Source organism: Schistocerca americana, chromosome X (assembly GCF_021461395.2).
Source record: "Schistocerca americana isolate TAMUIC-IGC-003095 chromosome X, iqSchAmer2.1, whole genome shotgun sequence".
NCBI classification, from domain to species: Eukaryota; Metazoa; Arthropoda; class Insecta; order Orthoptera; family Acrididae; genus Schistocerca; species Schistocerca americana.
This window is the reverse complement of record NC_060130.1, coordinates 848,670,566-848,944,734: the sequence shown is the minus strand read 5'-3', so window position 1 is coordinate 848,944,734 and position 274,169 is coordinate 848,670,566. Positions and strand designations below refer to the sequence as shown.

At 39.8% G+C, this 274,169-nt stretch overlaps 1 protein-coding gene across 1 annotated transcript; it reads left to right on the top strand.

Moving 5' to 3' along the window:
- The first annotated feature begins 40,640 nt into the window (after positions 1 to 40,640).
- On the top strand, positions 40,641 to 254,647 carry LOC124554997 (phosphotriesterase-related protein). The gene is made up of 7 exons (XM_047128737.1): positions 40,641 to 40,791; positions 154,898 to 155,057; positions 159,125 to 159,315; positions 164,358 to 164,516; positions 199,944 to 200,108; positions 236,599 to 236,816; positions 254,362 to 254,647. Exons 1-7 carry the CDS (start codon positions 40,770 to 40,772, stop codon positions 254,503 to 254,505), a joined length of 1,059 nt encoding a protein of 352 aa, XP_046984693.1. The 5' UTR covers positions 40,641 to 40,769; the 3' UTR covers positions 254,506 to 254,647.
- Positions 254,648 to 274,169: the final 19,522 nt, after the last annotated feature.

Genomic DNA, 274,169 nt, shown 5'->3' with positions numbered 1-274,169 from the left:
ATGTTATATACAATCATTTGATTGAAACATTGGTGACTCGTGAATGACTAATTCTGTGCCTACCTAAGTATACCTAAAACAAGACACATTAAAATAATGCATATGGCTGCTCTCAGAAGCACATTACAACATAAAAAGATAACTACTTTTTAGATTATTTCCTTTTCCATAAAATTTCCACAGTGGTTTGAAATCATTCTTTTAAAGTATTTTTCATGTTTGTTTCTGTAGTTCATAAATATGGACATACTTTCATAAAAGTAGTATATAAGTTTAAATCTAGATATTTAGATACATAGTTCACATGATACATAGTTTATAAGTATGGACACATATGAAAAGAACATATACCTCCATTAAAAGGGAACATAAGCATATACATAGAACGTAATGTAGAAAAAAACTGGAAAACAAAGCAGATGTAATATCTCTTACTTGTCTTCCTTGTTTGTAAAATCAACTGGAGCAGCATTTGCTTTTTAAATATTTTTCAATGTTTGCACATGTGGATTCTAGCTTGCAGTCCTTCAGCTTTGAACGGATTTTATTGCTAAGCTTCAAAGCCATGTAATATGGAGTATTTTCAAATAATGTTACTCTGTGGCAAGGTAACATGTAATCTTGTTTGCGGATCATTTCATAAGTATAATGAATTTCCCTCAAAAAGATGTGGGTTTTTAACTCAAAGAAAAGTGTTTCATATATAAGCATGGAAAGAATTGTCAGTAAGTCAAAGCTTGCAGATAAAGGTTTGCGTAATTGTTTTTTGTTTGTTATAGTCATACCTCCGATAATTTTTTTCTGTATGTTGAACACTCTGAGGAGGCTTCCTTTTTCAACTCCCCAAAAAATTATGCCATATCTTAGAACTGATATAAAATATGCATGATACCCAATATTCCTAACATTTACGTCAGTTACTTTATTCAGAGCCCTCATTGCGTAGACAAAACTATTTGACTGCTTCAGTAAGCCATCCACATGATGAGTCAATGACAAGTTTTTGTTTATGGTCACTCCCAAAAAATTAGACAGATTCTGCAGTTAGCAGTTCTCTGCCTTCATAACTACTGTGATACATATTCAACAGTTTGTTTGGTCCTGAAGTGTACAATTTGTGTTTTTGTTAAGTTTAGTTTCAGAGCATTTTTACTTATCCAATTTTCTAGTTCTTGAAGGAAGTTACCTTACCTGCCATGTCGTTTGTATAATATAGAAATAATAATGGGCCTAGTATAGACGCCTGGGGGTACACCTGCTTGTATTTCCTTCCAATTAGAGCAAGCTTACTCGCCCTTATGTTCTATAACAACCCTCTGTTTCCTATTTTAAGATATAAACCAATTTAAATATTTTTCATGGAAGCCATAAGAAGCTAATTCGAGGAGCAGCTGCTTATGGTTTATCATATCAAATGCATTACTGAGGTCACAGAAGATATCGGATACGCTCTCCTTGTTATTGAGGCATTTGCTTATTTTAGTAATTAGTTCATTAATAGCATGCACAGTGCTTTGGCTCTTCCTAAATCCATGTTGATTATTAAGAATAATGTTATGTTTTTTGTTATATTTTTCTGTTTGGTTACACACTACTGGCTCAAATATTTTAGAAATAATTGTTAGTATTGATACTGGGCGAAAATTTCTTATCTCCTCTTGTCTACCCTTTTTTAGGTCGAACATCCACATACTTCAGCCTACTCAGAAAGCGTCCCTCATCAAACGATTGATTTAATATGTGACTGAGTTGGGGTGCAATATTATCACATCGTGCCTTTATTATTTTTGTTGAGGATTCATCCCAGCCCACAGAATTGAGATTTTTAAGGGATTTTATAATGTTAGCCACCTTACAGCATAAATGAGTGAATTTGAATTCTACTGATCTGTGCTGCACTATATTTGGACTGTGTAGGAGGGAGTTTGTCAATTTTGTTAGAATTCATGAAATACCTGTTGAATTCTTCGTAAATATATCTGGAGTTTGTAATCATTTCCCCATCTATTCTCAATTTATGATTAAAACTTTTTGCCATACAGCTTTTGATTTATTTGTGGTATCTGATATGTATTTACTGTTTGACATTTGTTTTGCATGTTTAACTTCTCTAGCAAATATATTTTTGTATTTGTTTAGATAGGTGACAAGCTCTGCATCATGGTTGTTCTTTGCTTGCATGTGCGGTTTCCTCTTTCTAATACTAGACATTCTGATGCCTTCAGTTAGCCATGAGTTCTTTTAAAAGTTTTTGTTATGTACTGTATGAAGGGGAAGCACTCATGAATTCTGATATGAAAGCATTGTAGTTTCTGTTTAGTGATTACCGCTTGCTGAAAGACCAGGATGATTGGTTCAAATGGCTCTGATCACTATGGCACTCAACTTCTGAGGTCATCAGTCCCCTAGAACTTAACTACTTAAACCTAACAGGCCTAAGGACATCACACACATCCATGCCTGACACAGGATTCGAACCTGCGACCGTAGCAGTCGCGCTGTTCTGGACTGTAGTGCCTAGAACCGCTGGGCCCAGAAGATTCATTTAGTCTTGAGACAAATGTATTCACATTGTGTTGGCTGAAGTTCCTGACTCGTTTCACTGTTACCGTTTTATCTAAATTTGGCAATGGGATAAAAAGGGCTGAATGGTCAGATATACCTAATTCTAAGATGAACTTTTCTCTAGCACCATAGTTGATGCTGCTCACTATATTATCTATACATGTTCCAGAAGATGCTGTTATTCTAGTGTAGTCACTAAAGTTTAACATTAAGCCGTTTGTAGATAACATGTCCTTCAGAGAAACAGCAAACCTGTAATCAGCTCTTACATTTATGTTGAAGTCAGCAGAAATTATTATCTTTTTACACAACTTTTCTGCTTGCAATCTATACAATAAGGTTTCAAGTTTGTCTAAAAATGCACATGTAGCGGAATAATCAGGGATTTGATATATACTAATAATTAATATGCCGTATTCCAAAAGTTCAATGCAGCAGCTTTCCAATAATAGTTTCACATTCAAGCAAATTAAAAGTCTGTCTGGCTTCAAAGCTTAGTGATTCTTCCACTAGAATGCATGATCCTCCAAAACCGTTTTTTCCAGAAAAACTCGCTGCTAAATTGTAGCCTGAAAGTGAGTTTATCAAGTTTATATTTTCACTTTTAAGCCAGTACTCATTTAAGCACATAACAGAAATTGTGTTCTCCAGAAGTACTTCTAGTTCATACAATTTGTTCATCATTCCTACTGATAGACCGCCTATGTTAAGCTGCATTATAAAATTATTACGTTTTGAATCAAACTGGGAATCATTTAATTGGTCATCGAATGTGGCACCTGAATGGGTCTTTAATTCTAAATTGCATCCCGTTATTTTGTTTCTCATATACCAAATTAGATGGGAATTGGCCAACTCTATTAGTTTCACTGTTAAGGATCGCCCAGCACAATAACAGACTTATTTTTACTTTCGTTGACGAGAGAGATCTCATCAAGAGCATTGCTTATGTTAGAAGCTAGCATCTTTTTACCGAATTTTTCGAGATGCATTCCATGGTATGTGAAGCAGTTTCTTTCATAGTTACTAATGTCAATCACCTTTACAATGCCAGACATGTGAAAACTGTTATTCCCATTGTTCGTCAATAATTCTCGAATGTTTCGTGCACAACTATCCCCAAATAGTTTCACTTTCTTCTTTTGTAGCCGTTTTTCAACTGCTGAGCCGCTGTTTGACGAACACTTTGAATATTCCTTTGAAAAACCGCTATTACACGACTCTGAGATGTCTTTCTTAGTTTCCTGATGTTGATGGTTGTCTTCTTTTGATGAAGTACAGTTTGTACGGTGAATCAACATATCCGCTTTGTTTACATCGTATTCTTTTTTGCGATCTTCTAGCGATGGAGAAAAATGTATTTTCTTTACCAAAAGTACACTCTTATGTTTCAGAGCATCATACTTTTCGTTTAGATCAAACGTATAACTTTTAAGTGATCTGATTATTTCGTCCTTTTTTCTGATTACGCCTTTAAATTTGCATTCACAAGCATCACCAACGCACTCATGAAGCCAACGGCGACAGTTGCTACACTGGATACCCTTTAATACTTTCTTGTCACAAATCTTGCAGTTGTTTGCACTTATAAGTTCGTTTTTACTGGTGCAGTTTTCACATACGACTTTACCACATGGCGCCATCTTGCTTTGGTTTGTACAATGTGTTTTACATTTGGGAGCATAACGTAGTGCAATAAGTTGCAGCAAGAACAAGAATAAGATACCATATCTGTTTTTTTGTAGGTTTCCTAAGGCTGGGCGCACATTGATCCAGCATTTCACCTGAAGCAAGCGTTGCCAAACAAAATGTTTTGCTGGGTACGAGCATTCCATGTATTTAAATGGGAGCCCACACACTGATCAAGCAAACGTTGCGAGGTGTTTCGCAAAGCCTTGAAACATTTGAGCGGTTGCTCGACACCTGGATCCGATACAGCATGATGCTTGATGTTACAAGGAGCAAAACGTTCTGCACATGCGCCAACTCCCTTCCACTACCTCCACTACAGCTGTTACGAGCAGCTCTGACCGTACAGAAGCGTCTGCTTTTGGTTTTCGGATCTGTGTTTTAGTCAAGTGTATTGTGTAATGACTGAAACAGGGGAAGATGGCGTGGTCGACGATGCAGTTATCGATGTTGATAAAGTTATAGCTCTCGTGGAAACCAGACCCGAGTTGTACGTGATTACCAGGAAAGATCACCGCAATCAGAACGTGATCGCCAAAGCATGGCAACACATAGGTCAGGAAATGAAGATCTCAGGTAATAAATGTATAATTAAAAAGCAAATTAATAGAATTCGTGCCATTTTATCAAGGATGACCTTCATGAGTTATAAAAGTGTTCATATTTTGAAAACCTCTTCTTTCAATCGTTTTACAGCTTTAAACATAATGTTTTATAAGGGTTTAAACAAAAATATTTCTAAATTGATTGTAAATTACTATTTAGTAAGATAATAAGGTAATAATTTTATCATCGTCTTTACTTTCGTACATGAATTCATGTCTACATTCAGGTCTATATGTTAATAATTTTTCACACATTGATTGATATCTTAATTACAGAAGGCCATCCTGTCTTACCAAGGAACAGCATCTGTTGGGCTATTAAAAAACCGAACGTAGCTTTCTCTAACTTTGTAGGCTGCTTTTGAGGCTCGTGTTCCAGCCTGCTGTGGTTCTTCATCAACCTCAACAATATGCATAAGCTCATCATAGCCTTCTGCTAGTTTTCCCTCCCTTTTTCTTATGAAATTGTGCAACACACAACAGGCTAATACAATTTGTTTTGTGACATCTGGGTGAACGAGCATTTTTTTAACCATCATACCAAACGCGCATTCTACTATTCTGCGAACTCTAGATAACCTGTAATTGTATATTTTTCTATCATTACTTAGAAGTGTTGATCTATGAGTACGGGAAGGACTTAATCATGGCCTTTTTAGATATTGAGAAGGCGTATGACAGTCTCTGGGATGTGCTGAACGCAAAAGAGATAGATGAAGAGATAACACGAAAAGTCAGAAAAATGTATGAGGGAAGTGATAGTTGTGTGAAAGTGGGGAGGGAACGTACTGCATGGTTCAAGCTGGAAAATGGGCGGCGACAGGGAAGTGCACTTTCGGCTTTATTGTTTATTATTGTTATGGATGAAATCCTACAGCAAGCATCAGATGCAATTGGAGATCATAAAATGAAAGCAGTGCTTTTTGCCGATGACCTGATGTTATGGGGAAATTGCGAGAAGAAGGTGCAAGAGCAGTTAGATGTATGGGAGGCAACGGCAGCACAATATGGAATGCATTTCTCTGCAAAGAAAAGTGAAATAATTGTCACAACAAGGAAGAAGAATAGGCCAAATGTGGATATAACTTGTGGAGGGGAAAAACTACAAGTGGTAGAGAACTTCAAGTACCTGGGAAGCATGATTGAAAGTAAGGGTGGAAACGCAATGGAAATAAATGAAAGGTGCAGAAAAGCAGGGCAGTTCTTCAAATGCATTAGGGGGCTTATTTGGAGCAAGGAGGTGCCACAGAAATCCGAGGGAATTATATACCGAACCTACTTTGTCCCCATATTGGCATACGGAAGTGAGACATTGGTAATGCACAAAAGCGACAAAAGTAGAATACAAGCTAGTGAAATGAAGTTCCAGAGAAGCAGGTTGAGTGTAACAAGACGAGACAGATTGCGAAATGTGTATGTGAGGGAAAGACTAAAGGAGGAACCAGTACAGGACAGGATAGAAAAATCAAGACTACAGTGGTATGGACACATGAAGAGAATGGATGAGGGAAGAATTCCAAAGAGGATGTTTGATCTGCAACTGGAGGGGAAGAGGCCCAGGGGAAGACCAAGAGATAGATGGGTGAAGGGAGTGAAGGAATGTGTGACGAGAAGAGGAGAGAACTGGACGAAGGTGGAAGAGGGGGAATGGTGGAAAGACAGAACACGATGGAGAGGCTTGTGTTCCCGACAGACCCAGCCAGTGGCTGGAAACTGTCCAAGATGATGATGATGATGACTTAGAAGTGTTGATCTTGGAAATGGTTTCATCATATTGATAGCCAAACCGGATGCATCATCAGCTACTAACACTTAAGGAAACGAAACGTTTTTGTTTGGGTACAACAATCGGGGTACAAGGAGATTTAACCTCTTCTCAACGAATCTCTGTCAAAAGCTCGAAGAGAGAAAAACACCAACATCATTGTTTCTTCCCAGTGCTCCTACGCCATCTATCAAAAAGTTTACTTCAGCATCTATCACTGCTTGCAGCATGATAGTGTGAAAGTTCTTGTAATTGTAGTAGGCTGATCAACAGTTCCATTCACCCTTAATTCTGATATATTTTCCATCTACTGCGTCATAGCAGTTTGGAAAATTCCACAAGTCTTCAAAGCGTTCAGCTACCAATGCCCATTTCTCATGTGTAGGCTCAGTCATCATATACAATGGTGACAGTACTCCCCAAATATAAGTACATGTCTCAGCTACTATTTTTCCGACTGTCGTCACACCAACATGAAGATTTTAATGGACGTATTGAAATCCATCCCCAGTAGCCAGAAACCTGAAAATACCAAATACCATTAGCATACAAATAGTTTTTAACTTATTTTACTAATTTTTGTTGTTTTGTTTTAGGTAATGAGTGCAAGTCCAAGTGGCACATTCTGAGGTCCTCATATGCGAGATATCTGCGTGAATTGAAAAAAATGGCAAGTGGATCAGGTGGGAACAAGAAAAAGTGGTATTTGGCTGGCGCAATGAATTTTTTGCTGCCCTGCATTGGGCATCCACAAAGTACAACCAGCAATATGGTTCGAATGTGAACAGATGTAGCAGCTGAGGAAGGGACAGAAGAGACCTTGGAACAACCCACAACTGAGAGAGATGTTGCCACAGTCGCTGGTATTTCATCTTCACTTACAGCAGCGGTCGAAATGAATCCAAGGAAAAAAAAAGGCTGAGACACCAGTGGAGGTAGTGGCTGAACCAATGGCTGCATATTTTAAATGGATCACCCAAAAAAAATAATCAGGAGAACATCCTATGATGCTTTATTTTAGAGGTCTAATGCCAGAAATTGAAAAATTGTCTGACACCACTCATAGACGTTTCAAAATGGTTGTTGTAAAATAGCTGAAGATCAAGAAGAAGTAGTTTATTCAGGACAACCGAATGTCCCTCAAATTTTACCAACATCAACTTCGTGCAGTTCTCATGGCAGAAACCTGTCAGGTCATTTGACACCATCTCAGATATCTGCTCATGACGAATATAATCTTTTATAGCTTGGTGACTATCATAACACAAATAACCTTTTGTGGTTCAACAAAAATTAACTCTTCCTTGAAAAATATGTTTTGAGATTTCATTATAATGTAACAATTATATTTTGAATTTCCATTGAACAGTATTGTTTTATTTCGTTTGGTATCAATTTTATTTTATAATTAATAAAATATGTTAATAAAGCTGAAGGTTTCATTTCATTTTACCTAATGACATGTGTGAGTGTATAAATAAGTAACGTTTATTTATTATGTTCTATGAGCATGACATGTAAGCCTAAAGACTTGAATTTTTATTATATTACAATATGAGCAACATATAGAAACAAAGAGGTACAAAATAAATTCAGCTATTTTCTTGATAAATGTAGAAAAGAAACAAACGTAGAACACGAAATAGCCAATTGATTTTATATGGATGTCCTATTTCTGTTACATATATGAACTGTGAATTGCTGCCAAAAAGAAAAAAAAATATTCTCATGACTGCCTTAAAAACGAAATATTGTATGTGGCCCACCTCGGATTCTGAAGGGTAATAAGTGGTCCTCAGCAGTAAAAAGGTTGAGATCACTGGCACAGTTGTTCCACATTACAAAATATAATTATAAATTTTAATTATAAAGTTATTATGAGGCTAATTACGGCACTTACAAAGTTCATCAAGCATCGTAGGAAACCACTGTGATAACTGCACATTTTACATAACCGTTTGAATCGTAATTACAGTAAATTAACCTTACCTTAAAGTTGTTAACAGTCGTTCTTCAGCAGGGATGCTGCATCTCCAACTAGTGTCCTTTTTGGAAATTTTGTCTCTGACGAGTTCCAACAACACTTCAAAACTATTGACACTCATTCTACAATTATTAGCTGGCCAGTATGGCCGAGCGGTTCTAGGCGCTTCAGTCTGGAACCGCGCGACCGCTACGGTCGCAGGTTCGATTCCTGCCTCGGGCATAGATGTGTGTGATGTCCTTAGGTTAGTTAGGTTTAAGTAGTTCTAAGTTCTAGGAGACTGATGGCCTCAGCAGTTCAGTCCCATAGTGCTCAGAGCCATTTGAACCTTTCCCACAATAATTGTAAAATTTTCCCAAACCTGATTTCAGATCTGAGAGGAACTGCCAATGTCTCTCCTCTGATTGATTGGGTGAACCCAATGTTTCCTTTCATTTGAGTCCAGCATTTGCAAAAACTGCCACAAAGCAATAGCTACGTTGACTTCCTCGTCACACATGTTAATTGTGCCACTACTGGAGGAGAACAATACAAACAATATTATGTACTGTTGCTTGAAGAAAAAATATTACCTCCCACACACTGGAGCAGCAAAGAAGCAAAACGATTGCAGCAAAACGTTGCACAACATTTTGCTTCAGATGAAATGCTGGACCTGTGTGCACCCAGCCTAAGACCCTGAGAGGCATAAACCATCATGTTACTAAACTATATCGTCAGTATTCGTTTGCAGATTACATGTGTATTAATGACTGATGTTTCGTTTTAGGAGTAGAAAATGGCTAGTGAACAGCAGACGAGAAGATCTTGTGAAAAGAGACCCTGTTAAGTTTTGTTCGATACACTTTCGAACAAAACCGGTACATGAATACAGACAGTAACAAACTCATGTGGAATACAGTACCCACTCCGTTTTACATGCTTGGTAAACCACCTGAACTGACGATGAAGAGGAAACTGCCACAAAACTCCAGCAATCCGTCTAAAGCTTTAAAGCACTCCTGTGGCACAGAAGCAGCCAGAACAACTCTCCAGTCCCAGGTTTATCTGAATCGTCAACAGACACCTGCTTTGACGATGAAGTGGTTAGATTAAGTGAAGTTATTCGTGTCTTTCATAAGGGTGTGAAGTGTTAGAATGCGCAGATCGTTAGGCTTCATGCAAAACTATTACTGGGCAACATATTCCACCTTTTAAAGCATAAGGTACAACATTTCACCAATACTGATAACCTAGAGAACATGTCATTGGATAAAAAAAAGTCTCCATTGGCACATTTAACATATGACAGCACTTCTGACAGTGTTATTGGCTTTGAGGACTTGGGGTTTTCATGCACAATATATTTCTCCCACTATCTGGCAGTTGCTTGTCCCCCTTACAATATTATAAAGATGAAGGTCCTACTTGTGACAACAGATGACAATGACTAAAACACAGTATACCTAAGGACAGACAAATGAGGCATCGATCCCTTTTGCATGTAGAGGTACATGTCTGTGCTTCTTATGAGTGAATCTGTGTGTTTGTATTCCTTCGATATCAAGTGATAATCTGTAGTCCTTTCCAACGTCACAAGTGTTTCTTCACGAATGTACTGTAACTTGTCACTGAATTCATGAGTTTTATCCATACTTGCGCTTATTTTAGAATCTCTTTTAGAAACATCTATGCCTTCTGATGTTACACAAATCTTGAGGGCAAAAAAGTAATTCAAATATTTCGTAAATCACATAGGAAAGATAAGCGGAACAAACATTATGCATACGACGCATCTCACGTTCTCCTTCCTCTCTGCTTGGAGCCCTAGTGTCGCTACAGCTGTCAAGTTTTTACAGCAGTGAGTGTCGCTACTGTTATGTTAGGCTGAAGGTCAATTCACAATAGCCATTACGGCAGGATGTATTCACATTGTCCGTCACGTCACGTCACAAGAATTCGCGTATCCCAGTACCTACATTATGTTAATACCTGTTCCATAGATCATGAACACGACATTATGTAATGATGTGGAATATGTCAGTTTAACATAAGTTTTGTTTACAGAATTTGTTTTTATATCTTGGTTGGCTATCTGTCAGACTTTTAATGCTGTTTTTCAAATGACTAAATACTTTTGTGGCAGCATAATAAACTCCTTTTTGTGCCAACGTCAGATATAATCCAGAATAGTGAAGATCATCCTTTCTTCTAGTTCTGCAGCTATGCATTTCGCTATTATTTTTGAATTGGGATGGTATATCAATAACAAGTTTCGTAAGTGAATACATATATTGCAAAGATACTGTGATTATCGCAAGTTCCTTAAATAAATGTCTGCAAGGTGATCTTGGGTGAGCTTCAGCTATTATTCTGATTACACGATTTTCTGCAATGAATACCTTTTCCCTTACTGATGAGTTACCCCAAAATATAATGCCATATGAACGCAGTGACTGAAAATAGGCATAGTAGGCTAATTTACTGACGTATTTATCTCTAAAATTTGCAACAACTCTAATAGCATAAGTAGCTGAACCTAGCAGCAGATCATCACTGTTCTTCTTCCTTCAATTTCTCTCCAATGCACACACCTAGAAATTTTGAACATTCTGACTTAGCAACAGACTTCTGTTCAAAGTTTATTTTTATCAATAGTGTTATGCCATTTACTGTACAGATTTGTATATATTGTGTTTTCTCAAAATTTATCGAGAGTCCATTTGCAGAGAACCACTTAATAATTTTCTGAAAGACATTATTTACAATTTCCTCAGCTTATTCTTTTTTTTGGGTGTGATTGCTATACTTGTATCATCAACAAGAAAAATGAGCTTTGCATCTTAATGAATATAGGGTGATAAGTCATTAACATACATTAATAACAATAAGGGACCCAAGACTGAAGCCTGTTGGACACCATTCTTGCTACCTTCCCAGTTAGAGGACTCTGCCGATTTTTGCAGGTTATCTGTACTATTAATTTCAACATTCCGCATTCTTCCAGTTAAATATGAAGTAAACCATTTTTACACTGTCCCACTCATACCACAATAGTTAAGTTTATCTAAAAGAATTGCATGATTCACACAGTCAAAAGCCTTTGAGAGATCACAGAATTTCACAATGGATTATGTTCAGTTATTCAAAGCATTTAATATTTGATCAGTGAAAGCATATATAGAGTTCTTTGTTGAAAAGCCTTTCTGAAAAGCATACTGAAGTTTTGTTAGTACTTAATTTTTTCAAATATGTGATGCTACTCTTGAATACATTACTTTTTCAAGAATTTTGGATAAAGCTGTCAGAAATGAAATTGAGCAGTAGTTGCTGGCATCACATGTCTCCTCTTTTTTATACAATGGTTTAACAATAGAGTATTTCAGTCTATCTTTCAGTGAGCTACTACATATGTGACTAAGAATCCTATTCATTTTTTGGGAACAAGCTTTTAGTACTCTGTTGGAAATGCCATCAATTTCATGTGAGCTTTAAGTTTTGACTGAATTTATTATTTTCCTAATTTCAGTAGGAAAGGCGGTTTGAATTTCAATTTTATCAAATTGCATAGGTACTGCCTCTTCCATATACTGTTTTGCACTTTCTAATGAATAGCTGGATCCTATTTCATGTTTTCTACTTCTCACTTTCTGTTGACAAACTTTTCGTTGAGTTTAATAGAAATACAGTCTTCCTGTGCTCCGTTTCCTTCTTTCTTTTTTAACAATATTCCAAATTGCTTTAATTTTATAATCAGATGTGCTACACTTAGACATAATGCACATACTTCTGGACTTTTTTAATTTCTTTTTTTTTAATACAGGCAGTAGTTTTTATAATGTTTCACTGTTTCTGGATCATTACTACTTCTAGCTATAAGATACAATTCCCTTTTCTGTTTACACGTTCATTTTATACCTTTAGTAAGCCATGACTTTTTGCATGATTTCTTAGAATTATATTTCTCTGTTTCCTTGGGGTAACTGTTTCAAATACGCTCACAAAGGTGTCATGAAATAGATTAAATTTTAAATTAGTATCAGGTTCGTTGTACACCTCATCTCAGTATAACTGCTGCAGGCCTTCCCTAAAATTTTCAGTTGTTGCATAGTTATTGAATGTGCTATTTTGGAGGACTGTTTTGCTTACTGTATGGAGCTATGTCATATACTGTAAGTAGCTTTGCATCATGATCAGACAGGCCATTCTTAACAGGAAAAGTATTTATTTAATTAAATTTATCTTGGTCTATAAAAACAATATCTTTCAGTGTGCTGCCTTCCTGTGCCACCCAGTTGGAAAATCAACAACTGACATCAAATTGAAAGAACCAATTAATACTTCAAGGTCAAGCTTTATCTGTCTGATGGATAGCACAACAAAGAATACACGTTTTTCAAAAATAGCTGAAAATTTCCCAATGGGGACCCATACAAGACAACAATTATAGAAAGTACCATTATTTAGTTTAAGCTCACATTCATGCTTCTATATGATGCTCTACACAATTTTTTTTAGTTCTAAATTGTTCATACTATGACAGATTTTAATATATATGGCACATCCTGCTCTCTCCATAGTGTCTCTACTTACATGCACTGAAAGCTTAAACTATCCTATATTTACCTTTTCCATATCTGTGACTATATGATGTTGAGACAGGCATAGTACATCTATTCCACCCACATTTTCTAAATCCTCTAAACAAACAAGAAGTTCATCTATCGTTAACATGTTCCCAAACTAAAAAAAATGTGGGTTTACAAACATTATTTACTTTGAACCACAGTGGGTTACATTTTCACGAAATTATATATCTCGTTTCCTCGAAATTTCGTTTAGTAACTCTTTCTTAGATATGATCTAGCATAGCTTATGGCTTACACATCGGTAAAATATCAGATCACAACCACATTGACACACTTGAAATGCGGAATGTTGACTCAAATAAAGCAGGAACTATAATCACATTGAAGCAAATTTACATAAGAATGTAATTGCTGTGAAGTATGACTATATAAATAAACAACAAGTTTACTTACCATTTCTCCTCTTCAGAAAAACTGCCAAGCAATCTTGCACATATGCAAAAGCATTGGTAACATCAGTCTTGTAACGCTGTGGCAAAATTCAGGAGATGTTTACAAACACAATATCACCTGCAGCTACACATATATACTCATACAATAGTTCTGCCAAAAATGTATGTACCTGCATGCACAACTGTTATTTACAAAACAGACTACGTTCTGAACTGATTATTGTAATGATGTAAGCCATTTTCTTCCGTTTTTCCGACGAGTTGTCTCAGATATTCTTTCTTTGTAAACAAATATATGTGCGGCTTCTAGCGTAAATTCTAATTATCTTTTTGTATATATTGGAGGATCACTCACCAAGCGTTGCATGCAACTTACTAAGACCTGTTGGTGAATGTTTCAGCCTCCATTTTCATCATAATTAAAACATCTTTCAAAGTGTCAGGAGTGCAACTGAAGGAGAGGTTTATCCTGGCCTTCAATGTAGACACTGCCGGTAGAGGATATCCGACATTTTTCCTCAGAAAATTAAAACATTTCCAAAATATAGCACCTAGAGTAATTTATTTATGAATATCTTCAGTATTCCATCGAACCCTTTTTGAGTCATTTAATAAACTTCTTATTTTATTGGATGAAGACATTTTTCCCTAATATTCGAGTAATTCCGTTAGACGTAAGAACCCCTTATTAATTTCTTCCTCCCACAGAAGTCGTGTTCGACAAATGACTGTGAGGCTCTTTACTACATGCTCTAAGTTGCACACACTTGTTTGTAAAAGAGCAGCATTCCTTGTTTCTAATGCTGCTATAACATTGATCAAAGTAACTTAGTCTGTGCCAGAAGAAAGATTGTCATCCACAAATGTGCCCTTATTAAAATGTCTTTTATTTGCCAACAGTTTTTCCTGGGCTTTATGAGACCTTTTATGTAGTTCTTGTTCCTTATACCGTTAGCTTCTGTCTTCTGTTGCAGGTGACACATTGAACATCGCACCACTTCAGGGCAAACTGCACGATGATACTGCATCTGAGTTGAAGCCTCTTGTTCAGGGCAAACTGAGCATTTTAGGCTATAAATCCCTCATGTAATCTCCTTCTGTGAAATGGCGAGATCATATTCGTGCATACACAACATTTACAATGTCTTTCTTACAACATTTGGACAGCCATAGTTTTTGTAATGTTTCATTATGCCAGAAACTGATATATTATGTCAGTTCCCAGTGTGTTCCGGTTGTAGGAAAAACAGCCCATAACAGCACAGTCTGGCACTGTAAAAATTAATTTTCACACTAACTAGTACGTTCCGCACTGAGTATTTTACAGGACAAACCATAAACCATAAAGCTGGCGAGTTGACTGCGTACTTACGAAGGAAGAAGTCAAAGTACTCCACCAAATACAGCGAAAATTATTACACACTACACGAACTACTGTACTGTTTGTCGCAACTGCTTCCACTCTGACGTCATGCACACATCAAAGAAAACGCATTACTTTCTCAGCATTGCTTACTGCGCCCCCAGGTGAAGTACGCTACTTTAGAAGAGGGAAACTGAAAAATCGAATAGATAGCCGTACAGCAACAGTCGACGACCGCCTGATGTGTTTCCAATGTACTTTTATCTCTCCACTTATGCCCAGTTTAAATTTCAGTCCTCCAAATGACATCTGATATCACAGAACAACTTGAAGTGGAAGTCCTCAAACAATTTTTTTTTTTCTGTTTTAGAAATTTACCAACGGTGGGTTGAAACAGAGCAGTAAAAAACCTGGTGGAATCCAGATAAATCATGTGATTTGGTAACCCTAACAATACCGAATGATGAAAGTGAACGTAATACAAGAAGTCGGAGTGTAGTATTGGAATTGAGCAAGTAACAGACTGAAGGGGACACCAAGGTGAGGGAGCCACCAAATACGTTGCATCAAAATCAACAACAAAATCGTTTTTCACTGTTGTGTTTACATGTTAAGGTCTGAACCGGATTTGCTAGCCAAGTTAAATATGGCGCCTGGAAAACAGCTGTTACAGTTTATCTATTTATATTTCTCTCCAATTAGACGAAGCATAATCAGCTTCAGTCTACTGGTTATGCTTATCCTTCACTGTTCAAAAAGCCACATCGTCTATATTAGCTGAACATTTTTAAAAACAAGACGAAACCTGTAAGTTCCACGACATTTCAAACCCGTTTGCCTCTACATGGGAGCGAAAATCAATTGCGGAATAGGAAAACCGACAACAAGAAGCAGATTTCCAGAATCGGTTTTGACGTGTTTACATGACCACCGATAAATCCGGTTGCGGGAGCCTCATGTAAATGGCGTGATTTTGTCAGCTGGAAATCATTTTAAATCGTAATCTTAAGGATGTTTCTGTGTTCTGCATTAATGAGTACTGGCTACGGGACACACAGCAAAACTACCAGACTTTGACCTGATAAGTAGCTTTTGCAGGAAAACCTATAAATGTGGAAGTGTGTGTCTATAAGAAGCAAAATTTTACAAAGTAAAATGTGCAGAAATTTTTTTTGAATATTGTATATGTGAACTGCCAGACTGTCAAACTATCAATGCTTGCATTTACAGGTTCCCATCAAATGACTAAACCCTAATTCTTACGTTATGTAGATGATATTTGAAATGAACTGAGAAGTAGGCCAAAAAGCATAATAGTGTTGATGATTTTAACATTAATTTTTACAAAAGTAATGGGAGGAAGGTGAATTTATTAAATCTCTTTAGCTCATACAAGCTGCAACCAACTGTGGAGGTAGTTACCAGATATGGGGACGTGTGCAAAACAACACCTCATCAAATATTTACCAACAAACAGGGTGGTGACTATACTACTGATGTAAAAAATACTGGCTTTCTGATTACATGGCTTTAAAATTAGTGATAAGTAATGGGAACAATAAGAAATGTACAGCCACTGAAAATATGTACTGAGAAAAATTGTTAATTATAACAACATAAGGATTTTTAATAGTATACTAAAAAAGATATATTGGGAAAGAGAACAAACTGGTGATGTAGACAAGAAGTATGCAACATTTTTCACTGATTGCAAATATTGCTATGATGTGGCATTCCCATTAAAAATATTCAAGTCAAAGAGAAGCCACAGATTATACAAGGGATTAAGAAATAGGCCATCGCCTTTAGAAACATAAGCAGGAATGTCAAAATAAATACAACAATAAAACCATACTGTAGAAAGTAGTAAAGGATCTGTAGGAATGTTTTGACATACAGCTAAAAGACTAAGCAATGTTCATATACCAAAGGAGAAGCAACAAATCTAAATCTATTTAGAAGGTTATAAACAACACCATGGGAAAATGTAAATCTAAAACCCATAACATAAAAATGGAAAGTGAGGGTAAAGTGATAGGCGATTCTCAACAGATTGCCAGTTTATTCTGTGAACAATATGTGAATGTTTGACCAAACCTAATTAAAAGTATATACAACTCAAAGAATCAAAACAGAAAGTGCCAAATTGTGAAAAGAAAATGTTTCTGTAACCAGTAACAGAACATAAGGCAAGAAATGCCATCAATAAGTTAAAAAATAAAATATCTAGTAGTACTAAGAGAATTTTGGACAAGGTAGTCAAACATATCTCCACGAGCATAGATTCTGAGCCACCTGACATTATTAATATTTCTTTCAGGACAGAGGTGTTTCCATCAAAATTAAAGTTATCCACAATTAAACTACTGTACAAAAAGGATAGTACAACTGAAATAAATAATACTACACCAGTGTCACTACTGACATGTTTTTCTAAAGTAATTGAAAGAGTAAGATATAAAAGGCTATCTTACTTCCCAAATAAAAATAAAATACCGACTAATGTTCAAAATTGCTTTAGATAGAAAAGATTAGAAAAACATAAGTCTTTCAGTTCGCGAAAATGGCCCTACATGCCTTGGATAGGAGTGAACTAAGCTATGGGATATTCTAAGCTGGATTTGATCTAGTCTGCCATGAGTTAATGCTTGTGAAACTAGATTAGTAAGGGGTCCATGGACTGGCTTTAAAATGGTTCAGGTCTTAGCTCTCTGATAGACAGCTGAGAATACAAATATCTCATGAATGCAAGGAATACTTTTCAGATTAAAAAAAATATATAAGAGAAACTATGGAGTGCCCCAGGGTTCTGTATGAGGTTCTCTGTTGTTCCTGGTATACATAAATGATTTCCCAAACCATTTGAGCACCACAGACACAGTGATGTTTGCTGATGATGTAGACATTTTTATAAAATTATGCACAGTGGATGACCTATAGCAGAATGTCTTGAAGACAATAAATGCGGCAGTAAAATAGTTTAGGTATAATGCTTTGGTCACAAATGAGGAAAAAACAGTATGGATGAATTAAAAAATATTAGAAGTAAAGCTAGAAGTAGTGTAATAACTGAGTCAGGTAACTATGCACAAGCTCCATCCACAGTTTTTCTATGCATACAGGTTGATGAGCATTTGAGATGGGAGAAGCATGCAGAGTTTTTGAATAAAAAACTAAGTGAAAGCTGTTATGTGTTAAGAAAGATTTGGGACCGTTGCAGCATTGAATCACTGTTGTGTGTCTATTATGCTTATACGAACAGATTGCTTAGATATGGTGTGATCTTCTGGGGAAATAAAGGTAAGGCAAAACAGACTTTCAAAGTTCAAAAAAGGGATTTTAGAATAATGAAAGGTGTTCACTTTAGAGGGTTATGCAAAGGTATATTTAAGGAATTTAAAATAGTCACACTTCTTGGCTTACACATTTATTAACATGTGTGCTTTCTGAAAACTAATCAGCAGTTGTCAACATTGAACAGTCATGCACATGATTACAAAACAAGAAAGATTGATGACTTCCAGAGATACACTCACAGAAAAGTCCATTACCAAAAAAGCGTACATTCTCAACCGAAACTACTTTTTGGTGCATACCTGTGACAATAAAGAAAATTAAATAATATCATGTATTCAAAGTGCAATGCATGTTTTTTAAAGTAAGTACCGTTTTGCCACACCCTAGTGCAGCCCAACACATTGTCAGTATCTCTTTGTGTCTTTCTGTCACTGTCTCCTGTCTCGCAGCCACAGTCTCCTTCACTCTATCCTACTACTATTACTAGGAACCATCTCCTGTCACTGTCACTGTCCCACTCTTGCTCTTTCTTACTGCTGCTCTCTCACTCATTCCTTCGCATTGTTCCTGTCTCTTCTCACTGACACTATCTTTCTCCTCCTCTTTGTCATTGTCATAGAGCCTGTATCTCATTATCACTGGCTCTCATCGACTTTCATGTTCTCCTTCTCTTTATTCCTTTCCTCCAACCTTTTACTACTATCATTCTGTCACTGTCAACAATGTTACACTGGCACAGTGTCCTTGTCTTTCTTTCACACAGCCATATATTTGTACACTAAATTTTTTGGGGTAATTTTAAAGGTGCTGAGGAAGATAGAATGAGGAGCTGGCAGCTCATTTTACAGTCAGAGCCCTTTGAGCAGGAGCATATTCACCTCTTTTGTGTTCCAATAGAAGCATTTTTCCACTGGTTCCCTAGTTTTCCCTGCCACAACATGGCATGTCGCCCATACAAAAAGAACTTTATAAATCAGAAAATTTTGATAGTTTACTTATGCGAAAATGAAGTAACGCAAAACTAATTTTATATCTCAGACCGGATTTTAAAGGCACAAAAATTTTGCGTGCGCTTCAGATCTAAAACATGGAGTTCCCAGATTAATTCTGATGATAATGGAAACACTTTAAAGCTTATTTTTCTGTGATACCTCACTGTAAACTAAGTATCCACCTCACACCATATTTTAAGTGCATATTTTACTTGTACAATTAGGGTAATTTTGAATCACTGTATCGCTGAAACTGATGAAGATAGCAGAAAAATTTTCGAAGTCGCTCGAAACCTTGGGAATATATTGTAAAAATTACAACTATTTGCTGTGGACAGCCAGCTTGAAATAAGCACCTCGGTTTTGGTACCTAAAAATCATGATTTTGTGGTGTTTCCCGATAAAACATAACATTTTTTTGAAAACAGGAAGATGGTACTTGTAGATAAATATCTAAAGAACATAACGTTAAAATCTGAGCAATTTGCTGCGGTTATTTATTATGTGAATTTAACCACAAATCGGATTTTACGAGTACATGTAATGTACCTTTGAACATATCTTGTAACAGGATAAGAACATCAATAAAATGTTCAAGGTTGCTCGAGTTCGAGATATTGGGAATGTATGGTATCGCCACATTGTGTTCTTGATTTGTCACTCCACACAACGTTTTTCCACTGTTCAGTTGTCCAATGTTTATGCTCCTTAAAACAAGCGAGGCGTCGTTTGGAATTTACCGGAGTGATGTGTGGCTTATGAGCTGCTTCTCGACCATGAAATCCCAGTTTTCACACCTCCCACCTAACGTGCAGTGGATCCTGATGCAGTTTGAAATTCCTGTATGATGGCCTGGATAGAAGTCTGCCTATTACACAGTATGAAGCTCTTCAACTGTTGGCAGTCTCTATCAGTCAACAGACAAGATCCACCTGTATGCTTACATTCTGTATGTGTTCCTTCATGTTTTCACTTCACTGTCACATCAGAAACAGTGGACCTAGGGATGTTTAGAAGTGTTGAAATCTAGCGTACAGACATATGACACAAGACACACCCAATCACCTGACCATCTTCAAAGTCCGTGAGTTCCGCAGAGCGACCCATTCTGCCCTCTCACGATTTCTAATGACTACTGAGGTCGTTGATATAGAGTATTTGGCAGTAGGAGGCAGCACAATGCACCTAATATGAAAAACGTATGTTTTTGGGAGTTTCTGGATGCTTTTGATCACATAGTGTACTTTGACTCTGTATTGTAGGCTATTGACACTAAGACTATTCTTTTGTTTAGTATACAAACGGTTGCCAGCCCAGGGGTTATCCAAAACACTTGACCATATCTTCCTGTTGCCAGTACAACCTGAGATATGAGTCCCAGAAAAATCTCGATTTGTGAGCAGCATTTTGGAACATATCAGACAACACATGCTGTCACATGCGTACCGATAACAGAGTAAGTAGAGCTAGTTTACCTTATCCACTAAATCAAATTCAAACTGGCTGTCACATAACGTCAAAGCCTTCGAAAGTAAATTTCAAATAGCGGCACTCACACTAGCTGTCAAACGACTGTCATGTCACATCATGTCAATATTTCTTGTGAAGAAAGTTTTGACGGTGTCATCATTACTAACATTGGAAATGAATTTATTTTTTCACTGTGTGAACTCTTATTATAATAGTGATTTCAGTTTTTTGTGCCTACATAATCATTATTTTATTGTTGTGCTTTCTTTTCCAGGTGATTGCAAATTCACCATGATGACCTGGATGTTTTTTCGATTGAGTGTTTTTCACAATGGTTCAAATTGCTCTGAGCACTATGGGACTCCACTGCTGTGGTCATCAGTCCCCTAGAACTTAGAACTACTTAAACCTACCTAACCTAAGGACATCACACACATCCATGCCCGAGGCAGGATTCGAACCTGCGACCGTAGCAGCAGAGCGGCTCCGGACTGGAGCGCCTAGAACCGCACGGTCACCGCGGCCAGCTTGAGTGTTTTTCCACAAGCGAGGGCAGATATCTGAAAGTGAAAAATTGTTTAGGTTTTACAACAGTGAAACAAAGCCGATGCCCACACTGTCAAATATGAACAAAAGTCGATGAAGCAGTTTTCATTTAATAACATTTTAAGTGAAAAAGTCAGCCCTAATGAAGTAGAAAACTGAAGTTGTTCGTTAAGTTATTACCTACATAAGGAAAAAGCAATGCATAAGGTAAACAGGCTCTGTTTATCCCTTATAAATATTGTTTGATGAAGTTGTATGTACATATTTTTGCAAGTAAATAAATGTCGATGTTTCGAAATGTTGCTTCACTTCTCAGCATGTTGCTGCACAATATTCGTCAAGGATATACATCATGAAGTTGCTAAGTTTCGATAGTGTAGTCTCGAATTCTTGTATCATTTACGGTGACTCGTAGAACCATTTTCACCATTCGGAACAGTCCTAAGTGAATTGACATTACATAATGGACAGAATGAAAACATCATGTTGTGACAATACTATGACATGATGTGAACTGACACCAAATGTAAATTGGCCTTTGTTTTCTTCTTATATAATGTCATAAACAAATGTATTTTTCTCATTCCTTAGAGCTAACTTTTGAACTTAAAACGTTATTGAACGAAAAATGCTTCATCGACTTGTGTTGTTATTTACATACTGTGTGGTTTCAGCTCTGTTCTGTTACTGTAAAACCTACATAATTTTTCAGTCTCATGCATCTAACATTGCTTGACAAAGAGCACTCAATGGAAAAAAAAACCTTCAAGTCGTCATGGAAAATTTCAAGTTAGCCACAAAAACAAAGCATAATAATAAAATACAGATTAAGAAGTAACAAAGGCATGACACCCTCTATTATGCAATAAATTAACGTTTAACATGAAGAAAATGAGCGATATCTACTTCAGCATAAAGAGAGAATGCAAGTCTGTCACTTTAAGCATAGATGATAAATCTGTAGATTTTGTAGCAAACACAAAGGTTTTAGGGATGAACTTTGATTACCAGTAAATATCGAGTGAACATATAAAGATACTGGCAAAATGAATGCCATCAGGATGTTGAGCTCTTTGGGTGTTAACATCAGTTTCTAACATCCAGTACCCTTTACCGACATACTATGCCCATATACAATCAATTCTTAGCTATGAGATTCTTTTCTGTCGATCAAAGGCACAAAACATGGACACAGTATTTAAAATGCAGCAAAGGGCCATAAGAATAGTAACTGAAAGTAGTAGTCAGGTACATTGTTAAGAGCTATTCAAAAAATTGAGCATCCTTACTACAAGTGAGTACATGAAACTTCCTGGCAGATCAAAACTGTGTGCGGACCGAGACTTGAACTTGGGACCTTTGCCTTTTGCAGGCAAGTGCTCTACCAACTGACCTACCCGAGCACGACTTACGCCTTATCCTCACAGCTTTACTTCCACCAGTACCTCGTCTCCTACCTTCCAGACTTTACAGAAGCTCTCCTGCGAACCTTGCAGGACTAGCACTCCTGAAAGAAAGGATATTGCGGAGACATGGCTTAGCCACAGCCTGAGGGATGCATCCAGAATGAGGCTTTCACTCTGCAGCAGAGTGTGTGCTGATATGAAACTTCCTGGCATATTAAAACTGTGTGTTCCAGAGTGAAAATCTCATGCTGGAAACATCCCCCAGGCTGTGGCTAAGCCCTGTCTCCTAGATCGTTAAGGAAATTTCCAGGATGGTTCCTTATTGAAGACCACAGTCGACCACCTATCCTATCCCCTTAGGCTATCTATGCTATCCTTGTAAAGTGTTATGTGTGCTGTGTGTCATATTTTGGCCCATTAATTGGCACAGTATTTCCTCAATAAATCCTATATCAGTGTGAGATGTTCCTTGGATGAATAAATAAATGAGTGAGTGCAGCGAAAATAGGTTAACTTCCAATGCTAGCAGATGATATCACCACCAAAACTTTCTTCCCGAGAAAGGCCAGTTCACACTGGTCGTCGCGTCATGTCATGGCATGTAAAAAAATTCCACAATGCTTTTCAAATGGCGGCATTCATACTGGCATTCACGTCTCAGCACATCACATCAGAGCACCATTAATATTTCCTGGGAACAAAGTTTTGATGAATGACATTGTAGATCACGTGACTCTCAATATACAGCCATGCTCTCAACATGAATACTTCGTTATGTCGTGCTTTCGTTATGTCTTGGATTTTGTGATCGATATCAGTTGTTCGGCTATGTCTTTTTTATTCGATCATTGTCTTTATTCGTTATTTGTTCAGGTTAGTTCACTCTGGGAGTCACATTAAAGCACGCCACAGCATGTCAGAATATTCCAAAATGAATGTCAAATAGCAGCGTTCACACTGGCCTTCATGTCACATCACGGCACTGCCAAGTTTTCTCGGGAATAAAATTTTGACAGGTCACGTCATTGTCTGTTGTTGATCGCCTGAGCTACAAGTTCATTTTCTCCTGATAGTATAAGGAGCGGCTGAGACTTCCTCCATACTTCGTTTTTCATGCTCTTGTTAGGTCGTGGTTATAGTGGTTGATATTAGGTGTTATTCTACGTCTTCGTTATTCATTCTATGTTACTTTTTGTTATTGGTTATTGACTGTAAGCTGTTGAGAAAGCCATGTGAGTTGAGATCACGTGACCTGAATTAATGCAATGTGACATGTTGTGACAGACAGTGTGAATGCACCCTGACATGACAGTTCCATGATGGCTAGTGTGAATCGCCTATATAGATTCACACAGTTAAAAATAGCGTTTCAAATTGACATCACGTCATTTGAATTGTACTGATTTGACTTGAAGATCAGTGTGAATACATCCTGATGTGATGTGCCATTACAGCCAGCGTGAGTTGCTCTAAAGTGTGGTGTGACGTGACAGTCTACGTGAGTGACACAATTTGAACTGCAGTGTGGAATATTTTGATGTGATGCCCAGTGTGAACCGGCCTTATCTGTGTGAAATTTTCGCTCTGCAGCGGAGTGCATGCTGATATGAAACTTATTGGCAGATTAAAACTGTGCCAGGCAGAGCCCCGAACTTTACCTTTCTGCCTGGAAGTTTCAGGCCTTACCTATTTGTGGCTAAATACATGTTGAATGAAGACCAGCAGTGGCCACCATAGCGTCTGGCACTCTTGATGCTGTAGCCTGGGATGGGGTAAACATCTTTATGTAAAGATGAGGTTGTCTTAATGCCACACACACACACACAGATCGAAGACCACTGGAAATGCAGTTAATTTTTGTTAACGTTCGATGCTGCGCACTTGTGAAATACAATATTGGATTCTGTAATTTCGTATCAAGGAAATGGCAAATTGAAGATTAATGAAAACACATCATTTCTGGTGAAATTAGATGTAAGTAAATGTCACATGATGATGTCTTGGCAGTTAAAGCCTTCATGAGATTTTGGTTATCTTCTTTACTGCGGATGATAGGGATGAAAAGAGAGTACACTGACCACATGTGTAAGATAACACATCACAGGGTGAGTCAAAAAGGACTTTACAACTTTGGAATGGTACAGAAATTTACTGAAATAATTTACACAATCTGTACACATATCATTTTGTAGTAAACAATCTGAAGTGCCAAGTTTCATTTTGATTCGATGTGAATCCATTTGTGATACTGGAAACATCCCCTCGGTAATCAATTTTTTCCCACAAGCATTGCAGCAAATCAGGTATAATTTCGCAAAGCCATGTATATACGACTTTCCAGGTCAGCTAAAACTGTTTGGTAGGGGAGGAACATAACAACTGTCTTTGATAAAACCCCAGAGAAAGAAGTCCAGTGGTTTCAAGACTATGAAGCGAAGTGACCTTGTGATTGGCCCTTCATGGCCATTCCACCCACCTGGGAAGCGATTATCGAGGAAACCTCCAACTTCCGTGAGGAAATGAGATAGTGTACCGTCTTAATGGTAATAAACCATCCCAAGTTGGTCATATTTATCGATGTGTGGAATTAAAAAGCTGTGAAGCATATCCAGATACACAATACAAGTGACAGTTTTCCCCACGAGGAATAAAGGGCCGAACACTTTCAATTTTCTAAGTGCTAACTTTGGGGCCGTCACAAACGTGTTTCAGGGCGGCATGTGGTTTCTCGCTGCCTCATACTCTGGAGTCGTCGGTGTTCACCATGCCACTGATCTGAAATGTTGAGTCATTGCCGAAGATTATTGTGTTCCGGAATGTCGATTAGTCCTCTAAATGATGCAACATATCCGTACAGAGTTCCCCATAAGAAGCATGGTCTGCATCACTAATGTGATGTGCTATTGTTAATCTGTATGGTTTCAAGTGTAAACATCCACGCAGTACTCACCAAACAGTCTTTTGTGGAATGCCAGTCTCATGAGGCACCCTCGTGTATGTTTTTTTGGACTGTGGGCGAAACTCTCCCTAATCATAAGCCCTAGGGCGGTCTGGTGATTTGTCAAATAGCAGCGAAAAACTCACCTCAGCAAAGTTCTTGTGCCAAAAGTAGGCCTGCTTGGAGGTTCTTTAGCGTATCTGGTGCGTAATTTATGCCGAACAGATGTTGCAGAGTTCGTTTCATGAAACCAAAACACACAGCGAGCACACTCCGCATCAATGAACGTAGCTATTTGAACTGTGCACTACGCTGACGCTCCAGGTGGCGGAACGCGTACTGATGCACCACGTGGATCAAACTTGAGATTGATTGCTACAAAATGAATCACCTACCGATTCTGTAAGTTATCTTAGTAAATTTCTATATCATTCCAAATTTTTATAGTTCTTTTTGACTCAGCCTGTATAATTTTCTAAAAACACAGATTTTGAGATCCACTCTTTAGCTCCGAAAATTACACATAGTACAAGAACAAAGAACTATATACATAAATATGACAAACACTGAAGCAGATCACTGCAATCTTTGTGGCAGAACAAAGTTCTCCATACATAAAGATAACAAACACTGAAACAGATCACTGCAATCTTTGTGGCACCAATCAATATCACTTGTCGCTACACTAGCCCCCCTTTCTGAAGTCCAGTGCCCTGGGAATACCAGGGTACTGATGGTAAACGACCCTTCTGGCTCTGCTGATCACCAGTGCAAATGTTGGCGTGCTCTCTGGTACACTGGTGAGATCCGTAGTGCAAGGTCTAGTTGCAAACTGGAGATTTGTTAATCCTGGCTGCTGAACTGATCTGCGTCGAGCTGGGCAGGTTCAGCCGCTGTATGGAGACTAACTCCAGTTTTCCATACCAGTCTATCTCGATGTTGATGGATAATCTTTGTAGTACTCGGAAAGGCCGCATATGAGGCTGGCAAAGAGAAGGACAGACAGTGTCATCCTGTATCCATATGTGTGCTGATGTAGCCACATCCCTGTGTAAAATACTGTTCTGATACCCTAATGTTGGGAGTCCATGTTGATCAGCGATACTGTTTTTTTTGAAATGCCAACACCAATCTAACGCTTACTCATCGGATGGAAGGACTGCTGGTTTGTCAGTAAGCAGATCTGCAGGAAGGCGTGCATCTTCGCGAAAACCAGCTCCACAGGTGAACATCCTACATCTACGTCTACATCTACATCTACATGGCTAACCTACAAATCACACTTCTGTGCCTGTGAGAGCGTTGATCGAAGCACCTTCACACTAATTCTCGATTATTCTACTCTCAAAGAGCACAAAGAAAAAACAAACAAATATATCTTTCTGTGCGAGCTCTGATTTCCCTTGTTTTATTGTAATGGTGGTTTCTACCTATGCAGGTCAGGGTCAACAAAATATTTTCGCATTTAGAGGGGAAATTTGGTGATTGAAACTTCATAAAAAGATCCTGCCGCAACGAGAAGCGCCTTCTATTTAATGATGTTCACCCCAAATCTTGTATTATGTCCATGACACTTTCTCCCCTATATCTCTATAATACAAAATGCGCTGCTCTTCTTTGAAATTTCTCGATGTACTCCATTAACCCTATCTGGTAAGGATCCCACACCACACAGCAGTACTCCAAAGGAGGATAGACAAGTGTAGTGTACGCAGTCTCTTTAGTAGATCTGTGGTATCTTCTAAGTGTTCTGCCAATAACATGCAGTCTTCAGTTCACTTTCACCACATCATTTTCTCTATGTCTTTCCTGTTTCATTTGTTTGTAATTTTAATTCCTAGATATGTAGTTGATTTTATGGCCTTTAGATCTGATTTATTTATCGTATATCTGAAGTTTATCAGATTCTCTTTAGCACTCATGTGGATGGCTTCTTACTTTTTATTACTTAGGGTCAATTGCCAATTTTTGTATCATACAGATGTCTTATCTAAATTTTTTTGCAATTGGTTTTGATCTTCTGGTGACTTTACTACACGATAAACGACAGCATCATCTGCAAACAACCTAAGACTGCTGCTCAGATTGTTTACGAAATCGTTTATACAGGTAAGGAACAACAGGAGGCCTATAACACTACCAAGGGGAATGCCATAAATCACTTCTGTTTTACACGATGACTATCCATGAACTGTAGCATCTCTGACATGAAATCACGGATCCAGTGACATAATTGAGACGATATTCCATAAGAACGCAGTTTGACTTCATGCTGCTTGTGAAGTATGGTGTCAAAATCTAGAAATATGGAATAAATCTGATATCCCTTGTCGACAGCACTCAACACGTCATGTGAGAAAATAGATAGTTGTGTTTCACAAGCAAATAAAGGCCTAATAACACCCAAAGGCAAAACCTCGATCCATTTCGAACCATGTGCCATTAATACTACCTTAAGAATCTGATGCAATGTTTCAACTAACCCACTGCTTGCTGGATGGTAACTCGTTGTCCAGATGTGTGACATCAGTACATCAGAAGAAGCTCCGGATCTGAATAGAATTCAAATTGTCTCCCTGAGTCAGATGCAATGACTTGTAGAACCCCTCAGTCGGCAAACCAGCCAGATAGTAGTGTCGCAGCTATCATGTCAACTAAAATGTAGGATATGGGATATTCCTCCAGCCAAGGAGAGAACAGATCCATGACTGTCATCATGAAGCTGTAACTCTCTGAACACAGATCAAAGTGTAAATGCATAAAGCGGAAGGTAGGCTCAGGAAATGATCCGAATGGTATGTGTCGATATACCTTGTTTTTTGACATTGTAAAAAATATTGTACCCAACAGTGGGTATCCTTCCTGATACTGTGCCACGCAACACATTTTGACAGCAATCTAATGGAAGCCCTTATGCTGGATTAGGGGAGGTGCCAAAATCATCTCATCTGTGTCTTAGTGAATGTATGCAAGGTGCCTTTTCTGCGATGCATCACACCATAAAGTAGTACCCACTTATTTAATTTCCGTTTGGGTCAACACCAATCTGTATGATTGAGCTGACAATAATTGTGGTAATTCCGTCTTGTCTTATTGATATCGGGTTATTTTCTCCCAGCAGACTACTTTCACATTGGTACTGCTACATGATAAATACTCAGCAACGACACTGTCCTCAGCACAGATGTACCTAACGTTGGTGGAGTATTGTGCACGTATTCTGCCATCAAACACTGCCATGGCAGAGCTAGGTCCGTTGTTTTGGAAAAAATGTTGTAATCTATGCATGGTCTGTGTATACAGTAAAGTGTTTGCCTTCCAGGAATTCCCTGAAGAATTTTACCACTGCATGTATGGCGACGAGTTCTCGATCAGTAGGGCTCCATTTATGCTGTGCCTCTGTTACGAGAAGAGAAAAAAATGCCAACGGTTGCCAGTGACCATCAATCCTCTGTCTCCTGGTAGGCGTCGACCATGATTGCAAATTTGATGTTATTGACAGGATGATTCAATAGTACTACATGAGCAATTGCATCTTTAATCTTCTTGAGCAACTCAAACAATTTCTCATTCCAAGTTAATTTTTTGTTCTCGGAGGTGAATTTTCCCCTGCAAAGTTCTGTCAGTGATGTCTGTTTTGCAACTGCTTGTGAAAGATGGCAGCGATAGAGATTAATTGTTCCCAAAATTCGTCGCAGTTCCTTGAAAGTCTTCAGAACCAGAAAATCACGAATTATATGCACACTGTCGGGGTTTGGTGACAAACCTTCTGCCAAAATGGTAAAGCTCAGAAATTGTTAGCTGTCTTTACCGAAAATACATTTGTCTTTGTTAATCACCACTTCAAAAGCCTTAAGCATCTGGATAAGCGTTCGTAGATCCACCTCATGTTGCTCCATTAAATCTGGGAAGACGAGAATATCATCCACATAACAGAACAGGAAGCACAGGTCTCTTAGTACTTGGTGTATAGATCTGTATCCCACGATTGCCTCACGTTTTCGAGACCAAAGGGCACAAAGTTGAAATGGAACAATTTGAACCGAATAGTGACAGCAGTATTCTCCCTGTCACCCTTTGCCACCGGTATTTTCACATTGACACTGAAAACATTCGCTCCTGCTCGTCGTTGTTGCACTGAGCCACCTGAGGTAATGGATATTTGTTGGGAATAGTACAAGAATTTACGACTCTCTAATACTCGAACATGGGCCATTTACTATCCTTCTTTTTGACCAGACGGATAGTTGATGCCCATTGGCTATCCGATGAAGACACAATGCCTTCACTAATTTGTCTGTCAAAGTCCTCTTTAGCCACAACAAATTTTTCTGGCGTTAGCCTGAGAGGACGAGTCAGTACCAGAGGACTACATGATGCCTGAATGTACTGCAGTCATTCATGCTTGCAAACCATTCCTGGTCTCCTAACCTCCATTATTTATAGCAAATCCTGCAGATCTGCGTCAGATCCTTTGTTAACTGTTGCAAGCGGTTTGTTGACAAATAGGGGGCCAACTGGAAGAAATGCAAAAGTCAGCTCATAAGATCAGCTGTGATACATTTTCCACGATGAAAAACGATGTGAATGTACGTTGTAGCCCTTAATCCAGTGAAAATACTTGTTTACCAATACCAGAATTATTTGATGCTATTAGCATAATCAGTACCTTCAAACTATTTCCCCTGAAGTGTCTGAACAGGAAACCGCTGCAGTCAGAGCCACTGTCAGTCAAAAATGTCGTTCCTCACTTCATGTCCTTCACAAATAATCGACGAGACTTCCATGGAACTCGAGAGACCAATCTTTTTTTGTGATTTGTATACTATCTGCAGACTAGAGCTCTTTGAAACTACAATTTTCAGATTCATTCACTAACACGTATTGTCTTCTCGTAGGCTTCTGCATTTTAGTTAATACCATCCTTAGGTGTGAAAACAGTTCCTGATCATTGAAGGACGAGCGTCCACGAATCTTCTTGAGTGACATACCTGGGTCTATACTACATTCCCCATGTACAGGATCGTTCGACTCCTTAAAAACCGGCGAAGTAGATAATGGAGAAATGGAAATAGTAGGGCGCATTTTATACTGACGGCGATCTATACCCTGACGGGGGCGTCGAAAAAGTTTGGGAAATTGCACTGACGTCATCTGCTCAGATGTCTTTACTTTTCGTTCCTGTGTGAATCCTCGCTAGCATTTCAGTGCTGCCACTGTTTCATGTAGATATTTCATGCAAACAGTCAGCTGTGGCTAGTGATGTACTTATGTTAGGGCCACATTGTCCACATTCACTGCTGATGATGGATTTAGGGCCTACTGTTTTGCCGCTCTGCTGCACGATGCTACCACCTTTATGTTACGAATACATAGCCATCGCCTCTGATTTATCTGCCAAGGCTGCCAAAGGCAAATCAGTACATGCTGTCAAGACTATGTTAATTGTTTGTGGAAGTTGTCTGAATCATAATAAATGCAGTGAAGCTTCTGTCAACAAATACTTACTTGCTAGTGATTTTAACTCCTCCAAAATTTGTTTTGGTGACAAGTCACCGGTCAGCGTCCCTCATACTAGTTTATGTAATCTGTTCTCTGGAGTTAAAGAATATTCTGTAATGAAACCTGTGTTAAAGATCTCATAACTTTGCGAAGGTAACAAATCTTCTGCATGCATAACTTGAGCATCATCCAAGTGCGCCACCACGCAATGAAATCTGTCCAGCGAAGCCAGAATGCCATGTTGCGAAAAATAGTCTCTACATGCTGAAACCACAGATGTGGTCATTTAGTCAAAAATGTAGGAAGTTTTACATTTCTGAAGTTCCTATCTCCTGTAGAGACTGTAGGTTAGGGTTGCCATAATCTCGGAACCCAAAACCAGGATAAAACTTACGGTCACCATAGCCGATCGAAGGAAATAAGAGGTATAAGGAGTCCTCACGCCCATAAGCTAAGGGAAATGTGCATTTAATTAATGATCCAGAGTTTAGGAAGGACTGTTTCATTAAGAAAGCATTTATTACAAAAAATGAGAATATGCATTACATTATTCAGTACACGAAGTTCTATTGTCATCAGTTGAGCTTTTCTTATACCAATCGTATTTCTCAGAACCTTGAATAGATGAAAGGAACTTAATCTGGTTCTCAATCAGTTTATGAAATTCACTGCAACTTACATTTTTCATATTGTACTGTTTTTGTATCATTGCATTAACTGATTTTACTGTTAACCTATTTCTTTCTTCTGTCCACTGAGAATTCATGTGGGAAAAGACTCTCTCTACATTGGTGTTACGACTGGGAATGGAGAAATAAAATTCCACAATTTTTATATAATGTGAAGGCAAAGAGATAATATATTGATGCTTATTTGACAGCAATTTTTGAAATTACCCGAAGTTGACTTCAAATCCAGCAAATATCGCAGACATTTGCCTTTTCGGCCCGGACGTATTCATTTACCCCAAAATCGCGGACTGTCCGTGAAATCAGTGGCGTATGGCAACCCTACTGTAGGTGCATGTGAAGAGCTTACCTCTGCATTAACATTATACGTGCTGCAGTGACTGCTGTAGTTTCGCTTGTATTGTTATCCATGATATCTTGTTTCTTGTGTTGTAGTCATCACTTTGTTTATCTTATTTATGGTGGATGGTAGTGATGAAAAGAGAATACACTGACCACACGTTCAAGATAAAACAATATAATTTTCTAAAAACAGAACTTACGAGAGCTGCTCGTTTGCGCAAAAATTATAGATAGAACAAGAGGAAAGAACTACATACATAAAGATAGCAAACACTGAAATAGGTCAATGAAGTCTTTGTCACTGCGATTGATATCACTTCTTGCTACAAAATCTAAGTTACTGCACAAAAGGCAAGCCATGGCTAGTTCATCATGAGGTAGTGTTTATAAGTGTTGTGTTGCAGAGCATAGTGCAGCTGTATAGCAGATTTGCGTCATGTTGTACCTGAATTTTTTTTCACCTTCGCATTTCTACACGGTTCTGGGACTACCTCATTAAGTTAATAGGAGTATGTCCTGTAATATTCAAAGTTACATAAATATAAGCGTGCTCTCACTCTCTCTGTCTGTCAGTCTCTCTCTCTCTCTCTCTCTCTCTCTCTCTCTCTCTCTCTCTCTCTCTCTCTCTCTCTCTCTCTCCCCCTTAGGAGTGAACTGTCATTGTCAGTAATTCGCAGATGAAGCATGAAACACACAAGTGTGAACAAATAGCCAAAACAAGTTGATCATCTAGTGAATCTAACTACCAATCAGAATAGAAACCATAGAAAAGACTGACACATTTGCAAACGAATTAAGACCAATTCACAGTGGCTGTCATGAAATCATGACATGATGGCACTGTCATGTCAGGGTGTATTCACACGTCCATCACGTCAAGTCTATTCCATTCATGTGATCTCAACTCGCATGGCTGTCCTCACCTGTTTTTTACAGAAATTGTGATCTTCACAAGATGATTTTCAACTATCTTTATGCATGAAGTGCTCATACACAACCCGGTAGCATATACATGCAGATGCTGGAGTCAAGATTTATACGAAAATGACATCAGACTCAAATGGTTTGCAGCTTGCAGGGATAGATTGTTTTTTTTAGAGAAGACAGAACTGCAAAATAATGTAAACAAAAAGAGTGTGGGTCTGAAAAATGTCGTTACATGGTACAGAAGGGGAATTTCATGCACTAAACGAGGAGTGAAAGGAAAAGGAATTTGCATTTTATGCACTACACAAGGAGTGCAAGGAGAAGGAATTTGCATTTTATGAATATTTTAGAAAGTCTAAATACCATTTTTTTTCATTTTGTTGCACCCAAAATTCCTAAAAGGAAAACAATGTTACGAACTGCCATCACATCTGATGAAAAATTGTTTAATTTAAGTTTAGTTGGCAGTCCAGTGCAAATTTTTGTGTGGTAGTCTTACCTCCCTCAATACCTCTCCCTTAAAGAATTATAGGTTTTATTTCTGTCTTGCATGTTTCTTTTGAGTGCGTTATTTGTATAGGGATTAGTTAGCGAAACCACATAAATATTGACAATAGATGCTTGCAAAACTGTTTCACAAGCATTTCAGAAAGATACTTAACAATAAATATACCTGCCAAAACGTATATTTAAACAAGCAACTCTAATACATTACTTGATATATACTTCACAAAAAAAGCCACTCTTGCAGTGTCTGTTGGTTTCACTCAATTTCATTATGAAACATTACAAATGCTGTCTTTATAAAACATTACAAATGCCTGACAAAATTCAAATAAATTCCACTTACTAATCAATCTGATTCGACCAACAGTACTTTTTTCAGTTCAAGTTGCAGCTATATTGCAATCCATTCTATTGTAGAATATTAAATATAGGTCCAGCACGTATAAAAATCCACATTATAAATAAATGTAGTAAGGGGCAAGTAATTTAGTATACTCATGTCATACAGTTCAGATGGCTACCTCACTACTTCAATTAAACTTTCATGTTGTTTATCACTAAATTATAAATTTTTATAAAGTAATTAATAAATCCAAACAATTAATAACAAATAACAAAAATAATGAACAACAAACAACTTATATCAACCACGATGAAATAAAATGACGGCAAGTGTAGATGCCCCCATTTTAATGTACTGCAGAATGTTTTGAGGGGATGTGAAGTGACACGATGTGATGTGATGTCTTCTATAAAGTATAAAAGAAAATTGATGAGCTACTTCCTTTAGGATACTTCTTTGCTCAACAAACATGTCGTAATTAATGTACAGCTTTAACCACTAATGTGACTTTCTCGTAATTTCGTTAAAACAAATTTTACTAATGCCGACATGTTTTCCAGATATCCTTAATGTTTTGATACAGCATTTATTCAGTGGATGTTCGATAAATGAGCTGCTGGAATCCTTTCTAATGACAGACCAACACCTCAAATTAAGTTTCAGAGTTTCTAAAAACAAACTTATTTTGTCGAGACACCTTAATGAACACTGATGAATATACAAGTTATTGGATTCAATGCTACGTGGATTCAGCTTTTTTCCCTTGTAAATCAGTGAGTTGCGTTACTTTCGGTGTTGATGAAGGCTTATTAGGAAAAACAGTAATACTTTTTCAGTAAGTTTAGCAGTTACTTCTTGCGAAAACCGGGTTCACACACACATCGAATTTGTTACCACACAACAAAATGTGGCGCCACCCTTATGGCTTGCTGTTGTGGTATCGTGAGCTACCATTCACACAGGACACCACAAATTCTACGTACTTGCACAGTTTTCAATATGGTGTCAAGTGAAATCATATGGGTGGGTATTAACGTTATAGTGCAGGTAATGGTCTTAGAGCTGTGACAAGAGATAAATACAAGGAAAACGAAACACAAACGTTGGATCCAAAAATAGATTTCTCACATGGGTAAATCGGGATAAAAGCACATTTATAAAATAAATAATACTCAGAGAAGAAAATGCTGTTTGCAATGGCAAGCTAACCAACAGCTGTCATGTAAATATCATCTGCAAACCCGCCACTCTTCCAGGATTTCAGAAACTTGTATTCGTTGATATAGCCAATTCGATTAATTAATTTTCAGTTTAACAGCTGCCAAATCACACCCGGAGCTATTTCCTGCATATAATCCACAGTTTGCATAATGCTTGGTCTCACAAGTTACCAAATTTATACGACTCGCTTTTTTGGTTACATATATTAAGGGGACATTGTACATGAAATTCGTTGAATTTTGACATTTGCTGTTTTCTACTCCATAATGCACTTTGGACTTTCCTGAACATTTTGGTATATAATACATTAAAATCAGACAATTGTGAGACCTTCAAATAATATTTTGAATGTTGACATGTGACTGTCAAATTTCGCTTCTACACATATACTGCCACTGCCGAGGAGTCAAACCTTGGGAACTACACAGTCTAGAAGGCTGTGAATTGCTTTGTTTTGTGTAGGACATATCAAGAAAAGGATGGGAACATGACCGCGTGTCCTAAAAACCAAGCTGGGTAACACAAAACTGTCTGATGGCAAGACAATAAAATGTGCTGGAAGACTAATGGACAAAGTAATTGATGAATTACAGGAATATTATGGGAAGGTCATTAGAGATAACTTTGACAATTTAGAGAAGATGAAAAGAGCGGCGAGGAGCCCTTTCTTTCATCGATTGTCAACTGATGAAAAGCCATGTCATGGTTTGTGTCCACCTCCACCAAACACTTGGTGTAAATATAGGCAAGCTGAATTTTATGGCAGAATCTACACATAAACATTCTCTTCCTTTGGCAGTAATGGAGGCAATCAAACCTATTTACAGAGATTTGACAGATCCTGAGCTACTAAAGAAGTGTTTACATGGGAAGACCCAGAATGTGAATGAGTCCTTCAATAATGTTGTGTGGTGCTGTGTGCCTAAAAATGTATTTGCTAGCCTTGTGACTGTGATGTTAGCAGTGTCTGGTGCTGCAATAATTTTAATGGTGGGAACTATGAAAGACTTAAGGTTTTGGAGAAGTTAGAGGTAAGATTTGGACAGAACACAGCTAAAGGACTGCGGGAACTGGATGAGCTTCGTGTATGTGAAGCAGAGTTACCTGCCCAGCAAATGACAAAAGAGGCAAGAAAGAAAAGAAGGAGGCAAGCTCTGGGCTGTTGTGACACTGAAGAAAACACAGACTATGGGCCAGGGCAATCTAGTGCATAAAAGACGCAGATAGGTAAGTGTGTATAGGAATTTGTAATAAAAAAGTTTTAAATCGCAGTACCTCTGAACTACATTTTTTGCAATAAATAACCCATTTTCTAAACAAAGTATTGATGGTAGAGACATGCCAAATGTGAGATTCAACACATATGAAACTAGAATAATTAAAATATCCTGAGTTGTTTTGTGTTTCTGTTCATTTATTTACAAAATTCTGTCAAAAAATTGAGTGTTTGAAAAAAAAAAGGATAACATGCCCCACAATACAATTTTAGTAACAATTCTAATTCAGTGTATCTAGAAAAGTGCATTCAATAATTATGGAAAATTGTAAGTTGGTGTCTTAAAAAGTTTCACTGCTGTAGAAAATCAAACGTTGGTTGCTGTTTTCGTAGTTCTAAAGGCTATGAAAGTGTACCTGCTGACCATTGTTTTCACTGTTTTCAGAAATAAAATAAAAACACTTAAATTGAGTCGAGTACAGCAGAAATTACTCCACTATAATTGTGACAGAATCCTTGTTTTTCGAATTAGTGCCACCTGGGAGCAGTGGTGGTAAGAAAGTGGCGCAACAAAGTACAACTTAACTGAACTTTTTGTGGCGTGAGTAAGGTTGCATCTCTTAAATTGCGCCACTGAAAATTGGGAGTTCACACATGCAACCGCAGTATGCCTCTTGCTGTGGCGATACTTTTGTTGTGTGTGGGAACCCGACTTAACACTTCAATTTCTCCCTTATGTAGCCCAGCCCGCATTAATACAGAACTTTACATATTTATAAACGACGTAACCTCGATGTTAACGTACCATGCAGGAAAGAAAAAGCCTAACTTCAATTTCTCTCTGCTTGAGATCAATGTTATTGCTTTGAACTTCCTGTTCAGCGTTGCGTGTTGTGAACCGTACGAACACGAAAGTCGATAGACAGCTCATTTCGTATTCGATACAGCGTGTGACTTCACGATGACGTCATTGTTGCACCAAGTCCTGTGAGTAGAGGCAACACCGACTCGGTGTTGGTAGAGGTGGGCCAAACGGTTATTCTGGAGTAACCGTTATCACAGTTCCAGTTATTCTTTGATAACCGTTATCGTTAACGGTTATTAATAACTGCCAAGTTATTTTTCGCTAGCGAATACCGATAACTCCGACAGTTAAATAACGATATAGTTGGAATCCATCAGTTTAGTTATCAGTATAACTGTGAGTAGTGTGGAATAGCAGAAATGTCGTATGAATCGTGTCATAACCTTAGCTTATTAACTCCGGGTACATTTTAGTTGATGTTAGAACGATTATTAGTGTTTCATATTATATGTTTGTAGGTTATCGGTCGCTATTAGAAATATTATCTTCGCAGCTGCGACAGAAAGTACGCGGAACTTCGCCAAAGCACTGTTTAAGTAAATGTTAACAACGTGCGTTTTTAAGTATGAAGCAATATGTAAACTGAGTACTGTAGGTTAAATTCGAAGCTTAATTTCTTGTGCTCCTCACATAATAGAATAAAGTGTACAGCCTTATAATACAACAAAAAATATACGTAATGTGACAGATTAGTTTACTCCTGTGCTGTAAAAGCTAGTCCTATTGGGGAAAGTGTGAGTACGCTAATCCAAGTTTTATGTCAGATTTGCAAACTGCTCGATTTCTCCAGCGACAGCATGTTTATAACATATGAAGACATGCAGATCGAAAAGGTTGACAGTGTTACATTTCTGGGACTACAACTCGACAATAAATTCAGTTGGGAAGGGCATAACACATTTTTTCATTCTATTATTTCATAAGGGAGCATATTCTGTGGTAACTTATCAAACGTAGCAAAAGTTTTTCGCATGTAAAAGCGTGTAATAAAAATCGTTTGTGGTATCAATTCAAGAACATCATGTAGGAACCTGTTCAAGGAACTTTGTATTCTAACCACTGCTTCCTAGTATATTTATTCCTTTATGAAATTTGTTTCAAGTATTTCCAACCAATAGCTTAATACATAATATCAGTACTAGAAATGGGAACAGCAATCTACATAAAGACCTAAAATTAGTTACCTTGGTCCAAAAGGGGTCCAATATTCAGGAACATGCATTTTCAATAAACTGCCAGCAAGTCAGCAACCATTAAAAACTTGGTTTCAGATAAGGCACGGTTTACAGTGTGTTTGAAAGATTATTTGATACAGAAGTGTCTGATTCCACCCGTCATCAATATGCCGGAAATGGCTATTTTAAGTGTGTCTATGACGTCACTACATACACATGGCAACAAACACGAAGATACATATAAATAATACAATAACATTTCCCACCAAAAATACAATCAAACCAATGAGACAACTGCGGGAAGTTGGGGGTTTTAGGGTGAGGACAAGCTAGTAAAAAAAACACACCATGATCCCAAAACACAAAATGACGAACAAAAAGAAAAAAAAATACAGCATTCTGCTACACCAACAAAAATTTGCAGGAATCTGACACTTCCCTTGAACAATATAGGTCAACTGTAGGTGACCATACCAAAACACCAATACCCACAACTAAAAGTACGAAAATTGGGATCAGACATTTCCCTTGACCTACATAGGTCAACCTCAGATGACGATACTAAAACATAAACACACACAACTATGAAAATGGGAATCGGTCATTTCCGGTGACCTATATAGGTCCACCACAGCTACTGATGCCAAAAAACCAACACCTACAACTGCGAAAAGTAAAACCACAATCCCAAACGTCCACAAATCAATCATCCCTACATAAATTAAAACACATTCAATACTTCATAAATACACAAAACATCACAGCTAGGAAAAAAAAAAATATTAATTACCACCAGCAAATTCCGGCACTGCAACCTAGATCGACAGCCCCCCCCCCCCCCCCCCCCACACACACAGACACACAAAAACCAACTCATAAACACCGTGCCGTAATGACATTCACACACCACAACACCTTTACGTCGAAGCAGACGGGTGGAATCAGACGCTTCCATTGACCCCTCCTTGACAGCACTTGGTTGCAACAGTCAAGATCGGGTATTCTGTGTACGATAAATTTATTAAAAGTACGTAACTGTGTTTTATTCTGTCAGTGTACCATTCTGTAAATATTTGCAGTTACTGTGATATATTCACATATTTTGACAATCTCCTGACAAATGATGAGGATAATAATTATTATATTCCACTGTATTATGTTATACTTTCTGACATGTTATTTGTCATTCACGATGGGCAGCGGCTACTTCCGTAGCAGTACGAAAATATTTGTTCGCTCCAGTTACTATCCTCTCTGGAAATATCACCTGTAACTACGACCTTTAACTGGAGTCACCGAGTCAGGAACGTCTACACACACAGTTATTCCGTTACCAGCTTCCAGGTTATCTGTGGTGGTAGCCCGATAACTACCAGAGAACTAGAACTACGAGCCAATAAAGATAACTGCCAGAGGAGAATACCGGTCTCTGACAATTATTTCCATAGTCCATCGAATTCCTAAGTAACTTTCCTTGTACTACCCGTCCAAGCTAAATTAACACGTAAGGCGGTGGCTTAAGGGAACGACCGTACTTGTTAATGCCTGTACTGCAGCTCCTATCAGCCACGGCTTGGACATTAACTTTATTTAATTGTTTATGCTAAAAGTAACGAAGGCCCACGAAATAGTACACAGTTCCTATCAACAGATGGCGCGCAGTCTCACAGTTATTCCCATGGTCTATAGAACGCCTTCCAAATGCGCAGTACGATATTCGGTCAACAGATGGCGCGAGGCACTGTTGACACTAAACAGTTATTGAAATAACTGCCAGAATCAGAGGAACGGTTATCGCAGTAACCGTTACTTCTCAGTAACCGGTTATTTCTATCTGTTATTTTTTGCCACCTCTACTTGTGAGCTGTACGTGGGATTTTGACAACGGACAAATGAAACGAACCAAGTTAATGTTGGAAACATGATGATGCGGCAAATCCAAACACTTTACCCCTGGCCTGGCGGTGAAACACCCATGACTATGCGTTCGCAGTCAACGTGTTAGTGTTGGCAACGGATAGAGAGAAAGCACAAACTCCGGAATGTGTATGCTACGTGTTGCTGCCGATCAAGAACTGGGGAAAGCGAACCGTGCCGTTAGCAAGCTAGGGAAAATTTCGAGAGGGGAGATGGACTTCGAAGGGACCTTGAATTAAAGAGCCGAGTATGGGAATCTTTGGATGTTTTCAGAAACCTCTGATTTTCATGTGCATAGGTGCACTGCGTACTAGTAGGAAAAGTTATCACAAGACACAAACAAGGTCATTGAGGCAATAGGCTGCGTCACGTGGGGCTTTGATAAGAGACAATATAGAAACGAACCTGCAAACGTTGGCAAGACGATGACGTATCAAATCCAAACAGGTACCGTGAGATAATTTAATTACGTCGATGTGCAGGTGATGGTTTATATGCGCGTTCGCATAGAGATCGGCGATGTCATTTGATGGTCTTAGCAGACGTAACTAAAACATGATATGTAATGCGTATTATGTGCTGGCTAATTACTTGTAGGACGCTTCAGTTTCTGATCACGATGTTACGAATTTTGAATGCTTATTTTAGACAGGTGGCGCTCTTAGCGACGCAATTCCACTGCGCTGTATCACGTACTTCTGACCAACTTTTGTTTTTCGGGGATGGCTGAAACATTCTATCGTATAAATGTAGTGCTTGGGAACTATTTTATCTTCGTTTTTTAATATTTATGACGTTAACATGTTACAAACCAGTTTGCGCTACACAAGCAACAAAAATGATTACGGCGCCACTACGCAAAACGAGAAAACGTAGATTACATCAGTGAGTCAGTTGGAATCGGTCGACCTGTACAAATACTTGGGAGTAACAGTTTCTAGGAATATCAAATGGAACTATCACATTGACTCAATCGTGGGTAAACCAGGTTGCAGACTACGGTTTATGGGTAGAATACTAGGGGAATGCAGTCATTCTACAAAGGAGACTGCTTACACATCATTCGTGTGACACACCCTAGAATAGGCTTTGTGTGTGGGAGCCGTATCAAATAGGACTAACTGATGCATACAGAGAAGGGCAGCGCAAATGGTCACAGGTTCGTTTGATCCGTGGGGAGTCTCATAGTGATGCTCAAGAAACTAGATTGAGAGACACTTTAAGATAGATGCAAACTATCCTGAGAAACCCTACTTACAAAGTTCCAATAACCAGCGTTAAATGATGATGAATCCAACTCCTTACTGAAACTTTCTACATTTCGCCCGCGTAGGGCTTATGAGGACAAGATTAGATGAATTACATCTCACGTGGGGGCATTTAAACAATAATTCTTGCCACACTTCATTTGTGAATGGAACAGAAAATCCATAATAACTGGTGTAATTGGCAGTATCTTCAGCCATGCATTTTACAATGGTTTGGAGCCTATGGACGTAGACATAGACAACAGGCGTTTAGCTGAAATCTGCCAACTAAATATAGCACAAACATGAAAATTAGCCACACTAGTGCTTTGTCAGTACCTACAACCTATACGGGAATTCACACTCATTGGCCTCGCTGAAGTACAACCAGATTATCACCCTTCAACCTATCCTAGACCTCAGGCTATGCTATACACTGGTCTGTCACCTCAAGCAAATTGACAGATTTCAGCCGAATGCTAGTTTTGCAGTACATACTCATTTTAGTGACTCATTGTGTGATAATGATTCTGATTCTTGACATATAGCCAATGAAGGAAGAAAAATACACAAATGAATTATAGACAATGATAAATCACAGTATTGAAGTACACTGTGTGAAGAAATTTTAGGAATATATATAAAGCAGTGATTGTTGTCACAAAATGCAACTCTTAAAAACAAATACAGTGTACTGGATTACGTTTCCCTTTAAAATACTTGGGAGCAAATTTGAATGTTTCAGTGGAAAACAGGCAATGGTAAATTCGAATATAAGGGGAAGAATGTTTGGTTGACTTTTCTGTCAAATTATCACATGGCAGAAAGAAGAATCATGTCATAGACTATTCATCAGTCAGAACGGAACCAATACTACAGTGTGTGGTAATGTTTGGCACCAATTATTGAATAAGGAAAAAGTGCAGCGAGTACAAGGAAAGCAGCAAATGCAGTTACATTAAGGAAAAAGTGGCTTTCACCATCACTGACTTCATTTGCACAGCTCTAAAGATCCTAAGGAATTCTTGGGTCACCAAATTGTGTCTAGCCAAGTACAGAGGTACTTAACAGGAATGTTGAGCTATTTTTGCAATCTGTCAATGAATATATTTCCTGAAGGACTACAATAATCTGTAATAGGAAACACTTATGAGAATAGAGGTAAACAAATAACGTCCATAGTTTGATACAAATGACGCTACCTTTTTTCTTACAGAATACTGATGTTGAATCCTCACACACCTAAATGGAATAAGAATGCATTATATAACTAATGAGAGCCTTCAAGATTTATTACTTGACGTACTTCTGTTATTCGTACATGTAAATGGTCCCCAAGTTTATTAACAAGCTTTCCAGGAGATACTGTTGGGGTGTATACTAATCAAGGGCTTGAGGTCAAGCCCGTCAAATACAGCCAATACAATAGCCAACCAATTACACTAGTGATGAGATCTTGTCAAACAGTTTGACTCGTAATCATACAGAACCCACTATCAGCACCTTAAAGAAGTAACAATGCGTAAGGAAGGAAGAAAAACTAAGGTTAATCGTCATGCTGACAATGAGGTCATTAGAGACAGAATACAAACTTAAAGTTGGTGAAGTATGGAAGGGAAAATCGGCAATGTCATTTTCAGAAGAACCATTCCAGCATTTACCATAAATGATTTAGAGAGATCAAATAAAACCTAAAACTGGATGTTCAGGTTGGGAATTTGAAACACTGTCATTCCAGATGTGAGTCCAGTGTCTTACTACTGCGCCACCTCACTCGGGACAATGATGTCAAAAATTTGTTTTTTGTTATGTAGGTTGACTAGAAAAAGTGAAATTCTATGGTCGTGTTGCTTAGGAAACCCTGAGGGGCAGGTTCAGCTGCCTGATTGGAAAGGTTTATCCATCCTTCATGCAGAATGGCACCTTTTCTTTATGAAGTGTGAGAGTTGAGTGTAGGTGACTCTAATGAGTGTGATGTTGTGTGTCTTTAATGATGATGAGAGAAGTAACAGGGTGAATCTCAGTGCCAACACACATTGTACCAAGGTCCTGAGCTTAACATCCCAACCTGTCGGCAGGTCATCATCAACAGTGTTGACCTCAATTCATGAGACTGTGGAGAGGCTGGAGTTTAATCCAGGACATTGATGCAAAGTCTGGTGATGGGGAACTATGCCACAACTCCTCCTCCATTTTGCTGTAAAGACAGAGGGAAAGCAGCGAAAGGTGCATGGCATATCCAGGCAATTATCAATCCAAGTATTGGCCATGACCAACATTCTACATCTACATCTATACCTTACAAAGAACCGCAAGGTGCATGGCAAGGGTACATCCCATTTTACCAGTTATTGGTGTTTCTTCCCATTGCATTCATGTATGGAGCGAGGAAGAATGATTGAATGCCTCTGTGCATGCAGTAATTATTCTAATCTTATCCTCACAATCCCTATGTGAGCAATACGTGGGGTACTGTAGTATATTCCTAAAGTCATCATTTAAAGCCGGTTCTTGAAACTTTGTTAATAGATTTTCTTGGGATAGTCTGTGTCTTTCTTCAAGAGTCTTCCAGTTCAGTTCCTTCAGAATCTCTGTGACACTCTCCCGCAGATGAAACAAACCTGTGGCCATTCATACTGCCCTTCTCTGAATATGTTCAGTATCCCCTGTTAGTCCTATCTGGTACAGATCTGCAGATAAGTCACAACTACTATGGAAAAAACAGCACATTACCAGGTAATGACAAAAGAAAAACTACTTGCAAACCAGTCAGGATAATGTGTCAGAATATTCAGTGCCTCAAAAACAAAGTGCTAGATCTAGAAGTAGCTTTAAACAATCTTGCTGATGTCTTTTGTATTTGTTTATCTGAACACTGGTGCAAGGCTAGTGAATTAAGTCTCATAAATATAAGCAACTTTAATTTATCATCACATTATTGCTGAAGTGTTTTTAAAAATGGTGGGGTATGCATTTACTCTAAAGTAGGACTGCAGTTCAAAGTGAAAACAGAATTGGACCATCAAAATACAGAAAAACATTTTGAATCATGTGCCATAGAGTAAAAAACTGAGGAGAAGAGTGAGAAACTAATTGTCATAACAATATATAGATCACCACTGGGTGACAAAAACATATTCTTCAAAAAATAGAAGCAGCATTTAACACTTTTTATAGTAATGAAGTGAGATTATTGTTATGTGGGGAGTATACGAAGCAGCTTTCACATGAAACCACTCTTTACAGATGCCACCAAAATAACAGAACTGTCATCTTCTCTTTTAGACAATATTTTCACAAATATGGATAATGGTATCACTGAGGCACTAAATGTAAACTTAGGTCTTTTGGATCACAAAACACTATAGCATACATAAATTCCACTTTACCCAAGGCAGTAAAATATAAGTGGGATTACAAAAGGCACTTCTATACAGAAAAAGTAAATACATTCATCCAGTTGTTAGCTAATGAAACCTAGGAAGATGTCTTTGCACAAACAACAACCGAGGAATCTTTCAATGCATTTTCTAGTACATTCGTGTTCCTATTTGACATGTGTTTTCCAAAAAAGCTCACTAAGATCAGTGCCATGCCTAAGAACACAAGCCACTGGATAACACCTGCTATTAGAATATCTAGTCAAACACTAAAACATATCAGTCAACTCAAAAAAGACAACAAAGATGAACACTTCACGGATTTTGTTAAGACATATAAGAAAATTTACAGGAAGATGATAAAAAAAGCCAAGACAATGCACAATGACAATGTAATTGCTGGGTCAGCAAACAAACCAAAAGTTGTATGGAATGTAGTAAACAAAGAAATAGGCCCAAGCAAAAATGTTAGAAATCTAGATGACTTTGTTTTAAAAGATGATCAAGGTGCTCCAGGCAGAAATCTTACTTTAGCAAATTACGTTAATGACTACTTCATAAATAGTCCAATCAATCTGAGTAAAAATTGTTCTAGGATTAGTAGAACATCAATCCTAGGAGAACAAAGTGCTAATTCAATATTGCTACCTCCCATGAACAAATTGGAAGTTAATCGAATAATAAAAACAATGAAGAATAAAATGTCCTCAGGGATTGACGATGTACCTTGTTCAGTCATGACGAGATGTGCTAGTGTCATATCAGAACCACTCTTGCAATGTAATTAATCAAAGTTGTACATGCTATTTCAATTCGGTCTGATGTTGTGTAGTGTACTATGCACATTTGTATTGTATAGAGTATTGTTCACCCTTTATATTTTTTTTGCCAAAATTGATGCAGTGTACATTGTCTCTGGATGAATAAACTACTACTACTACTACTACTACCCTTGAGCAATATCCTAGGACAGGTCGCTTGAGTGATTTGTAAGCCATCTCCTTTGTAGACAGATGGCACTTCCCCAGTATTCTCCCAATAAACCAAAGTCTGCTACCTGAACTATGTGATCATTCAATTTCATATTCCTACAAAGTGTTACACTCAGGTATTTGTATGAGTTGGTCAATTCCAACATTGACTAATTGATATGATAGTCAAAGGACACTATGTTTTTTTCATTTTGTGAAGTGTACAGTTACACATTTCTGAACATTTAAAGTGATCTTTGCACCACTTCGAAATCTCATCAAGATCTGACTGAATATTTATGTAACTTCTCTCAGATAGTACTTCATTATAGATAATTGCATCATCTACAAAAAGCCTGATGTTACTATTAATATTGTCTGCATGGTCATTAACATACAATGTGAATAGCAAGGGTCATAACACTGTTTCCTGGGGTACACCCGAAGTTACTTCCACATCTGACAATGACTTCCCATCTGAGATAACATGCTGCATCCTCCCTGCCATAAAATCCTCAGCCCAATCACAAATTTGACTTGATACCCCAGATGATCATACTTTTGACAATAAGTGTTGGTGTGGTACAGAGTCAAATTTAGTATGTCATGTGAGCAAAGTGCAACTTGAGTTTCACATGATCAATGTTTTCAGAATCCATGCTGGTTGGTACTGTTTGAGATAGCTCATTATGTTTGAGCTCAGAAAATCTTCTAAGATTCTACAACAAATCAATTTCAAAAATGGGGATAGACGTTTCCTGGATCACTTCTACCACCCTTCTTGTAAACAAATGTGGCCAATGCTTTCTTCCAACTACAGGGAATGTTTTTTTTTGTGCAAGGGATCTATGCTAGATTATAGTTAACAGAGGGGTTAATTCTGCCAAAAATTGGGTGTAGAATCTGATAAGGATTCTATCAGCCCTAGGACTTTGTTCAATTTAAAAAAAATTCAACTGTTTCTCAGCATGACTGACACTAATATCTATTCCACTCATCATTTCAGTAGTAAAAGAATTAAAATGGGGTGGTACTCCTGAGTTTTCCTTTGCAAAGGAACATTCAAAAACAGAGTTAAGCATTTCAGTTTTTGCTGTGCTACCCTCAATTTCGGTTCCTGTCTTATTCGCTAGGGACTGAACATTAACTTTGGTGCCACAGCAGAAATTCCAGTCATATGTATGACTGGAATTTATTTGGGTTCTGTGGAAGATCATTGGTATTAATTGTTGCCACAGCTGTGTTATGATCACTGATACCAGTTCTGATGTGGAATCCTCAAAGAAGAGTTGAAGTGTATTTGTTGCCATTAGATACAATATATTTCCATCATGAGTGGGGTTCCTAACGATCTGTTCTAGGTAGTTTTCACAGAAGGCATTCAGTAATGTTTCACAGAATATCTTATCATGCCTACCACTAAGTAAACAGTAATTTTCACAGTTAATTGTTGGGTGATTGAAGTCTCCACCAACGATTATAGTATGATTGGAAAACTTACAATGTTTGCTTAAATTTGGTGACCTGATGAGAACCAGTGTATTCAATGCGGGGAGGCTTTTTGCTGTACGATGACTGGGACATTGTCATACGATCATGAAACATGTCATTGCAATAAGTGAATAAAATTAACATTGTATGTATTTGTATTTATTTATTTATCCTGTGGATCACATATTGTACAAAGTACACATGATATAAGACAAGTCATTTTTCTTAACAAATATGTAGTTTGGAGAAAAAAAAATTGGCAATGGACTGCCATTTAAAAAATGTACACAAAATTGTTCATTGATGAATATAGTAACTTCACATACAGAGAATACAAACAATTTACATGGGGAACTAAGAAACATGTAGGCAATGTAGTGCTACTTTAAATTTACACAAATAATCACTGAGATTACAGAATAGTGAAAATGTCAACTGGAAACACAACAGAAGGACAATGTCATTTAAAAACTACATTAAACATGAAATTTACATTGAGATTTCACAGACAATTAAGTTTTAATACTAATAGAATGTGTACTTGTACATTCAAAAAGCGAGTTAAAAAATTTTGGGAAGTGAAACTGAAACATAGTTGTGTATAGTAGAAATTAGGTTATTATTTTGCCTACAGAATGTTTTACTCTAATCACAGTATTTACAAAGGAACTTTATAATTTTTCATTTCCAGGAATTCTTGTACTGAATAGAAACAGTGCTTTGTCAGAAATGCCTTTAGTTTATTTTTAAATATTGGATCTGGAGCAGTTTTTATTTGTTCTGGAATTTTATTGTGTAATACGACACCCAGATGAGTTATATATTTTTGGTATGATGATGTCCTTGAAAAAATTTGATGGATATTAGATTGCCCTCTGGTATAATGAGCATGTATATAATTGTTTTGGATTAATTTGCCTGTTCTTGAGGGGTATTCCCTGGTGAATAGGAGTGTTTCTTGAATGAATAGGGGTGGGATGCTTAGAACATTAAGTTTTATAAATTGACATTTACAGGATTCCAGCTTTTTGAGGCCACAGATTATCCTCAGTGCTCTGTTTTTTAGTTTAAATATATTTGTGCTGTGAGTTGAATTTCCCCAAAAGATGATTCCATAGCGGAGCAGTGAGTGGAACTGCGCATGGTATGCTTGCATTAGTGTGGATTTACTTGTAGTAGATTTTAGTATTCTTAGTCCATAGCACAATGATGAGAGTTTCTTTGATAAGTTGTTTATATGTGTGTCCCATTTTAAATTTTGTTGGACCCATAGACCCAAAAATTTTGTTGCATTTACATTTTCAATTTTATCATTATTTAACTTTACTTGGATAGTTTTTTGATTGGATGTGGGAATTAGATGGAAGTTGATACATACAGTTTTCCCACTATTAACAATTAGGCCATTTTTGTTAAACCACTCAGAAAGTTTTTTCGTAGAGTTATCAGATATTGTCTGAAGGGATTCAGGGCTAGATCCAGTCAACACTATGCTTGTATCATCGGCAAACAGGATAGTTTTTTGTGGGCTCATACGTTCAACAAGATCATCTATGTAAATGAGGAAAAGTAATGGCCCTAGAACAGAACCCTGGGGAACACCATATCTTATTGTTCTTTCCTCCGAGAGGAAAACTGTATTATTTATTTTATTCTGTACATTAATATCGTATTGAAGTGATACCTTCTGTCTGCGGTTTTGTAGGTAAGAGCATAGCCAGTTGTGAGCCACACCTCTTATTCCTCTTCTTTCCAATTTAGCAAGCAGTATTTTATGATCTAGTACGTCAAAGGCTTTAGAGAGATCTAAGAAGATACCTGCAGCTATATTATGTTGGTCAATTGATTTCAGTATGTGGTCCAACAGTTCAAAAATTGCTGTCTAGGTGGATAAAGATTTACTAAAACCATGTTGTTGAATGCTGATTGGTGCGTGGTTTTTTATGAAATTTATAAGCCTGTCATAAAAAAGTTTTTCCAGGACTTTTGAAAAGATGCTTAATATGGATAATGGTCTATAATTGGATGCTAAATCAGGGGAACCTTTCTTTAGTAATGGTGAGACTTTAGCTATTTTGAGAGCATCTGGAAAAATGCCAGTTTTTAATGATTGGTTGTAGATGGTTGATAATGGCTTTACTATATGGGGAGCACACACCTTTAGTATGAGGTCAGGTATTTCATCATAGCCACTAGAGATTTTATTGGGTAACAATTTTATTATGTTCCTAATTTCATCAGGGTTTGTTTCATAAACAAACATTGTAGCATTAGTGCTGTTTGACGCATTGGTGGAATTGAAGAACGATACCTTGCAGTTTGCCTGAATGAGATCTTCTGCCAGTGAGGTGAAATATTCATTGAACTTGTTTACAGGATGTGGTCAACTTTATTTCATTGGATGTTTGTTGTTAAATTACTACCAACTCCAGTTGCCCTGTGATAAGACACTGGGCTCTTCTTCAGGAGAACAATGGTTAAAATCCTCATCTGGCCATCCAGTTTTAGATTTCACATCATTTTCCCTAAACTGTGTAAGGCGAATTCCAGTATTGTTTCTTTGAAAAGTACATGACCAATTTCATTCTCAATCATTACTCAGTCTGAGCGTGTGCTCTGTGCATAAAGAATTCCTCACTATTAGCATATTAAAACTTAATCTTCCTTTTTCCAAATTACTAATAATGAGATCAGAATTGGAAGGTGATGCCCATTGCCTATTGCTAGTACCCATTCCAACATTTGAATGGATTGATTGGAAGGATGAAGAACAAAAAATTGTACCCTGAATATCATTCACCAGTAAGTGGATCACCACCTATGTTTCTTTAGGGAGTTTTTGTAGATATTTACAGGTTACATAGTTTTCTCAACAGTAGTGATTAGTATGATCTACCACTGCAGATTATGTGTCTGTATTGTGTTTACAGAATATTTACAGCTGTCCCTGTCAAAGAAATGAGGGGGGGGGGGGGGGTATTCAGGCTGAGAGAGAAAGATATCTTGATTGTTGTGGCAGACTGATCTAATTGTTAACAAACAAAACAAATCCTTGGAATGAATCTCTGAGAATTATCAGGGAATAATACTGTCTAGGCCTCTTAAATTAATGACAAACTTAGGCTGTTTCCATCATCAGATCCTATAATTAAGTTCAAAAGTACATAAGGATGAGGAGTGCTATATGTAAATATAATTAATCAAAAAGAGTAAAAAATGCTAAGCCACCAAAACTTAGAATGTGTAAAAGGACTGCAGTGTCAGTTGCAATAAAACCTGTGCCAAAGTGGGGTGTGTATATAGGATAAACAGGGAGGAATTCATGACAAAATCTAGATTAGATTAGTACTTGTTCCATAGATCATGAATACGACACTTCGTAATGATGTGGAATGTGTCAGGTTAATAAAAGGTGTCTATACAAGATATTATATTACACAAAATATTACATGACACTTATTTAATTTTTTTTTTTTTTTTTTTTTTTTTTTTTTTTTTTTTTTTTTTTTTTGTGGGGGTTGAGGAAATTACCCACTTACTATATCCAAAAATTCATCTAATGAGTAGAAGGAGTTGCCATTAAGAAATTATTTTAATTTCCTTTTAAATGCTATATGGCTATCTGTCAGACTTTTGATGCTATTAGGTAAGTGACCAAAGACTTTTGTGGCAGCATAATTTACCCCCTTCTGAGCCAAAGTTATATTTAACCTTGAGTAGTGAAGATCATCCTTTCTCCTAGTGCTGTAGCCATGTACACTGCTATTACTTTTGAATTTGTTTGGGTTGTTAATAACAAATTTCATAAGAGAATATATATATTGTGAGGCTACAGTGAAGATTTCTAGCTCTTTAAATAAGTGTCTGCAGGATGATCTTGGATGAGCTCCAGCAATTATTCTGATTACACACTTTTGTGCGATGAACACTCTTTTACTCAATGATGAGTTACCTCAGAATATGATGCCATATGAAAGCAGAGAATGAAAATAGGCATGGTAAGCTAAATTACTGTGATGTATATCGCCAAAATTTGCAATGACCCTAATAGCATAAGTAGCTGAACCCAAACGTTTCAGCAGATCCTCAGTGTGTTTTTTCCAGTTCAACCCCCCATCAGTGCATACACCTAGAAATTCTGAATATTCTACCTTAGCTACCTATTTCTGCTCGAAGTCTATGTTTATTAATGGTGTCATTCCATTTACTGTGTGGAACTGTATATACTGTGTTTTGTCAAAGTTTAGTGAGAACCCATTTGCAGAGAACCACTTAATGATTTTCTGAGAAACATCTTTTACAATTTCACCAGTTAATTCTTGTCTGTTGGGTGTGATTGCTATACTTATATCATCAGCAAAAAGTACCAGCTTTGCATCTTTGTGAATATAGAATGGCAAGTCATTAATATATATTAAGAACAACAGAGGACCCAAGATCGAACCTTGCGGTACCCCATTCTTGATTGTTCCCCAGTTTGAGAACTCACCAGTTTTTTACATATTATGTGAACTGCTTATTTCAACTTTCTGCACTCTTCCAGTTAGGTATGATTTAAACCATCTGAGCACTGTCCCATTAATACCACTGTACTTGAGCTTATCTAGAAGTATTCCATGATTTACACAATCAAAAGCCTTTGATAGAGCATAAAAAATCCCAAAGGGTGACTTCCGGTTACTCAGAGCATTTAATATTTCATTAGTGAAAGTATATATAGCATTTTCCGTTGAAAAACCCTTCTGGAAACCAAACTGACATTTTGTTAAAACTTTATTTTTATCAAGGTGTGAAGCTACTCTACAATGCATTACTTTTTCAAGAATTTTGGATAAGGCAGTCAGAAGAGAGATTGGGCAGTAGTTGTTGACATCAGACGCATCCCCTTTTTTATGCAGTGGTTTAACAATGGCGTACTTCAGTCTATCTGGGAAAATACCCTGCTTCAGAGAGCTATTACATATGTGGCTAAGAATCTAGAAAACATTCCCACAGTGGGAGCAGTAGCACATTGAAGGATCACTTAAAAATGTATGAGTGCAGTTTGGATCAGATTAGTAAAAGCATGGTGGTGTTGCATGGTTCACGAATAGGACATACTGTAAACATTCTAGAAGACTTTGATATTTTGACACATATAACTGAAGATTCTCACACAGTTTTAGTGCAAATTGGTTTTCGAAATTTTTCGTGAATTACTGTGTTGACATGCTGGCTGACACAGATTCTCCTGATATTTGTTGGGTAACATCTCATGGTGGCTGGGCCTGTGAAGTTCTACTGTTTGCACCGTAACTGACACTCCTCTGTGGGCAAGTTACTGAATTGCTGGTTGGAGTTGCCTCTCTGAAGTGTATCGGTTTATTATTCTGATTGTTTTGTATTTTTTAATTTGTTTTCAAATTCACTGTTTATCTAAACTTCAGTGCCAAGGACACAGTTTCTATGTATCTATCACAAGTAGTTACAACTGCAAGATATTCACATCAACATGCTAAGGCAAAATGTATATAAAGCTGAAGCTATACGTGATTATAATGCAAATGTAATGATTACATGGTATATTCTGATGAACTCCCTATGTAGATGGTATTACCATTTGAAATGATAATTTTGTAATTGTGAAATCATACCTGTTAAAGAATTTTTTAATAATTTAACTTACAGTCTTTGCAGTTTGAAAGCATCCCTGTCATTTTGGTGTGTATGGCCCAAAAAATATTGGCAGTGTATTCTACACTAGCACTTCCTCTCAGCACTTGCATTTCTGTAAACTTTAGAGCAAGTTTACTGTTGACAAACAGCCGTAGTACGGATTTTATTTCTGCTGGCACTGAACTTTATTTCAAATATTCTAAAGCTTGGTGAGTGAATCTTTTTTTCTCTTCTTTCTTTCTTTTCTTTTTTTAACTGGTGATATAGACTGGCAAGACAAAACATTGTGACCACCTGCTTAATAGCCTGCTGGTCCACATTAGCAACTGAATACAGCAATAATTTTGCCTGGTATTGATTCAACAAGTCCTCAGCAGGCTTCTGGAGGTATGTGGCACCAGACAACTACACACAGATCATGTGCTTCCTGTGAATTACGGGCCATGGGTCAGTGGTTTGTGGGTGCAGAGCTGGCATCCCAGGTGTGTTCCATCAGGTGTGAATCAGGCAAATTTGGTGACCAAAACATCAGTGTGAGTTCAGTGTTGTGCTCATCAAGTCATTGTAGCAGGATTCTGGCTTCCTGACAGAGACAGTTATCCTGTTGGAAGTTGCCATCGCCATTGGAGAAGACATCAAGCATGGAGGGATACAGGTGGTCCACAGTAATTTTCATGTAGTCTGCAGCTGTCATGCTGCATTAGATTACTACCACAGGTCCTATGGAATCCCAGGTGAATGTCCCCCATAAGATAATACTATCCCCATTGCTTTGTTTTCATGGTGTTGTGCAAGCCTCTAATATGGCATGTCCAGATACTTCATTCATCCTTGTGTAACACGATATACAATTCATCTGACTAGATAATACATTTCTATTGATCTGTAGTGTAATCTTGATGATTTCATTCCCACTGAAATCATAAATGACGATGATCATAGGAACACACACATGTCATCTGCTGTGGAGTCTGATGTTCAACAGTGTGATCTGATCACCTGTTTGCACCAGCACTGTACTGTGTCATACGATCTGCCACACTCACCATCTATCCTACTTTAGACAATAAAAAGCCACCAGCCTCCACATTCTATGATGGTGTGAGGATGTCCAACATCTTGCCACCTACTCATGGTTTCACCATCCTTCAAGAACTTTCTTTAAACACTCTGGAGAGTTGCATATGAGCAGCCGACCAGTGTCACTGTTTCTTAGGTGCTTGTATCTGTGAGCAGAGCTGTAACAATCTGCCCTTTCTTGAAGTCACTTACATCACTGGATTTCTTAATTTGTGGTCCACATCACTGCTCGAATAATTCCTCATTCATCTTTGTGCTGCTTATATACTTTCCTTGCCATGTCACATGCCCATAACACCACCAGGCAGCATCCAGTCTTGTGGCGGACAGTGATCATAATGTCTTGTCTCATCAGTTTATTTATTTATTTTTATTTATTTGTTCTTTGCCCATGGACTCCAGCTGAAAATCCAGCTGAGAGTATTGGGTGTGTCATACAATAGGCTATTAACATCAAACTTGATTTCATTATATATACATGAAACAAATAATTAAACAGAAATAGTCCATAAGCATAGCAAGCTGAATTTTAATGGCCAAGGCATCAATTTGAGTTTACTGTCATGCTGCTAAAACCACTGCAACACGATTCTGGGTTTGGGACACAAACAGTTTTCCTGCTGGAAGATGCCATCACTGTTGTGGAAGATATCAAACATATGGTTTTACAGGTGGTCCCTAATAATGTTCGCGTAGTCCACAGCTGTTGTGGTGCCTTCGGTTACTACTGCAGGTCCGATGGAAGCCAAGGTGAATGTTTCATATTATATATACACACAAATCCAAACAACATACAGAAATGATAATTTTTAAAGGTACATATCAGTGGTGATATAACATATTTAAACACCATCTTAGTATTCACTCAAACTGTATATACATTTCTCTGTGAGAATATACACTGATGAGCCAAAACATTATGACCACCTACTTAAAATCATGTTGGCCCACTTGTGGAATGCAGTCCAGCAGTGACTATGCATGCCATGGATTTTACACATACTTGGTAGGTTTCCAGAGGTTTGTGGCACCAGATGCGTACGCACAGGTCACAAACTTCCCTTAATTTACGGATGGGTGGTTTGTGGGCACGTAGCTGGTGCCTAATAGCATCCTAGTTGGGTTTCATCAGATTCAGATAAGCTGAATTTTAATGGCCAAGGCATCAATTTGAGTTTACTGTCATGCTGCTAAAACCACTGCAACACGATTCGGGGTTTGGGACACAAACAGTTTTCCTGCTGGAAGATGCCATCACTGTTGTGGAAGATATCAAACATATGGTTTTGCAGGTGGTCCCTAATAATGTTCGCGTAGTCCACAGCTGTTGTGGTGCCTTCGATTACTACTGCAGGTCTGATGGAAGCCAAGGTGAATGTCCCCCTTAACATAATACTGCTCCCACTGGTCTGCGCCTCTGGCATGCTTAATGCTTTGAGCAGCTGTTTGCCTGCATGATGGAGCATCCAGACACGACTATCAACCTGGTTTAACAATAAATGACCAGGTGACAGAATTCCATTCATGCGTAGTCCAATCTTGATACCCCTTGCCCAGGTAATCATAACTGATGATGTTGTGGGGTCATCATGGGAACACTCAGGGGTCCTCTGTTGTGGAACACCATGTTCAACACTGCACTGAATAGTGTGCTCCAAAACCCTAGTGCTTGAACCAGCATGGTACTCTGTGATCAGATCTGACACAGATCGCTGCCTATCCTGCTTTAGAGAGCTGGCAAACCTCCAATCCCTATATGCTGTGATGAGCTTTGGATGTCCAACTTCTTGTCACCTACTCTTGGTTTCAGCATTCTTCAACCACTTTCCACAGATGCTCACAACAGTAGCATGCAAACAGCCAACCAGCTTTTCTGTTTCTGTGATGCTTGCTCATAGGCACTGGCCCACAACAATCTGGCTTTTGTCAAAGTTGCTTAAGTTGGCAGATTTCCAGATTTGGGCCACTTATCATCACTAGAATGATTCCCCATTCGTCTCTGGTCTGCTTATATACTTCTCTTACCATGTCACGTGCCCTCGGTGACACCATGCAGCGTACAAACTTGTCATGGGCAGTGGTCATAATGTTATGGCTCATCAGTGTATGTACCACTTCTTGTCTTATGTTGCCTTTGATTTTAATTATGATGACTTGTGAAGGAGCCTTGTGATTAGTTCAACAGTTTCTAATTTTGGACGAAGTCTATTGTTACCTGTAATTTTGGATGCAATCCATCATTGCGAAGCTTCACTCCATGTTTAAATTGCTAATACCAGTAAAGCACTGTGGTGTTCAAATCTACTGTTTGGTTGATAATGACTGCTTTTTAATAAAAGTAGCAATTAACAATAAAATGTTTTGAATATCATATGAATTTAGTGGTTGGTTGTTGTTTTGTAACATATTCATGCATTAAAGTAAGTGTCTCATCGTATACAGCATATACTGACAAAATAACTTTTTATCTATGTTTGAGGTGCAGGATGAAGTTTTATAGTGACCTTGGGTGAGTGGGGCTGTCGTGGCATAGAGGTGGTGGAGTAACGGATTGTGGAGGTGGTAGTGCTGGCCGGCAGTGGCTAGGAAAACTCTGCTGCAAGATGTAACATATATTATTTCCTCTCAACTTATGTCAAGAGTGCTGTGACGTCCCTGGATATGCCCTCTGCAGGAGCGTGGCCCATCAGCGGTGGCCATGACGTTGGAATGTTGTGGCGGTGGGATGGCTGTTTGATTTCCACGACCTACTTTTCTGACACTGTTTCCCCACCCAGCGGTGCATACCTGAGTTAGCACTATGTGGTGCTGAGTGAGCAGTGACAGTAACATGTAAATCTACTGAATTCTCGTAGACGTCCACTGTGACTGAGTTAGAAGCTCACCCTGGTGCAGAAGCGTGGTGGCAGTACCACCGTGGCTGCAAACCACTACTCTTCGAAATCAAACGGCCATCCTACTACCACAACCTTCTGACAACATTGCCACGACAGATGGATCACACTCCTGCAGAGGGCATATCCAGGGGCATCGCAGCACTCTGACATTGTGACTCGAGATGAAATAATATATGTTATATCTTGCAGCAGTGTTTTCCTAGCAACTGCTGACCAGCATCACAACCTCCACAACCTGTTAATCCAACACTTCTACACCATAATGGCTCCACCTGCCAATTCAATTTATTGTTGCCATAGAGTGTGGGGGATGGCTCACGTATTGTATCATTCTAAAGCCACGGGTGTGGACTGAGAACTGTGAGATGGTCTGGTGGAGCTGGCTGCCCAGACCAGTGTCTGTTGCCGACTGTCCCATAGCGTGATGGAGACTTGTGTGTACCTGATGCCATGGAGGGTGCTGCCAGACTGTGCATAACTGTATTAGAATCAGAGGGTATTTATAGTGGTTAATAGCACACTTGTTGTGCCTGTACATTGCCTCCAGGCATGTTCAAATCAACACCTACATGTCTCCACAGTGTCGAAATACTCCGTGGGCTGGCTCGAACTTGCAGGACCTTTGCAGTGCCAAAATGACTGAGTGGTTTGTCTTGGCTGTCTTGTGGTATACAAACAGACTTGCTTTTGAAATTACATATCAGCATCTCTGTGCACGCCTGCTTTCCTCACATGTGGCCACAATCACAATGGAGCTTATTGTAATTCTGTAATGCCCAAAATTTAGGAATGGCATTACAGTTTTATACTCTGGTGCAAAAGATTAATATATGCTGCCTACAAGAATAAGATATAACAATGATACCTCTAGAAATTAAAAATAAATTTTAAGTTTACCTCATCAGCCACAGCCATTGCTAATGATCTTAATGACAACGGAATGTTAAAGTATAACCTTTCTTCTTCATCCATGTGGCAGATTAGTGACTATCGGTACGGTACACCAATCGGCCTGAATGTGGTTTTCTTGGCAGTTTTCCATGCTCAGTTAGCAAATGCTGGGCTGATCCCTAATTACATCTCACAAAATACGATACATAAATGTTTAACATAGAGTAACACACAGAACAAAGCTTACGCAATTTACAGAGAGAAGGTGCACACAACTTCCTTCCTTTAGGTTACCTGATGACTGTAATGACAAGAAGGACATGCAGGCACAAAGTTAATTTGCCAAATCATGAAAACCAAGAGAGAGAGGGGGCAAATAAACAGCAGCTGTGTAGGGCAAAAGGAAAATCTACAGTCTTTTTTAATAAAGTCTTCTTTGTAATAATTAGGCTTTGCACCACTAATTTTGGTCAATTAATATTAATTTCAGATTTGGCAGATACCATTTAAAGCTTTTTGCCCTGATATCACAGTCCATGGAATTAAAAAAAAATTAATAAACTAGTAGATAGGAGTAAATTTCATATGTAAATTGATTAAGTGAAAATATTGCTGTATGACTCATTGTGAACAGGCACTATTTCTCCATAGAAGAATATATGAAGGACACTGCTACAGTATGATGGAGGATATGCATTTATCAGCATAATGTTGCAGCTATGAATGACATTGTAACGAAACACTTCAAATTATACAAAACTTCATTGTGTGCACTTTTAATTAAGCAGTTACATTTTTTGTCATAGATTTTACATCTTTGGCTTGAAAAGCTATTGTAACTGTAAAAGCATTGTGAAAATTTGTATAAGTTGTTGGGAAACAGTGCACATTTTAAGCTCTTGTTTCCTTTTAAACATGACATGTCTCATCATCTATGGGACAAGTAAATCACATTTTATTATTATGTGGGAGTAGTAGAGACCAAATTTGCACCTGGCCGTCCTGAATGAAGGGGATTTATCTTTCAGTATATAATTTCAGACAAATGCTGAGATGATTTGTTAAAAACAGGCCAGGGCCAGTCCCTGCTTCCAGTCCTTGTGCAGCTGAATTAATGATCCATCTCTAATTACTTAATTGCTGATGGGATGTTAGGCTTTGATGTACTGTCTTTGTGATTAGATCTGCAGACCATGGTGTCTGAATGAGTGTATCGTATTGTGTTTCTTTTTAAACAAGAAAATGACATAAAATCATTAGATAATAGCCATTACTCTTCTCTGCAGCATAATTGCTCTTTCACCAGAGGTGATATTCAGTGAGACAGCAGAGAACATGACTAAAAACTTTTACACATGAAAAGTAGGCTTATAGGTGATCTCACATATGGAAAGCAACAGATTGTGCAGTTTAGAGTAGTCTCATAGAGAAGCTCAGATGTTATTGTGTCAGTGATTTTGCTGGTAACTTGTTTTCATCCTGTTATTGTTGCTGCTGTGGTCTTCAGTCCAAAGACTGGTTTGATTCAGCTGTCCATCCTACTTTATCCTGTGTAAGCCTTTTCATCTCTGAATAACTACTACAACTTGGTCTTGCTTACTATATTTATCTCTTGGTCTCCCTATACACCCCCCCCTTCTTTTATTTAAATTTTGCCTCAAATTTCTTTCTCCCCAGTTCTGTTTGGTACTTCCTCATTAGTTATGTAAACTGTCCACCTATCTTCAACATTCTTCTCTGCCATCACGTTTCAAAACCTTCAATTCTCCTCTTGTATGAATTGCCAATCATCCATAAAAGACTACACTCCAGACAAATATCTTCAGAAAGAACTTCCTGACACTTAAATTGATATTCATTGTTAACAAATTTCTTTTCTTTAGAAATGTATTTCTTGCCATTGCCAGTCTACATTTTATTGTATCCTCTCTACTATGATCACCATCAGTTATTTTACTGTCCAAATAGCAAATCTTATTTACTATTTCAGCATTATCTGACCTTGTTTAACTAAATTCCACTACCTTTGCTGTGCATTTGTTGATTTTCATCTAATATCCTCCTTTCTTAGCAAGCAGTAAAGGAAACAAAAGAAAAATTTGGAGTAGTAATTAAAAACCAGGGAGAAGAAACAATAATTTTGAGGTTTGTCGATGACATGTGTCAGAGACAGCTAAGAACTTGGAAGAGGAGTTGGACGGAATGGACAGCGTTTTGAAAGGAGGATATGAGATGAACATCAACCAAAGCAAAACGAGGATAATGGAATGTAGTCGAATTAAATCAGATTTATTTATTTTTATTTTTATTTAATCATGTCCAAGCCATAGACAACCCACATATTACATATACACACAAATACAAATACAATACACATATGTATAAATAAAACAAACTCAAAATGGGGAGTCACATTACAATATAAAGACAAACATAGTATATATATCATATCACGTCCCGCCAAAATTCAGCGCATTTAACTGCCACTGTCGTAGTGTTTGCCAGATCTTCTTTCCTGCACACTTCCCCCATGTTGCTGAATTCCAGGAGGTGGTCCATTGTTTGGGTCTGTCCGCACTGGCACATGTCCGTCCCATCTTGGTATTCCCATTTACACATGTTTTCGTTGCATCTGCCCACCCCAGTTTGTAGGGGGTTGAGGGTTCTCCATAATGGCCATTTTAGTTCATTTCCAGAGGCCAATTGTTCGTTGGGTGAGATTAGAAGTGCCTGGTCTCTCGTAGGCATTTTGACAATCTGGCCTTTTGTTTTGAGGTTTCGAGCAGTTGAACTGAGGTGAGGAAATTCCGTCTTGATTTAGACGTGTGTGTGGAGGGTTTTGTCCGAAGAGAGGATGGTGCTGGTCGTGCAGCTGCTTGAGGCGCTCTGCTTCGCTTGCTGTAGCTTGTCTGATGTTGGGTGGCGCTATGCCACTAAGCAAATAAAGTTGGCTAACCAGGCTGGGTCTTAGGCATCCCGTGATTATGTGACAGGCATCGTTCAGCAGAGGATCCACTCGTTTCGCATGCGCTGATCCCAAACTGGGGCAGTGTATTCAGCAACCGAGTAGCAGAGTGCAAGTGCCAACGTATGTAAAGTGTGTGGGTCGGCACCCCATTTTGTGGAGGTGAGCTTACTCAGGAGGTTGTTTCTTGTTGATAGTTTGCCCCTGACCTTGTCTACATGATGTCTGTAAGTAAGTGTGCGATCAAGGGTGACGCCTAAATAACAAGGAGTGCTGCTGAACGCGATCCGTTGGTTGTTCCACGTGATGTTTAGGGTATGTTTGGCATCTCGGTTTCGAAGATGGAATGGGCAGTATAATGTTTTTGCTGCGTTCGGGTGTAGGCAGTTGGCTTTGTAGTATGGCGTTAGACTGTTGGGGGCATTCGTAAGGCTAATTTCTATGTCGTTAAAGTTCTGACCCTGCACAGCTATTGCAAAATCATCCGCGTAAGCAAAGCTCCTAGTCCCTGGTGCAACTGGTTGATCATTCACATATATGTTGAAAAGAGTGGGTGCGAGGACACTGCCTTGGGGTAGTCCATTTTTGTGGATACGCCATCGGCTTCGCTTCCCTCCTAGGTTTACGATGAACCGTCTGTTGCTGAGAAGAGTTGATATAATTTGTATCAGCCCAAAATCATTAGTCATAGCATATATTTTAGTGAGCAGCAGTTTGTGATTTACAGTGTTGAATGCAGATGAGAGGTCAACAAGTACGGCTCCAGTAATTAGACGGTTCTCGTACCCATGCTCTATGAACTGGGTAAGATTCAAGACCTGTCCAGTGCAAGTTTTCCCAGGGTGAAACTCCGCCTGTTCCGGAATTATCTGATGATCAGTATTAGGCACAAGTCGATTCAGCAGCATGCGCTCGAACACCTTGTACAAGCAGCAGAGTAATGTTACCGGTCTGAAATTTTTTGGCTCATCCAATGGTTTGCCGGGTTTTGGAATGGCTATGACCTTGCCCTTTCTCCAGATTTTCGGGATGTTGTTTAGCCAGATACAGGTATTGAAAAGTAGGAGCAGCCAGTTTTTCGTGTACTCGCCAAATTTAAGGATCTCTTCATTCCTAAGGTCGTCTAGCCCTGCTGCTTTGCCAGGTTTCAGAGATTTAAGTGCGGACTCTAGCTCTTCAATGGTAAATGGATGGCTGTAGTAGTTCGTGTCATTTTTGCCACTTCTTATTGGGATGGTTTTTTGCTAGAGTCTTCATTTTCCCATTAAGAACGAGTTGGTGTGCTATTTGGTTGGCTGTTACTCTTGGTGCTTCCGTTTGCTGCTTAGGGTCATTATTTAGCTTCTTAATTGTCTTCCAGGCAATCCGGCTAGAATGTTTCATGTCTACACTTTCAATTAGATGTTGCCATTCTTCTCGGCGCTTCTCGATTAGCTGGTCGGTAAGTGCATTTGCAAGTTCAAGAGTTTCTTCAGAGAATGGGTTCTCCTCATACTTTTCCTTATGTGCATCGTATAGTTGCTGGATGTCTTTCGTTAGGCCCAGTACAAACTCCGTTCTGCAGCCCCTAGGGATAGACTTTCTTGATACATTCTGGATGATTTCTATGAACTTATCGTAGTTGCTGGGTGTTGGTTCTAGAGTTTGCAGCTTTTTGTCGATTCCAATTGCGAAACCTACCCAGTTTGCCCTCTTGAAATTAAATCTTCGTCAAAATGGAATCCGCACTGGCACCACTGCTGGAGTAACTGTGAGTTTGATGGGTCTATGTTGGGAGTGTGGAATAGGACCCAGGACGTCTTTCACGCACTCAGTTACCAAGTTCTGGCTGATGAAGACGATGCTGAGGGAATTAGATTAGGAAATGAGACACTTAAAATAGTAAATGAGAATTGCTATTTGGGAATCAATACTAATGAGGATGGTCAAAGTAGAGAGGGTATGAAATATAGACTGGCAATGGCAAGAAAAGAATTTCTGAAGAAGATAAATTTGTTAACATTGAGTATAGATTTAATTGTCAGGAAGTCCTTCCTGAAAGTATTTGTATGGAATGTAGGCATGTATGAAGTTAAACATGGACAATAAACAGTTTAGACAAGAAGAGAACTGAAGCTTTTGAAATGTGGTGCTACAGAAGAATGCTGAAGTTTAGGTGGGTAGATCACATTACTAATGAGGAGGTTCTGAATAGAATTGGGGAGAAGAGAAATTTGTGGTACAACCTGACTAAAAGAAGGGATTGGTTGGCAGGACACATTCGGAGGCATCCAGGGATCACCAATTTAGCACTGGTAGGAAGCATGGTGGCGGGGCGGGGCAGGGTTGGGGGGCGGGGGGGGGGGGGGGGGCAAGAGATGAATACAGTAAGCAGATTTAGAGGAATATAGGTTGCAGTAGTTACTCGGAGATGAAATGGCTTGCACAGGATAGAGTGAAATGGAGAGCTGCATCAAACCAGTCTTTGGACTGAAGACCACAAAAACAACAACATTCTTCTTTCAAGACACTGTCTATTCCATTCAACTGCACTGTCCAAGTCCTTTGCTGTCTCTGACAGAATTACAATGTCTTCAGCAAACATCAAAGTTTTTATATGAATATGTGGTGTCTGTTGTTTCAGATATGTCTGAAAGAACAGACAAGATGCGGGATCCACAGCTGAGATATATATTATGTAAATTGAAGGGGAAGGGGTGGGGGGGAGAAAGGGAAGGAACTGATGATATCAACTGCATTGGGACCTGGTGCGGAATCAGTGGTGACAAGTGAAAATTTGTGCTGGATCAGGACTCGAACCCAGGATCTCCTTCTTACTAGGCAGTTGCATTAACCAGTGCGCTACCCAGACACAGCGTTTACCGTAAATGCATGAACTATCTCAGCACGCTGCCCGGCCGACCTACATTCCCACATAGCACCACCTATCTGCAGTCCCCGTTCATGACCTTCATGCTCACTAATTTTAGTTTCCGCTAGAGGTCAAACATAAGTGTGCATCCATACTGAAGGTTGTGGATTATTTGCCCATCAAGGCAAGTCAATTGTTTGAATGTGTGCTATCCATTCTTTTGGACATGTTCAAAAGAACGGACACCACGCATTCATATAATTGATTTGCCTTGATGGGCAGTGAATCCACCATCGCAACTGATTCTGCACAATGTCCTGATGCCGCTGATATCATTAGTTCCTTCCCATTCCTTTTTTTTCTCACCTCTGCCCCTTCAATTTACATAAAATCAAAATTTTTATTTCTTCACCGTAACTCAAATTCCTTCTCCCAATTTTTCTTTGGTTTCTGTTACTGCTTCCTCAATGTATAGACTGAATAACACAGGGGTTAGGCCTCAACCCTGTCTCTCTCTCACTTCTCAGCCACTGCTTCCCTTTCATGCCTTTTGACTCTTATTATTGTTTTCTGGTTTCTGTACAGGTTTTAAATAATCTTTCACTGTCTGTGTTTTACCCCTACTAATTTCAGATTTCAAAGAGTATATTTGCACCCAACATCATTAAAAGCTTTTGAAAAGCCTTATGTAAGTCTGCAATGCTATGAATGTAGGTTTGCATTTTCTTAACCTATTTTCTAAGAGAAGCCGTAGGGTCAGTATTGTCTCACATGTTTCTGCATTTCTCTGGAACCCAAACTGACCTTCTGTGAGGTCAGCTTATTCCAGTTTTTCCATTATTCTGTAAATAATTTGTGTTAGTATTTTGCAACCATGACTTATCAAACTGATTTTGGTAATATTCACACCTTTCGGCACCTGCTTTCTTTGGCATTGTAATTATTATATTCTTCTTGAAATGTGAGAGTATTTTAGTGGTCTTACACATTTTTTGCACTGTGTGGAGTAGTACGGTCATATCTGGCTCTCCCATCGATATCAGTAGTTCTGAGTGAATATTGTCTACTCGTGGGGCATTGTTTTGATGTAGGTCTTTCAATGCTCTGTCAAATTCTTCTCACAATACCATATCCCACATCCACACTTCATCTACTTCTTCTTCTTTTTCTATAATATTGTCTTTAAGTTCATTTCAGTCGTACAGCTCCTCTACAAAGTGAACCAAAATTCCACCAACAAACTTTGCAAGTTATTCAGGGATACCTCTGAGTTTGTTTGGTACAACAGCCCCTTATTGTCCAGTGGCTTATCACATAGTTATAGCATTTTTTTGGTTTCTTGCAGCAATTAGCTTTGGATCTGTATTGCACTGAAAATAATGCATGACAGCGTGAATATCGGCAGTATGTGCTGTGCGTCTTGATTTCAGTTGGTCACAGCACCTGCGGTTGACAACGGTAATGCTCTCTTTAACTCATTGTCTTCAAATTTGTATTCAGTACTCCATTGTTATGTGTAGGGTTTTGTTTTCCAGCAGTGTTAGTTGTGCATTAACAGTGATACACAGCAGTACTGTGAACAGGTTTACTGATGAAGAGTTGGCCGATTTGCACCTTGTGTTTGGGTTCACTGAATTCTATGGAAGAACAGCATGACTACATTATGCTGAATGTTACTCTGTGTTGTGTTGTTGCATATTTTGTGTATTGCATATTGCAGGCTTCTTCACTGTTGGTGAAGGTATTTCCACAGAAATGAGGGTGATTCTGGTAACACACCAAATAAATCATAATTACATTATTACTCTGTAACGAACCTCTGAGTACTGTGTGTCCCTTGTATCAAAATACTCAGAAGGTATCCCTGAACAATCTCTCAAAGAGTCTCTGTGGAGTTCAAGTTCGCCCTGTACGTACTCCATCCACCTTTCTGCTTTCTCTTATTTGCTTTGTCCTGGTTTTCCATCTGAGCTCTTGATATTTGTGCAGGTGGTTCTCTTTTCTCCAAAGGCCTCTTTAGTTTTCTTGTAGGTGGTATCTATCTTCACTCCAGTCTTTGCATCCTTCTATATCCTTGCATTTGTCCTCTCTTCATTCGTGCTTAGCCATTTTTCACTTTCTGTCAGTCTTGTTTTTTAGACATCTGTGCTCCCTTCTGCCTGCTTCATTTCCTGCATTTTTATGTTTTCTCCTTTCATCAGTTAAATTTAGTATCTCCTGTGACATCCAAGGAATTGTACTAGGTGTTGTTTTTTTACCTGTTTGATACTCTCCTATCTTCACTATTTCATCTCTCAAAGGCACACATTTATCTTCTACTGTATTTCTTTTCTCTGTCTTAGTGAATCATGCCTAATGCTTCCTTAAAAACTCTCGATAACCTCTGGTTCTTTCAGCTTATCCATGCCCTTCCCCCCCCCCCCCCCCCCCCCTTGAGTGTAATCTACATTTCATAACCAGTAAATTGTAGTCAGAGCCCACATCGACCTCTGAAAATGTCTTAAAATTTAAAATCTGGTTCTGAAATTATCTCTTATCATTATATAAATAATCGAAAATGTTCCAGTTTCTCCAGGTCTCTTCCATATATACAACCTTCTTTCATGACTTTAAACGAAGTGTTAAATTATATATACAAAACTCTACCAGGTGGCTTTCTCTTCCATTCCATTCCCTCAGTACATATTCTCCTACTATTTTTCCTTCTCTTCTATTTCCTCTTATTGAATTCCAGTCCCCAATTACAATTAAATTTTGATCTTCCATAACAATTCGAATAATTTCTTTTGTCTTATCATACATTATTTCAGCTTCTTCATTATCTGCATTGCTAGTTGGCATTTAAACATGTACTACTGTGGTGGGTGTTGGTTTCATATCTGTCTTGGCTACAACAGTGCGTTGACTATTCTGTTCATAGTATCTCATCTGCATTCATATTAATTATAAGGCCTACTACTACATTACTCCTATTTGATTTTCTATTTGTACCCCTTTACTCACCTGGCTAGATGTTCTGTTCCTCCTGCTACTAAACTTCACTAATTCTCAATTTTCCTATCTTCAAGCTATCCACTTCCCTTTTTAAATTTTCTAAGCGACCTGCCCAATTAAGGGGTCTAACATTCTACACTCTGACCCATAGAATGTCAGTTTTTTTTTCTGATGATGACATCCTCCTGGGTAATCCCCACTCAGAGGTCTGAATGGGGGACTAATTTTCCTCTGGAATATTTTACCCAATAGGATGCCATCATCATTTAACTACACAGTAGAACAGCATACCCTCTGAAAAATAAAGGCTGCAATTTTGCCATACTTTCAACCGTTCACAGTACCAGCACAGCAAGACCGTGTTGGCTGATTTTACAAAGCCAGATTACTCAATCATCCAGACTGTAGCCCCAGCAACAACTGAAAAGTCTACTGTCTATCTTCAGGAACCATGGGCTACTCTGGTGTCTCCATAAATACCTCCCCATTGTGGTTGCATGTAAGGTACAGCTATCTGTATCGTTGAGGCACGCAATCCACCCCACCTCAGAAGGTCTGTGGTTCATGCAGGGAGGGGAGGGTGGGAGGGTTTCAATGTATATGACTAAAAGTATGTGAGCTGTTGTATTAAGAAACCCACGGAGTGTACACTATGAGTCAGCATCTTAAAAATGAGGAATAATCATTACAGGCACATCACAGGTATATTGGGTCCCCTCAAGTTCTCATTATGCATAAATGATCTATCATATATCCCAGACCTGGATGATGATTCATTTATTGTGATCAAACCCAATGGAGAAAGTTCAGCACTTGAAAATGTAAATAAAATGTTATTAGAACTACAGTGATGGAAAAAAATCGCAAAACCAAGAAGAAGTTGTGCTACATAAATGAAAGTTGGTAGGTGGGTTTCTTCATCTGAAAGATTATGTCTATTCAGATTTCATACTAGTTGCATAAGAGTGTCGCTAGTCATGCCAGTGTGAGGATACAAATCAAGTTTGCTTTAAATACACTCTGCAACAATCATAAAAGTTAGTTACCTTTGAGATTGGATGTGGTGAGTTTATGTTAGTCAAGAATGCTTTTAAGGTGATAAAGATACCATTATCGACATCTGAAAATAATAAAATTCATTAACTGTTCTTGAACTACATTAATAACATACTTTTGAAAGCTATATAGATGCATAATCAGGATCCAGAACCTGAAGACTTCTATTAAAACCTTTTTGAAAAATGTTTTTTATATCTTTCACATACTTAGTCATTTAAGTTTACTAAGTCTAATTATCTTGAGAAAAATTTAAGTAAAACTCGTTATAGTACTATTGAAGCATTCTATACTATAGATAAAAAATATTACATAAACTTAAGGTGATATACAAATAGCTTAGGTGCGTAACATAATTTTGTGAGAAGAATTATTAAGCAGTTTTTTTCGGAATCTACTTCATACGTGGAACATACAACAGTTCCTTTCCGCTGTGTTTACCACACGTGTATCCCTTACAATTGTTGCAGAGTATTGTTGTTTTGTTCACTTTGTTGTACTTTTCTGCTTTTCAACAGCTTTCACTAACACACAAATGACATCTACCTTTACTTCAATGAGCTTCCTTTGCACCAAAGTTGTGATTGATTTTCCATCCGAGAATACCCTCCATACTTGAAACTGTGGCAGTCCTGCCATATTTGTAGCCCTTTCTTCAATGTACGGTCTCATGAGCTGTAGCCCCAGTTCTTGAAGAAAAAGTCATCATTTATTAGGTTTTTTCTTATTACAGTCCAGGAAATTCAACAAAAATAGTGTATAACAATTTTACCGCTGCTATGTCCACAAGAGTATAGATAACAGACAGCGGCCCTCTTCTTGTAGCCCTCTTAGTTGAAATTTCCTCACCATTTGATCTGTCATCTCAACGCAACCTTCAGTCTTATTATAATATAAATTTATAACTGTTTTCTTCTTAGTGTCAGTAGGTGAACCAACTGCAGCATCACAATGTTGAAATGATAGAAACAGCATATTTCCTTTGGGTTTTTCATGGGGGTTATAAGAAACAAATGTGATTGGAATATTTCCAGTACTAGTATATAATTCTCATCTTGAGGTATCTTTCGGTTCTTGAGGTAATATTCCCGTGAGAGTTAGCTTATGATTCCTCCATAGATCTTTGGCCAAATCAACTGAAGTGTAATATCTGTCTGTGGTGACATTTCGACCTGAATTGTGTATAGGAACCACCAGATGTTTGACCACAGCTGCAGTGGAATTTGAGTGTTATGTACCGTCATTTCTTTTGTCAGCATAAGGCTCCATGCTAATAACATATCTGGTTTTAGCGTCTGTGAGCCTGCGTATAAGTATACCATATTTACAAAGTTTTTCCTTCATGAAGACCTTGAAGGGACACCTGCCATGGAACAATGACAACATTTCATCAATAACAGTGTGCATCCCAAGAGAATAATATTTTGGCAGTAATTCATTCATTTTTTCAAAAACTTCTCATTTTGCAGCAAACGTATCATGTTTCCTGCGATCGCTTCACAACACTCTGTCATCAGATCTTACTCTTTTAGTAAGCTGCCTGAATCTGGTTCAGCTCATGCTAGCAGTATAAACAAACCTTCCTGAAGTGTAGGACCATAAATCTGTAACAGATGACTTACTGTCATTTTCCTTCCCCATAATAATAAGTAGCCCTACATATGCCATGAATTCAAGTCTATCTGTCTTGCGTATTTTCTGCCTCAATGCCTCTTCATTGGCATGCTTTATTATGATGTTGACAATTTCTGGAGACAAGAACTTTTCAAATGATTCTCTTATTGTTCCTACTTTATCTTTGTCTTTTATGTCTTCTATTTCTGTCACTATGTTTTGTGCTACTCATTTTCTAATGTGAGGAGGTTTGGAGCTATAAATTTTTCCAATGCTTTTAATATATGTGTCACTAACCTCGCTAGCTCATCATCAGTTTCAGGTGCCCAGAGCTCATCTTCAGTGTCTGTAGTTACTCTATCACCATCCACATCCTTGTGCACAACACATTCCTCTTCAGATTCACTCACTACATTGACAGTTTCATCAAATTCAATTTGGGAATCTGTAGATTTTTCCAAAATCTGTGATATTTCACTGACAGTAAATGGCTGGCGATACATTTTCAATCACAGTTGTATCTAACACTGGACTAAGTGTCACTGAACAGGAAACAGTTAAGAACCATAGGGAAATGAATCATTGTTGCGACCATTGTTGCTGTCAAACCAGATAGATATAATGTCCATGTGTTCTAAGGTCACGTAATGCTATTATTTGTATGAGTAAGACAAATGTTGTTGGAAGTCGCATTTGCTACCAAAGGGGTGGGGGGGGGGAGGGGGAGAGACTTTATGACCACTTCCCTTACACTTAAATTTTCCAATTAAGCTTAAATGAAAAATGTAAAATAATGATAGAATCTGAGAATCTGGAAGACTTCATTAAAGACAATAAATATTTTTTACAAAATTTTAAAAAAATAAGTAGGTTTAAATATTTTCAAAAGGTGGTCATAAAGTCCCCTCCCCCCCCCCCCCCCCCCCCCCCTCCCTTCCCTTTGGTATTGTGAGGATTAATCACTTAAATAAGTTACCTGTACAGATGTATTCTTGAAATTTTGTTATGCTACATTAGTTATTTTTTTGGTGGTGTGATTTTTTTCATCAGTGTATTTTTGGATTCATACTTTGCTCCTTTCTGCGCAAGATTAAGTTTATGATGTGGGTTTCCAGTCTTATATTTGTGCAAGCTATTGTTATTTTCAGATTTTGTCTGATTCTTCATAGCATGTATCAGAAGAGAAAACATGTCTTATGGGCCTGTTGTTAGTATTCCATTTTTTTTCTAAAGACAGTTACCTGCATGAAGTCTGAGAATGTACACTGGAAATTAGTCTTGCAACATGCTTCTGTGCAATGAATACTTTGTGTCCATCTGTGGAATTGTCCCAGAAAGTTACTCTCTACGATATTTGAGAAGCTCTGATTGGTATGCATACCAAGGAATTTTGAACAATCACTTTTACATCTTTCCTTTGATTCATGATACATTTGGCCTTGCACAAAACTGAATTAACTGTGTTTCTTTCGAAGTTAAGTGATGGACCATTTACTGAGAACCAGTCAAAAGTACTTTTGACTCTGTTGTGTTTGTTTATGTTCCTTCCATCACTAGGAGAGAGCACTGTTTCTGCTTTCTCAGTATAAGGTGAAGTAAAGAAAACCATAGCCTCTTTAAAAAGCAGAGGATCATCAGTTGTAGATAAGATTTTCAGTCAACTTCTAAAAGTCTGTGAAGATCATTTATGCAAAATTTTGGCCCACATATTTAATGCTTTGATGAATCATGGTGCCTTCTCATATGCAATGAAGGTTGCTATTGTGAAGCATCTCCACAAAAAAGGAGACACAAATAGCAAACTATTATCCCATGTCCCTCTTGATCACTTTCACAAAAGTCCTGAAGAAAGTACTGTACTTCAGAATTGCAAGACACTTCAAAAACTTTGATGGCAGCATCAGTGAAATTTAATTTGGTTTACAAATAAAAATGTTCACAAGTGAAGCTTTATTTTCTCTCTCTCTCTCTCTCTCTCTCTCTCTCTCTCTCTCTCTGTATATGTGTGTGTGTGTGTGTGTGTGTGTGTGTGTGTGTGTGTGTGTGTAAAATCACTTGACCTTGTTGGGTGAAACGTGCAAGTTTACTATGTTCACTCCCAATACTAACATTGTGAAGAACAACAAATATTTCACCAGTATAGAAGCTGATGCCAGCAAGTTACTCTCAGAACTCCTAACCTGGTTCAAAGTAAACTCACTGTCAGTAAACCTGAGCAAAACTAATTACATCCAATTTGGCTCCAATTACAAAATTTCACCATATATACTTACTGTGCTTGACAGCAAACACAAAGGGTATACTGCACCAAATTCTTAGCCTCCACACACACACATAGTAGGGTTAGCAGAGTACATCATGTCCTCAAGACTATAAAAAGGTTATCCTCGATTATTTCTGCCATTAAGACAGCCTCTCATACTGAAGACATCAGTGTCACAAATTCCACTTACTTTAGGTACTTTCACTATGTTATGTCGAATGAAATCATCTTCTCCAGCAATTCACCTACATCAAAGAACATTTTCTTTCTGCAGGGAAAGGTTGTCCAGATTATGTGCAGAGTTTCTCAAGAATCTTTTTAACAAAATGGGGTACTTACCATGACTTCCCAATATATTTGTTTCATTATGAGCTTTACGGTTGACAATCCTGTGCAGTATGGAACCAATGAGATGTACCATGATCATAGTACAAGAAGAAGGGCTGACCTACATTGCAATTTCAAAGATCTAATCTGAGTGCAGAAAAGTCTACAGTATTCCAGTATTAAAATATTTAATTCATTGCCAAGGAACATCAATGGTCTATCCAGTAACAGTGTGTTACTTAAAAATAAAATAAAGGTGTATTTGCTTGATTAAACTTTTTGTTCATTATATGATTTTTTTTTTAACAGAAGCATATAAACTTCTTATGATATTTGCAATTTATTGATTAAAGTTTACATCAGAGTTGAAAATGATATATTTTCATTATTTGTTTGTTATGTATTGTTGTTTAACATGAGCTTGGTCTTGTATGAGGGGCCTACCATTTTGTACCTGATGATGGCATAACAGCTGAAAACCAGTTTGTGAAACAAATTATAAATATTGTGGAATATTACACGAGTATTGTGTATGTTTCATTCATAATCAATAAAATATTCTACCAAGAACTGACAGAACAGTCAATCAATGCAGTACTACATTGATTTACACTTCAATTTTTGCCATCATTCATGGTGTACTATTGACTTATAATTACAGTTGCAAGTGTGTACTACTTTGGTCTAACCGTAGGTGGTAGGACTATCACTAGAAGTCTAATCCCTGCATAGGGCAGCCCAGTTTCCCATCTGTTGTCATCACATGGGCAGACAACGTGGAGTGTGATCATCAAGAACAGCTGTGAATGATGTGCTTACCATGGAAGGAGAGTTTAAGTACTATGGATATTCACAGGCAATTGGTGGCAATGTGTAGAGGGCATGCACCATCACAAAAAAGTGCTCTTGCAACGTGACAGTTCTTGTCCCCATACGAGTTAGAAAACCATGGCTTCCATTGCTGAAATGGGGAGCCAGGTACTGCATACCTACCATATTATCCTGACTTGGCATTCCTTGAACCACTTTCCTGGAATCTGTTACACCCATTGCATGACAGCTCCTTTCAGTTACTGGATGTCTGTGTAATGATGTCTGTGCAGACATTTCTTCATAGCCCTGAATAGGTGGTAATCAGAAGCAGCCGAAACAGAAGAATACAGTGGGTGCAGCAGTACCTGAAACCCCATTTCAATGATGTCAGCCTTGGTTTTTTGACTCATATGGGGATAAGCATTGTCATGTTGTAGGAGCACTTTTCATTATGGTGCACACTCTCCACACACTGCTACCAATCATATGTGAATATCTGCTGTGTTTACACTCTCCTTCTGCAGAAACTACCTCATCCAGTGCTGTTCTTGATTATTGCACTCCATTTTGTTTGCCCAAATAATGACAGCAATTGGGAAATTTGACTGTACTACACAGGGATTACACTTCTAGTGATTGTCCTGTCATCCGTGGTTAGACCAAAGTACTGCATACCTGCAACGGTAATGATGAATCAAATGGTGCATCATGAATGATAGGATAAAACAGAGTGTAAATCAATATGGAATGCCCCTCATATGATGTCTTCTTTTCACTCTGGTTCTGTCCCCGCACTCCCCCCCTCCCCCCAATCCTGTGCCCCCCCCCCCCTTCCTGCTAACCCACACCTCTACTGCAGTTTTATGTTCTTATTTTCCCTGCAACTGTTTTTGTGCATTAACTGTATTTTACATTGTTACATGCCCTATTGTAATTTATATTTAAGTAATATTTGGTTTGTTCACATACTAGTATCTTACATGAATAAAAGAACGTACAGAGTATGTAAATAAATAAAATAAATATAGTGAGAATGAGAGTGGTCTTGAATAAAATCCATAAAACACCAGTAGTAATTTATCCCCACTCAGAAGAAGATTTATCACAAAACATACATGAGCTATCTAATGAGTGGCAGAATTATAGTCATTGGCAGACAGTGCAAGCATTACCATCAAGCTGAGAAAAGAAGCATCAACTGGGATAGTAATTAATCATTTTTTTTAAAGTTATTAATCGATTTTTCACAAACTTTAAACTTTGGAGAGGAAAAAAATCTACAAACCTTCCTAATAATATACCCTGCCAGAAAAAAGTACATTAGTACACCCTTTTAGAGATTTTCAAGTGACTCAAGATTTACTGTTGCAACAGAGCATATGGAGTACATGAAATGATTACATTGGTAGATCAATAGCACAAGCTGTTCTGAGGTATCAGATACTGACCCATGCTGAAACACCCATATTAGCATGTTGTGTAGCCTCCACAGGTGGCAAAGCTGGTCCTGACTCTGGCATCCAGTCAATTGTACAGATGGTGAATACTGTCCTGGGATATGTTATGTCATGCTTGCTCAATCTGTTTACGTATTTCTGTAAGAACTGCAAGAGTCTGTTGCTACCTGTGGCTTGACATGTGTGAGCAGCCCATAGTGGCTTGCCTTCCATTTATTCTTTTTTTTTTTAAAAAAAATTTGTGACTAAAGCTTTATTGCTTGATATTCATTTTACACCTGACATGCCAGTTTAAATGTTTAATTTCTGATGAAGGCACTCATAGAAGTTCTGAAACCAGGTCAAAAGATTTAATTTTGTGACTTACAGCTGTAATTGCTTTAATTATAATTTGTAAACCAAGCAGCCATGTTTAAAACTTCAACTTCTGTAAGAGTTATTGGCTGACAAGTCACATGAGTCACTTATCATATCCCACATATGCTGGATTGGAGACAAGTCCGAAGATCATGCTGGCCAGGGAAGTTGCTGCACGTCTTGCAGAGCACATTGCGTTTCATGGGCAGTGTGTGGGTGAGAATTATCCTGTTGGAACAACAAATCACCTTCGTGTTACAAGAATGGCAAAACATTGGGTCTAACAACAGTCTGCATGTACAGAGCACTGGTTAGCATTTCCTCCAGAAACACCAAAGGTGAAGGAGAGTTGTAGCTTATCGCACCCCAGATGATAAGGTATGGGATGGGGCCAGTGTGTCCTGCACGAATGCACTCTACGAGACAGCGCTCACCAGGTCTATGTCGTACATGCATACGTCCATCACTTGCATGCAAGCAGAATTTGCTTTCATTGCTGAAGACCATGGTGTGCCATTACATCTGCCAAATGACCCTCTGATGGTACCAGTCGAACCGTGCATGTTGATGCGGTGGTGTGAATGGAAGACAGGCTAGAGGTAATCACGCCCATAGTTCTGCTTCTAATATTCAGTTTGCAACACTTCATGTTGACACGACTGGACTCACAAGCCATCTTATCTGTGTTGTGGCTGTACTATCTGCCACTGCTGCCCTTACAATACACTGATCCTGGTGGGCATCTGTGCTGTGTGGATATCCAGAACCTGGTCTACAGGTGTGAGAATGGTCATGTGACCACTGATACCACCACTATTGCACAAGTGACACAGCACATTGAAGTTTTGTGGCAATTCTCCAAAAGGACCAGCCCGCCACTCAGAAGGCCACAACCTGACCCCTTTCAAACTTGCTCAGTTGGCTGAAGGAAGCTTGGCGTGTCTCTGTGGCATAGTTGCCTGCTTACTTCACGCAGTTGCATCACACTGAGCCTTCTAGATGTGAGCATTCCCTATTAAAGTGTAGACATGGGTGGTGCTCAGGTAGCTATGCCACTATGCTATCTATTGGCAGACAATGTTGAAACCATTATCAGTACATCTATTAAACCCCAAGTGGCATATGCTGTCATCAGACCAAAATCAATATTGTCTTTGTAAGTGTACTAATTTTTCTTCAGGCAGTGTAGTTTACCAATGAAAATAATAGAATAGAAAGGTCCATGTTCTTTGGCGTGTGTATTGATGAAAACTTAAACAGGAAAAAAACCACATAGCATAACTGCTAAAATATTTAGGTTTGGTTGCTTTCACCTTGAGAATAATCTAAAACTTTAACTTTACAGACTTTCATTCAGTGATATGTTACAGAATAATATTTTGAAATAGCTACTCACTTTTGTAAGAAATATTTATTGCACGAAAGAAAATCATTATAATTATGTGTGGGTTTTACATGTGTACATTGTGCAGATATCTGTTTAAGTGACTGGGAGTATTAATAAAAGCCTCAGAGTACACTTATCCACTGATGAAATTTGTTGTCAACAAGCCATTGTGGTATGAGAGTAATTGAGATTGTTTAATAGAGGGAGAAAGAGAGACACCCAGCCAAAAGCATAAAACAACTTCACTGCAAGAAGGCTCAACACATAGATCTTAGAAACATTCAGTCACTTACTATCAGGAGAAAGGTGGGAAGAAGTTTCTCAGGTGCAGGACACCAACAGAAAGTTTGAAAAGTTCTCTAACATTTTCAACTATTATTTTGAAACAGCATTTCCTGTCAAAACACGGGTACTAAGGAACACAAATCTAAAAACAAAGTCATGGATAACAAAGGCATAAAAGTCTCAAGCAACACAAAAGAAAATAGTTCAGTTACCAAAAAGCTGCATAACGAAATATATTCAGGTGTATAGAAAAGTCATATGCCAAGCAAAAATAATAGCCAATGATAAGTTTATATCAGAGTTTGAAGATGAAAGCAAAGCAATCTTGAAAGTAATAAAGCAGGAAGGAAATAGTAAAAAAGAAAATATCACTCTGAACTATGACAACGAGAGAATTACTGAGCCTAGCATATTGCAGATCTCTTCAGGCAGTACTATAAAGAAAATACAAAAAATCTATTAATTAATAATAAGAGAGAGAGCCCAATCAATCAACAGAACAAAGTAAATTCTTGCTTCCACTTAGTTTACCTGTATGATACATCCCCAAATGAAATCATTCACATAGCAAAAACCTTCAGAAAAATGTCCTCAGGAATTGATGGTATTGCAGACTTCATCATAAATGAGTGTATTATTAACATTGTGACACCCCTTGCAGAGATAATCAACTCATCCTTCTTGACAGGAACCTTTCCTGGCTGTCTTAAAATTGCCAAAGTGATCACTATTCATAAAAAAGGAAACAAATCAAATTTGGAACACTATACACCATCTCAGTATTATCAGTTTTTGCCAAACTCACTGAAAGAATGATGTATAACAGATTAATGGTATTTCTGGCTAAGAACAAAATCCTCGCTGATGCCCAGCATGGTTTTCGGAAAAATAAATCTGTGACTATTGGCATATATAATTTCTTACAAAATGCTCTAGAAGCACTGGATAGTAAAGAAAGAAAATAATGCTGCTATTATTTTCTGAGACCGAAGCAAAGCTTTTGACGTCTTGGACCACAGAACCCTGTTGTAAAAACTCCAAAAGTATGTCATTAGGGGCACCACATTAAGATGGTTCTTCTCATACTTGACAAATCAGCAACAGAAAGTATTAATAACATATAAACTAAATGATAGCACTAAAACATATTTTTCAGATGCAGGAATAATCAAAAGTTTAATCGCTCAAGGATCCATTCTTGGGCCTATCCTTTACCTTCTGTACATAAATGACATAGATCTCAGCATAGAATCACAAACAAATACCTTATTTGCAAATGACACTAGCACTCTTATTACAGGGAAAACATGAATGCAGCTGCAACAAAGCTACAGATCAGCTAAATGATGGGTTTGGAGGAAATAAACTAATAATAACCACATTCAAAACAAGTGTTCTTAATTTCTGTTTAAAAGGGGAAGCCTGCAACATGTGTGTGATGATAAATGCCAGTGGAATTACATCCTCACTGGAAACAAAATTTTTAGGCACGTGGATTCAACATGATTATAAACGGCAGACATATGTAACAAAAACAGATACAATGCTGAAAAAAGTTTATTTGCACACAAACCAAGCTTCTACACTGTTTGAGTTGCATAATTTTCCCAGTTCCACAGTATTCTACAGTATTCTGGGTTAGCACATCTGCTTGCTCAGTCATCTTCTTGACCCAAAAAATAGTTATAGAGCAATGCACATGCACAATAGACTGACTCCTACAGGCCCCTCTATCAGAAGTGTTCAATCCTTGAGATTTTTATATATATATATATATATATATATATATATATATATATATATATATATATATATATATATATATATATATATATATATATATATATATATATATATATATATATATATATATAGGGTGTTTAAAAAATGACCGGTATATTTGAAACGGCAATAAAAACTAAACGAGCAGCGATTGAAATACACCGTTTGTTGCAACATGCTTGGGACAACAGTACATTTTCAGGCAGACAAACTTTCGAAATTACAGTAGTTACAATTTTCAACAACAGATGGCGCTGCGGTCTGGGAAACCCTATAGTACGATATTTTCCACATACCCACCATGCGTAGCAATAATATGGCGTAGTCTCTGAATGAAATTACCCGAAACCTTTGACAACGTGTCTGGCGGAATGGCTTCACATGCAGATGAGATGTACTGCTTCAGCTGTTCAATTGTTTCTGGATTCTGGCGGTACACCTGGTCTTTCAAGTGTCCCCACAGAAAGAAGTCACAGGGGTTCATGCCTGGCGAATAGGGAGGCCAATCCACGCCGCCTCCTGTATGTTTCGGATAGCCCAAAGCAATCACACGATCATCGAAATATTCATTCAGGAAATTAAAGACGTCGGCCGTGCGATGTGGCCGGGCACCATCTTGCATAAACCACGAGGTGTTCGCAGTATCGTCTAAGGCAGTTTGTACTGCCACAAATTCACGAAGAATGTCCAGATAGCGTGATGCAGTAATCGTTTCGGATCTGAAAAATGGGCCAATGATTCCTTTGGAAGAAATGGCGGCCCAGACCAGTACTTTTTGAGGATGCAGGGCCGATGGGACTGCAACATGGGGCTTTTCGGTTCCCCATATGCGACGGTTCTGTTTATTGATGAAGCCGTCCAGGTAAAAATAAGCTTCGTCAGTAAACCAAATGCTGCCCACATGCATATCGCCGTCATCAATCCTGTGCACTATATCGTTAGCGAATGTCTCTCGTGCAGCAATGGTAGTGGTGCTGAGGGGTTGCCGCGTTTGAATTTTGTATGGATAGAGGTGTCAACTCTGGCATATGAGACGATACATGGATGTTGGCGTCATTTGGACCGCAGCTGCAACACGGCGAACGGAAACCCGAGGCCGCTGTTGGATCACCTGCTGCACTAGCTGCGCGTTGCCCTCTGTGGTTGCCGTACGCGGTCGCCCTACCTTTCCAGCACGTTCATCCGTCACGTTCCCAGTCCGTTGAAATGTTTCAAACAGATTCTTTATTGTATCACTTTTCGGTCCTTTGGTTACATTAAACCTCCGTTGAAAACTTCGTCTTGTTGCAACAACACTGTGTTCTACGCGGTGGAATTCCAACACCAGAAAAATCCTCTGTTCTAAGTAATAAACCATGTTGTCTACAGCACATTTGCACGTTGTGAACAGCACACGCTTACAGCAGAAAGCCGACGTACAGAATGGCGCACCCACAGACTGCGTTGTCTTCTGTATCTTTCACATCACTTGCAGCGCCATCTGTTGTTGAAAATTGTAACTACTGTAATTTCGAAAGTTTGTCCGCCTGAAAATGTACTGTTGTCCCAAGCATATTGCAACAAACGGTGTATTTCTATCGCTGCTCGTTTAGTTTTTATTGCCGTTTCAAATATACCGGTCATTTTTGAAACACCCTGTATATAATAGAGGGAAACATTCCACGCAGGAAAAATATATTTAAAAACAAAGATGATGTGACTTACCATAGGAAAGCGCTGGCAGGTCGATAGAAACACAAACAGACACATACATACACACAAAATTCAAGCTTTCGCAACAAACTATTGCCTCATCAGGAAAGAGGGAAGGAGAGGGAAAGGCGTAAGGAAGTGGGTTTTAAGGGAGAGGGTAAGGAGTCATTCCAATCCCGGGAGCGGAAAGACTTACCTTAGGGGGAAAAAAGGACGGGTATACACTCGCACACACACACACACACATATCCATCCACACATATACATATGTGTAGATTATATACTGATTATAAAATAAAATACTGATAATGACAAATGTATATAATATAAAGTCACATAGAATAAAATAATAAGTGATGTATAATTACATAAGGTGACCATGTAGTTGGCATTACTGTACTGCTCAAGGATGGATGTCCAGTCCTTTCAGCCAGGCAGTAGCTTCTCCCTTAAGCAAATGAAGATCCTGGAAGGTGAAGGTGCCTTGGAATTTCCTTAAAGGGCATTCGGTGGTGATGTGCTGTAGTGTCTGTTGGTTGTGTCCCCATTTATGCCTCCAGTAGTGACAATTTCCATGCTCTGTTCAGAACCGGTTGAGTGATGTCCAGGATCTCCTTGGTAGCTCAAATCTGTCAGAGCGTTGGTTCAGATCTTTGATTAGATTATTTGAGTCTGGGTTGGAGGAAGACCATTCTCAGTGCCAAGCATCATCAATGTTAAAATTGTCTCTTACTAAACCCTCTCCCACCTTCCGTCATGGTTTACGATACCTTGGTTGAGATTGGCTGTTGATATACTTTCCGGGATGTGAGGTCGTGGTCCAAGAACTTTTCTGCTCCTTACGTTTCATCCAGAACTGCGCTGGACGAAACGTAAGGAGCAGAAAAGTTCTGGGACCATGACCTCACATCCCGGAAAGTATATCAACAGCCATGCCACCCGGTCATGAAAGCCTTCATTCTACAATTGGTTGAGATTGCGAGATGAGATCTTGCTGGATAGGATGTTATGATTTTCTTGGCATTTTTGTTATTCTTCTTTCAGTTCTAGCTGTTTTCGTAAGTGTGGAGGATGGATCTTGGACAGAACAGGGAGCCACTGGCTTGATGCTGACTTTATGGTTCCCAATATCAGCCTCATAGTATTATTTAGTTGAGTATCTACTGCTCTTGTATGGGCGCTATTTAACACCATGTAGAGCTTCAGTATTCTGCTGCTGAATAGACAAGAGCAAGGGCCGATGTCCTGAGAGTTATCACATTCGTTTCCCACCCATTTCCTGTCAGTCTTTGGATTATGTTATTTCTAGTTTTTATTTTGCTGGCTGTCTTCTTCAGGTGGTCTCTGAAGGTGAGAGTGTGGTCAAGCATTACACCCAGGTATTTTGGTTGAGCATAGTATCTCAACATTTGGTTTCTGAAAGCGATTCTGGGCGCATAGTGTGCCTGCTTGTTGTTCAGGTGAAAGCAGGCTGTCTCTGTCTTCATGGCATTGGGTTTAAGTCACCATACTTGGAAATATTCATCCATATTTTTCAGGTCATTTTCAAGAGTAATTTCTGATGTCTCAAAGTCAACAGATTGGCTAATTAAACATATGTCATCAGTGTAAAAGAACTTTTTAAAGTGGGTGTTTGATAGGTCAGATATGTACACTATGTGATCAAAAGTATCCGGACACCCCCAAAAACATACTTTTTCATATTAGGTGCATTGTGCTGCCACCTACTGCCAGGTACTCCATATCGGAACCTCAGTAGTCATTAGAAATTGTGAGAGAGCAGAATGGGGAGCTCCGAACAACTCACAGACTTCGAACGTGGCCAGGTGATAGGGTGTCACTTGTGTCATATGTCTGTATGTGAGATTTCCACTCTCTTAAACATCCCTAGGCCCACTGTTTTCGATGTGATAGTGAAGTGGAAACGTGAGGGGATGTTTACAGCACAAAAGTGTACAGGCCTACCTTGTCTGTTGACTGACAGATACCGCCGACAATTGAAGAGGTTTGTAATGTGTAATAGGCAGACATCTATGCAGACCATCACACAGGAATTCCAAACTGCATCAGGATCCACTTCAAGTACTATGACAGGTAGGCAGGAGGTGAGAAAACTTGGATTTCATGGTCGAATGGCTGCTCATAAGCCACACATCACACCGGTAAATGCCAAACGATGCCTCATTTGGTGTAAGGAATGTAAACATTGGATGGAACAGTGGATAAACGTTGTGTGGAATGACAAATCACGGTACACAATGTGGCGATCCAATTGCAGGGTGTGGGTATGGCGAATGCTCGGAGAACATCATCTGCCAGCATGTGTAGTCCAAACAGTAAAATATGGAAGTGGCGGTGTTATGGTGTGGTCGTGTTTTTCATGGAGGGGGCTTGCACCCCTTGTTGTTTTGCATGGCGCTATCACAGCACTGGCCTACACTGATGTTTTAAGCACCTTCTTGCTTCCCACTGTTGAAGAGCAATTTGGAGATGGCAACTGCATCTTTCAACATGATCAAGCACCTGCTCATAATGCATGGGCACGGCCTGTGGTTCCACAACAATAACATCCCTGTAAAGGACTGACCTGCACAGAGTCCAGACCTGAATCCTATAGAACACCTTTTGGATGTTTTGGAACTCCGACTTCATGCCAGACCTCACTGACTGACATTGATACCTCTTCTCAGTGCAGCACTCCATGAAGAATTGGCTGCCATTTCCCAAGAAACCTTCCAGCATCTGATTGAACATATGCTTGCGAGAGTGGAAGCTGTCATCAAGGCTAAGGGTGGGCCAACACCATATTGAATTCCAACATTACCGATGGAGGGTGCCATGAACTTGTAAGTCATTTTCAGCCACATGTCCTGATACTTTTGATCACATAGTGTATATATTCCTTCCCTGGGGAAGGCCGTCATTGAGTTGGTAGTTATGGCTTTTCTTGCCCTTAAGGTGTATTTCATTGTGTCTATTTGCCGGCATGTTGGCAAGTAGTGTGGCCAGTTTTTTACAAGGTGTGATGCGTAGGAATTTCAGCAGCATTCCTCGTCTCCACACTGTGTCATACGCTGGTGATAGATCAATAAATACAGCTGTGGATTTTGTATTTTCTTCAAAGCCCCTTTCGAAATGTGTGGTTACTGCTAGTACCTGGTTGCTGCAGTTCCTTTTAGGTCTAAAGTCATCCTTTTCAACTGGTATCTTCTCCTCAACATTGGATTTTATTCTGTTAAGAATGAGCCTCTCGAACAATTTATAGCAGACCCTCAGGAGTGCTATGGGTCTGTAGTCTTCAGGGTGCTTTCATGTCTTTACTGGTTTTAGGATTGTTATGTTTTTGGTTCTCTTAAAAAGGGCTGGCAGCCTTCCAGCCTGTAATAGGTTGTTGAAGAATTCTGTCATCCATCTTAGAGCAATGGGGCCACAACATCTCAAAAATTTTGGGTATTTGCGGTCAATGCCTGCGGATTTCCCTGTTCTTGTGTCCTTAATGGCCTTGGAGATCTCGAATGTCTCAAAATTCTTTGAGGCGTCAGTTTCACGTGTTCTTCATTTGACACTGTTCTATTATGCTCTGATTTCTCTGGTTTTCTTTTTGTCTATCTCTGGCGTTCTACGAGTATGTTTGAAAATTCTGTAGCCAACATCATTGGGACTTATATTATCACTATTGTGTACTGTTTTCATTGAAGTCACACCAAGTCTTGACAGTAAGTGCCACGTCTTTCTACTGGAATGTTCAAAACTCATTTCATTCATGAATGTGTGCCATTTTTCTCAACGAGCTGAGTCCAAACATTGCAAAAGCTCATCAGCGACGTCATGGTTGGCATTCTCCAGGTATTCATTATAGAGGTCAGTGCATTCCTGGCTCCATCCAGGAATGAATGTTTTCTGATAGCCCCTGGGGACTTGCTTTCTGGTGATGGATAATACGAGGCCCACAAATCGCCCATAATTTTCTGCTTTTGGAGTAATCCATTGAATGTTAAAATCTAGCTCAGAAATGTAGTTCTCCCGGTTAGATTTACCAAAATTCCATCGGGGTTTAGGAATCGATCTGATATCAGGAATTTGTGTCCCCACCTTGAGCAGAACACGCCTATGTTTACTGTGAGGGAAATCTGAGAGGACTTTCTAGTTGCAACGTGAAGGTGTATTTTTTACACCTTTTGTGATGAAGCACAAATCTGGACAGTAGTCTCTACCCCATCTAGCAGAATAGAATGTGCCCATTTTTGGGGTCATATATTAGATAAATATTCTGTGTCTCTACCCATTTGGATACTTCTTCGCCATCTTGGTTGGTTTAGTTGTATCCCCACTGAATGCTGTGACGGTTGAAATCTCCCATGATGACTGAAGGGTGTTGGATACCTTGGATTGTACTGTTATTCCAAGCTTGGGCTGGAGGCTTATAGAGGTTTATGATTTCCATATCAGAAATTTTAATGCATGTGACATACATGTTTTCTTCTGTAGTGGATACCATGTTATTCACTGTCTCAATGTTATTCCTGACATAGAAACTTGTAAATATATGAGGAAGAGTTTCAAAGAGATAGATAAAAACTATAATGTACATGAACATAATACCAGGCAAAAAGACAAACTCTTATGTCCAGGACAACAGCCTTTAAAACCTCCATTACAAATAGTGAAATGCAAATTTACAATGGCCTGCCACACAAAATAAAAATTATTACTTGATTTTTACTGTTTCATAAAGTCCTTAGGTCATTCTTTTTAGATCACTGCTTTTATTCAGTGGCAGAATTCTTAAACCATGTGAAGTACAATAATGCAAGATCAAAAGGAATGAATTTATTGTACTGTTAAACTAAATTCCGGTGTTATATGTAACTTGTGTGTGTGTGTGTGTGTGTGTGTGTGTGTGTGTGTGTGTGTGTGTGTGTGTGAGCATGCATGTGCTCTTGTGCAAATAACATCCTACAATCTGTAGAGATTTACTGGATGAATAAATAAATAAAATTAAATAGAATAATTGTATAAATGATCACTTTGTTGCCATATTTTCTGCTGAGCAGATGTACTATAATTATAAAACTGACCTGTTCCATATCATAGCAAAAGTTCACAATTCTGGCCCATGGAACATGTGAATAACTGAGATGGACCCATAGTGAGGACATCCTGGTGAATTCTAAACATGTCAGAAATTAGAATATAGAATATGCATTTTACACAAGAAGTGATGTGTTTTGGTTCCATGTTTATTCCACAGATACATACCACAGAGTATAAATAATTCCTAGATTGTTGCAGTCAAGAATTATCAAGTAAAAGAGCTTAATAAGCAAACATATTGCTGCACTCAAGATGTGTAGAAGAGAAATATTACACAGAACTCATATTGTGTGAAATTATTAATAGTTATACATTAATTAGGATGCTAAAAATTTGTCAATAGAATAGTCAAAGTTGCTGATAAGTAAATCTTTCAGGTTATTAGTAGCTGGAAAGACATTGACAATGTTTCTGGCTGAATAAGGACAATTTTAATAACCAAAGTAAGCATCTATAAGCCTTTGAGGATTGTTCTTATTCCTAGTACTGGTCCTGTGAACTGAGCTTATAATTTCAGAAAGGTATATGTTATATCTGTGAAGTATCATCAAGGAGTAAATATGTTGAGAGACAATGGTTAGTATACCCCATTCTTTGAACAGTATTCGGCAGTATTTTAAACTCTGCTTGTATTACATGAGGCAGTTTGTACTCTTAAAGATCCAAATAAGATTAATGACTGACTAGCAGCCCGTGTTAATCATGTTGCAGTGGTGGCACTGGAGGTGGTGGTGGTGGTGGTGGTGGTGCTGCTGCTGCTGCTGCTTGATGTCATTCTCCCTGCTAGTCTACCCTGTGTAAGCCTCATCATCTCTGCATAATTACCACAACCTACATCCATCTGAACCTACTTACTGTATTTATGCCTTGGTCTACCTCTGCAATTTTTACCCTCCACATGTACTTTCATTGCCAAATTGGTAATTCCTTGATGTCTTTGTGTAATAAATTTCGTTTTCCCCCAGTTTGATTCAGTACCTCCTAAATTGCTTATTTAATCTGCCCCTCCAATATTAAGCATTCTTCTATAGCACCACTATTCTCTTCTTGTCTGAACTCCTTCCATCCACATTTCACTTCCACACAAGGCTGCAGTCAAAACATCTTCATGGTGTTATCAGTCTGCACCTTATATTCTCCCTACTTCAGCCACCATTAGCTGGTATGCTACCAAAATAGCAAAACTCATCTACAACTTTTAGTGTTTCATTTTTGAATCGAATCCCCTGAGTATCATGTAATTTAATTAGACTTCTTTCAACTACCCTTGTTTTACTTGTGTTGATATTTATCTTATTATCTTTTTCAACTCACTACTCATTCTGTTCAGCTGCTTTTCCAAGTCATCTGCTGTCTCCCACAATTACAGTATCAACAACAAACCTCAAAGTTTTCATTTCTTCTTAATTCTTAAGTTTTCATTTCTTCTTAATCCCCTTTCCAAATTTTTCCTTTGTTTCCTTCACAGCTTGCTCAATACATTTGCTACTCCTCCTCCTCTCTCCTCCTGTTATTCCTGGTGCATCCAGTTTGTGTAGGAGAACTGTGTGGTTTGATGTATGCCAAAGTCAAGGAATAAGCCTGTTATGTGATCTATAGCTATAACTGGGCCTGTGCTCTTACCAGACCTGAAACCAAACTGTTCTTTACATGGAAGATTTTACAGGGTTAGGTACCCTACAAGCCAATTTGTAAGTGGGTTTTCTATTACTTTCTTTGAAAATGATGAAAGTAAAGAGATAGTGAAGGATTCTTTTATGGTGTGCCCTAATAGTCTTTGATACAGTCTCTGCAGTACTTCAGCAAGCGTACAGGAACTTGATCTATAACTGCTGAGGCTTAATTTTTTAGGTGTACACAATACTGTTTAGTTCTTTCCCAGTGGTGGGTTGCAACATCATTGTGTTTGGTACATAGTTCAGTGTTTGTACAGGTTCTGTTTTGGCAAACTTCTGGGGTAGCTTGGTAGCTATGTTGCTTAAGTATTGATCAGCAAAGTTTGCTAGTTTTTTGGGGGCAAGTATTGAGGTACCATTGTGCTGGAATTAGATATTTATTTGTTTTTCTCCCACCTATATGGTGACATTCCATGGTGCTTTGATTTTGTTTCCTGCTTTTTCTACACATTTATCATTTTGGGACTTTTTTGCTGCTAATAATACATTTCTATAAATCTTTCTTTATGTGTGGTAGTAGTTTTGAAGGATAATTTTGGTTGATTTTTTTTGTTGCTAAGGTGCTTGAGGGTTATAAAAGATTTTCTTATCCTATTGGTTACCTTGTTTTGGTTGAAAGTAAGAGTGTCACCTCTGGAAATACATACCATAGTTAGTATTTGGAACATATCTGGCTTTCTGGTCTCTGTAGATCTCTCTGTACATATTTGTCTTCACTTAATGAAATAACATCATTTACAACTTTATACATAATCCCTTCCTTTGTATATATGCATATTTCATGACCTCCCGTAATGATTCTATTCTGTGTTGTTGTTGTGGTCTTCAGTCCTGAGAATGGTTTGATGCAGCTCTCCATGCTACTCTATCCTGTGCAAGCTTCTTGATCTCCCTGTACTTACTACAGCCTACATCCTTCTGAATCTGCTTACTGTATTCATTTCTTGGTCTCCCTCTACGATTTTTACCCTCCACGCTGCCCTCCAATGCCAAATTTGTGATCCCTTGATGCCTCACAAAATGTCTTACAAAACCAGTCCCTTCTTCTTGTCAAGTTGTTCTATTCAGTACTTCCTCATTAGTTATGTGATCTACCCATCTAATCTTCAGCATTCTTCTGTAGCACCACATTTTGAAAGCCTCTATTCTCTTCTTGTCCAAACTATTTATCGTCCATGTTTCACTTCCATACATGGCTACTATCCATACAAATACTTTCAGAAACGATCTCCTGACACTTAAATCTATAATCGATGTTAACAAATTTCTCTTCTTCAGGAAACACTTTCCTTGCCATTGCCAGTCTACATTTTATATCCTCTCTACTTCGACCATCATCAGTTATTTTGCTCGCCAAATAACAAAACTCCTTTACTACTTTAAGCGTCTCATTTCCTAATCTAATTCCCTAAGCATCACCCAACTTAATTTGACTACATTCCATTATCCTCGTTTTGCTTTTGTTAATGTTAATCTTATATCCTCCTTTCAAGACACTGTCCATTCCATTCAACTGCTCTTCTAAGTCATTTGCTGTCTCTGACAGAATTACAATGTCATCGGTGAACCTCCAAGTTTTTATTACTTCTCCATGGATTTTAATACCTACTCCGAATTTTTCTTTTGTTTCCTTTACTGCTTGCTCAATATACAGATTGAATAACATCGGGGAGAGGCTACAAGTCTGTCTCACTCCCTTCCCAACCGCTGCTTCCCTTTCATGCCCCTCGACTCTTATAACTGCCATCTGGTTTATGTACAAATTGTAAATAGCCTTTTGCTCCCTGTCTCTTACCCCTGCCACCTTTAGAATTTGAAAGAGAGTATTCCAGTCAACATTGTCAAAAGCTTTCTCTGAGTCTACAAATGCTAGAAACGTAGGTTTGCCTTTCCTTAATCTATTTTCTAAGATAAGTTATCTACGAAATCCAAACTGATCTTCCCCAAGGTCAGCTTCTACCTGCTTTTCCATTTGCCTGTAGAGAATTCACGTTAGTATTTTGCAGCTGTGACTTATTAAACTGATAGTTCTACCAGTTGGGGCGTGGAATGTCAGAAGCTTGAACGTGGTAGGGAAACTAGAAAATCTGAAAAGGCAAATGCAAAGGTTCAATCTAGATATAGTAGGGGTCAGTGAAGTGAAGTGGAAGGAAGACAAGGATTTCTGGTCAGGTGAGTATCGGGTAATATCAACAGCAGCAGAAAATGGAATAACAGGTGTAGGATTCGTTATGAATAGGAAGGTAGGGCAGAGGGTGTGTTACTGTGAACAGTTCAGTGACTGGGTTGTTCTAATCAGAATCGACAGCAGACCAACACCGACAACGACAGTTCAGGCATACATGCCGATGTTGCAAGCTGAAGATGAACAGATAGAGAAAGTGTATGAGGATATTGAAAGGGTAATGCAGTATGTAAAGGGGTACGAAAATCTAATAGTCATGGGCGACTGGAATGCAGTTGTAGGGGAAGGAGTAGAAGAAAAGGTTACAGGAGAATATGGGCTTGGGACAAGCAATGAAAGAGGAGAAAGAGTAATTGAGTTCTGTACCAAGTTCAGCTAGTAATAGCGAATACCCTGTTCAAGAATCACAAGAGGAGGAGGTATACTTGGAAAAGGCCAGGAGATATGGGAAGATTTCAATTAGATTACATCATGGTCAGACAGAGATTCCGAAATCAGATACTGGATTGTAAGGCATACCCAGGAGCAGATATAGACTCAGATCACAATATAGTAGTGATGAAGAGTAGGCTGATGTTCAAGACATTAGTCAGGAAGAATCAATACACAAAGAAGTGGGATACGGAAGTACTAAGGAATGACGAGATACGTTTGAAGTTCTCTAACGCTATAGATACAGCAATAAGGAATAGCGCAGTAGGCAGTACAGTTGAAGAGGAATGGACATCTCTAAAAAGGGCCATCACAGAAGTTGGGAAGGAAAACATAGGTACAAAGAAGGTAGCTGCGAAGAAACCATGGGTAACAGAAGAAATACTTCAGTTGATTGATGAAAGGAGGAAGTACAAACATGTTCCGGGAAAATCAGGAATACAGAAATACAAGTCGTTGAGGAATGAAATAAATAGGAAGTGCAGGGAAGCTAAGACGAAATGGCTGCAGGAAAAATGTGAAGACATCGAAAAAGATATAATTGTCAGAAGGACAGACTCAGCATACAGGAAAGTCAAAACAACCTTTGGTGACATTAAAAGCAACGGTGGTAACATTAAGAGTGCAATGGGAATTCCACTGTTAAATGCAGAGGAGAGAGCAGATAGGTGGAAAGAATACATTGAAAGCCTCTATGAGGGTGAAGATTTGTCTGATGTGATAGAAGAAGAAACAGGAGTCGATTTAGAAGGGATAGGAGATCCAGTATTAGAATCAGAATTTAAAAGAGCTTTGGAGGACTTACGGTCAAATAAGGCAGAAGGGATAGATAACATTCCATCAGAATTTCTAAAATCATTGGGGGAAGTGGCAACAAAACAACTATTCACGTTGGTGTGTAGAATATATGAGTCTGGCGATATACCATCTGACTTTTGGAAAAGCATCATCCACACAATTCCGAAGACGGCAAGAGCTGACAAGTGCGAGAATTATCGCACAATCAGCTTAACAGCTCATGCATCAAAGCTGCTTACAAGAATAATATACAGAAGAATGGAGAAGAAAATTGAGAATGCGCTAGGTGACGATCAGTTTGGCTTTAGGAAAAGTAAAGGGATGAGAGGCAATTCTGACGTTACGGCTAATAATGGAAGCAAGGCTAAAGAAAAATCAAGACACTTTCATAGGATTTGTCGACCTGGAAAAAGCGTTCGACAATATAAAATGGTGCAAGCTGTTCGAGATTCTGAAAAAAGTAGGGGTAAGCTATAGGGAGAGACGGGTCATATACAATATGTAAAACAACCAAGAGGGAATAATAAGAGTGGACGATCAAGAATGAAGTGCTCATATTAAGAAGGGTGTAAGACAAGGCTGTAGCCTTTCATCCCTACTCTTTAATCTGTACATTGAGGAAGCAATGATGGAAATAAAAGAAAGCTTCAGGAGTGGAATTAAAATACAAGGTGAAAGGATATCAATGATACGATTCGCTGATGACATTGCTATCCTGAGTGAAAGTGAAGAAGAATTAAATGATCTGCTGAATGGAATGAACTGTCTAATGAGTACACAGTATGGTTTGAGAGTAAATCGGAGAAAGACGAAGGTAATGAGAAGTAGTAGAAATGAGAACAGCGAGAAATTTAACATCAAGATTGATGGTCACGAAGTCAATGAAGTTAAGGAATTCTGCTACCAAGGCAGTAAGATAACCAATGACGGACGGAACAAAGAGGACATCAAAAGCAGACTCGCTATGGCAAAAATGGGATTTCTGGCCAAGAGAAGTCTACTAATATCAAATACCGGCCTTAATTTGAGGAAGAAATTTCTGAGGATGTACGTCTGGAGTACAGCATTGTATGGTAGTGAAACATGGACTGTGGGAAAAGCGGAACAGAAGAGAATTGAAGCATTCGAGATGTGGTGCTATAGACGAATGTTGAAAATTAGGTGGACTGATAAGGTAAGGAATGAGGAGGTTCTACACAGAATCGGAGAGGAAAGGAATATGTGGAAAACACTGATAAGGAGAAGGGACAGGATGATAGGATATCTGCTAAGACATGAAGGAATGACTTCCATGGCACTAGAGGGAGCTGTAGAGGGCAAAAACTGTAGAGGAAGACAGAGATTGGAATACGTCAAGCAAATAATTGAGGACGTAGGTTGCAAGTGCTACTCTGAGATGAAGAGGTTAGCACAGGAAAGGAATTCATGGCGGGCCGCATCAAACCAGTCAATAGACTGATGACCAAAAAAAAAAAAAATCTGTAATTTTCACATCTGTCAACACCTGCTTTCTTTGGGATTGAAATTATTATATTCTTCTTGAAGTCTGAGGGTATTTCGCCTGTCTCATACATCTTGCTCACCAGATGGTAGAGTTTTGTCAGCACTGGCTCTCCCAAGGCCATCAGTAGTTCCAATGGAATGTTGTCTACTCCTGGGGCCTTGTTTTGACTCAGGTCTTTCAGTGCTCTGTCAAACTCTTCACGCAGTATCGCATCTCCCATTTCATCTTCATCTACATCCTCTTCCATTTCCATAATATTGTCCTCAAGTACATCACCCTTGTATATACCCTCTATATACTCCTTCCAACTTTCTGCTTTCCCTTCATTGCTTAGAACTGGGTTTCCATCTGAACTCTTGATATTCATGCAAGTGACTCTCTTTTCTCCAAAGGTCTCTTTAATTTTCCTGTAGGCAGTATCTATCTTACCCCTAGTGAGATAAGCCTCTACATCCTTACATTTGTCCTCTAGCCATCCCTGCGTAGCCATTTTGCACTTCCTGTCGATCTCATTTTTGAGATGTTTGTATTCCTTTTTGCCTGCTTCATTTATTGCATTTTTATATTTTCTCCTTTCATCAATTAAATTCAATATTTCTTCTGTTAACCAAGGATTTCTACTAGCCCTCGTCTTTTTACCTACTTGATCCTCTACTGCCTTCACTACTTCATCCCTCAAAGCTACCCATTCTTCTTCTACTGTATTTCTTTCCCCCATTCCTGTCAATTGTTCCCTTATGCTCTCCCTGAAACTGTACAACCTCTGGTTTAGTCAGTTTATCCAGGTCCCATCTCCTTAAATTCCCACCTTTTTGCAGTTTCTTCAGTTTTAATCTACAGTTCATAACCAATAGATTGTGGTCAGAGTCCACATCTGCCCCTGGAAATGTCTTACAATTTAAAACCTGGTCCCTAAATCTCTGTCTTACCATTATATAATCTATCTGATACCTTCTAGTATCTCCAGGATTCTTCCATGTATACAACCTTCTTTTATGATTCTTGAACCAAGTGTTAGCTATGATTAAGTTATGCTCTGTGCAAAATTTTACCAGACGGCTTCCACTTTCATTTCTTACCCCCAATCCATATTCACCTACTATGTTTCCTTCTCTCCCTTTTCCTACTCTCAAATTCCAGTCACCCATGACTATTAAATTTTCATCTCCCTTCACTACCTGAATAATTTCTTTTATCTCATCATACATTTCATCAATTTCTTCATCATCTGCAGAGCTAGTTGGCATATAAACTTGTACTACTGTATTAGGCATGGGCTTCGTGTCTATCTTGGCCACAATAATGCGTTCACTATGCTGTTTGTAGTAGCTTACCCGCAGTCCTATTTTTTTATTCGTTATTAAACCTACACCTGCATTACCCCTATTTTATTTTGTATTTATAACCCTGTATTCACCTGGCATACTAAATTAAATGAGTTTAAAACTGAAACCCTGTCTCACTCATTTCTCAATCAGAGCTTTCATTTCATGCACTTAGACCCTTATAACTGCAGTCTAGTTTCTGTACAAGTTGTAAGTAATCTTTCGCTGCCTGTATTTTATCTCTGCTACCTTCAAAATTTCAAAGAGTGTAGCCCAGTCAACATTGTCAAAAGATTTCTCTAAATTTACAAATGCTATACATGTAGGTTTGCCTTTCTTCAAACTATCTTATTTTATTCAGAACCCAAACTGATCATCCCCTAGTCTATCTTCCTCTACCAGGTATTCCTTTCTTCTGTAAATAATTTGTGTCAATAGTGCCACACACAATGGTGCCTGCAGTGCCACACCAGGGTTAGCACTGCTCGCTAGTCCACTGCGAGTCACCATATTGAACACACCAACTAGCACTTATTTGTGATTTAGTATTTATCCACCATTCCACAAAGGTTCTCAAAATTTTGTATGTTTTTATATTCTGGAATTTTCTATATTTGTATAAAGAGCAGCACTCTCCATCCATGAGTTCAGTTCAGTTCAGTTCAGTTGTTTTCTGGCAGTACACTGATGTTCATAATTAACATGCATTCAGTGCTCAGTTCTGTACTTCACTGAAGACCCTCCTGTTGGTTTTGGATTTGAGGGTGGTTGCAATGTGACTTTGTTTGGTGGAGATGCAGGGTACTTCAAAACATATACACCACTGTGGCTCTGATTAGGCAATGAAAAAGTCATTGCCTACAGATACATCATTCCCAATGTTTGTTTATTCAGAATATCAATGGACTGCAAAACAGCAACAATTCATCTACACATTAGGCATCCATCAGTGTTTCCCAGAGATGCTCATCAAGATCTGTTGAAATGGCTGAAAGTATTTGACTGAATCCCCAGGTACAACAGGTGGCATGACATGATGTGTTTGGCAAATGTGTACTTTTACTTTGTTGGCACAACACAGCAGTGGTTCAATAACAATGAAGAGAAACTCAATAGCTGCAACAAATTTCAGATGAAACCAAAGGAAATGTTTGGTGACAATCTGCAGCAAATCCACTTAGTAGAAGAACAATTGAAGGACAGGGCCCAACATTTTGGGGAAATGACACAGATCTACATACAGAGTATTTTGGCACTATGATTAATTATGTGGCACTATGATTAATTATGAATGTGAACATGACAGAAGCAAACAAAATTGAGTACCAATATCTTCTGGTAAAGGATGTCGCAACAATTGAGGAATTCAGCAAGTGGTGCCAGTATATCAAGGAAATGCAACGGAAAAGAGTATTGCCAACTCCTGAATGTGGTCCCTATGGCAGTTGTGGAATATCACTTCAACCTCGCCTCTCTCATATGCCAGGTTGTGAGAGAGGAGAGCAATGTTTAATGGCAACCAGAACTGTCAGACTGAGTAAGCAGGAGACACCATACATCAAAAAGAGGTAATAGAGAATGTTAAAAAAGTGGTGTGATGATCATTAGCAACAATCTCTGCCACCAGTCGAACGTGCCAGGAAGAATGGATTTGGCCAAATTGGACTTCTGCGAAAGCCGTCCAGTGCAGGTGCAACCAACTCCACCGCCAAGTATAACGTGCTGCAGGAGAACAGATACTTTGAGGGGTGGGGGGGTGGGGAGGGGGGGGGGGCAGAGGAAAACCCACCAGTGTGTTTCAACTGTGGACACCCTGGACACATTGTATCTTCCTGCTGAGAATGCAGGAGAGTTTTTCAATGACTGCTATGCCACAAGATGTCAACCACCACAGCATTTCTATTCACACCAGTCAACTGAGGATGAATATAGCCAACCTGTAGGATGAAGCCCCTCACCAGACTCTGGACAAGGTCACTCTGCAAGACGCCGCAGCCATTTCTCATCCTGTACAGAGATACTAGCTGCTCAGCTAGCCACAGAATTAAGGAAAACAAAGCAAGGTGACCACCTATGAGGATGGGCCACCACAGATGAAAGTTCTCCATGGACAACAGTCTTCAAAATATTTGCAAATCTCATTAATATCATCATTGACAACCAATCTCTCCATGTGCTAGTCAACTCAGGGCTCCTTTTTCTGTAATATTGAATGCTTAATGTTGTCAGCTAAAGAAGACTATTGCATGATATGAAAGTGATTGTGCTGAAAGTCATAAATACGAAATATGTCCAGCCAACAGGAGCATGTATTGCAAGAATAACTATGAATGACAGGATGCAGCCCTTTGAATTTGCCATTTTAGCAAAATATAGTCATGATATTATTCTTGGATGGTACTTTTTGCAGGCACCACAAGCAGTCACAGGCTATTTAAGACCAGAGCTCCATACTGGCAAAGCTATACAAAGATTGCACTGGGCAGTTGTTTGCTATTGAAGCTTTTAGGCTACCGTCATCAACAAGACGAGTTCCAGCAACTGAGATGCTCAGTTACACTGTGAAGCTTTTGTCAGTTGCAAAAAGCTACACAGGCTCACAAAAGAAATCTACATGCCAGCAACAATCATAAGTATTGTAGCTGGTCAGGGAGAACTTTGGGTCATTAATCGTCGTGAGCAGTATGATGTTTTTTTCCTGTTCCCCTGGGTGTGGGCAATGAACAACCATTAACTTTGAGAGTGGCTTGCTAACATCAATAGGCACTGGCCGTGAACCATCACTCTTTAGCTCAACAACACAACATAGTACTGTTAATACCAAATCCTTGTATTAGCCATGAGATATTGGTGAATAATTTTGTGAAAAGTGTACTGAGGTTGGATCTGTTGGTCGAAATCCCAAAGGTTAATGACATTGCTCAAAACAGATTGATTTTAAATTTTGAATAAATCCCTTGTAATTATTTTTTAGAGAAGCACAACGTATGCAAATGGTGGCCACAAACAAATAACTCATTGAATAACTGAACAGTGTCTTATCACCAGTGCAAATTTAGATATTACTTTATGCAGACATAGAATTATATCCAGCAGTATGCAGTAAATCACAACGTATAAGTCCCGGTACACAAAAATAACATTCACGGCATTCTCACTGCCCATAGCATTACTTGCTCCAGACTTTATACCTCACCAACACTCCAGACACAAGACAACAGGCGAAAGACCATGAGCTCTGCCCTGCATACTAATTTAAAGGTTCAGTCACATGACGACTCCTCATTTCAGTGCAGGTGCTTTCATCCTGACCACCATTCATAATTTTCATAACAGTTTCATATAATTAATTATGATAAAACATATGAAAATCTTTGCAGTCATTTTCCAATCTCTTAACAAACTCATTTACACTTTATTTTAACAATTTTAAATAAATTTCAAACACACAAATTGCCACATTCAGCACTCTAGTCAAAACAGTAACTTGACCTATTTTATAAATCACAACTAAAATTCAATACACATCAAAAGTTACTGAAAGGAAACTCATGCTGGTAATATCATGTGTGTGCTGGTGTAAGCTGTTGTCAGCACTTTGGTTGGCAAATAGGCTGCAAGAAGATCAATAGTAGGCACCGGAGCGAGTGAGTCTATTAGGAGAGAGGCCAAAGACAGACTCACAAGAAATGAGCTGCCAACGCGCTTTCGTCCAATAGTACTTAGATTGCTGCTGCAGACCAGAGGACACAGTCAGTCACAGACAGTCAGCCCAGTCACAGAGTCAGCCACAGTCTCCAGCTTACAGTCAGTTAGTACCTAGCAACCAGAGAAGTGTACTTAGTGGGACTTCACCAGCAGTGAGGCTAACATGGATTATTATGAAAGAACTTGTACCACAATGCATGTACTGGCTTAAGATAAGTAGCCTTCTGGTCTGATAAATAAAGAACCCTGTTAATACATGTGTGCAGTTGTGTTATAGAAAGAGGATGCCAGCCACCAAACAAGATCCTCTACTTGCTTCCCGTGGTACAAGACTCTACAGTGGCAATGAGATGACACAAAAATTTGTGTCTCTGTGGAGGAGTTCATAGTTATAAACAGTAATGGTAACAATGTCAATAACTTTTTAACTATTAAAACTTCAGACATGGATTTATGTTCAATAAGCTCGTCCCACTGCCATAGTTCCCAAACTGTCATTGGGTTTTCTATAGTGTGCATGTAACAAGTTTAAATACATTTTCATTGATAACATTTCAAGTCACACATCCCTTCATATTATCTCATCCCGTGACCTTGTTGCCAGAATACACCCCTCTTTCAGTTTAGAAAAACCCTGATGACCACTGGACTTTATGGCTTGCTAGCCACCTTTATTTCCACTCAGCTCACCTATCACAGCCTTCTGGCAGCTGGCTGCCTCAACAAACATTTACACCAGCCCCAGCCAACCTGTCAGATTCAACTTGTCTTTCAGCAGTCAAACCAGCTGCTTGTAACTCCACAGCAACCAAAACTCACTGCTAGTTGTATGTGCATAATGGCATGTGAACCAGTTCAGGGCAGCATCTGACCTCACTGAGGAATAACATCAGTGAGTGTTAGCCATTCTGCACCAATTTTTGGATGTTTTCAAATCTGAAGTGGAGAAAAGACAGACCAAGTGGCCCATGGTAAAACACTGCTTCAACAGTGGGGATCATCTCCAGCTAGCCAGTGTTCATACAGAATGTTGCCAGCTGCATGATGGATAGTCTGGGAAGAAGTGGAGAAGATGCTGCAAGATGACATCATTGCACCTTCAGAGAGCCCTTGGTATTCTCCTGTGGTCCTTGCGAAGGGCGATGGCACATTGCATTTCTGTGTCAGCTGCTGATGACTGAACAACATCACGAAGAAAGACATTGCCGTGCATTGATTACAACAAGCTACTGACACATAGAAGCATATGAGGCTGACTGGGAAAAGACTGCCTTCGTAACTCATGGTGGCCTCTCTTAGTTCAATTTAAAGCCACCTAGACTATGTATGCCCAAGCCACCTTTGAACACATCCCTTACAAGTACTACTGCAAGGGAAGATCTTTCCTTGTTCTTAAAGTGGTGTTAACATCTTCTCCAGGCCTAAAATTGTATGGGAAGAATCCCGAGACAGTACTTCATATTGATGCTAGTAGTTATGGCATAGGTGCAGTTCTAGTGCAAATTTGGGAGGGTGCTGAAAACGTGATAGTTTATACATTCAGAGTACTCTCCAAGTCTAAGCTGAACTACTCTGCAACTGTTGGGGCAACTGGGGAAATGAGCTCTGAGAATTCAAGAGTACATCATTGAAATATACCAAAGCAGATGCAAACTCAAGTACGCTGACTGCCTTTCAAGGAATCCTTTGGTGGAACACAGCAGTGTGGATGAAGTCTCAGTCACCACTGCAGTAAGTAACATTGCTGCTGAAGAGAGGGAAGATCCAACACTGTGGAAGACCATAGAAGCCTTGAAGAATGAGGAAACAACCAAAGGAAAATTCCAGTTAATAGACAGAACACTGTACCTCATCCACTACGCTTTCACCAAAGTTGTGCCAACTGCCAAAGTTCTGAAAGTTGCAAGGTTCCTTGTAGAAGACATCATTTTGAAGCATGGAGTAACCCATTTGATGAGCTCTGATTGTGTAAAAGTTTTCCAGCTGAAACTATAAGGTTGGTGCATAAGTTTGTAGCATTTTTATTTTGCATGTTGGTATTCCAGTTGCTATGGATTCTTTTAGTGAATGTCTTTTTTATTTGTAATTCACTATTTCTGTTTGAATTTACATATTGTCATTTGTTATTTGGAGATAAGTAGTGGAGGTGTGGACACTAGAAAATGGAGTCCGCAGCTCGTCGTCCAATGGCTAGTGTTGCTACCTTGGGATCACGGGGCCATGGGTTTGGTTCCTGGCCAGGTTGGGGATTTTCTCTGCCTGGGGACTGTGCGTTTGTGTTGTTCTCATCATTTCATCATCATCATCATCATCATTTGTGACAGTGGTTTGATTGGAATGTGTAAAAAATTGGACTGTGTAAGAAATGGCGTTGATGACCACATAGCTGAGCACCTCACAAATCAGACATCATCATCAACTAGAAAATCGAGTGCTAAATAGAGAAATCAGAATATTTCTGACATATTCTTCTGTTTGAGTTCAGTAGATGCCTGACAGCAGCGAAGGCAGCCAGAAACATTTGTAGTATAAGAGGTAGTTTAATGTTGTGACATCACTCACAGGGTCCCCACTGCCCACCACCCACAGACATATGGCCTCACAGAATGCTTTAATAAGATGCTGGCAGATATGCTCTCAATGTTTGTTGATGTTGAACAGAGAGCTGGTATACGATATGGCCCATCATGACATTTGCATACAATACAATGAAGCAAGGCCCTACAGGCTTCACTCAGTTCTTTCTGCTACAAGTTCACAAGTCTGAAATGACAATGGATACACTATTACCAATTCAGCTGGATGGCACACAGGATGATTACATGAAACACCTCATCATGAAGATGATTACACAAAACACCTCATCACCAGGATCAAAGAAACAAGGCAGCTGGCTTGTGTACTGTCTCTGGATGCTCTGGAGAAAGCCCAAGCGTGCTACAATGCCATGCACCAGGCAGTGAAATACAGCCCAGGAGACTTTCTATGAATTTTTATGCCCGTGCAGACAGTGAGACCATCAGAAAAGTTACTAAAACTGTACTTTGGGCCACATCATATGTTCGTCACTTGTTGGACATCACAAAAAAGTTGAGGATTATGACTTGTCATCAAGAAGCCAAAAGTGCAAAAATATAGTCCCTGTCCTAAATATGATGCCCTACTGCAGCACTGAGATATAGATCGATGATAGAGGCTCGAGGAAGCAAAAGACCTGGCTGTCTTTGGCTACTATTCCAGAGATCCTGGGTCTCATGTTTGATACTAGCCACTGCTTGGATGTTGAATAAAATTATCATCTACGGCAACTAAAATTTTCTAATATAAGGATTCATGCTCTTTTTGCCAATGGCCTTGTCAAAAGAGATTGGAGAAAGGGGCTTAGGTTCAGAGCAGCCTCATGGCCTTTGGGTGGGGAACTGCCCCTAAAGACAGATCATATCTTTGATAGAAACAAAGGGTGTCAATAGAAAAGAATTCTGTATTAAGTTGTCAGTCATCATGCAACTGGGAACTAATTACATGATGCATCCCACAAGGTTCCATTTTAGGGCCCTTGATTTTCACAAGCAGCATTACCAGATACCAAGTTTGTTTTGTTTACTGATGATACAAATGTCAAAATAAGCTGAAAATCAAGTATAGCTTTAGAAAGGTTGATTAATGATATTTCCATGGACGCTTCCTAACCAGTTTTGGGGAGAAGAGGAGCTTGTGGCACAACTTGACTAGAAGAAGGGATCGGTTGGTAGGACATGTTCTGAGACATCGAGGGATCACCAATTTACTATTGGAGGGTAGTGTGGAGGGTAAAAATCATAGAGGGAGACCAAGAGATGAATACACTAAGCAGATTCAGAAGGATGTAGGTTGCAGTAGGTACTGGGAGATGAAGAAGCTTGCACAGGATAGAGTAGCATGGGGAGCTGCATCAAACCAGTCTCAGGACTGAAGACCACAACAACAAAAACCAGTTACTTTCTCTAAACTTTGAAAAGGCACACTACATGCAATTCAAAACTTGTGGTAGATTACAGCCCCACCGTATATGTCTCAGATATGGCAAGCAGACATAAGAGGTGGACAGTGTTAAGTTATTGGGATTACATTACACACAGTTAGTTAGGATAAATAACATAGCATGTTACAGTATGGATACTCTTCAGTGGAAATCAGTGAGGATAATTAATGACTCCAGGACAAATGTTTTTAAGAATAGTTTACAGGAGATGACATGTGATGTAACTTATAATGAACCAAATGCTAACATAAAATTTAATCTATTCCATGATAAATTCATATCATTATTTGAAAATAGCTTTACACATAAAGTAACCAGAAGGGATGCTAAACAGCTAGGTAAAAAAACCATGGATCACTAGAGGCATTAAAGGATCTTGTGAAAGGAAATGGGAAATGTGTCTTTTGACAAGAACAAGTAGGGATCCTGCAACAGTTGCACACTACAAAAAATACTCTCAATTACTAAGAAAGGTCGTTAAAAAATCAAAGAACATGCACATAATGTCAGAAATCAGCACTTCCGACAACAGACTAAGTCAATATGGAATGTAATGAAGTGAAAGACAGAACAACCACCCCCAGAAAAACACAACAGCACTACTGAACTGAATGGAAGGGCTATAAATGATGAGGTACAGGTAGCAAATTAATTTAATAATCATTTCTTAAATATAGTAGAAAGCATAGGGACAAACAGTTCAGACTGTCTGCAACTTGATGAGACTTCTTGACAATAAGTAGCAATCTATCTTTACCTACATTGTTGATATTCCTACCTGGAGTTTCCATTGTTTGATTTCATAAAATTCAGTCATCTGAATATATCACCTGTGTCTCCTTCTGAAATTAGAAAATTATACATTCTCTCATATTTTGGAGCTCATCTCGTTTTGATGGTGTTTCCAATAGAGTACTAAAAATTTGTTCTGATGTAATAAGCCCTGTCTTATCTGAAATATGTAATGCATCACTAACTCAAGGCATTTTTTAGAGAGATTGAGATATTCCATTGTTAAACCTCTCTTTAAAAAAGATGATAAGAGAGATGTCAATAATTACTGACCTGTTTCACTGCTGACATCATTCTCCAAAAGTTTTGAGAAGGTGATGTATTCTGGAATAGTATCACATCTTAGCAACTGTAATATCCTTAGCAAATCACAGTTTGGGTTTCAGAGGGGTTGGTCTAGTTAGAATGCCGTTTATGTGCTCACTAACCAGCTTAAATAATAAAACGTCACCTGTTGATGGTATAGCCAGCCAATTGATAATGCCATATCTAACCAAAAGAATACAGAAAGTTGTACTTAGTAATTCAAGCAATATAGTCCAGGGATGTAATTCTGACTGGGGGGAAAATCACATACAAGGTTCCTTAAGGTTCAATGGTAGGTCCTCAAGTTTTCCTCATTTATTTAAATGCTCTTCCATCTAGACTACAACAAGCAGAATTATTTCTTTTTGAAGATGACACTAGTATTGTAATCAGTCCAGGTATACATACAGAAACAGAAGAAATGGTATAATTGACTATATTTTCTGTGAATAGTCTCAGACACAATTTTAAAAAGACCCAATGTATTTAGTTTTGCACATCTATAGGTACTATACCAGTGATATGTGCAACACATGATGAGGACATAATAAATAGGGAGGAAACTTCAAAATTCTTAGGGGTCCATATTGCTCAGAATTTAAATTGGAAAAAAACACATTTTTGGAATTCCAAAAACAACGAAGTGCAGCCACATTTGTGCTTAGATTCATTGCAAATCTTGGGAAAAGACAAATCAGTAAGTTGACATATTTTGCATATTTTCATTCAGTAATATCATATGGAATAATGTTCTGGGGTAACCCATCTTTAAGGAAGAAAATCTTCATTGCACAAAAATGTGCTGTGAGAATAATATGTGGTGCTCACCCATGATCATCTTGTAGGGATCTGTTTAAGGAGTTGGGCATTCTGACTACTGCTTTAAAGTATATTTATTCCCTCATGATTGCAGTAAATAATCCACTACAGTTCAAGAGGAACAATGACATACATAATTGCAAGACCAGAAGGAAAAATGACATTCATTACTCCGCATTAAGGTTGTCTTTATCCCAAAAATGGGTGCACAATGCTGCAACAAAAATTTTTGATTATTGATATTAAATGTCTGATGGACAGCAAAGTATAATTTGATAACAAACTGAGGAAGTTTCTTCTTGACAACTCCTCATAATTTGTAGAAGAATTTTTATTGTTCTTCTGTGTAAAAGGTACATTTTTTTTTTCTTTTTGAAAAAGAATTAGAAATGTTCAGAATGTCACTGTATGTACATATTAATTAGTAACATGAATGTATAATGACTAGTTCCACATCATTATGATATATTGTGCAAAATGATCTATGGATCACGTTACTAACTAACTAACACCTTGATAATAAATTCAGTTGGGAAGAATGTACCACACAACAGCTGAAATTCTGAAACAAATCTTTATTTATAATGTAGATGTTGACAGACATAAGAGATAGTAAAATAAAAAAGCTAGAACACTTCACATACTTCCATTCCATAATGTCACATGGGATTGTTTTTTGGGGTAAGTCATCAAGCAAAGAAAAAATTTTCTGACTTGAGACATATGTAAATGTAATAGGAATTATTTGTGGCATGAACTCAAGAATGGCCTACATAGGTTTGTTCAAGGAATTTGGGATACTTATTACTGCTTCCCAACATATTTGTTCCTTAGTGAAATTTGTCACGAATAACATCTCTCTTCTTCTGACCTACAGCTCAGTTCATGGAATCAATCCGCACAAAGGTTTAAAGTCACTTACTTTGGCCAGGAAGGTCTCCATTATCCATCCAGGAACACACATTTTCAGTAACTTACCATCAATCATAAAAAGTTTAACTAATGAAGTTTACTTTAAGAAGAGTATGAAGGATGTACTGGAGGCCAACTCCCTGAACTACACTGGTGTATTTTTAAGTACTTAGTGGAACTGTATTGTAGTTTGGTCAGAATAGCTTGAGCATTTATTAATCTCATAGCAGGTCATGATTATGTTGGAAGATGGTTGACGAGGTAGCAGGTACATAGAACTAGCTGGTTGCCCATCATCTAGACAAAGAGATAATAACAACAAGCTTATTCATCATAATTCACACAGAAGCTATAGGCATTGTCTTGATTTAGTCAGCACCCCAGTGGTGCATGTTGGCCCTGTGAAGCGGTGCTTGCTTGGCTCAATGCACTTCAGTGGGTGACTGCCACCACCACAAAGAATCTTGCTGGACAGACAGCTGCAGAAGAAGCTATGTCAGCACTTCTGTGAGTGTTGAGCTGTGTGAGGCCTGCAGGCACAGGCATGCAGTGTCAGTTAACTCTGGTATAAGCTGGGTGTAGTGTCCTGCGGTTGGCAGGAAAGAACTAACAGTCAGTTTGAACACACATTATTACAATTAAAGAATAAACGTCTTCTTGGCATACACTAAGTTTTAAATGCAGGAAAAAAACCACAACTCTGTGGTAGCAAAATAGATAAGGAAACAAGACAATGGAAGAAAACACTGACCAAAACTACTATACAAAATGCAACATGCTACTACAAGACTGCGGCAAGTGAATACAAGGCTAGGGCCAGCATAAGTACTGGCTGGAGCTGTTCCTAGCGGTTGGTAAACAATGCCGGTCTGATGGTCTAGGTGTGCTTATAAAACCAGGTTGGCAGAGTGCTACAGCAGTCATATGAGGTCTGATTGGTGGAACACTGTCACACATCATCTGGCGGAGTAGTTCCTTGTTTGTTTGGAAAATCTGTCACCGTTTCTGTCCGGGAGCGATGTTTCTCTCAGTGCTGCTGAAAGGGGGTTAGCAATGCATCTTGTGTGTCAGTTCTGTGGGCCCTGTAACAACAAGGGGCCGCTACATCCACCCAGCCATAGAGCTCAGTGATGACGGCAGATGCCCAGTGTGCCCGTGGATGAGAGAAGGTCTGAGCTCCGACCCCCTGCCTGACCCAAAAGAGTGTGTTGGCATGCGGGTGGGAGTTCGAGGAGCCTCGGGAACCAGGATAGATAAGGGTGAGCAGAATGGTCAACCGTGAAGTACCTCTGCTGGACTTTTACTGACATGGGAGGCTGCATGGGACGTAGCCAAGAAAAGAAACACAGCCTCCTCCAGTGGGTGATGGCGCAGCAGATTACTGAGCTGGGTCTTGAATGTCTGCACAAAACATTCCGCCCAACTGTTTGATGCTGGGTAAAATGGGGCAATATGGACGAAGGAAATTCCATCGGCAGTACAGAATTGCACAAACTTGGTTGAAGTAAACTGTGGACCAATATCCATAACAATTCTTTTGGGGAAACTCTTGACAGCAAAGCGGTGCCGGAGAATTTTGATAGTCTCAGCAGAAGTGGTGTTCATCATGTGGAAGACATAAGGGAATCCTGACCCAGAGTTGATCATTAGGAGCCACTGGGAGTCGTGAAACGGCCCTGCAAAATCCAAATGGAGACGTACCCATGGAGCCGCAGCATCCAGCCATGAAAAATAGTGGCGTGGGGGTGCTGCCTGACGTGTTTAGCACGTGGTGCAGGATGACATGAGGGAGGCAATATCTTTATTCATACCGTGCCAATAAAGGTGTCAGTGGGACAGCTATTTGTTGAGGACTATGTGCCAATGGCCAGTGTGGATAAGGTCAAGGACACGGCGGCACAACGCATGTGGTATGACCACCCAGGGAATGTCAGAATCACTATGGAAAGAGGAAACACCACTATGGAAAAAGAGACTGTACCGATGATCCCAAAACTGCTGGACCTTAGCATTGTGGACACTACAACAGCTGGTCGGCCAACCCGAAACAATTTTGCAGCAGAGAGCATGTAGTGTCTGATCCTGAGTGGTGGCCCACTGGACTGCATCAACATCAAATGGAAACGCATGTAGAGCTGTGTCCACGTCCGGTTCCACATGGAAACAAACCAAGGGGGAAGCGTCAAACTCATGGTCCACCCTGGCAGGCATCCAGCACAGAAAATCAGTGTTTGCATGCTGTTCAGAGGTGCGGTAGATAATATCAAAATCGAACAATGCCAGGAAGAGCACCCAACATTGGAGTCGGCAAGCTGTCCAGGTGGGCACTGCAGCACCTGTGTGAAACAAAGAAACCAAAGATTTGTGATCAGTCTGCAGTGTGAAATGACGACCATACATGAAATCGTAGAAGTTCACCAGGTCAAAAACCAGTGCCAAAGATTCCTTTTGAATTTGACTATATTTGGTTTCAGCATTGGTCAGTTTTTCAGATGTGAAAACCACTGTCCTCTCAATGGCGTTGACCACTTGTGAGAGGTCCACACCCAGGCCATAGTCTTAGGCATCAGTGGTGACGATAAGTGGCAGATAATGATCATAAGTGCCCAGACAAGGAGCGCGGGCGAGAGTTGACCAGAGATGTGTGAAAGCCGGCTCACACTCCATGTCCCAAACCCAATGTGCACTCTTGTGAAATAGCCCAGTCAGGGTTTCTGAAATCTCGGCGGTGTGGGGTATAAAACATCGATAATAGTTGATTTGACTGAGGACGGAGTGCAGTTGCTTCACATTGGTGGGAAGAGGCAGGTTTTGAATCACCTCGACATACTCCTTAGAGGCATGTAGGCCATGGGCATCGATCGTGAACCCGAGATAGCTGACCTCTCGCACAAAAAAGTCACACTTTGATTTCAGGCAACACAGTTTAGCCTCAGAAAAAAACCTGAAAGAGCCAGTCCAGGTTGTCCATGAGGTCCACCGCAGACAAGTCACAGACAATGACACTGTCCAGATAATTGGCTACCCTGGGCTCATGGCTTGTGAGGCATTCCAAATAACGATGGAAAATGGCGGGGGTGCTGGAAATGCCAAACGGGAGGCTTTTGTACCAGAAAAGGCCACATGGGGTATTGATGACTAGGATCTGCTGCGGTTTCTCGTCCAAAGAAGCTGCAAATAAGCATCACGGAAGTCAATTTTGGCAAAAACGGTCGAGTCCACAAGACGTGTGAGTATGTCATCCACCGATGGGACAGGATAGGCATCGATGACGGACTGAAAGTTGACGGTGACCTTAAATTCGCCACAGAAGCATAAAGTACCTTTTGGCTTCTTGACTATCACTAAAGGCGTCACCCAGTGACTTATCACTATAGGCGTCACCCAGTGACTTATCACTATAGGCATCACCCAGTGACTGTGCACGACAGGAGAAAGGATGCCTTCATTCTGTAAGTGTCAAAGTTCCACCTGGAGCCTGTCTCGGAGAGGAAAGGGGACCGGGTGCGCCATAAGAAAATGAGGAACAGCAGAGGGAAGACTCTGAATGTGCGCCGTGAAACCCTTCATACCTGGCATGGAGGATGAGAACAATGTGTCGTATTTTCAGAGCAATGGGGCAAGGAGGGTATCTGTTGAGGGAATCAACACCGCTTGTACCATATCCTGGACTGATAAACCCAGACGATCAAAAATGTCCACACCCAGAAGATTAGTAGCTCCAGGGGATCCGATCACCAAAACTGAGCAGTGAAGGGACAACTGTTGTAAGAGATTTGTGTGGAAAAACTGCCATCGACAGATAAGAGTGATTACTGAAACTGTGCAAGGCATGAGTGTATGGGGATAAAACCAGCGACCCCAAACATTGGTATGTGGCACTATCCACACTAGAGACGGATGATGCCATGTCAGTGTGAAAGACCACCGGAACATGCATGATCTCCAAGGTAATGAGAAAATGAGCAGCTGACTGGATAATGATGTAGAAAAATTGGCTGTCAATGGAATGCGCAGCTTCCAGGTCCTGAGGTGATGATTCGTGATCAGCCCGTGTGTCCACTGGAATCGTGGCATCGACATGATTTTTTTGTGAAGGCTGACACACCACAGCAATATGGCCTGCTCGGCTGCAAGCCGTGCATCTTTTTTGACAGTGTGGCACTCTGACCGTTGGTGAGTCCGGAAACGGTCCAGACAAGATGGAGGCCGGGTGAAAGACTTACTATCACGGAGAGGGCCAACAGATTGACGAGGCTCCCACTTGGCGCTAGGCAACTGGCAAGCCGGGGTAAACAGCTGGATCAAGATGCTGTGGTTGTAGCAGGTGAGACTGTTTGAATGCACAAATGACTGGCAGACAGGTGTCGAGGGACGGGTCCTGTAACTTCAAAATATCAGCTCGAAGACACTTGTCTGGTGCGTGAAACACCACCATATCACGAATCAATGAAGAGGCATAAGACTGCTTGCAGCTGACGTTGGTGCACTAGAAGTTAAAATTGTGGGAGAGACCCTGGAGCATCGTAATACACTACTGGCCATTAAAATTGCTACACCGAGAAGAAGTAAAGATGATAAACAGGTATTCATTAGACAAATATATTATACTAGAACTGACATGTGATTACATTTTCACGCAATTTGGGTGCATAGATCCTGAGAAATTAGCACCCAGAACAACCACCTCTGGCCATAATAACGGCCTTGATACGCCTGGGCATTGAGTCAAACAGAGCTTGGATGGCTTATACAGGTACAGCTGCCCATGCAGCTTCAACACGATACCACAGTTCATCAAAAGTAGTGACTGGCGTATTGTGATGAGCCAGTTGCTCGGCCACCATTGACCAGACGTTTTCAGTTGGTGAGAGATGTGGAGAATGTGCTGGCCAGGGCAGCAGTCTAACATTTTCTGTATCTAGAAAGGTCCGTACAGGACCTGCAACATGCGGTTGTGCATTATCCTGCTGAAATGTAGGTTTTTGCAGGGTCAAATGAAGGGTAGAGCCACAGGTCGTAACACATCTGAAATGTAACGTCCACTGTTCAAAGTGACGTCAATGCGAACAAGAGGTGACTGAGATGTGTAACCTGTGGCACTTCATACCCTCACACCAGGTGATACGCCAGTAATGCGATGACGAATACATGCTTCCAATGTGCGTTCACCACAATGTCGCCAAACACGGATGCGACCGTCATGATGCTGTAAACAGAACCTGGATTCATCCGAAAAAATGACGTTTTGCCATTCGTGTACCCAGGTTCGTCATTGAGTACACCATCACAGGCACTCTTGTCTGTGATGCAGCATCGAGGGTAACCGCAGCCATGGTCTCCAGGCTGATAGTCTATGCTGCTGCTAACGTCGTCGAACTGTTCGTGCAGATGGTTGTTGTCTTGCAAACATCCCCATCTGTTGACTCAGGGATCGAGACGTGGGTGCACAATCCATTACAGCCATGCGGATAAGATGCCTGACATCTCGACTGCTAGTGATACGAGGCCATTGGGATCCAGCATGGTGTTCCGTATTACCCTCCTGAACCCACTGATTCCATATTCTGCTAACAGTCATTTACCGAGCGAGGTGGCGCAGTGGTTAGCACACTGGACTCGCATTCGGGAGGACAACGGTTCAATCCCATCTCCAGCCATCCTGATTTAGGTTTTCCGTGATTTCCCTAAATCGTTTCAGGCAAATGCTGGGATGGTTCCTTTGAAAGGGCACGGTTGATTTCCTTACCCATCCTTCCCTAATCCGAGCTTGTGCTCCGTCTCTAATGACCTCGTTGTCGACGGGACGTTAAAAAACACTAACCTAACCTAACCTAACCTAACAGTCATTGGATCTCAACCAACGCGAGCAGCAGTGTCATGATATGATAAACCGCAATCATGATAGGCTACAATCCGACCTTTATCAAAGTCAGCAACATAATGGTACGCATTTCTCCTCCTTACACGAGGCATCATCACAACGTTTCACCAGGCAACGCCGGTCAACTGCTGTTTGTGTATGAGAAATCGGTTGGAAACTTTCCTCATGTCAGCACGTTGTAGGTGTTGCCACCAGGGCCAAAGTTGTGTGAATACTCTGAAAAGCTAATCATTTGCATATCACAGCATCTTCTTCCTGTTGGTTAAATTTCACGTCTGTAGCATGTCATCTTCGTGGTGTAGCAATTTTAATGGTCAGTAGTGTACATTCCCAAAAAGTCTGACCTGGAGACTTTCGACAAGAAAAGAAAGTCTGATGGAGGTGATGTGTATTTGTGTGTCAAAGTCCTCAAAAGGCAGCCCTTAATGTGAGTAAATGACAGATCTTGAGGGCACTGCTCAGGGTTCAATTGTTGAATTAAATGATGCACCTGTGGACTGACTGTCGCTAAAAAGAAAACCCCGACTTCGATTTTCGTCGTGGATGTGCCAGTAAATGTTATTCCAACCATCTGACATAATTTGACCATGGTTTGACAGACCTATCGAAACCCAGAAACGTCAGTGGAGCCAAGTGCAATGTGTTCAATTTACTTGAGATGGAATCGACACTATGGGCAATGCTGGCAAGTGAGAGCGAATTTTTGAATGTGTGAGCATTACCTGAATCTGTTATAGAGTTTCCACCAAGGACTGAAAAAGCTCATCAGAGGAGACCATTCTGTTCAGAAACGAAAACCCCATGCTCGTTGCCAATAACTGTAGTGTCCTGTGATCGGCAGGATAGTACTAACAGTCAATTTGAACACACATTATTACAATTAAATAAAAAATGCCTTGTTGACATACACTAAGTTTTAAATACAGGAAAAGAAAACCACAACTCTGTGGTTGCAAAATAGATGAGGAAACAAGACAGTGCAAGAAAGCACTTACCAAGACTACTGTACAAAATACAACGTGCTACTACAAGACTGCGGCAAATGAATAAAAGGCTAGGGCCGGAGTAAGTACTGGCCGGAGCTGTTCCTAGCGGTTGGTGAACACTGCTGGTCTGACAGTCTAGGCGTGCTTATAAAACCATGTCGGCAGAGTGCTACAGCAGTCATATGAGTTCTGATTCGTGGAACACTGTCACATGTTGTCTGGCGAAGTAGTTCCGTGTTTATTTGGAAAGTCTGTTATTGTTTCTGTCCGGGGGCGATGTTTCTCTCTGTGCTGCTGAAGGGGGGTTAGCAACCCATCTTGTGTGTCAGTTCCTTGGGCCCTGTAACAATAAGGGGCCGCTACATCATTTCTCCGCCTGAGGAAAGAGAATGTACAGCACCACGAACGTCTGTAGGAGTAGGGGCATGCTGGTCGATGTCCATGGGTTCATAGCTAGCATGGGGTGGGAAGTGGCTAAGTAGCACGGGCAGCTGGCAGTGGAGACAGTGGCTGAGGCAGAGGTGGAAGCAGAGGTTCCGCCATAGGTTGGTCGGCGATAGGCACTGGCAACTCCACTGGGGCATTGTGGTCCACCAGATGGGGGCAGAGCTGATTGACATGCCAGCTGGCAGTGGAACCATTGGCCCAACGAATAGATGACATCACCTGGCCGCAGAATTTGGTGATGATGGCAGGTGTCCAACGCGCCCATGGATGAGAGATGGTCCGTGCCCAGACCTCCTGCCTGACCTAAAAGGAGTGCATCGGCACGTGGGTGGGAGGGTGACGAGCCTTGGGAACCAGGACAGGTAAGGGGGAGCAGAATGGTCGACCATGATGTATCTGCACAAGACTGGACCAGCATGGGAAGTCACATGGTATGTAACCAAGAAAAGATGCACAGAATCCTCCAGTGGGTGATAGCGCAGCAGCTTACTGAGCTGGGTCTTGTATTTCCGCCCAAAACGTTCTGGCTGGCTGTTTGATGCAGGGTGAAATGGGGCGGTATGGATGAAGGAAATTCCAATGGCAGTACAGAATTGCACAAACTCAGTTGAAGTAAACTTTGGACCATTATTCGTAACAATTGTTTTGGGGAGTTCTTCAACAGCAAAGACGCGCCGTAGAATTTTGATAGTCTCAGCAGAAGTGGTGTTCATCATGTGGGAGACGTAAGGGAATCCCGACACAGAGTTTATCATTAGGAGCCACTGAGAGCCATGAAACGGCCCTGCAACTCCAAATGGAGACGTTCCCATGGAGCCGCACCATCGGGCCACGAAAAATACTGGTGCGGAGGTGCTGCCTGACGTGTTTAGCAAAAAAGTCACACTTTGATTTCAGGCAACACAGTTTAGCCTCAGAAAAAACCTGAAACAGCCAGTCCAGCTTATCCATGAGGTCCACCGTAGACAAGCCACAGATGATGACACTGTCCAGATAATTGGCCACCCCGGGCTCATGGCTTGTGAGGTGTTCCAAATAACGTTTGAAAATGGCGGGGGTGCTGGTAATGCCAAATGGGACGCGGTTGTACCAGAAAAGGCCACATAGGGTATTGATGACTAGGATATGCTGCCTGTCTCAGAGAGCAAAGGGGACTGGGTGGGCCTTAATAAAATGAGGAACAGCAGATGGAAGAAGCTGAACATGCGCGATGAAACCCTTCACCCCTGGCATGGAGGATGAGAACAATGTGTTGTATTTTCTGAGCAACAGGGTGAGGAGGGTATCCAATGAGGGAATCAACACCGCTTGTACCACATCCTGAACTGATAAACCCATATGACCAAAAATGTCCACACCCACAAGATGATTAGCTCCAGGGGATCCGATCACCAAAACTGAGCAGTGAAGGAACGACCATTGTAAGAGATTTGTGTGGAAAAATGCCATTGACAGATATATAGTGATTACTAAAACTGCGCAAGGCATTAGTGTGTGGGGATAAAGTCGGCAAGCCCAAACATTGGTATGATACTGTATCAGTATGAAAGACTGCCAGAACATGTGTGGTCTCATTGGTAATGAGAAAACAGTCACATGACTGAGGAATAATGGAGAATACTTGGCTGTCAACAGAGTGGGTGGCTTCCAGATCCTGAGGTGATGATTCATGATGAGCCTGTGTGTCTGCAAGAAGTGTGGCATTGACGCAATGTTTTTTGAAGCCTGACACACAACGGCGATATGGCGATATGGCCTGCTCGGCTGCAAGCCATTTATCTTGATCGCCAGTGTGGCACTCTGACCATTGATGAGTCCGGAAATAGTCTGGACAGGATGGAAGCCGCTACGACACTGGGCGTGCTGTTAGGTTTGAATGCAGTGAACCCAGTGCAGGAAGCATTCAAGTGCAGTTGCAAACATAAGAGCCCCAGCATAGAATGCAGTCTCAGTAGCCTGCGGAGGCAATTCTGCAGTAGCAGAGTGTGTGCATGTGAGACAGCTGGTGGCTGAACAGGAAATTAGATGTGGTTGGAGGTGGAGCATTGGTGACGAGCTGTGAAGCCCTGGAGGACACCCTGGAGTTCAGCTGATGTCAGACCACATTAGGCCTGTAACTGGAAGAGACCAGTTAAGCTCCCAGCAGCATCAGGACTAACCAACTGTCCTGAATATGTCGGCAACATGTGTGGAGTACTTCTCAGTTCTGGCTGTGGACATTGACAGATACTGCATAGCTGAGTGGGCAGTATTTGTGGCCACTTGACCTGGCCCTGTCATGACAGTACATTGTCATGTAGATCATGGAAGCACTGCAATGTTAGGCTCATGCACTGCATAATCCAAGTCACCACTGCAACAGTCTGGTTCTTGTATGAGGTTCATTCAAATGAAACCTGTTCAGTGCGTCTACCTTTGCCTTACACGCAAGGTGGCACCACATAACTGTGAATATGGTGGTGCGATCTATTGGTAGAGAGGCTGACGTGTGCGCACTGTTTGATGTTGCATAGTGCCAGTGTGGTTTCACACCGAAGAGAAGGTGGTCACACAAGTTATTGTCCACTACTGAACATGCAGGCGAGTAATTAGGAACAATGAGGAGTGATTCGATTTTTGGCAGCAGAGGCAGTTGGAGGCCATGAAATGGATAGACGGATGAAGGCTGTGTACGATGAGTACAGTCTGAGTCCTTCAAGTGTTGTGAAATGGCACAAACAATTCATTGAGGGGCATGAGTCACTGGAAGACGATGGTCATCCTGGACAGGCCCATTGTGTCATCACACTGGAAATGGTTGCAGAAGTGAATGATTTAGTCTTGGACATTTGCAGAATCACCATGGATGAGATCCATCGGTTACTGGGTGTTAGTGTGTGCACTGCCCACACTATAATGCATCAGCTCTTGAAGTTTTGAAAAATCTGTGCACAGTGGGTTCCCCACCAACTGACTGCTGAACTGCGCAATACTCAAATGGTGCTGTCTTTGAGTCATCTGCAACATTATCATGAGGAGGAATATGGCTTTCTGTTGCATATTGTCACATGTGACAAAACATGGTGTCACTATTTTGAACCAGAAAGCAAGTGTCAGAGCAAGCAGTGGAGACATGTGACATCACCACCTCCAAAGAAATCGAAGGCCATGCACACCAGTTCTGGTAAGGTTGTGATGTCCTTTTTTGACCATGAGGCCCCACTGCTTGTCAAGTTCCACCCCCACCCCACCTGACACAACTCTGCCCCCAACTTAGCCCATCTGCAGAATTTTTTGTGCATCCATCTGGCACAATGTAGGAGCATAGAGGTAGATGTGTGTGTGTGTGTGTGTGTGTGTGTGTGTGTGTGTGTGTTTTATACTCTAGCTGTATTAAGGATTATTCTGAAGTTGTTTTTTTGTTGTTTTTTGTTTTTACGTTTCCATGTCTGAACAGCTGTTTGGTGAGAGTGGTCTCCTTCACCCCTGAAGTATTTAAAATCTACTGCTACTTTCCTACAAAATGATGATATCAGATATTAATATGTAAATAAGGGAAATGGTTCCTGAAAGTATATGCCTGGAGCTCAGCACTGTATGGCAGTAAACAGGGACAGTTAATAATTCAAAGAAGAAGAAACTGGAAGCATTTCAAATGTAGTGGTATCAAGAAAACATTGAAAATAAAATGGGCAGACAAAGAATCAAAAAGAATAGGTGAGGAAATTTGAAGAGGTACTACAAAGAGTAGATGGGAAAAGTTGCGGATGTGCCTTACCAGAATAAGGGGCAGTTTAGTGGAAGGTTTTCTGCAGCATTGAAGAATAGCTAATTTCACATTGGAAGGAGTGGGGGGCAGAGAAAAAATAGTAAAAGCAGACAAAGACTAGAATATTCAAAATAAATTACATAAGATGTTGGATTTAATGCTTCTGCAGAGATGAAAAGGTTACCCGTAGGTAAGAAACGATGGAGACAAGCATCAAGTCAGTCAAAAGACTCCTTTTTGTGGCTTTACAACCTTGCATGGGTTTTCTCATGCTAAACAATTTCTTTCCATTTTGCCATCATTTCATATTGTCCTCTATCCTCTGATTCATAGGTCTCTAATGTTTTCTCCTACAACATCCACTCATGGTTTACACAGTCTTTCACTTAATCTTCTTTTGTCAGTTTGCATTAGAGGACCCTTGTAGTCCCTGTGTCCTCCATCCTTAGGATGTGCCATAGTCGGGATATTCTTTTACTTTTAAGTGGCCTATAACATCAGCTCCTTGTATAAGACAATCTAACTCATAATTTGTCCTTTCTCTCCAAGTATCATAATTATTTTTGATCCCTCCATAAATTTTCTGAAATATTCTTTGTTCAAATATCCTGAATTGTTGTTCATCAGTGCCAATTAGCACTCATGCTTTACATCCATATGTAACCACTGGCCTAATTATAATCTCATATGCAGTCATTTTGAGCTTTTGATGTACCATTCTACATGCCATTAGCTTTTCAAAAGTGTATTATATTAGTCCCTAGGTAATAAAAGTCATCTGTATGATCAATATTGAAACCTGCTGCTAGTCTTTTATCCTGGTTATTATCCCCTGTTCTATGGAGTTTCATACATTTAGTTTATGATTCATTAATGTCTAGTCCACTGTGTCATGTGGATTCTTTCACTTCTGCAACTACTATCATAAGTGACATCCTTCTTCTACTAATAACTGCAACATCATCTGAATTTGCAGCCAACTGCATGGTCATTAAACATGTGTGTCCAGATGTTTACAGTTTTCGTATAAGTGCTTCTAAGATCAAATTGAAAAGCATTGTGGGAAGAGTATCACTTTATTTAAGTCCTTTATTGTTATTGAAACAGTCATTTAATTCCACATCCATTCTCACCATTACCTTGGAATCTTCCAAAGTTGCCTTACTAACTGGAATATGTTTGGATGGTATTTCAAGCAGTTTTATATATTCTAACATCTCTTTCCTATTTAAACAATTGAAGGCCTGCTTCAAGTGCACTTGTTGTTGAGTTCTATTTTACATTCGCATATTTTTTCATGTATTTGTCTCAGTACGAATATCTGGTCCATAGTTGATCTATTAAGCCTAAAGCCACACTGATTATCACCCAATACATCTTCCTCATATGGGACTAGTCTGGTTTACAGGATTCTTGTTAAAACCTTATATGCCACATGCTACAGAGTGACCCCTCTGTAGGTAGAGCAACATGCCTTGTCGTGTTTCTTATGTATGGGCTGAATTACAGCTATAGTCCATTCTTCTGGAATTATTTATTGATTACGGATAAGTTTATGTATCCAACTGTGTAAAATAATGCCTCCTCTCCTCAGCAGCTTGGAAATTATTCCCCCATTTCCTAGATATTTGTGGATTTTTCGACAGTTCACCACCTCTAGTCCCACCTATTTTTGGTTCTACTGTCTGATATATCCATTACTCTCTGTCAATGCAGTGACTCTCCAAATTTCTTTAAAATATTTTGTCCATGACTTTCTCCTTTTTTGTCAGCAGGTTTCCATCTTTATCCTTGCAGCATATTATTTTAGGTCTATACTGTTGTGTTCCTTCTTTTAACTTCTTACAAACTTTTCACTCTCATTCCTATTATAATTCTCTTTCATATCTTCTATCTTCCTTTTTGAAGTTTGTTGTCTTTTTCTTCTTCATACCCTTACTGCTTCTATCCTCATTTCATTATATGTAGCCTGGTTAATTCTTATGTTTTGTTTAACACATTTTAATTTTGCATCTTTCTTTTGTTGCACTACTTGTCTACAGCCATTGTCATACCATTCCTTATTTCCGGTCTTCTAGATTTCCCTATTATGTCCTTTGCCCCAGTTATGATATCATTCTTAACACATTCTCATTCCTTATCTCTGTCATTAGTATGCTCCACTACCGGTAATTTCTATTTCAGTTTATTCTGATATTCAAACACTATGTCTCTATCTTCCAATTTTACATGTCCTATTTCAGAATTCTCATAGTTTTCACTTTATATGCCATAGTAATCCTGTGCCTCATTTTTGCAACTACAAGGTTGTGATCCGAGTCTGCATTTGCTCTGCAAAACACACATAAATTTTCAATGTGACTTACCCATCTTTTTTGGTACCAATATATGCTCAGTTTGATTTTTATCATTCATTCTGGGAATTTTCCAGGTCCCTTTGTTAGTATTTTGTCTTTGGAAATGTGCTTACTGCTATAAGATCATTGGCAGTCATTAACTGAATGACTCTCAGCCCATTAGTTCTTGTTTCCTCATGCAAGCTTTCCTTACCTAAAATGGCATGGAAAGAATCTTCTTCTCAAACTTTGCATTATCATCTCCCACGACAATTCTTGAATCATGTGCAGGTATCCTTTTACAGACTTCATGCAGCTGATCATAAAACTAGTCCACCATGTGCTCATCGATCCTTCTGCTGACCCTATACATTTACAAAAGTCATATTATGGAATTGTCGTTTTATTCTGAGGTGCATATTCTATCACTATGTGGTGTGATGGCAAGGATACATTTTCTCACATTTTTGCTATAATGAACCCATCTATCATATCTCTCAGAGTAATAGAATATAAAAATTTGGCTTCTATCTCTCTCCTTTACCCTTCCATGTTATCTCTTGGAGGGCAACTGATTCCAGTCCAAATTTCAACACTTCTTTGGCTACACTATTCATTACTCCTAGTTGCAGCAAGATATGCATAGCCCATGTTCCAAATGTGAGAGTCCTATTCATTTCCTTGTTTGTTAGTTTTTTGTGTGTACATGAGGGCAGTCTAGCTTTCTCTATTAAGATATTCATAAAAATAATTTGTCCTTGTCCTCAACCCCCTATTATTCTGAGGACCATTTCTCCTGCTCTCATCTGCCTGACCCTCCAACCTGGAGGTGAGAGATGTGATTGAATAGGAAAGAATATCTGTCTTTATCTTGTTTTATGCGTCACTACTTCACTTGAACCCCTAATAAAAAGAATGATAATGTATAAAGTAATTGTGTAGATGGCTTAAAAATAATTTTTTAGGCTCTCTGTGATGTTCCTGTGCATTAAATGATTATTAAGTTACTGAAGAATAGAAAAGAAGGTGTATCAAACTGTGCAGATGTTTCACCTCCACATGTTGCCAACTTTCTACACATGTAAATCAAGTAAGCAAAAACTGTGGAGGTCAGTGGATAAGATACTCTGAGACCAGCAAATTAATCATGTGGTACCACTAGGGGAAATATCAAGGAAAGTATGAGCATCAAAATATAAAAGACCTAGAAGAAATAGAATTCAACTAGGAAAAAATTACTCAGTTTGATTCAGATGGGAAAGATTCAGGTTGAATATTTAAGCATGCAAAAATGATCATATAAAAAAAATGGTGCAAAGACTGTATCACATCTTGCAAAAACTTAATAATAGTTATTTTTGCCATACTGTTGAATTTTACTAGGCACTTGCCACGTTCACAGTCTATGTGTAACAGGTGAGAATGAGATACTGTCCAAGCAGTATCAAAGCTTATATTTATGGATGAAATCTAGGAGACATATGATACCAAAGCTGGTGTCAAGTGAGACACCACTTCTTTTTATTTGTATTTTGAAAAGCTAAGGAGGAAGAGAAGGTGATCATTTCACAATAGATCCAAAGCTCAAAGGGCTTTGCAATGGCTGCTTGACATTTTTGTGTAATGTCACCATTTTTCCAGCAGCTCGGCAATAAGCAAGCTTGGCTGACTCCAAGAAGAGAAGCAGTTGTTGGGTTCCATATTCCCACTGAGGTAACTAAATGCAGTATAAGCATCAGTAATGATGCACGTTGGATGATAACCAATTTTGGAAAGATTGAGTAGCTCAAGTAAAAAACCCAGTACATGTATGTGGTGGAGAGAATACGGAAGAACAAGTTACAAAAAGGGAGCAACTGATACCAAGATTAGAAAAAAACGTTGAGAATATTATCTGACAACAATCATCAACAATTAATATAATAGTCAGCTTAAGGTACTATGTGATAGTGATTCTAAGCATGTGAACCTTAAAGAATCTGTCAGTAAAGAGGGAAAGAAGAGTGCTAAGAAATATTTTGTGAAATAAATGAAATAATGGATCAGTATATATGAGGTCTTATATAGAATTGTGATTGATTATGGAACAAATGAAATCATCAACAGTTGTTATTTTGACTCATTTTGCATTTTGACAATGAAGAACGATAGCCTGATGCAGAAAATTTGGAATTTCATAAGACAAACATGTGCAAGATTGAAATGGTCTGAAGTATGCAGGAAATGATTAGCCCGCCTGGTTATCCGTGTGGTCTAGCACACTGCTTTCTGGGTGGGAAGGCATGCCGGACCCTGGCACGAATCCACCCTGTGGATTAGTGTTGAGGTCCAGTATGCCGGTCGGTCTGTGGATGATTTTTAAGGTGGTTTTCCATCTGCCTGAATGAATGTGGGCTGGTTCCCCTTATTCTGCTTCAGTTACACTATGTCGGTGATTGTTGCGCAAACACTTTCTCCGTGTACGAGTACACCGTACACCATCATAATCAGTATTAAGGGAACCAACTAGGGTAGATTCAAAACTTCATTCCACATTTTAATACAATGTAAATTTTAGTACCCATGAGGTGGCCATTTTGATATATTGCTGTGTGAGAAACAAGTATGAATGAACTGTTCATCAAATTCACATTATGGAGAGTATGACACTAATGTCATGTGATCAACATATGAACTTATTATGTTGACAGCAGGCACTCAGATTCAGAAGTGCTCAGGTTCGGGTCAAGACTGCTGTGAAATTAACACTGCTGAGGCTTAACACTGTCCAAATTTTTCTCACCAAAATCCATGGGCCATGCTAGTGCATGGAAATGTCAAATATAGTTTTGTCAAAATTTCAATTAACTTTTTTCTAAAAAAAGGTTTAAAAACTTACAACTTTTATCATGTAGCTTGGCAATACACTGCTTGCCAAAAAAAGTGAAGCACACAAAACACATTGTTGGATGTCAATGTAACTTCGTACATGTGGACCCCATCAGTAGGTGTATAAATGATTAGCTATTCAATTCCCTGTGGCAGATACAACATTCACCAGAGTGCATAATAATAATAATAATAATAATAATACTTAATTCAACAAGGAATGATTCATTGCATATGTACAAAAATAGTTTACAGTTCTTGATACAGAACACTACAATACATTCTTCTGAATATGCCATTGACTAACAAAATGATTAGATTACAAATAAAATGGTTTGCTTAACACTATTTACATATTTATTCAAAGCAATTCTCATTCTGCATGTAAATATGATATTTCTCTAATGTTAAAAGGGATTCTCAAACAGTAATGTCTTTAGCTGAAATTTAAGCTTCATTTTTGGAAGGGTCACAACTGTACTGGGCAGTGCATTGTCTAATTTTAAACCTGCATACAGTGGACCCTTTTCATAGAGTACTGTTCTGTGGCGCCTGAAGTAAAATTTTTCTTTATTTCTGGTATTTTGCTGATGCAAATCAGAACAATTGTTAGGCTGCAGTTGTTTAACAAGTAACATGGCTTTTTAGAATGTACATGTTTACTATGGTTAGCACACTAGTTTTGGGGGAAAACCTATGGCATGATTCCTCATCGTGGATGAGTGTTGCCTTGATGGAAAACAACCGTTGGAATGCTGTTCATGAATGGCAGCACAACAGGTTGAATACCAGGCTGATGTATAAATTTGCAGTCAGGATGCATGGGATAACCACAAGAGTGCTCCTGCTGTCATACGAAGTTGCACCCAAGACCGTAACTCCAGTTGTAGGTACAGTGTACCTAGCATGCAGACAGGCTAGATGCAGACCCTCAACTGGCCTCCTTCTAACTGCTGTTGCAACGCAACATGTGTTACAGAGTGTCGACATGTTGCCTTGACTTGCTCAATCACTAGATCTGTCTTGAACTGAGCACATATGGGACGTCACTGGGTGACAACTCCAGTGTCATACAGAAACAGCATTAACCATCTCTGTATTGGTGGGCCAAGTACAACAGACATGAAACTCCATCTCACAGACTGACAACGGGCACCTATACAACATGATGCATGCACATTTGCATGCTTGCATTCAGCATTCAGCAATTACACTGGTTTTTAACCTATTAGCATTTCACATTTACAATAGCTTAACCTGTGATCTTGCCATGTTAACCATTTAAATATGTTGCCTAGGCAAATGTATTCCCAAAATTTCATTGGTCTACATTAATTATTTTCTGGTGTTGTGATTTTTTTCTGTCAGTGTAAAAACAAGGGACAAATGTATTGAAAAACATCATGTTGATGTACATAATTGAGTCATAGAATAGCATTCCTCGCATATGTGAGTCCAGTGCCTTAACCACTGTGCCAGTTTCTACATCTACATATCTACATATATACTCCACTAGCCACCAAGCAGTGTGTGGCGGAGGGCACAATTCGCACCAAAGTCATAATTCCCCCCCAACTGCCCCCACTCTGTTCCACTCGCAGATTGCGCGAGGGAAAAACGACTGTCTGAACGCCTCAGTACAAGCTCTTATTTCCCATATCTTTGAATGATGATCACTACGTGATTTGAAAGGTGGTGGTAATAATATGTGCTCTACATCCTCGGTGAAGATTGGATTTTGGAATTTAGTGAGCAGCCCCTTCTGTTTAGCGTGTCGTCTGTCTGCAACTGTGTCCCACTTCAAACTTTCTATGTGATTTGTAATGCTCTCGCTCTGGCTAAATGTACCAGTCATGAATCTTGCTGCTCTTCTTTGGACCTTCTCAATCTCTTGAATCAGACCCAACTGGTAAGGGTCCCATACAGATGAACAATACTCTAAGACTGGATGAACTAACATATTGTAAGGTATTTCCTTTGTTGAAGGACTACATCACTTCAGGATTCTATCAATAAACCACAATCTAGAGTTCGCCTTACGCGTTACTTGTGTAATCTGATCATTCCATTTGAGATCATTTTGAATAGTCGCACCCAGATACTTCACTGATGTTTCCACTTCCAAAGACTGATCATTTGTTTTGTACTCATACATGAATGGGGATTTTTGCCTTGTTATACTCAGTAGGTTACACTTACTAATATTGAGAGATAACTGCCAGTCATTACACCAGGCATTTATTTTCTGCAAATCCTCATTGATTTGTTCACAACTTTCATGTGATACTACTTTCCTGTAGACTACAGCATCATCGACAAACAGTCTAAGGCTGCTGTCAATACCATCAACCAGATCGTTTATGTAAATCTTAAAAAGCAGAGGACCTATTACACTGCCCTGGGGCACACCTGAAGTTACTCTTGTTTCTGTTGAAGTTACCCCGTTCAGGACAACATACTGCTCCCTGTCTGTTAGAAAACTTTCTATCCAACCGCATATGTCACTGGATAGATTGTAAGCACGCACTTTTTGTAGCAAGCAACAGCACGGAACTGAGTTGAACGCCTTTCGAAAGTCAAGAAATATGGCATCAACCTGGGAGCCGGTATCTAGAGCCTGTTGTATATCGCATGACCGCTGTTTCCTAAAACCATGCTGGTTTCTGAAGATGAGCTCCTCAGAGTCTAGAAAGGTCATTATGTCTGAACACAAAATATGTTCCATGATTCTACAACAAATTGATGTCAGTGAAATTAGCCGGAAATTATGTGCATCCGATTTTCTACCCTTTTTATAGATTGATATGACCTGGGCCTTCTTCCAGTCCCGTGGAACTTTCCGCTGTTCCAATGATATCTGATAGATGACGGATAAGAATGGTGCTATATTTGTAGCATAGTCAACATTAAGTCTTACTGGGATGCTGTCTGGGCCAGATGCCTTTCTGGCGTCTAAGGATCTTAACTGTTTTACAATCCCAGATACACTAAACACTATGTCAGCCATCCTTTTGTTTGTTTGATAATTGAAAGGGGGAATGGTGCTGCAGTCCTCTATCATAAATGAGTTTTTGAGAGCTAGGTTTAGAATTTCGGCCTACACTAGAACACTACAAAAGAAGCAGTAGGCCCATTGCAGCTATTCAGTCAATATGACAGTTACACTCTTGTCATATGGATCAATATCTGCTCATCACTGCACAGAACTGACTTCTATCCACTGCTGAAATGTTGTGGTATGAAAAATTCATTTTGTGGAGACCATTACTCTGTTTTTAGAATTGACTCACATATTGATATTAGTATCTTTTGATGCTCATGAGCATTCTGGAATTTTTTCATGTTTCCACTTAATTTGATGGCTTTTCTTGACTGAGCTTGGCATAACACTGGCCATTCTAATCATATAAGGGAAGTTGCTGCACATACAATGAGGTGATAAAAGTCATTGGATAGTGATATGCAGATATGTAGGTGGCAGTAGTATCACATACACATTGTATAAAAGGGCAGTGTATTAGCAGAGCCGCCATTTGTACCCAGGTGATCCATGTGAAAAGGTGTCCCACATGATTATGGCTACATGATAGGAATTAACAGATTTTGAATGCAGCATGATAGTTGGAGCTAGATGCACGTGAGATTTCATTTCAGAAATGATTTGGGAATTAAATATTTTGAGTTCCAAATTGTCAAGAGTTTGCCAAGAATACCAAATTTTAGGCATTACCTCTCACCATGGACAACACAGTGGCTGACAGCCTTCACTGAATGACTGAGAGCAATGCAATTTGCATAGAGTTGTCAGTGCTAACAGATAAGCAACACTGCCTGAAATAAACACTGAAATCAATGTGGCATGTATGATGAAAGTGTCCATTAGGATAGTGTGGTTAAATTTGTCATAAACGGGCAATGGCACAAGACAGCTAACATGGTTGCCTTTACTAACAGCACATCATTGCCTGCAGCACCTCTCATGGGCTCATAACCATATCGGTTGGACCCTAGATGACTGGACAACTGTGGCTTGGTCAGATGAGCCCCGATTTCAGTTGGTAAGAGCTGATGGTAGTTTTCAAGTGTGGCACAGACCCCACAAAGCCATGGATCTAAGTTGCCAACAAGGCACTGTGTGAGCTGGTGGTGGATTCATAATGGTGTAGGCTGTTTTTACATGCGTTGGACTGGGTCCTCTGGTCCAGCTAAGTGAACTGTCGATTGGAAATGGTTATGTTTGACTACTTGGAGACCATTTCCTCCATTCATAGACTTTGTGTTCCCGAACAATGATGGAATTTTTATGGATGACAATGCACTATGTCTCTGAGCCACAATTGTTCTTGACTAGTTTTGAGAACATTATGGACAGTTCAAGCAAATGATTTGGCCAACCAGGTTGCCCAATATGAATACTATCAATTACTTATAGAACATAATTGGGAGGTCAGTTTGTGCACAAAATCCTGCACTGGCAACACCTTCACAATTATGTATGGTTATAGAGACAACATGGCTCACTCTTTCTACAGGGGACTTCCAGTGACTTGTTGAGTTCATGCTGTGTCGAGTTGGCACAGAAGAGAGAAAAAGGAGGTCCGACACAATATTAGGAGGTATCCAGTGACTTTTGTCATCCCAGTATACAACATTTCTCTGCAGTCTTAATCACTTACTGCTGGTACACCATTCTGCATATCGTCTGATCTGAGGAATGATTTCTGGATGTTGCAGTTTTCATGAAGAAAAGTGTAATTGCTTATCTTTGAATCATTTTGTACAGTAGTATGAGATGCATTGTACTATAATGAGGTGTGCATTCTAATACTCAATAAACAATTATTTGGGTATAAAGATAAACATGTATGATAGGAATTGACACATTTGTATCCTTCTTGCTGGTCAATGGGATTTTATATAATTCAAACAATGGAAAATAAAGGATGGAATGTAACAATACCAGAGAAGGAAAGTTGCTACTCACCATATAGCGGAGATACTGAGTCGCGCACGATATGCACAACAAAACGATTCACACAATAAAAGCTTTTGGCCATTAAGGCCTTTGTCAGCAGTACACACACACACACACACACACACACACACACACACACACACACACACACACATGTACGCACTCACATAAATGCAACTTGCACACACGTCTGCAGTCTCAGAGAGTTGAAACCACACTGTGAACAGCAGCACCAGTGCTAGATGGGAGTGGCAACTGGGTGGGGGTAAAGAGGAGGCTGGGTCAGGGAGGGGGAGGGATAGTATGGTGACAGTGGCGGACTGTGAACTGTTGCAGTTTAGACATAGGGCAGGAGAGAAGGTGTGGAGGGGGGAGAGGGTAAGTAGTGGAAAGGAGAGAAATAATAAGATATTAAAAGACTGGATGTGGTGGTGAAATGACAGCTGTGTAGTGCTGTAATGGGAACAGGGAGGGAGCTGGATGGGTGAGGACAGTGACTAATGAAGGTAGAGGCCAGGAGGGTTATGAGAATATAGGATGTATTGCAGGGAAAGTTCCCACTCGTGCAATTCAGAAAAGCTGGTGTTGATGGGAAGGATCCATATGGCTTAGGCTGTGAAGCAGTCATTGAGATGAGGGCTATCATGTTTGGCAGCGTGTTCAGCAACAGGGTGGTCCACTTGCTACTTGTTTTTTGGCCACAGTTTGTCAGTGGCCATTCATGTGGACAGACAGCTTCTTGGTTGTCATGCCTACATAGAATGCAGCACAGAGGTTGCAGCTTAGCTTGAAAATTACATGACTGGTTTCACAGGTAGCCCTGCCTTTGATGGGATAGGTGATGTTAGTGACCGGACTGGAGTAGATGGTGGTAGGAGGGTGTATGGGACACGTCTTGCATCTAGATCTGTTACAGGGGTGTGAACCATGAGGTAAGGGATTGGGCACAGGGGTTGTGTAAGGATGGATGAGTATATTATGTAGGTTCAGTGAATGGCAGAATACCACAGTAGGAGGGGTGGGAAGGATAGTGGGCAGGACATTTCTCATTTCGGGGTACGAAGAGAGGTACTCAAAACCCTGGCGGAGAATGTAATTCAGTTGCTCCAGTCCCGGATGGTACTGAGTTATGAGGGGAATGCTCCTCTGTGGCCAGACTGTGGGACTTTGGGAGGTGGTGGCAGACTGGAAAGATAAGGCACGGGAGATTTGTTTTTGTACAAGGATGGGAGGATAGTTGCAGTCAGTGAAGGCTTCAGTGATACCCTCAGTATATTTTGAGAGGGACTGCTTGTCACTGCAGATGTGACGACCACGGGTGGCTAGGCTGTACAGAAGGGACAGCTGTCAAAGTGGAGGTATTGCTGGTGGTTAGTAGGTTTGATATAGACGGAGGTACTGATGTAGCCATCTCTGAGGTGAAGGTCAACATCTAGGAAGGTGGCTTGTTGGGTTGAGTAGGACCAGGTGAAGCAAATAGGGGAGAAGTTGTTGAGGTTCTGGAGGAATGTGAATAAGATGTCCTCACCTTCAATCCAGATAGCAAACATGTCATCAATGAATCTGAACCAGGTGAGGGGTTTAGGATTCTGGGTTTTTAGAAAGGATTCCTCTAGATGGCCCATGAATTGGTTAGCATAGGATGGTGCCTTGCAAGTGCCCATAGCTGTACCATGAACTTATTTGTAGGTTATGCCTTCAGAGGAGAAGTAATGCATTTTTTGCAAAACCGTGGATCCTTGCTCCTTTCATCTGCGTCAATACAGAAAAGTTCCTTATCCCTAGCCAGACCCGCATCCCACATACTGTTTCTATGTTGTTGCTTGGCTCATGAAATTCCCCCTAATGGTCTTACCATCAAATTACCCATCTCTGGTTGCCACCCCTCCTTCTACAATGATCTCTACCTGTTCAGATTTCACCAATCTTTATCCCTCACCAACATAACCATATCAATCAAGCCCAATCCTCCTTGCAGTACCTTCTCTCCAACCACAAAATTCGCCTGCTATGTAATCCCAAATTCCTGGAACCCATAACACACATTGAAACTCTTGCCCTGCAGGAACTTGAGAACATGCACAATGTCACCTCAAAAAGCTCTCCATCCTACTCACTTCCTACTTCCACCTCGGAGTACCACTGTCCACCACTTCTACAACAATCTCCAACCCCCCCCCCCCCTCACACCCCCTCCTAGCTGACAAACCCTGTCTCGAAGACGTACTACACTTACCCCACCCCCCACCCTCCAAAACTCCCTCCCACCACCACACAGAACCCAGAGCCTAAACAGACCTGCAACACAGTTATGAACCTTTTCTCCAGAAGCCTTAGTCCCACAGAAATATCAGTCCTTTCCAAAGGCCTCACCTTTTGCCCCACTCCCAAATTCAACCATCCAGGACTAGTTAAAGACCTTCTCTCCTTCTTCCAGTCCCTACAGTGGACACACTTTCTTGCCACCAACCCAACCAATCAGACTCAACCAAAGACCAATATTGAACCTTGCCTAACTCAGTTCACTCCTCCATCCAACCGTGATCCACCCCCACTGCCTCCAAACCCCCCCCCCCCCCCCCCCCCCTGTTAAGTTTCCAGAAATTCTTAACCTCAAAGCTTGACTCAACATTATTCCCCAAATCCCTCAATATGCAAACTAACCTTACACCTGCAGAAAGAACCACAGTCCACCATCTAAAAACTGATCCCAATCTTAATCCTACCTGCTGACAAAGGCTCCACCACTGTTGTTTTGAACCGTAAGGATTACATGGCAGAAGGACTCCGTCAGCTTTCATATACTTCCACCTACAAACTGTGCCACAGTGATTCCATTCCATTAATCCAGCAGCATCTCCAGTCACTACTCAAATCCTTAGGCCCATCGCAGAACCTGTCCCCAGAGTCCATCTCTCTACTTACTCCTACCACTCCCTGCACTCCCACCTTCTACATGCTTCCTAAAGTCCATAAACCCAACCACCCAGGATGCCCCATTGTGGCCATTTACTGTGCCCCTATTGAGAGAATCTCTGCTCTCATAGACCAACACCTTCAACCTATTACCCGGAACCTATCCTCCTATATAAAAGATACCAACCATTTCCTCGACTGACTCTCCACAGTTCCTGTCCCTTTACCACACGGTGCCCTGCTCGTCACTATTGATGCCACCTCCCTGTACACTAACATTCCTAATGCCCATGGCCTTACTGGTATCGAACACTACCTTTCCAGATGACCTATGGATTCCAGACCAACAACCTCCTTCCTAGTCTCCATGACCAACTATATCCTCACCCACAATTACTTCTCCTTTGAAGGCATAACCTACAAACAAGTTCATGGTACAGCAATGGGCACCTGCATGGTACCATCTTATGCTAACCTATTCATGGGCCATCTAGAGAAATCCTTCCTAAAAACCCAGAATCCTAAACCGCTCACCTGGTTCAGATTCATTGATGACATCTTTGCTATCTGGATTGAAGGTGAGGACACCTTATTCACATTCCTCCGCCGGCCGGGGTGGCCGAGTGGTTTTAGGCGCTACAGTCTGGAACTGCATGACCACTATGGTCGCAGGTTCGAATCCTGCCTCGGGCATGGATGTGTGTGATGTCCTTAGGTTAGTTAGGTTTAAGTAGTTCTAAGTTCTAGGGGAGTGATGACCTCAGAAGTTAAGTCCCATAGTGCTCAGAACCACCACATTCCTCCAGAACTTCTCCCCTATTTGCTTCACCTGGTCCTACTCAACCCAACAAGCCACCTTCCTAGATGTTGACCTTCACCTCAGAGATGGCTACATCAGTACCTCCATCTATATCAAACCTACTAACCACCAGCAATACCTTCACTTTGACAGCTGCCCCCCCCCCCATTCCACACCAAGAAGTCCCTTCTGCACAGCCTAGTCACCCATGGTCATCACATCTGCAGTGACGAGCAGTTCCTCTCAAAATATACCGAGGGTCTCACTGAAGCCTTCACTGACTGCAACTATTCTCCCATCCTTGTACAAAAACAAATCTCCCATGCCTTATCTTTCCAGTCTGCCACCACCTCCCAAAGTCCCACAGTCTGGCCACAGAGGAGCATTCTCTTCATAACTCAGTACCATCTGGGACTGGAGCAACTGAATTACATTCTCCGCCAGGCTTTTGAGTACCTCTCTTCATGCCCTGAAATGAGAAATGTCCTGTCCAATATCCTTCCCACGCCTCCGACCATGGTATTCTGCCATCCACCGAACCTACACAACATACTCGTCCAACCTTACACAATCCCTGCTCCCAATCCCTTACCTCATGGCTCATACCCTTTTAATAGACCTAGATGCAAGGCCTGTCCGATACATCCTACTACCACCACCTACTCCAGTCTGGTCACTAACATCACCTATCCCATCAAAGGCAGGGCTACCTGTGAAACCAGTCATGTAATTTTCAAGCTAAGCTGTAACCTCTGTGCTGTATTCTATGTAGGCATGACAACCAAGAAGCTGTCTGTCCACATGAATGGCCACTGACAAACTGTGGCCAAAAAACAAGTAGCAAGTGGACCACCCTGTTGCTGAACACGCTGATAAACATGATATCCCTCATCTCAATGACTGCTTCACAGCCTGTGCCATGTGGATCCTTCCCACCAACACCAGCTTTTCTGAACTGCGCAGGTGGGAACTTTCCCTGCAATACATCCTATATTCTCATAACCCTCCTGGCCTCTATCTTCATTAGTCACTGTCCTCACCCATCCAGCTCCCTCCCTGTTCCCATTACAGCACTACACAGCCATCATTTCACCTCCACACCCAGTCTTTTAATATCTTTTCATTTCTCTCCTTTCTGCTACTTACCTGCTCCCCCCTCCACACCTTCTCAACTGCCCTCTGTCTAAACTGCAACACTTCACTGTCTGCCACTGCCACCCGCCCCAGCCTTCTCCTTACCCCCACCCAGTCGCCACTCCCATCATGCACTGGTGCTGCTGTTCGCAGTGTGGTTTCAGCTCTCTGAGACTGCAGACGTGTGTGCAAGTTGCATTTATGTGAGTGTGTATGTGTGTGCGTGTGTGTATGTGTGTATACTGCTGACAAAGGCCTTAATGGCCGAAAGCTTTAGTTGTGTGTGTCTTTTTGTTGTGCCTATCACGACTCAGCATCTCCGCTATATGGTGAGTAGCAACTTTCCTTCTCTGGGATTATATAGAATTCTTCATACAGTGACTTTTGCAATTCCTTGAAAACATGGGGTGTCAATACAAAAGACCCACAAGTTGAGTTATCAATGGTCATTTGACTGGGAAGTAGTAATGTTATATTCTTCAATATTCCATTGTAGCGCCCTTTCTCATAAGCAGAAATGAAAAGGGCGAGTAGAGGATGATGAAGCAAGCAAATAATCCTAATAAGCATAGGTCCAGAAACCAGTGATTTTCTCGCTATGGCGTATGCTCAGTCACAGTCATGCCAATGTTATAACACTGTTAACATCCAAGACTATATTTATTTCAAAACACTGTGAGTGGGGTGTAAATTACAAAGTGATAAACTGCCATCACTTTATTTTATCTATATTTCAGATACCTGAGTACTGGTAAACAGCGTTTTGACAACAAGTGTTTCAGTTGTGGCTTGCCAGCATCATGCCCTTCCATGTTCTCTGACATAAATCTACTGGATATTTTTGTGTGGGGTTATTTAAAAACTGTGGTGTGTTCCAGCCCTGCTGAAAACTCCAGGAATGCATTGTGAATGGTTGCCAATGCATTTGGAATAAAACCTGGGATTTTTGAACATGTACAGGCATAAATCAGGAGACATTCTGAAGCCTGCTGTCACATGAATAGTGGCCATGTGGAACTCTTGTTGTAATGTGTTTGTCTCCAAGTGCACATCTGTAGTTTGGGTCCTTGGGGACTGTATTATACGCTTTTTTCCATAATATGTTGTAGTGTGGAAACCATTAGTTTCTGCACCTATATTTCTTAACATTATTTGCTTCTTTCATTGTACTGTACTTGCTCCTTTATTTTGTAGACATAATAGTGAAACCCCATGTGTATTAATGACCTTTCGTGTGTTACATTGCTAGATATTAAGTTTTTTGTTGGCAGATGATACAAACTATATTATAATCAGCAAAACAAATACCGGTTTAGAAAGGGCTCCTATTGAAATTTTTGTGAATGTTACCAATGGCTTGTCATCAATTTTCTTTCATTAAATGTTGAAGAGATTCACTATTTTCAATTTAGAACATTCAAGGGGTTTCCATCAAGCATATGCATATTATAAGAAATATGCAGATAGAACAGACTGACACCTTTAAATTTTTAGGATTGTTACATTATTATAAATCTAGTTGGAAGGACCACCCAACTAAACCATGGTAATGCCTGAACCCATTTTTATTTGTAATGCAGATATTCAGAGACATGTAATAACAATAAAATATTTGGCATGCTTTCATTTCATAATATGATACAGTATCTCATTCTGGGGTAACTCATACAGTGAAGTTAATTTTTTCTGAGTCCAGAAACATAATTTGAATCATATTTAAACTTTCCATCATGATGGAAATTCTAATCCGCTGCTGACAACTGCAGGGTCACTTCACAAGCAGTGCTGTGGACACAAGTTTTACAGTGCATACAACCAATGCACAGCGATGACTGCAAGCTGTGATCCTATCCTTTTTTTGTTTTATTTGTTTATTTCATGTCCTGTGATCCCAGTAGCAAGTGAATCGCATGAATATGGGATGTGTCAAATTGTACAGAGTTGAAATATAAATTACATGACAGTAATGGTATAATGCAAATGGAATATCAACTATAGAACATACACTGAATTAATGGAAAATTGTGTTTCTCTGTTGGAGGGTGAGTAATATATATAGGGAGTGAAGTTACATTAAATATTACAATAAATAATTGCATGAATACAAAAATCAAATTTTCACTTAGCTATGATAGCGTGCAGACAAATATAAGAATGGTAACAGTTTGAACTTAATATAAACTTAAGAAAACAGTAAAGATGAAATATATGACACAGACATTGTAGGTCACACTGCTATTGAGTAGAGCTACACAATCATGTTTAAAACAAAATTTCTAACATTAAATTAATCAAAACGAATTCCAAAACAGTTGCAACATTAGCACAAAAAAAGATGAAAATATTACATGGACTTGTAGTTTACATTGATTGTTAAGTAGTGCACCTCAAACATGTTTAGATTCAATATCCTGATGCAAAATTAATCAAATCTAGTTTTAAAATAATTATAAGTTTATCAGTGATATTCATTTTGTGTCAGAAATTCATCAATGTTTTGAGAGTTTGTTTGAATGTGGGCAGTTGATTATGAAGATATTTAATATTGATGGGAATGCATTAAACAGCTTAATGTTGGGGTAATAAACTCAATTCTGAACCAAATTAATACTTTTTGGTTGAGTATGCAGACTCGTTTTTGGTTTTTTGTTGTTGTGGTCATGATATTTGCTGTTGTCTTTGTGGAGAGAAAACTTATTACAGACAGAAGTCAACAAGGGAAGGTATACTGTGAAGCAGTAGTAAGGATCCCCATCCCTTGAAACAGGTACCTGCAAGATGACTATGGTGGTCCCGATTCAATATTCTATTATTCTATTCTAATTTTTTTTCAGTGAATTTGGTTTCCTCAGAATATAATCACATATGGCATCAATGAGTGAAAGCAGCCAAAGTTCGAAGCCTTAATGGCATCTACTTCAGCCACTGATGTGGTAATCCATAGTGCAAACGTTGCTGAGCTAAGTATGTTTCAAAGATGAAGATTGTGGGTTGAATAATTACATTTGCTGTCTATATAAGCACCCAGGAATTTTGTATCTTCAACTTTCTGCACTGATTGATCTTTACATTTTATGTCAATCTCTTCAAGGTTTCTTTGTGGTGTATGGAACCTCATACAATGGATTCTACCTACATTAAGTGAGAAACAATTTGAAGAAAACCAGTTTCATATTTCAGTGAAAATTTTGCTCACAGCTTGTTCATGACTATTTTCTGACAATTAGTCAATGAGAATGGTGGTACCATCTGAGAAAAAGGAAAATTTACTGTTTGCATTGGAAGTGGATCTAAAAGAGAGCTTTATGGCACACCATTCAAATGATGCGTGTTCTCCACATAAGCCATTCATAATGGCAATCTACTTTCATCCTTTAGATACGACTGAAATAACAAACAGACAGTACTTCCTAACTCATAATACTCTGTCTCTTCCAAAAGAATTTGATGGTTTACACAATTAAAGGCTGTTGAGAGGTCACAAAAAATACCTACTGGTGACATTTTCATGTTAATTTCTTCCAAACGTTGATTGTTAAAATGATATACTGCTTGTTCAGTAGAAAGACCAGCATGAAACCCAAACTGACTTTTGTTGAGGATATTATGGAAGTGTAGATGATTGACAATCATTCTGTGCATTAGTGTTTTCCTAGGAAAAACAAAACCTCACATCAAATACATGTGAGCATTTGAAGATGGGGCTGATAGCCACAAAATCAGTCACAACAAAATCAAAGAAACTGAAGATCATTTTTGCAGTCAGATGCAAATTTATTCCTAATTTCAAAATAATTTGAATTATTTGTGGTGTTAATTCAAGGATGCTCTCTAGGAGTGTGTCTAAAAAACTGTGTGCATTTGTAATTGCAACTCAATATATTTCTTCTTTAATAAAATGTGTTGTAAATAATATATTCTTTTTGCAAGAAACCTGCTTAGTCCACAAAATTCTCACTAGAAATGAGAACAGTCTATATAAACATAGAGATGCACTTAATTTGGCCTTAAAAGGTGTCCATTATTCAGGAACACAGAATGTGTGTAATCGTACTTAAAAAATTAAGTGTATAGGGTTCTTCCATCATTCAAGCAGTAGTAATTCATCTACATCTACATACATACTCCGCAATCCACCATACGGTGCATGGCGGAGGGTACCCCATACCACAACTAGCATCTTCTCTCCCTGTTCTAGTCCCAAACAGAACAAGGGAAAAATGACTGCCTATATGCCTCTGTATGAGCCCTAATCTCTCTTATCTTATCTTTGTTGTCTTTCCATGAAATGTGAGTTGGTGGCAGTAAAATTGTACTGCAGTCAGCCTCAAATGCTGGTTCTCTAAATTTCCTCAGTAGCGATTCACGAAAAGAATGCCTCCTTTCCTCTAGAGACTCCCATCCCAGTTCCTGAAGCATTTACATAACACTCACATGATGATCAAACCTACCAGTAACAAATGTAGCAGCCCGCCTCTGAATTGCTTCTATGTCCTCCTTCAATCCGACCTGATAGGGATCCCAAACACTCGAGCAGTACTCAAGAATAGGTCACATTAGTGTTTTATAAGTGGTCTCCTTTACAGATGAACCACATCTTCCCAAAATTCTACCAATGAAATGAAGGCGACTACCCACCTTCCCCACAACTGCCATTACATGCTTGTCCCACTTCATATCACTCTGCAATGTTACGCCAAAATATTTAATCGACGTGACTGTGTCAAGTGCTGCACTGCTAATGGAGTATTCAAACATTACAGGATTCTTTTTCCTATTCATCTGCATTAATTTACATTTATCTATATTTAGAGTTAGCTGCTATTCTTTACACCAGTCACAAATCCTGTCCAAGTCATCGTGTATCCTCCTACAGTCACTCAACGACGACTTCTTCCTGTACACCACAGCATCATCAGCAAACAGCCACCCATTGCTATCCATCCTATCCAAAAGATGATTTATGTAGATAGAAAACAACAGCGGACCAACCACACTTCCCTAGGGCACTCCAGATGATACCCTCACCTCTGATGAACACTCACCATCGAGGACAACATACTGGGTTCTATTACTTAAGAAGTCTTTGAGCCACTCACATACTTGGGAACCAATCCCATATGCTCGTACCTTAGTTAGGAGTCTGCAGTGGGGCACCGAGTCAAATGCTTTCCGGAAGACAAGGAGTATGGCATCCGTCTGATACCCTTCATCCATGGTTCGCAAGATATCATGTGAAAAAATGGCGAGTAGCGTTTTGCAGGAGCGATACTTTCTAAAGCCATGCCGATGCATGGACAGCAACTTCTCTGTCTCAAGGAAATTCATTATATTCAAATTGAGAATATGTTCGAGAATCCTGCAACAAACCAATGTTAAGGATATTGGTCTGAAATTTTGAGGATCCGTCCTTCTAAGGAGCCAATGCAGTAGAGTACTCTCTGTAAAACTGAATTGGAATCCCATCAGGACCTGGCGATTTATTTATTTTCAACCCATTCAGCTGCTTCACAACCCCAGGGATGTCTATCACTATGTCCTGCGTACGGGAAGTTGTATGAGACTCAAACGGCGGTATGTTTGTACGATCCTCCTGCGTGAAAGATTGCTCAAATGCTAAATTTAAAATTTCAGCTTCCATTTTGCTGTCTTCTGTTGCCAGGCCATGCTGATCAGTGAGTGACTGGATGGAAGCCTTCGACCCGCTTACCGATTTTACATAAGACCAGAATTTCCTTGGGTTTTCAGCAAGATCTTTTGCTAAGGTATGACAGTGGTAGTGGTTGAATGCTTTGCGCATCGCTCTTTTTACAGCAGCATGAATTTTTAATAACTTTTGCCTGTCCTCATTCTCCCGATCTTTCTTCTACTGTGAGTGCAACTGCCTTTGCTTCCTGAGCATTCTTTGAATTGCACTGTTAAACCGTGGTGGGTCTTTTCCGTCTGTAACCCACTTTTTTGGCACATACTTGTCCAATGGGTGATTTACAATGTGTTTAAAATTTGCCCATAATTCTTCCACGTCCATTGTACCGGAAGTAAATGAAGTCAATTCATTTACTAAGTGGGATGCTAATAACTGCTTATCTGCTCTTTCTAGTAAGAGTACTCTCCTAGCCTTCTTGACTGACTTTTTAACTTTCGTAACCATAGTCATGATGGCAACATCCTGATCACTAATCCCTGCCTCAACACTGACACTGTTGATGAGGTCTGGTCTGTTCATGGCTACCAGATCTAAAATATTTCCGTTACGCGTTGGCTGTCGATTTAGCTGCTCAAGACAGTTTTCGGATAATGTGTTCAAAAGTAATTCACACGACGGCTTGTCTGTACCACCTGTAATGAATCCATAGATATCCCAGTGTATACTAGGTAGGTTGAAGTTGCCTCCGACTAATATAGCATGATCCGGGTTCTTCTGCGATACAGAATGTAGACTACCTCTGAATGATTCTAGAACTGTCATGGTAGAACCTGGCGGCTGGTAATAACAACCCACAATTAACTTTATTTCCCCTAGCCCTATTAAATGTGTCCAGATAACTTCACAATCACACTCTACTTCAACCTCAGTAGACACAATATTTTTGTCAACTGCAATGCAGACACCATCTCCTACGGTGTCTAATCTGTCTTTCTGATACACGTTCCAAGCCTCACTAAATATTTCAGAACTTCCTATCTCAGGGTTCAGCCAGGTCTCAGTCCCGAGAATAATTTGCGTACCACATGCTTCCTGGAGGGCAGTAAATTCAGGAACTTTATTCTGAACACTCTGAAAATTTACTGCTAATATCTTGATAGCTAAAGTGTCTTTATACTGAGCGTGTCCTCATTTCCCTGCCTACACGTTGACTGGTGAGTGTTCATCAGGACACCTTGCACTACTGCCTAGCCTAAAAAAAACCCATGTGCACGCCACAAGTACTCTGCTACCCGAGTAGCCGCTTCCTTTGTGTAGTGCCCCCCTGACCTATCTAGGGGCGTCCTGCAATTCCCCACCCAATAGGACAAGTCTAGAAATCTGCAGCCAAGACCATCACAGAGTCGATGAAGCCTCTGGTTGAGACCCTCCACTCGGCTCCAAACCAAAGGACCCCGATCCACTCTGGGAACAATGCTGCAAATAGAGAGCTCTGCTTGCACTCTGCGTGCAAGGCCAGTGGTCTTCACCAAATCTGCCAGCCACCTGAATGAACTGAGGATCGCCTCAGTACCCAAGTGACAGGCATCATTGGTGCCGGCATGAGCAACTACTTGCAGACGACTGCACCCCATACGCTCGATAGCTGCAGGCAAGGCCGCCTCCACATCTTGGATGAGGCCCCCCGGCAGACAAACCAAGTGCACATTGGATTTCTTTCCAGCCCTGTACACTATTTCCCTAAGGGGCTCCATCATGTGCCTAATGTTGGAGCTCCCAATAACCGGCAAGCCTTTGCCCCCATGCGCCTGCTCGGGCCCTGCTGAAGGAGTGGCCACAACAAAGCATCTGGAGTGGATGACATTCTTACAGAATTATTTAGATTCTTGGGAGAACTAACTGTGGTAATTCTGCTTATTCAACAACACAGATTTTATTGAAAACCAATTACGTGCAAATAATCACAGAATGTAACAGATCCTGACTCTTCTTGAACTAAAGAGAAACAAAGATTTTTTGAGGACACCTTATAGCCATTAAAGTACTCTGAAGATTTACTGAACAACACAAATCTTAGTGCTTAAATGCACTATAAGTATATCCAACTGGGAAGCACTGAAATATGAAGCACATTCTGTGCATGCACTCACCATCAGTTAACTCACAGAATCAACATGCAGTTGATCAAAGAATGAAGACAACACTACATTAAGGAAACAGACATGTCCATGACTAAGCTAGATATTAACAGCAGGAAAAAATAAAGTTCAAATGATTCAAATGGCTCTAAGCACTATGGGACTTAACATCTGAGGTCATCAGTCCGCTAGTCTTAGAACTACTTAAACATAACAAACCTAAGGACATCACACACATCCATGCCCGAGTCAGGATTCGAACCTGCGACCATAGTAGCAGCATGGTTCTGGACTGAAACGCCCACAACCACTTGGCCACAGCGGCTGGCAACAATGTTCAACCCAATGTCCAGAAAACAGCTAATTTTCACAAGGTCTTCATAAATAAGTCCGCTTGAGAGGATATAGTACACATCAGCAAGCTGAGACAAGCTGGGCCAAGGTGGTCTGTGACAGTCCTTAAATCTGTTGCTTTTGTTAAACCATGTGGCCTGGCACTGGAGGATGTATCACTCCATGTTACACCCAAAATGATCTTGCTGGACATGTGCATATGCTTATTAGTTGATCCATGTTGACAATGACATAATATAGGAGAAATATCCTCTGAATTCAGTAAGAATGATTTTAATCCCATTACCAAAGAAGGCCTGTGCCAACAGGTGCAAATATTACCAAAATGTCTGTTTAATAGGACACGGTTGCAAAATATCTACAAAAGAGTGCAGAAACTGATAGATACTGATGTGGGGGAAGATCACTTTGGTTTCCAGAGAAATGTAGGAACACTTGATTCAATACTAGCCCTACAATTTATTTTTGGAGTTAGGTTGAAGAAAAACAAACCCATGTTTATAGAATTTTTAGATTTAAAACTTTAGACATTATATATGTTGTCTATTCTTTCAGACGTATCTAAAAGAACAGTGACCATGTGCAGTCCTATATGAATGTGAGTCTCATAAAGGGCAGAAAAAGTGTGCTAATGGGCACAGAATTAAATTAATGGGGAAGCGGAAAATTTGTGCCAGACTGGGATTTCAAGCTGGATTTACTGCTTCTCATTAACGGTTGCCTTCACTGCTTCACCCATCCAGACACTGTCCATAAGCAACAAGAATTTGCAACTGATGCTCACACTACTGATGAATTGTCCTTGCCCATTAAGTCTATATACTTGCAGCATTCGCTGACTTCCAGATGAGTTCGAGCGTCTGTGTGCATTTGCACAGAAGGGATTTCATATTCATATAAGGCTGAAGGATTAAGCAAATGGTATTTATTATTTTGGGCACATCTGAAAGAACCAGCACCATATCTGTATCTATATATGTATAAATTGCACTTGATGGCTCCAATAATCCCTTCTGTGCAGGTGCACATGTACACTCAAACTTGTACAGGAATCAGTGAATGCTGTGAGTATACAGGCTTAATGGGTGGGGACACAATGCCAATAGTGTGAAGATAAGATGGAAATCTGCGTCAGTCAGGGACTGTGTCTGGATGGCAAAAGTGGTTAAGTGAACCATCCATTAGAAGCAGTGACTCCAGGTTTGAGTCTCAGTCCGGCACAAATTTTCAACTTTCCCCACTAATTTATTTCAATGTCCACTGGCACGACTGCACCCCATACACTCGATAGCCTTCAATTCATGTTTGACATTGTTGATAAGAATTTGGAATACATTCTTTGAAATTCTGAAGCTATGAGGGATAAAATACAAGGTGTTATGCAAAATACCCAAGAATTTCATTGTCTCAGTCAAACCAGCAGCAGGACCCCTTCTTCACACTAAAGGGGGGGGGGGGGGGGGAATCATTATGTACTGGTTGTTGTAGATGCCTTCATCAGGTTTCTTTGATTCCTAGTAGGGGAGTTGGCACCCTTCTTTCACCATATATCACTTAACTAATATATTTTCTCTCTTTGGGCCTCCTAAGGCTCTGATTACTGACAATGCTTCTGCCTTTATCTGCAGAGAATTTAAACTTTCTATTTTAGCCAGGCTATTAAGCACATTACCAACACCCCGTACTATCCCCAGCCTTCCTTTTCAGAAAGAGTGAATAGGAATTTAAAGACTGTTCTGATTATCTATCATGCTAAAGCCTAGACTAAGTGGGATACCTCCCTCCCTTGGATTAGCTTGGCATTTAATCCTGCTCAGCGTGAGGCCTCTGAGGTCATTCTGGCCATTCTCATGTTTGCTTATCCACTTAATTCTCCTCTCCCCAACTTATGGAATATCAATAACCTATTGCCTGAGCATGTCACTCTAGATGTCATTAAGCAAAATTAGAATACAGCTAGGAGGAACATCCAGGTAGCTCACCATCATCAGGAGAGGCATTATAACCAAGGAAGGCAACCCTTGCAGGGCAGTATGGGGGATAAAGTGTTTGTATGCAATTTTAATGTTTGTGGGGGGCAGTCTAGCAGAATCACAAAAAAACTTGCTCCTCTACTTACAGGACCAGGGTGTTGAGGCTGGTCAAGATAATTGGGCCATGATCTGGCTACAGGCAAAACCTTTAAAGTTCATGTTAGTCAGATGAAACAGGCTAGTTAGTTTCCCTCTCTCTGTCCCCATAAGAAGAAGGGGGTGGAGGAGTGTTTTCTACTTGAGTGGGGGGAGGTTATGCTGTGCTGGTTCAAGTTGAATCTTTGGCTCATTTATTTGTCTGATTTACTGGCATCTCAATAGGTGGTGTAATTGTAGCGTAGTGTCTCTAGACTTATTGTTGCTGTGGCGACATGGAAAACAAGCCCTGTGTGTCTGCCAGGAGTTAGTAAGAGCTGAGTCCTGGAGTCCATGCTGCCTGGCGACAGCTGGCTCTTTAGAAAACCAGTCCTGAGTGCTGAGGGTGCCAGTGTGTGGCTTGAAGGAATAGTCACCATTATTGGTGTTGGAAGTCGTCTCTGACTCTATTAGATTTCCATAATTGCACATTTAGCCATCCGTTCATTGACTGAAATTTTAAGTGTTTGGATTGGACAGCACTTCTTGTGTGACAGTCAGTATTATTTACCTATTTGATCACTCACTTCCTGCCTTGTGTGGTTGTCTGAGTTTTGCTGCAGTTTAATCTGATGGAACAGTTCACCACTATACAAAACATTCCACCATTAGATGTCTCAAGGTACACATTTTGGCTACTGTGCCACAAAGTTGCATCACCTTGCTGCATGCGGTTGTGAGTTGTAGTGGTGCATGTCAAGATGTTTTTCAGTACTTCTGCAAATTGTGAAATGGATAACATGAAGGAGCAATGGATTTGCATCAAATTCTGTTTCAAGTTGAATAAAACTGCAGCTGCAACCCAATGCATGCTGATAGAGGCATTTTGTGTGAGTGCACTGAGTCAAACAAGAACATTTGATTGGTTCAAGTGCTTTAACAAAGGCTAAGAATTTGTGGAAGATGACAAACATTCTGATTGACTGTCAACATGCACAACACCAGAAATGATAATGAAAGCGCATGACGTGATTCACAATGACTGAAGGCAGGCAATTCATGATGTCTGTAACAGACTTCAGCTGTCATACGGTACGTATCAGAGAATTCTAGCTGATGAATTGAACATAAGATGAAATGCAGTGAAAACCACAGGATTGAAACATGCACTGAGCTGCAACAAAGAGTTTGAGTGTCCAAAATTCTTATTGAGGGTCATAACACGTGATGAAGCTTGGGTCTACAGTTATGATCCCAAAACAAAGCAGCAACCACAAAAATGAAAAATGCCATCTTCTCCAAAGCCAAAGTAAGCTCAACAAGTTTGCAGCAATGTGAAGTCATTGCTAATAATTTTTGTTGACATTCAAGGAATAGTGCATAAGGAGTTTGTTCCACCTGATCAGACTGTCCATATGCAGTCTTACTGTGAAGTTTTGAGGCAACTGAGGTAAAATGATCAATGCAAATGGCCACAGTTGTGGAAAAAGAAAGACAGGATGGCACACCATGACAACGCACCCGTGTATGCCTCACCTGTTGTGAAGGAATTCCTGGGCAGAAATAACATGGCAAAGGTCCCCCACCTTCCATATTAACCAGACATAGCCCCATGCAACTTCTGCCTGTTCTTGAAGATGAAAATTGCGTTGAGAGGATGACATTTGACTCTGCTGAAGACATCCAAGTGGAATCCCAACGGTTCCTGAACACCCTTCGTTCTGTGGACTTCCAGGAGTGCTTCCAAAAATGGGAATAATGCTGGGTTCATTGAATACATGCTCGAGGTGACAACTCTGAATGTGATGGAGGACATTAGGATGTAAGTATAGTTTTCTGAGTTTTACACTGAAGTTCTGTGTAATTTGGGTAGCATCTCGCACATAGAACAAAAAGATATCTACAACTTCTACAGAAACTACACTGCAATTGTAAAATAGAAGGATATGAAAGGAAAGCATTAACTGGGAAGAAAGTGAAAGAAGTTTGCAGCTTACCATCCCATTTCTTCAGTCTGTGGTTTAGAGCAATCAATAAAGGTAACCAAAAAGATATTCTGAAAAGGGAATAAAATTCAGGGAGAAGAAATAAAAACTTTGATGTTTACTGATGAATTTGTAATTCTTTCAGTGATAAGAAAGTAATCTGAAGATCAGCAAAAAAGAGCTTGTATCATTGATGTCCTTCCACAGATATGAGACTTGACTATACATAGAGAGGGCAGCACACAGGAAGACCAGCCTCCAAGGAGGTGACTTATAATTATGGTCAGACATTGTAGACAGTGCACACAATACGAACTGTTTCATGCATCCACCATAAATCGCTCCAATACTTCCAAGTGGACATTCATCTGCCAAACTAGACAGTATACAAGTGATCATAGTTATAGTTCACTGGATTCAGGCCTAGATCAGAGTTCAAGCTAGATCAGTGCAAGTGAACATTGAACTTTTCCACGCACCAGCTTCATACTAAAGTTAAGCAGTGTAATATTTCTTTCAATAAATTATTGTAAATTGTTGCTAATCAGTGTTGCTATATATTTCTGTATAGCTTTGGCATAACCTGTTTGGCTCTATAATGGGATTATATAGTTGCTGCATGCTAGAAAGCCACCTTGTAACAGATACTACTTTTGGTGGTAAGGAGTTCTCTTCCTGCTACCTATTTATTTTGGATACCAAACGTATTTGGTGAATACAACATAAAAATGATGAACATCGACAAATATAAAACAAAAATAATAAAATGTTGTCAAATTATACCAGGTGATGTTGATGAAACAAGATTTGGAAATGAGACAGTAAAAGTAGTATATTATTTTTGCTATTTGGTCAACAAAATAAGTTATGATAGCCAAAGAAAAAAGGGGACAGAAAGTGCAGATTGGCTATAGCACATAAAGCGTTTCTGGAAAACAGGAATGTGTTAATGTCTAATATAAGTTTCAATTAGGAAGCATTTTCTTAAATTATTTTTCAGGAATGTAGTATTGTATGAAAGTGAAACATGGATGATAAACAGTTCAGACAAAAATGGAATAGAAGATTTTGAAATGTGGTGCTACAGAAGAATGCTAAAGATAGATGGGTAAATCACTAAACTAATGAGGAATTACTTAACTAAACGGCCATCCTGATTTAGGATTTCCGTGATTTCCCTAAATCGCTCCAGGCAAATGCCGGGATGGTTCCTTTGAAAGGGCACAGCCGACTTCCTTCCCATCCTTCCCTAATCCGATGAGACCAATGACCTCGCTGTCTGCTCTCCTCTTACAAACAACCCAACCCAGTACTTAACTGAATTGAATCAGGGGAAAAAAATGTATGGCACAGCTTGACTAAAAGGAGTGTTTATTTGGTAGGACACATCATAAGGCATGAATGAATCATCAGTTTGGTAATGAAGGGAACTGTGTGTGTGTGTGTGTGTGTGTGTGTGTGTGTGTGTGTGTGTGTGTGTGTGTGTGTGTGTGAAAGAGAGAGAGAGAGAGAGAGAGAGAGAGAGAGAGAGAGTGAGAGTGAGAGTGAGAGAGAGAGGGGGCGGGGGGATAAAAATTTTAAAAGGAGACCAAGGGTTGAACACAGTAAGCAGGTTCAAATGGAAGTACGTTGCAGTTGTCATTTGGAGATCAAGAGGCTTGCACAGGATAAAGCAGCACAGAGAGCAGTATCAAACCGATCTTCAGACTGAGCACCACAACAGCAAGAACACTTACTTGATATTGTTGAGATATTTGTGAAATAATTTGAATTTATAATGATCAAATCACAGTGTCTACAATGTATTTTCAGATAAATAATTGTCATTTTGTATGATACTTCTTATTAGGCTTGATAGGCAAATTTAATTTTTTGATGAACATATTATTGTTTGGAAAATTTTCGTTCTTCACAACTAATTTCTGAGTATTTTTTATGTTATATTTTTTGGCTCAAATTAAATAATCTTTTACTTTATTACTGAATAAGTTTGTATTGTCTATGCATTTTATTGTCTGTGGGAGTTTGTTATACATAACGCATCCAGTATTTATAGTATCTTTCTTAGTTAATTTTAACAGTCTTAATGCAAGATAGTAGTTACTCCTCTTTTGTGTATTATAAGTTTGTATGTCTTCCTTTACTAAAACTGTGCTGCTATTCTTTAAGTATGTAGTTGTTTCAGGGGCACATAATGAGGGTATAATCAGTAGTTTTAGTTCTCTTAATTTGTATTTGTAATAGTGTTCTGGGGTTAATATTCAATTTAATGCATCCAATAGCCTCTCTGCTTGTACATAGAACATTTTCCCATTTTATTATGTGTGTATGATAAGTGTTGATAGATAAAGCTGTTTTACATTGTTAACAATGTAACATCTCATAAACATTTATCGTCCCAGACCCTTTATTAATCTGAAATATGGTAGTATTTATTTTGAGGCAGATTTTATTGATATGATTCTCTCCATTTGTAGCACCCAGGAACTTATAGTTGTATATGTATTTCGGAAATTATTGTCCAAACTTAAGACAGATAAAAATTGGCTGCTTATATGTTCATACAAAGCACAAGTGTTGTTGATTTTCTTTAGTATATCCATCATTTAGATAAACTCTCAATGCTAATTCTTCTATTTATTTTGTACTTTCTATGAATGAGATGTCATATGCATACATATTTTCATTGTCATCTACAGCTGAGGGCAGATCAGTCATATACAGGATGAAGAGCAATAGTTTTAGTTCTGGTCTTGAAGGGCATCATACTTTAACAGCTGGAATTTTGAATGTACATTTATGTCAGTACCATCCATTTTATGCTTTATTTTCACATTGTATTTTTCTCAACTGATTTTATGCTGCCACTTGTCCTATATCTTGTATGATAGGAACTAAGGTTTTGCTTTGATTTTTTATGGTCAGTTCAAGCAAATTCCTCTGAAACATCAAAAAATAAACCAGGGGTGAACACAGAGGCGGTTCAGAAAGGTGTGAACTTGGCTACTGAACAACTGGACTACAATCAATTGATTAACCATCAACTCTAAAAAGACATTTTCCATGAACTATCACACCACAGAAGATGCAAACCCCTCTCAACCACTTGTAACAGTAAATAATCAAGCAATGGTTACTAATGCTGTATTCACAATACTGTGTGTGTGTGTGTGTGTGTGTGTGTGTGTGTGTGTGTGTGTGTGTGTGTGTACATGAAATTAGATAAACATACTGAAAACATATATGTCAGAATAAGTAGTGGCTGCTATGCACCGAGTGCACTTAAATCATGTTCTTGTCAGAAAATAGTAACAGGTGCATCCTGCACATACATACCACCTAAAATATGGTGTGATATTCTGGGGAAATTCTACAACTGTCCTGAACACTTCAAGAATCCAGAAGAAAGTTACAGAAATCTTTAATTGAAGCAAACATGGAGACTCCCCAAACCTCTCTTCAGGAAGCTGGGGATCCTAACACTGTCTTGTCTATACACTCTTAAGACAATAAAATTTTTAAAAAACCACACACTATCAACTGAACCCAGAATCAAGGAATATGTGTAATACACAAACACAACATCAGATAAACTCAAATCTGCAAGTGTTATGGGCAAACACTCAATTTTGTCAAAATGGAGCATTCTACATAGGCCTACAGCTGTCCCCCACATGTATGAGGTCTGTTGAAGATAACATTAAAGCCTTAAAGTGCAATTTGCTGTGTCACTGTTTTTACTCTCTAAAAGAATAGCCAGAAAAGTAATTTTTCTGGTTAAGTTTAAGTGCCAAATATGAACTATTCACTGAAGCTAATGTCACAACCCTTAGCCTCATATTGAAGCTAGCAGTCCCACATGTTCCTAGATTGGTCCTGCACCTACATCACAATGGTGACACATTTGATACTGAGACACTCACTTTTGAGCTTAAAGATCCTCCCACATTGTGCTGTCTCCATACCTGTTTGGTGAGCAACAGAAAGTTTACACCATAAACATTCCAACTGGCATACATTTTGTGCCCATGTGGATACTGAGTCTGTCCGTCACTGCCATTAACACATGTGTGATAGCCATGTGATTATTGTTCTTGACCTTGTCATCAATATTTCCCATGAAAGATAATGAATCCTGCCCATTTCCTTGGTAAAAAATCAGTGTTACACTGGTGGTTACCCAGGGTCAAAGTGGCTGATTTGAGCAGTGACTCCTAATTTTACTGTGTGCTCCTTTCTTTAGTTTCATAAAATTTAGCAAGTGACTTTCTACAATGACTGTTAATTTGTGAGACTAGTTCATGTTTCCTTCATGAATCAGTTTAGTGTTTAAATAAAAGTGCAATTTTTTCTAACCACATATAGAACAGTTCTTTATACAGCACTCATCATGCCACACTCCACTGCATTGTCTTCAGTTTAGTAAATTAGGTAGGAAAACATTCCCACAATGGCGACCTGATGATAAAATTAGGTGACTTAATTTTCAAATCTGGCAAGTCATTAGACACACATTCCCATTCCCGTAAATGTGCACACCCCACCAGCAACTTTGTTAATGTGCTATGGGCCCTACTGTACTTCACACCACTTCCCCTCACACATATTTCATGCGTTCGCCCCTGTGCAACCTAACAATCATGGCTTCTACCACCATCCCATCTGATGCCCCACCACACATGGTCACCTCTCCATTGTCTCATGGCATCATCGCTGACCTGACTGCGGGCCATGCAGAGCTGGAACACTGCAACATCAAGCTGTGCGCACAAGTATTGGTGACACAACAGCTGGGGGCACAAATCCCACTGCCAGACTCCATGCTGATGCCCACACTGGCCTCTGCACCTGCTGCTGCCACTGCTGCCATCCCCACCATTACTGAACCATCAGTATCCAATTCCGTGCCTGCCACCATGACTCTGTCCACTTGTGCCACACCCCACTTTGCACCCTTCAATCTCCAAGACCTGCACCTGTAGTTTTTCTCCGTAGGTGCCATCTTTATATCATGCAGCATTACCCAGGATGCCAACAAGTTTGCTATGGCGATCAGCCAACTTGAGCTGACATATGCAGTAGAGGTCTGCGATGTCATCTCGTTATTCCCAGCCACCGATTGCTATGAGACACCCCGATGCCACCTTGTGATGAAACTCACATCACTAGAGGTGCAGCATGTCCAGGTCCTCCATTCACTTGAGCAGTGTGGGGTGTGGCAACTCTCATAATTCCTGCACCACCTCCAAAGCCTGGTGGAGACAAACATGGTGTCCGATGGTTTCCTATACATCTGGCTGGCTCATGTTCCGGCCCTCATACAAACCGCTGTGGCATCGTACACTGACTTCTCCCTCACCAACACCACCAGCCTCATCAACAGAGTGCATGACATGCTGACCTCCCTGGCCTGCCACTGCTGCCACCGTGTGCCAACCCCCATACCCAGTTGGTGCAGTTTGCTGACTTTCTCACCATTCTTCCTGCCATGAACTCACCCTAGCCACATGGCACAATACTAATGATGTCACTGGTCATTCCCCTGCCTTCCAGCCTGCTGCACATAACCCAGCAGCTGGGAGTATACAACATGCTCACCCACTGCAGCATCGATATGGCAATGCTACATACAACTGTGGCCCACCTTGATTCCATCTGCTGCCCTGTGTGCAGCACCTGCTGTCAGTGCAACAACAGCTACCCCTGTCATAGCTCTAGCCACCTTGCTGACACCCCTCGCAACATGGTCAGCCTCTGCTAGTACCACAGGCACTTCGGCCCAGACCCTGCTCTTGGCAACCAAATGCAAAAAGCCTCTGGGATTAGGTGCGGCTGGGTTCTCCTCCGTCTCTCAGCATTTGTTCATCCATGATGCTTGCTCTGCCATACCGTTCCTGAGTGACATCAGCTCTAAGTTTTCTATCTTTCCATGGCATGCTGTACAGGACACTAATGCTGCCTCACCATCTTCTTAACAGCAGCAAATCACTCTACCATCACCACCTATGTCGTACTTCATTGTATCTTCAGCCTTGATCTGCACCAAGACTTCCCCTTGACCTTCACCATCACTGACGTCACTTAGCCCATTATCAGAGCAGACCTCCTCAGGCACCAACACCTGCTTTCTGAAGTTGCTGGCTGGCACCTCATTGACAGCAGTACTGGGACATCAACGAAATGCACAGTTTGTTTCACTATTTTCTTTGATGTGAAGCAGGTGGCATATTCTGGCCCATACACTGCCTCCTGGCCCAATTTCCTGTGCTCACATACCTGTCGAGCACACCTCAGGAGGTCTGCCATTCAACTGTCCACTACATCATCAACACCACTGCCAGACCATCCATCTTCTGCCAGCCATGGCCCCTGTTACCACACAAACTCAAGACTGCCAAGGCTGAGTTTGATGAGCTGCTTGCAGCGAGCATGCTGCATCCTTAGAAGAGCCTGTGGGCATTTGCCCTTCACCTTGCAAAGAAGAAGGATGGCTCCTGGCATCCATGTGATTACCAGAGGTAAACGCCTACACCATCCCTGACTAGTTCCTGGCGCCACTCCTACGCAGCTACAACAACACACTGGCTGGGGCCATGATTCTCAGCACAATCCACTGCACCAAGTCTTTTACCCAGATTGTGATCACACCCAAAGACATCCAGAAGACCACCATCACCATGCCATTTGGGCTCTATGAGAGTGCCTTCATGACCTTTCAGCCTCCATAATACTGCCCAAACGGGGCTGCATTTCTTCAACAGCATTTTGTGAGGCTTGTTATGATGTTTTGCCTACTTGGACGACTCACTCATTTCTTCCACGACAGCCAAGGAACACACCAAGTAGGTCCACAATATTTTTGAACGCCTCCAGGATGCTGGAATTGTAATCAACATAGTAAAGTGCATTCATGGTGCCAGTGAGGTGGTATTTCTGGGCCACGTCATCTCCGCCACAGGTTCACATCCCCTGCCCAACTAGGTGTAAGCTATCCTCAAATTCCCATGTCCAGGGACACTTAAGGGACTTTGCAGCTTCGTTGGCATGTTAAACTTCTTCTGCCACCATCTAAGGAATGCTGCTGCTATGCAGGAGCCACTCATCACTAACATCCATGGTGCCAAAACGTAGGGCAAGTTAGTGTCATGGTCACCACAAATGGAAGACTGCTTCTCTGCCACCGAGTCTGACTTTGTGGACACTATCCTGCTCAACCACCCCCACACCACCACCCTGCTTGTAGTCATGGTTGATGCTAGCCAGACAGCCATCGGTGCTGTCCTGCAGCAACATGCTGGTGACCCCTGGCCTGACAGATGCTCACTCTCTTCTCCAGCAATCTCTCTGCCACTCTGTGACATTGGAACACATACAACAGAGAGCTCCTCACCATCTACGAGACAGTCAAATGCTTCCAGGCCTCATTGGAGGCCCATCACTTCATGGCCTTCCACAACCGTAAGCCTATCATTTTTGCCATAGCAAAAGACTTTAACCAGTGCTCCCCACATCAATTCTGGCAGTAGCACCATCTAGGAGAATGACCTGCCTCAACTTGGGTGCTGCTTCTGGCCTCTGCCTTTAATGTACATCAGTTTCCAGCTCTAACAGCAATATCTGGGGCAAAATATTCTCTGTCTCACTGTGCCCATTCCTGCTCACTCCATTCCGTAAGGCTGCATGCAACTGGTTGCACAACCCAGTGCATCGTGCAGTGCACATGTCTTCCACTCTGGTGATGCAGTGTTTCATGTGGCCAGGTGTTCAGAGGGACTACAGTACCTGGGACCATGCCAGCCTTGGCTGCCAGTGCACCAAGTTTGGCTGATATTACCAGCTCCCATTGCCGTCATCCCAGATGTCAGGCGTCACTTTGCCCATACTCATGTAGACATCATCAGCACTCCACAATCCTCTGACAGCTGTCGCCACCTCTTCGGCATGGTGGACAGAGTCACCCACTGGCTTGAGGCAATGCTGATAGCCAAAGTCACCACCACCATGGTAGCTGCTGCTTTCAACTCCACATGGATTGCACGTTTTGGCTGCACCTGCATCTGACATCGAGCTACCACTCTGGTATAAATGGCCTGGTGGAACGGCTCTACCATACCTTGAAGGGTACCCTCGCTTGCCACAATGGCAACTAGTCTGCTACCCTGCTGCTAGTACTTTTAAGCTTCTGTGTTGTTCACAAGACCAACCTTGAGATGTCAGCCTCTAACCATGTTTATGACCAGCCACTAGCTGTGCTGGGTAACTTCCTAGAGCCTGCTGACCTGTCTGTGGATGACATCCTGCTTGAATTCATCACTGGCTTGCAGGACCGTATAACCTACCTGCAGCCACCCTCCCCAGAACCATGGTGAATGCAGGACATTCATTCATGATGAATTTACTTCAAACATGAAATTATGCTGTGCATCAATGCTCACCAGCCGCCACTTCACCCTCACTAATATGGGCCCCACTGGGTCCTCAAGTGGGACTCCAACATGTTTTAATTGCATCTCCATGGCACACCTACCAGTGTTTTGATTGATAGGCTGAAGCCCACCACCCCGATGGCAACACCACCACCAACACTGCTACTGCTGACGTAAAACTGAGAACGTTCACCACCAAAGCCCTTGGGTCATGCGCCTACCCCACCACAGCTGGGGACACTGTGCAAAACCAACCTTGCTAACCCAGCACTGCCTCCAACCAACTGGTCATTGCCAGCGTGCCCAACACCTTGGGTGTTCACATGCCTACCCCTCCATCACACCTGCTGCCTTCACACGACGCAATGATTCTACATCTGTCACTGCCAGCAGGTGAATGCACCTCTGACTCAACATCACCACCTCTGCCTCCCCCCGTAGCAGTGTTATTTCATGCACTTGCAGTGCTGAACCCCAGACCTGCCAACACCCATCCTAAGACTGGAGGCACCAGTAGTGCATGCCTACAGTACCATGGCCATTTTCAGCTGTCAGATACAGCCACCCAGCTGTCAGCCCCACCAAGCAATGCTGCTGTGAGCCTGCTTCCATTGCCCTGCATTGGTAACTGTGCCCAGCACGTACTCACAGCTGTGTGCTCAGCACTGGAGACAGCCCCATGCCGAACAGGCCTGGCTTACCCCATCCCCCATGTCCTGCCAACTTACTCATGCCCATGTTTGCCACCAGCATTGTGTCAGTGCTCCATGCAGTGGGCTGGGACTACTGACAGCCGGCCACTCTGCCCACCTTATACACAGTGCTCCAACATCTGGTGCTTGTATTTGTAACACAATCAGCACCCATGGTGGCGACACCACCACCCATGGCCTCACCACTGGAAGATGCCACTTCACAGGTACCAGCTTTTACCACCACCTCACTCATCATCCGAGCTCTGCTCTCACATGGGGGGAACGATGTGCTGGTCCTTAACCACATATTGACCCTAGCCATCCCACATGTTCCTCGGTCACTACAGCTGCCTGCTAAGGCAGTGAGTTTTTTCTTCACATGCCGACTTCCATGACAAGCTGTCAATTCTGTAGCACAAATGGTTACCTGGATACTATGGTCGCTGGCTATCAGTTCAAGGAAGTTAGACTGGATGCTGGTAAGTCTTCCATCAGCCTAGATTTTCTCTTTCCAGATCTTCTTCTTGTGGTGTCAGCATCAGTTCAGTCCTGCACCCCTGTCACAGTGGACATGTCATGTGGTGACATGCTTAATATTGAGACATGCATCGTTGAGTTTCCCCTGAAAACTCCCACCACAAACATTCCATTCAGCATGCATTTTCTTCCCATTTGGGTACCATCTGAGTCTGCCCATTACTGCCATTAATGCACGTGTTATAGTTGCATGACTTTCGTTCTTGATCTTGCCACTGATATTCCCTGCAAGAGATAATTAATCCTGCACCTCGCATCAGTAGAAATTCAGTGTGGTTAGTGTATACCTTGGGTTGAGGGAGCAACTTTTTGCAGTAACTTATGCCATGCGCTCCTGTACTTACACCATAAAATTTAGCAAGTGAATTTCTCCAAGGATAATTAATTTGTGAGACTAATTAATGTTCCCTTTGTGTAGCAATTCAGTGTTTAAATAAAAGTGTCACTTTTTCTGACTGCATCCAGAACTATCCTTCATACAGCACCTGTCATGACACACACTCAACTACATTGTATTCAGTTCAGTAAATTAGGTAGAATAACATTTCCATACTAATGTAATCAGTCTGTTGCAATGTATTATAATATCATAATCTTCCCATAATATATGTTAACAGTGTTAACAATTTTTTCTGCCTTCTGTAACACACTGTGTACCATCAGGTTGCATGGATTAAATATATAAATAGCAAAATAAAGAAATAAATAGCTTTCTAGCTCAGCTAGTCCCTCTATTACATGAATTAAAAATTTTTATGTACATAAATTCAATATTCTTTTTTTGTAAAAATTTTCTCTATCTTATATTAGACTGAGGCAGTGATAATCATCCTAAAAATTCCAGGATTTTTTTTGTTTTCACCTTTATTCAGGGTGGGGCAAATAAAAGTGGCCCAGGGAACAGAGTTCCAGGGTACAGCGAAACACAGTGGAGAAAGGAAATAACAGCACTAACCTGACTATAGCAGGTGTTGAAAGTGACCACCATTCATTTTTTGACACTTTTAGCCCTGGTCAGCATTGCTGAAGGCAGAGTGGAGGTGGACTGCTGGAAATGCTGCAGTCTCATCCAAAATGTTCTGCTGCAGTTCTTGAGCCTATGAGGACGGTCACAATATATCTTAGACTTGAGGGCTCCCCACACAAAGTAACCACACAATGACAGATCAGGTGAACTGGGTCGCCAGCTAGGGTCATGACCAGACTGATCCCTGTTAACAACTCTGTCAGGCAAGAAGATTGTGTAAATGTGCTCCAAGGTTCGGCCTGCTGTATGAGCAGTTGCTCCATCCTGTTGGAAATAACTGTAGGTCTTTTCTCCTCCATTAATGCTGCCACAAATGGTTTCAAAATGTTGGCAATGTAACACGCCAAAGTCAGTGTCTCATGAAAGACATGGGAACCAATAATGCGGCATGCAGGCACTGCACACCAAACTGCAATCTCCTGATCGTGCAATGGTGTTTCGTGGAAGTTATGTGGATTCTCCACTGCCCAGAACCTATGATTCTGTGAGTTGACATAACCACTCAGGTAAAACCAGGCTTCATAAGATGTTAACAACAGATCCATGTCCAAGCCATTCCTTGTTATCTCAGTGAGCAGTCACTCACAAAATTAGAGGCACTGAGGAGCATCTTTTGGTTTTAATGCATGAACAACAGACACTTGGCAGGGATGCACATGCAAGTCCCCAGTGGAGTATTTGTCTACATGATCAATGTGATGTTCCAGTCTCTTGTGACAGGCATTGGGTTGATTTGGTAGGACTATGAAGCATTTCCTGGTGAACTGCAGTCACATTTTCTGCTGTGTGGACACATTTCGGAATGTTTTTTGACTTGTTCAAAACAGATCCTGTCTGACAACATTTTCAGAACAAACATTGCATGGCACTCTTTGCTGGCTCTTTGACACCATTAAACTTCTCAGCAAACAACTGACCACACCGTTTCCATGACTTTGCTGACACATAACTTTCCACAATGAACATCCACTGCTCCACTGTGAATACCATCATCCCCTTCACACTGCTCCACTCACAATGATACAGCTCACACTATGCTGTGAACCAGTGTGGATCACGTGGTGGATGTACACATGGTGTGCATGTCATGGGGTGTGGTTATATGCATATATTCATGTCCAATTGTATCCACTTGTCTGGGCCCTTTTATTTAATTTTCAGAACAGTCTTTGGTGTCACTAGCCAATATGAATAATGCTACACTAGCCTTGTGGATATACTATCTATGTTCTCATTGTTTTGTAATTTAAGAGACATAACAAAGCCTCATACAGCTCAGTGCATAGTGTTCCATTGCTGACATACAGGACACGGGAGACCGAGAACACCCCTAACCCACCCATGGGCAGGTGCAGATTGCACCAAATTGATTCCTTGTTATGCACATACATGAGCCATTCACCCAACCCAATCCATGGTCTCTCAGTCAAAGCAAACGGCCACTTAGACTACAGCCCAGCCCCCTGACTGTACCTGCACGAGGGTTCTTTCCATCCCTGCATGCTTATGCTCATAGGTGCACCAGCTGGAACAGCCTGCCTTAGTGGCTAGTTGACAGACAACAAATCCATCCAAAAGTACAGGGTTTGAACCCCAGTGGGTCTGAAGATTTTTCTATCACTTATTGCTTCAGTTACTTCTTACTACAGTTTGTTAATATGTAAATGCCAAGTTGTGCTGTGGTTCTGAGTCCATGTTAAACTGTAGTTCCCTCTATACTTGGCTGAATAGAAGAAAAATGAGAGGATACCACTTCCAATAGGATCATGCCTAATAAAACACTGTTTTGTTCAAACCAAATTGCAGGTCAATGACAGTTTATAATTATGGTGGTGATAGTGGCTATGATGAATAATGTCTCAGATATGCAGTACATAAAATCAAAACTTCATGCAGTGAATTAGTTGAGTGCATGAAGTAGTGAGGTGCCCAGTATCATCTTACGATTTAAATTTTTTTGTTAGATTTCTTGCTTTTTGTTTTGATAGTGTAGTTTTAAATGTACTGTTTAAATTGAATGTTGTAGAGCAAGAGTCAAGTGAACATAGTTCTTAGTTCATCACTTACTATCTTGGAGAAAAGTTGTTACACTACTTTTTGTATCGAAAGGAAAATTCTCTTGAAAAAATTGTAAAATCTTATGGAGGTAGAATGGATACCCAGTCTTACTTCTGAGATATCTAACAGCAGAGAAAAAAACCATACGTAACTTTGGTAATTGTCAGATCCTTCCTAAGTGAGTAAAGAGAAATAGGTTGTGAAAGGCTGGAAAGGAGGATACGTTACTTAGATCCGAGCTTAAGAAGAATCCTTCATGTTATTTTTGTGCATCATCAGTAGCTTTTTTCTGAAACAAGTAATTGAGTCGGCTACCTCTGTTGGGTTTTAAAAATTTGCATTATTTTTGGTCTGGGTAAAAACAGTTTGGTCACACTATTTAATTCTTTGGTATATTAATACTCATCTGTTGACAATCACTAGCAACTATTGCATATGATAAACTTAATTTGTTTCAGTTCGAGGACCAGTTCTACCTAACAAACTTGGAATAACATTGACCCATGAGCACTTTTCTCTAACATTTCAAAAGTTTTATGTGGAGCCACCACAACAGTTGCAAAATTATTTGCATGGTGGAATTACTCTTGAAAATGCTGGCGTTATTAGACAATATCCGTAAGTAATAATTTTATTAGACCTAGCTGAGATGTTGAAAGTATTGTCACATTCATCACTAAATTTCACTACTAAGGAGAATACATTGTGCATGATTATGTCAGAACACAGAATATTGAGGTTATATGTTTTTGGAATCACAAATGCAGTAGTGAGAGACGTAAAGCAAATGATGATTAAAATAAAATAAATGAACTAGACTGACTGATAAAAATTTACTTAATAGTTGTTAAAGTTTTTTGTTCCTCCATAGTACTATCTGGTATATCTGGAAACAAGCCGCCTGCTGTGTTTTTTAATGTGATAGTCTCTCTGCTCTCATCCAGATGTAATTACCCCTTCACATATAGGTTGTATAACCTGTTTTTGCTAAACAGTTGCCTGATGTCTTACAATGACAAATAATTTAGAAATATAATTTTAAAATTAATTTAAACAACGGTTTGAACTTTTCTGTGTGGCAAGATGACAAGACACTATACTCTATTCAGGACAGTGGCTGTTCATTTGGCCATCCAGATGTTTGTTTTCTGTAGTATCCCTAAATTACTTAAGGAGAATGCTGAGATTGTTCCTTTGAAAAGGATGCAGCTGATTCCCTTCTCCTCCTTTCCCAAACTGAGCTCAGTCTGGGAAAGATGTTACATGGTAATGGGTAATGATATTACATTATAGAGATGAATGTTTGCTGCCTGTGAGTTATACTCAGTGCAATTTACTTGGGCACTCTGTCCCTTGTGCTGAATCAGTAGCAGAGACTTGCTTTGTATGTAATCATTTTGGGCACATGACTAGACAGTGTAGAGAGTTGAGGTGGCTCATGATTAGACAGAAGAAGTAGGCTGATAGGATAATCTGTGAGTATCTGTTCTATCTATATTAGTTATGTTGTTTCTCCTTGTTTGTCTGAGCCATGAAAATGAGTGAGGTTGAGGCAGAGGTAAAGTCAGAGACACAAGGTGTCACCAATGAGGAGGCCTTGCCGTTGTTAGTGAATCAGGTATCTCAGTTGAGAGCAGATAATTTGGTTGTAAAAAATGTGTTACCAGAGAAGGATCATGAAGTAGAATTGTTGAGGTCTCAGGTTCTAGGTGTGGATTCAGCTATTGCTGACCTTGTTTCTCCCTTCTCCTGCAGGTCATGCAATGATTTGATAGCATTTGTGGAAGATGTCAAGTCATTGGGTAACTTATGGGGTTGGTAAGATAAACAGTTATTGCAAATTGCAATGTTGCATTTTACAGGGGAAGCAAAGTTGTTCATAAGGTCCATAGAAGCATTACATAATGCAGACACTTTTGATCAAATGAGGCAGGGGACTGAACAATGGCACAGGAAGCAGAATAGTGTACAGTTTTTTCAGCAGCAGTTGAGTATTGTGTGCAGAGTGTATAATGAAGCAGTGGAGGACTTTGCAGATAGGATTAGGAAGTTGAATGTTCACATGAGTGATTTGTTACAGAATGATGAAGTGGACAAAGTGGTGCTGCAGGAGGCTGAGCAATGAGCATTCAGTGCTTTCCTGAGAGTTTGACACCAGAGATGTCTAGCAGGGTGCATACAGGGGCACACAGAAATAGCTATGCTGGGGCTAGGACAGCACTGGAATATGAGGCAATCGATAGATTGACAGGGATGAGGGATTGAAGTCACGTATTTGCATCACATGTGAAATTTTTTAATTGAGGACAGACAGGACATAAACTGGACATATGCAGAGGCAGTGCTACTAGCCACAAAGGAGTGATAGAGTTGGGCAATAATTTAATGAGAATGGTAGTAGAGGAGGTGTAGGTTGCTGTCAAGGATGTAGGGCTGATAACAGAGGTGGTCCCACGGGGAGGAAGGGTCTGTTAAATTTAGGAGGAAACCCCAGCACTGCAGTCAGGAGTTACCAGTAAAAATAAATTGAGTAAGAATGACTGAAGAAGAAGAGCATATCATTATGGGTGTGTGGTTATCATGTAGGATCGGTTGGACATAACACACATCAAGTATTGAATACACATTTATTAATTACTGATACTAACAAACATGCCAGTACACAAAAGTTAAGTGCTGAAAGTGCAACTGCAACAAAGCAGTCCAAAGAATCAAAGTCACAAAGATAGGGTGATCTGCACCAGAGATGCCCCGCCCCTCCCCCTCCCCCCCCTCAATGTGGATCAAGGCGGAGAGAAGCTTCATTACACAAATTTGTAATCTTGGTGCCAGTGTGGCAGTTGTAGGCAGCAGCCAGCATGGGAAGTGTTGGCGGTGCAGGTGTCCCGTGGTTCCAACAGCTATACAGGTGGAGACGCGTCAGCCGAAGGCAGGTCGGCAGCGTCAGGAGGCAGATCGGTGAGTGACCACGCTAGTTTCAGTCGATTAACGGACACTGCCTGTGGCCATCCATGTAGGTGAATGACAAACATGTTCCTACTGCGACGTAGCACATGGTGAGGGCCAGAATAAGGCAGGTGGAGGGCAGCTCACACAGTGTCGACCCAAAGCATTACAAAGTCGAATGCAGCGAGGTCCTTTTAGATGAACACAGGTGGGGTGGTGTGGAGGCAGGGAATGGGGGTGTGGAGGTATGTGACATGCACACAAACCTGCTCGACCAGGGAAGGAAGATCCTCGGTTGTGGCTGATGGTGAATCCTTGACGAACTCAGCAGAAAGAAGGAGGGGTTTCCTGTAGAATCTCAGTGAATGAGGCATTCAAATCTTATTTATGGCCAAGTGAATACCCAGCAGGACCTACAGGAGGGCCTCTGACCATAGGCCACCTTTGCACATTAGCACGGCCTCGAGTGTGCAGTGCCACTGCTCGACCAGGCAGTTTGCCTGCGGGTGGTAAGACATGGTGTGAAATTTGGCTATGCTGCAGTGTTCGCAGAGTCGCACAAAGAGGGTGGACTCAAACTGGTGTCCCTGGTTGGTCATGAGAGACAGGGGACAGCTGAAGCGAGCAATTCATGTCAAGATGAAAGAATGGGCAACTGTGTCGGCTGTGACGTCAATTAGTGGGACCACTTTGACCCAGCAGGTCACACAGTTGGTGATCGATAAGATGATCTGTAACCTTCGGAAGGGGGGAGGGGGTCAACGATGTCGATATGGACATGCCGAAAATGCCCCTTTGGAATGTCAAACTTGCCCAATGGAGGTTGAGTGTGCCTGTTGACCTTGCTGCACTGGCACAGGATGCACGCATGGCTCCAAGTGCAAAAATCGTGCTTCACGCCAGGCCAGATGAAGCGCTCCATAAGAAGCCACATAGTGGCTTCTGTCCCAGGGTGGGCTAAGCCGTACAGGGCAGTAAAGACCCTATGATGAAGGGCGGTAGGGACCAGGGGGCGGAGTGTGCCTGTAGAGCTGTCACAAAGGACAGGGATTGTCGACCCAGGAAGTATATCGGGCTAGACAGAGAGTGATGATTCATTGTCTGATATTATTTGCTGTATATCATCATCATCGGCTTGTAGTTGGTTGAGATCCTCCAGATTCAGTGGTGTGGTTAGCACGCAGATGCAGGAAAGGTAGTCTGCGACAATGTTCTCCACTCCGCAGATACAGCACGCATCAGAAGAGTGCTGACAGATGTAGTCCATATGGTGGAAAAACCTTGGCAGAAGGTCCTTAGACGGATTAGCGTCTATGAGTGGCTTGTGATCTGTATAGATTGTGAAATGTCACCCCTCAAGGTCACTACAGAAATGTTTAATCACCTTGTAAACAGCGAGAAGCTCACAGTTGAAAGCTGACAAAGTGGGTTAACTCTGGCTCTTGGAAAAGAAGCGGAGGGGTTGGATGGAGTCAGTGGTGTGCTGTTGTAAAACAGCGCCCACAGCTGAGTCACTGGCATCAGTCATGATCAAGACACAGACCTCAGTGCAGTGTTTTAGCCTTCATGCGTCAAGAAGTTTTTGTCAAGAATGCTAAACTGTACTGTTTTAACAGGGTTGACTACAATCGCCTAAGTCTAAGTTCTAAGGTATCCATGAAGTAATATAGACTATTGCCATTTATATTGCAATCTGATACTTCCAATCAGTATATTATTATAAACTGCATTTTTAACAGTTACAGCAATAAGTATAATCTCACATTTGATGACAAGGAAACACATGCTGCTGTTCTCACAGAAATGCAAATGTTTAATGAATTTGGGGGAGGGACCATTGTAGAGAATACATCACATGGTCTTAACAGAAACATACCTCTCATGATTGAAGTTTCACAGAAAACTGGCATCCATGTTGTAGCAGGCACTGGTGAGTAAAAATATAGATGTAGAAGATAGTAATTTCATGGTACTAAAATAAAATGCCTCTTTAACTCTGCAATTAGGAAAACAACATTCAGTTTAATACTGTTCCATCTTGTGTTGCACAATACATTTGTGAAAACTTCTGAGTGGCAGTTCCAACACATGTGAATTAAAAAGTAAAATAAAACTACTGTTGGCATGGAACTAATGAAAACATTGAAATTTTTAACAATTTGTTTCAATTTTTATTAATTATGTATGCGACTTAACATAATGTTTTAATTTGACTCACACACCAAAATGTGTTGCAATGGTGTACATTGGGAGTAGGAAAAACACCCTACTTATCAAGTGCTGAGATTGTGATCACTATCCAGGCATCCTGATTTAGGTTTTATATGATTTCACTGTTTCATACTGTGTAGACACTGCTGTTGCTTTAAAATTTTATGTAAAATATATTTTAGTGTTCTTTGAAACTTAATTTTTTATTTATTGCAAAATGTGTAGGATGTTGCTCATAAGCAGTTAAGTCCTTACAGTACCTAAAATATTATTTTTTTATGCTGATAGGAAATTCAAGTGCAATGTTAATAACCTAAGGAGTAAAGGGAACAACTCACCAAATATTATAGGAAATGTATCATTCAGAATCACATATACCAGACCATACAAATCCTCAAGCCTGCCACCCTCTTCCCTTTCTTTTCTCCCCTCTTCTACTCCGCCCAGTCAAATCCTCATCCTAGTCAACCTTCATTATGTGCCTTTAGATGACTCACTATCTCTACTATTTGGTGAGTATAGAGATTTGTCTGGTTTATTTTATGTTGCTCTTAAGTGATTAATCCTTACAGTTCCTAAAATAGTACTTTATTTATGTATATATTGTTTTGAATAAAAATAAATTAGTAATTTAAGCACTGTAAGGTCATAATTGCTTATAAACAATTTAGAATAAATAGAAACAAATTTGTATAAATTTATAAAATTTATAAATACTACCGTATAATTACAAAGCCCTACTTACTAATTTTCTCAAAATTTTAAAACAGTGCCACTATATAGGATGTTAAAAAAATAGTCCATATTTTGAGAGATGGTAGTATGGACCAAAACAAGCTAGCACTATCCATTGAATGTGGGCTCTAAAATGCATACCTTAAGAGCTATGAGCACTTGTTCATCCTTGCTTCTGTGTAACACATCACTTCTATTGGACGCTCTTTGCTTTAACAAACGACCACCAGAACACAGTAAATGACTGAGCAAAACTATGAGAACAGACTATTTTGTTACTGTGAAACAGCAGAGCTTCTGATGTAATCTGTTAGCTTTTACATATGACCTCCATTTTCGAGACCATAGCAGAACGTAATGTCTACCATTTCCAATGTGGAATAACATGCGGCCATTATACTGGTTAGTGCAAAGATAAAACAGCAATGTAAAATCATTTTTAAAACTTATAAAAGCGTAAATTGGTTCCACTAGAAATATTGCTGCTCTTACACAGACTATGAATATGGTTTACAGTAACAACATTAACAGATGTTTACAGTATGATGTATCCATGGGCAGAAGCAGAGGACTGTGTTCCTATTTGCTTACTGCATTCTGTAGGTTGTATGTAATAGCAGAGAGCTTGCAGTAGAAAACAAATGTTTCACAGTAGCAAGGATGAACAAGTGCTCATGGCTCTTAGAGTCCATGTTTAATAGGCACTTTTGTCTGGTTTGGTCCTTACTATCAACTCTCAAAATGTGAATACTTTTTTAACACTGTATATTCATTAATGATAGAGTAACTTTGTTATCCAAAAATGACATGTTCCTTTGACTCTGTTATAGGAAAAAACATAAACTGGAAATGTTTGCACAATCTTAGTCTTGTATCAGTTCTTTTCTTTCAAAATGCTTCTCTTTTTTCTCTTGCTACATGATAACTCATAACCATATTGGTGTGTTAAATATCTTGGCATACAATTTCCTTCCTGTCCAACAACTCCTTCCATTAGATATGTGCATGAGTGCCCAGCAAATATTATCTTCTTCCGTACACAAAGTTGTACTATATGGCCTTTTAAGGTGTAAGACTAACAAGACTTTTCGTAATTTTAAATAATTTGCATTTGTTGTTATAGTCATCAATCTTTCAGTTCATTTGGTGCTATGCTCAATCTCTTCTTCTCTTGTGCCGATATTGTTATCCCTGTATAGCTACTACTACACCCAACTTCATCATTTGGTAAGTATTTTTCTACAAAGTTGCTTACTCTGTCAGCACAGCATTTCAACTTTACCACAGTCATTCTTTCACTTCTGCACCTTCTTTACATAATGGCACATCCAATGTGCTCAGCAACTTCCTCCAGTTCATGGGTGGTGATGTCCACAGTTGTTGAGCACCTTAAACAAACAACAGCATCTACAGTAACTACTCATATTCATGTGAATATTTGCTGCCAGTATAACTCTTTCAAAGTTCTCCTTGTTTTTGCTAATGTGTTTTTAACATTTCCCTTGTAGTTCACATGTTGTGGAATTTTGCTTCTGGGTAGGAGAAATCTTTCATTGCTATTAATGAGTCTTGCTCAGTTTTTAATGAGGTTTAGCAAGTCCTCACAATCTTTACTGGTACTTTCATTTCACACTAAGTGAAAGGTTGGAATTGTTTTCATTGCACTTTTACCTTTTCTAAACCAACTGATGTTCATCCAGTACTAACATGTCCCCAACAAGTTTGAAATAATATCAACAAATAAATAATAACTAACTAAATAAATAAAAATCTTCATCCAAAAACATCTGCGTGATGAAATGTTTGTTTGATAGGAATCAGTTGCTACTGATTAAACAAGACTTATAGAAAAATAACACATTTAACATCTATAAAACCTTCAAGTCATTCAGCCTGACCCGGTTGCCTCCAAACACGTCTCTGATGATTGTCTGGTTGAAGGCATATGTGACACTCATCAGTGAAGAGAATGTGATGCCAATCCTGAGCAGTCCATTCGGCATGTTGTTGGGCTCATCTGTACCATGCTGCATAGTGTTGTGGTTGCAAAGATGGACCTCGCCATGGACATTGGGAGTGAAGTTGCACATTATGCAGCCTATTGCATACAGTTTGAGTTGTAACATGACGTCCTGTGGCAGCACAAAAAGCATTACTCAACATGGTGGCATTGCTGTCAGGGTTCCTCTGAGCCCTAATCCATAGATTGTGGCCATCCACTGCAGTAGTAGCCCTTGGGTGGCCTGAGTGAGGCATGTCATTGACAGTTCCTGTCTCTCTGTATCTCCTCCATGTCCGAATAACATCACTTTGGTTCACTTCGAGAGGCCTGGACACTTCCCTTGTTGAGAGCCCTTCTTGGCACAAAGTAACAATGTGAACATGATTGAACCGCGGTACTGACTGTCTAGGCATGGTTGAACTACAGAACACATGAGCCATTTACCACCCTCCTGGTGGAATGACTGGAACTGATTGTCTGTCAGACTCCCTCCATCTCATAGGTGCTGCTCATGCATTGTTGTTTACATCTTTGGGCAGGTTTAGTGAGATCTCTGAACAGTCAAAGGGACTGTGTCTGTGATACAATATTCACAGTCAATGTCTGTCTTCAGGAGTTCTGGGAACTGGGGTGATGCAAAACTTTTTTTGATGTGTGTATATACACAGTTCTTAAGCGAATGCCACAAAGTGGTTCCTTCATCTTTGGAATCAAATCAAAATCACAAGGACTTAAGTCCAGTGAGTATGATGGATAGCACAGTACTTCCCAGTCCCATCAACCGAACAGAGCAGCCACAGCTTGTGCTGTATGCACCCGCGCATGAATGAACTGAGACATTGCATAACAGCAGCTATAGAAGCTGTAACTCAAGACATGCTCGCTATCATGTGGGAACAATCTGGATACCGCATTGACATATGCCACGCATCTCAGTGTGGGCATGTTGGAACACCTGTGTAAAGGTATGAAAAAAACTTTTGAGTTTCCCATTCATCAAAAAACAAAATTCATTGTGTATAGTTATTAGTTTCGGAAATATAGATGTACCAAATTGGATGATTCTGTTTGATACACACTGTATTCAGAATAAAACATGGCTTTTTGTATGGGAACAAGTCTTTAATGCTCTATTGGAAACACCATCAAAGACAGATGAGCTATTGTTTTTGAGAGAATATATAATTTTCTTAATTTCAGAAGTAGAAGTTGGTGAAACATTCATATGATTGAATTTTATGAGGGTTGCATTTTAATCATACTGCTACGATTTTTATGTTGAAACATTTGTCCTATATTTTCTACTATATGGTTATGAAATATATTTGCAACTTGTGGTTTATCATTCATAGCATTGCCATTCATTTCAATAGTGACCACTTCCTGGTGGTGCCTGAGATAGTCACTGGTGGTTCCACGTTGCAGCAGTTACTGGAAGTAGTGTGATGTTAGAGATCTGGATGATTTATTTAGTGACAGCTCTGATTGGTGGACCACTACTGTAGTCAGCACCTGGCCCAGAGGACATGAAGGAACTAACTGGCCTGGCACAGCTCGGTGCTAGCCTAAATTCCCTGGTGGTGCCAGGATACAGTGTGACCTATTTGTGGCCATGTGATGATGCACAAGCAAGTAGGTCCATGGGCCAGCAACCTTTGGTGGTACTCCCACTGCCACCTGTCAGCCAAGTGACTGTGTGAGATTTTCTGGCTGTCGTCTGCAAATGTGGCCCACTGTGGCTTCATCATGTAGGCACCTCACATTACACTGGTGCGATGGACTGCTGGTAGAGAGGGTGAACGACTCATACTCAGCACATACTGTTATCATTAAGGACTTTTTCTGACTGTTTGTAGACTATGTAACATTTTAATGTGACCAATTTCATTACCAAGAAGAGAAATTTGTGCCAATTACTTATCCCAAAACAGAGTGTATTTAGATAGTTTATATGTATGTACTTATTTAGTATGTTGAATTTATTGTTGTTCTAATGTATGTGATAAATCTAAAATCTTGTGCAGGTTATTATGTGGCTGGACTTCAGCCACAGAGCACTCTACAGATGTCTATTGAAGATCTGGCCAATGTTATGCATAGTGAGCTCACAGAAGGTTGTTTTGAAGACAAAAGTGTTAGATGTGGTTTCATTGGGGAAGTCGGATGTTCTTGGCCTCTGCATGGTATGTCAGTAACAAGATGTAAAATTATAATCAACATATCTGTGTATCTTAGCTCTTTGGTTTACAGAGCATATATGAAATATGGAAGAACTTACATGATTAAAAAAATCATGCCTGGAATACACATTTTCTGTTGTTTTAAATTATAACTGATTTTAAATAGTTGTCCAGTTTCAAGTGCCAGGCATGTGTTTGAATGTGTTTACATCCCTTGTGATGAAGTATATTCAGATTTGAATAATTAATGCTGAACAGTCTTAGAATGGTTATCACATGGAAATGGACAATCGTCCAAATACAATCATAGATTAAAATAAATTTTATATATATTTATATTCCACATTAATCTTTTGGAATTTTCTTCATTATTTGTATTACAATTTATGCACCCAAAATGACGCATTATTTGTAATATTTGAAACTGGAAAAAATTTACTTGCTGATAAGGAACAACATACACTCACAAAACTGTTATAGTCAGTCATTAACTTTTGTATAGTTTCATTATTTCTGAAGTGGCACTAGGAATCTGGTAGAAAGTTCACAGCCCGGTAAGTTATATTTGCCATTGATCATCTTGAAATGAATTAATCTTTATTATTGTCATTGATACATAATAATAGAGTAGTCCAGCACAATGTATGAATGCAATGTCTCATGGGGGTAACATTGAATAAAAAATTCTTGGTTTTCCAACTGTGTCAATTAATTAAAATTATGCAAGCTTTCAGCCAAGCACTCCTTGGCCAAGGTCAAGTGGTATGACTGCTATTGGGCTGCTGGTAAGCCCCTTATATACACCAGCTGCTGGCTGTGATGTCACTGGTGCCTGTGGGATTGCCATATATGAGCATATGTTGACTTGGCGTTTGATGTGACTGCTTCAACCACACTATCGTTGGATCCCATACTATGTGGAGCTGCAGGCCACCATATCTATTTAGGGTGTTATCGGTGACTTTTATTTCAATGGCTTCTTTAAGTACACAATTGTAGAAGTCATTTGTGCAGACCATAATGGATGTTTCATCAAATTTTATCTTATGTCCATTTTCTAAAGCACGCTCAGCTAAAGCAGATTTCTCAGGGTAGCGTAAGTGATAAGATCTCTTATGCTCCTTCCCACATTGTTCCACAGTCTGTGCTGTTTGTGTGACATAAGACTCAGCACACTTGCAAGGTATCTTGTATATGGAAAGTGTTCTGAGACTTGCTGCATGTTTAACTGGTCTCAGTAATTGACGGACTTTTGCCAGAGGCCTGAAGATTGATTTACCTTGTGTCATTTCAGGAGGCAGCTTGTATTCCCAAAGACAGAGCCACAGAATGTCAGGAAAGCTGTTATACTACTGGATTACTGGCTCTGAGCACTATGGGACTTAACATCTATGGTCATCAGTCCCCGAGAGCTTAGAACTACTTAAACCTAACTAACCTAAGGACAGCACATAACACCCAGCCATCACGAGGCAGAGAAAATCCCTTCCCCGCCAGGAATCGAACCCGGGAACCCGGGCGTGGGAAGCGAGAACGCTACCGCACGACCACGAGATGCGGGCCAAAGCTGTTATAGCCATTGTTCCTGAAGACCCTGCATAGTTGGCTCAGCTCATGGGGCAGGTTATCAGCATCTGATATCATTCTTGCATGATGCACTCACCGATGTTTGTAAAACAGTGCCCTTCTGTGTCAGGTGATGATGGCTGATGGTGTGCAAGTAAAAATCAGTGTTGGTGGGTTTTCTATAGATGCTGTGGCCAAGGCATCCATTTCATTTGGGGTGGATGAGAACATCGAGGAAGTGCAGTGCATTGTCTTTTTTTGCCGCCATTGTAAAATAGATGTTACCATTAATGCCATTGAGATGTTCCAGGAACTCATCAAGTTTCTCACATCTGTGGGGCCAAATGACAAGCATGTTGTCAATGTATCGAAAGAAACAACTAGGCTGTAATGGTACCATGTCTAAGGCAATATCCTCAAAATTGTCCATGAAAAGATTTGCAACAGCTGGAGCTAATGGGCAACCCATTCTCAAAACTCTGAAAACAGAGCTTATAACGCCAAACACATTTGCAGTAATTTTTCTTGCTCTACACAGTCTATAATTATAAATACATTGCCAACTGTTTTTGTGATTCAGGTCTGCAAATGGCTTAATGATATTTTCTTCTAAGCCAAAAGCTTTATCTGCTATGAAAACATAGGGCAAAGGCCTATTCCTACCAGGAAGAGAAGGTGGTGGTGGTGGTTCAAATTGTTCAAATGGCTCTGAGCACTATAGGTCTTAACATCTGAGGTCATCAGTCTCCTAAAACTCATAACTATTTAAACCTAACTAACCTAAGGACATCACACACATCCATTCCCGAGGCAGGATTCGAATCTGCAACTGTAGTGGTTGCACGGTTCCAGAGTGAAGTGCCTAGAACTGCTCGGACACAGCGGCCAGCATGGTGGTGGTATTTGTAGTATTTTGTTCTTTAGCATACTATAAAATGTAGTGTCTTTAAGTACACTACCACTTGAAATGCACTCTTGTGTGCCAACATCAGAACAAATTATTTTATAATTAGCATCAGCAACTGCTAGCAGAGAAATGCTGAAGTGCTGTTTATAATTAAAATAAACTCTTCCACTATTGGATGGTACCACAATGTCAACGTGTCTCCCATCTATAGCTTCCAGACAGCAAGGGAAATTCCAATTTTCTTCATACTCTTTGGCAATTTGCAGCCATTTGTTTTCATTCATAGGAAGCTGGGAAGGAAACGTGTTGTTTTAATTTCGCAACAAAAACTTTTGGACACATAAGATATATTTGTCTCAGATATGTGTTATATTTTGTAAAGTTCATCAAAGCCCCACCTCCCAGAAAGAGAGAAATTATTTCTCGTTTGGAGGATCATGAGGTGGATGACTTTATTTTTGATATGTCTCTGTAAGAAGTAGAGGAAGCTGAAACAACTCCTCCTAATAATGAAGAGCGTGAAGAAATTGCAGGAGCAAATGACAGTGCATGTGCAAGTTCGAGAGGAAGTGCTAAGTTAAGTAGTCAGGAAAGAACAAGAAAACAAATAGAAGAAGACAGTAGAGAAGATTTAATAAAAATGTTAAAGCAAGTGGAAAAAATTTATCAAACAGAAAATTTGATCAGTTCAGCCATGTAGGTGAAGCAGTTGCCAACAATTTAAGGTATTTATTTATTTCTTACACCATTGATCCAGCTGCGATAAGCTCACAAGGATGTAGAGTGTGTCAGTAAACAATTTATACATAGGTAGTATTAAAGCAGTCAATCATATATGAGTAAAAGTAACACTCCATGTTTGAGTTACACATATGTGGTAAAAATGACAGATTACAGCAAACATTAGACACAGAAAGTGATAAACAAAGACAAAACGAGTGAAAATAACCATGAATACTACACAAGTATGGTACCTACATCATTGCTCAAACTTACAGTATGGTATACCACACTCAAAATTTGTGGTCTACAGATCTACTAGGTTTTTTCATTCTGGCTAAAAGCTCTTGCAAACTGCAAAATGGCCTTTCCAGTAGAAATTGCTTCAGATGCTCCTGAAAAGAGGAATGGCTGTCAAATTTGCTTTTAACATCTGAAGAGAGAGCATTAAAAACTTTTGCGCCAGGGAACTGCACACCCTTTTGCGCATAGACAGGTTTTTACAATCTTTGTGGAAATCATGCTTTCTCCTAGTAACATATCCATGATTATGATTTTCACTGTTTCTTTTATAAAACTCAGTATCTTTGCTGATGAAACACATAAGAGAAACTATGCACTGGGAAGTAAGAGAAGTATTTTTAGTTTCCGGAAAAGGTTTTACAACTACACCTAGAGTCAATGCCATTTATTATTCTTACAACACGATTTTGGGTCACAAGTATTTTCTTTGCTAGTGTTTGGTTCCTCAAAATATAATATCATATGTTGTAAGAGAATGGAAATATCCATAGTATGCTATTTTCATTATGTGTATATTTCTGCTCTTGGAGAGAATGCGTAGGACAAAATCAATGTGCTGAGTCTCTTCTGAAGATTTATTATGTGATGAGACCAGTTTACTCTGGAGTCAATTACAACACATAAAAACTTCATCGTTTCAACTCTTTCTATTGGCTCCGTGCTACACTTCACAGTTAACTTATCCTCAGTTTTAGCAGTTGCAGTAAACTGAATACAATTAGTCTTATTAGACTTCAATGAGAATCCGTTGATGCTAAACCATTTCATTAAATCAATAAGAATATTCTTAACAGATACTTGAAGATCTTCACCTGACAGATAAACACTGTAGCTTTGTACATTGAGGTCAGTCATTTTTAAATACACTCCTGGAAATTGAAATAAGAACACCGTGAATTCATTGTCCCAGGAAGGGGAAACTTTATTGACACATTCCTGGGGTCAGATACATCACATGATCACACTGACAGAACCACAGGCACGTAGACACAGGCAACAGAGCATGCACAATGTCGGCACTAGTACAGTGTATATCCACCTTTCGCAGCAATGCAGGCTGCTATTCTCCCATGGAGACGATCGTAGAGATGCTGGATGTAGTCCTGTGGAACGGCTTGCCATGCCATTTCCATCTGGCGCCTCAGTTGGACCAGTGTTCGTGCTGGACGTGCAGACCGCGTGAGACGACGCTTCATCCAGTCCCAAACATGCTCAATGGGGGACAGATCCGGAGATCTTGCTGGCCAGGGTAGTTGACTTACATCTTCTAGAGCACGTTGGGTGGCACGGGATACATGCGGACGTGCATTGTCCTGTTGGAACAGCAAGTTCCCTTGCCGGTCTAGGAATGGTAGAACGATGGGTTCGATGACGGTTTGGATGTACCGTGCACTATTCAGTGTCCCCTCGACGATCACCAGTGGTGTACGGCCAGTGTAGGAGATCGCTCCCCACACCATGATGCCGGGTGTTGGCCCTGTGTGCCTCGGTCGTATGCAGTCCTGATTGTGGCGCTCACCTGCACGGCGCCAAACACGCATACGACCATCATTGGCACCAAGGCAGAAGCGACTCTCATCGCTGAAGACGACACGTCTCCATTCGTCCCTCCATTCACGCCTGTCGCGACACCACTGGAGGCGGGCTGCATGATGTTGGGGCGTGAGCGGAAGACGGCCTAACGGTGTGCGGGACCGTAGCCCAGCTTCATGGAGACAGTTGCGAATGGTCCTCGCCGATACCCCAGGAGCAACAGTGTCCCTAATTTGCTGGGAAGTGGCGGTGCGGTCCCCTACGGCACTGCGTAGGATCCTACTGTCTTGGCGTGCATCCGTGCGTCGCTGCGGTCCGGTCTCAGGTCGACGGGCACGTGCACCTTCCGCCGACCACTGGCGACAACATCGATGTACTGTGGAGACCTCACGCCCCACATGTTGAGCAATTCGGCGGTACGTCCACCTGGCCTCCCGCATGCCCACTATACGCCCTCGCTCAAAGTCCGTCAACTGCACATACGGTTCACGTCCATGCTGTCGCGGCATGCTGCCAGTGGTAAAGACTGCGATGGAGCTCCGTATGCCACGGCAAACTGGCTGACACTGACAGCGGCGGTGCACAAATGCTGCGCAGCTAGCGCCAGTCGACGGCCAACACCGCGGTTCCTGGTGTGTCCGCTGTGCCGTGCGTGTGATCATTGCTTGTACAGCCCTCTCGCAGTGTCCGGAGCAAGTATGGTGGGTCTGACACACCGGTGTCAATGTGTTCTTTTTTCCATTTCCAGGAGTGTATAAGGAACAGTAAAGGACCAATAATGGATCCTTTTGGGCACTCTACATTTAGTGGTTCTCCAATTAGACAAAACCAGGCCACTATGGATCTCATCAGTACTATCTACTAGTACTACTTTCGGCCTTCTACATCTACATCTACATACATACTCCGCAATCCACCATACGGTGCGTGGCAGAGGGTACCTTGTACCACAACTAGCATCTTCTCTCCCTGTTCCACTCCCAAACAGAACGAGGGAAAAATGACTGCCTATACGCCTCTGTACGAGCCCTAATCTCTCTTATCTTATCTTTGTGGTCTTCCTGCGAAATATTAGTTGGCAGCAGTAAAATTGTACTGCCATCAGCCTCAAATGCTGGTTCTCTAAATTTCCTCAGTAGCGATTCACGAAAAGAATGCCTCCTTTCCTCCAGAGACTCCCACCCGAGTTCCTGAAGCATTTCCATAACACTCGCGTGATGATCAAACCTGCCAGTAACAAATGTAGCAGCCCACCTCTGAATTGCTTCTATGGCCTCCCTCAATCCGACCTGATAGGGATCCCAAACGCTCAAGCAGTACTCAAGAATAGGGCATATTAGTGTTTTATAAGCGGTCTCCTTTACAGATGAACCAAATCTTCCCAAAATTCTACCAATGAACCGAAGACACCTATCCGCCTTCCCCACAACTGCCATTACACGCTTGTCCCACTTCATATTGCTCTGCAATGTTACGCCCAAATATTTAATCGACGTGTCTGTGTCAAGTGCTGCACTGCTAATGGAGTATTCAAATATTACAGGATTCTTTTTCCTACTCGTCTGCATTAATTTACATTTATCTATATTTAGAGTTAGCTGCTACTCTTTACACCAATCACAAATCCTGTCCAAGTCATCGTGTATCCTCCTACAGTCACTCAATGACGACTTTTTCCCGTACACCACAGCTTCATCAGCAAACAGCCACACATTGCTATCCACCCTGTCCAAAACATAATTTATGTAGATAGAAAACAACAGCAGACCTACCACACTTCCCTGGGGCACTCCAGATGACAGCCTCACCTCCGATGAACACTCACCATCGAGGACAACATACTGGGTTCTATTACTTAAGAAGTCTTTGAGCCACTCACATATTTGGGAACCAGTCCCATATGCTTGTACCTTAGTTAGGAGTCTGCAGTGGGGCACTGAGTCAAACACTTTCTGGAAGTCAAGGAATATGGCATCTGTCTGATACCCTTCATCCATGGTTTGCAAGATATCATGTGAAAAAAGGGTGAATTGCGTTTCGCGGGAGCGATGCTTTCTAAAGCCGTGCTGATGCATGGACAGCAACTTCTCTGTCTCAAGGAAATTCATTATATTCAAACTGAGAATATGTTCGAGAATCCTGCAAGAAACCAATGTTAAGGATATTGGTCTGTAATTTTGAGGATCCGTCCTTCTACCCTTCTTATATACAGGCGTCTCCCGTGCTTTTTTCCAGTCGCTCAGGACTTTACATTTGGCAAGAGATTCATGATAAATGCAAGCTAAGTAAGGAGCCAATGCAGTAGAGTACTCTCTGTAAAACCGAATTGGAACCCCATCAGGACCTGGTGATTTATTTATTTTCAACCCATTCAGCTGCTTCACAACCCCAGGAATGTCTATCACTATTTCCTCCATACAGGAATCTGTACAAGACTCAAACAGCGGTATGTTTGTACGATCCTCCTGCGTGAAAGATTTCTCAAAACTGATCAATGAGTGACTGGATGGAAGCCTTCGACCCACTTACCGATTTTATGTAAGACCAGAATTTCCTTGGATGTTCAGCAACATATTTTGCTAAGGTATGATGGTGGTAGTGGTTGTATGCTTCACGCATTGCTCTTTTATCAGCAGCATGAATTTCTACTAACTTTTGCCTGTCCTCATTCTTCCGATCTTTCTTGTACCGTGAGTGCAACTGTCTTTGCTTCCTGAGCATTCTCCGAATTGTGCTGTTAAACCACGGTGGGTCTTTTCCGTCCGTAACCCACTTTTTCTTCACATACTTGTCCAATGGGTGATTTACAATGTGTTTAAAATTTGCCCATAATTCTTCCACGTCCATCATACCGGAAGTAAATGAAGTCGATTCATTTACTAAGTGGGATGCTAACAACTGCTTATCTGCTCTTTCTAGTAAGAATACTCTCCTAGCCTTCTATCTTTGAGGTATGATTCTACTCACTTATTTTCTATGCCACTTATTCCTAATTGGCCTGCTTTCTCGAATAGGATTTGGTGGGTCACTGTGTCAAAGGCTTTTGATAAGTCACAAAATAATCCTGTTGTTACCATTTTATCATTAATTGAAGCGAGAACTTTATTTGTTCTGTTGACAGACCCTTTTGGAAACCAAACTGACTTTCACTTGATTTGAAAATAGCTATATAAAAATAAAGGCTAATTTAGTAAACTGAATTTATGATTGTTTGCAAGAGGCAAATGTCAATTTGATGAGTGTACCCAAGGAAAGTAATGTGTTGAATGCATAAAATAAAACACAAATTAATATTGTTAGATATGTTCATTATGCAGAAAGTGTCACCAGAAATCTGATACTGTATTGCTGTCTGAAGTAAGCAGATCATTCCAAAGCACTAAAAAGTATCTCATTGTTAGCAAATTTCTGGAAATTTATTTCCTTTTTAGAGCTTATGAATGGTGCTAAAAGCAGTATGTTACTTTTCTCGACACCACTAATATCACTTGTTTTTCAGAAAAGAAATTACTATATATTTATCTCTCTTGAGGATCATTGTACCTAGTACACTGCCTTTCCCTTTATATATTTTAGTCTCATGCAAACTATATTGATCCTGCATGCACAAATTAAGATAAAATTTGATAATATTTTTAGACTTCTCCATTACTGAAACTGTTTTGGTACTCTAACAAAAGAAAATATAAGAGCTCATATTATATGAAATCAAAAATAATAGTAAGAGCTCATTGTCAGTATAAACAATAAAAATTAAAAAATTAATTTTTTTTCAAATGTTATTTTATCCCTCTGTACGGGGCAAAAATGAGGACAAGGTACATTTGTCAGCTTCACAGCAATTAATAAGAATAATTTAAAGAACTTTATTACATATAATATTATTCCTGTATTATATAGTCTTATATTATTGTTATATATTCTTAAAAGTCAGTAATTGTACGTATTGAACTTTTTGATATCCTATGTAAGTACATTAAAGTTCAAAAGGAATCCCCAGTGGCCAAAAATCTGAGGTTCACTGCCAACCAGATTTCTGGTGGAATTGCTTCACAGAAGTTTGTATTGGTTCTGAACACAAGAGCATCCACAAGGGACAGGAAACTATCGAAATCTTCCATGCTCATCCTCGCATAATTTTTGAAATATCAACCATCTTCAAGAGGTAGTTCTTGAACAATCATTGCATAAGCTCCATGCATAGTCCATTTGTGAAGGAACTCTTGTTGACACTTCCTTTGCCTTTCTTCATCCATAAAAATATAAAGTTATCCACATCAGTTTGGGAAGCCATTACAAATTCTGAACAGCTCTGCACCACCGAACCCACTGATAAAAACTGCCAGATGTAAACCCATGATGATATATGTATGGCTTGGAAGGATCACACTCATACAACTCACAATACATGTCCTGGAGGTGTGTATACATGTTGTGCATACTTGTGCTGATACAAATCTCAGAAGTAAATGTACCTTTAGACTTCAGCAAAGCCTTTGACACTGTCAACTTCATTTTACTTGCCAAATTTGGCAGGCTAAATTGCTCACAAAGTGCAGCACATTGGTTTCACTCATACCATATGCTCATAACCTCCTGTTGTATCTAAGTGCAATTTTAATGTTGTGTCTAAGTGCAATAACCCTGGAGACAGCTATCGAGAATCTCAATACTGTGTGCAATATCAAAATGGGTGCACAATATAGTGTTAAAACTCCACCCATCCAAAACTCAATCAACTACTTCTCTCCATGCCCTACAAAAATATAAAAACTCTTCTCTTGATCTGAAAAGAAACTGGTACAAATACTTATACTTCCTATTACTGATCACAGCAGTTTTATTCTGCAAGGCCTTTCTCAGGAAAGCTCACAGCACCTGGCACTTGTTATGAATGCCTGTGTTCATTATATCTGTGATGCTTGCCTCTTTGACCATATTTCAGCATAATATGCAGGGCTATCCTGGCTGTGTGCAGAGATTTTCATATCTTCTGTCTTCTATAATGTCTTAGCAATGTGCACTGTTCCCCATATGTCTCCTTGACCATAATGCTCTTGTCTGAACAATGTGGTGGAAACACTCATTCCTATCAGAGCAAACTCCTTTCTGTCCCATTCCTTTGTTCAATTGCTTTAATTCCTTCTAAGTAATGGGAACCCAACTCTGTAATAATCCCCCACATTGCATTAAAGAACTGAATAATATCTCCACCTTCAGAAGACAGTTAATGACATATCAACTAAAGCAACAATAATTGTTACCATTGTCCCAATGTGCACTCAGTGCCCTTATACATTCTTCTTTCCAACCAGATATTCCTCATTCCCCAATATTCTTAGCTGGCACAGTCTACTTAAATTTACTTTCCCAGAACTCATTGTATCGGAAAACATATATTTTCTACAACTATAAATTATTTTCATATCTTCCACTATCATTATTGGTATTACTACTACTACTGCTACTACTACTACTACTACTATTACTACTACTACTGTTATCACACCGGCAGTCAGCTGCGACTGTAAACAAATGAGAACTTAGACTGCAAGAGGGGAGAGGAGCAGTGTGGGGGAATAAGCCGTGCCTCCCTGTTGAAGGACAGCCATCCTACATCTGCATTCTGTGCTTCTACAAAAGTAGAATTGACATAACAATCATAAGGATCACTGATTCCTTTTGTTGTGGTGAGAGTCACATTTAAATCCCAGAAGTAGTCTCTTCACTCATTTCATCACTCATTTCATTTTAAAAAATGCGACGATATAGTGTCTGCATAATACTGCTATTATCACTATTAATGTATGCAGCAGCAGTAGTAGCAGCAGCAGTAGTAGTAGCACCACAAGTTCTGCTGGTATTAAATTTTATCATTAGGATAAGATGAGAATAATTACTGCACTCACAGAGGCATTCAAACAATAATTCCTTCCGTGCTTCATATGTGAATGAAACAGAAAGAAACCCTAATAGCTGGTACAATGGGACATACCCTTTGCCATGCACCTCACAGTGGTTTCCATAGTACAGACATAGGTGTAGGTGTCATTTCATATTTAGTATTACTTACATACATTGTCACTACAGACATGCAAATGATTTTAATAGTATTAGTTATACTAAAATTTTGTTTCTTTGGTTACTGTGTGTGTGAAGCTCTGGTCCCATGTAAGAGAGAGCATGATGGCCATAGTCAGACCTGGTTAGATAAACAAACAAACAACTTCATTCCCAGTACCCATACTAGAAGCAAAAATAAGACAAAAATAAAGAGGAGAAGCAGAGATAGGCAACATTACAGCCAGTAGACACTGATCAGCCACAACACTATGAACACCTACCTAATATCCAGTACGTCCACCTTTGGCATGGATAACAGCAGCAACACATCATGGCATAGAAGCAATGAGGTCTTGGATAGGTCGCTGGAGAGAGTTGGCAAAACATCTGCACACACAAGTCACCTAATTCTCATATATTCCCAGGAGGGGGGGATGAACTCTAAATACACATTCAATCACATCCCAGATGTGTTCGATCAGGTTCAGATCTGGCAAGTTGGAGGGCCAGCACACCAATTGGAACTCACCACTGTGTTCCTCAAACCACTCCATCACACTTCTGGCCTTGTAACATGGTGCATTATGTTGTTGAAAAATGCCACTGCTGTTGGGGAATGTGATCATCATGAAGGGGTATAGGTGGTCTGCAACCAGTGTATGATACTCGTTGGCTGTGATCATGCCTTGCATGAGCTCCATTGGGCCTATGGATGGCCATGGGAATGTTTGCCAGAGCATAAAGGAGCCACCGCCAGCTTGTCTCCATCGAACAATATAGGTGTCAAGGAGCTGTTCCCCTGGAAGGTGATAGATCCGTGCACTCCCATCAGCATGATAAAGGAGGTATTGGGATTCATCAGGCCATGCAACAATCTGCCAGTGTGCCATTGTCCAGTGCCAATAGTCATGTGGCCATTTCAGTCATAGTTACTGATGTTGTGGTGTTAACATTGGCACATGTATGGGTTGTCAGCTATGGAGGCCCATTTTTAGGAGTGTTCAGTGCACTGTGTGTTCAGACACACTTCTATTTTGCCCAGCATTAAAATCTGTTGTTAGTTCCATCACAGCTTGTCACATCACAATCTGCCCTCAGTCAAACTCAGATAGATTGCATGCCTTCCCCTTCTACGCATGAAAAGGAGGCTCGCTGATACTACATGCATGTGTCTGACCAGCATTCATTCCTTGCTGGGTTATGCTGCTATTGGCTGGATGGGTTTATATCGATTGTAGGTCAGTAGTCATAATGTTCTGGCTGATCAGTGTATGGTTTTACTGTTGCCAACAGCATCATGCGAAACAGCACAGTCCAAAACAATGAGCCTGTTCTCATGGACCACTACCTGGTTTAGTGGCTGTAGCACCTGGGAATCAGTAATGTTAGGTGGCACTGGCATCTTATCATGAAGATGTATTTCAAAGGGTAACTCTAGTAGATACAAAAGAAGTGGGTTCAAATGTATGTTAAAAATGTACTCTAATTGAGTGAATGGCTTGACCTTATTACCCTGGGAACTGTTAATGATAGGCTACCATAGATGAATGGGGTGTGGTATGTCCAAAATAAGAGAAATAGTGTCAATGCTATCAAGACTCATGTAACATGAAGTCAGGACAAGGTCTGTTGTGGCACCCCAATAAGCACATAATAATGGCAGAGCTTGCTTCCAAGAAGGAGACTAGTGACAACATGGGAAATATGGTGGCTCACTTTGGTGCATCAGGTGAGTAGCTGGTGGGATAGGAGGCACAGTTCAGGTACCTAGGAGGGAGAGGGGAGTGTAGGAAAAGCATTTGTGATTCAGTGTGAGGCTTGTGACTTGTGGCCTGTGGAATAGGGAGGATTTGACTACTGGTTCTGTTTACAACATTTAAATGAACTGAAAATATTGCACACTATTTTTGGATCATACATCCACATGGAATTGACTTCAGAAGTCTTTGAATAGGAGCAGGTATGATACTTGTAAATGTATATAGTTGGCCCATCTCTTCAAAGTTAGTTCATGCAGCCAAAGGCACAGTGTGATTACATGAGCCTTCGATCACTTATCACAGAGATATGTGGTAGAAAGTGTGGCCAGGTGCTGGCAGGCAAGTGGCACAATGAATCTCAACACAGACTCCTCTGTCCTACTCTTGTGTAATAATGAAACTTTTATGAATGGAATGATGAGTAGGTCTTTGACAAAAGTTAGGGTGTCCCAGGAGGAATGGTCAATATTCAAGGATGCGACAGAAATGATTGTTCTAAGTAAAAATTTTTTCACTACCAAACACCATTAAGAGTACTAGATTTGGCTCACAATACATCCACTTGGACCACCAGCAGAGGCATTACTGCTTATTGCTGTGATTGGATTGAAGAGTTCCTAGATAACAGAACACAGCATGTCATTCTCAATGGAGAGAAGTCTTCTGAAGTAAGAGTGATTTCAGGTGTGCCGCAGGGGAGTGTCATAGGACCGTTGCTATTCACAATATACATAAATGACGTTGTGGATGACATCGGAAGTTCACTGAGGCTTTTTGCAGATGATGCTGTGGTGTATCGAGAGGTTGTAACAATGGAAAATTGTACTGAAATGCAGGAGGATCTGCAGCGAATTGATGCATGGTGCAGGGAATGGCAATTCAATCTCAATGTAGACAAATGTAATGTGCTGCAAATACATAGAAAGATAGATCCCTTATCATTTAGCTACAAAATAACAGGTCAGCAACTGGAAGCAGTTAATTCCATAAATTATCTGGGAGTATGCATTAGGAGTGATTTAAAATGGAATGATCATATAAAGTTGATCGTCGGTAAAGCAGATGCCAGACTGAGATTCATTGGAAGAATCCTAAGGAAATGCAATCCAAAAACAAAGGAAGTAGGTTACAGTATGCTTGTTCACCCACTGCTTGAATACTGCTCCGCAGTGTGGGATCCATACCAGATAGGGTTGATAGAAGAGATAGAGAAGATCCAACGGAGAGCAGCGCACTTCATTACAGGATCATTTAGTAATTGCAAAAGCGTTACGGAGATGATACATAAACTCCAGTGGAAGACTCTGCAGGAGAGACGCTCAGTAGCTCGGTATGGGCTTTTGTTAAAGTTTCGAGAACATACCTTCACTGAAGAGTCAAGCAGTATATTGCTCCCTCCTATGTATATCTTGCGAAGAGACCATGAGGATAAAATCAGAGAGATTAGAGCCCACACAGAAGCATGCCGACAATCCTTCTTTCCACGAACATTTACTGTACACAATGTAATCTTACAGGATCAAATAAAATTCAATTCAATTCAATTCAATTCAAGGGAGAACCCATAGAGGTACTCAGGGTACCCTCCGCCACACACCGTCAGGTGGCTTGCAGAGTATGGATGTAGATGTAGGTATCCATAAGGTTCAACCTGTGAAAATCAATGATTGCAATACAATCTGACTGGGGTGTTAGCCATGTAATTTGGTATAGCCCTTCATAGGGTGGAGAGAATTGACTTGTTTTTCTCTTTTTGATAGCCAGGTTTTGCAATAAGACTTGGTCAAAATGACAGTAGAGGAGCAGCAGTGCACCTCTGTTATTGCTCTTCATCTGTCTAGCTGTGACTCTGAGGTTACTCTTCTGCACCTGTCACTGGATCATTTTAAGTTGTTGGGGCCAGGCTTTTCACTTAACATAAATCAACACCCAGAGGCAGTTTATCTAACTCAAATGGATAACTCATTAAACATATATGTACTCCTTGTAGGATGTGTGGCCCTTTGACTCAGGAATTGTACTGTTGTCAATAAACATGTGTATGGCAAATATCAATTTCTATCATTATATGTTTTGCTCACATAGTAAGATAACATTTTTAAAAGGTTATTATGAACTCACTCTACTATGCCAATAGTTTTAGGTTATTAAAAGCTTACATATTTGTTCAAACAAAGCAGACGTAAAACTGGTTCCTTGGTCCATAAAAATGACATCAGGACTTTCAAAAGATAATACAAAATGTTTGAGAAATGCTTTTGCCACTGTTTCAGCTGGCATGTCAGCAGTTAGTACTAAAACCAGGTAGCATGTGAAATGATCATTAATTGACAGAATATACTTGTCTTCCTGTTGAGTATGTGAAAAAGGTCACATAAAGTCTAAAGCTACTATCTCAAAAGGCCTCAAGTGTTTAGACATGTTTTATGGGATTCATAGCCTGGTTTGTTGCACTCTTTGGGTGCACATAATACATACATGAATATAATTTTCAATGTCATGCTGCTGGGCTTCCCACCACTAATGCATCACAATGTGTATATTAGTGGCAAACTACTCACTTTGACAGGCTTAGATAGTATACTGACTTTGGATAATGATACGGCACTGGAGCACCTTTCATATCACCGGTTGATTCTGAAGGGGCACTTTGCCGCACAGGATACCATCTTTGGATATGAATCATTGGAATTCTGTGTCTTGTTCTTTAACCTGGCATTCTGCATCTTGTTTTCCCACCTCTTGCCACTCAGCAATCAATACCTCATCTAATTACAACATCTAAACCTTCCTGCTTATCATATCCACTTTATGACATAAATTTCCAAGCTTATGATGCATGTCATAATCATATTTACTTAGCATAAATGCCCCTTATGTCAGATGATTGCTTGGGTCCTTTAAATTCAACTGCAACAGAAGGGCTATATGGTCAGTAACTACTATGAACTTCCTACCCTATAGGTAGTACTTAAAATAGTTCACCCCAAATAAAACTCCTCTGTCATGCTATAGCCAATTTCTATCTTATTGAGCTGGTGAGAGCTGTAACCAATAGCTGTCTTAAAAGACATCCCACAGCAAAACTGACTGCATCACAAGACAAGGTAAATGGTTTTCAAAGTCAGGATATATTAACAAAGGTGATTTCATGAAGACATCTTTAAGCTGATGCATTGCAGTCTCACATTCTGTCGTAGATATGCAAGATACCCAGTAATCAACAACTTGATCATCATATTGATCACAGTAGCATAATCTTTGACAAAATAGCGATAATAATTTGCTAATCTGAGGAGTGACTGTCAAATTTTCATGTCTACCATTACCATAAGTCATCAACTTTGTTTCACAGCAGCTGAACTGTTAACATGGTCCAGGTACTGAACCTATGTTTTCGCAAAAGAACATTTCTCTAACTTCAAAGTTATTGTGCCCCATGCTTTTCAGTTGTTTGGCATGTTATTTGATTGTTCACAGAAACACAATAATATTGTCCAAATAAACCAAGCATATAGTTTCAATCCCCTTAACAACAGGTCAGAAAACTATTCACATGTTGATGGTGTGTTCCTCAAATCAAAATATCAAAATGCATCCTAAGAAATTTGTGCAACCCTGAAGGCACCATCAATGCTCTTTTGGACCAGTTTTGATATGCATTAGGGATCTGATGATTGCCTGATTTCATATCCAAAGTAGTGAAGTACATGGAAATTATGAGCCTCACTAAAATTTAATCTATTCAAGGTAAGGATATATATCACATATGGCCACCTTGTTTACTGCATGTTGTTAGCTCATAGGCAAAAGGTTTCCTCACAACTAATACATTCCTTGGGTATAATTACTAAAGGTGAGACCTAGGTGCTAGAGAATGGTAGAATGATTCCCATGTCTAATTGTTTCTGGACACTCTATTCTATGATCAACTGTAAATGATATGGGATTCAGTAGGGCTTAGGCATTACAGTCTGGCATCCTTGGTCAGACTTTCATGACAGGTCAAATCTATGGCCAGAAAATATCACCTATCTTCAGATGGCCACACAAGCTCCTCCAGTACCTGATTCTGATAAATTTGACAGTTTTTCTGGAAAAAATTTCTAATGGATGGCATGATCGTGTAAATTTCTTTCATTAGTAATGACTTCTGCTTCCTATTCTTTTGAAAATGTACTCCTCCTGTAAGTGATTGTTCATCATAAACTGTTTTAGGTGTTGACCTGTGTAGTTCCATGTGGAATTAAAACATCTTTTAATTCAAAGTTATCTAAGAAATTTGGTACACATACTTTCCAATTCACAGTCTCTGCCTTCCAAAGGCATGTTTTTCATGCACTTGAAGTCAATCTAGAACTTCATTCTGGGTGAGCAGGTCAACCAGAAAGATAGGTCCATCAGGCTCTCAAATTTTGGCTGTCACTCAGAAAAACCTCCCTCCATTATTGTGTGGGAATTCCCCTTGATAGGTCAGGGGTGCACTACATGAAGAACGCAGCTACTTGGGTAGCTGAGTACTTGAGGAATGCACTTGAGGGATTCTTACGCTAGGCAGTAGTTTGAGGTGCTCTGATGAACACTCACCAGTTGATATGCAGCAAGGGAAGTCAAATGGCATTTGAAATAAAGACACTTCAACTGTCACAATTTTATCAGTGAACTGTCAAAGTATTCATAATAATGTTCCCAAATTTACTGCCCTACAGCTAAGTTCTCATGCTCAAATTGTTCTTGGGACTGAGGACTGGATGAAAGCTAAAGTGGAAAGCGCTTAGATATTTAGTGAGTAGTGGAATGTATATTATCAGAAAGACAGATTAGGGGCCATACATAGGACCATAGCCGGGGGGGGGGGGGGGGGAAGTGATTATTGCAGTTGACAAAAATATTGTTTCTTTTTTTAGGTCGAAGTTGAGTGTGACAGTGAAGTCGTCTGGTCATGTGTAACAGGTGTAGGAGGAACCAAGTTAATTGTTGGAAGTTTTTACCTGCCACCCAATTGTATTGTGACAGGTCTAGAGGCATTCAAAGAAAGTCTATGGTCAATAGTGCAAATACTCAGATCATGCAGTACTAGTTGCAGGCAAGTTTAACCTGCCAAGCATAGACTGGGGTTTCTATAGATTCATTGTGGGGGGTACAGACAGACAGACATGCTAAATACTTTTGAACACATTTTCTGAAAATTGTCTTGAGCAGCTAGCTTGGCATCCCACATGAAATGGAAATATCTTAGAACTTATATCTACAAATAGGCTGGACCTTATTGACAAGGCAGTATAGAAACATAACAACCACGATATCAGTATAGCAACTATGATTATGAAAGTTAATAAGTAAGTCAAGAAGTCTAGGAGAGTGTTTCTGCTAGATAGAGAAGATAACCAATTATTAGTATCCCACTTAGACATTGAGCTGGCATCACTTAGTTCCACTAAGATGGATGAAGAGGAATTATGGGCAAAATATAAGCAGATTGCAAATCATAGTCTGAAGGTTTCTGTACCTAGTAAATGGATGAAGAATGGAAAAGACCCACCATGGTTTAATAACAAAATTTCGTGGATGCTCAGGAAGCAGAGGCTCTTGCACTCTCAGTTCAAAAGGCAACCAACAAATGATGACAAGTGAAGACTAGTGGAGATTCATGCATCTGTGAAAGGATCTGTGAACAAAGCATAAAAGAACTACTTCTGTCACAACTTAGCATAAGATCCGGCAGAGAACCTGAGAAAATTCTGGTCTTATGAAAAATCACTAAGTGGGTCTAAGGCTTCCATTCAGTCCCTTGTTGACCTGTCTGGTGTGGTAGTTGAAGATAGCAAAATGAAAGCTGAAGTTTTAAATTTCACATTCAGAAAATCATTCACACAGGAGAATCATACAAACATACCATCATTTGACCATGGGACAGACTCCCATATGGGTGACATAGTAATAAGCATACCTGGCATAGAGAAACATCTGAAAGATTTTAAAGAAAATAAATCACCTTGTCTGCATGGAATCCCAGTTCAATTTACAAAAAGTAATGTACAGCATTGTTCCCTTACCTAGCTTGCATTTATTGTGGGTGTCTCATCCAGCACAAAGTCTCAAGTGACTGAAAAAAACCACAGGTGACTCTAGTGTACAAGAAGGGTAAAAGAAGGGACCTGCAAAATAACAGATCAATATCCCTAACTTCTGTTTCCTGCAGAATCCTTGAGCACATCCTCAGTTCGAATATAATAAACTTTCTTGAGACTGAGAAGCTTATGTCCATGAACCAGCATAGTTTTAGAAAGCATCACTCATGTGAAACTCAGCTTGCCCTTTTCTCACATGATATACTGAGAACTATGGATGAAGGGCAACAGGCGGAATCCATATTTCTATACTTCTGGAAAGCATTTGACATGGTGCCTCACTGCAGACTGTTAACTAAGGTACAAGTATATGGGATAAGTTCACAGATATGTGAGTGGCATGAAGTCTTGTTAAATATCGAAACCCAGTATATTGTCCTTAGTGGCAAGTGTTCATCAGAGACAAGGGAAGTGTGATACAACTGCTGTTGTTCTCTATTTATATAACTGATTTGGCAGGCAGGGTGGACAGTAATCTGCAGTTGTTTGCTGATGATGATGTGGTGTATGATAAAATGTCAAAGTTGAGTGACTGTAGGAAGGTACAAGATGACTTAGACAAAATTTCCAGTTGGTGTGATGAATGGCAGCTAGCCCTAAATGTGGAAAAATGTAATTTAATGCAGATTGGTAGGAAGATTGAAACTGTAATGTTCAGCTACAGTATTACTTGTGTCCTGCTTGACACAGTCAAGTCATTTAAATATCTGGGTGTAACACTGCAAAGTGATATGAGGTGGAACGAGCATATGAGAACTGTGGTAGGAAAAGTGAATGGTTGACTTTGGTTCATTGGGAGAATTTTAGGAAACAGAAGTTCACCTGTAAAGGAGACTGCATATAGGAAGCTGCTGCAACCTATTCTTGAGTACTGCTTGAGTGTTTGGGATCCATACCATGTCAGACTGAAGGAAGACATCAAAGAAATTCAGAGGCTAGCTGCTAGATTTGTTACTGGTAAGTTTGAACAATATGTAAGATGCTTTGGTAACTGAAATGGGAATCCCTGGAGGGAAGGCATTGTTCATTTTCAGAAACACTATTGAGAAAATTTAGAGAATCGGCATTTGTAGTTGACTGCTCAAAGATTCTACTGCCACAAACATACATCGCACATAAGGGCCACAAAGATAAGAGAGAGTAATTAGGGCTCATAAGGAGGCATATAGACAGTCATTTTTCCCTTGCTCTGTTTGTGAGTGGAACAGGAAAGGAAATGAGAAGTAGCGGTATGGGGTACCATCTGCCACGCATCGTACAGTGGCTTGCGGAGTATTTATGTAAATGTAGATGTAGATGTACTGCCACATATGGTTTCAGGTGCATTTGCCCTTAATACACAGATATGCAGTTCACTGGAATCTTGGGGAGTGGGACCCTTCATCCATTTGTTCCATTCCTCTCTCATATACACTTTAAATGTTTTATTTATCAAGACATCAAGAGGGTGCAAAATAGCAGCAAGCTCTGTATTTCCCTGTCTCATTTTCCCTTTCACAGAATTTTTCAAATGACTACTAAACTGATCTAGCACAAGAAGAGAACTCTTCTGCAGTAAAAACCTTTCCTTCTCTCCTATACTCTGTTAACCCATAGTTTCATATCAGCCTCATCCATCTGACCCTTGTCATGTATGTGAACAACAACAACTGGCTGTATTTCAGAAAGTATTGGCATTGTTTTGCACTTGAAAATGATCACTGGATTAATTTTAATACTCTCAGCACAATATGAAAGCACAACAGCGTAGTGCATTTTTCATGTCCACTTGTTTTTATAGTTACAGTTTTAGCACCTTCCATGGCAACAGTTTTGTTATTTGGCACGTCAAATGTCAGAGGAATTTCATCCATATTTGATATATTTAGTTCCCCATTGGTTTCCTTTTGATGATGAATAATACAGTGATGGAAAGCTAATATTTTCTCTTCATAGTCTTGTTGCATTTTCTGAGACATTTTGGTTTTGGTTCACATGCTAAGTTCATGACACTTCATAAACCTGTAGCACCAACCAACTCCACCCTTAAAGTCTATTAAGTTCCATTGTAGTGTTAGCTTACAAGCATGAATTTGAATCATTTTAGCATTAATTCCAATGCCATTTTGACAGTGTCCTTGAATCCATTTCAATATGTCATCTTCTAGTTTCGGTCATGTTGTGTTCAGTCCTCTATTTGCATATTTAGTCTCCCTCATTTTTTCAGGTCATCTTTCCTAGCCCATCAATCGCAAATGGTTTTTTTCTGTTGCTGGAGAGCCAAAATGTTGTACAGCTGCTCTGTTTCAACGTTCTGCATGTGCTGTTACTTTGAATTTATAGCCCACGTCATACAAATGACTTTTATTTCTCTACATTATGAAACTAGCTACTTTCAAAAATATTGTACTGTTACCAATAACACAAATCACTTTCACTTCAAGTTCACTGTTACTGTAGACTGCAATGATGCATCGCAGGATAGACATTGTTCTGGATTTGTGATGGTGGGACAGGAGGGGGACAGTGCTAGTCTCAACAACTCATATTTGTCACATTTATGTCAGTCAAATCCAATGTTGCCAATTATAGACAGGCTTTCCATGGTATTGAATACACAGTCATTTTTAAGACTTGTGGCAATTTTAAGTCAAACACTGGACGTTTGTATATTAATTTTGAGTGTAAGATGCACCTGAATTTTAGAGGCAATCTTTCGAAGAAAAAAGTGTGTCTTATAGTCCTTGAAATATGGTAATTTGTTTCCCTTGCAGCCACATGGGGAGAACTAGCTTCCTCCTATAGGAGGGCAAGGCACACAACCTCTTGTAGTGAAGGGGCAATTGATATTATCCTCCTCACCAATCTTGGGGTCAGTCACCTTAATGAATACATCTACTGCTCTCACTTCTGCCTCGTCAAGTAGGACCTCATTTCATTCTTGATGCAACCCCAAAACATAGGTACAGCACAAAATTGTGCAGCTCTGACCTGCAAATGTTTCAAAATCTCCTCCCTGCCTGTGCCTAAGGACAGAAATTTTTCCAGTAATAGCTCACATTTCCCTCATCTGAATATTGCTTTTCTAAGCCCTTGGACAATACTTAAAAATGTTTTGCACTTCTTTTCTGATTCCACATGGGTACATACATCACCCAATAGCTTTAAACTCACCTCATTAAACCAAACACTATCTGACCAGGAACAAATATGGTCAACATTATGTACATACCATACATCACCCAATAGCTTTAAACTCACCTCATTAAACCAAACACTATCTGACCAGGAACAAATACGGTCAACATTATGTACATACCACAAAAAGACGGCCACATTCTTCAAGGGCTTTCCTGTAAAAGAGGCAATGAAAATGACCACTGGAAAACTATTTACTATATTAAACTGAGGGGCAGCAGCAGTGCTAGTCTCAGGAGCAGCCTGTACATTCAATCTTTCTTTAACACAGACAACAGTGTACCTGTGCCTGCTCTAACCTCTTCCCCAAATCAAAATTCTTCAAGGCAGGTGTGCTCAACTGTACTTGCAAAGTCTTAATGGTATCCTCATTATAACTTGTCTCTACTCTGCATTGCGTTCTAACTGTGAGTATGTGTGGGCCTTTTTGTAAATCCTGAATGGGATCCAAAAGTGCTATCAGTAAATTGCTAATCAGGATAAAAATTTACTGTAAAGGAAATAGTTAGCTCTTGATGCAACATTCCCCACTTGTTAGTCAGTGACTACAATTCTGTACATGGCAACACTTACAGAAGACACGATGAGACACAATGTGCTGCTATGTGACACACGCAATGCGACAGCTGCAAAGGCGCAAGTGGGCAGATGGGGTTGCAGGCATGTAGCAGCCTTATGAATGCAGCATGGACCTGATGTTGACAGCTGAATGCAACAGTGATGAGGTTTGATGAGGCCTCCAATGTCAGAGTCAGGACCCCCCATGGCAGTACTGCCAGGTCAGATAGCACATTGCTGGCAACAGATGAGAGTCACCACTGGGCGGCAGCATGAGTGGCATTGTGGCTGAAACAGGCAGCTAGGCACTGTTATCAGCATTGGGCAGCAGGCTGGCAGCATGGCACGGAATGATGACCACAGTGAGTGGTAGGCAGTGCACCTACAGACTTTGCTTGGAATGGACAGGCATTGGAGTGGCTGTGGTGAGGGCACATGGGGCCACAGCAGGGCCACATTCAAATATGTCAGGGAGGCACACCATGTGGCAGCACAGGTTCAGTGCATGAGAGCACTTGCTCACAGACTGCTGAAATGCAGTCAGCCTTTGCTTGAAATAGCAGCAGGACACACAGTGTCAGCCCAGTGACAGACAGACACCAACCACAGTTGAACCATGCCCAGGCTTGTTTCATAGCTGAATGAAAGCATAATGCACACCATATTTTTAGTCATGAAAATATGGTCTTTTACAAACTGTAAGATGGGCCATCCTGCTTGTTTGGCACCAGTTTCATACAGGTACTGGGATGAGTGAGGGACAGAACATCCAATAAGAGTAGCTTCATATAAGAATAGGAGAATTAAATAGATACAATATGACCTTGTATTTCAGTACTTTGAATACAATGGGTGTGCCTGGGGAGGGCAGTTTGGAGGAGCCATTACAACTGAACTGCAGTGGACCGAAGTCTATAAAATGGAAAAGCGAGGAAAGTGCATGCTGTCGAGTCGGCGGCTGAGAACAGGGAGAGAGAACCAAGTCTGGAATCCATGTTCTGCAGCAGCCTCTGGAGGCACATGTAACATCTTTCCAACATTTTATATTGGTTGCTTGCAGATGTCACACTGATAACATATCTGTCAGCAGACACTAACCAGTAAAAACCACTCTGGCCTGCAACACAGACTGTATCTGGTGAGCAAATCTTGGGAACAGCACCATGAATAGGTGACAGTTCGAGAGTGAAAGAAATCGGATTTAACATTCCAAAATCAATGATAAAATGTTCACAAAATTCCTTCAAACAGGTGACAGCCTACACAGCAGTCTGCAACAAAGTGAGGTTTCACATGAGAGAAGAGCACTTGAGCTTTTCAAATGGTATTCCTCTTATACATTCCTCACACTGTCAGCATATGTGTGATCTGCAATGTATGTTCGTGTAACTAGGGCCTCCCGTTGGGTAGACAGTATGCCGGGTACAAGTCTTTCCATTTGACACCACTTTGGTGACTTGCACATTGATGGGGATGAAATGATGATGATTAAGACAACACAACACCCAGTCCCTGAGCAGAGAAAATCTCCAACCCAGCCGGCAATCAAACCCGGGCCCTTAGGATTGGCACTGTTGCACTGACCACTCACTGACCGGCGGTGGACACAATGTATGGTAACTGAAGAAAACTTCACAAGCTAAAATCACTAAAAAAAGAATTTTATTGGATGACTGGTTTTGATAGAGCTATATTGTCATCATTGGATCTTATGTCCGCTCCCGGTAGCTGAGTGGTCAGGGTGACTGAATATCATACCTAATGGCCCAGGTTCGATTGCCGGCTGGGTCAGAGATTTTCTCCACTCAGGGACTGGGTGTTGTGTTGTCCTTATCATAATCATTTCATCCCCATTGACACACAAGTGTCAAAAAAAAAAAAAAAAAAAAAAAAAAAACTACAGCAAAGGCAGGCTTTATTTATTATTTGATTATATCATAATTGCTTCATTAAGTAATAAATAAACACCTGCTCTGCTTATTTAATGCAAAATTGACTGTACTGAAAAGCACTCCACAGTTACAGATCATTATGCTAAGGCAAACTTAACTTTCATTACTGATCAGACAAAATTATCACTTTGCAAAACTATTATTTCACTGTATTCCATCAAATTACTTAAGATTCTAGCCTGAAGGGTGATATAAAATTGCTTATTCTTTCCACATACATTACTCCAGGCAGCTATGTCTGAAGTTGTAATTCCTTAATGTTAAACAAGACTGTACCATGACACTTCTATGGGTAGATTGTTATCTCCATATACTGATGGCATTGAACAAAAGCACTTCTATTATACCACAATTAATATTAAGATCTAGTATTCAAGATGATTTTTACTGCATATTACCTCTGCTGCTGCACTAAATTACACTAATTTCACACATGAGCTGATTACTTTAGATGATCATTATCGTTCACATATGCTGACACCTTTTATTTTCAGTTTACCTTACCTTTGTGTTTGACATAAATTCTTTAATCATAGTACCGATTTATTTTCTTCCCCTCTCTTATCATTCTATTACTTGTAACTAACACAAAATAATATATATAAATAATACTGGAGAAACCTCTTCTAAAATATTCTAATACTAACATATCTTTCTGTACAAAATCATATGAAAGTAGAAGAGAGCTTAATTCTTATTGGCTTACAAAAAACATGTAGGATAGGAGAAGAGTTTGACTGCCTCAGGAAACATGAAAAATGAGACAGACAGCAGGGATAAGCATTATCACCACATAATGAATCCAACACAGGATGTTGAACCCCCCTACTTGCTATTACACAAGAAATTATTCCCAAATATTACATCAATGCTAAGATTTTGAATTACGAAGAAATTGCATTCCAACAGCTGTCCTGCCAATTCCACAGTTAATAATTTTGAGTTTAACCCTGTTTTCAGCACAAAATTTCCTGGCAGCTATGACTTGATCTTTACACTGTTTTTCAGAAGCCTCCACCTTCCTACTATAGTCATCACAAAGCTTTCTTCTCTCTTCTACACATTTACTACTCACCAATGTTAATTTCCCATTAGCGTTATGTGCTACAGTCTTTATCTTTTCATCACAATCTTTAGCTATGGCCTCAATGATCTTATTTAATTCTGAAAGATTAGAGCTGACTACCTTAATCTCCTCTTTAATTTCTTTCTTCAGTTCATCCTTTAAGCTAACCATGTCAGTTAATTGCTATTAGTTTTGTTTTCCATCCTGATAATGTCTTTCCTCATACTACTAATGTCTTCTTTCATACTACTAATGTTATTTTCCATCCTATTCATGTCTTCATTTATACTCATATTACTCAAACAGCTCAAACTACTCATATTTTGCATTAAAATTGCTCCCAAAGTTTTGTCTGCCATAAACTTTTGTCCTTGCTGACTTTCGCTACTAGGTTCCTCCTCCTTAACCTTAACAATCTCATGTACTTCAGTATTGTTTTTACCCATTCCGCTCACCTCACCATACACTGTAGATGATGCTTTTATCATTTCATCTACAAAAGGACATTCGCCCCATCATTCAAACTTACATTCATGTTTGATCTATAACTAATAGCATCTACAGAACCAGTCTGCTGATGTCCCTTGTCTCCCATGTCACAGTCTTGTTCCTTAAGGTCACTCATTATGTATCAATTAATACAAAACAGCTTTTACAATGAATTACCTTGTTTTTAATCACTTGTCTGCAGATGCACTGCTGTGCTTCTCATAGTTGTCATCTGGATCTGCACAGCGGCGGCAAGTTGTAATTCTCTTGGTAAGATGTCTTGTTTATCTCTGGTCAGTTGTGTCCACCTGCATGCTGACTGGCTGCTCCTGTACTCAATGGCTGCTTCCATAGAACTGACTCACTAGTTGGCTGCTGTCATACTGTGACCATGAAACTCCAGTGCTGATTGGCTGTAGCATCTGTTCACTGTAAACTGCTGCTGATTTCATTTTTCAAATTTTGTGAGTCCTTGTTTTATTGTGGCTACATTCAATATTCCTCACCCATGGCACCACTTGTAGCAGATCTACCTGCTTTATTTTCTTTGTTTGTTGTCCTCGGTGTCAATGCACTGCGTTGCTACCCTGGCTGAAAGATGTGTTGTGGATTGAGACACTGATGACTGTAAATAATGTAGCCAACAAGTGCACAGTTGTGATTCACAGTACTTTAATTTCACTTTTCACAACCCCCTAATAATACATAGTTGTATGGCCAATGCACTATTGTTTAACTTTCAATAAGCCTCATTATTAGTTTCCAGGCAAAACTCCACATACTGCAACAATAGTTTCCTGTTGAACAACTACGAGCAGTAAAACCTAACCACAAAGTTCACAGTTCTTAAAGAATAATCAGGTACATATGGAGCAGAGCAGACATTGTCATTGTTTTTACACACAGCTTAATTGTTTAACACTTATTCCACCGTTAAGTTGAAGCATTGTTGTAGTTTTAATCAACACAGGCTTCTCGTCTGAAACCCAGCCACAGACTGACTGTCTCATGACCAAAAACCGAGCCCTTATATATCCTGACAATAATAGATACTGAACTTACACATTGTATAAAGTTAAATTTACAGAAATTACAACTAAAACTTACTTCAAACGATTAACTGAATGCATCTAAAAATTGGTTCTTTTTAACAGTTTCTTTTGCTACTAGGGTTAAGCCGAATTATTTGTTTAAAACATGAAATTAACAAATATCATTATGCAAACAATACTTTTGACAAAACTGTTAATTACTTTGGAATTAATTAAGGGCTGGCTTTGCTAATATGTTTCTGACTAGAGCCAAATAGATACTTTAAGAATAATAGCATTTTGTCTTTCAAATGTTTACAATTATTACAGAATTTATATTTGTTTATACATCAACAATAGAATTTATGTTATGAAACGATTACTGATTTCATCCTATAGCAAAAGATACTAACTAGAAATATTTAAAATAAATTAGAAAATAAATTACATACCTAAAACTAAGCACAACATTAGATCTGGTGTTAAATTCTTTAAAACTGAAGGTCAACCTTTCTCTATTATGAAAATACAGATTATACTCACGTATGTTAATGGTAATTAGTTCAAAAATAAAAATAGAAAAGAATATAAAAAGGCAGATGACAAAACAAGAAGGGAAGTAAAAATATCCCAACTTTCTTTGTCACAACCTCTCTCCAGGTTGCCGCCATACTCACCAACAATGGTTACCATGATTCATTGCTGAACACAGTTCAATGCCATTCATCAGCAGTCCATGCTTCCTGGTACTTGTATCGCTCCAAATGCAGCTGTTGTGTTATGGTGTTAATGGTAGCCTATGTGTGGGACAATAATTCACTAGTCCATCTGAGGTTAGTCCCCAACCAGTGGTGCAGAATGACACAGAATGTTGCATGGAAATCACTACTTGTTTTTGGATGACAGGCACAAATGTGAAGGGGTTATGATGATCTTGGTGCACAATCTGGTCATTATTCCTTGCAGTGGTCACATACGGTCAAACAGAGTCTTGACGATACGTACATTTGCCCTCACATTCCCATGCAGTCCAGTACTGGGCCATTGTCACATCTGAATGCCCCACAAATCTAAATTTTGCATGATTTGACCATCTGGCCAAATGGAAAGCCACAATGGGGCACCGTTCAAAGTTTTTCAGGTGTTGATAACACTATCACACACAAGTATGCAGCACTTCCATGTCATTCACAGTGATCTCACATCACCCTCACTTTTCATGCCCTTTATATAGCGAAACAGGCCCGGTAACAATACTAAACGTGAACAACAGTAATGAGATGCCAGTTCCATGTAACGGAAATGTCAGTTTAATTAAATTGTGTGTTATAAACTCTAGAAACTGAGTCTTGAGCTGACTTAAGATTCTGCACATTTTGAATTTATGTACTGAAGTTTGGTGGCAGGAGAAACAAGACTTCTGGTCAGATGAGTACAGGATTAAAAGTATAAAATCAAATAGTGATAATGCAGGAGTAGATTTAATAATGAATAAGAAAATAGGAATATGGGTAAGCTACTATGAACAGCATACTGATTGCATTATCATAGCCAAGATAGACACAAGCTCACAACCAACTCAGTAGTACAAGTTTATATGTCAACTAGCCCCACAGATGAGTAAAGGATTGAAGAAATGTATGATGATATAAAAGAAATTATTCAGATAGTTAAGAGAGGTGAAAATTTAATTATGGTGGGGGACTGGAATTTGATAATAGTAAAAGGAGGAGAAGGAAAAATGGCAGGTGAATATGGACTGGATGAAAGGAATGAAAGAGGAAGCTGTCTGGTAAAATTTTGCACAAGAAAGAAGGTTGTGTATATAGTACAGTTCTGGAGACACCATAAGCTATCATATTGGTTACATTATGGTAAGGCACCAATTCAGGACCCGATTTTAAATTGTAAGACATTTCCAGAGGTAGATGTGGACTATTATCACAATTTGTTGGTTATGAACTTTAAATTAAAACTGAAGAAATTGCAAAAAGGTAGGAAATTAAGGTGATGGGGCCTGGATAAGTTGAAATTAGCAGAGGTTGTTGAGAGTTTCAGAGGGAGCATTAGAAAATGATTGACTAGAACAGGGGAAAAGAATATGGTAGAAGATGAATGAGTAGCTTTGAGAGATGAAATAGTGAAGACAGCAGAAGAGTGAACAGATAAAAAGACAAGGCCTAATAAAAATCTTTGGTTAACATAGGAGATATTGAATTTAATTGATGAAAGGACAACACATAAAAATGCAGCCAATGAAGCAGGCAAAATGGAATTTGGAACATCTAAGAAAGTGACTGACAGGAAGTGCAAAATGGCTAAGCAGGAATGGTGAGAGGACAAATGTAAGGATGTAGCAGCTTATGTAGCTAGGGACAGATACCACCTATAGTTAAATTTAAGAGCCATGTGGAGAAAATGACCATCAAAATCTCAGATGGAAAACCGGTACTAAGCAAAGGAGGGAAAGCTAAAAGCCATGTGGAGAAAATGACCATCAAAATCTCAGATGGAAAACCGGTACTAAGCAAAGGAGGGAAAGCTGAAAGGTGGGAGGAGTATATCAAGGGTCTATTCAAATGAGATGAAAGAGGTAATATTACAGAAAGGGAAGAGGATGTAGATGAAGATGTGATGGGAAATATGATATTGTGAGAAGAATTTAGTAGTATTACGGGTAACTCTAAAATATTTCTGTTTGCTGATGACACTAGCTTGGTAGTAAAGGATGTTGTGTGCAACACTGGCTTGGTTTCAAATAGTGTAGTTCGTGACATAAGTTCACAGCTTGTAGAAAATAAACAAACACTAAATCACAGTATGAAGCAGTTTTTTCTGTTTTTAACACACAATTCAACAAAACCTGACATTTTAATTTGAACAGAATGGGCATTTGATTAGTGAAATTGAACAGTTCAAATGTCTAGGTGTTCAGGTAGATAGTAAACTGTCATGGAAAGGCCACACTCAGGACCTTGTTCAAAGACTTATTGCTACCAGTTTTACTATTCGAATGGTATCTGAAGTAAGTTATCGGTAGCACACTGCATCTTGTACATGGTCACCGTGGCACCTGAGGTCACAGCACCAAGCTGTGACACCTGAAGATGGGCGTATAAGAGCCCAAAACTGGTCATGTGATAATAAATGAACCTTACAACTGTAGCAGTATTTTCAGCTGCTGGTATAATGCTCAGTTGCGGATGTTCCTCCGACATGATTGTTTGATGTATGAGGCAGACAAAATACCAATAAGACTTCAAGAAAAATGTAATAATTCCAGTTCCTAACAAAGCAGATGCTGATAGTGTGAATATAACTGACCTATCAGTTTAATACATCATGATTGCAAAATACTAACAAGAATTCTTTGCAGAAGAATAAAAAAACTGGTAGATGCTGACGTTTGGGATGATCGGTCGGATTGTAGAGCAATGTAGAAACATGTGAGGTATACTGACCCTAAGACTTCTTGTAGAAGATAGGGCAATGAAAGGCAAACCTATGTTTATAGCATTTACACAATTAGATGAACATTTTGACACTATTGACTAGAATACTTTTCTTGAAATTATGAAGGTGTCATGGGTAAAACACAAGGATCAAAAGGCTAATTACAACTTGTATAGAAACCAGATGGCAGGTACAAGAGTTGAGGTCTAAGAAAGGGAAACAGTGGTTCACAAGGGAGTGAGGCAGGGTTGCAGCCTGTCACCAATATTATTCAAACTATATTTTGCACAAGCAGTAAAGGAACAAAAGAAAAGTTTGGAATAAGAATTGAAGTTGAGGGAGAAGAAATGAAAACTTTTGAGGTTTGCCAATCACACTGTAATTCTCTCAGGAACAGCAAAGGTCTTGGAAGAGCAGTTGAATGGAATGGACATCATCTTGAATGGAGGATATAAGATTAAATCAACAAAATCAAAACAAGGTTAATGGAATGTAGTAGCATTAAATAAGGTGGTGCTCAGGTAATTAGATTAGGAAATGAGACACCAAAGGTAGCAGCAAAATAAGTGATGATGGCCGAGGTAGAGAGGATATAAAATGTACACTGGCAATGGCAACAAAAGTGTCTCTGAAGAAGAGTAATTTGTTGCTTTGGAATATAAATTTAAATTCCAGGTAGGAATCTCATCAATATACAAAAAGATGGGTTGCTACTTACTGTAAAGATGGCATGTTAATTTGCAGACAGGCGCAATGAAAAGGCACTTACATAAAACTTTCGGCCACAGCTTTCATCAGAGAAAGAGGACACACATGACCACCAACTCTGGCAGCTCAGGCCAGAGTCAACACATATCTATAAATTTCTGATCACTTTTAAGTTGTTTAACACATTTTGTTTCTATGACAACTGTGCAGAGAGAACTCAACCTACCCTTTATCATTGATCTGTGAAGGCAATTTTTAATTCTTTTAAGGGTGCTCATATTTATTTCGGAAGACGCTGTAGTGACAGGGGATATAAGGATCAATTTCTACAGTCTGGAACTGCGCGACTGCTACGGTCGCGGGTTCGAATCCTGCCTCGGGCATGGATGTGTGTGATATCCTTAGGTTAGTTAGGTTTAAGTAGTTCTCAGTTCTAGGGACTTATGACCTCAGAAGTTAAGTCCCATAGTACTCAGAGCCATTTGAACCATTAAGGATCAATTTGATAAACTTTGTTACTTTTTTGTAAATATTCTGAAAATCATTGTCCACAATGATATTAAGAAAGTCTGTGGGTGGTAAATATTTATTTTTGTCAATGTAAATATTTCCTAACTCATTTTCTAGTCATTCTTTCTTGAACAATGGGTAAGTTGTGAGAAGTCCATTCCGTTTCATTGTTGGGAAATTTGGTTTATAATGTCCAAATTGATTGTTTTCAAGCAGCTCTATAAGCTGAATATTCCAAAGCTATCCAAAACTCATTTCCATTTGCACTATCATGTTATCTAAGCTCTCATATGATAATATTTTAAGTTTGGGAAGTCATGCACACTAACACTTATTTCACTAAGAAATTTCTGGTTACAGCTTTCAGTACATGAGGTCAATTTTTTCTGATCTCATATCCTTTAACAAATTGAAAGTCTTCTTGATTTCAGCATCACACATACTAATACCATATGCAGTTTTGTGCTGAAGAAGTTCCTAGAGGTGATCAGCATATAAAAATGTTTCTTTGTAAAGGCAAAGTAGGAAAGGGATTTGAGTTTTGTTAAGAATACTAAGGAAGCCAGAAGCACTGTTGAATGACTCTGTATCTCAGTTTTCATCATTTGTGGCAATATTTTGGGAAAATCTTTAAAATCAGGGTATTTAATATACAATATTGTCTGAAATTCCAGAGTGTAGTACACATTTTAGGCAATCTGAAGTTTTATTTTTTTAAGAATTGCATTCTCTTTGAGGATTTGCCAAAAAAAAAAGTGAGTGGACTGCTACAAGATTTTAAATGAAAAACTTAACTACTTTGATATTTTTGGAACAATGTAACAGCACTAGATTAAGTTTACAAGCATAACAATGCAAAAATATAGCCGACGGACATTTTTGTTTAATATCATTTTTAATGTCTCCATGTTTATATGCCAATACTGAAGCTCCATCATATGTTTTGATCACTGTTCTATCAGTAATTCCACATATATCAAGTGTATTGTGTACAATTTGTGAGAAACCCCGAGTAGTTTTGTCATGAGAAACGCTGTGAAAACCAATAAATCTTTCTATGGGTTTGTCTTCAGTACAAAACCGGAGAACAATACCCATTTGTGACTTACAAAAAATCCAGAGTTTCTTCTGCTTGCACTCCAACAAACTGTAACACTTACTTAATGCAATCATTAGTGACATCAGTAATCAATTCACTTAATTCATTTTGAATTGTGCTTGATGTTCCTTTGAAACAAGAAGTGCTCTGCATGAATAAACTATTCTTCTCCAGACAAAATTTCTGATAGTTCAAAGTAATTCCATTTGTTACCAGAATTTTCATTTTCAGAGTGCCCTCTGAATGCAAGGTCTTGCTTGCCCAAGAAACAAACAACACCAATAAGTCTCTAAATTATGAATCTGTTTTGTTTTACAATCACATTATGTTTTATAGCTAGAAGTTTGGCTCCTTCAGAAATTGAATGTTCAATTTGTTCATGACCTAACTACTGAAAACTCACTTGAGTCTGAAGATGCCTTCTTGAATTCTGATGTTTCTCCACTTTTCTGACAATTTTTTATTTAATCTGAAAGAAGCTGACCATTCTTTTTCAGTCCCAGACCCACCAAACAAAATACATACACAACAAATGATTTAGTTGTTACAGAGCAACCTGTAAGCCAAGGATACTTTTTATACCTGAGAAATTCAAATTTTCTGTTTTGTTTCCCATCAACTATTTTGATGTTTAAGTGTGGTGTGCTTTGCTTATCTTTATAAACACATTTTGTTTTGTAAGTCCAGCTTCAAATTGGTCTGTCATCTAATTCATGAAGTAAAGACACAAGTTTTCCCTCAGCACAAGCCATAATATAATCAGTTAATCACATGCACTTACAAATTATATTACCAAAACAAGTTTTGTTACACCAGGACTGAATAGCATATGAAATAACACAATTTCACAGATGAGACAAGCCTCAATGTCACACTCATACAACACTTGTCACTGTCTATTGCCCTGTCAGCTGCTGTGTGGAAACTAGAAACCTGCAGTGAACTGTTAAAGTGGATCGCATACATAGCACAGTGACCACTCAGTTCATGGGTGGAGTGAAGAAACTGTAGTAACATGCAACATTACACTGTTTTCAATGCATTGTTATCTTCTAACTCTAATTGTAAGCCTTCTTCAAATTTTTGGGTAGGCTAAGCCTCAGTAGCCTCTGAAGAGCTTGCCACTAACAGTAGGACCATTACTATGATGTAACTGCTGAATTTCTGGGAGATTGTCAGTATGTAATCTATCAAAGTTAGAATGTTACAAAATTTATTAAATAAGTACAGATGTTTTTATTTAAGAATGGTGTGCTGCATGGTTCTCACTTTATTAAGAAACTGTTGACAATTATACTCTTACAAAGTACTAGGCACTTCTAGAATGAAATCTTCACCCTGCGACAAAGTGCGAGCTGATATGAAACTTCTTGGTAGATTTAAACTGTGTGCCAGACTGAGACTTGAACTCAGGAACTTTATTTTTGATGAGCAAGTGCTCTACAAATTGAGCTGTCCAAGCACAGCTCAGGACCCAACCTCACAGCTTTACTTCCACCAGTAACTCACCTCCTACCTTCCAAACTTCAAGGAAACCCATCTGCAAAATTTGCAGGACTAGCATTTCTGGAAAAAAGGATATTGCAAAGACATGGCTTAACAACCACCAGGGGTATGTTTCCAAAATCAAATTTTTGCTCTGCAGTGGAGTATGTTCTGATATGGAACTTTCTGGCAGGTTAAAACTGTGTGCTGGAATGAGACTCAAACTCAGGAGCTTTGCTGAAATGTAGGTTTGCCTTTCCTTAAGCTATCTTCTATGAGAAATCATAGGGTCAGTATTGCCTTGTGTGTTCCCACATTTTTCCAGAATCCAAACTGATCTCATTGGCTTCTATCAGTTTTTATGTTCTTCTGTATAAAATTCATGTTAGTATTTTGCAACCATGACCTAATACTGATAGTTCAGTAATTTTCACATCTGTCAGTATTTGCTTTCTTTGGAATTGGAATTGCCAGAATTCAAGAATATAATAATTCCAATTCCAGTTCTGATTTCCAGAGTTGATAGTAAATATAAAAGGAAAAATGTATATGGATAATCGAAAAGGGTTATAAATGGTGGTGTGAAGTTGATGTTGCCTCACAGTCATGACAAATCCAACATGTTTTGTCACATGCTGTGAGCAGAGAGAGAGACTCATAGTCACAGTATAATGCCACACTGAAAGAAATACCCAGCCACATACCCAAAAAGGTCATCATATTTCAGTGCAAAATGTGTGTTATAGTACGGGTAACAAACTCAGTAACTTGAATTTTTATTTTAAACCTATTATTTATGAATAAGATCTGCAAACTGCTTTGCTGAAAACAAGATATTACTTATGCTATGTAATATTTCATCAGTATAATACAGATAGTAGGTAAAACTTCCAAAACCTTTGTAATTTTTTCTTCACAGAATTTGAGAAAAACGTTATTAAAGCTACAGCTGAGGTTCAGAGCAGTCTAGACTGTCCTGTCAGCTTTCATCCTGGCCGTCATCCAAAAGCACCATTTGAAATAATGCGACTGTTTGCAGAAGCTGGTGGTAAAGCTGGAAAAACAATAATGTCACACTTGGACAGTAAGTAAAATTTAAAATGAAATCCACTTTATTTTGTTTCAGCATTTACAGTGTGTGAGAAATGAGCACATATCTGTGATAAAATAATGCTTGTGGTTCAGAGAAAAACATTAAACATGTGTTTCAGTTATTCATACAATATGTCAGTCAGGATTTCAATAATATTATTTATGCTAAACTTATATGTACCAAAATTTACATTTCTGATAAGGGTAATTTTTATTTCACCATATAAGGAAGACTATTCATATTATTTTCAAAGGCTTCTGTGTCACCACAAAAGCAGTAATTAATACAATTTTTGTGGCACATATGTGAGTGGGTGATGTGTAGGAGATAAAAGGATCTTCCTACACTCTTTTGTGAAAAAGGTGCTCTTGATATTTTGTAAACTAATGTCTGTGAGATATTCAAAGTTTTCTCCAAGTGTCTTCCAATTCAGATTTTTCAACACCTTTGTAGCATTCGCACATGACCCAAACGAATGTGTTATGACCATTCCTTATCTTCATATAAACGGACCATGAAGTCATATTATGCTACCAATGAAGTAAAGACTGTCACTTGCTTTAGCCATAAGCTAACCTATGTGATCACTCCATTATATACTGAAGAGCCAAAGAAACTGGTACATATGCCTAATATCGTGTAGGGCCCCCGCAAGCACACAGAAGTGCTGCAGCACGATCTGGCATGGACTTGACTAGTGTCTAAAATAGTGCTGGAGGGAACTGACACCATGAATCATGCAGGGCTGTCCATAAATTCGTAATGGTATGAGGGGGTGGAGGTCTCTTCTTAACAGCACGTTGCAAGACATCCCAGATATGCTCAATAATGTTCATGTCCTGGGTGTTTGGTGGCCAGCAGAAGTGTTTAAACTCATAAGAGTGTTCCTGGAGCCGCTCTGTAGCAATTCTGAACATGTGGGATGTCACATTGTCCTGCTGGAATTGCCCAAGTCCGTCGGAATGCACAATGGGCTTGAATGGATTGAGGTGATCATGCAGGATGCTTATGTATATGTCAACTATCAGAGCTGTATCTAAATGTATCAGGGATCCCATATCACTCCAACGACACATGCCCCACATCATTACAGAGCCTCCACCAGCTTGAACAGTTCCTTGCTGACATGCAGGGTTCATGGGTTCCTGAAGTTTTCTCCATACCCATACACGTCCCTCTACTCGATACAATTTGAAACAAGACTTGTCTGACCTGGCAACATGTTGCCAGTCATCAATAGTCCAATGTCATGTTTATGGGCCCAGGTGAGGGCACACAAGTGGCCTTTGGCTCCTAAGGTCCATATCAATGATGTTTCATTGAATGGTTCGCATGCTGACACTTGTTGATGGCCCAGCATTGAAATCTGCAGCAATTTGTGGAAGGTTTACACTTCTGTCACATTAAATTATTCTCTTCTGTCTTTAGTGGTCCCATTCTTGTAGGATTTTTTTCCAGCTTGTAACCTCCCCCTTACTAATCGACCTATCTTGTTTGCGATATAAAATATGACCGTGGATCGCGTGTATGCCTAATGGAATTTTTCTGATATGATAAGGCTGTCTTTCCCAAAGAAGTAATACCGATAAGTAGGGGGAAAGTGTACAACCGATCTTTCTGATAGAAAAGTCTACTAAAAATAAAAAAGTAATTAAACCGAACAGGGCTACAATTTGGAAAAATGAAAGTTATTTTGTGCATTCACTCACGAACAACAGTGGACAGAAAGGGGTACCACTGATCATGAATCAAAAAGTTACACTAATGAACGAAAAGGAAATACTTATGGTCGCCAGCCCACTAGGGCTATTTACATCCAAAATCTTGTACAAGATGATGGGAAAGAAAAACATTTATTATTAAACACTGACGTGGCAACTGAAGGTTCTCACATTTTTTGACAATAGAACAAAGTGGCTTGGCTGTATTGAAACAGTACACATACTCAAAAGGAGTTCATACAAAATTATACACTTTATTAAAGGCAGTGTGTGAATCACACATATATCTTGAGTGAACAATACTGGGGGCCAATTTTTATACAATGTTACGAAATTGGATTCTCATGAATGTGTTACATAGGTGTTACTTGATTGCCTGCCTGTCATGGACTGACTATTCTGTGGTGAAGTGAGCCTCAGTTCAATTCAATTCAATTTATTACTTGTAACACTAAATTTTACATACATGTGTGTTTTCAACTAAGTATAAAATTTTTACAAGTACAATTTTTTTAATTACATTATTTCTTATTATATTTTAATTCATGATAAATTCAAGTTATAAGGGCATTTTTGAATAAACCACAGCTTGACTTGCTTTTTAAAAGATCCCCTGTCAATATCTTAACTTCATTTGATAACAAGTTAATAAAAACAGCTCCTTTGACTTGTTCTGTTGAAGTTAATCTTCTGTTAACCACATGAAAACCTTTTCTATGCTTTGTTTCATAGTTGTGAATATCCATATTTCTTTTTGTGATCTTAGTGTTTTCTTTCACTAGCACTATAGTTTCTAGTATATACATGGCATAAACTGTGAGAATATTGTGTCTAATGAATAGGGGTTTTGCAAGAAGTCCCTGGTTTTACTTTTGCTATGATCCTCAAGGCTCGCTTCTGCAGTATGAAAACTCTTTTAATATTAGTTTGGCATGTCCCACCCCACAGTACTATTCCATAAGACAAGAAAGGACACACTAATCCATAACATACAGTCCTTAGGATTTCAGAATTAAGATATGGTGATAATCTTTTTAATACATATAGACTGGGTGTTATTTTTTACAGATATAATCAGCTTGCTGCTTCCATGAAAGTTGATCATCTATGCATGAACCCAAGAATTTACAATCTGTACAGGTTTTTAGTAGAATTTAATCAAACACAGTATTTTGTCTGTTTGGACCACTTAGTTTAAAATTAATAATATTAGTTTTTTCTATGTTTGCTTTTAGGTTCTCTCTTTCAAACTGAGCTCTTGCCTTTACCATAAAGTTATGTATCTGTTAAACTAGGCTGGGCTCATTGTCTGCATAGCAGATACCAGATGTATCATCTGCATAAGTAGAGAGAGTTGAAGAGAGCTTGGGAAATCATTTACATAGTATATGAATAGGACTGGACCTAAAATAGAGCCCTGAGGAACACCAAAATTTATATTTCTTATACTTAACCTCCTCCTCTCCAGTATTTCTCCAGTAGAGTACATAATCTCCGTGCACTGTTGTCTACCCATTAAATATGTTTCTAGCAATTGCATGAGTTTCTCAGACACCACTCTTCGCAATTTTTGATAAGAGCACATCATCATGTACTCTATCAAAAGCCCTTGAGAGATCCAGGAATACTCCCACTGCTTGGTATTTTTCATTTATTTTTTCAAGTACATGATGTAGAAATTGTACTGCTGCTGACTTGATACTTTGACCTCTTCTGAAACTGAATGGAATCAGACCTAAATAATAATTTGATTCATGCATACATGACAGATAAATGTTATAGAAAATTGGATTCAAATATCAATTAAACAAAAAGATAATTGAAGGGGTGTAATAAGGGCAGATGAGAGATTCCACATTACTGTGTTTCAGGCTTTGATAACCTTTGATATCATCATCATCATCATCATCATTTATTGCCTTATCGGGCCTTTAAGGCCTACAGCAAGAAGAACAAAAGGAAAAGTAAAGACAAAAAGACTTACAAAAGTACTCTATACAGTAGTAAAAGTTACATATGTACATTACAGCTTAAAGAAAAACGAAAAAATAAACAGGGCATTCAATCAAAGGTTTAAAAGGCAAGAGGGATACATTACAGAAACAAAAAAAACAAAAAAAAAAAAAAAAACACACACGCAGTGTCTGTCAATTACACGAGAGGAGGGAAGCTGTTGCAGATGGCAGTCCATCTCATCCGGTCGTTGGCGTCCTCCTCCACGGCTGCTGGTTCCACTTCTTTCAGGATCGTTGTTATCCTATCCTTCCATCGAGTTCTTGGGCGTCCTCTAGGGCGTTTTCCTGTGGGTTGAGAGTGGAGGACTCTGTTTGGAAGGGATCCGTCTGCCCGTAGGATGTGGCCAAACCATTGGAGTCTCTTCTGCGCCAATATTCGTCCAATGTGTGGCTTTCCATACCGCTGGTATAAATCTTCTTTTTTTCTTCGTTCCCATTTACCTTCCATGGCATTGTAGATGGGTCCATATATCTTCCGAAGTACCTTCCTTTCAAATGCACATATTGCTTCTTCTGCTGTTGCTGATGTTGCCCAAGTTTCACAGCCGTATAAAAGTACTGGTCTCACCAGTGTCGTGTATAGGTGGATCTTGTTCTTCTGCGATATCAGCCGAGATCTGAAAAGATTGTTCAGGCTAAAGAACATGCGATTAGCATTTGTTATACGTTGCTGTACTTCTTTCGTTACTTCACTTCTATTTGTTAGTATGGAGCCCAGGTACTTGAACTCTTCAACTCGTTCGAAGGTATGCCTGTCGACATCAATGGAAGGAGGGAGATCTCGGCGGCGTGATACAACAAGATATTTAGTTTTTTCCTCGTTCACCACCAGCCCAATTTTCTCTGCATTGTGGAGGAATCGGGAAGTATCCCTGCGTACTTGCTCTAGAGTGTCGCCAAGGATCACAACATCATCAGCAAATGCCAAGATTGTGTCTGCTCCCACCATCTCCATCTCTCTGGTTCGACAAGTGTCACGGCTTACTTTTTCCAGGGCCAAATTGAATAATATTGGCGCCAATGGATCTCCTTGTCTCAATCCATTTTGTATACTGAATGATGTTGATAGTTGATTACCAAACCGCACTTGGGCCGTAGACTGAGAGTAGCAAGCAGCAATTAAGCGGATGTATTTTGATGGGATGCCAAGTTCCTCTAACGTTTCGATAACCTTTGATATAAATTTGGAATTCTTTCTATGAGGTGGTTTAATTTATACTGCTGTTAAAAGCAGCTAAGTAATAGATGAAAGTGAATGTTCATTGTTGAAGAGTGTCTGAGTCTTGATAAACTTAACTGAAGTTGAAGAAAGTGTATAGAAACTCCTCTCTTTCACTTTCCACTATTAAAAATCTGGTTGCTGTATTAACCTTGAATGTAGTTGTAAATGATGATTTTCACAAAATTATTAAGTGGTTCTCAGCAAACAGACTCTCTTTAAATTTTGATAGAACACAGTATATACAGTTCTGTACAGTAAATGGCACAACTCCAGTAATAAATATAGACTTTGAACAGAAGTCTGTAGCTAAGGTAGAATTTTCAAAATTTTTAGGTGTGTCCATTGGTGAGAGGTTAAACTGGAAGCAACACATTGATGGTCTGCTGAAACGTCAGAGTTCACCTACGTATGCTATTAGGGTTATTGCAATTTTGGTGGTAAGAATCTCGGTAAATTAGCTTACTATGCCTACTTTCATTCACTGCTTTCATATGGCATCATATTCTGGGGTAATTCATTGTTGAGTAGAAAAGTATTCATTGCTCAAAAACATGTAATCAGAATAATTGCTGGAGCCCACCCACGGTCATCCTGCAGACATCTATATAAGGATCTAGGGATCCTCACAGTACCCTCACTGTATATATATTCACGTATGAAATTTGTTGTTAATAATCCAACCCAGTTCAAAAGTAATAGCAGTGTGCATAGCTATAACACCAGGAGAAAGGATGATCTTCACTATGCAGGGTTAAATCTGACTTTGGCACAGAAAGGGGTAAATTATGCTGCCACAAAAGTCTTTGGTCACCTACCAAACAGCATCAAAAGCCTGACAGATAGCCAACTAACATTTAAAAATAAATTAAAAGAATTTCTAGATGACAACTCCTTCTACTCATTGGCTGAATTTTTAGATATAAATTAAGGGAAAAAAAACAACTTAAACATTAGTGTCATGCAATAATTTGTGTAATGTAATATCTTATACAGACATCTTTTATTAACCTGACACGTTCCACATCATTACGAAGTGTCGTATTCATGATCTATGGAACAAGAATTAATCTAATCTAATCTATGACCCACATGATAAAAGTTTCAAACTGTCATACATATCACATAAAACATGCAGGAAATTGTAGAGATACTCTAAATATCAGTGGAATGTTTAGATTACATTTTTCATCTTAATTTGTATGTGCAGTTACTTTGTCTGTCAGCCTCCATAACCGCGTGATCAATACACCAGACCCTCATGCATGAGACCTGGGTTCGATTTCCAGTACTGTGAAGGATTTTTCCTTGATGGAAGGTTTGGACTGGGGTATGCTTAGCCTTGTGATGCCAATGGAGGAACTACCTGATGGAGAGATAGCAGCTCCGAGGTCTAAACGTTGACAGTGGTCGGGAGTGCTGTTCCTATGTCCCCCCATACTGTGTCCGATGATGAATGGCTGAGGATGACATGGTAGTTGGTCAACTATCATGTGGTTTTTAGAGCCTGATTGTGAGGTTTCCTTTTCTTTTTCTTCTTTTGTTTAAATGCTTTGTCCAAGATGAGTGTTGCTCACAGTGTTCCAAACAAATATTTAAGTGAAAATTTCTCACCAGCCAGTGCAATGATGGATCATTGTGTATCCTAGGGAATGAGGTTCTTCACTAAACCATCTGAATTATGAGGATGCTGCCAACGCCTCAGCACCCTGGGATAGACTATCTTTAAGGTATCTGCTGCACCATTTTTATATTAAGTTTACTCAGATAGGCAGTGCTATTCTTGAGTGCCTTTTTGTGGGCTACTTTTATGGATACAACCAATAATTCAGAAAATATTTTTTTTGCTGGCTCTGTAGAAGTTATGTCTATTAACATATTTTTTACTGTAATAAGGATAAGAGAGGAACTTTTTTTTTATCTTTTTCATCATGAGTATGGGGACTGTAAGGCCTGTGACTATAGATTCAACTAAAAGATGATGTTCTTTCCACACCTGTCAAATTTTTTGAAATTCTCTATATAAAATTAGTTACTGACACAGAAAAGAACATAATTTATATACCTCTAGACTAGAATCACTAACATAACATTTGAAATGTGTGGAAAGGGTTGCTTAATTTGAACCCTCATTTTGGGCACATGCAGTTATGGCAAGGCAAAGAATATTATAAAGAGTGACAAATTAGGAGAATAACCAAACGATATGGAGTTACAAACCTTGCACTGTAGATAGAGTATGATCACACATTAAGAACTCATCAACTAAGAATGTTTCAGTTATGGCAACAAGCGCAAAAATTAAGACCTGTACAGTGTTCAAAAATGAAAAAAAAGTGTTAAAAGAAATTGAGAAAGGAAGAAGTTGATTGGATTCTAATGTTTAAGGTATATAATTTAATTCCCAACTTAACAAATAGCATGAAATATTAGAACCACATATATACTGATTGTAAACTAGTAAGACTAGAACTAGAAGATTCTCTGCACAATTAGCAGAAAAATTAATATTTGGTATTCGTTCAAAGAAGTTCTGGGAAATCTGAAGGGAAAGGCTGACAGGAAGTGTGGTAAGACTTCATGGATAACCTCATGTGACTAAAAGAAGCAATGAAATGCAGAAATTGTAGAGGGAAACAGAAACTGAAATTTATACATCAAATAACTGAGGATTTAGAGTGTAATCACTACTCTTAGAAGACTTATGAAAAAAAAAAAACCATAGCATTTACAAGACAAGCAACTTGTGGAAAACTCAGCATGGTCACATGTGGGCAAATTATGACATGCTTATCTCCAGTGCACTACACACATATTCTTCTGGCAACCATGCAGTGTGTAGTAAAGAGTTGACTTCTTGCAGGAGGGAAACAAAATGCAAGAACTAAATATTGTTGTTGTTGTTATTGCTTTCTTTAGTTCCAAGACTCGTTTGGTAGATCTCTCCACAGTAGTCTATCTTGTACTAGCTTCTTCATCTCAGCATAACTACTGAAATTACATAGTTACTGTAGTCAAGGCTTTGGCTCCCTGCTCAAGTTTTACCCCTCCCCCCCTCCCCCACCTCCACACACACACACACACACACACACACACACACACACACACACACACACACACACACACACTAACTTCCATCATCACACTAATGATTCCTTGAGGCCTCAGGATGTGTCCTATTACCCAATCTCTTCTTTTTGTCACATTGTGTGTGTTTCTTCACCTCAGTTCAATATAGTACCTCCTCATTAGTTATTCAAAATATTCATCTAATCTTGAGCATCTGTCTGTAGCACCATACTTCAAAAGATACTATTCTCTTCTTGTCTCTACTGTTTATCATCCACATTTCACTTCTATATAGGCTTACATTCAAGACAAATACTTTTAGAAAAGATGTCCTCACACCTAAATTTATATTGTATGTTAACATATTTCTCTTTTTCAGAAATGTTTTCTTGCTATTACCAGCCTCCATTTTTTATACTCTCTACTTCAGACACTATTACACTACAGGCCATTAAAATTGCTACATCACGAAGATGACGTGTTACAGACACAAAATTTAACCAACAGGAAGAAGATGCTGTGGTATGCAAATGATTAGCTTTTCAGAGCATTCACACGAGGTTGGCACTGGTGGTGACACCTACAACGTGCTGACATGAGGAAAGTTTCCAACCGATTTCTCATACACAAATAGCAGTTGACCGGCATTGCCTGGTTAAATGTTGTTGTGATGCCTTGTGTAAGGAGGAGAAATGCGTACCATCACGTTTTCAACTTTGATAAAGGTCGGACTGTAGCCTATTGCGATTGTGGTTTATCGTATCGCAACATTGCTGCTCATGTTGGTCGAGATCCAATGACTTTTAGCAGAATATGGAACTGGTGGGTTCAGGAGGGTAATACGGAATGCCAAGCTGGATCCCAATTTCCTCATATCACTAGCTGTCGAGATGACAGGCATCTTATGTGCATGGCTGTAACGGATCGTGCAGCCATGTCTCAATCCCTGAGTCAACAGATGGTGAAGTTTGCAAGACAACAACCATCTGCACGAACAGTTCAATGACATTTGCAGCAGCATGGACTATCAGCTTGGAGACCATGGCTGTGGTTACCCTTGACACTGCATCACAGACAGGAGCACCTGCGATGGTGTACTCAACGACGAACCTGTGTGCACGAATGGCAAAACGTCATTTTTTCAGATGAATCCAGGTTCTGTTTACAGCATCATGATGGTCGCATCCATGTTTGGCGACATCGCGGTGAATGCACATTGGAAGCGTGTATTTGTCATGCGTGATGGTATGGGGTGCCATTGGTTACACGTCTCGGACACCTCTTGTTTGCATTGACGGCACTTTGAACAGTGGACATTACATTTTAGATGTGTTACGACCCATGGCTCTACCCTTCATTCGATCCCTGCGAAACCCTACATTTCAGCAGGATAATGCACAACCGCATGTTGCAGGTCCTGTACAGGCCTTTCTGGATACAGGAAATGTTCGACAGCTGCCCTGGCCAGCACATTCTCCAGATCTCTCACCAATTGAAAACGTCTGGTCAATGGTGGCCGAGCAAGTGGCTCATCACAATATGCCAGTCACTACTCTTGATGAACTGTGGTATCGTGTTGAAGCTGCATGGATAGCTGTACCTGTACATGCCATCCAAGCTCTGTTTGACTCAATGCCCAGGCGTATCAAGGCCGTTATTATGGCCAGAGGTGGCTGTTCTGGGTACTGATTTCTCAGGATCTATGCACCCAAATTGCTTGAAAATGTAATCACATGTCAGTTCTAGTATAATATAATTGTCCAATGAATACCCGTTTGTCATCTGCATTTCTTCTTGTTGTAGCAGTTTTAATGGCCAGTAGTGTAGTTAGTACTCTTGTTTTTCATTTCCAAATCTAATTCCCTCAGCATCAGCTTATTTAATTAATCTACACCATATTACCCTTGTTTTAATTTTGTTGCCATTCATTTCATAACCCCCTTTCCCACTATCCATTCTTTTCAGCTGATGTGTGAAGTTCTTTGCTGTGTCTGACAGAATTACAGAGTCATCAGGAAATCACAAAGCGTTTCTCTCTTCATGTCATATTTTAATTGCCTTTCCAAATTTTTCCTTTGTTTCCTTCACAGTTTACTTAATGTACAGATTAAATAACATCAGGGATAGGCTAGAATCCTGTCTCACTCCTTTCTCAACTAGAGCTTCCCTTTCATGTCCTTCGACTCTTGTGTCTGCAATCTGGTTTCAGTACAAACTGTAGATAATATTTCACTACTTGTATATTAGCCTTGCTGCCTTCAAAATTTCAGTGTATTATAATCATCATTGTAGAAAGCTTTATTTAAATTTACAGATGTTATAAATGTAGATTTACTCTTTCTTCAGTGTGTATTATAATCATCATTGCAGAAAGCTTTATTTAAATTTACAGGTGTTATAAATGTAGATTTACTCTTGCTTCAGTGAATCTTCTAAAATAAGTCATAGGGCCAGTATTGTGTCACATATTCCAACATTTCACTGATCTTCCATGTGGTCAGCTCCTACCAGTTTTTACATGCTTTTGTAAGTGATTTGTGTTAGTATTTTGCAACCAAGATTTATTAAACTGGCAATTTGGTAATATTCACACTGGCAGCACCTGTGTTCTTTGCAGTTGGGATTGTTATATTATTCATAAAGTCTGAGGGTATTTTTCCTTTCTCACATAGTTTGCATACCAGGTGGAATAGTTTTATCATGGCTGGTTCACCCATGGATCTTGATAATTCCTCAGGAATGTCATCTGCTCAATGTACCTTGTTTTGAGTTATGTCTTTCAGAACTCTTTCAATTTTTTTTGCTATATCATACGTTTCATGTCACCTTTATCTATTTCCTCTTCAACAATATTATAGAAAGAATAGATTTCTACTCACCAAATACAGGAGAGGTTTAGTTGCAGACAGGCGTAACAAGGAGACATCTACATGGATACTCTGCAATTACATTTAAGTGCCTGGCAAAGGGTTCATTGAACCACCTTCACAGTTCTCTATTATTCCAATCTCATTTAGTGCGCGGAAAGAACGAATACCTATATCTTTCCGTACGAGCTCTGATTTCCCTTACTATACTGTGGTGATCATTTTCGCTATGTAGGTCAGTGTCAACAAAATCTTTTCGCATTCAGAGGAGAAAGTTGGTGATTGGAATTTTGTGAGAAGATTCCATCACAACAAAAAATCCTTTCTTTTAATGTTGTCCAGCCCAAATCCTGTATCATTTCAGTGACACTCTCTCCCATATTTTCTGATAATACAAAATGTGCTGCCCTTCTTTGAACTTTTTCAATGTGTTCCATCAGTCCTACCTGGTAAGGATCCCACACTGCACAGCAGTATTCTAAAAGAGGACGGACAAGCATAATGTAGGCAGTCTCCTTAGTAGATCTGTTACATTTGCTAAGTGTCCTGCCAATAAAACACAATCTTCGGTTAGCCTTGCATACAACATTTTCTATGTGTTCCTTCCAATTTAAGTTGTTTGTAATTGTAATTCCTAGGTATTAATTAAATTTATGGCCTTTATATTTGACTGATTTATCATGTAACTGAAGATTAATGGATTCCTTTTACCACTCATCTGGATGACCTCACACTTTTTGTTATTTAGGGTCAACTGCCAATTTTTGCACCATTCAGATATCTTTTCTAAATTGTTTTGCAATTTGTTTTGATCTTTTGATGACTTTATTAGTCGATAAACGATAGCGTCACCTGCAAACAACCTAAGATGTCTGCTAAGATTGTCTCCCAAATCGTTAATATACGAGTTGCTAGCTAAAATTTTTGGGACTGGTGCTGCCATCTGTTGAAAGCTTACCTTTGGACTAATGGTCTCCATCACCCTTGAAGTAGTTCCCATCCGCACGTACACACTGGTACCAGTGCTTCTGCCACTGGTAAAACATTTTCTGGGAGTCCTGTTTTTGAGGGTGTTTATCACCACCAGCGATGCTTTTTTAATCCTCTTTACAGTGTCGAATCGTTGGCCTTTCAACCTGAGTTTCAGTTTTGGGAATTTCGTGAAGTCGCAAGGTGCCAAATCTAGTGAGTACGGTGGGTGGGGTACAACCGCCAAGTTGTTTTTTGCCAAAAAGGTCCTGGTGAGCAAGGACATGTGACAGGACACGGTGTCATGATGCAGCAGCCAGTTACCTTGATGCCAAAGTTTGGGCTGTTGTCACCACACGTATTCACAGAGCCATTGCAATACATCACAGTGGTATGCGGAATTCACTGTTTGGTTGGGTGGGATGAATTCTTTGTGCACAATTCCCTGGGTATCAAAGAAAACTATGATCATGCTCTTCACTTTGCTCTTCACCTGTCTCGCTGTTTTGGGTCTTGGAGAGCCCGGGGTCTTCCACTGGGACAATTGTTGCTTTGTCTCTGGGTCATAACCATAAATCCAGCTCTCATCACTGGAGATAACCCATGATAAGATTTCCTGAGATTCGCTCAGAATTTGATACACACACACTGTTCTGTTCATGGATCCATCATAAAATCACCACACACCAAACACAGAGTATTACAGAAATCACTGTGGACACACAACGTGTCCTCCCAGCTGAATGCCACTCCGCACACTGACTCATCAGATATGAAGCTCTTGCCACCTAGTGGTGCAAGGATCTACAACTCGTGCTTTCCAGATGGAAGCACCAGTCCCAAAAATTTTGGATTCCATCTCATAAGTAAGAAACAGCAAAGGCCCTATAACACTATGTAACATCCCACTGGTTAGTGAGTAGTTAAAAATGGTTTAAATACCTGTGAATATCTTGCCTTCAGTGCCCCTCAACACTGCATACATGAGCAAAAATATGCTTGTTTAATCAATACAGGATACCATAATGGATTTCACTACAATGATGTAGACCACAACTGAAGTACATCTACATCTACATCTACATTTATACTCCGCAAGCCACCCAATGGTGTGTGGCGGAGGGCACTTTACGTGCCACTGTCATTACCTCCCTTTTCTGTTCCAGTCGCATATGGTTTGTGGGAAGAACGACTGTCTGAAAGCCTCCGTGGGCACTCGAATCTCTCTAATTTTACATTCGTGGTTGCCTTGGGGGGTATGAGTAGGGGGAAGCAATATATTCGATACCTCATCCAGAAATGCACCCTCTCGAAACCTGGACAGCAAGCTACACCGTGATGCAGAGGGCCTCTCTTGCAGAGTCTGCCACTTGAGTTTGCTAAACATCTCCGTAACGCTATCACGGTTACCAAATAACCCTGTGACGAAACATGCCGCTCTTCTTTGGATCTTCTCTATCTCCTCCGTCAACCCGATCTGGTACGGATCCCACACTGATGAGCAATACTCAAGTATAGGTCGAACGAGTGTTTTGTAAGCCACCTCCTTTGTTGATTGACTACATTTTCTAAGGACTCTCCCAATGAATCTCAACCTGGTACCCGCCTTACCAACAATTAATTTTATATGATCATTCCACTTCAAATCGTTCCACACGCATACTCCCAGATATTTTACAGAAGTAACTGCTACCAGTGTGTGTTCCGCTATCATATAATCATACAACAAAGGATCCTTCTTTCTATGTATTCGCAATACATTACATTTGTCTATGTTAAGGGTCAGTTGCCACTCCATGCACCAAGTGCCTATCCGCTACAGATCTTCCTGCATTTCGCTACAATTTTCTAATGCTGCAACTTCTCTGTATACTACAGCATCATCCGCGAAAAGCCGCATGGAACTTCCGACACTATCTACTAGTAGGTCATTTATATATATTCTGAAAAGCAATGGTCCCATAACACTCCCCTGTGGCATGCCAGAGATTACTTTAACGTCTGTAGACGTCTCTCCATTGATAGCAACATGCTGTGTTCTGTTTGCTAAAAACTCTTCAATCAAGCCACACAGCTGGTCTGATATTCGGTAGGCTCTTACTTTGTTTATCAGGCGACAGTGTGGAACTGTATTGAACGCCTTCCGGAAGTCAAGGAAAATAGCATCTACCTGGGAGCCTGTATCTAACATTTTCTGGGTCTCATGAACAAATAAAGCGAGTTGGGTCTCACACGATTGCTGTTTCCAGAATCCATGTTGATTCCTACAGAGTAGATTCTGGGTTTCCAAAAACAACATGATACGCGAGCAAAAAACATGTTGTAAAATTCTACAACAGATCGACGTCAGAGATATAGGTCTATAGTTTCGCGCATCTGCTCGACGACCCTTCTTGAAGACTGGGACTACCTGTGCTCTTTTCCAATCATTTGGAACCTTCCGTTCCTCTAGAGACTTGCGGTACACGGCTGTTAGAAGGGGGGCAAGTTCTTTCGCGTACTCTGTGTAGAATTGAATTGGTATCCCGTCAGGTCCAGTGGACTTTCCTCTGTTGAGTGATTCCAGTTGCTTTTCTATTCCTTGGACACTTATTTCGATGTCAGCCATTTTTTCGTTTGTGTGAGGATTTAGAGAAGGAACTGCAGTGCGGTCTTCCTCTGTGAAACAGCTTTTGAAAAAGGTGTTTAGTATTTCAGCTTTACATGTGTCATCCTCTGTTTCAATGCCATCATCATCCCGGAGTGTCTGGATATGCTGTTTCGAGCCACTTACTGATTTAACGTAAGACCAGAACTTCCTAGGATTTTCTGTCAAGTCGCTACATAGAATTTTACTTTCGAATTCACTGAACACTTCATGCATAGCCCTCCTTACGCTAACTTTGACATCGTTTAGCTTCTGTTTGTCTGAGAGGTTTTGGCTGTGTTTAAACTTGCAGTGAAGCTCTCTTTGCTTTCGCAGTAGTTTCCTAACTTTGTTGTTGAACCACGGTGGGTTTTTCCCATCCCTCACAGTTTTACTCAGCACATACCTATCTAAAACGCATTTTATGATTGCCTTGAACTTTTTCCATAAACACTCAACATTGTCAGTGTCGGAACAGAAATTTTCATTTTGATCTGTTAGATAGTCTGAAATCTGCCTTATATTACTCTTGCTAAACAGATAAACCTTCCTCCCTTTTTTTATATTCCTATTAACTTCCATATTCAGGGATGCTGCAATGGCCTTATGATCACTGATTCCCTGTTCTGCACTTACAGAGTCGAAAAGTTCGGGTCTGTTTGTTATCAGTAGGTCCAAGATGTTATCTCCACGAGTCGGTTCTCTGTTTAATTGCTCGAGGTAATTTTCGGATAGTGCACTCAGTATAATGTCACTCGATGCTCTGTCCCTACCACCCATCTTAAACATCTGATTGTCCCAGTCTATATCTGGTAAATTGAAATCTCCACCTAAGACTATAACATGCTGAGAAAATTTATGTGAAATGTATTCCAAATTTTCTCTCAGTTGTTCTGCCACTAATGCTGCTGAGTCGGGAGGTCGGTAATTATTAACTTAGCTCGGTTGTTGAGTGTAACCTCCACCCATAATAATTAACAGGAACTATCCACTTGTACTTCACTACAGGATAAACTACTACTAACAGCGACAAAGTAAATACGTAGATTTATTCACTTCAAAACCTGTATCTTATGAGATCATGATCAATCTTTGGTGTAATATGCCTCGTTGTTACTACTACAGCTAACCGATGGTAATACAGACTACACTGGCAATATTAAATAGTCCAGATGCAGTAATTTGATAGAAATACGGGTCTGACATCCATTGCATTGTTCAACACTAATACTCAACAAAGTACGAATATAAAGTCACATATCATTCTGACTTTTGCAATATTAAATCAAACTGTTTAACACTCCAAAATAATCCATTACTACACTGTTCTAATATGCTGTTTTAGACAATGTCCAACACACGAGTTGCTCTATTGTAAATCCAAACCTGAATCATGCACCAAGAACTTAGCTCAACTGTACACACATATTTGTCCTCTAGTGGGTCCAACACTCATCTACCCTAGCAATACTCAAGGCCAAGTATTTATTCTCTTCCTTACAATGTATTACTGGTTATAATAATGCAAAACATAATTTATAATATGAAATAGTTGAACAACATTATCAAACACACTATAATATTTCCTACTTTGATAGAACAAGTTTAAGATATTTTCTAAGCACATAAAAATCACATTAATATTGAAATTGCAGAAATAAGCATTCTAACAATGCTAAACGATCAATTATCTATATTTTGTTAAGTAGGCTTGAGAGTTAGTTCCTACCATTTACAGATGATGAGAACAAAATATATTATTCCAAACATTTTCCATATATTAATTTCCTGAATCTGATTTTGATTGTTTACGGTACAAATGGTATTGTAACTGCTATTTTTTGGTATTGCTATTATTCTTCTAAAAGCCTTTTTCCTATTATTGAAAAGTAATTGAATTTAATTATAGCTGGAGATATAAGAATATTGATCTAGTAATACACAATGCAGAGGTGGTAACCATAAGCCTGGGGTGTTACAACTACCTTTGGGAATGCCAGAAATCACTTCTGTTTTACTTGATGACTTTCCACCAATTACTATGAACTGTGACCTCTCTGACAGGAACTCACAAATCCGGTCACATAACTGAGTTGATATTCCATGAGCACGCAATTTCACTATAAGCTGCTTGTGTGGTACAATGTCAAAAGCCTTTTGGAAATCCAGAAATATGGAAGCGACTTGAAATCCTTTGTCAGTAGAACTCAACACTTCATGCAAATAAAGAGCTAATTGTGTTTCACAAGAACAATGTTTCTAAACCCATATTGACTGTGTGTCAATAGACAGTTTTCTTTGAGGTAATCCATAACATTTGAACGCAATATATGTTCCAGAATCCTGCTACATATAGACGGTAATGATATGGGCATGCAATTGAGTGGATTAATCCTATTAGCTTTCTTGAATATTGGTGTGACCTGTGCAACTTTCCAGTCTTTGGGTATGGGTCTTTTGTCGAGAAAATGGTTGTATATGATTGCCAAGTATGGAGCTAATGCATCAGCATACTCTGAAAGGAACCTAATTGGTATACAGTCTGGACCAGAAGACTTGCTTTTATTAAGTGATTTAAGTTGCTTCACTACTTTGAGGATATTTACTTCTATGTTATTCATGTTGGCAGCTGTTCTTAATTTGAATTCTGGAATATTTACTTCATCTTCTTTTGTGAAGGCATTTTGGAAGGCTGTGTCTAGTAATTCTGCTTTGACAGCACTGTCCTCAATAGTATCTCCATTGCTATCATGCAGAGAAGGCATTGATTGTTTCTTGCTGCTAACATACTTCACATACGACCAGAATCTCTTTGGATTTTCTGCCAGGTTTTGAGACAAAGTTTCATTGTTGAAACTGTTATAAGCATCTCACATTGAATTATGTGGTAAATTTTGAGCTTCTGTAAAAGATCACCAATCTTGGGAATTTTGTGTCTGTTTAAATTTGGCATGTTTGTTTCATTGTTTCTGCAACAGTGTTCTGACCTGTTTTGTGTACCAAGGAGAATTAGCTCCATCATTTTTTAATTTATTTGTATAAATCTCTCAATAGCTGCTGATACTATTTCTCTGAATTCAAGCCACATCTGATCTATGCTTATATCATTAATTTGGAAGGAGTGGAGATTGTCTCTCAGGAAGGCATCGAGTGAATTTTTATCTGCTTTTTTAATTAGGTATATTTTTCATTTATTTTTGGAGGATTTGGGGGTTACAATATTAAATTTTGCTAAGACAACCCTGTGTTCACTAATCCCTGTATCGATTTTGATGCTTGTTATTGACTCAGGATTATTTGTTACTAATAGGTCAAGTGTGTTTTCACAACTGTTTACCATTCATGTGGGCTCATGAACTAACTGCTCGAAATAATTTTCAGAGAGTGGATTTAGCACAATTTCAGATGATGTTTTATGCATACCTCCAGAATTGTACATATATTTTCACCAACATATCGAGGGTAAATTAAAGTCACCGCCAACTATAATTTTATGAGTCGGGTACATGTTTGAAATCAAACTCAAGTTTTCTTTGAACCTTTCAGCAACTGCTTCATCTGAATTGGGAGGTCTGTAAAAGGTTCCAATTATTATTTTATTCCAGTTGCTAACAATTACATCTACCCATACCTACTCATGGGAACTATCTACTTCAATTTTGCGACAAGATAAACTACTTCTAACAGCAACAAACACGCCACCACCAACCGTGTTTAGCCTATCATTTTGGAACACCGTTAGGTTCTTCACAAAAATTTTGGCTGAGCTTGTCTCTGGCTTTAGTCAGCTTTCAGTGCCTGTAACAATTTGAGCATCAGTGTTTTCTATTAGCACTTGGAGCTCTGGTACTTTCCCAACACAGCTATGACAATCTACAACTGTCATACCAATGGTTCCTGTATCTATGTTCTTCCTGTGTTCGGCCTGCACCCTTTGTGGCTGAAGTCCTTATTGTGTTTTCCCGAGACCCTCTAACCTAAAAAACTGCCCAGTCCACACCACACAGCCCCTGCTACCTGTGTAGCCACCTCCTGCATATAGTGGATGCCTGATTTATTCCGTAAAAACTGAAACCCAACCACCCTTTGGTGCAAGTTGAGGAATCTGCAGCCTACAGGATCGCAGAACCATCTGAGCCTCTGAGTCAGACGCTCCACTCGGCTCTGTACCAGAGGTCCACAATCAGTCCCGTCGACTATGCTGCAAATGGTCAGCTCTGCTTTCATCTTTCAAGCAAGACTGGCAGCATTTAACTCTTCTTTTAGCTGCTTGAAACCAGAGAGAATCTCATCTGATCCAAAGTGACACACATTGTTGGTACCGACGTGAGCAACCACCTGTAGTTGGCTGCGCCCTGTGCTCTTTATGACAACCGGTAGAACCTGTTCCGCATCTGGAATGACTACACCCAGTATGCATACGGAGTGCACATTGGTTTTTTTCCCTTCTTGGCAGCCATGTCCCTAAGGGGCTCCATAATGTGCCTAATGTTGGAGCTCCAAACTATCAATAATCCCAACCTCTGTGATTGTCTGGGTCTTGCAGACTGAGAGGTTTCCTCTATAATAGGACAGGCGACAGCATCTGGCTCAGTGACAGCCTCAGCCACAGACAGTGCCTGGAACCTGTTTGTCAGACAAACCGGGGAGGCCTTATGTGTGTCTGCCTGGGAAGTCTTTTGCCACCTCCTATGCCCTGGGGTGACCTCCCCCTCGGCCACAGATGAGGGGCCAATCTCAGTGTGAGCAGTAACTGGGCTAGCAACCGGTGAGGACCGATCGGAAGACTCGGCTGTGCTGGACGTCCGTTGGATCCCCATGACCAGCCCACAACAATGGTGCTCATCCACTGCAGCCTCAAACTGTATAACTGAAGTCATCACAGCCTGAAACTGAGAGCGAAGTGTCATCAACTTGGCTCACAGACACACACGCAACAGTTGCAGTCCCTGTCCGTCCTAAAGACCCTGGAAAACTAAACTATGCAGATAAATGGACTATCAGCACATGCTGTGCAACTCTACTGTAAACCCTGACAAAAATGCAGGAACTGTGTCTAATAAATTAAATTAACACACAGAGATTCAAAAACCTAACTACTGAAGTACTCAGATGAAACTAAATAATTTGCCCCTGATTAGGTTCTTGTAATATGTCACAAAATCGGTTTACTTTCCAATACAAACAAAAATGTGAGAACTGTGGCTTTTAGATATTAAATAAATACACAGAAACACAAGAAACTAAACTATTAAAGCACACAGATGATATTATAAAATTTGCTCCTGGTTAGTAACTCATAAAAGTCACAAAATCGGTTACTTCTCTGTAGCTCCTTGTGTCGCAGCCGGCTACTGCTGCCTGACTGCTGTACATTTGAACTTTTGGCCACAAGGTCCCCTTCTAAAATAGAAAAAGGCATACACATTCCCATCATGTGTATGTTTTCTACTTTTTTTGTATGGTTCTTGTATATAATCCTTCTACTTTCCAGTCTACCCTTCTTTGTTTAGTTCTAGCTTGCAATCTGAGCTCTTCGTATTCATGCAAATACTTCTCTTTTCTCCAAAGGTTTCTTAAATTTTGCTAGGGATGGCATCTATCTATCCCATAGTCATGCATGCTTCTCCAGCTTTATATATCTTCTCTTGCCATTTCTGCTTTCTCACTCTGGACTTTCAGTCAGTTTCATTTTTTGGACTTGTTCATCTGTTTTGCTTGCTGCATTTTCTGCAGTTTTATATTTTCTACTTTCACCAATTAAATTCGATATGCCATATGTTATTCAAGGTTTCCTCCTTGGTCTTATGTCTCTGACCATTTAATATTCTGCTACCTTCATTATTTCATATCTCAAAGCTACCCATTCATTTACTATTGTATTCATTTACCCTATTTCTGTCAATTGTTGCCTAATTCCCCCTTTAATACTCTCAACAACAAGCTCTGGTTCTTCAATTTTTCTACCTTTTGGTATGTCCAATTCACTTATTATCTCTACATCTACAGCTATGTTACTACTCTGCAGTTCACATTTAAATGCCTGACAGAGGATTCATTGAACTACTTTTACACTATTTAGAACTTTTTCCAATTCATGATGGTGTGGTACAGCAACCAGTGGTAAAAATTAGAAGGAAAAAATAATATGGCTTGTAAAATCCTCCAATGATGTTTTTTCACCATATACAAGGTATCTTCAGATTGGCTGGCAAAATATGGTGTTAAGCCATAGGATGATGCACATACAAATGCCTCAGCAGAAAACTGCCATGGTATGATGCAGAAGATGTTAAATACAATGGAAAATGCTCTTAAAACACTTGAAAACCTCTGCAGGTAGTTGCCCTTGTCAAATTTTTTTTAAAGGCCTCATGTGATATCCTTGTCAGAAATGTGTTGCCAGCCACAAACACTAAAATGGGATCAAGCCTGTATAGATGCATCATACAGTAAATACATAGGAGGCACAGTTGCTCATGATCCCAGTTGAGCACATAGTACTGGGCATGGAAACATACTACAAGTATATGACTAGTATATGCAACTCACCTCAGGTGGCACATGTAGGCAATGGATTACAATAGCTATTAGGTTTCCAGATATAATCACAAGGAGAAACCTGATTAACAGTAAAGCTATACAAAAAATCCTGCTTAAAACTGCTGGTAAAATGTTTATGCAAATGGATCATAATAAACAAGAGTAGATAAATTTTTTTTCATGGTCTCTTCTTTCCGATTAAAATTATCCCTATGTTTATATATTTCAATTGCTTCTCTACAAAGCCATGGGTAATAGTTCGTTGTGCTAGATAAAATTTTTGTTTCGGAAAACTTCGATGACGAACTATTACCCACGGCTTTGTAGAGAAGCAATTGAAATATATAAACATAGGCATAATTTTAATCGGAAAGAAGAGACCATGAAACTTAGTGATATTTGGACAGTAGCACTACAGAATTGCTAGACAGTTTTATCCGTGACGAGATCACGATCGATAGTTAAGTTTTATCTCTGACAAAGATTATCTCTGCATATCATGTGTAACTCTGGCCACGCCCACTTTCTACGATATATAAGTCGCTCTCAGACGTCCGAACCGTCAGTCGGCAAGACTCACCGGAGGAGAAACACCCCTCTGAAGATGTCCAGCACAGCTCTGGACGAAACGTTAGGAGCTGAAGAGTTTCATGGACCACGACCTTTCATCCCGGAAGGTTTATCAGAAGATATGAGTAGGACTGTTGTGATGGTTCATATTTTGCAGCATAATAGTCTTCTTTCTCCACAGTTAACACAATGTGTCTTGAGGTCCAGAGTGAAAACAGACCAATGTGTTGCCATGTGTCCTCCAAATGTCTGTTCTTTTGCAGGGCATTTTAGTTGGTGGAGGTGTTGGTTGTACTGGCATTGGCCAGATGCTGAGTTATTGTTTGACAATAGCTGCTTAAATCTTAACACCATATTCGAATGGTGGTAGAGATTAGTGATGAAGACTGATACATCACTTCTTTAATATTCTCTATTACCTCCTGACAATGGGGTCGATGTTCACGGCTGCTATCTCTTGTGTATTCCATTCAACAGATCTGGCTGCCATACACTGCTGTATTTCTTCTCATACTACCTGGTGTATGAGAGAGGCAGGGTCATGTTAGTCTTCCACGGCTGCCCCAAAGAGAACACATTCAAGAGGTGATCATAGCTCTTTCATCTGATTTTTTTCTGTTAAATTTCCTCAATGTGCTGGCACCAGTAGATGAATTCTTCTACTATTGTGACATCCTTTACCACAAGAAAATTGTACATGTTTTTTAAATGCCTTTCATCAAATCTGAGATTTTGTTGGTTTGTATCATATTCAGATTTACAATTTGTAAAGGGCCAAAACAGTCTGTATGTCTGACTGTATCATTTTACCACGGCTTTAGCCTCTGTTCTTCAGTTTTTCTTCTGCTAAGGAGACTTCTTGTTGACCCCACCAAATGTTTTCTTCAGTTCAGCCTGGAATTTGTCCCAGCTACTGAGCTGCTCTTCATTGTTCTCATACCACTGCTGGGCTATGCCATCCAAGTAAAAGTACACATTTACCAAACATATCATGTCATTCCACTTGTTGTGCTTGGTGACTCAGTTTAATCCTTTCAGTCATTTTGCCAGGTCCTGAGCAGCATCTCTGGAGTATGATGATGGATGTCTGAGCTTGTACCTTACTTAGTGCTGCCTTGTAATTCATTGGTCTCCCAAATATACTGACCATGGTAATTATGTACTGCTTGTATTCTGGTTCCTGACTGTGTAGGTGATGGCTTTTGTGTTGCCTAATTGTAGTCACGATGATGCAGATGTTATGAATCATCCAGTGTCTCCACCAAAAAATGTCACATTGAAACCACAAGCAATGCCAAATATGAAGGCTGGGTCATAAATGAAGTACAACAATGAACTGAAAGCATATTTATTACTGACACCAACTGATAGAATAGGACTGATTTTCTGTATGGAGAGTCCAGCTATTTATATGCACATAGAATATTCCAGAATGTGGTATTTACATAAATGCTAAATAGTCAAGAATCATTAGAAACATAAGATATTTCAAGAACCTTCCAGAAATTATAAATATTTAAGTACTGTTAGTTAGACACTCTATGTCTGCAAAAGATATATGCTTGATGTCTGTATGTAAATAAAAATAATGGGTTCTCACTTTTTAAAATTACATCACGTACATGTGAGTGAGTATATGTACACAATCTACTGTCCATCACATGCCATATGGTGGATAATATCTGCAGCAACAATGCTAATGTAACACATTAGGATTAAGGAGTTTTTAACATTGAAAAAATAAATTCAGAAAACAAATAATTTAACAGCACATTAGGTGGAATGAATTTTCTTTCCCATGACAGCTTAATTATTTACATTTCAGTTAAGCACACAACCAACCCATATTAAGTCATATTATAGATAAACAGGCGGAGATCTGATGTCACCTCACTCAATATACCAAGTTTAAATTTATAGATGTGAATGATCAGGAAGTATTCAAGATGATGCCAACAAAAAAATTTTTCATCTGGATGGGATGGTATATCCAGTGCAAATACTAAGGTGTGCTTAAAAGATCTGCAAAACTGAAAACTCTTAGGTGCCTGATTAATTGCAGCATTAGAGAAAACATGTATCCAACTGTTTTAAAAATGAGTGTTGTGAAACCAGTGTATAACAGAGGATGAAAGAAAGATGTCTCTGATTAGTGACTAATATTGCTATAAGCTGTGCTGTATGCCTTGTGGAGTAGCAATTAGCGTAACTGGCTGGTGTGCTGCAGGTCACATGTTCGAAGCCCATCACCAATAACAAATATTTGTTATTTGATATTTATTATTTGTATATGGTTCTTTAAACTTCTTATGTTTGTAACATTTTTATATTCAAGAATATTCTATGGCTGTATAAATAGGAGCACTTCCCTCCCAGGTGTTCAGTTCTGTCTGGCGGGACATTGGCATCTATAATACATGTGCTTTCAGTGTTGTACTTTGTTGATGACTTCACTATGGATTTGGACTTGAGTGTGGTTACAATGTGACATTGGTGGAGATTCTAAGTATTTTAAAATATCTACTTAACCATGGCTCCAATTAGGCAATGTCCAACATGGACAAGAACCGAAATACAAGTAGAAGATCATTCCAAAGCTCAATATATTCAGGAGACCAATGAATTCCAAGCCAGCAGTAAATCAGCTACACATTAGCCATCCACCAGTGTTGCTGGAGACACTGGCCAGGACCTGAGGAAATAGTTCAAAGGATTCAGCTGAGTCATCACTGACAACAGGTTGGATGCATTATATGTTTGGCAAATGTGTAAAATTTGCTTGGACAGCACAACCTAGCTGTTGTTCAAGAACAATGTAGAGAAACTCAGTTGCAGGGATAAATTCCTTACCAAAATGAAGAAAATACTTGGTGACAGTCTACAGTAAGCACGTTTAGTGGAAGTACAACTGAAGAACACAACCCAGTGTCATGACGATAACAACACAGTCTCACATACAGAATGTTTCTATACAGTTTTGTGAATGCAGATATGATAGAAGCTGATAAAATTTCACAACTGATGAAAGGAGTCACAGAAGAGATGTACCAAACTCTTCAGGTAAAGGATGTCACAACAATTGAGGAATTTGTCTCGTGGTGCCAGTGCATCAAGCATATGCAACAGAAAAAAAGAAAAAAAAAATCAGATGAAAGAAACATGACTGATTCCCAACTGTGGTCTCTATGGCAGCTGTGGAAGACCACCACAATCTTGCCTTTCTCATACACTAGGTTGTGAGAGAAGAGATACAGCATTTTGTGCCAACTGGAACTTTGAGACTGAAGAACAAGAGATAGCAGTCATGAATGTCGATCCTATACATCAGGAGGTAACAGAAAATAAGAGCAGTCATTGATTTTCTGACTCTTTCACATATTTATGATGTGAAACATTTTCATGCAGAACAGCTACTGCAGGGAGACTCCAAATCTTCTGAGGGCAGAATGCGAGAAATATCTTTCCTTGTCCTTCATGTGTTACTAACAGCTTCTCCAGTCATAGCACTGAGTGATGAGAATGCCAAGACAAAGCTTCACACCAGCATGAACAGGTGTGAAAATAGGTGTAGTTCTAGTATAAATTCAGGAAGGTGCTCAACAGATGATAGCTTTTGCTTCCAGAATACTCTCCAAGGCTGAGATGAACTACTCTACAACTGAGGAAGAGTGATTTGTGCCTTGGGCCATCAACAAGTTCTGGATGTATTTATTTGGCAAACCATTCACTGTTGTGATGGATCACCATTCTCTAGGTTGGCTGAGTAGTTTGAAGGATCCATCAGGTCAACTGGCAAGTTGGACATGGAGGCTTCAGGAGTATGATGTCACAGGAGTATACAAAAATGAATGCCAACACAAGGACACTGACTGCCTTTCAAGGAATACTTGGGCAGAACACTATAGCAAGGACAAAACATTATTCATAGCTGTATTAAATGACATTTTTGCTGAACAGAGGAAGATTCAGCATTGCTGAAAACTATAAAGGTCTGAGGGGAGGAGGAGCTGACAAAGGAGAATTTTAATTAATAAACAGAAAATTGTATAAGAGGAACTACAATCCGATCGTGTAGAAATGTTTCTTTGAAATTGCAGCTCATCTGCGACCAGCGACACTGAAGCTTTTGCATGACACTTCAACATAAAGTCACTTGGGATTCATGAAGACGCTAATCAGAATCAGATGCTGGTATCACTGGCCAGGTCTCTACTGATCTGTTAGACACTATGAGAACCACTGTAATGAATGCGAGTGAAGGAAGCATATCTGCAATTACCTTCACAACTTTCAGTATCAATTCCACCAGCAATAGCACAATTCTACCCAATTGGAATCAACCTCTTGGGGAGATTGCTGAAGTCAACAATTTGGAATCGATGGGTAATAATCTGCACCGACTAGCAAACCCACTATGCTGACACCAAAGTTATGCTGACTGCTTAAGCCCCAGAAAACACAAGGTTCCTCATAGAAGACATAATTTTGAAGTGCCAGAGCAACCCATGTGATGATATTTGATTGTGGAAAAGTTTCCCAATCGAGACTAGTATCAGAGGTGATTTCACGTTGTGACATCACCCACAGGATGACAATTACCTACCACCCACAGACAAAGGGCCCCATAGCACACTTTAATAATACATTAGCATATATGCTGCTGATGTATATTGATGTTGAGCAGAAAGATTGGGATACAATACTGCCTGTTACAACATTTTTACGAAACACAGCTAAGCAAGACACGACAGGTTTTGCACCATTCTTTCTGCTCCATGGTTGGAAGGCTGGAATGGCAATGGAGACACCATTCCCATTTTAGCTGACCAATAACTCAGGTGGCTATATGAAACACCTCAGTGCCAGGATCAAAGAAGCAAGACAGCTGGCTCCCATATGGGCCCTGGATGCCCAGGAGAAGGACCAAGATCACTATAAGACCAAGCACTGGCCAGTAGATACAGCCTGGGAGACTAGTTATGGATTTTTACATCTGTCTGGAAAATGAAACTATCAGAAAAGTTAGATAATCATTACTTTGGGTTGTACTGTACCCTTTGTTGCTTGTTGGACATCACATACGAAGTTAAGGTTTATTACCCTTCATCAAGGAAACAAAAGCTCAGAGACATTGTCCATGTCTACTGGACAAAACCCTACTAAAGTCCTGAGTCACAGATTGATGTTGGGGCTCCTCATTCAAAAAAACATGAAGATCCAGTCAAGGATCATGTAGCTTTGACTGGAAGGGGGGGGGGGGGGTGAGGGGAGGGGCTACCTTCCATTCTCATCACATTGAAGAGGATGTGACAAAGTGACCAGAATGCAAGGATCTACTAGTGATACCATACAGGCAAGATCCAGATCAAGATACCTGAAACAGCAGGTTGATGATAATTTTGGAGAGGGAACAATGCCATGAGATGTGCTGCATGCCATGTGGAGTTATGGTTAGCATCACTGACTGACATCCTGCAAGTCACCAGTTAAAACGCCATTACCAACAAGTATTTGTTATTTAGTATTTATCATTTCTAGAAGATTCTCAAAACTTGTTACATTTGTAATGTATGCATATTCTGTAATATCCTTTGTTTGTACGAGTATCAGTACTCTCCATCCAGGAATTCAGTTCTGATCTGGCTATATCCTGATGTCTGTAATAAATGTGCTTTTGGTGCTAAGTTTTGTACTTCTGTGGCAACCCTGCTTTCAGATTTGGAGTTAAGTGTGGCTACAACATGACAATATTACTAATTCTTGCCTTGAGTAAGGTACCCAAAAGTATTGTCTGCTCCCAGTTTAGTGTCTATTTCACAATACAGAAACCTCTTTCAGATACCCAGCATGGCTCTAGAAAAGAACTTATCACAAACACAGCAGTTACACAGTACTTCCATGAAGTATAATATTTACTGGACCACAGGATGCAAACTGCAGGTATATTTTTAGGCCTTACAAAAGCATTTGATACAGTAAACCATAGGTCACTTCTGAAAGAACTTAAGCCATTTTGTTTTGGGGGTCCATCCTTGCGTCTTCTAACAACATACCTTCTGAATTGTAAGCAGTGCACTACACTGACATACAAATTAGATGAAAAATTATGAATTTTCAGTCCACCAGTGAAGCAGCAATAAAAGGTGTACCTCAGGGCCCAATCCTTCATCCCTTTCTCTTCCTTACATACGTTAATGACATTCCACAACCCATTAACTGCCATACCATAAGCTATGCAGATGACCCCTCAGTCTTAATTTGTGGTAGAGTATGTAAGCAGTTAGAACTTTTTACTACCAGTGGAGTAACAGAAGAAACAAAATACTTCAATGATCAGGGCCTCTAGGCGAATGTCACCAAATCTCAATTATTAGCACTGAAACAGGCAATCTCACCATATCAATGCAAATAATGTATGTAACATGTTGGCAGCCATAAATTTCTGGGTGTGTATTTACGTGAAAATCTGTGATGAAGAAACCCCATTTATTTTTTATGTGTAAGAGTTGCAACCAATTAACTCCGATATTATAAGCTATGCAGGTGATCCCTCAATCTTATTTCATGGTAGAGTATTTAAGCAGCTAGAACCTTTCACTACCAATGGGATAAGACAAGTAATGAAATATTTCAATGATCGGGACCTCAAGGTGAATCTCACCAAATCTCAGTTATTTGCATTTATAACTGGCGTTTCTTACCACATCAATGCAAATAGTTTACATAACATCTTGGCAGCAGTAACTTTCTGAAGGTGTACATACATCAAAATCTATAACAGATAAATCCTATTAATTTTGTATGTGGAAAAGTTAGTAGTGGTTTATATCTTCTTAATCAGCTTACAAAGATACTTCCTAGCCTAAAATTAGAACAGTTTACTCCTTTTCTTAACTAGTGTCTGAATAGTGGGGCAGTGCAGCTGATATCCATTTAAAAAAGGGTATTGTTGTCACAGAAATGAACAATAAGACTTATACATGGGACAGGGCATAGGCAAATACTTCACAATATATTCTTTAAGTCACTTACATTTTTATGAGTAAACTAACTGAAGCTACCAAGTGTAATGATGTACATGATCACAGCACCAGGACAAAATATAATTACTTTCAGAAAAGAACAAAATTAAAAATGACAGATCACAACCAACACATAAATTGTCTGATTTAGTTTAACAATTTAACAAACTTTCTAAGAACATGTAAGGGGACAGATTGTGACACAAAATTAAAACCTTTACTGATAAAAAAATGTTCATATTCATAAAACAAATTTTAAGATACTGCTTGTCATATGAGACTGTAGCATTTAGCCATAAATTAACAAATGTATAAAATGATTTTTTTATATTTACACATCAAGCTCCGTGGGACCAAATTAAGGAGCAAATCTCCAAGGTTGTGGAACATGTCAATACATGAAATTACAACATAAAAGTAATAATAGATAAAAAGAAATGTTTATGAACCTGAAAAAAGTTTAAATAAATACAATCAACAATACAATAAGAATCAGCTTAATTTTTCAAGGAACTCCTTGACAGAATAGAAGGAGTGACCCATGAGGAAACTCTTCAGTTTCAATTTGAAAGCACATGGATTACTGCTAAGATTTTTGAATTCGAGTGGTAGCTTATTGAAAATGGATGGAGCAGTATACTGCACTCCTTTCTGCACTAGATTTAAGGAAGTCTGATCAAAATGCAGGTTGGATTTCTGCCGAGTATTGACTGAGTGAAAGCTGCTTATTCTTGGGATAAGCTAATATTGTTAACAAGAAATGACAGTAAGGAATATATATATTAAGAGGCCAATGTCAAAATACCCAGACTCATGAACAGGGGTCAACAAGAGGTTCGTGATCTTACACCACTTATATGGAGATGAATTACTGCTACTTACCATGTAGAGGAGGTGCTGAGTCATAGACAGGCACAATGAAAGAGAATCCTAGAAACAGTTCAACTATCAGACAAAGTCTTTTTTCAGAAGTAGAAAACTCACGTACATTCACGCATAAACTACTCACACACACATGACCATTGCCTCCAGGCAGTAAGGTTCAGCTGCATCTGACATGAGCAGGAATCTAGCTGGGGTGGGTATTGGGGTAAGGAGGAGGCATGTGCTGGGAGGGGGAGGGATAGCAGAGTATGGGCGGGAAAAGATGTTCATGCTGTGTGGAGGAAGTTGGTAGGGATGGCACAGGGCTACTAGGTGCAGCAACATGGGGCCTGGGGGGAGGGGAAGGGAGGGGTAAAGGGAGGGTAAAGGAAAGGAGGAAGGAGAGAAGTAGAGAAGGGGAAAGAATTCTGTAGGTGCAGCAGTGACATAATGCACAATACGAGAGTGGGAGAAGGGAAGGAACTAGGCAAGTAGGGGACAGGGACTAATGAAGGTTCCCATAACCTCACTGGCCTCAACTCTCTCTGGTCCCTGTCCTCCACCTGCCTATCCCCTTCTCTGCTGTCACTCCTGTACTACACACACCTGCTATTCCACTAGTGCACATACATAGATCTTTCAGTGTTTCTCTACGTCTCTCTTCGAACCCCTCCACACTCCCATCACAGCCTCCAAATTCTGCACATAACAGCTCTATATTGTCCCCACAATGCCTCTACTAACTCCCACTGGCAGCACTATCATCTCACCCTACCCTCCTATCCCTCCTCCACCCTTATCTTGCCATCCCTCCCCATTCCTTACCCCCATTTGTCTTCCTTACCATTACTACCCTTCCCAGCTATACTGCCGCTCATATCAAATACAGCACCCAGAGAAAGTAGCCATGTGTGTGTGAGTTGTTGTTGTTGTTGTTGTTGTTGTTGTTGTTGTTGTTTTCTGAATATATGTGGGTTCTCTATGTCTGAAGAAAGACTTTGTCTGAAAACTGTAATATTTCTAGCATTCTTTTCATTGGACGTGTATGTGACTCAATGCCTTCCCTGTGTGGTGTGTAGCAATCTACCTTTTCCATATTGTTGTTCTTCCATCCTGGACTATTCTTTGTGAAATGTATAAAATGGATGTAAGATGCAATGACTAATTACCTGATGGCTGCTTGTTATCATCTGTTTAAATATATGACCTCTTCACAACACTCATATCTGTATGAACATTACTGAATTTCTCCGTACATGATTCAAATTACTGCTATGCCTGCCTGTGACTCAGTGTCTCCTTTGCTTGGTGAGTAGCAATCTATCCTTTTCACAAATTTATTTTTGAAGAGTGAAATCGCTTTTTCTATAATCTAGGGTACAAATTTTCAGTCTTCTGACTGGTCTGATGTTGCCCACCATAAATTCCATTCCTGTACCTACCCCTTCATCTCAGAGTAGCACTTGTGCCTTACAGCCTCAACTATGTGTTGGATGTATTCCATTCTCTGCCATGGTGCTGTCTAGTAGTCAGAATGTCAATAGTAACTGAAATATTTGAAAAATAATAAAATACTGAAAAAAGTTCCAAGTCTTCTAAAGATGACTAAGCATTAAGTTAGCAGTAGATCATGCACAGATACAATCATTTGTATTTTGTGCTGGCTTTGAAAGCAGGCAGTAAAAGTCAGTGTATTCACCAGACTGAAATGATCTCAGTCCACAAAAGCAGAGACAAAACTTTACAAATATGAATTACTTGTTTCAATTAATTTTTCCCACTTGTATAGTGCATGAAGCAGTGTTTTATGGGAGGGTTGTGAATTATGGATTAGCAGTACAAAAACTGTACATATGTGTACATGTGCAGGACAACAGTATCAGAAAAAAGAATTATGAATAAACAGTAAAATTTGGCAACATTATTTTGGTATTTATTTTGCAGTTTAATATTAATGCTGTTAGATGACCAAACATTAACAATCACAAACAAAGAAATGAAAAAAAATAATTTAAAATAGAATTTTAAAAAATTTTATAGGATCAACAGAGGACAACGAAAAATTTTAATAAGGGCAGCTCATTTTTTACTGTCATGGAATAGGGGCCAGAGTGCCGTGGATATCATACACGAATTGAGGTGGCAATCATTAAAATAACAGCATTTTTCATTGTGACAGGATCTTCTCATGAAATTTCAGTCACCAACTTTCTCCTCAGAGTATGAAAATATTTTGTTAGTACCCACCTACATAGGGACTAGTGATCACCATAATAAAACAAGAGAAATCAGGCCTCACATGGAATGATTTAAATATTTATTTTTCCTGCACACTGTTTGAGAGGGGCACAGTAGAGAAATAGCTTGAAAGTGGTTTTATAACCCCTCTGCCAGGCACTTAATTGAATTCAAAATAATCAATTAGATGTAGAACCTTGATGTATAATATCATGTATGGGAAGTGACTGATTCTTCTGTATTCTTGTTCATAACTAGGTGAGAGCTTGCTGTTTTCTTACACAAGGTGGAACAATGTCACTTAGGTCCAGAAATCTGTTACAGAACTTCATAGAATGTTGCAGCATCCCATGGTGGAGATGTACTTCCCATCAACATTGATTAAGTGGTCCAATTATTTTGAAGAGGGTCATTATTCAACTTCAGATTAGGTCATTATAGATTCCCTGGCCACCAAAATGACTGATACCAAGACTGATAAAAGTGCTTCAAAATAAGAATGAATATGATAGCAGAAGAACTGCATGTATAAGGGCTAGAAGAGGATCAAAGTGTTATTGACTTGCTCTGTTTATGAAGCTCTTTCTCTTGAATAAATCATCTAATTTTTATGAAATTGTAATCATTTGTTTATGTCTACATGTACATCACATCTACTGATTTCCATCCTGTTTTGATAATTCTTTAATGGTGCATCATTTTTTTGCCTTAGATTGAGTAGTGGTAGGTGAAATTAAGAAAATATTATTGAAACAAATACTTTAATAAATGTTGACAACTACAGAATATACAACATGAAACACAACTTGATATATTTCTTCACTGTTAGTTACTGTGACTGTGACAGGAGATACTTCTTGATGTGTCTGTTGCATTCAGACTACCTGAAGGCACTGTATTTTTGGAGCTCTACTTCAATAATTGTTTGATTAATTCTTTTCATTGTTGTTGCCCTCTGAGGTGATGCCAGTCCCTGTAATTTGCATGCCACAGGCATGGCATAGACACCACACTTGTCTGCCTCTTTGTTTTATTGTTTCTTCAGTACCTTCATTAATATATCCCAAGCAGCTCAAAAGCTGTCTAGCCTTCTGCCCACTTTCTTCTGCCATTTTGGTGGAGGAGAAGGAGGTTGAGAAGTAGGAGGAGGCAGCATACCAGATGGACGAGGGTCTTCAACTTCCTCTGCTTCCTTTACTTTAATAGAAAACCTCAAACCTGAACTTAACAAATGCTTCAGGGCCACTGCACAACCTCTTACTGCCTCAACCTTCTTTTCTCCTGTCAGTATTGCATAATTAGTAACCTAATATTTTTATATATAGAGTTGTTGTTGATGTAAAATGCAGTAGCAATTTTTCCAGTAAGTACTGTTCTATATTTGTGTTCTTGTAATTGGAACTTCTCATACTCCATCTGGATTCTTCTCACCTTTATGATGATGTCAACTCCAACACTCATTGGCTTGCCCACTCCATTTCAATAATAGTAATTTGTGTACATGCAAATGAACCACAGAATATCAAAAATAAACATTAGCACCCAACAATGGCTATATGCAATAGCTGGACAGAAATTTTGTATCCTTTGATCTTTAGTGACACTACCACATGTATCTTTGTTCATCTCAATAACTTCACCATCATTTGATGGTGGTGATCTTCCAGTCCTGAAAGCATCTTACTAACACACTGCAAATAATGTACATCACTTTGTAATAATTAATTTTCAATTTTTTCATGTTTATTTATAGTCAATGTCACAATCTGGTGATCAGCTTTGCCAAAAGCAATAGTTTCAGTGCATAAACCAGGTGAACAGTTACTTTTATAAACACTATATCATACATTTATTTGGTGGCAGATTAACACAATAATTTTCACTATTTGGTCCAGAAATATACATACTGATGACCCAATACATAATGTTCCACAAAAGTAGTCTGATACACACTGGTGACCAAAATTAAAGCAACAAACTGCTATATCCCTGTGTTGTGTCATTTCACAGTATAATCAGACAAAATATCAACAGATGTCTGTACAATCGCGTTCCTCACGGAAGATGGCATTCCAGTCAATGGCACCTGTGAAATGGGATAGTGGTTGCTGGTGGTCCCACATTCACAGACATGGTGTATACAGTCACAAATGGTGCAGTATGGCCCTCCACCAGACTCTCTGTGGTGGAGGCCCTTAAGAAGGATGGAAGCAGGACAGTCGAAAAACTGATGTGACCCAAAGGCTTAATATGAATAATTCTGTTGTTTCTTGGATGTGGCAACAATTTATAGAGACCAAAACAGTATCCTTTCCCGGCAACTGGCATCTGACCTCGCAGCATCCACTGGGAGTGTTGTATCAAGACAAACTGTGTACAGAAGGCTTCAGTAGAGTAGTAGCCTTTATTGCTGGAGACCTTATGTATGTGTACCTCTGACTTGTCTTCACAGAAGGGAACGTCTAGAGTAGAGTCGTCAAAATGCCACCTGGATCGTCGAATAGTGGACCAATGTTCTTTTCGCAGATGAGTCCTTATTTTGTCTGGAGAGTGATTCTCAATGCATTCACATCTGGAAGGAATTGAAACATGACTTCAGAATCCAAACATTGTGGAAAGAGACCAATATCAAGGAAGATCCTTAATGGTGTGGGGAGGGATTATGTTGACCATGAGAATACCTCTTCATGAAATTGTATGTGTGAATTGGCAAGGTTTAATGGCTGTCAGGTATCATGGTGAGATCTTGGGACCTCATGTGCAGTTGTTGTGATGTGGTGTGGGCCCAGACTTCGTATTGACTGACGATAATGCTCGACCTCATAGGGCACGGGTGGTTGATGTTTTCTTAGAAACAGAAGATACTGTATACATGGCTTGGCCTGCTCACTTTCTCAATTTGAATCCCATAGAACATGTCTGGGATGCACTAGGAAGACACATTGCATCACATCAGCATCCAACAACTACTCTCCAAGACTTGGGATTGGCTCTGCAGGAAGAATGAGCTTTATTGCCTCAACATGAGACTGATGACATCACTCACAGCATGACCCATCATTGTCAGGCCTGTACTGCAGCCAGATGTGGTAACACCCCGTGCTGAGCATAATAACCAGTCATCAGAATGTGGGTGCAAATCTGTTAAGTTGGAAAAAATGTAGAAAAATTTTATCTAAAGTTATGCATGTTGTAGTTGTTTACACTTTGTGTTCTTTACATTGTTTGTACTTTACTATTACATATTTAATTGTTTTGTGGCAAGATAAACACAACCTCACAAAATTTCTGTTTCTTGTGGAAACCAGTCAAGTAACTGTACAATTTGCTGATTCACGAGGTGGTGTTTGCAAAATGAATGACAGCTTTCGACTGACTTGTAACATAAAGTTTATACATTTGGTTGCTAACCACAGATGGATAGCAATATGGAGAAGTCAGCAAAATGATTGATACCTGCTGACTGACTGTGTCATTGTACAATACACCTACTTATAGATATGCATAAGATTAAAAATCAAAATTTGAAGTTGCATTTCAAATGATAACATAGAAGATAGAAAAATTAAAAGACACACAATAACAACAGGCAAAAGAGCAACTCTATTTCACTGTTAGCTGTATAGCCAGAAAGAAGGCAATTTCATACATAAAAGTTTCTAGAAGGTGAAATTTTCTAAATTGAATAATAAATGAACTAACAAGCTATTCTAGTGAAAGCAGGCATTTTTGCAATCAAACAATTCCATATACAAATCAATGGTACTTGGTTTTGGAAATAATCACTGTTTAAGATTTAAGCCTTCTGGAACACAAAAATTTTTAATATGAATAACTTTTTAAATAGGAAGTTTTCAGAAAAAGTAAAATTTTTGTAGTGAGGAGGAGAAGAGAGCTTTCAAATGAACTAGCCTGATCCAGAAACAAACGCGTATTTGCTCACTGAAAATTTCATCTCCACGTGATTTATATAAATCACAAATCATGGATATTACTTTAAAAAATATATTTCTAGAAGAACCAAATGTACTGTTATCATTAGTAGTCTGAAAACTATCCAGTGAATAATAACAGTCAATGAAATGAAGGATGAATAAGAAATTAATTACTTAAGGATGAATAAGAAATTAATTACTTGTGTAAGTACTGAATAATGTGCTATTAACAAAACCAAAATCAAATAAAGAAAATGTTATACTAATGTCAGGAGTGGTATAACAATAAGTGGAATGGTCACACCCTGCTCTGTTACACAGGGACAGGTTTTTTCATGTTTGAAACATGTTTGCAATACGTTGCAAACACCAACTGGAAAAATTGTTGGACACATTGCCTCAAACATGTTGCAATCTTTATTGTGAATATGTCTTTTTGGTAATGGTTGTTATTGTTTCTGTTGTGCACTTGTTGAAAAAATACCTCTTATTTCTTTATTAATCCTGAAGTAAGCAAACAGATTACAAGCCTGATTGAAAGATATTAAAAATATTTCCGTGATGGAATTACATTAATTGCTGGAGATATGTTTCTCTCATCTTGATCCTTAATTTAATTTAAATTTCAATTTATTTATCCATCTTTGATCATTGTGCATGCTGTCAATGTCACAATAGTTTCCACAAAGTAATAATAGAAAGTATGAAAGCAAACATATAACAATAAAACACAATAGTAAAGAAACATTAAAAACACTTATTTCTAGAACTTATAACTGCAAGGACTACATGTGTAACATTTTATTTCTTCCACTACAAACAGGGACAATTCTAGAAACAGAAACTTTGCTGGAATATGCTTCACTTGGATCATATCTACAACAAGATCTTTTTGGGACTGAATGCTCTTGGTATCAGCTTGAACCAAACACTGATATGTTGTCTGATGCTCAAAGAATACAAAGGATTGTTGAACTTATTTCAAATGGGTTAACAGATCGCATACTTATGGCACATGATATTCACACAAAACACCGACTGGTAAGTATTATGTTATACATCTTAGCACATATATAGACTAGTATGTGCCTGCAAACTGATTCAGAATTTATAAATATTAATTTATGGTACACTATCTGATCAAATGTATCTGGGATATTAATACAGGGCATGTCCACCCTTCACCTTTATGATCGCTTGTACTCTGCTGGGGACACTTGTGCGGTATCCAAATGTCTGTGGAAGAATGGCAGCCCATCCTTCCTCAAAAGCTGAAAACAGCGAAGGCAGAGATGTTAAATGCTGAGATCTGAAGCAAAGTTGATATTCTAACCCATATCGAAGGTGTTCCATTGAATTCCGGTTGGGACTCTAGGCAGGCCAGTGCATTTAAGGAATTTTATTGTCCACAGACCATTGCTTCAGAGATACAGCTTTATGACTGGTGCACTGTCATGCTGAAACAATTAACCATTGTCTTGTACACACTTCTGTAAGATAGGTATACATCATGCTGCATTTTCTTAAGTACAACAAGGAGATCACATCCTAACTATGAATAATGCCACCATACCATAGGTCTGCCTCCTCTGCACTTCACTGTTGGCACTACGCATGGTGGTAGGTGATGTTCTCCAGGCATTCACCAAACCTTCATCCTTCCATTGGGTTGCCACATGTTATAGCATGATTCATCATTAAAAATCACTCATTTCCAATAATCCATTGTCCAGTAGCATCACTCTTTACACCACTTCAAGCACCACTTAATACTGAATACAGAAATGCGTGGCTCACAGGGAGCTGCTCGATAATTGCACCCCATTCTTTTTAACACCGTCATTATGATAGCTGGATTGCTGGTAGCATTTTGAAGGTCATGAGTTATTCCTTCTACTGATATCAGTTTTTACTACCATTCTGCACCTCCTCCCATGAACCATGGACCTTGCCGCTGGTGGGGAGGCTTGCGGGCCTCAGTGATACAGATGGCCGTACTGTAGGTGCAACCACAATGGAGGGGTATCTGTTGAGAGGCCAGACAAATGTGTGGTTCCTGAAGAGGGGCAGCAGCCTTTTCAGTAGTTGCAGGGGCAACAGTCTGGATGATTGACTGATCTGGCCTTGCAACACTAACCAAAACGGCCTTGCTGTGCTGGTACTGCGAACGACTGAAAGAAAGGGGAAACTACAGCCGTAATTTTTCCCGAGGGCATGCAGCTTTACTGTATGGTTAAATGATGATGGCATCCTCTTGGGTAAAATATTCCAGAGGTAAAATAGTCCCCCATTTGGATCTCCAGGCGGGGACTACTCAGGAGGATGTCGTTATCAGGAGAAAGAAAACTGGCGTTCTACGGATCGGAGCGTGGAATGTCAGATCCCTTAATCGGGCAAGTAGGTTAGAAAATTTAAAAAGGGAAATGGATAGGTTGAAGTTAGATATAGTTGGAATTAGTGAAGTTCGGTGGCAGGAGGAACAAGACTTTTGGTCAGGTGAATACAGGGTTATAAATACAAAATCAAATAGGGGGAATGCAGGAGTAAGTTTAATAATGAATAAAAAAAATAGGAGTGCGGGTAAGCTACTACCAACAGCATAGTGAACACATTATTGTGGCCAAGATAGACACGAAGCCCATGCCTACTACAGTAGTACAAGTTTATATGCCAACTAGCTCTGCGGATGATGAAGAAATTGATGAAATGTATGATGAGATAAAAGAAATTATCCAGGTAGTGAAGGGAGATGAAAATTTAATAGTCATGGGTGACTGGAATTCGAGAGTAGGAAAAGGGAGAGAAGGAAACATAGTGGGTGAATGTGGATTGGGGGAGAGAAATGAAAGAGGAAGCCGTCTGGTAGAATTTTGCACAGAGCATAACTTAATCATAGCTATCACTTGGTTCAAGAATCGTAAAAGAAGGTTGTATACATGGAAGAATCCTGGAGATACTAGAAGGTATCAGATAGATTATATAATGGTAAGACAGAGATTTAGGAACCAGGTTTTAAATTGTAAGACATTTCCAGAGGCAGATGTGGACTCTGACCACAATCTATTGGTTATGAACTGTAGATTAAAACTGAAGAAACTGCAAAAAGGTGGGAATTTAAGGAGATGGGACCTGGATAAACTGACTAAACCAGAGGTTGTACAGACTTTCAGGGAGAGCATAAGGAAACAATTGACAGGAATGGGGGAAAGAAATACAGTAGAAGAAGAATGGGTAGCTCTGAGGGATGAAGTAGTGAAGGCAGCAGAGGATCAAGTAGGTAAAAAGACGAGGGCTAGTAGAAATCCTTGGGTAACAGAAGAAATATTGAATTTAATTGATGAAAGGAGAAAATATAAAAATGCAGTAAATGAATCAGGCAAAAAGGAATACAAACGTCTCAAAAATGAGATTGACAGGAAGTGCAAAATGGCTAAGCAGGGATGGCTAGAGGACAAATGTAATGGATGTAGAGGCTTATCTCACTAGGGGTAGGATAGATATTGCCTACAGGAAAATTAAAGAGACCTTCGGAGAAAAGAGAGCCACTTGTATAAATATCAAGCGCTCAGATGGAAACCCAGTTCTAAGCAAAGAAGGGAAAGCAGAAAGATGGAAGGAGTATATAGAGGGTCTATACAAGGGCGATGTACTTGAGGACAATATTATGGAAATGGAAGAGGATGTAGATGAAGATGAAATGGGAAATACGATACTGCGTGAAGAGTTTGACAGAGCACTGAAAGACCTGAGTCAAAACAAGGCCCCGGGAGTAGACAACATTCCATTGGAACTACTGACGGCCTTGGGAGAGCCAGTGCTGACAAAACTCTACCATCTGGTGAGCAGGATGTATGAGACAGGTGAAATACCCTCAGACTTCAAGAAGAATATAATAATTCCAATCCCAAAGAAAGCAGGTGTTGACAGATGTTAAAATTACCGAACTATCAGTTTAATAAGTCACGGCTGCAAAATACTAACGCGAATTCTTTACAGACGAATGGAAAAACTGGTAGAAGCCGACCTCGGCGAAGATCAGTTTGGATTCCGCAGAAATGTTGGAACACGTGAGGCGATACTGACCCTATGACTTATCTTTGAAAATAAATTAAGGAAAGGCAAACCTACATTTCTAGCATTTGTAGACTTAGAGAAAGCTTTTGACAATGTTGACTGGAATACTCTCTTTCAAATTCTAAAGGTGGCAGGGGTAAAATACCGGGAGCGAAAGGCTATTTACAATTTTATACAGAAACCAGATGGCAGTTATAAGAGTCGAGGGGAATGAAAGGGAAGCAGCGGTTGGGAAGGGAGTGAGACAGGGTTGTAGCCTGTCCCCGATGTTATTTAATCTGTATATTGAGCAAGCAGTAAAGGAAACAAAAGAAAAATTTGGTGTAGGTATTAAAGTCCATGGAAAAGAAATAAAAACGTTGAGGTTCGCCGATGACATTGTAATTCTGTCAGAGACAGCAAAGGACTTGGAAGAGCAGTTGAACAGAATGGACAGTGTCTTGAAAGGAGGATATAAGATGAACATCAACAAAAGCAAAACGAGGATAATGGAATGTAGTCGAATTAAGTCGGGTGATGCTGAGGGAATTAGATTAGGAAATGAGACACTTAAAGTAGTAAAGGAGTTTTGTTATTTGGGAAGTAAAATAACTGATGATGGTCAAAGTAGAGAGGATATAAAATGTAGACTGGCAATGGCAAGGAAAGCGTTTCTGAGGAAGAGAAATTTGTTAACATCGAGTATAGATTTAAGTGTCAGGAAGTCATTTCTGAAAGTATTTGTATGGAGCGTAGCCATGTATGGAAGTGAAACATGGACGATAAATAGTTTGGACAAGAAGAGAATAGAAGCTTTTGAAATGTGGTGCTACAGAAGAATGCTGAAGATTAGATGGGTAGATCACATAACTAATGAGGAGGTATTGAATAGAATAGGGGAGAAGAGGAGTTTGTGGCACAACTTGACAAGAAGAAGGGGCCGGTTGATATGACATGTTCTGAGGCATCAAGGGATCACAAATTTAGCATTGGAGGGCAGCGTAGAGGGTAAAAATCGTAGAGGGAGACCAAGAGATGAATACACTAAGCATATTCCGGAGGATGTAGGTTGCAGTAAGTACTGGGAGATGAAGCAGCTTGCACAGGATAGAGTACTATGGAGAGCTGCATCAAACCAGTCTCAGGACTGAAGACAACAACAACAACAACCATTCTGCACAATGCTTGACAGTTCCTGTCCTTCAGTGCACAAAATATGCCCCATCACGATTTAATTATGGTTATCCCTTTGCATTTCCATTTTGCAATCACATCATCAACTGTTGACTTTAACAGCTTTAGAAGTGTTGAATTGCCCTGAAGGATTTATTACTCAGGTGACATCCAATGACTAGCCCTCATTCAAACGCACTTAGCTCTCCTGACCAACATATTCTGCAGTTACTGCTTCTCTACTGAGAAAACAATACTCCCTCCTCCTTTTATACTGGCATGTTTGTCCCCCATGGCATCTAGTGCTCAATTCTGCATTACGTGGGTGTGTCCAGATACTTTTGATCAGGTCTGTGTGTCATAACTTGTTACAGTGACACATTGATAATTAATTTAGATCAAGTTTATTTTAAATCTTAAATAAACAAACAGAAGCTAATTGTAAACATTTTCTCCATCATTATCAATAGTAATACAGATGATTACTTAGTTTGTGGTGATATAAAATAATGAACTCTTTGTACAAAAAATACCTCCACAAGGATGAAACTGATGCAAGATTAAATTATAGTGGTGGAACTGTGTTAAGAAGGCTAACTTGTGAAGTTCTCTGTCCTTTCTGTTATACTACCACAATAAAGTAATGAATTGATGGTTTACTGACATAAGTCATCAACTGACACTGCTGCACCCAGGAGAATTATTTGCTCTGTCACTTTGAATTTGTTGTGGAAAAGAATATGTTATGTATTCAAACAGACTGGCATGGTAACAGAAGCACAACAGATAAAAGAACAACAGCTAACACAAAGAAATTTCAACCAGCTTTAACAACAACAACAACAACAACATACTGTATTGTATATGTCAGTAGACTGCACTGTTATAAACATGGTAGTGAGCGGTACTGACATGCGTGCCATACTAGTACATAGGAAGACAGTTACATTTGCACCACTGTCATAGGGCATCTACAGGTGAACCTACATTCATACCCTGCAAACCACTGTGAAGTGCATGGCAGTAGGTACTTCCCATCATACCAGTTATCAGGCATTCTACCCACTCCATTTGCATACGAAGTGTGCGGAAAAGTGATTGTTTAAATTCCTGTGTGTGCACTGTAATTAATTTAATCTTGTTCTCATGATATCTAAGAAGTTGTTGTTTATTCCTACATTCATCATCATTTAAAGCTGGTTCTTTAAACTTTGTAAGCAGGATTTCTCACAATACCTTGCATCTTTCTGAAAATGTCTATCAGTTCAGTTTCCTCAGCATCTCTGCTACACTCTCCCATGAGTCAAACAACCCTGTGACCATTCATGCCCCTCTTCTCTATATGCATTCACTAGCCACCATTAGTCCTATCTCCATATGGATTCTGTTGTGGATTGGCAAGAGAGCCAACCCACTATGAGAGGAAGCCGAAAGGCACGCGTTTTAGCTCATGCAGGCTGGCGTGAGGTCTGGAACAGGACAAGGTAACTAGAACTTAGAAAAAAAGGAGGTAACTGGTAGAATACTTAACTTTAATCCATTAATGTTGAATGTAGCTCTTGTCTGTACATTATTTACAATATCAATAGCAACTGAACATGGTGCCTTGCTAGGTCGTAGCAAATGACGTAGCTGAAGGCTATGCTAACTATCGTCTCGGCAAATGAGAGCGTAATTTGTCAGTGAACCATCGCTAGCAAAGCAGGCTGTACAACTGGGGCGAGTGCTAGGAAGTCTCTCTAGACCTGCCGTGTGGCGGCACTCGGTCTGCAATCACTAATAGTGGTGACACGCGGGCCCGACGTATACTAACGGACCACGGCCGATTTAAAGGCTACCACCTAGCAAGTGTGGTGTCTGGCGGTGACACCACAGATTCCACATAATTGAGAAATATTCTTGGATGAGTCAAACCAGCCATTTGTATGCAATCTCCTTTGTAGACTGACTGAATTTTTCTGCCAGTGAACTGAGGTTTGCGACATGCTTTACCTGTGACGGATTGTATCTGAATGTCCCATTTTATATCCTTACAATTTGTGTGGATGCAGGAGGAACTGGCTGCAATTCACCTTCAGCTGAATGTGCTTTTGGCTATGCTCAGCTGCCTGCAGACTGCTGCCTTGGGGTGCAGCAGTGGCAGATAATCTGGCACATCATATGGAACTCCTCAGGTGTCAGTTGTTTGGTCCACAAGCTCTGCTGCCAAGACACCCCCTAGTGTACACAATATGATGGATCTGCCCTCACAGCAGGGTGAGTGGTAGGTGATAGTGCATTTGCATCCCTCGAGGTGGAGGCTGGCCATTTGGCCTTGCCTATTTGCCCTGTGAGCGAATATCTGGCCATTCCTTCAGCAGAGTCAGAGCAGGCACATGTGGGCCGGGGTTTGCTAGTTGTCAGGAGCTCCGCCTTCAGGCACATTATGGAGTCCCATAGTAAGATATGGTTCAGGGCTGGAAAGAAAGCTGATTTACACTCAGTATGTCTACCAGAAGCCTCATCCGAGATGTGGAGGCAGCCTTGCCTACAGCTATCACGCGTGCAGGATGCAGTTGTCTGCATTATTCCCAGAGTTAATCAGTGTCCTTTGGTTTAGGGCCAAGTGGAGGTCTCAACCAAAGGCTTTGTCAACTATGTGATGATCTCAGTTGCTGATTTCTGTACCTGCGTAATTGGGCGGGGAATTGGTGGACTCCCCTCAATGCGTCAGCAGTGCACTCTATGAAGGTAGCAGCTACTTGGCTAGTAGAGTACTTGTGGAGTGCACGTGGGGATTTTTTTAAAGCTAGGCTGTGGTTTGAGGTACTGTGACAAACGCTAACCAATTGATACACAGATAGTGAAATCAGACCATGTTCAGAGTAAGGACACTTCAGCTCTCGAAATCTTAGCAGTATATTGTCAAAGTATTCGTAACCAAGTTCCCAAATTTACTGCCTTCCAGGGAAGTTCTCATGCTCAAATTATTCTTGGGGCTGAGAGCTGGCTGAAACCCAAAGGAGAAAGCTCTAAGATACACAGCGAGTGTCTCTCTCTCTCTCTCTCTCTCTCTCTCTCTCTCTCTCTCTCTAAAGTCAGGCAAAGGTTAGTAGAGATTCGTGCATCCATGAAAAGATCTATGCCGGAAGCATACAACAAATACCTTAGCAAATGATCTGGCTGAGAACCTGAGAAAATTCTGGTCCGTAAAACCACCAAGTGAGTCTAAGGTGTCCGTCCAGACACTCGTTGACCAATCTGGTGTGGCAGTCAAAGATATCAAAGCAAAAACTGAAGTTTTAACTTTTGCATTTAAGAAATTGTTCATGTCAGAGAATCATTAAAACATACTATCATTTAACCATTGTACAGTGTCTCAAATGAATGACAGTAATAAGCATCCCTGGCATTCAGAAACAACAGAAAGAGTTATAAACAAATAAGTTGGCAGGTCCAGATGGAATTCCAATTCTGTTTTACAAGTACTACTCTACATCATTCATCCCTTTCTTAGCTTGCATTTAGCATGAATCTCTCACCCAATGCAAAGTACCAAGTGACTGGGTGAAAGAGCAGGTGACTGCTGTATATAAGAAGGGTAATTAAACAGACACACAAAATTACAGACCAGTAACAGACCAATATAGTTAACATTGGTTTGCTGCAGAATTCTTGAACATATTCTGAATTCAAGTATAATAAATTTCCTTGAGATCAAAAAGCTTATGTTCATGAATCAGCACTGTTCTAGAAAGCATCACTCATGCAAAAATCAGCTTGCCATTTTCTCACATGATATACTGCAAACTATGGACGAGAGGCAACAGGCAGATTCCATATTTCTAGATTTCCCAAAAGCATTTGATACAGTACCCCATTGCAGACTGTTAATGAAGATATGAGCATTAGGAATAGGTCTGCTGATATGTGATGGCTTGAAGACTGCTTAAGTAACAGAACTCCATATGTTGTCCCCGACAGAGAGCGTTCATCAGAGACAAGGGTATCATCAGGAGTGCCCCAGGAAAGTGTGACAGGACCACTGTGATTTTCTGTATACATAAATAATGTTGTGGAAAGGATGGGCAGCAATCTGCAGTTGTTTGTTGATGATTCTGTGGCGTGCAGAAAGGGGTCGAAGTTGAGTGACTGTAGGAGGATACGAGATGACTTAGACAAAATTTCTACTTGGTGTGATTAATGGCAGCTAGCCCTAAATGTAGAAAAGTGTAAGTTAATGTGGATGAGTAGGAAAAACAAACCCATAATGTTCTAATACATCATTAGTAGTGTGCTGCTTGACACAGTCATTTTGTTTAAATATCTAGTTGTAACATTGCAAAGCAATATGAAACAGAACGAGGATGTGAAAATTATGGTAGGGAATGCAAATAGTTGACTCTGATTTATTGGGAGAAATATGGGAAAGCGTGTTTTATCTGTAGACCACATATAGTATGTTAGCACAAAGTGTTCCTGAGTACTGTTTGAGTGTTTGGGGGCCAAATCAGGTCACATTAAAGAAAGATGCTGAAGCAATTCAGAGATGGGCTCCTAGATTTGTTACTTGTAGGTTTGAACAACACACAAATATTATGGAGATGCTTCAGGAACTCAAATGGGAATCCCCGTAGGGAAGGTGGCATTGTTTTTGAGAACATATATTGAGAAAATTTAGAGAACTGGCATTTTAAGCTGACTACAGAACAATTCCACTGCCACAACGTACATTTTGCCCAAGCACCAAAAAGATAAATATGAGACAATTAGAACACAGATGGAAGCATATAGGTAGCCATTTTTTCCTTCACTCTATTTGCAAGAGGAAGAGGAAAGGGAATGCTAGTAGTGATGTAGGGCACCCTCTGCGAAGCACTGTACAGTGGCTTGTGGAGTACGTATGTAGATGTGGATGTACATGTAGATATGTTACACCCAGGTATTTGTATGTGTCTACTGATCCCAATTGTGACTCGCTGATTCTGTAATCCTAGTAAACTATGTTATTCTTTTTAAAGTGCACAATGGTACATTTCTGGATATTTAAATCTAGTTGCTAGCCTTTGGATCATTTTGAAATATTTTCAAGATCCAAATGAATATTCGTGCAGCTTTTTTCATACAGTACTTCATGATACATGACTGTATCAACTGCAAAAAGTGTGAATTTGCTGTTAATATCATCTGCAAAGTTATTAATATAAAACATGAACAGCAAAGGAACCAGCAGACTTCCCTGGGGCCACACGTGAAGCTACTGCTACATCTGTCAATTACAATCTGTCCAAGATAACACACTGTGTTCTCCCTACCAAGCAATCCTCAATGCCGTCACAAATTTGGCTTGGTACCCCATATGATAATAGTTTCAGTAATAAGTGTAGTTGTGGTACAGACTCAAATCCTTTTTGGAAATTGAGAAATATTGCATCTACCTGTCTGCCTTGATCCAACTCTTTCAGAATATCATTTGAGGAAAGTGAGAGTTATGTTCCACATGATCAATATTTTCAGAATATATGCTGATTGGCATGGAGGAGGTCATTCTGTCCAAGATTTCTATTTATGTTTGAGCTCAGAATATGATCTAACATTCTACAACAAATGGATGTCAAGGATACTGGATGGTGGTTTTATGAATCACTTCTGCTGCCCTTCTAGTAGACAGCTGTGACCTGTGCTTTCTTCCAAATATTGGGCACAGTTTTTTGTTCAAGGGATCTATGGTAGATTACGGGACCAGCCAGAAATGCACTATAGAATAAGAAGGGATTCCAACAGCTCTGTTCAGTTATAGTGGTTTCAGCTGTTTCTCAACTCCACTGGCACTAATATCCCATTTTGTGAAATACACTGGCTAAAAAAAAAAATCCAGAAGACATGGCCACTGTCAATGTTACTTCATACACATACACAGCATTGGTGGGTATATATGAGATTAGTGTTGCAATTCTCTGTGTCAGATAGAACACCCATGAGAATCCATTTGTGTTATTAATGTTTAGTGTTATTACCGGGCCCGGCAGGGTATATAAGGGGTGTGAACAGTTTCAGATGGCAAGTGATCACTGTGAAGGACATACTCATGTGAGATAGCATTATCAGCATCTGACAGTGTTTGTAAGAGGCCTCATTGTGGGTCTCCAGTTGACTGGCTCGTCGAATCGTTCAGTATCCAGATTTTGGGAGCATTTGCACTGCGACATACTTGTTGTCAAGGTTCCAATTGAGTACATCTGTCACGCACAAGGGAGGACTGCCACATTGTGCACCAAGCACACCATAACATCTCACATTTGCACATGCAATCTGAGTATAAGAAGTGGTGTCCATGAAACATTCTTTATTATCCTGCGCCATGGGTGAGAGGTTAGTAGCAGCTAGAATAGGGACTTTCAGTACCATATATAAGCTGCTGTTAACACCACAACGTAAGTGACTGCATTTGGAGTGGTGGCATTACCAATAAGTAAGGACTGCTGATGAATGGCATTGCATTGTGTTCAGCAATGAATTGTGGTTCTGCTCTAACTCAGATGACCATCATTGGTGAGTATGACAGCAACCTAGGGAGAGGTTTCATTCTTCCAATGTTTTTGAGAGGCACAGAATTGTTGCTCCAGGTGTCACAGCATGGGGAGCCATCGATTATGACATCATGTCATGGCTGATAGTGATGGAGGGAATTCTGAGAGCACAGATGTATGTCCTGCATCCTGATGTGCTACCTCTCTTTCAACAATATTGTGGTCCCACTTTTCAACAGGACATGCTTCCACTCATGGCATGTGTTTCTATGAACTGTCTGCATGATGTTAAGGTACTCTTCTGGCCAGTAAGATCACCAGATGTGCCCCAAATAGAACATGTGTGGGACCATCTTTGATGTCAATTCCATCCCAGTATATTAAGATGAGTTACAATAGTTATGGGTCAGCTTGCTTCAGGGGAAGATATGATGACTCTATGACACCCTTCCCAACAGAATTTGTACACGCATCCAGGCCAGGGATGATGATGATGATTTTGTGGGTGAGTCTGCTAAACAGTGAGGTCATCAGTTCCCTTCCATTAATGATATAGTGACAAGCAAGGTGAAAATCTATTAAAAAATAACAATAAATCAGAAAATCAGGTTGCTTTCACACAGAAGAATTTAAAAGACAACCCTGATGTGATGAGCATCAGAAACGCCCTCAATGAAAGTCAGATAAAACACAATACAATAAAATCAAGGATAAAATAACCAGCACAGACTTGTTTCGGAAGGGGACAGGTGACTTTGGCTGAATGACTACTTTGAAATAATGGGTGACTGAGTCACTCTATGACACGTTAAAATCTCACACCCAATGTTTTTGGAAGAGTTCCAGACATCACATAAAATCTTAAGACAAGAACCAACTTGCCTCACTATCAGTTAAAATGGAGGGCAAGTGGGAGATCCAGACAAACCCTCAAGTTGTCATATAAGACACAATCAATTAAAATATGTCACATTCACACATGTGTACCACATCTTTGACACATTGGTGGCTCCTCATGACATAAGAGAAAGCCATGCATCAGTGGTCAATGTCTCACTCTAAATTGTGTATGGGCTACTTCTTCAGCTTGGCATGGTTGGAAAGAGGGAAGCTACAACCCCACTGAAGGTTTTATGGTATGTAGCTTATTATTCCTCACTTCCAACCACTGGGCCCCCACCATCATATGGTCTTCTTGGGCACAAATGAGATAACAGCCTGCAGGGGACTGAACAGCAAGCAGAAGGTGGAAAGGAGGAAGCCTCCTTGGCAGCTGCATCAGTGAGTTTGCTTCCCCTGATTCCTATATGCCCTGGAACCCAGAAGAAAATTATTTCCTTGTCCTGCCTTTGTCATAGAAGAGCATTCTGCACATCTTATACCATGTGAGCTGCTGGATACAACTGGCCAATAGCGAGAAGGGCACTTAGAGAACCTGAGGAGATGAGGAATTTCTTGCCATGAACCATCTAATCTGCTCTAGTGCTCTCAGGAGTGCAAATAATTGAGAGTAATAAATTGAAAACTGCTCTGGGAGCTCTATCCTGAGGACAATAATGAACCTGTCCATGTAAACAATAATAAATTTCAGATGGTAATGTAAAATCTCATTAAATTTAATTTTAAAAGTGTTGTCTGGGGTAATATTCTTTCTGTAAGCTGTCAATCTGAAAAATGATCTGGGACTCTGTAGTAGCCAGGAGGATCCCTTACTCCACCCATGGCTTGTGACACTCACCTTCAGTAATGTAAGGCTCTCCTCAGAAAGAATCCTAAACTGCCTTCTTGCCCATGGACAGTGACAAAACAGCCATTTCAGTGGCAGCTGTACAAGAGAGATGGATGCTAGCAATTTTGGAATAGATAAAGACCTGTATGCGTGGCCTACCATGAGGAGAAGACATCAAATAGCCAGCAGAGGCTCACCAGCACATGCACATAGGCTAGGAGCTGGATTCGTGTGACAAGCCCCTCTTGTGGCCTAATACCCTCACAGTGAGCCACATCCAGCATTTTGGGGTATGAAGCCTTGCTGATCTATAAACCTGGCATCCATATCCAAATCAGGGTCACACAAGAGCCTTATAAAATTGGAGCAGACATGTTCCCCCCCCCCAAACCTATGACTGATGCATTTAAGGATGTTTAAAGCATTGAGAGGTCTCTATTTCAGTTTTTAAAGGTGTGGCAGCCACATTAGCTTCTCATCAAAAGTGAGGCCCAGATATTTCACTTTTTCCTTGAAAGTGAGAACAGTGCCCCCATTTTTCAACCAGGTAAATGAAAAATTGAGCAAGAGTGATTAAAATCAATAGAAACTGTTTTCTCCCAAACAAATTAAAAACCTGTGGCATTAGACCATTCCTCCAATTGCCTGATTATCAAATGCCATTGGTGAGCATCTGTTGCAAGATGGATGATACCTACAAGATGGAGATGATGTCCACAAACAAGGGACACAGTATGGGAAGCCTTATTGAGGATGCAATACTGTCAGTCACAATGGCAAATACCATGACACTTAGAACACTCCCTTGATCGACACCATTATGCTGTTTAAAACGATTAGACAGGACAGTCCCAAAATTGTATCTAAAATACCTGTCTGAGAGGAAAGACTATACGAAAGTGGGCAGACATCCACAGAACCCCCACTGATAAAGATGCAACAAAATATCATGCCTCCAGGTAGTATTGTTGGTCCTTTCCAAATTAAAGAAGACACCAATAAGGTTTTGCTTATGGTGGAAAGTTTGTTTTCTTACTGCTTCAAGTGGGGTGAGGTTATCGAGTGTGGAGCAATATCTCCTGAAGCTGCACTGGGAGTGACTTAGTAGGGACATGGCTTTGAGAGCCCACACTAGGTGTCGGTTGACCATACACTCCAGCATTTTTCCTACACAGCATGTCAGACTAATGCTACAATAACTATCACAGTTAGTCCAATCCTTCCCTAGTTTTAAAATGGGGATTAAAACAGATTCTTTGCACAAATTGGAAAAGTCTCCTGTCATCCAAATCTCATTAAAGAGCTGAAGAAGGACCTCCTTTGATTGTGGATCAAACTTTTCAACATGTTGTGTATTATCAGGTTGTGACTGAGCAAAGTATCACAACCTACTGACAATGCAGAATCCAACTCCCCTAGAGAGAAAGCCTGGTTGCATTCCTCAGTGTTGTTGGAATGGAAATCAAAACCAACCTTCTCCTGTGTCTCATGATAATGACAGAAAGTTGGAGCCTGGCTAAAATTGGTCGTGATGGTCTTATGTAATTGAGCCATTGTCTGAGCAATGTCTCTTGGTGATGTTAGGAGACAGCCCTGCCATTGTCTGAGCAATTTCTCTCAGCAATGTTAAGAGACAATCCTCGTCCTGCACAGCTGCTGTTGGTGGTCTTGAGTTCTGCCTTGAGATCCTTGTGATGGCTACCCATACTTTACTAGCAGATGTGGACCTGTTGATGGAGTTCAGGATCTCTTGTCAAGACCTCTACTTACTCTCCTAAATTATTCTCCTTGCCTAAGCCCAAGCCATTCAAAAGTTTGCAAGGTCTGCATCTGTAGAGCACTGACTGAATCTGTGCACAGCTGCCCTCCTGTCCCTGATTACAGAGTGACACTCATAATTCCACCAAGGGATAGACTGCCTCCTAGGCATTATCATTGACTTTGGGTGGGACACATCAGCAGTGCGATGGATCACAACTGTAATGCAATTCACCCAGTTCTGGATGCCAGACCACAGTTCAAAAATGGCTAACAGCCATCTTGGCTGTTCCTTTCAGAATCTATTCCATCATGCAGGTGGATCCAGATAGGTTATAGGTTGCTGCCATGAAAGTCATCATCCGCTCCCCACTGAGCAGTGTCTACAAGATTGGGCTAGCAGAAGGAGTGGCCTATGGCCAGAGACAAACCCATAGTGCTGCTAAAATACATAGCTTGACCCACATGCATCAATATGGTGTCTATTGTTTGTGTAAGATCTTCAAGTATCCGACCACTGGGGCAAGTGCTGTTAGAACCCCATAGTGCACTGTGTGCACTAAAGACCCCTAAAAGGAAGAAGGGGCAGGGTAATTCATCTACATCTACATCAATACTCTGCAGGCCACCATACAGCACATGGTGGAGGGTACCCTGTATTACTACTAGTCATTTCCTTTCCTGTTCCACTCGCAAATAGTGAGACAGAAAAATGACTGGACTGTCTATATGCCTCAGTACGAGCCCTAATTTATCATATTTCATCTTCATGGTCCTTATGCACAGTGTATATTGGCATAAGCAGTATCATTTGGCAGTCAGCTTCAAATGCTGGTCCTCTAAATTTGCTCAGTGGTGTTCTTTGAAAAGAACGTAGCCTTCCCTCCAGGGATTCCCATTTGAGTTCCTGATAATCTCCAAACCCTTATGTGTTTTCAAACCTACTGGTAACAAATCTAGCAGCCTGTCTCTGAATTGCTTTGATGTACTCTTTCAATTTGACCTGGTAGTGATCCCAAACACTCAAGCAGTATTCAAGAATAGATTGCACTAGTGTCCTATGTGTTGTCTCCTTCACAGATGAACTACAGTTTCCTAAAGTTCTTCCAATAAACCAAAGTCAACCATTTGCCTTCCGTACCACAGTCCTCACGTGCTCATTCCATTTCATATCATTTTGCAATGCTACACCCAGATATTTAAACAAAATGACTGTGTCAAGCAGGACACTGCTAATGCTGTATCCAAACATTACAGGTTTGCTTTTCCTACTCATCCATATTTACTTACATTTTTCCAAATTTAGAGTTAGCTGCCATTCATCACACCAACTAGAAATTTTGTCTAAGTCAACTTGTATCCTCCTACAGTCACTCAAGTTTGACACCTTGCCATACACTGCAGCATCATCAGCAAGCAATCACAGATTGCTGTCCACCCTGTCTGCCAAATCTTTAATGTATATAAAGAACAACATTGGTCCTATCACACTTCCCTGTGACACTCCTAATGATACCCTTGTCTCTGATGAACACTCACCACCAACCCTAACCCTAAGTCAGAGGAACTCTGCCACAATATGGTCAGGCAGCACTGGAGAATTGAAAGTCGCAATAAATGTGGTAGGCTTCTTAATTTCTCTATTATTCCTTTACATACTTTGCCCTGATCCACCATCCCCTGCAATGCCCATTGTTGTTTAAGTTCTGCAATGTCAGATTTTTGTGATTTCCTAATAAGTTCCACCCACTTTGCCCTGATAGTCTCATGAATAAGGAACTGATAAAAATGATATAATAGTTTAATAACACGATATGTATTATGAACTGCCTAATTTGTAGCTCATTACACAGCAAATTAAATGTTTTTCTTTCAGATGGGACTAATTCTCTAGCTATACAGTTTTATTAATCCATCTTTGTTGTCACAAATACTGTCTACCATGCAGTGTTTTATATGACAGTGAAAACTGCAAAACAACAGAAGTTTTTCTCTGGAAAGTATTAAATACCACAAAAGTAAATCAGTGGGGGATGAAAACAGTGAAGATGTAATGACATGAAATTGTGTCAGTGTAAACCACAAACTATTAAGCACACTCAGGACAATGCCCACACAAACTGTTCGATGGCTATACGAGTCTGGACTGACTACTCATAAATATTTCTTGGCCAATGGCTGCATCAGAATATGCTAGGAGAATAGCCATTAAAATGTTTGTGAGCATTGACTGATATACACATTATAGTAAAAGAGATGTGCTCGCTGATGATTTCTGCCAATAATATGGCAAATATGAGTCAATTCAAACTGTTCAGATATACTGAAACTGCCATGTAATGAACCTATAGTGACGAGTGAAAATCAATGCTAGATCGAGACATTTCTCCAGTGGTGCTATTTCCATATACTCCATGGGAGAATTTCTAGTAGTAGTGTTCTGAAAAAATAATTGGATATGTCAATGACAATGAAGGCCAGGAGGCATGTCCGAGAGCTCAATGATTAAGACAACTGTTCTTGATAAGCAGGAAGCTAAGGTTCTAGTCCCCATTTGTCATGGATTTTCTGTTCTAATTAGACTTTCATGCTATCGCAGGTTCAGCAAATCTGAGTGATTTTCACAGGTATTATTGCATGTTCACTGATTTTGTTCCCATCAATCTGCTCATTTGTATTTGGTACATTTAGTTCTTCTCAAACATACCCCTTTTGGCACACTAAGTCATTGTCGTCTGCTGACATTTTAAACTAGTGATGCTATACCCACTTCCTCTGTTCAAAAATCATTGATGGAAATAGTGAAAATAAAAGTTTGAGTCAGCCTGCGGGTGTGCTCAGATATCTTGATGGTTAAGATGGCTGGCCATGATAAGTTGGAAATCTAGATCTGAATCCTGGTCTGGCTTGGATTTTCATTTGTTACTACAGTTTCAACAACAGGCCTCTCATGAATGCTGACATTCATCATATATACCATTGATGAAAAGCTTTTGGGTTTCCAGCCATAGTATTTTAACATGACCGCCCAGCTGGAAACCCAAGAGCTTCTCATCAACAGCAGCCTTACACACATACAGCTCACACACTTGCTAAATGCTGCTGTTTATTTTCTCACTTTTGTATTATGTTCAACATTGTTTACTAGTTATTTACTGAATACGTAAATGTCAGCTACAAGTAAAGTGTCACATAAGGCAAATATTGTGTAAATAACTGTAGAAATTGATAACAAGTTCCCATTTAGCTACTTTACACTAAAGAATTTTGGAGAAGGAGCAACAAGTAATTGTTTAAAGCCAATAACAGCTTTTAGATTTGAAAAATTAAATTGGATAGCACTGTTAATTATTTTATGTTTCAGGTTAAATTTGGAGGTCATGGATTTTCACACATCATAAATAATGTTATACCCAAGATGGAAATAAAAGGCATTGAAAGAGAAAAAATAAATCAGATACTTATGAAAAACCCCCAGACATGGCTGTCATCAAAAGTGATAAGCTAAAGAATAACTGGTTGAAAGTTGGTGCCATATTTCTGGATATATAATGCAGTTGTTATGAATATAAAATGTAGTATATTGTGAAACTGTGTATTCATGTGTACACAAAATAATTCAGCTTCAAATAAATGGATGTCGTTTTTTATGTCATATCTCTTGCAACATATCAAAAACATGTGCAGACACATACACATGCACCCAGTGGTTGAGAAACCCTTAACTGAGTTTTGTATATTACAGTAGAATCCAAAATTTGGTTAATTGGGAAAAGAAGAAATGGAACTGAGATATGTTCGACAATAACTCAAGCTTCCTCAGACATCAGAATTGTGCTACCTGTATAAGAAAGGAGTACACCCTATTAACAATAAGAATGTGATTTAAACATCTTTAAATTGTTCTGCACTATGTCCTTAAGGTATTTGTACATTTGTTATGGGCAAATGATAGTATTTTAGTGAAGGTAACAATTTAATGTCACAAAGATGCCATTTGAACTCTGAGAGACACAGCACATGCTTCGATTGTTCTGTTACGGATGGGTGATGAAACTGACCATGTCCTTTCACAGTAACCATCATGGCATTTGCCTGGAGCAATTAAGGAAATTATGGAAAACCTAAATCAGGATGCCTGGACACAGATTTGAACAATCACCATTCAGAATGCGAGTCCAGATTGCTGACCACTGTACTACTTCACTTGGTGAGAGTTTTGTAGTTCCCTATTTAGAACATAAAAGTAATTTATTAACACTTGTTGAATGCACTGAAACTCAAGATAAATGAAACACTGTTCATATGCATTGCTAATCCTGGGAATAGTCCAGGATTACAAAGAGAAAATAACTGGCAGTAGTGCAGCCTGAATTATGGGTCCGGAAACCGCTTGTAGGTGAGGCAGATATTAATGGCTTACCTGAATGGTATCAATCCACTGACAAAGGTGATGTAGATGGATATGACTACACTGAGCTTATAATCAAGCCCAGTTGTAACGACAACACCCTAAAGCAGGGCTTCCCAATGTGTGGTCCGCGGACCCCTTAGGGAACGCCGGCTCTTTCTAGGGGGTCCGCAGCCACCTTTCACCAAATCGTGTAAAATAATGAGTAAAATTATTGAATAAAACTGTGAAAATCAAATTCATCACTTTTTTTTTTTTAAATATGTGTACTTGTACTTCAGGTCATATTCCCAAGCATCCTCTGTGGTTCCTAAGTGGGAATGCATACACAATTTAGTGCCGGAGAATGCGGCTTCTCTGACCAACTGTTTTGCAACAATATGGGGGTCCTTTGTGTGCCGGCTCACGGCACTAGATGCACTGAAACTTTTTACGCATTCGCGGAGCGAGCTTTGTCGACCGATCACAGCGCTCGCTGGCACGTATGTGGCCCCAGGCATCATTAAATGTTAAACTTGCTTTGTCAGTGCACTACCTATTTCACAAGTCGATTTTTGACCAGTATATTACTTCTAACATGGATCGGTGGCTGAAGTCAGGATCATTGAAGAAGGCTGCAGTTTCTCCATTGCCTTCGCAACAAGGGAAGTTTCCAGTTGAAATGAATGAGGAGGGAGGACGACCAAAGGAAGAACAATCACAAGAAGCTCCACAGCAGGATTTATTATGTGAAAATGCTGCAAGTACTCCATTGGTTGCAATATCCTGTGGAAGTGGAATAACCAAGAGGCGTAAGTACAATGAAAGCTATTTAGAAATGGGCTTTATGGAGACAAAGGAGGGTAAAGCTCAGTGTGTAATTTGTGCGTGCGTCCTTCCGAACAGTTCAATGGTTCCAGTTAAATTGCGCCGTCATTTTGAAGGCACTCACCAGGATTTCCAGGCTAAAGACATTGATGTTTTCAAAAGGAAGAGTGCTGAACTAGCTGCTTCTCAGCATTGCATGAAAACTCATGCAAAAACAATTAATGAAAATTCATTAAAAGCTTCTTTCTTGGTTAGTTATCGAGTGTCAAAAACAGGAAAAGCTCATACCATTGCAGAAAATCTCATAAAGCCGTATGTTAATGATATTGTTTCTTGCATGCTAGACAAAATGGCAGTAAAGCTTGTATGTTTGGTGCCATTATCAAACAATACTGTTAAGAGACGCATTGTTGACATGTCAAATGATGTGAAAGACACTCTTGTTTCTCACACCTAACACAATTCATTTTCTCTGCAGACAGATGAATCCACTGATGTTGCAGGATTAGTGGTTTTATTGGCTTTTGTCCATTATGAATATTCTTGATTGTTCAAATCTGTGTCCAGGCATCCTGATTTAGATTTTACATAATTTCCTTAATTGCTCCAGGCAAATGCCATGATGGTTACTGTGAAAGGACATGGTCAGTTTCATCACCCATCCGTAACAGAACAATCGAAGCATGTGCTGGGTCTCTAATGGCCTTGTTGTTGATGGAACATTAAACCCTAATCTTCCTTCCCTTTTTTTATCAAAACTTTCCATGATAAATGATTTAACTTCATGGTATTTACTGTTCACACAGGTACTGTGCTGCACGAGTGCATAAAAGTAAAGTACAGCTATCAAGTGAGAGCAAACTTCCCAGATAGGGTGTTGAGACCAGAATATTACACTGAAAATCAGAGTTCAAATGGCATCTTTGTGACATTAAATTGTTACCTTCACTAAAAGACTATCATTTGCCCATAACAAATGTGCAAATACCTTAAGGACATAGTGCAGAATATTGTGCAGACCACTACCTGCCAACACAACAGGTGCTGAAATATTCCGTCTATTGGATGATTTTTAAGGACTAACGAAGTTTCGTGGTCTAATTGCATAGATGTGTGCACAGATGGTGCAAAAGCTATGACAGATACTACAGTTGGAGCAATAACGAAAATAAAAGAAAATGCCAAGAATTGCAGCAGTAGTCATTGTGCTCTCCACAGATATGCTTCAGCTACGAAACAAATGCCTGTTTCATTCAAGAAAGTTTTAGATGAATGCATTCAAATCGTTAACTACATGAAATCAAGGCCGTTGAAGTCTAGACTTTTTACAACACTGTGTGAAGATATGGGAAGCCTTCATGCTTCCCTGCTTCTCCACACAGAAGTGAGGTGGCTTTCACGTGGGAATGCATTCTCTTGGTTGTACAAATTAAGACTAGAAGTCTTTGCTTTCCTTTTGGAGCATAACACCAAATTAGAAGACCTTATTAATGATGAAAATTGGCAGTGTATACTTGCCCATTTGTCAAATATTTTCTCCAAAATGAACGAAATGAATATTTCACTCCAAGGACAAAGTGAAACAAAGGTCACTGCTATCGACAAAGTTTGAGCATTCGAGAGGAGGTCGAGTGTTTTCCTCTTCTCAAGGAGTTTTTGAAAAACAAAACATTGGCACTTGGAAGAATATGTTTCATCAAATCCTGGAACATCTCCGAAGCTTGATGTCATTGCTGGAGCATTATTTCCCAACAGTTGAAGATGAGAAGCTGCAGAAATATGAATAGGTGGTCAACCCATTCCCTGTATCCAAAAAGCCAAACATTCTATCATCAAATGAATATGAGTTGTTGATAGAAATTGCCACAGACCCTACCTTGAAATCAAGTTTTGCCATTGATGGTTACTCACACTTTTGGATCCATTTGGATAACAAGAAATACTACCTCCTTGTTCAAAGGCAAAATGTGTACTTCTCCCGTTTGCCACAACATACATGTGTGAATCTGGATTCCCGATCTATGCTGCCCACAAATCTAAGTACCGAAGCCGTCTGGGTGCGGAACCAGACATCTGTCTCCAGTTGTCAAGAATGAAACCCAGTTTTTCAAAATTGTGTCAGCAGAAGCACCGTCAACCATCACATTAGTATTCCATTATTATTCCTACATCTATAATAAAGAAGAAAGCATTTTTCTTCGTAGATGCTCAGTGAACATACCTGAACTATAACTCTGTAGGAATTTTGTTTCTGTCTTCTATCATTTACAAAATAATTAGTTATTGAATTATGTTGGCATTGATATTTTTGTTACAAAAATTAAAATGATCTCTAAAACTAATTTTTTTTCTTTATTATATATCCATCCTCTCTGTTAAAAATATGGCCTGCCTATACTTCAATTACAATTACTTGCTATTACTCTGACACTATATTGTGGGCAACTGGCTGCGAGCGTAAACAAATTAGGACTTTTCATGTGCCACCTTGTAAAAGGTAAACCTCCTCTGCCAGAATTGTTTCCTTTGGGAAAAAAAGTCTTATGTTCTGTGAAATGCTTTGTCTTCTTATATAGATATAAGAGTGTCTGTTTGTTTGTTTTGCTAATTTGTTTACAGTCGAGGCTGACTGCCACGATATAGTGTCCAAGTAATAGTTGAAGTTGTCAGCTGTGGCTAAACTGTTGCCACGCCACCTGCCAGTTGCCAGCTACCAACTGACAGTACACTGTTGCAATGCCGATTGCTAACTGCCGGCTATGGACTGACTATGGACTGACAGCTGCTGTTCAGTAGATATGCAAAGACGTAAAAATAACTAGAATTTCTGAGCTGTTTACATGGGCATGAAAATCAATTGTGGAAGGGGAAAACAGCTTTATAAAAGCAGATTTCCAGAATCAATTTTGAAGTGTTTACCTGACCAACCAAAAGTGGAACCGGGACTTTGGCTTACGAAATCCGATTTTGGAAACGCATGTAAACTGGGTGAATGTATTCCCATACATTGCACAACATATGTCACAATAGTCCTTTAAAGGCAATTAATTGGCCTCATTTCTTTTGTGATGTGTTTGTATCCCGAATCATGCGTCTGCATCTTTTCTTCACAGCCGCGCGGAATGGCCGCGCAGTCTAAGGCGCCATGTAGTGGATTGCACGTCGCTCCCGTCGGAGGTTCGACTCCACTCTCGGGCATGTGTGTGTGTGTGTGTGTGTGTGTGTGTGTGTGTGTTGTGTGTGTGTGTGTGTTTTGTCCTTAGCGGAAGTTAAACTTAGATTAATAGTGTGTAAGACTAGGGACTGATGACCTCAGCAGCTAAGTCCCATAGACTTTACATACATTTGAACATTTTTCTTCGGTTTTCACAAAAAACCACACACACACACACACACACACACACACACACACACACATGACTGTTATGAAATATGCATGCCCCTTACCCAACAGTAGCTGCTCTTGGAGGAAGGCAGCTCCAATGTGTGAAATGTCAATTACCAAGTCATTTTAATCAGGCTACAGTATGCTGAACAAAGGGAGTAAATTCACTAGTAAGTGTCTGGATACAGTGGGAATTCAAATTGGATCATTAATTTCAAGTTGTTTTCATTCATGTCTAAACCAAAGACTATTGATACTTCAGGGGTGGGGGGGTCATTGAGAACATGGCACTTGCATTAAGAAGCTTTCAGTTCCCATGGGTTTCGCTCTGAAATTTAAAGTTACTGTGCTCTTTACTGACTAGGGGTCTGCCACGGATTTTTGACTGAAGAAGGGGTCTGCCAGCTGAAAAGGTTGGGAAGCCCTGCCCTAAAGAATAGTTGGTGTCATGCAGAGTTGTCGTCAATACTTCAGTCAGCCATGGACCTGAACATACTTGCTTACGTACAGAAATGTGACTGGGCCGGTGGCTGCTTGACCTTAAGTTGGCCAACTGGCAGGCTCATGTGACCTGTCAGCTGGGATGCTGTATTGTTCCCCACTCACAGTTTGCCAGCCAGACCTAGGTGTTACACGGTGTGTCAATTGTATGGTAGTATCCATTGATATCTCCAGTGGGATTGCAAGGGAGAGCAATAGTGTTTTCTGCATTAATGCATCAAAATTATTTTGCTAGCTTTGTTTTTCCATTTATGATGTATTGTACAAACATAACAACACAACACCACTCCACACATAAATAGTTCACAGGTAAATGACAACACCCCTCCTCTCTCCCACTAAGCACTGCTATAGGGGACTGATGACCATAGATGTTAATTCCCATAGTGCTCAGAGCCATTTGAACCACTGCTATATAATGTGTTAGTGCATGTATTAGAAGATAACTTGCTTTATTTGTAAAAAGTGAGGCATGAAAAATTAAAATTGTGTAACAGAGTCCAGAATTTCATGATATTTAATGGTGTCCAATTTTCTCAAATAGTTTTGCACAGCGTTGGCCCAGAAAACACACTAATGGAAACTGGTTAATAGAATTTTCCTATATGAAGGTATATTTGCTTTAATTTGTCTGATATCAATCATTTTGAATACCCATTCTACACCACTAACATTAAAATTTTTGTACCACCCTCACCTGCTGCCTGATTGTTTCTAGTGTTGGCTTTCAAACTATCTGTATTTAAGGCATTCAACTACACTGCACCCAGATGTCCCCATTTGTTTGGCTTTCTTATATGGAAGGAGACTGTTAACACCAATGTTATATAATTTCAGCACAGAGAAAGCAAAGCTAGTGATATTAGCTCCATTCATGCTGCATATGGCATGTGGAACAAATGAATAAAACTTTTGCATCGATAATCTGTTATGAAAGCTTATGCAGAAACATGTTAATGGGGATGGAAGTAAGAAGAAATGCGGTTAACTAATTATTCACTCCCACAAATTAATCAATTCATTTGAGGATTCAGAAGAGAAGAAATGAAAATTATGTCAATTAACACAGACATTAAACTGAAAATGTGGGCAACATGCAATTCTGTGCCTTTATTATACATTTTTCACCTTTAGATCTACACCTATAATGCGTACTAACTAGCCTGTTCATTGCCTTCATAATGTTCCCTATTTCTTTAGTGCATAAATGATGAAAAAATGATATCCATGTCAATGATGATTCTTTCAGCTCTTTTCAGCAACTTTTTTTGTGTGTTGCTGCTTGGTATTAGTAAAGTAGAACAAATTGCCACTCCTATTATGTACTGGATCCAGATTGCCAGAAGGCTTCAAATTGTATTCAAAATTGATTACCAGATGTGAAACATGTACTTGATTATCCAAAATTTCTGTATCATTTTATGTGGCAGTGTAAATAAAAGCAAGAAGAAACCATAATGTATCCAATGGCATAACTCATTTGTACAGCAGCAGAACAAAATTATCTAATGCAGTCTTCCATTTACAGTTTTAACACTATAAACAGCATCTAAGCCAAGAGTAAACCAAGATCTTGGTCACAAATTTGTAGCTATCTGTAGCAATGACAGAGTCCATAATACATATTTGATTGTTGAGTAATATACTGAAATGTGGATTTATCTGTTTTAATAGAGTTAAATCACTAGAAATTCTTGTAGAGTTCTGCCTGCCCCCAACTGTCATCTTTCCTTATTAGGATTTTCATAGTGCCATGAGCACAAGATGTCAAGGTAAATGAGTGTATTTGCATGGCGAAACATACAATTCTTCCATATCAACTGCTCATGTGCATCAGTACCAAATAGGGATAGGAAAGATCTTGCAAGGGTACAAATAACAGTAATAGTAGTGTAGATGGATGTTGGACGAGGATGGTAACTGTCAGGATGCACTGTTTAAAACTCGTCCGAGTTTCCCAGTAGATTTATTATTTACAGCTACAGTGTCCTATTTCCTCTCAGTCTGTGTCACTCGGTCCTGCAATGCTGAGGACACCACTTCGCTGTCTGTGGAACGGCTTGGCGCAGAATGGATGCCTCAGCAACCTGTGCGATGCCCTGCTGTGTGTCGGCCTTGTATGGTCACAGAGTTGTGACGACGTCAGGATGTGCTGGCAGTCGACTCAGCAGTCTCCATCCCTGCCACCTCAGTGCCGCCTGCTGGGAGCCACAAGGCAGCCACAGCGTGCTTCCTCACCGGAGTGGCTAAGATCACGGTGAAAACAAGCGCCTGCGATCCGGCGCCTGAATCTGTGGCCCTCACCTCGGGATGCCTCTGGCATGAGTTGAGAATCAACATGACTGCCCGCAGCAGCAAGCCAGGGCGTGGCCTGCTGCTGGCTGGCTGCTGACCCTGCATTGGCCTCAGAGTGTCTAACCAGTGACCTGCTGTGGACTTGAACGCTGGTGCCCCATCTGCTGCTGCGTGTAGCCGGTGGTGTGACACGCCCCGCCATCCAGGAGAGCTGTCGCACCTGAATGCCTTGTTAGTGAACCGACGCATATTTATACGTAGCTATGCACCTCTATTTTGCTAAAGCGCCACTCCAAGTCATTTACTCATAACACCAGGGTTGGGCCAGTGGGCCCCTTGTGCCTGTAACTTGCGCCATGCACACCTGTGTTTACTCTTTTCAGTGGATCTACGGCCCTGTGGCGTCTATTCTACTTCGCAACCACTGGTAACTTACTGTCAACAGGCCCATACTTATGATATATTTACTATTACTATTAGAAAACTTAGATGTGGTCTAGTCCTCTTAAAACACAGGACACGAGACAAAACTTAAAAATTCCCTTCTGGATGACCACTCCACTTAATGCTCGATCAACCCCTTACCTACGCATCTTATGCCCTTGGTATCCAATCCACTGGGATTTGGACTACTGTCAGTTCCCTCTTGGAATTGGCTCTCCGCCTGATCAGAATGAAAACAACACATAACAAAGTTAAGGCTGCGATGACACCTGGCACAGAGGTGCTCAAAACAATCGTTACTTCTCATTGCCTTTCCCTATATTGAGGGACATGCGGTACAAGCTGTTTGGTTTATATGCACCCCTCTTGCTCTGAACCAAACTGGTTTATGGATCTCAACAAACCTGACTCCAGAGTTTGATTTAACAAGGTCAGATTCTGCCTTGGCAAAAACTCCAAAGTTGCTTCTGGCCAGTACAGCTGTGGCTGTGTAACATTCAATTGCATGACTCCTGCAATTGACACTGGTAGATGGAAGGTAGGTCCTATTATGTTACATGCAGTTCCATTGATCAAAATTCCGCTCCCCTTGAGCTCTATACATTTCGCTTTGGCAAATAACTCCATGCTTACATCAACTTGCTACTACTATTAATTTTTCGTAGGTGGAAAAGATCCAATGCATCCTGAAAAATTTCAAGCTCAATTTTAGCTCCATGATGTCCCTTGGACAGTCTGCTTCTTCCCTCCTGGCTAAAAATAACTGTACCATGCACATGTCTGGATTGGTGGCTGGCTGGCTGGACATACTGTCGTTACCTTCCCTCTATGGCAGCTCCGTAATTCCTCCCTTGTCATCTTGGTGTACTGGCTGTTAACTGCCGAGATCAGCAATACCTCCTCAGTTTTTACTTCTACAAACTTGCTCAAGGCTCATCACTTCACTGGATACAGGTGGACTGTGTAACATTGAAACCTTGTGTTTTTCCCCATAACTGAGAATAGGATCAAAATATACACTCGTGCGCAGTCAGTTGTTATCTTTACCATTGCAACATGGTAGAAAAACGGCAAATTTTGCTCAATGGGCTCCATTATTAAATGTAGCCCAGACGGTAGTTCCTTCTGCACCTTGCGCAACCCGTGTAAATATTGGTCCGGTGGTAACAAATCGGTACTTATGTGGCCTCGCAAAACGTGATGCAGCGCTTCTTGTACATCCCACACACGGTCAGCTAAGCCCTGCAGAACTCTAGTTAACACCACCCAGCTATCTAGGGCTTCCAGACACCCCCGTAAGGTTTCCAGGTTATGATTTATTACATCTTCTGACACCTTAGCGTAATCCACTACCTGCCTTGCTAATGAACGGAGCAACCGTGTGTTATTCAGGACTCCCCCTTCCAATGTCTCTATCTGGGTTGCATGCCAAACTTCTGTTGCTCTATTCCCCTCTGCAAGTTGCCTCACCCCTTCCACCATGTTGTTCATCTCCTTTATATTGCTTTCGTCTGTTTCCAAAGACTGTTTTCAATATTTTCTCCCTGCGTTCAGCCACCCTTGTTTCTGTCTTACCCGTGACACCGCTTCCTCCATCCATCCTACCTGCTTCCGTAGCATCTCATAAGCCTCATGCAATTTCTTATACTCCCTGGCTACTTCCTTCAGCATTCCCTTGCCCTCTGCTCATTGCCTAAGCTCCGCAAACACTTCCTCAAGCCTCCTTACTTCATTCCACATTTCCCATATGTTCCATACCAACCTTAATGCCCATTGGTGACCTGAGACCACCACATCTTCCTGCCTTGAGTACAGCACACCTCCATCCATATGCTGCACCCACAAGGCGTCCACCCCGATGATGAAGAGATGGATTACCACCAACACTCCTCCCTCTCAGTGACCTGAGGACATGGATCTCTCTTCAAAAAGACTGCTGTCCCTAGCAGGCTCACAATACTTGAAAACATATACAACATATGAAAATATAATGCCTAATTAATCTACGCAAACCCAATTATACATAACAAGAAAACACAAAAACCTACATATACTCCATGACTTTCTGGATCGCATAGCATGTAGTACATCATGCTGTACTCTATCTTCCTGGTTTTCTCTGTGCTGAACACCTCTCTTCACTCTCTGTTTCTTCCTCTTACCTTCCTGTGACATGCCTAGAATCACATCTGGACAACCCTTAAATGGCTGCAACTGCCCAATGTGTACTATCCTTGTTCTAGTTGGCAGCTGAAGCTTAACGTTAATGGGGAATGTGGTTTCAACTACTTGGTCTAGCCCTTGATACCTCATGATGAACTTCTTCGTTTTCCCTTTTGGCATACAGGGGCTAGATAGCATTACCCATTGCTCTGTGGTAAACTTCCTTTCTGCTTCACTGTGTCTTCTTGTCTTTCCAAAGCCTTCGTATTCGCCTTCTGTACCTGTTTCCAAACATCCCAAATTGTTCTCATGAATTGATGTACAGATTCATCAGGCCTTCCTTTATGTAGCTTCACTAAATTAAACAGTGATGGCATTTTTTGCCCGTACACTACCTCATACGGAGACAAACAAGTATTGGTATGGACTTTTGCATTGTATGCACATATAATATGCTTCAAATAATCATCCCACTGATGGTAATGAGAATCCACACAAAAACTCAGGATCTTCCTAATTGTTCTGTGTACCCATTCTGTCCTTCCATTTGTCTCCAGTACACCAAACTTCAAAATCCAGTTGTTTATTAATGCTTGTGCAAACATTGCTGCCTATTGATTTGGCATAGCCACCATCTCCACATATCTCGAAAAATGGTCTATTATTGTCAGAACGAATCTGTCCCCCAATGGTGTTCGATTGAAAGGTCCGAAGATATCAATTCCCATGTCACTTCCAGTAATCGTTGTAGCTGTATCTGTTTCCGACTCAAATCTGCTCTCTGCACACTTCGTATACAATTCTTGACATACTGATCCACATCCACTTTCCTACCCCTCCACCAATACCTCTCTGCCACTCTCCTATTCATCACTCTACACCTGCCATGACCAGATAACACGTGATCATGTGCTTCCTTTAAAACCTCATCTCTCAGCTTCACTGGCACTACTACCCTTGGCCTTAACTTCATTTCCCTGCACATAAGACCATCGTGTATATTAAATTGTCGCTGTGTCCCATACAATTTACAATTGTTGTCAGAGTCTTGTAATTCTTGCCATACTGCTAGGTCATAACCTATGACTTCAACTTTTGCCACCTTTCTATCCAGTGCATCCGCATTACCGTTCTTCTTCCCAGGCTTGTGCACCACCTCATATTCAAATTCACTAAGCCTCACAGCCCACCTAGCAAGTCTAGTGGACAGATCCTTCAACCCCAACAACCACTTCAATGCAGCACTATCTGTCACTACCCGAAATCTTCTCCCATATAAATAACATTTAAAATATGTGATTCCATAGATTACGCTAAGCATCTCCCTCTCTGTTGTTGAGTAATTCCTCTCTGCTGCGTTCAACTGCCTAGATACACAGGCTACAGGATGTTCTTTCACATCAATTTCCTGACTGAGAACACACCCTAATGCTTGATTTGCTGTATTGCATGCTAGAATAAATTCCTTACCAAAATCTGGAAACACAAGAATTGGACTTGATGTTAACACTTCTTTCAGTTTGTCAAATGCTTTCTGACACTCTTCTGTCCACTCAAATTTCACTCCCTTCGTAACAATCGAATCAATGGCTGTGCTAAATCTGCAAAACCCTTCATGAACTTTTGATAGAAATTGCAAATTGTGATGAATTATTACACTTCCTTAACTGTTTTCGGCTCCCAAAAATCCCTTACAGCCTGTACCAAACTCGGATCTGTTCGCACTCCGATCTTACTGATGATATGATCTAAATATTTCACTTCTTCCAATGCAAAATGACTCTTCTCCAGGCTCAATGTCAAATGAGTTGCTCTTAACCTCATAAAGACTTTCCTTAACCACTGTCTATGCTGCTCCATACTACTTGAAAACACTATAATGTCATCCAAACATAAACTGCCATGGTTTCAAACCCCTCACACACTGTCTAGCAGCATCTGAAATGTTGCTGGAGCGTTTTTCAAACCGAATGGCATTCTGATGTACTGTTAATGGCCTCCAGGAGTAAAGAAAGCAGTTTTTGGATGATCCTCTGGAGCCACCTCTAACTGATGACAACCACTTGTTAAATCCATCGTAGAAAAGTACTGGCACTGTCCTATGTGATCCAAAGTCTCCGATAATGTTTGGAATGGGGTATGCATCCATTACTATCTTATTATTGAAGTATCGGTAGTCACAACAAAACCTGTATTTCTTAGTTCCATCCATAGATTTTTTTAGGTACAATGACAATGCATGCTCCCCAGCAACTATTACTATGCTCAATGATACCACCCGCAAGCTGTTGATCAATGAAATCCTCACCAATTGGCTGCAAATACCTCGGTATTCTGTATGGTTTACAGTAAACAGGTGCTTCGTTCCCTGTTGGTATCCTATGTTGAACTAATGGAGTTGCTGGTAACAGCCCTTGTGGAAAAAACAAATCCTTAAATTCCCACAACAATTCTTCCATGTGCTCTTTTTCTTCTCCTTTCAAATGTTTAACTTTGTTACACAGTGCAGTTCTATTGGCATTCATGACTGGGTATATTGCCTCTGCACGTGTCCCGTACGACCACACTTATAACATTTTATACCCACTGTAAACACTGTTTGTCTATCACGTACCCCTGTTGCCACGTCTATTTCCTCACGTTGAATTGTCAGCTGAATGGCCGAATACACATCTTTTGGAGTCCCTTCACACACTTTCTGTGACAAATGCGCCAGTAAATACATCAAGTGCCCTTTGCTCAGCTTCCTGAAACAGAACACCATTCGCCTCATCGCTCTGACCCAACTCGTAAGTATACTCGTTAATTTCTCTTACCCAGTCCACAAATTTCTCTACCGTCTCCCCCTGCCTCTTCATCATTGTACTCAATCTCTCCCTGGAGTACCGAGCACTATTCTGTTTCTTGTACCTCTGTAAAAATCCCCTCCTTCAACTGCTTAAATTGTCCCACCTTCCTTAAGGCCTCAGAACACCTTACATGTGTCTTCGCTTCACCCATTAATCTAATCTTGGCTACATGTAACAACTGTTCATCAGACCAACCATTCATCACAGCTGAAGTTTCCAAGTCCTCCACAAATGAATGCACATCCTGAGATGCCTTGCCATAAAACGGAATAATCCAACTTGTGGCGGCTGGATCAATCTCCTGCTGTGGCACCCTAGGCAAAAGCGATTGATCCAATGCAGTTTCCCGCTCACTTCTAGCTGTTAATTCACTTCTCAACTGTGTATTGTCTGCTGTCAGTTGTGCTACCTTTTCCAACAAAATCCATACCACTTCTGGTTCCGACACATCTTGCGTCCCTGACTCTGCCATTGTGTTGCTTTCGTTCCCAGTTAGTTCCGAAACAAAACATTTAAGTACAAGAACAACCTTACTTCCTACAACTCCTTATCATCATACTCAGTATCATCATACACCAATACAAAAGTAATACCACAGAAAACCAACATCTTACTGACCCAAACACACTAACACTTATTCTGACAAAAGAAAACCAGTGTATTTGGACAGCAAGTGCTCATATAGCTACCAGTGACTGAACTTCGCTATGGCGAATTGGCTGTCATATATACATCTATGTGATTACTCCACTATTAATAATTAAGTGCCTGGGTGGGGGTTCACTGAACCAGCTTCAAGCTATTTCTCTACTTTTCCACACTTTAACTGTGCATGGGAAAAATGAACACTTAAATCTTTCAGCGCGCACTCTGGCTTCTTCCTTTTTTATGATGATGATCATTTCTCCCTATGTAGGTGAGCAACAACAAAATACACTGATGGAAAAAATTTGCAACACCAAGAAGGAATTATGTGACATACACAAAAGTTGATAGGCTTGTTTCTGTATCTGAAAGATGATGCCTATTCAAATTTCATGCCAGTTGCATAAGAGTGGCAAGAGTAGCAGCACTGTGAGGATGCATACAAGATTTGCTTTAAGTACAACTTTTAATGGTCATGAAAATGAGTTACCTTTGAGATTAGACATGGTGAGTTGTTGTTGGTCTAGAATGCCTTTAAGCCAATAAAGATGCCATTATCAACACCACACCAAGTTTGAACAAGGGCCTGTAATACAGCTGTGAGAAGCTGGATGTTCCTTCTGGGATACTGCAGAAAGACTTGGAAGGAATGCAGCCACTGTATGTGATTGCTGGCAGCAGTGGTCAAGAGAATGTATCATTGCAAGAACACTGGTTTCCACCCAACCACATGGCACTACCGAGAGTAAAGACCATCATGTTCGGCGTATGGCTCTGGCACGCCTTACTGAATTTGCAGCAGTGAATTGAGCAGAAGTTGGCACCACAGTCACACAACAAACTACTAAAAACTGGTTACTTCAAGGGTAGCTCTGAGCCAGAGGCCCTGCAGCATGCATTCCATTGACCCCAAACTGCCACTGTTTGCAACTTCAGTGGTGTCAAGTGAGAGCTCATTGGGGGACAGGGTGGAAGGTGTGGTGTGTTTTCTGATGAAAGCTGGTTCTGCCTCAGAGCCAGTGATGGCTGTATGTTGGTTAGGAGGAGGCAAATTGAGGGCCTGTAACCAACCTTTCTGTGTGCTAGACATACTGGACCTACACCTGGAGTTATGGTCTGTCTGTGGTTTTGTATGACAGCAGGAGCAATTTCATGTTTCTCCCACACAATCTGACTGCAAAACTGTATGTCAGTCTCTTGATTCAACCTGTGTGCTGCCACTCATCAACAACATTCCAAGGCATGTTTTCCAGCAAGATAACGCTTGCCCACCTAACTCTGCTGTAACCTAAGATGCTATGCAGAGTGTCGCCATGTTGCCTTGGCTTTCCCAATCACCAGATCTGTCTGCAATCAAGCACATATGGGATAATTGGACAACAGCTCCAGTGTCATCCGCAAACAGCATTAACCATCCTTGTATTGGATGGCATCTCACATTTGCAATAGCTAACCTCACACTTACATTAACCTGGGATCTTGCATGTTAATCCGTTAAATATGTTACGTAGACAAACATATTCCCAAAATTTTACTACTCTTCATTAATTATATTTTGGTACTGCAATTTTTTTCCATCAGTCTATTTTCACATTCCTAGGAGAAAGTTGGTGACTGAAATTTCATGAGGAGATATGCAGAACAAAAAAGCCTTTGTTTTAATGATTGCCACCCCAATTTGCTTACCATATCTATGGCACTCTTATCTCTATTTCACAATAATACAAAATGAGCTGTCCCTCTTGGAACTTTTTTGATGTCCTCTGTCAATGCTATCTGATGTGGATCCCTCATAGTCCGGAATGTACTTAATGAGCCTAAGGAATTAAATTCAGTTTGAGCAATTTGGGTGCACTGCATTGTACCTTTGCCTTACATTCACTATTGCCAGTGGATGCTCTTTAGGTCCATTAACTGTTCTCTTGTTGCTTTATTCTGTTTAAATAGTAACCTTTGTCAGGTCACCATTCAAACTAACACTGTGACTGAACTAAATAAAAATTATAGTGAACTTTAATTCTGAAGTTAGGCTACATCATTATCGTAAGGGCCCATTCCTGCAGTAGCAGTTTGGTTGTCCCGACCAGGAAAAGACGTGGTTGCAATTCATTCTAAGGTTTATTTCAGTATTGGGTGTCCCCATAAATGTTTTGAGGCCTTAGCAGGAGACAATTAGCATGAGGTCTTTGTGGTTTAGACAGTGCATAGTAGCAGCAATGCAATAGTTGTGTGTGGGAGTAAATTGGGACAGGACAGGACAGCAGCCACTGCATGGCTGCTGTGTCCATGCCAGTGCCTGTCTGTGCTGCAGCTGTTGCAGGGCTGCTGCATCCATGCTGCTGCCTACATGCAATGCAATCATCACAGTAGGCTGCTGTGCCCTTGCTGCCGCCTGACCACAAAGCAGCCACCACAGGGCCACTGCATCCAAGCCATTCCTGTCCATGCCACAGTTGTTGCAGGGCCAACCCATATCTTGGTGGCTTAGCTCAGAAATCTGGCCTCTGAATTTGTACCTGTTTACATATCTTGATAAAAAAAACTTCTGAATGCATTTTCTACGTGTTGTCATAATAATACAAAATGAATACAAGCTTTCTTCTCTCCCTCTTACTCTAATTTACCATAAACCACACAGTTAATTGGCTATTCCTTAACCTACATTTTCTGCACCATTGTGTAACACACTAGTAAAATAAAATTACCACAACTCTCACACACAGCTCTTCTTTCTCAGTAAATTCTTTTAACAAAGCATTTAACAGAAAATAGTTTCACTCATCTGTGCCCTGAGCATAGCATTTTCTTTGCTTATCAGGTGGTTTCTCAACCAGCTGTTTTGGTACATCATCTGGAACATCTTTGCAACAAAAGTTACCCCTGTGTTTTCTCAGAAAATACATCCTTAAAACTACGCTCATACAGAAACTGGTAGTACTACCAGTCACAATACACTGCTTGATAGTTCAAATTCTTTCCATAATTTAACACTAATTAAAGATTGACTATGCCTTGCAGTGTCATGTTTTATTGTGCCTTTTCCCATGAAAATCAACTTACTTGTATTGTGCAGATAGAATCTTAATGATGTTGTATGCAGTTTAAGTGATTCTCATTTCATGATAACATAAGCTTGCAACAGTGTATCATTTGCAGCAGTCTCTTTGGACTTAAACAATGTCTCCCTGGAAAAGAACAATTACATGACATTTTTTCTTACCCTCAGTACCTATAAGTAAGCCTCAACAACTTCTTACTAGTCCTCATTCACACATTCACAAAAGGATTCAGTCTTGTTGGCTTGATCATTAGCCCTACATGCATGTTTCCTCTTTCTTCTCCATGCCCCCTGCCCCCCCCCCCTTTTCTTTGCAAGAGGTGGCATCACCAGAAATGACAATGAACCTATGTCTCACAGAAATCAATGCATCTGTACTACTTCATCATCCATGAAATTCACAACATAACTAACATCATCAATAGCTTCCTGTGCATGCTCCAAAGCATTTACAAATGAAATTACCCTCTGCAGTGGCACTCTGCATGACACAAAAAAACATTGGCACAGCTACTTCCCTGTACATCTTGCCCAGTCTCCATGGCATCCGAACAACAACCGTTATTCACCAATGGAATAGATACTACTCAGCCTAAATCAATACCACCTATGTTGCCACTCACACACTCATCTACCTCACTACAGCATACACTTACATCGTCTGACTCAGTATCTACTTCAGACTCCACACCCTCTTATGACATTGGAGCTGGTAATTTTACATTAGCCTTGTTAATTTCTACAATGTTAGTACTGTGCACACCACTTAAACTTAGATCATTAACTTCTTTCTCCTTATGTCTTGCTTCCATGCAAGCTCCCATGTATCTTAACTGCTCATGCTCCTTCAAAATTCTAGAATTCTTTACTGCTGGCTAAACATTCTTGATATTCTCAGTCCACTGAGAGTCAGATTGCTGTCATGTTTTCTCTGCTTCCTCTGGCCTAGCTATAGGCCAATCTCATTTTCTTTTCTTCTCAACTTTTGCTCTCTTTGCTTCTACAGCCTCTACTCATTTACACATATTCACATTGCTTGCTTGCAACTGAGCTACTTCAGCTGATATCAGTCAAAATGTTTCCTCCAGGGTACTGAAAACAACACAGTTGCCCTTAAAATAATGACACAAAATGACAAGAGAGCAAAATAAAATTATGATGAGGATCCTTAAATATACTACTGGCATGACCCTTGTTATAACACAACCCTCCATCTTAATGGCTACTCAAGACTATAACTCAACATACTTAAACATAATGATCCATACTCTGTGCTCAAAATAAAATACATTGCCCGTTCCAAGCAGCACAAACCAACACACATTTTTTACAGTTTTCAGAACACCATCTGCATTTACCCCCTCATACTGTACATGCAATTACAACTAGATACCTGACCCTTGCAGTCAAACAAAAGCACAAAAAAATAACACTGCACTTTCCATACTGATGCTGACAAATTTGCAACCGTGTAGTAAAGCCATCTACTTTAGGGAAGTGGCTAGTGTGGTTCCTTTAACACTGAAATGGAGAGATGATCGACCTTTCTGACACTAGATTGTTGAGGATCTCAACAGTGACAGAAGAAACGGCTGGGCATGGGTCTGGACAAGGTACCGCTAGCCAAGCAGCTATCAGTCTGAATACATGTTCCACTGGGGAGGACGATGTCACCTAGAGGTAGTCACCCAGTAGGTGAATTGGCAGTGTGAAGACATTGGGTGGTCTGTGTATGATCTTTTGCTCAGACAGATGCCTGCAGCTTCTGGAGCTGAAGTCCAGAGTAAGTGACTGGCAGCACCATCATGTATTGTGAAATTTCCACCTCAGTGTTAGAGGCCAGTACCAGTGGTGTAACTTGGAGAGACTGATTTGAGAACTATTTCTGGGAACCAGGCTGGTTAATGTTTTCGTCTCACCAGCACTTTAGCCCAAAAACCAAAGCAAATTATCACTCTCACTTATCACTGTGAAGCAATAGAAAATTCACTTGATCTGCTTTTCTTCTCCAGCTACCTCTTCTGACCACTCTGTTGTAGCTAGAGGTGCCTTAACTTTGTTTTTCAGAAGTGGGGGCAGGTGTCTTCTGCAGCATCAGTGTACCGAATAAGTACTCTTGCGCTCTGAATATGTCTTCTTCATAATGCATGGTCACCATAATGGCAGTACCTCTCTACCTGTGATGTAGATTTGCTGCATTGGTGCTAGCAGTTTTGTGCTCCAGACAAGGTTGTGATGCAACAAGGGTTCTGTACCAAACCTTTCAGCAGCCACAATAAATATTGTGCAGTAGATTTCTAGATTGTCCATTTACAAGCTGAGTGGTTGGCACAGATGTCTGTCGTGAGGAGGACCAGAGTTTGATTCCTGGTACTGTCGAGGGTTTTTCCTTAGTGGGAGGACTGGTATGGGGTGCACTTAGCCTCTTGATGCCAATTGAGGCACTACTTGAATGTGAAATAGCACCTCCACAGTCTGGATAGTCATCAAAATGACCAGGAGAGTGGTGTGCTGATCATGTGCCCGTCCATGCCACAACCACATGAAGCCATACGGCAGAGAATGACAAGCCACCCAAATGAGGACAGGGACTGGAGAAACAGACAGCAGTAAG

Excerpts from the sequence above, each read along its gene's own strand:
- LOC124554997 (XM_047128737.1), top strand. The coding sequence starts at position 40,770 with ATGACGTATCAAATCCAAACAG. Across the intron at positions 40,792-154,897 it reads GACGTATCAAATCCAAACAG|TTCGAGGACCAGTTCTACCT; the intron begins GTACCGTGAGAT and ends AATTTGTTTCAG. Across the intron at positions 155,058-159,124 it reads GGCGTTATTAGACAATATCC|TTACAGCAATAAGTATAATC; the intron begins GTAAGTAATAAT and ends CATTTTTAACAG.